We start from the raw sequence: 288,358 nt of genomic DNA on the forward strand, positions 1-288,358 counted from the left end.
TTCAGCATCAATTGAAATGATCCTATGTATTTTATCCTTCATTCTGATGAATGATGTACTGAGGATTTCTGCATCAATATTCATCAGAGATTTCTTTTATTAATGTTACTGCGTTTTTTTGTTTCTATTTGCATGGAATACATTTTTTCATCCCTCTATTTTCAGTTTATGTGTGTCATCACAGGTTAAATGTGTTTCTTGTAGGAAACAGATCAATGAATCCTGTTTAGTCATCCATTTAGCCAGTCTATATCTTTTGATTGGAGAGTTTAGTCCATTTACATTCAATGTTATTGTTAAGTAAGGACTTACTGCTGCCATTTTGTTATTTGTTTTATGGTTGTTTCATGATCTTTTCTTTCTTTCCTTCCTGCCTTCCTTTAGTGAAAGTGATTTAGTTTTTTGCTTTTTGTTTTTTTGTGTATCCTTTGTATGTTCTTTGATGTGAGGTTACCATGAGGCTTGCAAATAACCAATTATTTTAACCTGATAACAACTAAACACTATTTGCATAAACTAACATCAAAAAGAAAACTAATAAAAACTCTAAACCTTAACTTTGTCCCCTTGCTTTTTAATGCTGTCATTTCTATCTTATGATACTGACTATAAAAAGCTGTTGTAGTCACTGTTTTTGATTGTTTCATTGTTTAGTCTTTCTACTTTAAGAATAGCTTACATACCACAGTTACAATGATATAATATTCTGTTTTTCTATGTAGTTACTATTACTAGTGAGTTTTGTATCTTCAGGTGATTATTTATTGCTTATTAATGTCATTTTTTCTGATTGAAGTACTTCCTTTAGCATTTCTTATAGGACAAGTCTAATATTGATGAAATCCCTCAGCTTTTGTTTGCCTGGGAAAGTCTTTGTATCTCCTTCATGTTTAAATGATATTTTCACAGGATATACTATTCTAGAGTAAAAGTTTTTTTTTATTCCTTCAGTACTTTGAATTATGTCATGCCACTCTCTCCTGGCCTGTAAGGTTTCCACTGAGAAGTCTGCTGCCAGATGTATTGGAGCTCCATTGTATGTTGTTTCTTTTATTTTGCCCCTTTTAGGATCCTTTCTTTATCTTGACCTTTGGGAGTTTGACTATTAAATGGTTTGACATAGTCTTCTTTGGGTTAAATCTGCTTGGTTTTCTGTAATCTTCTTGTATTTGGATATTAGTATTTTTCTCTAGGTTGGGAAAGTTTTCTGATGTTATCTGTTTGAATAAACTTTCTACCCCTATCTCTTTCTCTACCTCCTCTTTTAAGACCAGTAACTGTTAGATTTTCCCTTTTCAGGTTGTTTTGTAGATCCTATAGGCATGCTTCATTGCTGTTTATTCTTTATCTTTGGTCTCCTCTTTGTATTTTCAAATAGTCTATCTTCAGGTTCATAAGTTATTTCTTCTGCTTAATCAGTTCTGCTACTGAGAGGCTCTGATGTATTCTTCAGTATGCCAACTGCATTTTTCAGCTCCAGAATTGCTGCTTGATTCCTTTTAATTATTTCAATCTCTTTGTTAAATTTGTCTGATAGAATTCTAAATTCCTTCTCTGTGTTACCTTGAATTTCTTTGAGTTTCCTCAACACAGCTTGTTGTGAACGAGCCTTGGACTCATCCTTCAGGACTATGGGCTCCCTTCTGGCCCAGGGAAGGTCCAGAAATGCCATCCAAGAGCCAAGACCTGGAATCAGAGACCCCAAGAGCCCACTTGGTGCTCTATCCCACTGTGACTGTACTGGTACCTAAGGTGCAAGACAAAATCCCCTTTACTCTTTCCTCTGCTTTTCTCAAGCAGAAGTTTTGCCCCATAGCCATTACAGCTGGTAATGTGCTGAGTCCCACCTGAAGCCAGCAAGTCTCAGGGGTTTACCCAAGGCCCTCAGTGTAGTACCTGGATATCACTACTTGTTATTCAGAGCCCAAGGGCTCTTTAGTTAGTAGGTGATGAATGCTGCAAGGATGGAATTCTTTCCTTCAAGGCAGGAAATTCCCTTCTGGCCGAGGATGTGTCTAGGAATGTCATCTGGGAGCTAGAGCCTGGAATAGAACCTTACAACTCTGACCAATACCTGATCCTGCTGTGGCTGAGCTGGTAGCCTGGATGTAAGACAAAGTCCTCTCCACAATTCCCTCTCCTCTCCTCAGGCAGGAAGAAAGAGTCTCTTTCAGAATCACAAGATGTGCAGCCTGGGATTAAGGGTGGGATGATACCAGCACTCTCCTTGGCTGCTCCAGCTGGTGTCTCAGCAGGTCACGTGCCTGCCCCCAACACCCCCCAGTCCACTGTCTATGGGCCTAGTTAAGCCCTAGGACTTGCCTAAAAGTTGCAGACCTTATGGCCTACACTGCCTTTTAAATTTACTTGAGACACACAGTGCAGTAGCCCTCAGTGGTGAGCTTTGCAGGCACTCACTCAAGTTTCGACCACTGGGATTTTCAGTTCTCCTCTGGCTAGGGCTGGTTCAAATGCTCTCTCCATTGGTGAGCATCAGCTGAGTTTGGTCCGGTTTTTCTTTCCACTCTAACAGGAAAGTTTAATGCCTCACAATTGCTGTGTTCTCCCCCCAGCACCCAGAGACACGCTTTGCACCATGCCCATCAGTGGGATTAGGAGGTGAGGGGAGGTGGCATCAGTGATTTATGACTGTTCTTTCCATCTCTTCAGTGCCTCTTTCAGCAATGTGAAGTTAAAGCCAGGTACTATGAGTGCTCACCTAATTTTTTGTTCTTATGTAGGGGTTTTTTTCTGTGTAGATAGTTATTAACTTGGTATCCTTGCCGGGTGGGAGACAGGTTCAAGGTGGAGCTTCCCATTCTGCCATCTTGACAAACAGAATTTTAAAAAGAGCTTATAGTGACAGATATGGCTTATTACAGTGAAAATATACAGATTAAAATCAGCAACAAAAAAAGCATATCAGGCAAAGTCCAAGAGACACTAGGTGCAAGCTCCCAGTTGTCGTCTGTCAGTGGAGTCATGCCTACACCATTCAACTCTTCCTTAAGAAATGTTACAGCACATGTAAAGTATTACTAATCAGGGAGGCTCCCCTGAGTCTTGGTGTCCAGGGTCTTTAATGGGACTTGGTCACATAGCCATCGCTGACCATTCTCATGGCTTACTTTAGTCTTCAGACCCATCTGGAGGTCAAAAAGTCAAGTTGATCTATATGATCCAAGGCCCTCACCGTAAATCACATTTTAGTATAGACTATCTGGGCATGGGCCAAGGCCTCAGGTAAGCAAATACACTCCTACCGGGCAGAAGTCCAAATTGCTGAGTTAATCCTTTATTGCCACAGGTGGAAATGAATTAGTTTGTTGTTTATGAGATTCTAAACAATTTTTTACTTGCTTTAATTACTTCATTTTACTAGGGACTGAAATGCTGAAAAATTCCTAAATACACAATCTAGAATTTTATTTGAAAAAAAATTATAAATTATATAGTTTGATCCCTTATTTTAAAAATGAGAAAATTAAAATTCGGAAGTAGTGATTTGTTATGGACTCTAACTTCAAGCCTGCTGGCATTTAACCTGTTGCTCTTTAACCATATTAATGTAAAAATCAGCTCTAATGATTTTTCCTTATTTTACAGGGAAATAGAAAATACTTATTTAATGCAATATACACATCAGAGAAAATCCAGATTCATAAAGTCTTTGATTGAATTTATATTTATCTAGCTTTGTTAATTTTTTTAAGTAATCCTCAATTTTTAAATTATTCTATTGGAAACCCTTTAACAATAATAACCAAAATTCTAATCTAGGCTATATGTGTCCCTGAACAACCCATGATGTGTTTTGGCATTTAAATGTTCTCACTGCTTTCTCTTTCTGGTGCCCAAATTTGTATCAAAGCTGACCATCTCATTAGACCTGAAGATTTAGGTGTTTTTTAAATTGTTATTTTTTTAAGCTCTGAGATTCATCTGGGGAAGGAAGCAGAAAGAATACAATGGTCTCTCACCTGCTCCCTCCCTGGTGTCCTTGGTCTGCCTTAAACAGGCTTCCACCTGAGGATATATGCATTGTGCTCTGCACAAGAGTGCTCAGAAGAGAAGGGAATGGGCTGATATCCAGACCATATTCTGTTTGCCCAGCCAGTGGCTGCCCAGGAATATATCCAACGAGAGGGCTGCCTCTTTTCAATTCTCACGAAGGTCCTACATGGGCCAGCTGCAGCCTTGGCCTTAGAAGCTGTTTGTCATCATCCAGGTGGCATTGGGGTTTCTGCTCCCATGTTGGATATTTTAATAGATTACAGGAGTCTCTAAATTTTTTTGAAGCTGCCCCCTTCTCAGTAAAATCAAAAAGTTGTCAGCATTCTAGACATATACAGTAGCTTTTTAATGTTATATTCATGTTTTAATAAATGAATCTATTATATATATATTGTAAAATATGATAATATAACAAAATATCAATATAATAATATAAATGATAAACTTTAAAAACAGTGGTAGTTCTTACCTATTTTTCCTGGCCCCCAGTGGAAACTCTTGTCTCATCATTGAAAATACATCCCCACTTTGGATACTACTGTTCTAGAAAATGAATCTTGGTTCTAAAAATTATTTAAACATATACCCACACTCCTCTGAACTATTTATCCCCCTGGGATGATAGTCTGCCCAGCTGAATCATCTCCATTGAATGCACCCAGACAGCTGCAGCTCTCAACAGAAGCTCTCTAACAGCATTTTTAAAGGAAGGGCTGTTTCTTAAAACATTATAACATATTTTAAACATACACAAAGAGTTTTTAAAAATCACACTGATTTCCTCACATTGACCTAAATTCCTAAGTTTAAGGCTTCTGTATCCTGATCTGTCAGTGGTGGGAGTGGAAAACATCTGCTCTCATTCTATGTGTGTGATTTCTTCAAATAATAGTGACAATAATATCACTATTACATAAAATGGCCTCTTGTCTAATTTTAAGGCATGTATTAATTGGCTATTGGTGTCTTAGTGCATTTTGCTGAGCAGAATGATAGAGTCATTAGGACACAAATCTATCAAGGGTATATAACCATTTAAGGAAATGAATGCTCTTTGATTGTTTTGGCAACTCAAGACAAAGCCTGTGAATTCAGCCCAAGCACCCAGTGGACTTTGCAAAGCTGCAATTCTAGGCAGGCACACTGGCCCATTCGACTTCACTACAATCACAAAAATGCAGGCACACTAGAGATTCCAGGGGACTGAAGAAGAATTAACAATGTGAACTTCCATTTCATTTTGCCAACATTATTTAGATCATCCTTGTAATCACAGGATCGTGCATCCTCCAGACAAGGCTTTGGACTGAGAAAATTGACCCCCTGAAGGATTAGCAGGCTTGGTTCTGTACCCTAGCCTTTGAAACTGATTCAAGGCAAGACCACTATCTTTTCTTACCTCAGTCCATTTAAAGTGTGCCCTCGGTGGGACAACGATGCTTTCTGTCATTAGATTTGGCACACTTAGAAACACATAAAATGTTAAAATTGCTAAGGCAAATTTGTATGAATGTACGCAAACTTTCAGAGCGCTCAAATTTCTGAAAAGTATAATTCACCAGTTTACTTTGAGGAATAGACAAGGAATTCTGCCAAATTATGCATTATTTTTCTGAATATACTTAAAAGATAAAAATGTGAAGCTAACTGATGTCAGCATCCTACACACACAAAAATGAAAATCCAGTATCTGCTTTTAGAGATTCACTGAGCAAGATTATGTCCACACTTGTTAAACAGAAGGTTGAACTGCAGCTACCATGGCAAGGTTAGGGGTAGGGGAGCTATTTAGGAAAGTAGTTGAGGTGAAAATAAAAGCCCCAAAGCTATGGTTCCCCAAGACCTAGGGGGTTTATTTTGATGGGTCCTTCAAATGGTAGAGAGCACCACCTTGTTCCCTCGAGATGCCCCCAGGAATTTGTAGGATACAAAGAAAGAATGTATGGTAACTGTGAGAAGCCAGAATTCATGTCTTCAGCTCACAACTTAGACTAAATCTCTCATAACCAAGTTGATTTGAAAGCAGTAAAGCTAACCACTGGGCTTGGACAATGAGTAACCAGAAGCAATTAATATGGCAGAAAAACGGGGCCTACCCCAAGTATCAGATGACCTTTGAAAGGAGAGCTACTGGTACTATGACAGAATGACAGAAACTGATTTTTTTTTTCCAAATTAGTGGGTGGGTCTGGAGTAGATATCATTTAATATTTTAAAAATTCAAGTACAGCAATTCATATACTCACAAAGTTGGGTAAAAATTATACTATACTACTAATATCTCATATCCATTGGAATTGATTGATGTATAGTCTGCCTCATTTGAAATTTGATGTAAGAAAATGGTTGTCATTCTGGTAAGGATCATCTCTTTTTCTAACCCTCAAGTTATAATAAAAAGTATTTGCAAAAATGAATTTGTGAAAATGAAAATATAATTCCAGTATAACAACATAATTTTTGCTAATCATAACAAAGGTTGGCACCTGCTATGCAACGTGTTGATTTTTTCTAAACTAAAATTGTACAAATATATGATTGCAATGTACATTATAGTATTAATTTTCTAACATTGTTTGGGAAGAAGAGATTCATCAGAAGTAAGCAAGTATACATGTGTTTTATCTTTATTTTTTTAAAAAATTAAATATTTTAGCCATATTAGAAAGCATGTAGAGTAAGAAACATCCATATACTCATTATAGGTAGAATTGAAAGCTTTCTGTTCAATTTCCAAACTATATTAGATGCCATCAAAATTCTGATCTTGGCATTTAGGTTCCCATAAATGTTTCATATAGTTGTACCAACAATTATGTATTTGAAAACAATATAAAAATTTTCTACATTTGAAAATGTATATAAGTAATATACTTATATAAGTATTATATGTGTGTATACTGAATACATGCACACACACATACCTTCCGAAACTTGCTTTTTTGACTCGAAATTATATATTTGCAATTTACCCAGGCTGATAAAAGTAGTTGTAGTCCATTTATCTGCTAATACACTATTTCATCAGATTTATCCATTCTCCAACTGATGGAAATTTATGTTGATTCCAAATTTTCATACTACAACAGCTCTCTTAAACAATCCTTGTTTGTGTCTCTTTGTCCATGTGTGTAATAATTTTTCTTAAACAAACCTAGAAATAAAATTGCTGATACTGAGGGTATAGACATTTTTGACACTGTGGAATAGCCCTCTAAAGAGGATGTATTGATTTATCACTTATCACCAGCATTGTATGAGACTTTCCATTTTATCACATTCTTAACATATGGCATTGTCAGACTTTTAAATGTTTGCCATCCTGGTGACTTTTAAATATTTGTCATGGTATTTCATTCGTGCTTATGTTAGTTTTTTTACATTGCCATAACAAATGACCACAGCACAGCACAAATCAGTAACAGCACAACTTTATTATTTCCCACTTATGGAAGCCAGAAGTCCAAAATGGGTCTGAAGTCAAGAGGCTAGAGGGCTGCATTCCTTCCAGGGCTTCCAGAAGAGCAACTGCCTCATTCCCTGGCTTATGGTCCCTTTATCTATCTTTCAAACCAGTGCTGTGACATTTTAAAATTTAATGACTCGGATTCTCTTTTTCTTTTTCTTGAGACAGAGTTTCGCTCTTGTTACCCAGGCTGGAGTGCAATGGCACGATCTCGGCTCACTGCAACTTCTACTTCCCGGGTTCGAGCGATTCTCCTGCCTCGGCCTCCCGAGTAGCTGGGATTACAGGCATGCACCACCATGCCTGGTTAATTTTGCATTTTTAGTAGAGATGGGGTTTCTCTCAGTTGGCCAGGCTGGTCTCGAACTCCTGAACTCAGGTGATATGCCCGCCTCGGCCTCCCAAAATGCTGGGATTATAGGCATGAGACACCATACCTGGCCCAGTAGGTCGATGACCATACACTATATAATATCCCCATCTCGAAGCTAATTACTTAGCAATCTAATTCTATTTGCAACTTTAATTCACAGTTTCTGGGGACATCTCTGGGGATGATCATTTTGACAGTCATAGGTTTTAATATTATACTATCCTGCCTACAATTGAAGATATTTTGACAATATTTATTGACTTAATCTGGATTTCATGTCTGTTGATTCCCATTTTTTTTCATTTAATTTTTCCTTTTATATAAAATTTGACAAAATTCTTTGTATTTTTAAGCTTTCAACCTTTGGTAAATTATATGCATTTAAAATAACATCTCCAAGGCTGTGACTTGTCTTTTTCTTTTAGTGCCTTTAATTCAGAAGTAATGTTGTTGATACAGTTGTTTTTGTTTTCATATAGTCAAATTTATCACTTTCTAGTTTATAGTTTTGGTGGTTCAAAGAATTCTTCCCTACCTTGAAGTTATCTTTATTGTTTTAAGATGTTATATAGAATGCAGACACTTTTTTCTATTAATTCTATTTACTGTGACATTTGAAGATGTTACAGTACTGGTTTTGATGGAAATTCAAATGGGAATTCAGAGACATGAAATCCAAATAAAGTCAATATTCTAAATTTTCTTGAATTTTCAAGGTGGGTAATTATATGATCTGCAAGTAAAGAGAGTTTTTGTTTCTTCCTTTCCAACTCTTGTATTTATTTTGACTTCTTACTGTGCTGGATGAACTTTCAAATACAATATGAAATAAAAGTAGTAGTAGCAGGCATTTAAAATTGCATCTTGAGTTTGAAATAATTATTCTAAAATTTTATTATTAAGTATACTACTTCCTGTAACCTTTTGGCAGAGACCTTTTACAGATGTAAATAAATTTCCTCCAATTCTATTTTGATAAAAGTTTATCATTAAAAGGTGTTTGATTTTATTAAATTATATTTCTCTATTCATTGATCAACCAGTTTTTCTATTGCAAAGTAATTTTAAAGGTAACGTAGATTAATGATTTTTTCACTATATCAGTATAATTATATTTTAGCTCACATCTAGTACACTTTTAAGCACAAAATAGTAAAGAAACATATACATATACAGTTATTGAATAAAATCCTTCTAAAACATTCTACATTCCTCCGCCTTGTAAAATAAAATATGCTAAAAGTTATGAAAGTGTTTCACAATTATTCAGGATAATTAGAAAATATATAATAAGCAATTCTAGAAAGTGCCAATATTTTTCTTTCTTCCTCTTTTCCCATGTTTGAATCTCATGTCATCAGTCTACAACACCTTCTAACTGCCTCTTGAAGTCCACTACCAACCCCCAAGTCACTCCATCTCATTCCTTGAAGATTTTAGTTTCTTGGTTTACTGTCACTCCCTTCAACATAACAGCTGTCATAGCTCTTGGAGACAGTAATCACATATGTGATGCTTTTCCAACCAAGCACCCTTAGTTCCTTGACCTTCTCTCCTGACTTACCTCAGCAAAGGCCTTGATCTTGTTATTAGCAAATGCTGGAGCCTTGTCCTACTCTCCATTTTGTAAGTTCTCCACTCTCCATCAATGATCTTTCATTATTCCATCTGTCCTCTTCTCATACTGTAACTTCTACAATTTTTGAATCCAAATTAATATGCAATCAACTCATCCCTTAACCTTTATATTATTCTTCTCATGCTCATGTCTTACTTGCCTTCCTTGAATTCTGTCAGGAATTATCATTTGCTTGCACACACTCTCAATTCCCTCCTCTCCTTGTTTTGTTCACTTTCTTTTGTGTGTGTGTGTTGTTGTTTTTTTTTTTCCCCGAGAAAGAGTCTCGCTCTGCTGCCCAGGCTGGAGTGCAGTGGCGCGACCTCGGCTCACTGCAAGCTCTGCCTTCCGGGTTCACGCCATTGTCCTGCCTCAGCCTCCCGAGCAGCTGGGACTACAAGCGCCCGCCACCACGCCCGGCAAATTTTTTGTATTTTTAGTAGAGACAGGGTTTCACCGTGTTTGCCAGGATGGTCTTGATCTCCTGAGCTCATGATTCGCCTGCCTCGGCCTCCCAAAGTGCTGGGATTACAGGCATGAGTCACCACGCCCAGCCTCGTTTTGTTTACTTTCTTCTTGCTTCAGTCATGATGGAATCCAACTCTTTACTTATTTCATACATGTCCCGGCAGATAAAAGTTTGAGGAAATACACATACACACACTCACTCACTCTCTCAGGCTGGTCTAACACTAAATTCATAAACACTAACCCCAAGTGAGCCTTTAATACTACCCAGCTCTCATCTCTACTACATTTCTCCTGTCTAGCCATTCCTCCACTTTGATAAACAACTATTTTATGTTATCTAAACTTTTCTCAAACTTCCAGTATTTTCTTTTTCACTCGTGCTCTTCAACTGATGTTCTTGCTTTGTATTTATTTTTCTGAAAAAGAAAATAAAGCTTCCAAAAGGTCCTACTATCGCATTAGCCAACCAGTTGTATCTTTCTCATATTCCCTGCCTTCTCGCCTGCTCCCATTACTGGAATATCATTGCTCCTCCTAAGAACAATACACTTACTCCTCCATTAGATCTTATTACCTCTCACTTCATCAAAAATACAATCCAGAAAACTCTCTATTCCCTCTGCCTAATCATTTTTTTTTCTTTTTACTGAATTTCCTCCCTCTGTATAAAATATAACATTTTTTTCATTAATGAGGTAAACAACCCTTCTTTCCCTACAGGTACTGCCTCATTACTTTCCATGCCTCTAGAACAGGGGTGTCCAATCTTTTGGCTTCTCTGGGTCACATTGGAAGAATTGGCTTGGGCCACACATAAAATACACTAACACCAACAATAACTGATGACTTAAAAAAAATACAAAAAAAAATCTCATAATGTTTTAAGAAAGTTTACAAGTTTGTGTTGGGCCGCATTCAAAGCCATCCTGGGATGCCGCCAGCCTGTGGGCCGTGGGTTAGACAAGCTTGCTCAAGAGCCAACCATTTGAAAATTGTTTTTAATTTTGTCCCTGCCATTTTTACTTAAATGCACTATAATCAGACTCATGTCTAGGTTAACAGTAAACTTCACATTTCCAAACTCAATAGGTTTCATCATACTTGTTTTGCTACAGAAATTGACACCTTAAGTCATTATCTCTTAATGAAACATAGGCATCAAGATGGCAGTAATTTGTGTGTGTGTGTGTGTGTGTGTGTGTGTGTGTGTGTGTGTGTGTGTGTTTACATCCATATCCCTGTGACCAAAACCAGTTTTTGGCACATAGTACCCAGCAAATATTTGCTGAATGAATAATTTCTATCTCTGTCAGTCTTTAGCCATCATTTGTTTCCCCTTTCTGCGTGACTGCCTCTAACATGCTGACTCCATTCCTTTCTAATATGCTACTTCTGATACTATGAAATGGGTCAAAAGATAATGGTGTTAAAACCTTGCTACAGAAGACATGCATAGTCACTATGTTAATGACTGGAGAACTCTACAGTAACTAGAATGTATGAACCTGAATAAATTGTTTTTGATTTTAGCTAACAACATTTTTTCTTTTTGATTTTGGTTTCTCAATATTTTTTATTGTGGCAGAAACATTTAACATGAGCTCTAATCTCTTAGCAAATTTTTAAGTATAAAACGTAGTATGGTTAAATATAGGTACAGTGTCGTACAGCAGATCTCTAGAACTTAGTCATCTTGCTCTACCAAAACTGTATGCCTGATTAGTAATTCTTCATTTTCCTTCCTCCAGCCCTTAGCAATTGCACGATTGCACTATGATTCTATGAATTTGACTGTTTTTGATAACTCATGTAATTGGAATCATATAGTATTTGTCTTTCAGACTGGCTTATTTTATTTAGCATAATGTCCTCAGGGTTCATCCATGCTGTTACATATTGCAGAATTTCTTGATATTGTTTAAATGTAGTTAATTTTACTAGATAAAAGAATTTGGGATAAGTGATGTATGACAAATGATTAGTGCTAATGATTTTCAAGAATAATACATAAGGCCCTTAAGTGATTTTTCAAGAGGAAGATGATGTCACTGATGGAGAGATGCCAACAGGCCCGTTGTTTTGATGTACAGTTTCATTAATGGCAAAGAACACAGGAGATTTGCTGAGAAGCTAATGCAGTTTAATCTTCAGAACGCCACAATTGCATAGGCCCCTTCCAAGTCCCTGAGAGATGCTAGCAATGCATTCATGTGGTCATATTTTTGTATAAAATGCAAAAGCAAGCTGTTTTACCACAAGTAGTTCATATCCCTGTTCTTTCTCTCCAATAAAATTCACTTCTAGTATTTGTGGGACCTGTGAAAAAATACAGATGAAGGTCTCCATCCTGCAGCCCACCTCCCTTAATACTACAGACTCACTCCATCTTAGTAGGTAAAGGTCTTGGGCATGTATGTCACTCTAACTACCTCCATCTTCACTCCATTTGTACTCTACCCTCCTGCAAATGCCCCACCCCAGACTTCTACAGGTCTAAGGAGTTGTATAGCAGGAGTGCAGAATAACAGGATATGGCTGGGAGATATTCTCAGCGATTCCTTGGAAATAGGCTTGACGCTATGCAGGGCATGAAGTTTTAGGTTCCCAGATAGCTGGATCATGGTGTAAGGAGTACAGGGGGTAAGAGTGGGGTTAGGCACTGACTCTAAGTGGACACATCCCATGGCCCTCCAGACTCCTTAACCTGTGTGGAGTGGCATGGATGGGGAAGGACTCAAAAGAGACTCTCTAAAACCCAGGGCCTAGAGTAGAGGCCCTAGTTTCCCAGTTCTAAGAGCAACACTGATTTCCACTTCCTCTGTGTCACAACTCCCCTTCTAAGATGCTATTGCAGTAGCCATGAGAATCTAGGAATAGGTGGCAATTGATTTAAATAAAGAAGTTTTTAGTAGAGTATATATTTATATGGTTTGCCATTCTTCCAAGTATAGTTTAATTAGTGCCAACAAGTCTGGTATAGAAATAGTTTTCAGGGATCTTCCCTCTAATGTCTATACTGACTTACCCTTTAGATGACACAAAAGGGCAAGGTCAGGGGCACATCATGAAATGACACTCTGATACCTGGAGCTGGATAATGTAGGTGAGCAATGTTTGAGGATAGTAACAAAACCTAGTAGAGAAGAAAGAAAGTTTGAAATGATGTAGCCAGAAGATTATCTGTAGGAAATTCTAGATCTTAAAATGTGTATGTGAAAGACTCTTGATAGAGGTTTTCCCAAATTTGACAGAAATCCTAAGAAGGTGCATGGCATCACCAATAACAAGTAATAACAACAATATAAACTTTAAAAAGTTATCAATAATTAAAAATAATTAAATTGACCATATTACAGAAAAGATTGACTTTTTATTCTCTCAGAAAAAATAACTACATGAATCATTGCCACATAAAGAGGTTATCAGAGACCATGCAGCCACAGAAGTAGAAAAAACAAAAATTGTAAATGTGTAATTTTTCTGAGATTTGTGATATTTGTAGTATTTATCAGCTTTTAAAATTTATAATTTATTGTAGCTACTTTATATGATTAGGTGTTTTTATATTCGCAATTTTACTTTCTTTTTCCATGAGAAGGACTCCCAAAATCGCATAAGCTTCAGGCACCACACAACCTGGACTTTCCTGGCAAAGAGAAAGAAAATTTATGTTTGGAGATGACAATTCAAAGAAGGAGATGGTGCAATATGCCCCCAGACTAGTAAGGCCCATCACAAGACTCCAAAGTTCCCCTGGAAGAAACATCACTGCTCCAGAGGCCACCTGCACAGAGAGAGGATTCCACCAGACATAAGAAGCTCATCTTGACCCTTCATGAAAGGGAGGTTACATGCCCTATTCCTCCACAGCCTTCGTCCAACTGTTCTGGAGATACTGGCTACCAGCCCATCTGCTTGTGAATCAGCGTGCATGTGTATACACACACACACACACACTCACACACATTATTTTTACTGCAAAACTTGGTGAATCCAAGAATAGTTTTGAGGAGTACTTCTCAGCAAGCCAGGCTTTAGGTCACACCTCTGTTCTTCCTCCAAAGAATTCTATTTAAATAGTGAAAAAGATTCCTTTCACAGAATGAGACCTTTAGAAATATTAGATATCTTTGGGACTCTTCACATGTTCTCTAAAATCTATTTTCAACCCACCTACAACACCAAAATATAACGAAAAAAATGAGATTTGTATCATCTCTAGGTATTAGGTTAAACCACAAGGCAGACATGTTCAAAGTTCGTTGCTGCCTGCAGACCACACAGGACAGAACAGCACTGTGGCAAACCCTTATTTTTATTGCATGTTAACATGTCAAGGTTTCTGGAATGGGTGCTTAATGTATGCTAATGTACCTTGTACATCTATTTCATGGATGAATGGGTGAGTCACACACTGGAACCATTAGAGGAGTTAAGTTGAGAGAGAGAAAAAGAGAGACAGACCTCTTTTACTTTTCTTTACAGACACAGGCCTTTAAACAGTAGGCAGCACTCTCAACCTGAAAACAAAGGCCTAAAGAGATCTGAAATCTTTGCTACCCTCTCAAGCATTTTTTCACCCCAAATCAGACAAGGCTTGCAGCCATTATTAAACATAGTATGGAACTTCTAGTTAGAAGTCACAGAGGTGTTCCGCCCTACTTTTCTCAGCGTCTGCTATTGGAGTTATCACTGTTACTGACAAGGGCCTTGTATTCTCTTGCCAGGAGGCAAAACTACTCAGAGAGAAGCACTCAGAGTGATTGCACATTCTTTCCTTAGAACTATGACAAGAGATGATCAGTGCTGCCAAGGCGACTTATGCAGACCATCACTGCTCCCTTGTTCCTCAGAGAATGCTGCAAGCCCTGACTTCTTAAGAGAGTGCTGAAATAAATCACCTCTGTTAAATAAGAATGAGCATAGGTTTATACATTTTATTCTAAGAGCCTAGTCAAGTCATATCTTATACTGTGTCAAATAAATAATTATTTATGGAATGAATAAATTCTCCTGGAAAAAAATACAGGGCAATGATGCCAAACTAATTAACTTAAAACAATTATGTAAGTGAAATAACTTTTACTTTGTTTTAATCTAGTATTTCAAGTCACTGCCAAAAGATACTAACCCATGATTTCACTTCCTTTTTAGCAAGCCTATACTCTTGAAGCTAAATTAGCAAATGTTCTTACTTAATTGATTCATCTAAGACTATCAAAGGAGTCAAGTGAGGAAAGCTAGCTGTGCATTGGAGGATTGGTTACCTCACCTTTAATGTTAAAATGTCTCTTGCCAATAATGACAGAAGCAAAAGGTACAGAATAAGGCAATAATTATTTTATGTCTCACCTAATAAGAAAAAAAGTACTATACAAACTTACAACATTCTGTAGAAGCCAATTTTATTGCATTTCTAATATCAATAATTTCAATTTAAATTATCACAGGTCTTTTTTTCTATCATAGTTATTCTGATATTTTATAGATAATTATTTTAGTCAGCATGAGTTGCTACAACAAGTGCCATATAGAGTAGGTAGCTTACCACAACAAGCATTTATTTTTCACAGTTCTAGGGGAGGAAGTCCAAGATCAAGGTGCCAGCCAATTCGGTTCTTGGTGAGGGCTCTCTTCCTGGCCTGCAGAGGGCAACCATCTTGCTGTATCCTCACATTGTAGAAGGAGAGAAAGATTGTGTCTCTCCTGTATACTCTTTTTTTTTTTTTTTGAGACGGAGTCTTGCTCTGTCGCCCAGGCTGGAGTGCAGTGGCGCGATCTTGGCTCACTGCAGGCTCTGCCTCCCGGGTTCACGCCATTCTCCTGCCTCAGTGTCCCCAGTAGCTGGGATTACAGGTGCCCACCACCATACCCGGCTAATTTTTTTGTATTTTTAGTACAGACAGGATTTCACCGTGTTAGCCAGGATGATCTCAATCTCCTGACCTCGTGATCCTCCCTCCTCGGCCTCCCAAAGTGCTGGGATTACAGGCATGAGCCACCACGCCCAGCTCTCCTGTATATTCTTATAAAAGTACTAATCCCATTCATGAGTGTCCTACCCTCATGACCTAATTACCTCCCAAAAGCCTTAACTCAAAATACTATCACAATGGGGACTAGGATTTCAACATATAAATCTGGGGAGACGAACATTCAGACTGTAGCAATAATATTATATGGAACAATGTGTCATTATAGTTTAATATTAAATGGAAACAAAGCAATTCAACCAATATTTATTTTCACATCGTTCACTTTCCAGTCCTAAAATGTTGTCTTGCATCATATACAAAGACCTATAGTCTTTTAAGTAATTAGATACATTTGGCCCAATGTAACAGTGTGCAGAATATGGTAGCAGGAATCTGTATAATTGTAAGCAGAATGTCTTTTTAGATATGATTGCCTTCTTCAGACAAGGAAACTGGAGTTGAATACATTTCAGTGACTTACCCAATGTCAAACAATTCTGTAACCACAAGTCAAAGCTAGGATCAATCCCTCAGTTCTTGGTCCAGCCCTCTTCCTCCATGAAAATTTATCCCACAACAAGTACAGAAAAACCTCATCAGAGAACTTGAGGATAAAAAAGGTTGATTTCAAAATATAAAAAAGTCTAGGTTTGAAAAAATTTTAAAACAAAAGGCTGTTTAGCTATTTAGCATTAGGTTAAAATATGAATGAAGTAACTAAACAAAATTACATTAATACATTTGATAGAGCAATTGAATTGTTTATTCCAAGGTAAATTTAAGAAAAATGAATTTATGTAAAAACTGGCACAGTAAAATGGGCCATACAAAATGTTTAGTTTGTCTTCTCCTATACATGGCTGATTAAATGTAAGACTGATGTTAATAAGATAACAGAGTAGAAGATAACAGTCTTTGTTTCCTCACACACACAAAAAATTAGACAGTCATACACCAATAAAAATAGCCCAGAGAGGGATCAAAGGTCTAATTAAGAACCTGCTACAACACAGTGGAGGAAAAAATGGAGAGTAACTGCATAAAAAGAATTGCTGGAAGATCAGCAATTAGCATACTTGAGATATCTAGAGATGCCTAAGAACAAAGAAAAAACATGGTGGCTGTCATCATCCTCCATGTGGACATGCAGCATGTGCTACCATAGTCCCCAGCGGCCTATTATGAGGAAGGCCCTAGAAGACTTTGCCACTGAGAACCTCAACAGTCCCTGTTTCAGTCATGAACCCCTTATATCTTTCACAGTAAAGATCCCCTCAGTGTTCAGCAACAAAGATGCTCCCAGCAGCCATCACTGTCACAGACTCCCAAAAGTGGGAGATGCTTCTGTGCGCCCTCCTACCTAGAAGGAGCTGCTGTTGTGCCATCCTAGAAAAAGGGCTTCCACCTCCACCAACCCTGCACATACCTTGGACCCTGGAAACATGGATGCTCCACAAATTCCCATGCTCCAATCCCAGCTCTGTGGCCATACTACAAGCACCCACACCCTGGACATTTAAGTCAGCAACACAACACATGAGCCCATACCCTAGACTCTAGAGCCGTTGTCACTCCACACGTATCTGCAAGCTGGACTCCAGCTTCACAACCACTCTGTGAAAACCTGCACCATAGACAACATAGATGCCACTCCAGCAGGCACATCTACACTGGAGAAGTAAAAAAGTAGTTACTCTGCACATGCCTATGCTCCAGACCCTGTCTCTATGACTGTGCCGTAAGTGCCTGCATCTTGGACATCAGTGTTAATGAAGTGCTGCACATTGCCTGCACCCTGAACCCCCGCTTTCCAGCTGTTACACAAGCACCTGTGTCTTACACACCATTATCAGCACTGCAGCAGGTGTACTTGTACCGCAGGGACTGGCACAAATACCACCTCGGATCCTGAAGTTTTAGTCCCTTTATGTATACTTATAATCCAGACCTCAGCTTCAAGGCTGCTGCATGGGTGCTATACGTCAGATACTGGCACTACTGCCACTTAAAGTGCACCCAGGAGCTTGAGCCATGCTAAGAGAGAAACTCTTGGCCACAATTTCCTCTGTGGGAGAAAAGGATATCAAGAAGATCCCAGCAGGCTTTGCCACTAAATATTCTAACAACACTCTCTGCTGTACATATCCACAGCCTGGGACCTGTAACCTTTGCCAATGCTGATCTCAGTGAATGAAACTTCATGCACATTATGTCTTTGCACCCCTACTAGAGCCAGGATTGCTACACCTTATCCATCCAGCATCCTCACACCCACCCACAGGTGAAGGTCTTTCTCCATTGAAACCGATCTATAAATTATTGAAGAGGTAACTGCTCTATCAAATGTTCAGACATCCACACAAAGCAATAAGATAAAATGCCAAGAAAACATGACACCATCAACAGAACACAATCATTTTCCAGTAACTAGCCCCAAATGGAGATATACAAATTACCTGACAAAGAATCCAAAATAAATGTTTTAAAGAAATTCAGCAAGATATAAGAAAACAGACCGACAAGTCAATAATATTAGAAACACAATAGTTCAAGAAAGAAACTTAAACAAAACTTAAACAAAACAAATAGGTTAAGAAAGAAATAGAAATAATAATAATAATAAACAGAAGTCCTACAGATGAAGGATACAGTGAATAAAGTAAAAAATGAAATTGAGAGCATCAACAGAAGAATTTATGAAGAAGAATCTGTAGACTCAAAAATGGTTAAGTAAAATATCTAGTTAGAAGAGATAAATGAAAAAAAAAAGAAGGAAAAAGACTAAAAAAAGGTACAGGAGTTATGGGGAATCATCCAGAAAACTAATGTCTGCATTATAGGAGGTTCAATTACAAAAGAGAGAAAAGGAGGCAGAAAGATTATCCAAAAAAATAATGGCTGAACACTTCCCAAATCCGAGGAGAGATATTGACATTCAGGTACTTCTGAAGCTCATAGGTCCAGTATAGATTCAACCCTCTCAAAAATTCATGGAGATATATTAATCAAACTATCAAAAATCAAAGACAAAGAAAATGTTCAAAGCAGAAGAGAAAAGAAAATTATGTTATATAAGAGAAATTCCATAAGGGTACAGTAGGTTTCTCAGAAGAAATTTGGCAGGTCCGGAAAGAGTAGCATGACAGAGTCAAAGTGCTGAATGAAAAACAAAACAAAACAAAACAAAAAACTGCCAACAAAGAATACCTTTCCTAAAAAATATGTCCTTCAAAATGAAGAAAAGATAAAGACATTCCCAGAAAAACAAAAGAGGACATTTATTACCACTAGAACTGCCTTACAAGAATTGCTAATGAGATTCAGCTTCAAACTGAAAATAAAGGGCATTAATTAGTAACAACAAAAAAATGGAAGTATAAAACTAACGAGTAAAAGTAAATAATACTTTGGCAAATTCAGAATAATACTGTGAATGATAGTTTGAAAATCACTCATAATTCTAATATAAAGATTAAAAGACAAAAGGGCTAAAAATAACTATAACTATAATAATTTGTTAATGGATATATAGTATAAAATATGTAAATTATAACATCAGACATAAAATGCAGGAGGGGAGGAGTAAGAGGGCAGAGGTTGTGTATATGATTGAAGTTAAGTTGTTATTAGCTTAAAATAAATGTTTATAAATAACCTGAATTATATAAGACTTATCGCAACAAAGAAAAAAATATGGTAAATATACAAAAAGTAAAGAGAAAAAAATGAAAGCAGGCCTCTAAAAATAAATCAAGCCACAAAAGATACAGCAAGAGGGAAAGAAACAAAGAATCTAGAAAATAGGCAGAAAATAATTAACAGAATGGCAACAGTAAGTAGTCTTCACCTGTCAATAATTACCTTGAATGTAAAACAATTAAATCCTCCAATCAAAAGACAGAGAGTGACTGAATGGATAATTAAAAAAAAAAAAAAGTCAAACTACATGCCAACTACAAGGACTCACTACAGCTTTAAAGATAATACACATAGACTGAAAGCAAAGAGATAGAAAAAAATAGTCTATACAAAAGAAAACCAAAAAAGAGCAGGGTTAGTTATGCTTCTAACAGACAAAAAAAGACATTATGTTGAAAACTTTAACCAGAGACAAAGAAAATAATTATATAATGATAAAGAAGTTAATTCATTAAGAAGATATAGCAATGATAAATAGATATGCATTCAATGTTGGAGCACCTAAATATATAAAGCAAATATTATTAGAACTTGAAGGAGAAACTGACAGCAGTACAATAATAATAAATTATTTCAATACCCCATTTTGAATAATGTATAGATATCAAGCAAAAACAACAAGGATATATTGGACTTCTACAACACTTTAGATCAAATGAACCTAATAGACATATATGCATGCAACATTCTATCCAAGGGCAGCAGAATACACATTTCTCACAGAAGTACATGGAACATTCCCAAGGATAATAATATGTTAGTCCACAAAACAAGTCTTAAAAATGTTAAGAAGATTGGAATAATATCAAGTATCTTTTTCAAACACAATGGTATGAAACTATAAATCAATAATGGAAGGAAACTGGAAAACTTACAAATGTATGCAAATCAAACAATACTCTCTTGAACAACCAATAGATTAAAGGAGAAATATAAACATATCTTGAGACAGACCAAAATGGAAACATACATACCAAAACTTAAGAGATTTAGCAAGAGCAGTTTGAAGAGGAAATTTTATCATAGAAAACACATAAAAAAAAGAAAGGTCTTAAATTATCAAATACTGTATCTCAAGGAACTACACAAACTAAACCCATAATCAGTAAAAGGAAGGAAACCACAAAAATTAAAGCAGAAAAAAATGAAACAGAGGTGAGAAAAACCAATGGAAAGGTCAACAAAACTAACATTTTTTTTTTGAAAAGATATACCATATAGATACCATATAGATAAATATAACTAGACTAAAAAAAGAAAATTTAATTAAGTAAAATTAGAAATGAAAGAGAAGACATTACAATTTATATCAGAGAAATACAAGGGATCTTAAGAGACTATCATGAATGATTATATACCAACAAATTGGATAACCTAAAAGACTTAATGGATTAAATCTTAGAAACATACAGCCTACCAAAATGGAATCATGAAGAAACAGAAAATCTGAATAGACCAATGATTAAGAAGATTAAATCAGTAATTTTAAAAAATCTGTTATTGAGGAAAAGTCCAGGACTTGATAGCTTCACTGGTAAATTCTACCAAACTTAAAAAAAAAATACGAAAAACAAAAAAAACAGAACAAACAAACAAACAAACAAAAAAACAAATAAAAACCTGATACCAATACTTCTCAAACTCTTCCAAAAAATGAAGAGGAGAAAAATTTTCAAAATCATCTTATGAGGCCAGCATTACCCTGATACCAAAGCCAGGTAAGAACACTACAAGAAAAGAAAATTCAAGCCAATATCTCTGATCAACACAAATGCAAATATCTCCTCCCAAATACTAGCAAACCTAAAATAAAAGAATATTAAAAGAATCATACACCATGATCAAGTGGGATTTATATTTGTGATGTAGGGATGGTTCAACATATCCATTCAATTAATGTGATACAACACATTAACAAAATGAAGGACAAAAATCATACGATCATCTCAATAGATGCAGAAAAAGCATTTCATAATATTCAACATCCTTTAATAATAAAAACTCTCAACAAGTTAGGTATAAAAGGAACATTCCTCAACATACTAAAGGCCATATACCACAAGCCCCCTATAAGCTTTTCCATTAAGATCAGAAACAAGATAGGAATACTCACTCTTTGTACTGCTGTTCAACATAGTTCTGGAAGTCCTAGCCAGAGAAATTCAGCAAGAAAAAGAAACAAAAGCCACGCAATTAAAGAGTCAGAGGGATAAATAAAAGAAGGAAAGAAGTAAAATTATTTCTCTTTGAGAGGACATTATATGCACAAAGACTCCACAAAAAATGTTAAAACTAATAAATGAATTCAGTTACAGCATGCAAAATCAACACAAAAGTCAGAATTTTAATACTCTAACAACAGAAATTACTTTTACTACTCAAAACAGAAATTAAGAAAACAATCCTATTTCCAAAGGCACCAAAAAGAATAAAATATCTAAGAATAAATTTAGCTAAGGAAATGGAAGATCTGTTACACTGAAAATTATAAAACTCTGACAAAAAATTAAACAAAACATAAATAAATGGAATCAATATTGTCAAATTATCCATTCTACAACACAATTGCCAAGATTTGGAAACAACCTAAGTATAAGTCATCAGATGAAATTCAGATGAAATATATATATATATTTCATATATATTGTGTATATGTATTCATATATATGTATTTCATATATATGTATATATTCCATATATATGAATATATGAATATATATACATATGAATATATATTCATATATATTACATATTATAATACATATTATATGAATATAATATATATATATTTTAATATATATATTACATATTATAATACATATTATATGAATATAATATGTATGAATATAATATAATATGAATATAATATAATATGAATATAATATGTATAATACATATTATAATACATATTATAATATAATATGTATTATATTATAATATATATTATAATATAATATTATATATTATAATATATAATATTATAATATTATAATATATAATATTATATAATATATAATATTATAATATATAATATATATTATATATAATATATAATATAATATATAATATATAATATTATAATATATAATATTATAATATTATATAATATTATATTATAATATATATTATTATATTATATTATATTATATTATAATACATATTATATGAATATAATACATATTATATGAATATAATATATATTTTTTAATATATATATATTACATATTATAATACATATTATATGAATATAATATATATATTTTAATATATATATTATGATAATATATATATGAATATATATTCATATATATTACATATATAATACATATATTATATACATATTACATATATTACATATATATGAATATATATACATATTCATATATATATGAATATATGAATATATATACATATGTATGAAACACACACACACACACAGAATGGAATATTATTAAGTCTTAAAAAAGGAAATCCATTTATGACAACATGGATGAAGCTGGAAGACTTTATGCTAAGTGAAATAAGCCAGACACAGAAACACAAGCACTGCATGATCTCACTTATATGTGGAATCTAAAATAAGGTGAACTCATATAAACAGTTTAGAAGGGTGGTTTCCAGGTGCGGGGGACTGAGGAAAATGGGAAGATGTTCGTTAAAAGGTACACACGTGCAAAAGGTACGAACTTTTATAGTGACTTTTATAACCTAAAGTTATGAAATGAGTAAGTTCTGGAGCACTAATGTATAGTGTGGTAACTATAGTTAATAATAATGTGTTATATACTTGAAATTTTCTAAGAGAGTAGATCTTAAGTATTCTCACCACAACAAGAAAAAGAACTATGTGCTATAGTAAGTAATATTAATTAGCTTGATTGTGGTAATTATTTTACTATGTATAGCATAATTAGCTTGATTGTGATAATTATTTTACTATTTATACATGTATCAAAACTTTACATAGTACAACTTGAATATATACAATTTTTGTTAATTGTATCTTAAGAAAGATGAAAAAACATTAAATGCAAAGAAATTAAGTAATTTTTTAAAATGATGATCAATAATGTGTTTACAATGGCTATTCTTTGTCTTCTTGAGTTGCATTGTGAATTTGTTCTTAAGTTTGGGTGGATTTATGAGAAATGTGACTGTGCTGAGTATTGTCAACAATTCAAAAATCTCTCAAAACTTGAGTGGCAGAACTTTTTTTATAAACATAAATCTTTCAAAACCACAATGAGATACCATCTCACACCAGTTAGAATGGCGATCATTAAAAAGTCAGGAAACAACAGGTGCTGGAGAGGATGTGGAGAAATAGGAACACTTTTACACTGTTGGTGGGATTGTAAACTAGTTCAACCATTATGGAAAACAGTATGGCGATTCCTCAAGGATCTAGAACTAGATGTACCATATGACCCAGCCATCCCATTACTGGGTATATACCCAAAGGATTATAAATCATGCTGCTATAAAGACACATGCACACGTATATTTATTGCGGCACTATTCACAATAGCAAAGACTTGGAATCAACCCAAATGTCCATCAGTGACAGACTGGATTAAGAAAATGTGGCACATATACACCATGGAATACTATGCAGCCATAAAAAAGGATGAGTTTGTGTCCTTTGTAGGGACATGGGTGCAGCTGGAAACCATCATTCTTAGCAAACTATCACAAGAACAGAAAACCAAACACCGCATGTTCTCACTCATAGGTGGGAACTGAACAATGAGATCACTTGGACTTGGGAATGGGGACATCACACACCAGGGCCTATCATGGGGAGAGGGAAGGGGGGAGGGATTGCATTGGGAGTTATATCTGATGTAAATGACGAGTTGATGGGTGCTGACGAGTTGATGGGTGCAGCACAGCAACATGGCACAAGTATACATATGTAACAAACCTGCACGTTATGCACATGTACCCTAGAACTTAAAGTCTAATAATAATAATAATAAAAAAATAATAAATAGATAAATATAAATCTTTGGGCATGAGCAAATTAAATGTTGGTACAAGAAATTAAAGCTAAAATAACAGAACTGCTATTGTTAAACTGTTGTTTTAAAAACATAGAGAAAAAATTATAAATGTTTTTATTTTAAAAAATAAGTAAAACCTGTTTGACTCATTGCCAATGAATATGATTATTGTCTCAGTTATTGATAGTTTACTATTGTTCTTTCCTCCATAATGAAGCTAAGTGCAGAAAATATGGTATGGTAAATAGCATGCAAGACTACAGAACTTCTTTTTGAAAGTGTTAATCTGTAATGAATTTTAAGTTAAAAGATTCTGCATGAACATGACATTGATTGCACAATTTCTTTATAAGAAATTATGCCCAACAGGGTGATCTAAGAAATTCAACCACTTGATAAAGTTTGCTTCATCATTTGAAGAATGTATGTTTATATCTTGCTGCAATATCTGGCAACTTTCCACTCTCCTGCCTTCATGATAGTAATTATGAAAAGTTATTTTCATCCCAAGTAGTCTACATGGTAAAAGGAAATTTTTGTTAGTAGCATAGACTTGGTGCTTTTTTAAAAGAACAAAAGTTTTAAATGAAAGACAATTTAAGACTGCTGAAGTCACTATAAAATTATCAAAGTTAAAACATCACATATATATTTAGAAATTCTAACTTTGATTATACCACAGTTATCAAAAACAATTCAACTTTCAAACTAAAATGAAGATTACAATTGGACAAATTTTGGCTCAAAACGAAGCCCCTGATTTTCTGCCCTGTTCCTTCAAATCTCCTCTATCCCAAAGATTTTCCATATCCCTAAACACAGTCACAATGCATCCAAGTACTCACAGCTAGAAATCACTATAGATTTATCTGTTTCCCATAATCCACCAACACATGTTATCAGTTATCTAAAACAGACATGAAATTATAATCTATCTCCTTTGTTTTTATTTGAGACAGAGTCTCACTCTTATAGCCCAGGTTGGAGTGAAGGGCTGTGATCATAGCTTACTGGAGCCTGGAATTCCTGGATTTAAGTGATCCTCCTGCCTCAGTCTCCCAAGTAGCTGGGACTACAGGTATGTGCCACCATGCTCACTATCTACCTATCTGCTCCATCATCTATTTATTTATTGTAGAGACAGGATCTCACTATGTTGCCCAGGCTGGAGTCCAACCCCTGGCTTCAAGCAATTCTCTCTCCTTGACCTCCCAAAGTGCTGGGATTATAAGCATGAGCCATTGTGCCCAGCCCCCATCAATTTTTAATTAGCTTCAAAATACTCTTTCTATTTTTTTCCGTTCTGACTGTTCTGTAGCTTGCTTTCCACACAGTGGCAGAAGTAATTCTTTAAAATGTTAATCAATCCTGTATGCATCCTATTAAAACCCTTCTAAGTTTCTTTAGTGTAATTAGAAAAATATTCTTAAAATTGACATAACATAATTTGATCTGAAATTATAGATTTCACCAGTCTTATTGACTTCTTCCTTACTCCTGTTAATCACATTTTCCCATATGTGCCAAACATTTCTCTCTTCCTAACATTTGGACATGCTGTTTTCTCTACCAAGAGTGTTCTTCACCCTTTTCTCTGCAGGAAAAGTTCCTTTTCATTGTTCCTATCTCAGTTGAAATTTCTCCTTTGTTGGAAAGACCTTCAGTTTCATCTCTATCTAAAATATGTTCTCAGAATCTAATCAACCCCATCCCATTCCACCCCCTTTTTATCCATCTCCGTATCCAGATATGTAGGTCATTAACTTATTGCTATCTGTCATTCTTTGAATTAATTGTTTACTGTTGGTAGCTTAGCCCCTCTCCTCACCTTGACTACAACCTCCTTGAATTCAAGGACTCCATCTCCATAAGTTTACCAAAGAATCTCCAATGTCTGGTCAATTTAATAAATATTAAATTAATGACTAATTGTTAAAGATATGGGCAAAATCTTAGAATTTGTATAGTATTTGATAACTTTCAAAGCTTATAAAAATAAAAACAAGGAGATGTTAGCAATATCAAAATGAGGAAAAAGTTTATATCAATAAATATTCCTGCAGAACACATCCTATTCAACATAACTAGTTGAGGTAATTTTCTGGACTCTTTCAAAGGCATTTGATGTTAACAGAGAATTCAAGTGAAGTTGTTTTGAGGTACTCTGTATCCGTGTCAACTTAACTGCAGAAAAATTATTTGTGGAGATGTAGCTTCTGGAAAACTGTAGCAATTTTAAAATCAAACCATAATATCCAGTCACTATTGGCAGGTAATCACCTGCCAATAATTTAATCCATAAATTTTAATGGATTTTTGCTGATAATGATAAGCCACTTTGCCCCTTGTAACTTACATGCATTGGTGATACAGCTGGTAAGAGAAAAGTATTTCAGGACCTGGAACAGAGGTTTCCCTCAATATGAAACTATGCCACACAGGTGCTCTAACCCCTGAACTTGCCTTCATTAGCACCATGCTATAACCAATGAAGCCAACTAGCCAGACAGATTGAGGGCCAAAATACTTCTATTGACATTCTGCCTCTCATTTTCAGTAAAAGGAAGATCAGCTTTTGAGATTTATCAGAGAGTCGAGTGCTAAGGTTCAAAACTTATCATTAAATAGATATTTCAAATGGGTTGCCAAGGTTCAAACACCTTTAAACTTTGTAGATTTATGTTCCTTAATTATACCATTTTCCCAAATAATTTATGCTTCAGAGTTGGAAAATTCATGACTCAAGAACAGACAGCTTCATTTTGCACAGAAAAAAAATATATGTAGACTAAAAGACAAGAAAACACCCAAATCTATTTGACCTTTCAAAATTAAATAAAATTAGGATTAATATTGCTGATTTTATTAAAATGCTATTTGTCTCTGAAACATTTTCCTAGCAAGTAAGCAATCACACACTTACACCATATGTGTGTATGTATGCATGTTACATATACATATAAAAGAGAAATTACAGAACATTAATACATATTTTCCCTGCTGTCGGCACCATCACCTGCTTAAAGACAAGTGAAAGGTTTTATTTATATTAATTTCTTTATATTAATTATATATATAATTTCATTAAATGGGCATTCTGCTCTAAGGTTTTGATGCACTGACAACTGTGTTGGTTACTTTACTTGCACTAATTCTGATACTTATTTTGTGTTTAGGTGAAAGTTTTTTAATGCTTGATGGTTGGTAAAAGGAATATAAGTGATAATACCAAATATATCACAAAGAAAACCAATGAAATAATATATTAGGCTGGTGTTATATTTTTTAACAGATCAAGGAAATAGCACAAGAACTAAAAAGTAGATCACTGGGAAGTTAGGAAACGGTGGAAAGTCTTAGACATTTTGGAAAGCTTAATGAAAATCATTGTAGTGTGGGGCAGAATGATGGGCTGACCAGTGATCATTTAAATGGTTCCTGGATTAAATTTCAGCCAGAGTCATATTATCACTTCAGAAGACTTGAAGAACAATGAAGAATAACTGAAAAATGCATGAAACTGCATCTTCTTAGGCATTATGTCGTGTTGCCCACGTATTGTCCTCCCATTTCTAAAAATGCATTCTCTATGCTAAACAAAATATATCTGTATTGTTAGTCTTACAGCAGCACAAAGGCTTTTAATTATGCTGGTATGAATTTTGGTCATCTGAAAAACTTCATTGAAAACTCAAGAAAATAACTGAGTACAATAGGTCCTTGAATAATGTAATTTCATTCAATGTCATTCTGTTATAATGTTGAGGAAAAAGATGGATTCCTGGCCAGGTCCACTCTCCGTGTGGAGCTGGCACGTTCTCCCCCTATTTGCATGCATTTTTTGTGGCTACTCAGGTTTCCTCTCATATCATAAAAATATGCACATTAGGTTAACTGGTGTGTCTAAGTTGTCCCAGTATAAGTGAATGTGGGTTTGTGTGTGAGCATGCCCTGCAACAGAATGACATCCTGTCCAGGGCGGAGTCCCACCTTGCACCCTGAGCTCCTGGTATAAGATCTGTCCACCAGCAATTGGTTTACTTTCCTGAACTAAAACAAGAGGGCTGGAAAATGAATGAACTGAAAAAATGCAAATGATTGTAAAATAAAAGTTTGTACAGTTTATGATAATCATCAATCGCATGACAATAAACAAAGTGGTATGAAAACACTCAGTGAGACCACTATATTTGTTATTTTTTAACTGCAAAAAAAGAACAGTAAGAGGTGTTAATTTCAATTTTCACCTTGCATTTATTTCATGATTTAACCCATCACCACTATGGCTGTTGTCACTCACTGATACCCAAAAATTGGGTAAATATTTATCTTGTTTTTATTAATCTTAAATGTATACGTAGCTCACATTTTTGTTAATGTTTTGGTCCTTATTTAGAAGTTTGGTGATTGTTTGTAACCAGAAATATGCTATAGGAACTTAACTCACACATATAAATTAGTCTATGTTAAAATTGGTATCATTATACATTGTTTTGTTTAAAGTTGCACTTTCTATGAATCTATTGAGAGTAAGTGAATACTTACTGTATTGCATTGGGAGAAAGATCTTGTGGTCTGCAACTGATTTTTTTCAAAAACATTTTAGCTTGATTTTCAGCTTTAATCATAACAGTAACTGATGTCATGATCTTCTTGCCATATACAAATGTAAAGCTGGACAAAACATATAAGGCAATTGTTTTTAGTTTTGGTACAACAGATAGCACAGGATGTTGATCTTTGCAAAATAGAAATAAGTGAGCCCAGTGACTACTCCATTCAGTTGAGAATATTTTGTAAATCATCATCCAAAGAGATACAGCCCAAGCAGAATATGGAAATCTCAGTGAAATAAAGAGGCAGAGAGTTGAGGGTGAGACTACTTAGGCAGCTGAATATTATGGGGCATGGTGCCAGAGATAAGAAAATTATACAGGGAAGCAGTCTAAAACATTTCTTAGGGATCTCTATAAGTCTTTTGCTAAATATTAGGTTTTGCATGCATACAGCGAGAATCCACAAGGCCTGGCAGAAAGTAATTTGAGGTCTGTAAGCTAAACATATATTTAAAAGGTTGAGCAATGTTAAGATACATATGAGCTCTTACGAGCCAGAGTTGAGAGACCTCACCTAATATCCTGGATAGTCTATTGAAAGTCACACAGGTTATACCTTAGAAGTAAACACTACTCTAGACCATCCTAACAATGTTGAAAAGCAAGAGTGAGAAGTTAAAGTTGATGTACCAGTAATTAACTGCCATAATAAAATTTAACACTTTTTAAATTAAGATTACAACAAAGTAGCAACCACAATGTTCAGCAATAACAAAAATTACTACACATGTAGAGAGTGAAGAAAATTATTGACCAGGAAATTATAATACAGGTAAAAATTGGTGGACGTTTTTTGGCTAAAAAAAAAAAAACAGAGAATTTAATGCATAAATAAAGAGAGAAGAATATATAGAATTTTTTTATTGAAAGTTAATTGACTGTTTAAGCAAAATAAAAACAAAATATGTTATTTATATCATATGTAGAAGTAAAATGTATAAAAACAATGAAACTATACTGTCACATATTTATGGTAGATTAAAATAAATTAAGAATACATATAATAGTGCTAAAAGCAGCTACTGGCATGACACAATAAAGGAATTTAGCATATTTAGCCAATGAAGTAAATAGATACAATTGAGTATTTTTAAAATACTCAGTTAATTCAAAACAAGGCAGCATAAGAGGAGGAAAGAGAACAAAACCCAAATTGAACAACTAGAAATGAAACAGCAAGTTAAACCTAGCCAGACTAACAATCACATTAAACATAAATGGACTAAACTCACTAATTAAAAGACAGAGATTGTCAGACTGGATAAAAAAAGTAACATCATTTGCATGCTGTTTACAAGATATACATTTAAGTATAAAAGCACAAATAACAAAAATGAAAAAATGGACAAAATATAACATGCAAACACTTAAATCAAGTCTTGAGTGCCTGTGTTAGTATCAGACAAAGACTTCAAGATAAGAAATATTACGAGAGATAATGAGGGACATTTTATACTAATAAAAGATCATTTTATTAAGAAGACATAAATATGCTTGCATCAAATAACAGATTTTCAAAATACATAAAACAGAAGCTGACTGATCCTAAGAAAATATATAAAATTCCCCAACATTGCAGGAAGTTTTAACTTTTCTATTGATAAATCTCTCAATAACAGCTGATTTAGGAGTAGAAAGAAAATCAGCAAGGATAGAGAAAATGTAAACTCTATCAACCAATATAACCAAATTGATATATCTGTATCTATATCTATATATATGGTACATTATACTTAAAAACTATAATCTCCATTGAATTCTTTTCAAGTGCACATGGAATGTTTACCAGGAAATACCGGATGCCAGGCCATTAAAAAGTCTAAATTCATTTTAAAGATCTGAGATCATAAAGAATATATTCCTTAAAACAGGAACAAATTAAAAATCAATAACAAAGTAAAACTTGAGCAATCCCCAATTTTACAGAAATATTTGAGAAATTCCCAAATAGTTTTAAGTTAAAGAGTACACTTAAAAATAATCCATGAGTCAAATAATTAATCATGGCAAAATTAGAAAATATTTTAAACTAAATAATAGTAACACCATATATCAAAATTTGTGGGATATACTTATAGGAAAATTTATAGCTTTTGACATGTACATTAGCAAGGCAGAAGGATTTAAAATAAGTGACCAAAAAACAGTCATCTTAAGAATGCAGAAAAGTAGGGTAAATTGATCTCAAATAGAAGAAAAGAAGTATAGACGATAGTATTGGAAATCAATAAAATTTTTAAAAAACAGTTCAGAAAAAAAATTAATCAAATCTAAAGGTGGTGTTTTGACAGCCACAATATAATCACTATGCACCTAGATGGACTTATCAAGAAAAAAAATAGGAAAAAATATAGACTACTCATGTCAACAATAGAAGAAAGAGAGAGAGGACAAAGCTACAGATACTGGAGACCTTAAAGGGATAACAAGAGAATATTATAAGCAACTTTATGCCAATATATTTTAGAATTTTAATGAAGTGGACAAATTCCTTATAAGACACTAATATATCAATACTTAGGCAAAATAAATGGAAAATCTGAATAGTCCTATATAGTGGTATATCTGTTAACAATTTTAATTTGTAGTTAAAATATACTTCTCATAAAGAAAATTCAGTCAAAAAAATGACTACACTGTTAAATTCTAGCAAAACTTAAGGCAAATATCCTGCTAATATTGTGCAAAATGTTTGGTGATATAAAGGAGATGGGGACATTTCCCAAATCATTTTATGAGGTAACCTAACTCATATCTAAGCCAGGAAATGCACATGGCAAGAAAATAAATACTCCTCATGAACATAGCCAAAAACACTTAACAAAATATTAGCAAATTGAATCTAACAATAAACCAAAAGGATCATGATTGTCTAGATTGTATCCCAATATGCAAAATTAGGCAATCATTTTGAAAATTAATTTAATCCAGTGTTTTACATTAAAAAGGCAAAATTATATGTTCATCATAACATCAAAAATATTTAACATAATTCAATTCTTATTTATGACAGCTTCAGCAACCAAGGAATCAAATACTTCCCTAAACTGATACAGAGCATTTATTTAGAAAGCTACAAACATTATACTTATTGGTGAGAAACTGAATGCTTCTTCTTTAAAATTGGAACCAAGTCAAGAATATCCACTCTATTTCAGTCAAAATTGTACTGGAGGTCCAAGCCAATGTGAATAGAAAGAAAACAAAGTAAAATCATCTGGAGGCACAAGGAAAATATAAAACTGCCTTTATTCACAGATAACATGATAATGTACACAGAATACTAAGAAATCTTAAAAATTAAGAAAACTACTACAACTAATGAGTAAATGTAACAAGGTTGTATAATAAAAGGTCAATAAACAAAAAATAAACAAAGAAAATAAGTCATGTTTCTATGTATGAGAAAAATAGACAAACTAAAAATCAGAATAATAAAAATCTAAAAATAAATTTAATTAAACCTGACAGTAATAAAACATTGCTGAGAAAAATTAAATGTCTCAGTTAAATGATGTGCCATGTATCTAAAACAGAAAACTCAATAGTATTAAGATATCAATTACCAAATTGACATACAGGTTCAATGCTATCTATTAAGTCTTTAATTCATTTTGAGTTGGTTTTTGTATATAGTGTGAGATAAGGGTCCAATTTCATTTTTTTGCATATGGATATCCAGATTTTCCAACACCATCTGGTTGATGAGACTATCCTTTTTTCATTGTGTGTTATTGGCAGCTTTTTTGTAGACATTGACGAGTTGATTTTAAAATTTATATGGTAATGCAGAAGATTCACAATAGCCAAAATTATCTTGAGAAAGAACAAAATTAAAAGATTTACAATACCTGACTTTAAGGCTTACAATAAGCTACAACAGTTTTAGCAGTACAATATTAATATAAGAATAAGTGAAGAGCTCAGGAGAACAAAAATAAGCAAATGCTTGTATGGCCTTTTCAACAAATACACCAAAGTAGCTTAACAGAGAATGAAAAATCTTTTCAACAAATAGAAATCTTAATATATAAACTGGAAAAAAAAGCTAGACCTATATCTCATAAACCCTGCACAAAAATTATTTCATAAGGGCTATCAAACTAAATGTAAAGGCTAAAGGTATAACACTCCTAAATCACACACACACACACACGAGAGACAGAAAGAGACAGAATATCTTCACAACCTCTTAGATGATATAAAGAAAAACAGAAAGAATAAAGGAAAACGTTTACAAACTACATTTCATGAAATTCAGAAGTTTATCAAAAAATACCATTTAAAAACTAAATTTTTAAGCCATAGGTTGGATGAATATATTTGTGATACACATATTTGACAAGGGATTTGTATCTAGAATGTATAAAGACTTCATATAACTCAAGAATAAAAACACAATTTGAACAGACATCCCATGTTTATAGATTGGAAGAATTAATATTGTTAAAATGTTTATACTACTTGAAGCAATCTACAGATTCAATGCAATTCCTATTAAAATTCTGAAGTATTTTTCACAGAAATAAAAAAAAAATTCTAAAATTCACATGGAACCACCAAAAAAACCCAAATAGGTAAGCAAAAAAGAACAAAGTTGAGGATATCACACTAACTGATTTCAAACTATACCATAAACAGATAGTAATTAAAACAGCACAGTAGTGGCATAAAAATAGACCCATTGACCAGTGGAACAGAGTTGAGAGTCCACAGATGAGCCCATGCATGCAGAGTCAATTGATTTTTGCCAAAGTGCCAAGAAAATACAATGAAAAAAGGACAGTTTGTTCAGTAAATGTTGTTTGAAAACTGAATATCCACATGCAGAAGAATTAAATTGGACTCTTATCTCACACCATATACAAAAATCAACTCAAAATTGGATTACACTTAAATGTAAGACCTGAAACTGCAGACTACTAAAAGAACATAGGGAAAAACAAATAAGTAATGACTTTCTTAGATTTGACCCCCAAAGCGCAGGAGAAAAAAAAAAAAAAAGTAAAAATAGACAAATGGGATCACATAAAAATAAAAAACTCAAAAAGTTTCTGCACAACAGGGAAAACAACAGAGTGAAGAGACAGCCTATGGATTGGGAGAAAATATTTGCAAGCCAGATATTTGTTGAGGGGTTAATATTCAAAATATATAAACAACTCAAATTACTCTGTAGAAAGAAAATAAATACTCTAACTTAAAAATGAGAAAGGGATAAGAATAGACTTTTCAAAAGAAGATATACAAATGGCCAACAGATATATGAAAAAATGTTCAAAATTGTTAATCCTTAGGGAAATGCAAATGAAAACCACAGTAAGATATCACCTCACACCTGTCAGAATGACTATTATCAAAAAGACAGATATAGTGAGGATATGGGGAAAAGTGAACCCTTTCACACTGTTGTTGGGAACATAAATTAGCACAGTTGTGTACTGCATGACGATATTAACTACGGACAGCATATGTGATAAGGTTCCTGTACGATTATAATGAAGCTGAAAAATTCAAATCACCTAGTGACATCTTAATAATCCTAACCACGTGGAGGATTAACCTAATGTGTGTCTTAGTTTTTAACAAAAACTAAACATTAATGTCTAACCTAATGTTTATGTCTTAGTATTTAATAAAAACATTTAGAAAGTAAATTTTTAAAAATACAATAAATTTAAAATAAACAAAAGCTTGCGGAAAAGAATATGAAGAAAAATATTTTTGTACAGCTGTATGATTTGTGTTTTAAACCATGTCATTACAAAGGAATCAAAAGGATGATCAAAATTAAAAGTTTATACAGTAAAACATTTATAGCAAGCTAAGGTTAATGTATTATTGAAGAAAGAAAATTTTAATATAAATTTTTAGCATAAGTTAGTGTTTATAAAGTATACAGCAGTGGACAGTAATGTTCTAGACCTTCACATTCTCTCGTCACTCATTGACACTCAGAGCAACTTTCAGTCCTGCAAACTCAATTTATAGTAAGTGCCCTATGTAGGTGTATCCTGTTTTTTATCTTACATACCATATTTTTACTGTATCATTGCTGTTTAGATTATTTAGGTACACAAATACTTTCCATTGTGTTACAACTGTCCACAGTATTCAGTACAGTAACATGCTGTATTGGTTTATAGCTAGGAACAATAGACTGTATCATATAGCCAAGTGTGAAGGAGGCTGTACTATCGAGGTTTTTGTAAGTACACTCTGTGATGTTTACACAATGACAGACTCATCTACCAATACATTTGTCATAACATATCCCCATCACTAAACAATGTATGACTGAACAGTCATTATGGAAAATCATATGGAAGCTCCACAAAAACGCTAAAAATAGAATTACCATATAATCTAGCACTTTCATTTCTGAGTATTTATGCAAAAGACTTGAAATTAGTATGCTGAAGAGATATTTGCACACCCCTATTTATTGCAGCACTATTTACAATAGCCAAGTTGTGGGATCAACCTAAGTATTCATCAACAAATGAATGAAAAAAGAAAATGTTATATATATATGTGTGTGTGTGTGTGTATATATATATATATGTATGTATGTATATGTATGCAATGGAATACCATTTAGTCATAAAAAAGAAAAAAATTTTGTCATTTGTGACAATATGGTTAGAATTGTAGAACATTATGTGAAGTGACATAGGCCAGGCACAGAAATACAAATACTATACTGCATATTCTCACTTACATGTAGAATCTGAAACAATTGAACTCAAAGAAGCAGAGAAAATTGGTTGTTATCAGAAACTACAAGGTGAGGGGGATAAGGAGATGATGGTGAAAGCACAGAAAAACTTCGTTAGACAGGAAAAATAAGTGTTTTTTTTTTTTTTTTTTACTTTGAGATATATTGCACAGTGGGATAAATATCATAAACAATAATATATTCTACATTTCAAAATTGCTAAGAGAGTAAATTTCAAATATTGTAACCACAAAAAAGATAAATATTTTAAATGATGAATATGTTAATTAGTTTGATTTAATTATTCAACATTGTATTCATAAATTATGACATTGCTTTGTACCCTATAAATATATACAGCTATAATTTGATAATTTCCAATTAAAAAACTAAAATGTAAAACAAATAATACTAATTGCAAGTAAATAAAACCTCATATTTTAGCAGTAATAAAGAAAATGAGTAAAAGACATGACCAGACACTTCACAAAATAATATGTACAGCCAATGAACACATTAAAATGTATTCAGCATCATCAGATATCAACATAAATAAAAACTCTAATAAGATACCATTACACATTCACCAGAATTAGTAAAATTAAATATTAACACTACCATCACAATTTTAGAAAAAAATGTGGAGCTTTCATGAATTGTTGATAAAGGTGTAAAATGGTAAAACCACTTTGTAATATGACTTAGAAATTTCTTATAAAGTTACACATATACTTATCCTATAATGCAGCAATTCCATTCCTGGATATTTACTGAGATAATGAAAACATATGTCCACAAAATCATTTATACAAGAATGCTCATAGTAGGGTTATTTATGATAGTAAAAATGGTGAGGCAATCCAAATATTAATTGACAAAGAAAAATATACTCATATAATGGAACACTATTCAGCAATAAAAAGAAACACACTAGTGATACAAGGAACAACATTAATGAGTCTCAAAACATGCTTAGTGAAACAAAGCCTCATCTTTGCACTTAAAATCCATCAGAAACTTCCAGTTGCCTTTGGGATAAAGTGAAAAATTCTAGCAGGCAAGGGCCTCCATAATCAGGTTCAAGTTTTATCTGCCAGTACTTCTCTCAGAACTCTTGTGGTTTTAGTAATTATAGGGATTTGGAAATTTTTCTGTAAAGACACAGATAATAAATACTTTAAATTTTGCAGACCAATGATCTCTGTCTCACATACTTAACTCTCCTGTTGAAATGCACAAGAAACCATAGAAGATATGTCAAGGAATGAGTTTGGCTGTGTTTCAATAAAACTTATTTACAAAAGAAAGCAAATGACCGAATTTGGCCTACAACTTGTGTGTAGTTCATGACTCCTGCTATAGTACTTACTGATTCTTCAACATAACACCAAGATATTAAATATGCAAAACAATGCCTGCTATGTGATTCCATGTTAGAACAGACAAAACTAATACACAGTAATAGACATCAGGAATGTGATTACTTCTGGAGGATGTGTGGGGGATCGCCTGGGAATAGGCACAAAGGAACCTACTTGGATGATGGAATTCATATGCAGGTGGACACATGCATGTTTACATTTTTAAAACTCAGATTATGCCTCAATAAAAATAACTCAAAAGTGAACCCCATCACATAAAAAAATTGATACTGATACTAATTTTTAGAGTTCATAATTTCTGTTATGCCTATTATCTAAGTATGGTCTGTGATACTGTTTGGAACTGTGTCCCCTCCAAATGTCATGTCGAATTGTAATCCTCAGTGTTGGAGGTGGGGCCTGGTGGAAAGTGATGGAATTGTGGGGCGGTGGCGGCAGTTCTCATGAATGCTTTAGCACCATCCCCTTAGTGCTGTGATTGTTAAAAAGTGTGCGGCACCTCCACCCTCTCTTCCTCCTGCTCCAGCCATGTGAAGTGTCTACTCCCCTTTGCCGTCTGCCATGATTAGAAGTTTCCTGAGGTCCCCCAGGAAACCAAGTAGATGCCAACATTATGCTTCCTGTATAGCCTTTGTAACCATGAACCAATTAAACCTCTTTTCTTTATAAATTACCCAGTCTCGGGTGTTTCTTTATAGCTATGTGAGAATGGAATAATACCATCTAGTATAAGGATTTTAATTAAATAGCTTTACAAAGAATTTTTCCTCAGGTTAATAATGAAAATGTAGCAGGTTAAAAGTTTATTTTAAGCAAATTTCAGTATTAAAAATAATAAGTTAGGCAACATATTTATATCCCTATTGTGTACATCAAGCAGAGTTCCATGACAGTAAATCATTACACAGCATTTCTAGGGATATGCAACTTTCAACTACTAGCAAGGAGAAATTAAACAACTGAATGAAACTGTGCAGTATAAAATTGCCATTAGTTTTAAACATACATATTTAAAACGTTCTACTGCCCCATGTATATTTACTTGTGAATACATAGAAGCATAGCATGTTCTTCATGGCTTGGACTTTGAAGCTTGAGTTTGAATGTGGTTCCACCACTTGACAAGCTGCGTGACTGTGGTAGATCACTTAATCTTTTTCTTTCTGAGTTCCTCATGTGTAAAATGTAACAATAATATCTAGCGAATAGTTTTGTGAGGACTCTGTGAGAAAATACACAGATTTGAGAACAATGCTTTAGACATATTGTGGGCTCAGTAAAATTTGTGTGATTCTTCTTATTTTACCAGACATGGCCACAAGAATAAGATATGAATATTGGCATGGAACTGGAGATGCACATTAATAGAGGAAAGTACTAAATATTTTAACATTGGTTTCCTCTGAGTGGTAGGATTATAGCTAGTTTTAAATACTTGCTTTGTTTTACACATTTCCTCAATCAAGATTTTAATAATCAAAACAATTTAAATTTTGAAAAAAAATTTAAATGGCTATTACCCCAAATCTCAAACATCCCCGTGTCCCCCAAGACAGTCTCGTTGTCCTTGAGATATGAAAAAACATCCTCCTAAAGATTCTGTGCTGTAACTTTGTGAAAATATCTCCTCAATAATTAAAGCATTAGCCAGTTGGCTTTTGCCATAAAATCATAACAGAAATGGCTGATCACCACATTATGTAGGAAATTTTGTATCCCAGGGCTGGAGATTAATAGAATGGCATATTCCATTGACATTGTCATACTAAGCAACAGTGTTCTCTCCATGCAGCCACAGAAGTGGGTACGCTGTTCTGAGCCAATCTAAGGTGATTACCACGGAAACAGCACTCATTTTACTAACAGCAAGACATATTATCCTTCATGCATGGTCTAGCATCCAAGTTTAATAAGATTCTGAAAGTGAAATTGAGGACATTTGAGACAAGGACCCTAAATCCTGTGAGAAATATTTTATCATCTCCTATTGTTTATCACTTGCATGTCAAATAACTATCTCAATTATGCTAACAAATCAATTTATTAGAAGGGCAAGTAGATATACCACAACAGAAAGCAGGCAAAGATGATATTACACACTGAAAGTTTAAGTAGTAGAAAAGCAGCTCTCCTATGCTGTTGTCATTTGTGGAAGAAAAAATCAGAAGACAATTTAGTATTGGGAAGGCATAGACACATGAAATAGTAGCGCATAGATTATAATTTTGGGGAAGGCTAAGAGGGTACCAAACATCCGGACTGTCTTTAAGTTTAAAATCCATCAGAAGCTCCCCCATTACCTGCAGTAAAGTGAAAACTGCTTTGCTTAACAGGAAAGAGTCTTCATAATTTGGCTCCAGCTTTATCTACTTTCACTCCTATCAGCAATCCTGAGGCTTCAGCGATACTATAGTAATTGCTGATCGCTTAACACCTTGCTCTTCAGTACAGCAATGCCTCAGCACATGTTGCTTTCCACACATAAAATGTTTCTTTCTCCTTTGTTTACCTGGCTTAGTCATCCAAATCCTTTAGAATCAAGTATTATAAATTCCCAAATGTAGGACAGAGTTAATGATCCCTCCTTTGTCCTGCCCATACCTTCCACATGCATATCACGTCAACAGAGGGATTATTGACACCTGTTTGTCTTCCTAGTAGACTATGTGTTTCATGAGTGAGGGCAGAGGTTGTGCCTTGATTATTCTTGTATCTCTTGGCAAGGTACATAGGAGGTGTTTTATAAATATGTATTAAATGTTGACTGATAAACAAACATGCTAAACTAGCAATAAGAATCAATACCATGTTTTTAATTATCACAGGATTTAACTCAGAGGAAAACTATAGATTAATAAAGGGGGAGGAGTAAAACCAAATCACCCAGCAGTTATGAGCTTTATTTTCCTAATGCTTCATCAAAATTTCCCTGTGAACTAAAATTTATTTCTGTCTATAATCCTTCAACTTATTTGGGTATGACTTACAGCAGTATTGCTTCTTTGATCTGATAACCACCAGCCTAAGAGAATCATAATAACAGCTGAAGTGGAATACCAAGGGTACACAGGACTGTTTCTCACCTGAATGGATGGAGGTCATCGACTGGTAGGTGCTCTTTACTTGCAACTATGCAGGTTTCTATGCAAATCCTGTAAGTGCTCTAGGATGGAAGTATCAAACCAAGATTTCCCAGAACCAATTTAATCTCCAGTAAGTTTAATTTTTCAATTATCATTCTGTTTGGCTGAAATGGAATCCACGTGGTCTTTTTAACTTTTGAAAATTATAAGAGTAAGTATTGAGTAGCATTATGAGTAGTTTTATTGATGTAAAACTCACAGCCTTTTTCCTATACTTGTCTCAGTCAATTAGAAGAACCTAGAGACTAGTTAAGCTTTCCAGCTTTATCCAATTAATATAAAGTTTCTAGACTAGCATTTATCTTATCAAAATATGCTATATACGACCTCAGTTCTACAGGACAAGATTTATTATATGAAAAGAGAATTCTATGACCAAATAAGTATACAGAACAGTGAAGATATTTCATTCATCAGGACTTCTCAGAACCTTTAAAATATTAAAGTTCTCTGGGAATCTCTAAGAAGACTGTGGATATATTATACAAGAATTTCTGCATATATCACCATGATGCATCTTCCCTCAGGCACCTCTATGAGTGGTCTATGAAATGTACTTTCAGGAATTCTGCTTTCCTCCTCAAAATAAGGGTATAAGGAATGTGAGATATTTCAACAGAATCATGGCAGTCTACTCTCGGTAAGACAAACAAGAGGACTGGTCACAGTGGCACCAGACCCTGTCACCAGAGTAATATATGTCCCCTAAATAAGAAACATGTATATATGTGAGTAGTCAAGTATTCAGCAATTGTTCTTTATCACATGTAAATGGTTTTTCCAAATACAAAAGTGAGACAATTGTAGATAAATATCTATATTAGTTAAAATAAAAATGGAACATTAAAATAAAAACTTTTGGGGTCAAAATAGGATGGGGAAGCATGCACTATGTCATCTAAAATTCTGTCTTAGAAATTCTTATGAAGATCGAGACCATCCTGGCTAACACAGTGAAACCCCGTTTCTACTAAAAAATACAAAAAAATAGCCGGGCGAGGTGGCGGGCGCCTGTAGTCCCAGCTACTCGGGAGGCTGAGGCAGGAGAATGGCGCAAACCCGGGAGGCGGAGCTTGCAGTGAGCTGAGATCCAGCCACTGCACTCCAGCCTGGGCGACGGAGCCAGACTCCATCTCAAAAAAAAAAAAAAAAAAAAAGAAATTCTTATGAAAGGATAACTTGTGTACAACAAATGTTATACTTGATGTGCTCTGAATTACAATATAAACAATATCACCTGTGCATCCATGGGTTTTCATTCGGAATGCTAAATTGTATTACACAAATGACATATTTGTTGGCTTTCACCTGTGTGTGGGCATAGATACGGAAATGTGACTTTGAGGGAAATCAATTGGGGTAGGGGCTAACACTGATGATCAAGGAAGGCAAAGCATGGAGTAGCACAGATTAACGTAGACTTGAGGTGTAAGAAGGCGTGATGGGAGCTCAAGACATGGGTAGGCAATGATTAATACTCAAAATTCCAGAGAAATAGTCACTCCAGATCTCTTCATGGCTAGAAAATATTTATCTAACCAACATAGGCTCAGCAGTAAGACTTCAGTCTGACATAAGAGAAACTGATTAAAATTAAAACACACTTTACATCTTAGGAACAATAGGGCTTGTGGTCTAAATAAAAAGTTCATAGAGACATTCGTGACATTAATTCCATATTCTGCCAATTACTATCTCTTGAGACCTTAAGAAAAGTTCCTTGTAGGAAACTCACAAGATAATTGAGACAATGAAATAAAATAATGCATATAAATGATCTAGAGCCATCCCTGTCATTCAAAACATGTTTTGTAAATATTAGCCATTATCACTGACAAGCTTACACATGGCAATTCAGGATTGAGATGAAGGTGGAGAGCTACTGAAATTAAACACCCAAGGTGGATATGCATTGGGAACTTGCACTGCAGGAATCTTTTTATCAGAATGAGGACGAAGAAAACAACTAAGATGCAGTTTAAACATCCAGGGGAAAACCCTGAATCCTGTCCTACACCTTATTCATAGTCAGGCATCATTTCAGGTATAAGGCCAGGTCCTGGAGCCCCTTGCAGAGCCACCATTACCCTGGTCAACTGGCTGAGTGTAGCCAGCAATGCTGTATTCTCTGCCTCTACATCTCTCTGCCTCTTTCTCTTTTTCTCTTTCTTACACACACACACACACACTCTTTGCACACACAATTTGTTGGTCAAAGAGTGCATATGGGTCATTGGAAATCTCCATAAATTAATAATGTTCCCATTAATATTGTCCCCATAACTACTGATAGGATCAGCAGTATGTGCTCCTGGATTCTGGGCAAGCCAGTGTCAATGCAGAAGGTGACCCAAGTAATTCTGAAACACAGACAGAGGTATAGCTATCTTTGAAAACATTGTTCTCACTTCAGTCTTTTAGTTAGATTAAAAAAAAACACAATGACTCAGAGCAGGATTTGTGTGTATATATATATATCTGTACTCATCCACCTTTATGGCATCTTGTCCTCACTAATCTATGTTTTATATTCGGTTCCTGTAAACATCAGCTCAAAATGGGGTAAATAGTAACTGTAACATTGAGTTTTAGAAAATAGACAAAATATGGATATGTGATAAGCAATTATCTCCCTTAGTATACACGATGTAAATGGAGGCAAAATATTTGCCTTTTGAACACTTCCAATGCAAATTGTTACAGCCATTGATTCACCTATGAAGCTAACACTAATTCTAAAAATCATTCTCTGAATTGTTCTTTCTTTGGTTAGAGTCATCCTTTTGACTGACAAGCCCCATAAAAGCTTTCCAAGTAATGCAAAGAGGTTGCTAAGTGGAAAATATTTCAAGAGCTCTGAAAATGTAAGCTTGACAGAATTCTAGCCTTGAAACCCTCAGTTTACAAGAAAATTTATTGTACACACATGTTGTAGCAGTGGAACGCAGTGTGTGGCATTAAATCTAAAAAAGAGACAGCCAAACACCTACAGTTCTATGCTGGAAGTAAAAAACTATCACCCAGAGAAAGAAAAAAATTAAGTACCAAGAAAAAAAATGACTCTAAAAAGCACCATGGGAATATTATAAACTATTATTTTCCGAGCTCTGAGTTTGAGCTAGTAAGAGACCATCAGCTTTTTCAAATGGCTTCAACAAATGGAAAATAAAAATTACCAATGGATACACTGGAACCTTGTTTTACAGCTCTATACAGTTGAGACACATTACAAAGCAAAAAGTAAAACTGAATACCCTACATAAATACAGATTTTAACAGTTTTAGAGGTGACAAGTATGTAGTTGGCTAGAGAGGGAAGACATCATAATTTTGTGCGACACAGTATGTCAGTTTGTGCAACTAGGAAGCCACCATTTCCAGAGGAAATCACAGCAGGTGTGACAGTCAACAGTAGTACCTCATTCTGCTCTGCACACAGTGGCTCACCTGGCTTTCCCTGGCAGTGAGTATAAGGTTCATTCCAAGTGTTATAAAAGTGTGCAAGGACCATCATTAGGAAACACTGGAAAAACACAGTCTATTACATAAAATTTAGTAATATTGCAAGTGGGGATGTCTTCATTAACAGTGGTTCTTTGTGGCTCAGAGACTTAACAGCTCTCAACGCCTGTCTTGGCCCTGAAACTATAATTTTCAATAGTGGCATCAAAATACTTGTTACAATGTCAGGTGTGAGAGACACAATAAAAACAAATAATTAGAGGCTATTCTCAGCAATATGAACTCAGTCAGAATTTTACTTTAGTGCCCAGAAACACTGTGAAAGAGAAGAAGAACCAGCAGAAAATGCTCAACACTCAAAGCAGCAAATCACCATCACTTGACTTTGTTCACACTCTTTTTCAAGTTAGAAACATATATGGGGGCTAAGTCATATATTTGATCTGTTACATAACAAATAGCAACAGAACAAGAATGGTATTAGTAAATATAGTCAAGGGAATACAAAATGTCCTTAATTTCTTAGCATCAGAATATGTGGTTTCATGTATTCTCCATAGACTATTTCAAGGGGCTAACACTGATGATATATATATATCAAGAGAAAACATCAGGCTTTTTATAAGTTCTGAGTTAGGTGATTACCTTTCCTGTCACGTTTCCTACATGAAGCTACAATATTATTTTGCTGCACACATTCTCAAATGAGCTCCTTTGTTGGGATATATATACACATACATACATACATACATACATACATACATACATACATACATATATATGCTTTGAAGAAAAGACTCAAGTACTAGTGTTTACCCAGTAATAGCAAAGCCCTATTCACAACACCAACAAACACATAATTAATACAACTAATTCCAAATTGTGCCAACTAGATTGTTATGCTGACCCTGCAGGACAATTTATTATATTTCAAAACAACTATTAGTAGCATATGCAAACAAAACGTGTGATGGCTTCAATTTTAATTTGGAGTGTGCAGCTGGGTGTGTTGTTTACCTACCGTCTGTTAACCCTTCCTCCTTCTTACCAAAACCTGAATTTTTTTAGGTACTCACACCTCCCACAAATAGCTCAAATGACTTACAGGACACAGTATTTCTAACTGCCAGTATTTATTCCTGAAATGCTCATCCATCCGTTATGACATTCAATGGGAGATACTGCAAAAGCAGAGAGTTGAATATTTTTCCACATTATTTCCTAGTCATCTGGGTAATGTTCAAATTTAAGCAGCAAATGAGGCTTTTTATCAAATTCTAATAGTGCAATTTGTTCTGATGTCCACCCAGACATTCCAAGTGAGTCAAGGCCAGGTCCTGTTATGGGACCTTGTTATAAACAAGATATTTTTATAGTTCAGCCCACGCTTCTTAGCCTCATCTAATATTAATCTTCCCAAGCCCTAGGAATATTGGCAATGTTTACATTGCTGACAAGGAGCTTAGGAACAACACTGCCCCAGTATTACCATCTACTGGATAAGGCTGCTATCATGAGATTGACATTTGATGACATTCATTCGATGATGATAACACAATAAGAGAGATATTAATTTTGTTGTTTTAAACAAATGTCCAAATACCCTGGAAAGTGCTCAGCTTTTAAGATGACATCACATGCTGCTTCTTATGAGACTTCCACTATTCAAGTATTTTTGGAACAACTCTGTAGAAACTCTGTAGAAGGTCAACTGGAAGCCGCAGCAAAAGAGCTTGCTTTTTTATACACTATGTACAAAATGATAGTGACTAAAGCCAAGGTTATCCACACAAATACTTAAGATATTTCACTTGTGACCAGTCCTAAACCATGCCATCTGGATACAAACCAGAATTGCATCATGTTTCAACATGTTGACAGTGGTAGAATTTTGACATGAAAATATTTGTTTTACTTGAAGATTTTCAAACATCTTATCACTAAATAAATTTTTGAAGCAAGTCTCTTATATGGCTGTATTTACTGGTTTGGCAACACTAATCTGGACACTTTTGCTAACATCCTGTTTATTTTACTTGCTAACTTTTAGTGACTCATACTAGAATATAAGCTCCACAAAGCTATGGATTTTTTATTTTTTTATGTATCCCCAGTTCAGAAAACTGTTCCTAGTATATAGTAGGCACCCAAGAGTTATTTGTTAAATGGATGAGTGAGCAAATGAACCTAGAACACAGAGTTAGGACATATGCTCTACAAAGGAATACCTAGGATACACCCTGCCAAGTAGCCAGCAGGCATAGCACTAAGAACAAAGATAAAGAGCAAATGATCACAGCACATCTCTGGCTTGGTAACTTGACAAGGATTTCTGCATCTTCAAACTTAACCACAAGAAGCATCTTTATGTGCTGTGACATCAGCATTAATATTAAAAGTTAATTCATTCTGAGAAATTGATAATCTCTTGTCTTCTTTGATTTTTGGGTAAGAGTTTCTAGATGTCCTAAAGGAGGATTCATGAATGATTATTGAGCATGACATCATGGTCATCAAATTATTTCATTCATGGTACCCAGGGAGACCCTAAAACTAAATTGTCAAGTGCATCACTCAAAAATAAAAGTCAAAGTGTCTGGGACCTAGAGACGTCAATAACAGGATAAAAAGAGCTTGAAATAATGACTGAATTGGTAAAAAGTCTTAAAAGGTGAAACTGAGATCCACATATTTGAGATATAGAATTTATATCCAATTGATGGTGAGGTAAAAAATGGAGAATAAAAACCACATCTCATCATAATGTATTACTAAAATAAGTAAATTTTATATAGGTCAATAAAAAGTGTGCCAAGAGATAAACAAGAAAGTGCTTAATAATATGAATTCATTCAAGTATGAGTGACAATCATGTCAATTTTGTTTTCTGACAGTTGCAGCTTGCTTTACAATTAAGATATTAAAAAAATAGTGTGAGGTAGACATGTCCTTTTCATCTTCTTTACAATGTACCTGAGAAAGAGTACTTCTTACCTTTTACAGTAAGATCAATCAACAATGACACCTAAGTAGCTGCCATTGGTAGGCATGATTACAACATTTTTCACGTGGCTCCTTCACGTCCTCCTTAGTGGCCAATTCATAAGGGCATATCACATAGCACCAATCACATTTCCTTCATGAAGTCGCTCTTTCTCACAGTAAGGTGCTTACCCTTAAAGTCTCCAGCTAACATCCTAGAGGATACTGTTTCTATATCACTACACTGAAACAAAATCACTACACAAAACAAAACAAAAATGTATTCAGCAAATTTACACTTTATTATAGGGCTAGACCCTTTGGCACAAGTTATTTTATTTTAATCTTCACTACTTTACGAGATAGAGATTAATAGCACTGGTTTATGAATTATGAAGTTTAGTGGTTGTGACTTGCTGAAGGTTAGTCAGTTGGACCATCAGCTTGGCTGTATTGATCCCACATCTTTAAGTTCACAGCTTTTTATACTTTCCCCGGCAGTCTTCTTACTGAACTTCTCAAAGTTGTTCTGTTCTCAACAACACACTTTCACATTCTGTATTATTGTAGTGATTGTTCAATGAATATTCTGGAATAAGTTTTCCCAAGAGTCAAAAATAAGTTAAAGACCTAATTCACAAATGACAACGCCCATAGTACGAAAAATAAAATAGCTTGGCCACAAGTGTGAAAGACTATTTCTTCTGAAAAATGACAGTCAGCACACACAGACAAATGATTAGTCCTCCCTGATTCGTATGCAGCTAGTAGCTTGTCTGAACCCTTCAGGTTATGACCATGACACTGGAATACTTTTGATTTGCTTCTTAATTGAAAATCACATGGTAACGATGGCCAAGTTCCATATAGCACAATCTCATCATCTCTCCGGGGCAATCAATGACTTCAAAGCTGTCTGGCACTAATAGAAGCACACTCAAATAGCTTTCAGGAGAACACAATCACTGCCTTTCTCGTTTCTAATTTTTTTAGCACAATAGTTTAGAACAATGTAGGGGAAAGCATGTGACTGGAAGAGACGGAGTTTTTTTAATTTTTTTTTTTTAATTTTAGTTCTATTACCCTCTAACTGGGTTACCTTGGGCAAGTCTCTTAACCTCTCTGGGTCTATATGTAAGAACTGCAGATAACGATACTTGACCTGCCAACCTCACAGGGCAGTTAGGAGAATCAATTGTTAGAAGGTGACATGTAAGTGTTGTGCAAAGGTAAAAGGTTGGGCAAGGAAACCTGGAGATTTTCAATCAAGAACCTGACTTTTACTGTCCCATTCTATTTTTTATTCTACCTTAATATTCTAGTGAGGAAAATCACCCATGTCAAATTCCACAGATAACATTGTAACATTGATTTCATCCCCTTTCTCTATACTTATATTTTAAAAAAGATATATGCTGTTAATATAAAATTGGATTCCTTGTTTAGTGATTTTTCACCCCCTGCTCCAGCACCCCTGGGCCGTGTACCCCAATCCCTACCAGGTGAGGATCTAGCTCCACTCCTGCTCCCCTACCGGACGGTGGAGACCTCGAAATGAAGACAACCTGAGTTCTGCAATATTGGGCCTGCCGCCTACCCTCGCTGAGCCTCAGTTTGCTGGCCCCGCTGGTCCATGAAGTGGGCGTGGTCACGAAGCATCCCATCGCCTTCCGGCTCAAAGTCAGGGGCCGCTGCCCCTTTCAGATCACTGTTTAACGACTTCGGGCCGCCTTCCATAGGCTTTGTGCAGGAGATGAAGTCACCAGCGCCCAGGACTCCCAGAACACCCTACAAGGACCTGCTGTCGGTCATAGAAGAGATGAGCAAAGATATCCGACCCACCTATGCTGGCAGCAAGAGCACCGTGAAGGGCCTGAAGAGAGATATAATCCATGCCCGGGCCCTAGTCGGAGAGTGCCTGGCAGAGACGGAGTGGAGCGTCCGCACGAAACAGGAAGCCCCTCAGCCTCAGGGTCTGGACCTTTCCTGGCCATTGCAGAGCACCCGCTTCTCCCTGGCCTTCATCCCGAGCTGCACTAGCCATCCTGGACTTCCTGTCCTGTGTCCCTTGGTGGGTGCCCTCCAGGAACCAAGGGGCGGCTCTCACTCGAGGTGGCAGCACTAACTATGCCCCCCCAAAAACAAGAGTTAGCAGCGAGGTCCCAGTGAGTGCCACCCATGACCTGTCAACAGTGTTGCCCACTGGAGCTTTCTGTGGCCCCACTACGCAGCTCTTCCCAGCACTTCTCCCACTTTGTCCTGAGCCTCCTTCTCTCCCAGCAGGGGCTCAGGCCTGGCACCTCTCTGCCCCATGTCCTGGGCCACAGTGACTCTTTTCTCAGTGTGTCTCTTGCTAAATATGCCCTTTTCATATTAATAAAAGATGATTTGGAGTTGTGCTCTCAAAAAAATGTGATTTTTCACTTATCAAGGACATTTTGCAGATTATTAGTCTGTGAAAACAAATACTCCACTGAATAAATATTTAATTTCTGAACGTTAAGGTTTTCAACTTTTAACCATTATCAATAATTATATGATGACTGTCCTTTTATGTAAATTGTTGCCTGTATGAGTATTGCTTTATGATTAATTCTAAGTGGAATTTGTGTGTTAACAATTTTAATATTTGTAAGTCTTTTGTTGCAGATTTAAAAATTGCTTTCATAAAATTGTATAAATGTAAACTCCCAAAGACTGTGAATGAAGCTCTCTATCTTACGTCATCCCCACCAAAGTGAACATCTTATGACACACAGCACAATACAACACAATACACGGCATCTGCAGAGATGGGGAATACAACAATGGTTTGTAGTCAAATCTCAGGTTAGCAGTAAATACTTTCATGTGGCTATCAGATATGTTCCAGCAGCCTGTGGTGATAATACTTAAGGGACTCAGAATTTGCATCTTGTCTCTGATTATTTACTTATGATAGATTTCTAAATATAAATTCATTGGAATAAAAAATACATGAACAAGTTTTTTGAAACCCTCTTTATACATATAAACATTCTCACATTGCTTTCCACAGGCTCATGTTGGTTTAGGTTTCCACAAATGATATTTTTCATTAATCCATGCACAATAATCACTTCTTTTGTGTCATGCATTGTTCTAGGCACCAGTGATAAAACAATGAATAAAACAGACAGAAATTACAGCCCTCGTGGAGCTCATGCTCTGGTTGGGAGGAGAAAGAAAATAACCTGGGACTGATATGTAAAACCTGTAGCATATTAAATGCACATAACAGCTAAGAAGAAGAGGCAAAGAAGTGGAAAGGAAGTAATAAGGCAGGGACTTAGAATTCTAGATCAAGTGACTGAGAAAGGCCTCAAAGAGATGACATTTGAGTGAAAATTTCGCTGTGTCATGTGTTACTGATAGGTTCACATAAGAGTCAAGAATGGGTCAATGACTTATCAATATATTAATAGTAGTCCTTATTGACCCTGATAAGATCCATTGGAGTGGGCTGGTAGTAGTCAGAGCACAAACCTAAGGAATAAGAGTGAAAGAGCTCACTAGATCTGCACCCATGTAAGTTCTTAAGATAGTGGGGAAAAAAACATCTAATCAAGATGAGGAGACTAGAGAGTAGTCTATCAATCAAAAGCCCTAACTTGCAACAAACTGTTCATTTGGCTGAATGTCTTTTATAAGTCATTTACTCAAATGTAATATTGTCAGTCTTATACTTTAAAATATTTATGTATTATAATTACGCTGGTCATGGTGGTGGTGAAGTGTTACTTATGTTTGAAAGGATCTTTATTCAAAATCTGTGCTCAGGGTAGCTATACAAGTGATTCAGACTTATCCACATATATCCCCAGGACATCTATGAATTAGCATAAAGTACATTAGTAATGCTTTTCATTGATGAATGTGTTCAAGATATGTAATTAGCTAGAAAAAAACTGCGATACCCCCTTTCCTCAATAAGTGTATTAGAATCCTGGTCAGCCCATTAGTATATTTGAAATAGCACTTTGGGTTAGGAGCTCCATTTGCATCTGTCCATCCTTAGCTAGTAGAAGGCTCTAATTCTAAATCTAGAGTAGAAAGTTGATTGTGTTTGTCTTCAGAATATTGTTAGATAATCCTGGAAGTGAAACTCTCACCAGAATATTGTTAGATATACCTGGGAGTGAAACTCATGTAATGTGCTTGCCTGAAAGGGAAGAGAGGACCTTCTATATTTTCTCCCTAAGCTTTTATTTCAACATCATGCCTGGAGCTCATAGGCCATCACTGATGGAAGAGTAACCTGGATGCCATAAAGGTTTCCATGGTGTGAGAAGAACCTGAATCAAACCTTGCTGTGCCCGAATACGCTCTTCTGTGTGAATTCCTCGAAAGTCACTTCCTGAACATGTGAAGATATCGAGGTCTTCAAGACGTTGGGTGATTCCCTTACCAGCCTGCACAGGCTGGAAGCCGCAAGACTTCCCCCAGGAGAGTACCTCAGGAGAGAGTCCTCATCGAGAATAGCAAGGGGACTCTAATGTGGGTCTCCTCAGTGTGCTTTCTTCAGCCCCCTAGTCTAGAGGCTTCTGCCTGATGTTCTTCCAATCCCAGGGAAGCTTCTCATCCATTCTCCAAGCCTTTTCCAACCATGAACCAAATGAAAAGAGTAAAGCTTCTTTGCATTTTTCCAAAGAGCTCAGGTTCAATATTTTTCTTTAATGTTTAAGGATATTTTCAAAGCATTTATGTTCATTCATTTTGTTTTGTTTTATATTTACTTATTTTTTTAAAAAGCAGCTACATATTCAGACATTGACACATTTTCTTATGAGAAGATATTAAAGCATGCAGTTATTAAGACTGAATTTAAAATGATCTATAAGTTCATTGAGCATGCTTTAATGTCTTCTCATAAAATGCATCAGATATAATAACAAATATATTTTAAATTATAAAGGCAATGTAGAAATGCTATATCAACATATACTATTCAAATGTTAATCATTTTAAAAAGAATTAACAAGAATTCATGTGAACTCAATGAACTCAACTTATTACTAAATTATGTAACAGAAAATTCTGAAAGCACTTAAAGGTCACTTTGATAATAGAATTCTAGTATCACCTCTGCCTCACCACATTGCACCATTTTTATCGATACATCTCAGATTGTTCATTCACACAGTATCTTAAGAGAAAGCATTAAAGCAATTAGACTGAGATAACAACACAGTAAGTACCTGCAACGTACTGAGAGAAGAGAGACCTAAACGTTTTAATCCCATGTTGTTCCCAAAAGCCTGTAAGATTTCTCAGGAAAGAGCTCTTCAAGTAAAGAGTTAACAACTAACATATCTTCCCCAACGGAACAGAGCCCATACAGAACAGTTCAATACACATCACTGAGAAGACTACACAGGAACACACTCTACAGTGGAATAAAACTTAGTCAATAAATATCAAAGCTTTGCAAATCATTTTATTCCATTACTCCTTCAACATGTATGTATGGAGAACCCATATTACAAGGCCTTTCAGGTGTACACAAAGTAAGAGACCCGGCCCAGGCTTTCAAAACGCTAATCCATGACCTAAGAAGGTATTAAAAATACTCTTAGAAAAGGACACAAACCAAAAAATATTGACTATGCTGCCACATAAATGTGTGACACAGATCAATGAAGGAATATGGAAGAGAGATTCCCATTGGTTGAGGGATAAGGGAAGGCGTCATAGAGAACTTGAGGAACATCATGAAGACAGGCGAATTCTAAAAGGGTGACACAAAAGTTGACAGGTATGCTGTGACACATATGGTCTTTTTGTGAATATATTCTTCTTAGACAAATGTTAATATATTTTAGGAGCAGGTGCCTTGTCTCCTATTTTTTAAGTCTTATACTTCTTTTCATTTACTAACCTAATATTTCTAGTATTAGTGCCTCTGGGTTATGAGAAAAGTCACTTTATATACTCTGCTGAAAAATATGTGTTATTAAAAATTACCACATCCTCTCTATCTACCAAATGAATTAAAGAATCAAAATATGCATCTTTTTCTACCCTAACCATATATGTGTTTTTAAAATAAGCATTCTTTACATGTTATCGCTCAACTTCTTTACTCTAAAGGATGCAGCCAACTTTAACTGCTAGTATGTAAATTGAATTTATAATTACTTTGGGAAAGAATTATAACACCACTTGGTGAATTTTATTCTAAGATGACATTACTCTGAGTATTCAGCCTTATGGGGCTTTTAATATAGGGTAGTCATCTCAAGTTTCTATGATAGCTGCAGAACTTTTATTTAAACAGATTAGACCTTAATATAAATAGGTTGAAACATCATACATTTCTGGACTCAGCATTGATTGAATAAATATAAAGCAATATAAAGATCAATCATAAAGTCACGGCATGTTGACTTTATTACTATTGAAGTTTAGGGGGCATATTAAATACACTTGTTTTACTTTGACCCAGATAACAGCTATTGTATAATAAACACAGAAATTCAGTAGATGGAAAGTAAAATATTTTTATTTAAAAAAAATTCTTTAAAAAATTTCAAGCAAACACAAAATTAAAAGGAATAATAGAATTAATCCTCAACATCCAGCTTCAATGTTCTTCAGTTTTTGGTCCTATTTGTTTGATTTATACCCCCATCTACTTTGCCACCTCCTATTGTATTATTTTGAAACAAATGTTTAATATTATTTCATCCGTAAATATTTTAGTATTTATCAATAAAAGATAAAAAACATCTTGACCACAATATTATTATCATACCTAAGGAAAAAATTAACAATAATTCCTTAATGTATCTCATAGATAGCCTTCTAAGATGGTCACCAGTGATTCTCACCTCCTGGTATCAAAGACTTTTTGTTGCTGTTCTTCCCCTTGAGTGTTACCTGAACCTTTAAATGAATAAAATATAGCTAATGGAATGGGATATCACTCTGAGATTAGGTTACAAAGACTGAGAATTTCATCTTGTGAATATTTTCTCTCTCACCTTCTTTTGTTCTCTCAATTTCTCATTTTCCACATCTTTCCATGGGCCATGATTGATCATTCTCATTTATATATTTTTTTTGTCTCTCGCTCTCTCTCACACACACACATACTTTTTCTATCTCTTTTTGAGCCCTAACTCTGGGAGAAGCAACCTGTCTTATTGTGAAAAGCCCTATGGAGAGGCCTGTGTAGCAGGCTAATGACTCTGTCCATGAGCCAGATTATAGCTGAAGCCTGACAAGCCACATAAGCGAACTTGGAAGCAGATCCTCAGTCAAGATATCTCAGTCAAGCCTTCAGATATCTGCAGTCCTAAAGGATACCTTGATTGCAGTCTTATGAAAGACCTTGAGACAAAGACACCTATATAAGCCATGCTCAGATGCCTGGCCGATAGACACTGTGAGATAGTGTGTTTGTTATTTTAAGCCACTGTGTTTTGGAGTAATTTGTTACATGACCATCTTTGCATAAAAGAGTATCATTAAACATTCAGTCAATGCTCAAATTCTATGATCGTCTTGTACATGATTTTTTACAGTTAGGTTGTTTGAATCAGAATCCAAACAAATTTCTCATGTTGCATTTGGTTAATCTGTCATTGAAACATTTATCCTTAGATTCCTCCTACCTCATTTTTCTTTGTCATTTTTCAACTTTGTTGTTGATAAAGCTGATATTGAAGACCATGACATGGTGTGGAGACAGTGGATTTGCCAGCAATTTCTGCTACTCTGATTCAGACCTGAAAATTTTCTAGGAGGAAAGTTTAGATTTCCTGAACAAGTATACTTCTTCAGAATCATGTCTCAAACTTCTCTGGCACAGACATAGCAGAGAAAATCATGGGGAATGGGGAATAAATGAACAGCAATAGAAAGAACTATTTTTAAACTGAAATGAAACATGAGGGCTATACAACCACATGTTTAAGTTCTTTATATCAAAATTACGATAGAGACCATATTAAAATGATCTCTTATTCTTAATATCCTTGAATAGATAAAGTAAGAACATTGCTCATGGCAGGCATGGTGAGCACCTTGGGAGGTCGAGGCAGGAGGATCACTTAAGGTCAGGAGTTTGAGATCAGCCTGGCCAACATGGTTAAACCCTGTCTCTACTAAAAATACAAAAAAATTAGCCAGGCATGGAGGCACACAGCTGTAGTCCCAGTTACTCGGGAAGCTGAGGCTGGAGAATCGCTTGAACCTGAGAGATAGAGGTTGCAGTTAGCTGAGATCACACTACTTCATTCCAGCCTGGGCAACAGAGAGAGACTTCATCTCAAAAAAAAAAAAAAAAAAAAAAGTTTCTCATCATAGCTTCAAATTATTATTTTCTAATAGAAAGATGTGAATTTTGATGGATTTAAAATATTATATTACTTAATGTGAGAATTAATTGATAACTGAAGTTTTCCATAACAAGGGAGTGAAAAAACATTGTCAGAGAGAAATTCTTACTTTTTCAACATTAAGCAGACTGACAAGGTCCTTACTCTCAATGAGTTTACAGTTCATCAGAAAAGTTAAGCAATCACACACATGCATACACATATGCACAGCAAGAAAGATACATGAATTTTAAAATGTATGCAATGTTGTGAAAGCATAACATAAAAAGTCTGATATAATCCACTGGATTAGGGACGAATTCCTTAAAGGCACAGCATTTGAATCAACATGATAAAAATGAGGATAATTTCACTAAGTGTAGACAGTGGGGGCAGGCATAAAGAGGAGTGCCAAGCGGAAAGTACGCAGAACTTAAGTACGCAGAAAGTAGGCAGAAAGAGGTGCGTCCAGCAGAAAGCCCCCAAGGAAATGGGGAGCATGACTCATGCCTGGAACTGAAGGAAAGTCAGTGTTGCTGAAATACTGAGCCAGGCCAGATTATGCATAGCTCTCTGGACCATATTACAGATTTTGACTTTTATCCTAAGATCAATGAGAAGATAGGGAAGAGTTTCTTTCAAGCAAGGGAAAAGGATAATAGAAAGAGAACTTCAAAGAGAATGGAGAATGGTTTGGAGAAAGGCAAACATGGATATACTTGGCTCAATATCTCTGTCTTTGATACTATCCCTCCGAATTTATTACCTACATAGGTAACACTTCTAATAGCTTGGTCACACAGTTCCTTCATCTCTTCTCAGTGCTCTTCTCATTCACCCTACTTGAAACACTATTGGACTGAAAGTGGGCCTTGTCATTACCAACCATGGCACTCCCACCATATCTCAGTTTCGAGAACCTCGTCCTCACTCTCTGGCCATTGACTCCTACTTTTTCAGCTCATTTCCTCTAGTAACTATTAGTTTCCTGTTGCTGCCATAACAAATTACCACAAACTTGGTGGCTTAAAACAACACAAGTTATCTTACAGTTCTGATGATCAGAAATGTGCAAGTCTCACTGGCCAAAATCAGTGTCATAAGAGCCTTCTCCATACCTAACATAGCAGCAGAATTTGGGGTAGTTGCTCATTTCCTTATGTTGGAACACTTTTGTCACTTGATTTCTAGACACAAATTTATCTTAAGAGTATCCTCCTACTTGTGGTCATCCTTTCTCAATCCCTGTTATGAGGTCCTCTTCATCTCTTTACACTACAACATTGGTGTATTCTAGGGCCTGGTTCATAGCTATCTTCTCTATTTATTCTCACTCCTCAAGCAAACTACTTTTGCTCACAATTTTAATTATCTTATAATGTATGCTTTCAAATATCACTATACTTCCACTAGAATGTATGTCATTTTAGATGCGGTATAGTGTAGTGGATAAAAATCTAAAGCTCTGGAAGAGAGTGTCCTGTACTCTACTCTGCCAGTTACTAGCAAAGTGGTCCTGAGCGGATTAATATTCTTGCCTCAATTTTCTCATCCATAAAATGGGGCTAACAATAGTGAATTTACAAAGATACTTTGAGGGCTAAAGGAGTGAATAAAGTCCATAAAACAGTGCCCAGCATATTGTAACACTCAGTAAATGATATGCATTATTATTATCAGGCATCCACTTGACTTTTTGAAATCTAAAATCTTGATTTCCTTCCAACAACAACATGCTTCTACAGTCTTCTCTATTTCACTAAATATCAATTCTATCCTTAAACATGTTTGGAAGAAAACTGGAAGTTATTCTTTCTTTTAAAACTATGGCCCAACCCATCAACAAATTTTTAATTCTGCTTTCAAAACACATCTGGACTTTCATAGTTTCTCATCATTTCCATTAATAAAACCTGAATCTAAGCTTAGTATAAGGTTGATATCTCTCATCCTAATTATTTCTTCATGTTGACAACTGATTTCACTGATTCTACTCTTAACCCCTTAAAATCAGTTTTCAATACAGCAGCCAGAGTGACCATACTAAAATTATATTCCTTATCTGCCTAAAACCCTCCTGTAGTTTTACATTCACTTAGAATATAGGTCAAGGCCCTTACCATGGCCTCAAGGCTACATGTGACCTGGCTCAATCTTAGAGGAGCCAATAAGCTTTAAGAAAAATCCTACTATTCATACTATTGATTACTGTAATCATGCTGATCTCCTTGATGTTCCTCAGATTCTCCACCTAAGAACTGAAATTTGAACTGACCAAAAAGTCTTATACTTGCAAGGCTCCATACTTTCTTTACCCTACGTTATTCTTCCTAGCACTTACCACTATTTGGCCTACTATGTATTTGTTTATTAGTTCTTGCTTCCACCAAATCAACTGTCAACTTCTTGAGAATAAATAGTTTGTTTTATCTACAGTTTTGTTTCCAAAGTCTAGAACTGTGTCTGGCATATGGCAGTGAATGAACAAATAAATATATAAATGTATGTTTTATACAATCAGTTGTATGATAATGGCATTCAAGGAGCTCAGGAAGATTCCAAAAATAATATGTTTTGATTAAAAATTATTGACTTGGTGCTGGAGATTGAGTTGGAATGTTAAATGCACTAGATGCATGACAGGTAGCTCAAAAGAAAAACTGAGATGTGGATATAAGTTTGAGGTTCACCTGTGTAGAGATATAATTGAAATTACAAAAGATGGATGAGATCCCCAAGGGAGACAGTACACATTGAGAATAGAGAGGAGCATCAAGTGGAAACTTGAAGGACTCCAACATAGACATGAAGTCCAGAAAGGAGAATTCCCCAGTGAAGGGAAGGAAAATAAAGGACAACAGGTAAGGGAGAGCACAGGTGAGCAGGCAACTCTAAGCTGTTTGAAGTTTACTAGGAAACAAGTATTGTTGTATTGAGGGATAGAGTCAATGCTGAAGAGGTCCAGGATCCACAGGTTTTGTGTGACTTATTAGGGACACTAAAGTATAGATTGGGGACCCCGAAGACTCTAGGATGAAAAATAGAGTCAAATGGGCTAAATGGATTAAGTGCCAAGTTTTAAAGAAACAGCATTTCTAATGACATTAAATAGTGAAGACTGCTACTTTTGTTTTCAGTATTTTTCATATTTGAATACCCAACAAACATTTTCTTGGCGAAGAACTTCTATGTGTCTAGCCTCATTAAAATCCTTCAGAAATATTGGGAGACATGAAGTCCTTGCCCATGCCTATGTCCTGAATGGTATTACCTAGGTTTTCTTCTAGGGTTTTTATGGTATTAGGTCTAACATTTAAGACTCTAATCCATCTTGAACTAATTTTCATGTAAGGAGTAAGGAAAGGATCCAGTTTCAGCTTTCCACATATGGCTAGCCAATTTTCCCAGCACCATTTATTAAATAGGGAATCCTTTCCCCATTTCTTGTTTCTCTCAGGTTTGTCAAAGATCAGATGGCTGTAGACGTGTGGTATTATTTCTGAGGGCTCTGTTCTGTTCCATTGGTTTATATCTCTGTTTTGGTAGCAGTACCATGCTGTTTTGGTTACTGTAGCCTTATAGTATAGTTTGAAGTCAGGTAGCGTGATGCCTCCAGCTTTGTTCTTTTGACTTAGGATTGTCTTGGCAATGCGGGCTCTTTTTTAGTTCCATATGAACTTTAAGGAAATTTTTTCCAATTCTGTGAAGAAAGTCATTGGTAGCTTAATGGGTATGGCATTGAATCTATAAATTACCTTGGGCAGTATGGCCATTTTCACAATATTGATTCTTCCTATTCATGAGCATGGTATGTTCTTCCATTTGTTTGTGTCCTCTTTTATTTCACTGAGCAGTGGTTTGTAGTTCTCCTTGAAGAGGTCCTTTACATCCCTTGTAAGTTGGATTCCTAGGCATTTTATTCTCTTGGAAGCTATTGTGAATGGGAGTTCATTCATGATTTGTCTTTCTGTTTGTCTGTTACTGGTGTATAAGAATGCTTGTGATTTTTGCACATTGATTTTGTATCCTGAGATTGCTGAAGTTGCTTATCAGCTTAAGGAGATTTTGGGCTGAGACAATAGTGTTTTCTAAATATACAATCATGTCATCTGCAAAGAGGGACAATTTGATGACTTCTTTTCCTAACTGAATACTCTTTATTTCTTTCTCTTGCCTGATTTATGTAAATGACAAGTTAATGGGTGCAGCACACCAACATGGCATATGTATACATATGTAACAAGCCTGCACGTTGTGCACATGTACCCTAGAACTTAAAGTATAATAAAAAAATTAAAAATTAAAAAAAAGAAATATTGGGAGAAATTATTCTTAAAGAAATGGACATGTTTTGGTTGAATTACACAGCTTAAAGAGTTCACTTTCAGGACTTACCAATATTTCCATAGGACTGAAACTTCTTTGTATTAAATCATCTAAAAGAAAGTTATTTCACAATAAATGAATCAAATGAATGGCTAAATATATTCTGTTTGGTTTTTCTCCTTCCAAGTGTCCTTGATGGCTCTGGAAACAAATGCTATGATTTCCTGGACTTTCAGAAAGAAAGTGGATTTTTAAGCACTTCATATCACCCAAGAAATTTACATAGGAATCATCCAGAAAAATTAATCAGAAGAGAGGATCACCTATCACCTATGAGGAATTAAAGAAGGCTTGAAAATGAAAAAGCAAGTAGGGGTATTGTTTACAATCAAAACAGCACCAGAATATAAAGTGGTACGTACAATCGGCATAGCCTTAAACCACTTACACCATTTATTCAATTCACAAATATTTTATTCAAAAAATGATTGCTCAATCAGTGTAGCATTATTTAAACATAAATGTCATGGCCTCTTAAGTTTAGTCTTTGTTCAATGAGCACATAGAACGTCTTCCCACTGATACCTGAACAGCTCTCACTCACTTCTTTGAGATATTATCTCATGTCACCCTTTCAGATGGCCTTTCTCTGACAATCCCATATAAAACTACAATCATTCTGTTAATTTTCTACTTTAACTGTCATTTATTTGTTTGCTGTCTGCTCCCCACCCTACCCCAACAAAAATGAGACATCTTTGAAAGCAGAAATTTTGTTTTATCACTGATGTACTCCCGATGCCTGCTGTGTAATAGAGACTCAAGAAGTATTTAGTTTGAATTAAGGAATAAATGAATGAAACATACTTATAAGAAAAAGAGGCTAGGGGAAAATTAATTTTATACTACTATTTACAGCTATCTGATATTTATACTGTTCCAGAGAAATGACATAATACAGAGGAAAAATGGAGAAAAATCTTTGTGGATAATGATTTCAGAGTCTGGCTATTAATCCCAGCTCTGCCATTTTCTAACTAAGCAGCGTGGATCCATTATTAATCCTTTATGCATCAAATTTTTCACTTATAAGTGTCAACCACCAATTCCACCACACTTAACTGCAATAGGAGAGAACATGGCAGGATCTTTGTTGTATCTCAGATATTAGAAGTCAGAAAAGGACATTAATACTGTTTTAGGACCTGCTATTTTCAGAACAGGTCTTTTAAGAATTAAGATGCGGAAGGATTTATAATGTAATACTTTTGGATTGGTTGCCCCAGTGAGGTGAGGTTCCTTTTTATTTTTTTAAGAGACAATGTCTCACTTTGTCACCCAGGCTGGAATCCAGTGGCACAATCATAGCCCACAGTAGCCTCAAATACCTGGCCTAAAAATATCCTCCCACCTCTGACCTCCAAGTAAATAGGACTACAGGCATATACTACTGAGCCTGGCTAATTTAAAAAAAAAAAAAAAAGTTTGTGGAGATAGCATAGCACTTCCTTGCCCAGGTTGGTCTCCAACTCCTGAATTCAAACAATTCTTTTGCCTTGTCCTCCCAAAGTGCTGGGCTTGCTGGCATGAGCCACCATGCTCAGCCTGAGGTGAAGGTCTTGAAGAAAGTCTTGTGGAGTAAACTGTTAGTCTTTATTTTAAAAATACTGTTTTAGTTGGTTTACAGTCTTATCCTCTTCAATTTGGTGTACTCTAGAGTAAGCAGCTAAGTTATTCTCAAAATTGGGAAAGGAAAGTATGCTTGTGTTCAGTATCTTTTTAACATGAGATGAGAAATTACATTGGTTTCAGTTCTTGAATATGAATGTGATAATCCCTGCCCAGTCCCAGAGTAATAAGAATCAAAGAAGATTGACATTTTACAGAAAGAGATATTGTTATTATTATAAAGTTCAATACAATAAATATATTGAACCCTTACCACGTACAAGAAACAATGTTAGTCTCTAGAAATGATACTGAGAGAAATAAACACATTATCTTTAGGAGTTTACAGTTTGATAAGATAGTGAAAACCAAAAATACTGATAACTGAACAAAAGTCACAGTAAGGCAGGTGTCATAAGAAAGTTACTCAAAAATTATGACAAAGTTTTCATCAAGGAGACCTGTGTTTGATAGTGATTCAAGAAGATATTTGTAAAAGAGGGAGCATTTGAGATAAGCTTTGAAGAAGAGATAGATGCTGTCAATTACACAGAGAAGCAGAGGCGACAAGTTTACACCAGGCAGAAGGAACACCCTGAACAGAAGCATGCATCATATTAAGGAATTGTTTGCACTAAAATGAACTGTATGGTCCAATGAGTTTGGAAAATCTGGTCAAAACTAAACAAATTTCTTTATTGCAGGCCATTGTGAACCTTCATATGTGATGATTCATTGTTTTCCAAGAAGGATACACACTGTATACTCTTCCTGAACTTACACAATCATGGAACAATGCCCTCCCCTATTTAGAGTATCTCGCTTTTTGCTACCAAACACATTCCAGTTAAAATTGAAATGGAGACAGTTAAGAAAATTAGGTAGTGTGTGGTGAGGGGCAAGGTCAGGGAACAGAAAATAGTTCTATTTTCATGGGGCTAAAAAAGTTATTGGGGGGTCCGAATTAAAAAAAATTATTGAGCATTACAATAGAAAGCATATGTGTAATTTGGTAGCAAAGAGGGAAATCATCAATAGAGTAAGCATAAATTATGATTGTCCAATGTTTTTCATGGATCAGTTTGTCAGCCTTGTGTATAATACACTGAAACAAGGAAAAAAAGAAAATAAAAAGGGTAGGCTGCATTTTTCCCTCAGTACCCCAAATAAAAACCATGTAGAGATGCAGCATGAAGTGGAAATAAGGACAGCAATAGGAATCAAAATGTAATGAAGTAAACTCTGCAGAATATGACATATGATAAGATATCAGAGGTGGAATATAAGACAAAGTAGATAATGAGGTGTTGAGTCTGGTTCGTGGTCGACTCCTGATGCCAATGACAGCCAGGAAACGAGGGAAATATTTGGGGTTTTTAACACAGTGAATTTCTTATTCTACTTCTTTTAAAAACAAAGCTTTGTTTATATAAATGTTACCACTTCTATAGATGCATCCTTGTAAAGAAAATGCTTTAAGATATTTTATTTTTCCGAAGTAAAAAATTTCATGATTTTTAACTTTCCATGATAAATCTAATGCTGTTAAACCATACTTTATTCATTAATTTATTAATTAATTTGTTGACTTATTTTATTTTTTTGAGACAGGCTTACTCTGTCACCTAGGCTGGAGTACAGTGGTGCCATCTGGGCTCACTGCAACTTCCACCTTTGCGGTTCAAGTCGTTCTCGTGTCTCAGCCTCCAGAGTAGCTGAGATTACAGACATGCACCACTACACCTGGTTAATTTTTGTGTTAGTAGGGATGGGGTCTCTCCATGTTGGCCAGGTTGGTCTTGAACTCCTGGCCTCATATAACCTGCCTGCCTTGGCCTCCCAAAGTGCTGGAATTACAGGTATGAGCTACCATGCCCAGCCCATAAGTTAATAAAATATTTATTATATTTCTTATTATGCAGAACATATCTCATAGGTATACCTACTATGTGTTAGAAATACCTTTAAAGCATATCAAAGCTAATACTTACCTAATTTATACAAAGTAATTCTTTGTCTTTGAATTAAAAGTTTCAAATAAACAGACCCACAGTTTGCTCAGGTAATTAATACTGTGTAAATAACTAAGTATTAGACTTACTAAGAAAGAGCAAGACTGTAAGCTGAGAAAAAATAGCTTCTCATGTGGGTGCCAGAGACAATATTGTAAAGGAAGTTTTAAATTCTACCCAAATTACTTAGACATTCCCTCCTGAATTGTCTTGCCTTAAAAAAAATCTGTTAATTCAGCCTAAAGTGTCTTCATTTCATTTACATAACACAAGCCTTGTCACAGTATGAAGCTACCTAAAATAGTTATTATGTCTTTGGGCAAAAATAGGCAGACAGCATTGGGGAGAAAAGCATGTGAGTGCTTAGATCCCCTACAGAGACAGAGATTGTATGTCTGGTTTCCTAAATACCAGAAGCTAGATTGGATTAAAATTGTGCCATTGAAAGACTCCCAGATATATCTGGGTGCTATCCAAGATTCTTGCTTCCCCAAAATACCTGGTTCCCAGGGGAGAGAAGGGAGGAACATGGGGAAATATGATTTTGTTTCTCATCACCTATTATTGTAAGAGACAACCTTGTCTGAGTAAATGGCACAAGGAAATGACATATTCTTTCCATGACTATGATTTGGGAAGTTTTCAATGACCTTGGAAAAGGTTTTTCTCTGTCAACATAATCATCAATAAAAATCTCATTCACTCAGGTTTGGAAGTTTGTTTAATTGATAAAGTGCTCTGAGGTACCAAATAAGAAGTGCTAAACAAGGGTGATATGTTTTCCATTATTAATTCCATGTTGAAACCAAGGTGAAGCAGGTTTATAAAATTTCTACACCCTGCTAATCACCAGGAAGATGAGCTACCTCTAGGCCAATTTAAGGCACAGAGTACAGAAAACTATTAAAGATCCATGCCTTTAAAAAGCACTTGGGAACTGAGGGTAAGGGAGGATGAAGATAAAATATCTATGGGTGTCATGACCAGTTTCTAAAATGTATAGGTAAAGTACAGGGGATTTTTTGAGCAGTAAAATTATTTCCAATGGAATACTGATGATGGATACAAGACATTATTTTACAGCACAAAAAAATAAATCTTAATTAATTTTTTTTAAATAACTCATGAGGTGAGGAGGATCTCAGGAAGGAATGTAAACTGTGATAAGAGAATCTAGCTGTATTACAAATGTATAAAACAACCACACTAAAGAGGATGGGGAAATGGTGCTGATCGAGGTAACTTTGGAAAGGAGTGGAGTCTGTAAGACTAAAGGCAAAAGGAACACATAAGCAATGTAGTCAGTTAATAATGTTATTTCCAGTGGGGTTGTGGGTTAACAATTCTAATACTACTATACATTTAAACTGGAATGATGAGCTCTGAATGGAGAAGCTATAAAATTTAAGCAAACTGGAATGGAACAATTCAGTAAAGTTTCTCACTGTTGGGGTGTTAAGTACAGCAAAACAAGTATAAGAGTGGTCATGGATTAGACTTGGAGATGTAAGTATTAACTCATGTTTGTCTTAATACAGATACAAATGAATACATATAGAAATATCCACAGGTATGTGTATATACATGGGTTGGTATAAACATATATATTTGCTCTATTGTCTGAGAGGAACTAAAAGAAATGATCAGTAGCAATAAACATACCTAGCACCCAGATCTTGGTTTCTAGTACCACTCTTCAAAAAGGAATCAAGATCTTTTGCAGAAATGGCTGATTCCAGGACTGGGGAAAAAATACACAGGATGAACCTGGAGCATCTTGTAGCACCGGAAGTATGGAAATTCTCAAACACACATACAAGTGTACACATATCCAAACATATACCCTACATTGATAGGGTATGTCAAAGGAGGGCAGTAGCTAAGAGCTCCCAATTACCAAATCTGAAACAATTGAATCAACAAAACAAATTAAGTAGTATTTTCACAACCCAAAATATATATTAAAGTCAATAAATAAATAAATAAATAATAAATAAATAAATAAATAACAGAGACAAGATAAGCACTCTTAGAGAAGAATTTCAAATAATCAATGTAGTTACTTTGTCCTCAAGCAGCCTAACTCCCACTCCTTAGATGTGGTCTCTACATAATCACTTATTTTTAAAGAGTATAGGAAAGAATGGGGACATGTAACTTTGCAGTAGAGAAACTTGACAAGCACTACCTCAGCCAAGTTATCAAGGTCAACATCAACAGTGATAAGTCATGTTGACAGTATATACCCTCGATATGATGTGGTGATGTCACTTTTGCACTATGGTCTACTTCTTAGTAACCCCCACCCCAGTCTTATCATAAGAAAGCATCACAAACTGCAACAGTGCAGCATACTGTGAGATACCTAATTGGTAATGCTTCAAAGCTATGAAAGTCATGAAAAACAAGGAATGTCTCAGAGACTGCCAAAATCAAGAAGAACTTAAGAGACATGATAACTATATATAACATTCTAGATAGAATCATAGAACCGGCAAAGAATATTAGGTGAAAATAAAAGGTGTATGATAACTTATTGATTTTGTTTAATAATAATGTATTAATATTGGTCCATTAATTAAAGCAAATGTTTCATATTAATACGTTAATAATAAGAAAACTACCAATGAGTTTCTTCACAGAATTGGAAAAAACTGCTTTAAAGTTCATATGGAACCAAAAAAGAGCCCGCATTGCCAAGACAATCCTAAGTCAAAAGAACAAAGCTGGAGGCATCACGCTACCTGACTTCAAACTCTACTACAAGGCTACAGTAACCAAAACAGCATGGTACTGCTACCAAAACAGAGATATAGACCAATGGAACAGAACAGAGCCCTCAGAAATAATACCACACATCTACAGCCATCTGATCTTTGATAAACCTGAGAAAAACAAGAAATGGGGAAAGGATTCCTTATTTAATAAATGGTGCTGGGAAAATTGGCTAGCCATAAGTAGAAAGCTGAAACTGGATCCTTTCCTTACTCCTTCTATGAAAATTAATTCAAGATGGATTAGAAACTTAAATGTTAGACCTAATACCACAAAAACCCTAGAAGAAAACCTAGGTAATACCATTCAGGACATAGGCATGGGCAAGGACTTCATGTCTAAAACACCAAAAGCAACGGCAACAAAAGCCAAAATTGACAAATGGGATCTAATTAAACTAAAGAGCTTCTGCACAGCAAAAGAAACTACCATCAGAGTGAACAGGCAACCTACAGAATGGGAGAAAATTTTTGCAATCTACTCATCAGACAAACGGCTAATATCCAGAACCTACAAAGAACTCAAACAAATTTACAAGATAAAAACAAACAACCCCATTAAAAAGTGGGCAAATGATATGAACAGACATTTCTCAAAAGAAGACATTCATACAGCCAACAGACACATGAAAAAATGCTCATCATCACTGGCCATCAGAGAAATGCAAATCAAAACCACAATGAGATACCATCTCACACCAGTTAGAATGGCTTCATTAAAAAGTCAGGAAACAACAGGTGCTGGAGAGAATGTGGAGAAATAGGAACACTTTTACACTGTTGGTGGGATTGTAAACTAGTTCAACCATTATGGAAAACAGTATGGCGATTCCTCAAGGATCTAGAACTAGATGTACCATATGACCCAGCCATCTCATTACTGGGTATATACCCAAAGGATTATAAATCATGCTGCTATAAAGACACATGTACATGTATGTTTATTGTGGCACTATTCACAATAGCAAAGACTTGGAATCAACCCAAATGTCCATCAGTGACAGACTGGATTAAGAAAATGTGGCACATATACACCATGGAATACTATGCAGCCATCAAAAAGGATGAGTTTGTGTCCTTTGTAGGGACATGGATGCAGCTGGAAACCATCATTCTCAGCAAACTATCGCAAGAACAGAAAACCAAACACCACATGTTCTCATTCATAGATGGGAACTGAACAATGAGATCACTTGGACTCGGGAAGGGGAACATCACACACCGGGGCCTACCACGGGGAGGGGGGATGGGGGAGGGATTGCACTGGGAGTTATACCTGATGTAAATGATGAGTTGATGGGTGCAGCACACCAACATGGCACAAGTACACATATGTAACAAACCTGCATGTTATGCACATGTACCCTAGAACTTAAAGTATAATAATAATAATAATAAAATAATAATAATAATAATAAGAGAAACTAGGTTTAGGGTATATGGAAAATGTACTACACTAATTTTTCTGTAACTCGAAAAATAAACTGTATTAATAACAGATTATTTATATATCAAGTATGTGGGATCTGAGAGTAAAGGGTTAAAAAAAAAAAAAAAAAAAAGATAACTATGATTATAAGGCTAAGTCCTGAAATAGAGAAGAATTAAATAGAGCAGGAGGAGAATGAATTAAAATGAAGGTAGAAAATGAGATTATTTTCCATTCAGTCTTGATAGAAATTCAGTTATACTTTGACATCACTTGGGGTCATTCTTTTTATATTACTAAAGTTCTAAATGTATTATATTAATATGAATAGCCACAAATTCTACATATTTTCATGTTTGATATTTTATAGACTGAGACTCTGGGAGTACTAGACCATCTTTTCATCTCCATTTCTGAGGATAGTTATATAACCTTTCCTAAAGTCAGTCTCCTCATCAATAAAATGAAAATAAAACAATATATATTAAATGAATGAATAATTATATAATTTTTATTTATTTTAATTTACAAGTAAAAGTTTTATATATTTATGATATACAAATTATGTTTCAATATTTGTATACATTCTGGAATGAATAAATTAAGCTATTTAACATATATATTACCTTACATGTGTATTTTTTGTGGTGAGAATATTTAAACTCTACTCTCAACAATTTTCAAATATATAATATATTGTTATTAACTGTTGTCATTATAATGTACAATAAAACTTTAAGCCTATTCTTCCTAACTGAAATTTTGCGTCTTTTGTCTAATATCTCCCCAATCACCTCGCCCTCCAGCTTCTAGTAATCACACTTTTGCTCTGTTTCCATGAGGTCAACTATTTTACAGTCCACATATACCTGAGAACATGTTGTATTTTTCTTTTTGTGCCTGGTTTATTACACTTAACAAATGTCCACAGTTTCATCCATGTTCTTGCAAATGAAAAGATTATGTTGTTTTTTGAGTCTGAACAGTATTCCATTTTGTATACATGCCACATTTTATTTATTCATCTACTGATGAACACTGAGGTTGACTACATATCTTGGGTACTGTGAACAATGCTGCCATGAACGTTGGAGTGCAGATATCTCTTCAAGATAGTGGTTTTATTTTCATTGGATATATACCCAGAAGTTAGTTTGCTGGATCATATGATAGTTCTATTTTTACTTTCTTGGGACCCTCCCTATTGGTTTTCCACAATGGCTGTACTGGTTTACATTCCCATCAACAGAGTATAAGGGTCTTCTTTCCTTTACCATCCTTACCAACACTTGCTATTTGTGATAGTTAATCATGAGTGTCAACATGATTGGATTGAAGGATGCAACACTGATCCTGGGTGTGTCTGTGAGGGTGTTGCCAAAAGAGATTACCATTTGAGTCAGTGGGCTGGGAAAGGCAGACCTACCCTCAATCAGGTGGGCAACACCTAATCAGCTGCCAGTGAATATAAAGCAGGCAGAAAAACGTGAAGAGACAAGACTGGGCTAGACTCCCAGCCTACATCTTTATTCCGTGCTGGATGCTTCCTGCCCTCAAACATCGGACTCCAAATTCTTCAGTTTTGGCTTTCCTTGCTCCTTAAGCTTGCAGGCAGCCTATTGTGGGACCTTGTGATCATGTAAGTTAATACTTAATAAACTCCCCTTTACATATATGTGTGTGTGTGTGTTTATACATATTACATATATGTATATATATATAATATATCCTGTTAGTTCTGTCCCTCTAGAGACCCCTAATACATTATCTATTGTCTTTTTTATAACAGCCATCCTAAGAGGTATGAGGTGATATCCCATCGTGGTTTTCATTTACAATTTCCTGATGATTTGTGATATTGGGCATTTTTTCATACACTTGGGGCCATTTGTATGTCTTCTTTTGCACAATATCTATTCAGGTCCTTGTACCTTTTTTTTTTTAAGCAGGTTATTTGTTTTCTCACTCTTTACTTGTTTGAATTCCGTATATACCTTGGAATTTAACCACTTATCAGATATATGATTTGCAGATATATTTTCTCATTCCATGGGTTGTCTCAAACTCTGTAGATTGTTTCCTCTGTTGTGCAATTTTTTTTTTTTTATTTTATCTAATCCCATTGCCCAGACCAATGCTATGGAGCTTTTCCCCTGTGTTTTTATCTAGTTGTTTTACAGTTTCAGGAATGACATTTAGGTCTTCAATCCATTTTAAGTTGATTCTTGTATATGGTGTGAAATAGAGTTAAGTTTTGTTCTTCTGCATGTGAATATCCAGTTCCCAGACAATGTGTCTATTTTTGTTCCAGTACCATACTATTTTAATTACTATAGCTTCATAGCAGATTTTGAAATCAGGTAGTGTGATGCTTTCAACTTTGTTCTTTTCTGCTTAAGATTGCTTTGACCATTTTTTAAAATTTCAACTTTTAGGTTGAGGGGTACATGTGCAAGTTTTTTACCTGGGTAAATTGAGTGATGCTGGGTTTGGGGTACAAATGATTCTGTCACTCAGGTAGTGAGTATAGTATCCAATAGGTAGTTTTTCAGCCCTCACAATCTCTATCCCTCCCTCCCCACTCTAGCAGTCCTCAGTGGCTTTTGTTCCCATCTTTTTATCCATGTACTCAATGTTTAACTCCCACCTATAACTGAGAACATGGGGTATTTGGTATATGGAGCCAAAAATAAGCCCAAATAGCCAAAGCAACCCTTAACAAAAAGAGCAAAGCTAGAGGCATCACATTACCTGATTTCAAAAAATATAAGGCTATGGTAATCAAAACAGCATGGTACTTATATAGAAACAGACACATAGACCAATGGAACAGGATAGAGAACCTAGAAATAAAGTCACACACCCACAACCATCCGATCTTCAACAAAATCAACAAAAACAAGCAATGAGAAAAGGGATCCCTATTAAATAAATGGTGTGGGAGGAGCCAAGATGGCTAATTAGAAGCAGCCTGCAGTCCGCAGCTCTCACTAAGAAGAACGAAAAATGGTGAGTGAATTCTGCACCTTCAACGGAGGTATACAGGTTCTCATATCGGGACTGACTAGGTAGTTGGCGTGACCCACGGAAAGCAAAGAAAAGCAGCATGTGGTGACAGCCCACCCCGGAATGGCACAGAACAAGAGGAGCTCCCCCTGCCAGACAAGGGAGGTGGTGAGTGCTACCCCCCCCAGGAAACTACCACTTTTCTCACAGATCTTTGCAACACATGGATCGGGGAGCCCTCCTGAGCCCATGCCACCAGCGTCTTCGGTCCCAAACACAGAGCTATGCAGAATTTTGTTTGTTTTTTGTTTGTTTTGTTTTTGTTTTTTTGAGACGGAGTCTCATTCTGTCACCCAGGCTGGAGTGCAGTGGCGAGATCTCAGCTCACTACAACCTCTGCCTCCCGGGTTCAAGCAATATTCCTGCCTCAGCCTCCCGAGTAGCTAGGATTACAGGCACCCACTAGCATGCCTAGCTAATTTTTGTATGTTTAATAGACGCGGGGTTTCACCAGGCTGGTCTCAAACTCCATACCTTAAGTAACCTGCTCATCTCAGCCTCCCAAAGTGCTGGGATTACAGGCATGAGCCACACTGCACCCAGCCTGCTATGCAGACTCAGTGGCTGCTCAGGTCGGCCGCCACTTGGGCAGGCTCAGAGATGCAGGAGTTTATGCATACTCCAGCCCAGGGAATTCCAGTAAGGTAGGACATCTGTTCATTCCCATAGGAAGGGGGTTGAAGCCAGGGAGCCAAGTGGCATTGTTCAGCAGGCCCCATTCCCATGGAACCTAACAATCTAAGACCCACTGGCTTGGAATCTTCACCAGCCAGCAGCAGCAGCAGCAGTCTGGAAACTGCCTGAGACGACTGAGTTCCCAGGGAGATCGGCGGCCAACATCTCTGTTACTCCAGTCTGCCGTTTTTGCCCTGCCATGCTGGGGAAACTGGGCAGTTTGAACCAGGAGGAATTCCCCACAGTGCAGCACAGCAGCTATGGCAGATTGTGGCCAGACCACTTCTTCCTCATCACCAGGCAGGGCCTCCCTGTGGGAATTTCAGCAACTTGAGGCAGGATTTTACCACAGAACTCTGATTTCCCTGGGAGGAAGCCCCTGGGGGGAGGGGCCAAAAGCCTTTCCCGCCTGCAGGCTTTGGAGAATTCCGGCAGTCTAAACGAGGGGGGTTCCCCCCAGTACAGCACACCCACTCTGCCAAGAGGCAGCCAAGTTGCTTTTTTACTTGGGTCCCCAAACTGGCTCCTCTTGATTGGGTGAGACGTCCCTACAGGGATCTTCAGACACCTCATACAGAAGCATAGGGGCAAGCATCAGATTGGTGACCCTCTGTGACAAAGCTCCCAGAAGAAGAAGCTGTCTGCTATCTTTGTTGTTTTGCTGCCTCCACACGTGATACCTCCAGGTGCAGGAGGTACCCAGGTGAAAAAGGTCTGTAGTAGAGCCCCAGCAAACACAGTAAGCCTATGAAAGAGGAGCCTGACTGTTCAACACAAACAAACAGAAACCAACAACAACATCACCAATAAAAGACCCCACAAAAATTCTATTCAAAGGTCAGCATCCTCAAAGATCAAGAGATAGATAAGTCAACAAAGATAAGAAAAATAATCAATACAAAACACCGAACACTCAAAAAGCCAGAGTGCCTCTTCTCCTCCAAATGACTGCAACACCTCTCCAGCAAGGGCACAGAACTGAGCGGAGGCTTAAATGGATGAATTGATAGAATTAGGCTTCTGAAGGTGGGTAATAACTAACTTTGCTGAACTAAAGGAGCATGTTCTAACCCAATGCAAAGAAGCTAACAACCACGATAAAACATTACAGGAGGTGACAACTAGAATAACCAGTTTGGAGAGGAACATAAATGACCTGATAAATCTAAAAAACACAACACGAGAAATTCACAATGCAATCACAAGTATCAATAGCTGAATAGACCAAGTGGAGGAAATAATCTCAGAGCTTTAAGACTATCTTGCTGAAATAAGAAAAGCAGACAAGACTAAAGAAAAAAATGAAAAGGAAAAAAACAAAACCTCTGAGAAATATGGAATTATACAAAAAGGCTGAACCTATGACTTATTGTAGTACCTGAAAGAGACAGAAAGAACAAAACCAAGTTGAAAAACATACTCCAGAATATCATCCCAGAGAACATCCCCAACCTAGCAAAACAGGCGCATTCAAATTCAGGAAATGCAGAGAACTTCAGTAAGATACTCCATGAAAAGATCAACCCCAAGACACATAATCCTCAGATTCCTCAAGATAGACATGAAAGAAAAAATGTTAAGGAAAACCAGAGAGAAAGGCCAGGTCACCTACAAAGGGAAGCCCGTTAGACTAACAGTGGAACTCTTAGTGGAAACCCAGCAAGTCAGAAGATATTGGGGACTAATATTCAACATTCTTAAGGAAAATAATTTCCAGCCCAGAATTTCATATCTGGCCAAACTAAGCTTCCATAATTGAAAGAGAAATAAGTTCCTTTTCAAGCAAGCAAACACTGAAGGAATCTGTCACCACCAGTCTTTTGTGGGGTCTTTTATTTATTGCAAGAGCTCCTGAAGGAAGGACTAAATATGGAAAGGAAAAAACATTACCACCCACTACAAAAACACACTGAAGTACCCAGACCAGTGACACCGTGAAGCAACTCCATAAACAAGTCTGCAAAATAACCAGCTGACATCATGATGACAGGATCAAATTCACACATAACAATATTAACCTTAAATGTCGATGGGCTAAATGCTCCAATTAAAAGACACAGAGCCAGGCGTTGGCTCATGCCTGTAATCCCAGCACTTTGGGAGGCTGAGGCAGTCAGATCACAAGGTCAGGAGTTCAAGACCAGCCTGACCAACATGGTGAAACCCCCGTCTCTACTAAAAATACAAAAATTAGCCAGACCTGGTGGCAGGCACCTGTAATCCCAGCTATTCAGGAGTCTGAGGCAGGAGAATCACTTGAACCTGGAAGGTGGAGGCTGCACTGAGCCAAGATCATGCCAGTCTGGGTGACAGAGTGAGACTTCATCTCCAAAAAAAAGAAAGACACAGAATGGCAAGCTGGATAAAGAGTCAAGACCCATTAGTGTGCTATATTCAAGAGACCCATCTCATGTGAAAAGACACACATAGACTCAAAATAAAGGATAGAGGAAATTTTACCAAGCAAATGGAAAACAGAAAAAGCAGGGGTTGCAATCAAACTTTCTGAAAAAACAGACTTTAAACCGGCAGACATGAAAAAAGACAAAGAAGGTATTACATAATGGTAAAGGGTTCAATTCAACAAGAAGAGCTAACTATCCTAAATACATATGCACCCAATACAGGAGCACACAGATTAGTAAAGCAAGTTCTTAGAGACTTTCAAAGAGACTTAGACTCCCACACAATAATAATGATAGACTTTAACACTTCACTGTCAATATTAGACAGATTATTGAGACAGAAAATTAACAAAGATATTCAGGACCTGAACTCAGCTCTGGATCAAGTGGATCTGATCAATATCTACAGAACTTTTTACTCAAAAACAACAGACTATACATTCTTCTCATCACTACATGGCACTTACTCTAAAATTGATCACAAAACTGGAAGTAAAATACTCTTCAGCAAATGCAAAACAACTGAAATTATAATAGTCTCTGAGGCCACACACAATCAAATTAGAACTCAAGAATAAGAAACTCACTCAAAACCACTAAACATACATGGAAATTGAACAACCTGCTCCTGAATGACTCTTGCATAAATAATAAAATTAAGGAAGAAATTGAGAAGTTCTTTAAAACTAATGAGAACCAAGAGACAATGTACCAGAATCTTTGGGATGCAGCTAAAGCAGTGTTAAGAGGGAAATTTATAGCACTAAATATCCACATCAAAAATCTATAAAGATCTCAAACTGACAACTTAACGTCACAACTAAAAGCACTAGAGAACCAAGATCAAACAAACCCCAAAGCTAGCAGAAGATAAATAACAAAGATTAGAGTGGAACTGAAAGAGATGGAGACATCAAAAATCTTTCAAAAGGTTAATTCATTCAGCAGCTTTTTTTTTTTTTGAGAAACTTAATGAAATAGACCATGAGCTAGACTAATTAAGAAAAAAAGATAGAAGATTCAAATAAACATGATCAGAAATGATAAAGGGGATATCACCACTGATCCTACAGAAATATAAACTACCATCAGAGAATACTATAAACACCTCTATGCAAATAAACTAGAAAATCTAGAAGAAATGGATAAATTCCTGGACACATACGCCCTCCTAAGACTGAACCATGAAGAAGTTGAATCCCTGAATAGACCAACAACATATTCTGAAATTGAGGCAGTAATACATAGCCTACCAACCAAAAATAGCCAAGGACCAGATGGATTTACAGCTGAATTTTACCAGAGGTGCGAAGTGAAGCTGATATCACTTCTTCTGAAACTATTCTAAACAACTGAAAAGGGGGCACTCCTCCCTAACTCATTTTATGACAACAGCATCATCCTGAAACCAAAACCTGCAAGAGACACAAAACAAACAGCAAAGCAAACAAACAAAACTTCAGGCCAATATCCCTGATGATCATCAATGCAAAACTCCTTAATAAAATACAGGTAAACCAAATCCAGCAGCATATTAAAAAGCTTACCCACCATGATCAAGTTGGCTTCATCTCTGTGAAGTAAAGCTAGTTCAACATATGCAAATCAATAGATATAATTCATCACAAAACAAAAGACAAAAAAATACATGATTATCTCAATAGAAGCAAAAAGGCCTTCAATAAAATTCAACATCCCTTCATGTTAAAAACTCTCAGTAAACTAAGTGTTGAAGGAACATACCTCAAAATAATAACAGTCATATATGACAAACCCACAGCCAATATCAAACTGAATGGGCAAGGCTGGAAGCAATCCCCTTGAAAACCAGCACAAAAAAAGGATGCCCTCTTTCACCACTCCTATGCAACAGAGTATTGGAAGTTCTCTCCAGAGCAATCAGGCAAGAGAAATAAATAAAGGTGTCCAAATAGGAAGAGGAAAAAGTCAAGTTATCTATGCAGATGACATGATCCTATATTTAGAAAATCCTATTGTCTCAGCCCAAAAGCTTCTTAAGCTGATAAACAACCTCAGTAAAGTCTCAGGATACAAAATCAATGTGCAAAAATCACAAGCATTCCTATACATCAACAACAAACAAGCAAAGAGCCCAACCATGAATGAACTCCCATTCACAATTGCTACAAAGAGAATAAAATACCTAGGAATACAGCTAACATGAGAAGTGAATGACCTCTTCAATTAGAACTATAAACCACTGTTCAAGGAAATAAGAGAAGACACAAACAAATGAAAAAGCATTCCATGCTCATGGATGGAAAGAATGAGTATCATGAAAATGCCCATACTGCCCAAAGTAATTTACAGGTTCAATGCTATTCCCATTAAACAAACATTGACATTCTTCACAGAATTAAAAAATAAAACTATTTCTAAACTGATATAAAACCAAAAAGGAGCCCATATAGCTAAGACAATCCTAAGCAAAAACAAACAAACAAACAAACAAAAAACAAAGCTGGAGGCATCATACTACCTGACTTCAAACTATACTGCAAGGCTACAGTAACCAGAACAGCATGGTACAGGTACAGAAACAGACACATAGACCAATGGAACAAAATAGAGAACTCACAAATAAGACCACACTCCTACAACCAACTGATCTTTGTCAAACCTGACAAAAACAAACCATGGGGAAAGAATTCCCTATGTAATAAATGGTGCTAGGAGAACTGGCTAGCCATTTGCAGAAAATTGAAACTGGGCCCCTTCCTTAAACCTTATACAAAAATTAAGCCAAGATGGATTAGAGACTTAAATGTAAAACCCAAAACTATAAAAACCCTAGTAGAAAATCTAGGCAATACAATTTAGGACATAGGCACACGCAAAGATTTCATCATGAAATCCAATTTGTCAATTTTTGCAATTGCAACAAAAGCAAAAATTGGCAAATTGGATCTGATTAAACTAAGGAGTTTATACACAGCAAAACAAACTATCATCAGTGCAAAGAGACAACCTACAGAATGGAAGGATATTTCTGCAATGTATCCATCTGACAAACATCTAATATCCAAAGTCTACAAGGAACTCAAACAAATTAAAACAAAACAAAACAAAACAAAACAAAAAACCAACCCCATTAAAAAGATGTGCAAAGAACATGAACAGTCACTTCTCAAAAGAAGATATTTATGTGGCCAACAGACATATGAAAAAATGCTTAACATCACTGATTATTAGAGAAATGCCAATCAAAACCACATTGAGATACCATCTCAGACCAGTCAGAATGGCGATTATTACAAAATCAAGAAATAACAGATTCTGGGAGTTGTCGAGAAAAAGGAATGGTTTTACACTGTTGGTGGGAATGTAAATTAATTAGGAATGGTTTTACACGGTTGGTGGGAATGTACATTAATTCAACCATTGTGGAAGACTGTGGTGATTCCTCAAAGATCTAGAAGCAGAAATACCATTTGACCCAGCAATCTTATTACTGGGTATATACCAAAAGAAATATAAATCCTTCTATTATAAAGATACATTCACACATATGTTCTTTGCAGCACCATTCACAATAGCGAAGACATGGATTAATCCAAATGTCCATCAATGGTAGACTGGTAAAGAAAATGTGGTACATATACACCATGGAATTCTATGCAGTCATAAAAAGGAACAAGATCATGTCCTTTGCAGAGACACAGATGGAGCTGGAAGCCATTATCCTCAGCAAGCTAACACAGAAACAAAACCAAACACCACGGGTTCTCACTTATAAGTGGCAGCTGAACAATGAGAACACAAGTACACAGAGAATGGAGGACAACACACACTGAGGCTTCTCTGGGGTACTAGGGGAAGGAGAGCCTCAGGAAAAATAGCTAAAGCATGCTGGGCTTCATACCTAGGTGATAGGTTGATCTGTGCAGCAAACCACCATGGCATACATTTATCTGTGTAACAAACCTGCACACCCTGCACATGTACCCTGGAACTTAAAACAAAAGTTGAAGGGAAAAAAAAAATGGTGCTGGGATAACTGGCTAGCCAGAATGAAACTGGACCCTTACCTTTTACCATATGCAAAAATTAACTCAAGATGGATTAAAGATTTAAATGTAAGACATCAAACTATAAAAATATTAGAATAAAACCTAGGAAATATAATTCTGAACATAGCTTTCAGAAAGAATTTATGACTAAGTCCTCAAAATTGCAAAAAAAAAAAAAATCACAAGCAGGACATAATTAAACTAAAGTGCTTCCGCACAGCAAAAAAAACTTGATAGTAAATAACAAAGTAAATAACCTACAGAATGGGAAAAAATATTCACAAATAATGCAAAACAAAGGTCTAATATCCAGAATCTTTAAGGAACTTAAACAATTCAACAAAGAAACATAAAATAAAATAACCCATTAAAAATTGAGCAATAGACATGAACAGACAATTCTCAAAGGATGACATACAAGTGGCCAACAAACATGAAAAAAATACTCCAAATCACTAATCATTAGAGAAATGCACATTAAAACCCCAATGAGATAATGCCTCAAACCGATCAATAGGGCTACTATTAAAAAGTAAAAAATAACAGATGTTGGCACGGTTGTGGAAATAAAGGAATGTTTACATATTGTTGGTGGAAATGTAAATTAGTTCAGTCACTGTGGAAAGCAGTTTGGAGATTTCACAAAGAGTTTTGGCCATTTTGGATCTTTTGTTGTTTTATACAACATTTAGAATTTCTTTATATTTCTGTGAAAAATATTATTGAAATTTTGCTAGGGATTATATTGAATCTGTAGATCACCTTGGGTAATATGAAAATTTAAACATTAATTCTCCTAATCCACTAAGATGAGATTTACATTTTCTTCAATCTCTGTCATGAATGTTTTATAATTTTCAGTGAACAAATTTTTCTTCTCCTTGGCTAAACTCATTTCTAAGTATTTTATATTTATATAGCTATTGCAAATGAGATTTTAAATAATTACATAGTTTTTTTGTTAGCATATAGAAACATTACTGATTTTTGTGTGTTGATTTTGTATCCTGCAATATTACTAAATTTGTTTATAATTCTGACAGATTTCCAGTGGAGTTTCTAGGATTTTCTATAAATAAGATCATGTTGTCTGCAAACAGTGACAACTTCACTTCTTCCTTTACAATTTGGATGCCTTATTTCATTCCCTGCACAACTGCTCTTTCTAGGACATCTAGTACTATGTGGAACAGAATTGATGGGAGTTGGCATCTTTGCCCGTTTCTAATCTTAGGTGAAAACCTGTTAAATTTTCACCCTTCAGTATGATGTTAGCTATGGGCTGTCATACATAGCATTTGAGACATGCTTCTTCTCTACCTAGTTTGTTGAGAATTTTTATAATGAAAGGATGTTAAATTTTGTCATATGCCCTTTCAGCATCTATTGAGATGATGATATGTTTTCTGTTCTTTATTCCATTAGTGTGGTGCTTATTGATTTAGGTATGTTGAACCATCCTCGCATCCCCGTGATAAGTCCCTCTGAATCATGATGAATAATCTTTTTAATGTGCTTTAAATTTGGTTTACTAATATTCTGTTGAGAATTTTTACACCTACATTCATCAGAGATACGAGCTCATAATTTTTTATAGTGTCCTTATTGGGCTTTGGTATTAGGGTAATGCTGGCCTTGGTAAATGAGTTTCATCATTTTTCCTCCTCTTCAGTATTTTGGAAGTTTGAGAAAAATTGGCTTTAATTCTTTGAATATTTGGCAGAATTTCACAGTGAAGCCATAAGGTCTTGGGCTTTTCATGGTTGGGAGAATTTTTATTACTGATTCAATATCCTTACTCATTATTTTTCTGTTCATGTTGTTTACTTATTCATGATTCAGTTTTGGTAGGCTGTACCATCAAGGAATTTATCCATTTCTTCTAGGCTATTCAGTGTATTTGTGTACAATTGTTCATAGTATTGTCTTGTGGTACTTTGTATTTCTGTTATCAGTTTTAATGTTTCCTCCTTTTCTGATTTTGAGTCTTCTTTTTTTACTTAATCTAACTGAAGCTTTGTTGATTTTATCTTTACAGAAAACCAACTCTTAGTTTCATTTATCTTTTCTATTGTTTTTCTATTTTCTACCTAATTTATGTTCTGATTTTTATTACTTCCTTCTACTAACTTTGAGCTTAGTTTTCTTTCTCTAATTCCTTGAGGTGTAATTTTTGATTGTTTGAAATCTTTCTTTTTTTGATGGAAGCATTGCTATAAACATTATCTCTTATAACTGATTTTGCTGTATCTTAAAAAAGTTTTTGTAAGTTGTTTTCTCAAACTGATTTGTCTCAAAATATTTTTAAATTTTCCTTCTAATTTTTTCTTTAATTAATTGATCATTTAGGGGCATATTGCTTTATTTTTACATATTTGTGAATATTATGAAATTCCTATTTGTATTTTCATGAAATTATGGTTGGAGAAGATAATTGATACAATTTCAATCTTCTTAAATTTGTTAAGACTTGTTTTGTGGTGTAACATATAATCTATCCTGCATAATTTTTCATGAGAACTTGAAAAGTATGTGTGTTCTGCTGTTGTTGGATGGAATGTTCTATAATGTGTCTGTTAGGTCAACTTGATCTAACGTGTAGTTCACATTCGATGTTCCCTTATTTATTTTCATTCTGGATGATCTGTATATTGCTAAAAGTGTGTTACTGAATTTCTCTACTACTACTGTATTATCGTCTATCTCTTTCTTCAGATATATTAGTATTTGCTTCATATATTCAGGTATTCTGATGTTGGGTACATATATGTTCACAGTTGTTATATCCTTTTGATAAATTAATCCCTTCATTGTTATATAATGACTTTCCTTCTTTTGTCATACAGTTTTTGACTTAGTCTATTTTATCTGATATCAATATAGTTTCTTCTGTTCTCTTCTACTTTCCATTAGCATACAATACCTTTTTTCCATCTTTTCACTTTCAATCTATGTGTCCTCAAAGCTGAATTGAGTCTCTTGTAGAAAGCATATAGTTGAGCCTTGTTTCATTATCTTTTCAATTACTCTATGTTTTCTGATGGAGAATGCAATCCATTTATATGCCAAGTAGATATTGGTAGGTAAGGATTTACTATTGCCATTTTGTTAATTGTTTTCTGGTTGCTTTGTAGATCCTTCCTTCCTTTTCTCTTCTCTGGCTATCTTCCTTTCTGAATAGATGATTTTGTCCAGTGATATGCTTTGATTTCTTACTTTTTGTTTTGTATACTTATTACAGGTTTATGCTTTTTGGATACTATGAGGATTACCTAAAATAATTTATAGTTGTAACAGGCTATTTTACTCTGATGATAACTTAACTTTGATCACATAAAACAACTCTACATTTTACTCCACCCCACTCCCCATTTTAGGTTCTTGATTCACTACTCATATATTTTTATACTGTATATCCTTTAATAAATTATGGTAGTTATAATTTTTAATAGTGTTACCTTTTAATCTTAATACTATATTGGAGATATAAATTATTTACACACCACCTTTACAGTTTTAGAGTATTTTAAATTTGACTGTGTACTTTCTTTTGTCAAATAGTTTAATACTTTCATATGTTTTCATGTTAATAATTCACATTTTAATTTTAGTTTGAAGAACTCCGTTTAGCATTTCTTATAAGAGAGGTCGAGTAGTGAAGAACTCTTATCAGATTGTGCATGTCTGGAACAGTCTTTAACTCTCCTTCAAATCTGAAAAATAGCTTTGCTCCGTATAGTGTTCTTGATTGGTAGGATTTTTTTTCCTTCAGAACTTTGAACATACAGTCAGCCCTCCATATTTGTGATTTCCCCATCTGTGCATTCAACCAACCACAGATCAAAAACATTCCCCTGCAAAATTGCATCTGTATTGAACACCTACAAAGGTTTTTCTTGTCATTGTTACTAAACAATACAGTGTAATATCTATTTAGATGATATTTACCTTGTATTAGTTATTATAAACAATTCAGAGATTATTTAAAGTATACAGGAGTATATGCATAGGTTATATGCAAATACTACGCCAGTTTATATTTGTACTTGAGCATCTCTGGATTTTGGTATCCATTGGAGGGACTTGAACCAACCCCACATGGATACTGACTGACAACTGTATCATCCTTTTATTTCCTAGCCTATAGAATTTCTGCTGATAAATCTGCTGCTAGCCTTATTGAAACTCTCTTATCTGTCATTTGCTTCTTCATCTTGCTGCTTTTACAATCTTCTTTATGTTTTTGATTTTTGACAGTTTGAATATAATATGTCTTGGTGTAGTCTTATTTGGATTTAATCTGATTGGAGACTTGACTTCCTGTGCTAGGATATTTCACATATTTCCTCATATTTAGAAAGTATATTGATGTCATTTCCTTAAGCTTTCTACCCTTTGTCTCTCTCCTCCCCTTTTTAACTCCTATAAACTGAATGTTCACTCTTTCGATGCTGTCCCATAAATCCTAAAATCTTTATTCATTCATTTTTTTCTTTTTCTCCTCTGATTGCATATTTTTAAATAATCTTCATAGATTCTTTCTTCTGCTTGAAAAATTCTGCTGTCCATGCTCTGTATTGCATTTTACATTTATTGTATACTTCAGCTCCAAAATTTGATTTCTTAAATAATTTCAACTTTTCTTGTCAGATTTCTACTATTGGTTGTTTGTTTTCCTGATTTCATTGAATTGTTTCTTTGTATTTTATTAAAGCTCAATGAGCTTTCTTAAAACAAGTATTTTAAATTCTTTGTCAGGTCATTTATATATCTCATTTTCTTTGGAATCAGCTACCAGAAGATTACTATGTTCTTTTGGAGGTATATCTCATTTTTTTATATGCTTCTTATTGTATTACATTGATGTCGGCATATTTGATGGAACAGTCACCTCTTGCAGACTTCATGGGTTAGTTTCATTGTAGAAATATCTTTTCCTATGAGGAGGAGGAGTGTGAGGGTTCTTCCTGTGTGTGGTCCAGCAGTTCCAGCATCAGTGAAGGTGCTAGCTGTAGAGTCTGTATGCAGTTCAGTCAGCTGAAGTCAGTGTTAACAAATAATGCAGAGGTCCTCAACAGCCAAAGCTGTAGATGTCCATAACAGTCCTGAGGGTTGTTGGGGGTGTTTGGTGGTGATGGCTACTAAGGTCCCCCTCATCTCTTTGTCTCCCAAGAGGAAAGTTATGGCTAAGAGAATCCCTCTTGGCATTGGATCTGCCTTTTAGGTTCAGTTGCAGTGTTGATGGCACCAATGTCTGATGAGTAGCACCTGTGGAACAGCTATGGAGCTAACACCTGAAGCATAAGCATGCATGAAGGGACTATTGCTCTGGAACCTGGGGCAGTAACAGCACTGCTGCCCAAGATGCAGACTCTCTTGCTTCCACATTAGCAACAGAATGTGAGGCATGGATGTTTGCAAAGTGGCTGGGGAGCCACTGATGGGAACACAGGTGTGCACAAATTTAGAGCAGCTGCTGGATTGGGGTGGAGTCTAGATTTCTATGGTAACCATGCCAGTGTCCAAAACTTGAGTATCCATAATGAAGGCTTGGCTTGGGGCCCAAAGTACAAACTAGTTTTCCATGGTGATAGTTCCAGTGCCTGTAACATGGTAGGCCCAACACAGACACAGAGCCCAAAACAAACACAGAACCACTCCCAGAGTGGTTGCAGATATAGGGTCAGGGCATGTGAGAGGTTGGTAGACAGGGCTGCTCCCTTCCCAAAGCTACTCGACATTGGCCACCTCTTGCAGATGGGGCTGGGTATGCAGCTGAGTCTTTCTCTGTGGATTTCCTCAGAGAAACCAACAACCAATGGTCATTGGTTACCTCAGTGGCAAGAGATGCTGGTGTTCTCTGAAGAGCATACTATTGGGGTCCACAGTTATTCCCAACATCTGGCTCATACCAATAGCCTCTGCCTTTTTTCCTTTCTCCTAGCTATCTCTTGGAATCTCAGGTATATCAATCTCACTAGCAATCCTTTCTACACAGATGTTGTCTGGTTTTCTTGCTCTACTATATTGCTATAGATTCTTTAATGGGCTGTTAATCACTATCTGGGCTTATCTGGGCTATTTTGGCTTATGAGTAGCTTTCTATATTTAAATTTTTGTGAAGAGATGAGGGGTGTTTTCTCCTACTCTCTCATCTTAGTGGTACTGCTCTCAATACATACATAATATATAATATCCAATATCCTACTATGCATTAACATTATCAGAGATTCTATACACAGAGAAAAAAGTATATGTTATGTATATATACTTCATTTCAATAAAATTCTGACATAATTTTTAAAGGCACTTTGCTTGCCTGTCTTTCTCTATCCCACACTTTAGGCACTATGTTAAAGTATAACACCACATAATAGCACTGAATCAGTTGTCTCTGCTCATTTTGTCTAGTTTGTCATGATATAGCCTGGCTCTTGGTTGTTCTATCTTGGAAATCATAGTTAAGTAGTCTACTTTCTTTCTCTCCTCTTCTCTTCTGTGAGGTATAGCAATAAGCACTGGCCTCAGATATACATTTGGCTCTCATTTCACATCTTTGCTCACCAAGTCTGACATGGCCTTAGGCTTCCCTCAACTTAATACTATTCCCCAAGCTAAGATTGATCCTTCCAACAGATTGATATCAGTCCATGGAGTTGGATCTACACAACATTAAATGTCAGAGAACATAAGTCAAGGTAATTTATGATACAGTTTTCTGAATATCAAGTTGTTTGAAATTGTCTACCTCATATAAGCCACCCTCATCTATAACTACTGCTTCTCAGGAGATGGCATGTGACCTGGTTTCTATCAGCTGTTATTAGTGGAAAGCAGGAAAGCATCCTGAAACTTTCTTCTCCAAGGTGGTTGCAGCTTTAATAAAAATATGTTGAAGGTGGAGGGCCATGGACTTCCGTCTACTTGTGGGATATGTGTAAGAATGATCTCCAGTGCACCAGGCATATCCAAAACTGGAAAACGTTTTAACCTCATGTGCCATTACTCAATATGGCCAAATTCCTTTGCTCTGAATTTCTTTCAATTATTCACAGTATAAAATATAGGTTTATAATGGTAAATTTTCAAGTAGTCAGCTTGATTTTCTTCCTATAATACCTACTCTTTGCCAACCATATTCTCCAATCATATTGAACTGCTTACAATTCACATTAATATTATATTCATGTATTTATTCAATGAATAATCATCAGACATCTACTATGTTTCTGGTACTTTATTATGTGGTTAAAAAAAAAGCAAAGATAAATTCTAAAAACCCATAATTACCTTTAAAAGAAATTACCATCTTCTAGGGAGAATTACATTATATAAAACAAATATGTGTAATAAAGTGTCATAAGCTTGATAACTGATACAAAGAAGAAAATGGCTGTTTATTTATTCATCCAAAAAACATTTATTAGGTGCCTGTTATGAGCAAAAGATCGCACTGGCACCTTGCAATACAATGCTGAACAAGATAGAAATGATTCCTGCCTTCATGGAGCCTATGAACTAAGAGGTAAGCAGTGGAGTAAAGAGTAGAGTTGAGCAAATAAACACAGACAGACAGATACACACATGCACACCCTCACAACACTAAAGCTTGATAAGTGCCACAAAGAAATGTAAAGGAGTACTATGGAAAAGAACAACAAAAAAGACTTAATATAGATAGAAGTTGTCAAGGAAAATCCTCTGAGAAAATGATATCTGAACTGAGATCTGAATCATGAGTTGGAATTGCTCAGATAGAGAGTAGGAAACAATGTGTGAATTATCTGAGATAAGAGTGAGCACTGCTCTTTCAGAGAACTAAAAAAATGTCTATGTGTTTACAGCACAGAAGTACTTGTTGAGCCCAGAAGAGTGGGTTTCCCAAAGCAAAACACACCCTCTCCACCAAAGGACAAAGTGCTTCATTAAACGGGTCCTGTTCTTCATGCCACCCAACTGGGTAAGACCCTCCAACATGGGCAGTCACACACCCTATACAGGAGCAATCCTACTGGCATCAGGTTGGTGGCCCTTGAGGTCAGAGGTCCCAGAAGAAGGAACAGGCATCCATCTTTGCTGCTCTCCAGCCTCCTCGAGTGACATCTCCAGGTATGGGAGTGAATCAGATGAATAGGGCCTGAAGTGAAACAGCAAACTGCAACAGTCCTACAGAAGAGGGACCTGACTATTGAAAGGAAAACAAACATGCTCAAAATGACAACAACAGCATCAACAATAAGAAAAAAAAAAGGCTCCCACAAAAACTCCATCCAGTGTCAGCAGCCTCAAAGACTAAAACTAGACAAACTCACTAAGATGAGAAAGAATCAATGAAAAGATGCTGAAAACCCAAAGGTTAGAGTCCCTCTTCTTCTCCAAATGATCGCCACATCTCTCCATTTGGCCCACAGTGCTTTAAGACTATGTTAGAGAGCTTAGATATAATCCATGAAATGCGAAGCCATTGAATCATAAGTGATGTGGTACACTCTTTAAAAACTCACTTTGACCATCATGTAAAAAGTGGGTAGTGATAGAGGGACAGACATGGTTAAGACTAGAAAGAAGCCTTCTGTTTCCTGTTGCTGATATAATGATTTGGACTTAGAGCCAAAGCAATGAAGTTGGGTGGAGGTAAGATTTGTTATTACAGTAGAATTGACCAGTTCTTGGTGATGGAATTTTTTTTAAATGGGTTAGGAGGTGGTAAGAGACCAGAAGAATCATTTGATTCTTAAACTGAGTTTTAAATATTATGTAACTGTGTTTCAGTAAACAAAAAATTTGTGCAAAACCAGCGGGGTGTTAAACCACATGGCTTAAAGTCTGGGGAGGGTGCATGTTACAGGAAATTATTTTTATTTATTCTGCTGAAGTCAGTATCATCGACTGAAGGTTTATTACATGCTAAGTACTCTGCTAGGTACTGAAGGTTTTACTGTGAGCAAATCAGACCACCACTATCCTTATGGAGCTTACAGTTCAGTGAGGGACAGAGATATCAATCAAATAATCAAAACAAATGGTATAAACCTTTTAGACATAGAGCCACAAGAATCAATACAAAGAAAACTGACCTTCAACAAAGAAAGGAAGGGAAATCATTTTAAGCATTCTTAAAAAAAAAAAAAAAAGTAAAATTTGAGCTGAGATCTTAAAATAGATGGGACTTCAGGTTAAAGTAGTATGAAGGAGAAGGTGGTGTTTTATACAGCCTTGGGGTTAGAAGGAGTATTGAAATAACTGAAGACTAGAAAAGGAGAGGAGAAGAGCAGAAAAGGAGAGGAGAAGTACAAAGAGACAAGTGAGGTTATTCGGGTCTTTACAGGCAGTTGTTTTTAGTCTTTAGTTTTGTCCTAAGAGCAGTGGAAACCATTTAAGGGTTTTAAGCAAATGAGGAACCTGATTATATGAGGCTATAAAAGAATGCAGGTACCAGATCATGGAGGGACTTACAATGCCATGTTAAGGAGAGAGAAATCAAGGTGATGTGTTTGTACATAAGCTACAGACTATAGACTTCTAAATTTCTAAATTTGGATCTCTGCTAGAGTTTGCCACACAGATTTATAACCTTGGAAACCTATAATTTTAATCCAAAAGATATGCCTTTGTATACAAATTACATGTACCCTTGTTTTAAAGAGATAAAACAGAAAATTTTACAAAAATATCAAGACATATAACAGAAACACATATAAAAACACATACATTAATATCTTTTAAGATATGGTCTCATTTATTCTTTTGTTTTCTAGGAGTTTAATTGCAAACACAATCTTTGACTTTTATCATGGGACCTGAATTTTATGCTGTGTTCAAATGAATCAGAAAACCTAGGTAGAGCTCTTGATGGTGTTCTGTTTTTAAGCATGAGGCACCCTGGGAGCATGTGCAATATGCAAATGTGTGTGAAGGGAAACAGACTTGCATGTTTTGTTTTCCTGAGCCATTACAGCTGATAGAGAGTTGTAACTGAGTCTTAAAAGGAATACAGGTACAGATTAATTCATTCATTCAGTAGACATGAATTAAGAGCCTACTGGGGATTAGGCACTGTGCCAGATTGTGAGAGCAAACTAGAAAAGAAGATGACCCCTTCCTCCACAGATCTTATGATCTTAGGCAGTGCTTTCCTAAGGATGCTCTAAAGACTCCATCAGGATACTCTTGAATCCTTGTTACAAATAAAAATTATTGGGCCTTACCCCAGAACCAACAAACCAAAATCTCTGAGAATTAGATTCTAGAATTTGTAACTCAACAAGCTCTAAATATATTATTTTTGAAAACCATTTGTGTGATAATAAGGGCCTTTCTTGTTAGCTTAAGATGTTTTATTTTTAATCCTAAAAGTAATGGGGAAGGCACTGAAAAATTTTAGGGAAGATTGCATCAGCTAGGAAAATCCTATAAAAAGTCATGTGAGGATGACTTTTAGTGGGAAACAAGTTAAGAGACATTTGCAAGAGTCCATTTACATAGTTCAAGGAAGATAATCACAGAGCTGGTCTAAGGAAGTAGCAGTGAATAGATATGAGAATAAAATTATGAAAGCTATTCAGGTAATAAAATTGACAGACTTCAGTGATATATGTGGAAAGAAAAGGTGTAAGGTTGCGGCGGGGGGGGGGTGCGCTGTGGGGAGAAGTGGTTCAATTTTGCATTTGAGGCACCTGTAAGACATCCAACCAGAGAAGATTACATACGTCTGTTGCTCAGGTGACAGACGAGGGCTGAAAATATAGATTTATATACTGGTATCAATTAGATAATATTTGAAAACGAAGAGGCAAAATAAATACAAAAATTAAAGGTCGAATAAGCTAAATTTCAAAAGAGATAACTGTTTGGCAATGACAGGGCACCAAAGACAGGCATCCTAATTGCCTAATCCAATCACCTCTCTTGGGCCAAAACTATTTCAGCAGTCAGGAACCTCACAGACATTGGTATATATGCCTTATTTCTCATATTACAATAGAAGCTCTTCATAGACATTTTTATTTTTCCCTTGCAGTAATATATACAAAGAAGAAATCCAATATGCATTTGTTGCCTAAGTTAATGAATCTTTTAATAGTACCAACTTTGGATCCAGAAGTGCCAGAGATGGCAGTCTGGAGGGAAATGTTTGCTAAATGGAGGTATTACATTCGTCACTTATGAAAATGGTTCTTATTAACCACATAACCATACCATGTATGTAACTCAACTATTTATTTGCTTTATCATATGCTGAAATAAGATTTAAGTATACTAACAGACAAGTTCTTCATTCCCAATTAAAATCTGCCTTGAGGTCAAGGCATTCCAAGCTTTTTTTTCAGTAAAGGGCCTGTATAGCCAAAACTTGAGAGCAGAAGCCAATTTGTTAGCTTTTGAGTTTCTAGGTAGACTTTATAAAATTTATGGAAGAAATAAAATTTAGGAAGTCAAAGATTTTTAAACTTAAAAGCTACATTTTTAGAGAAAGAATAGGATTTGTGTTCCAAAACTTTGATTTGGGGTGTCAAATGCAAATCTGAAGGAAAGTGGGTATAAAGTTTAGTATATAAATAAAGGATTGGAAAAAGACTGGATGGAAGATTATGCTAACTAATAATTGACTTCCAGAGTTTGATCAGGTCTGAGGCAGAAGAAAAATCTGAAAGAAGTAAAATGAGTAGCTAGGAAAAAAGAAGTCCTTTTCCCTAGCCCCTAATTTTAATTGCGTGTTGGAGGGACGGAAGGAGTGATGGGAAACCAGCGGAGGTTGTACTTGATAAAACCCACTGGGGACTTTCCTATTCAGATGAAACTAAGGCAGATCCTCAAGTCTTTGCAAGCCATGGAGAATTGGGGGAGCATCAAGAGGTATATAAAGATACAGAAAGAAGGAAAGCCTTCAGGCATTTAAACACACACACACACACACACACACACACACATACTCCAAGTGAATCATTTGAGAAAAGAAAAGGGATAAAAGGGATAGTGGTCTGAAGAAATAAAGAGCAAACCAAAAAAATTATCTTTGGAATTTATTGTGAGTTCTTTATGAACAGAGACAAGATCTTAAAACTCTTAGCATAGCACTATATGCTAGATGAATATTGATAAATCAATTATTAGGAAATAATTACAAGCTACATAAAGTATATGTTTAATCTTTAAAGAGTGTTACTGCTATAAGACTGCTATTGCTTAGAATTTCTGTGAAAATCACATGACAACCATGGAATGAATGGCCCCCTATCTGACAGAGAATACAACAAACACCCTTACTTTGTACTCCAGCTGTTGCTTGAATGCACTGAACATGTTTCTATTTTAGGGAACATATACTTGCTAATTCCTTAGCCTGGAGCATTCTGCATATCTTTAAATCTCTTTTTCTTTCTTCTTTCAGAATTAGGTTTAATCCAATGTCACCTTATTAGAAAATCTTTAGAAGACAAGTGTATTTAAAACTTCCCCCCACCGCACACACACACTCACATACTTCCAAACAATCCTCCTTTTATTATTCTGCTTCATTTTCCTCCATAGTACTTATTACTACCTAATATAGCATGTGTTTATTTGTTTACTATGTCTCTTATCATTACAATGTACCTCTGAAAGAGGAAATTTTGTCTGATCTGCACAAAGTTATATTCCTGAATTCTATAACAGGGCCTCACACATAAGAATTCAATAAGTATTTGACAAATAAAGAAAAAAGTTTTCAAAAGACAGCTAAAACATTTTTGTATTATCACTTAATTGTATAAATTATTTCTTGAAATAAGTCTTATATCAAATAGAGCTTACTACATTTTTCACTATACAGATTTTTATTATTAATGCTTTTGTTTTAATGTAATATGACTTGCTGAAGAACAATCTTTTATATTAATTTTTCAACACACCTGGAAATTGGTCACTGGCTTGTGTCTAGGTTAATTGCATTACTTACTACATATAGTTTTCTCATCAAATCCAGGTTGTATAATAATTATTGTATCAAAAAAAAGTATCTTTTATATTGGGGCTGCAAATAAAAACAGGTAGAGGCCCAACATTGTTGGAGCCGAAAGGGGAAAATTTAGCTACAAACCCTATTGGTTCTTAACCAATTGCTACCACATGGAAATTTCTCAGCTCCCATTTTTGGAAGCCCTTGCCCTATTCCAGAGAAGAAGCCTATTTCTTCCTCATTTGTATTTGACAACAATTTGCCCATCAGTGCACACAATCTCAGATCCCATTTTAAGTCTGTTCATCATTCTCATAATTAATTCCCTTTATTGCCTTTGGCAGCTTACCATCTGCACACCTGGAAATGATCTTTTATCAGGGTCTGCTGTCCTTGATTAAACTCTATTTAAATTGGACATTTACAAGCAGGGGAATTGCTTAACTAGTTCAGGAAGCTCCTAGTTGAATTTTCAGATATTCTCTGAAGGACTGGCTGGTATACTTTCCTAGAGAAGCCAAAGTCTCTCAAACTGATGGTCTCAAGAAATGGATTCTCAGTTTCTAAGTCCTGTCATAAATAGCAGAAGGCAGTAGATGTAACTTATTTGAAATAAATGGGTATAAAAAGGGTGAACTTGAAAGCTATTACACCCAAGGAAAAATTTAATGTTGTTGTATCATAGGGTTCTTGTTTCTGGAAAAAAAAAAAAAAAAAGGAAGATTTGTCTTCACTTGGAGCTCATACAGTAAGGCTCCAACACTGCATATCAACTAGATCCTGGGGTGGGGTGAAGAGAATATACACTTTAATATAACAATATAACACCTACAAATAACTTGACATATATCCCATGGATATGTGAATTCTATGTCACTTACCCTTCAATCTGGGAGTGGTTGTAACTGCTTTGACCAGTAGAATACAATGGAAATAACACTATGTGACTTTCAAGGCTAACTTACGAAGTAGCATGCCAGTTCTGCTTATCTGCTTTTAGATTCCCAAGCCTCAAGATGAGAAGTCTATCCACCCTCAGTTCACCAAATTGAAGAAAAAGGACTCAGTCCCAACTGAGTCCAGTCTTCTAATCATCCTTGTCAAAGCACCAGACATATGAGTGAAGCCATCCAGACCAGCCCATCCACTGATGCCACGGGAACAAAAGAATCACATGATGAGTCCTATCTAAAATTCTGACTAAATAATGAGATATTAAAATAGTTTTTATATCTCAGTAGGTAACAGCAAGTCTTAATGAATTTTGAAAAATGAGAATTACATAAATCACATTCTCTAATCTCAGAGCTATCAACATTGAAGTAACAGGTAACTTTAAAGTGCCCTTTTTAATCTTTAGAAAATTAAAACTAAATAAGTCATGGAGAAAAAAAATCAAAGTGAAAATTTTAACAACACTTATTATTGTTCATTAATTAAAAGTCTAAATATAAATCTGGTGGGACAAACTGAAAGTGATTATTTGAAGAAAATGCATAGCCTTAAGTGTTTACATTAGAAAAAAATTAATTTAAGAATTAGCATAAAATAACATATTTTACTAGATGAATAGATACAATTTTTATTTGCCAAGTAAAGTAACAAAATGAAAACAACATTATGGAGAACCATATGGAGGTTCCTCAAAAAACTAAAAATATAACTACCATATGATCCAGCAATTCCACTATTGCATATATGCAAGAGAAAAAAAATTAATATATCAAAGAGACATCTACACCCCCTTGTTTATTGCAGAAGTATTTATAATAGCCAAAATAGGAAATCAACCTAAGTGCCCAACAATAGATGAATGGATAAAGAAAATGTAGTACATACACACAATGGAATACTATTCAGTCATAAAAAGAAGGAAATCCTGTCATTTGCAACAACATGGATGGAACTGGAGGCTATTACGTTAAGTGAAATAAGTCAAGCACATAGAGAAAAGTATCACGTGTTCTCACTCATATGTGGGAGCTTAAAAAAGTAGATGTCATAAATATAGAGAGTAGATTGGTGGTTACCAAGGCCAGGAAAGACAGGGAGGAGGAGACCTGATGGAGGGAAAAATGATATAAATGTATTTATTACCACTGAACTGTACATTTAAAAATAATAAAGATGATAACATATATGTATATTTTATTCTCAATATAAAAATTGCTTTAAAAAAGGAATTAGCAAAGAAATCTTAGAATATACTCGAAGACATCCTATGCTTAGCTCAAAACTGCAAATGTGTAGGTATTCAGATTAATCACATAAGCTATACAATTCTTGTTCCACAATAAAGGGTTATCATCTTCAACTAATTCTTTTATTATCTTTATAAAGCCTTGAATGAATGAGTAGCTTTCAGTTACAAATGAGAATTTGTAACTGGGCCAGTTGGGCCACATTAATGATTGAGCCGAAGTTCAGTCCAGGTTGAATCCCCTTGTAGAATATAATGATCATATAGCATACTGCTGTCCAGATAATGTTTACCTAAGTGACATTACTATTTAGGTTTTTGCTTGTTTATTTGTTTGTTTTACCACTTTCCTCTCAATTTTCTTATTGCTTCAGTTATCATCTGATAGTTTAGATCTTTCCAAGAATCTGTGAGGTTCATTTTAAAGCTACCGTGATATTCTAATATATGACATTAATACTTACCTAGTAACTTCTTGAGATTCATACATAAGATAAAAATTTAAAGGATGACATTATTCTCTTGATATTTTTATGGATTCCTATATTTGTATACACTATCTCTTACACACTATCTCCAAGAAACTTGAATAAGTCAATAAATACTACAGTGCAGTCCAGTATGCTTTACCACAGTCTCCATTAATCTGGAGTATGTTTGGAGTATAGATTCATTTTTGTACCACAGCAGAACACCTCTCTGTGCTGAGCAGTGTTTCATCTCAAGCAAACAACTCAGCACAGCTTGTTCCTTTGCTGTTGTCCAGTAACAATACTGTGCCTTCTTGAAGTCTTCATTCTTCCCAGCTACAAACTTTATTTCCGTCAATCACATAATAAGTTGGAGATAAGACCTTAATCTGATAGCAACCTCTGCATAATCAATGGTAATAGTTGATGGGGAGAAAAATGGATCAGTGATGCAGCAGAATAACTGTCAAGTACTTTATGTGGTAAGTGTCCTGTTAAAAAATCATTTTCTTTCCTTTTTCATTTTGGTTTTAGACACGGGGTCTCACTCTATCAGCCAGGCTGTATCATAGCTCACTGCAGCCTTGAACTCCTGGTCTCAAGTGATCCTCCTTCTTCCATCCACCAAAGCCCTGGGATTACAGGCATGAGCCACCATGTATGACCTAAAAAATCATTTTCATTATTATTGTTGTTTATATATTTAAAGATGACCAGAAACTGATAATTTTAAGATTAAATTTTGCCTCTCACTGACAAGGCAGGAATGAAAGTCAGAAATTTGTTCAGTGGCCGGGCGCGGTGGCTCAAGCCTGTAATCCCAGCACTTTGGGAGGCCGAGATGGGCGGATCACGAGGTCAGGAGATCGAGACAATCCTGGCTAACACGGTGAAATCCCGTCTCTACTAAAAAATACAAAAAACTAGCCAAGTGAGGTGGCAGGCGCCTGTAGTCCCAGCTACTCGGGAGGCTGAGGCAGGAGAATGGCGTGAACCTGGGAGGCGGAGCTTGCAGTGAGCTGAGATCCGGCCACTGCACTCCAGCCTGGGCGACAGAGTGAGACTCCGTCTCAAAAAAAAAAAAAAGAAAAAGAAATTTGTTCAGTGATTATTTTACTCATATCCCACATAATACCTATTTTTCCCATCAGTTAGGATAACCTATAGTTGTCATCTTGATCAGCCCTTATATCCTGCTTCTTTACCAACTCATGATAATGATATTGATGATTACTAATCACTTACTACATTGTATTACTAAGCAATGGTGTAAGAGTTTTACATATGCAAATTCATTTACTCCTTGTGATATCACTATACAGTAAGTGCTATTTTCATGCCACTTTGATATGGGGAATCAGAGACATGGAAATTTTAAGTAATTTGTACAATGCTACCATTAGTAAGTGATGGGGCCTGGATTAAAATAAAGAGTGGAGGCAGGGCCAACATGGTTGACTAGAAGCAACCGCATTTGGAGGCTCCCACTGAAAAAAAAACATAATAAGCATGTGAATCCTTCACTGCCAACCAAGGTATCCAGGTTCTATCATCAAAAGTAATTTAAAGTCTGGCATGAACCAGAGAGAAGGAAGAACAGTGTGGTGTGGCAGCCCACCTGAGAGCCACATGGGGAAGGGGAACTCCCTCCCCCCTCCCCAGCCAAGGGAGGCGGTGAGCAAGTGCATGACCCATCAGGGAAACTGCTTTTCCCATGGAACCATACAACCCATGGATCGGATAATCCTACTTGCGAATCCATGCGAATCCATGCCACTGGGGCCTAGCATCCCAACTCCAGAATGTGCAAGTTCTTACAGTCTCTCAGCTGAAATCTGCTTAAGCCTACGGAACTCCCAGGGAAAGGGGCAACCAGCACCAATTGTGGCTGCCTGCTGTCTAAGCCATTCGAGCTCCTTGGGGGAGGGGCAGCAGCCAGCACTGGGACTCACAACTGCCTAACATGCTAAGCTCCCTGGGTGGAGGAAGGACAGCACCCATTTCTATAGCTCCAGGCTGTGCTTTTTCCCTGCTGGAGCCAGGGAGACTCAATGACTTGGTCCCAAGACTTCTCCCCACAGCCCAACACACCAGCTGTGGCAGTCTGTGGCCAGAGTGCCTCTTCAGGTCTAATGCTTGCCCATCCTTCCTCAGTGGGTGGGGCTTCTCTGCAGGATATCCAGTAACTACAGCTAGAGTCTCAGGGACAGAATTCAGATGTCCCTGGGCCTGAGCCTCTAGGGGAAGGGTGACCGCAGTCTTTGTGGACCAGCAGATTTTGTCTCTCATCCTGGTAGTTATGGGGAATCCAGGTAGCCCAGATGAGTAGGTTTCCCACAGCAAAACACACTCTCTCCTCCAATGGACAAAGTGCTTCATTAAATGGGTCCTGTTCCTCATGCCACCCAACTGGGTAAGACCCTCCAACATGGGCAGTCACACACCCTATACAGGAGCAATCCTACTGGCATCAGGTTGGTGGCCCTCGAGGTCAGAGGTCCCAGAAGAAGGAACAGACATCCATCTTTGCTGCTCTCCAGCCTCCTTGAGTGACATCTCCAGGCATAGGAGTGAATCAGATGAATAGGGCCTGAAGTGAAACAGCAAACTGCAACAGTCCTACAGAAGAGGGACCTGACTATTGAAAGAAAAACAAACATGCCCAAAGTGACAACAACAGCATCAACAATAAGAAAAAAAAAAAAGCCCCCCAAAAACCCCACCCAGTGTCAGCAGCCTCAAAGTTTAGACAAACTCACTAAGATGAGAAAGAATCAACGAAAAAATGCTGAAAACCCAAAGGCCAGAGTCCCTCTTCTTCTCCAAATGATCACAACATCTCTCCATCAAGGGCACAGAACTTGTCAGAGGATCAGATGGATGAATTGACAGAAGCAGGCTTCACAAGATGGGTAACAAAAAACTATGATGAGCTAAAGGAACATGTTCTAACCCAATGCAAAGAAAATAAGAACCTTGATAAAAGGTTAGAGGAATAGCTCACTAGAATAACCAGTTTAGAGAGGAACATAAACGACCTGCTGGAGCTGAAATACACAGCATGAGAACTTTTTGAAGCATATACAAGTGCCAACAGCTGAATCGACCAAGTGGAAGAAAGGATATCAGAGTTTGAGGACCACCTTACTGAAGTAAGACATGCAGACAAGAATAGAGAAAAAAAATGAAAAAAGGATAAACAAACCCTCCAAGAAATACAGGACTTCATAAAAAGACCAAACCTACGATTGACTGGAGTACCAGGAGACAGGAGAATGGAAACAAGCTGGAAAACACACTTCAGGATATTATTGAGGAGAACTTCCCCAACCTAGCAAGGCAGGCCACATGAAAATTCAGGAAACACTGAGTACACCATTAAGATACTCCACCAGAAGATCAACCCCAAAATATATCATCATCAGATTCTCCAAGGTCAAAGCGAAGCAAAATCTGTTAAGGGCAGTCAGAGAGAAAGGCCAGGTCACCTACAAAGGGAAGCCCATCAGACTAACAGCAGACCTCTCTGCAGAAACTCTACAAACTAGAAGAGATTGGGGGCGAATATTCAATATTCTTGAAGAAAAGAATTTTCATCCCAGAATCTCATATCCAGCCAAATTAAGCTGCATAAGCAAAGGAGAAATAAAATCCTTTACAGACAAGCAAATGCTGAGGGATTTCATTACCCCCAGGCCTTTCTTGAAAGAAACACTAAATAAGGAAAGGAAAAACCAGTACCAGCCACTGCAAAAACACACCAAAATATAAAGACCAGTGACGCTATGAAGAAACTGCATCAACTAGTGTGCAAAATAACCAAATAGCATCATGATGACAGGATCAAATTCACACATAATAATACTAACCTTAAATGTAAATGGGCTAAATGCCCTAATTAAAAGACATAGACTGACAAATTGGATAAGAAATCAAGACCCACTGGTGTACTGTATTCAGGAGACCCATCTTACGTGCAAAGGCACACACAGGCTAAAAATAAAGGGATGGAGAAAAATTTACCAAACAAATGGAAAGCAAAAAAAAAGCAGTGGTTGCAATCCTAGTCTCTCACAAAACAGACCTCAAACAAACAAAGATCAAAAAACACAGGCCGGGCGCGGTGGCTCAAGACTGTAATCCCAGTACTTTGGGAGGCCGAGACGGGCGGATCACGAGGTCAGGAAATCGAGACCATCCTGGCTAACACGGTGAAACCCCATCTCTATTAAGAAATACAAAAAAAAAAACTAGCCGGGCGAGCTGGCAGGTGCCTGTAGTCCCAGCTACTCGGGAGGCTGAGGCCGGAGAATGGCGTGAACCCGGGAGGCGGAGCTTGCAGTGAGCTGAGATCCGGCCACTGCACTCCAGCCTGGGTGACAGAGCGAGACTCTGTCTCAAAAAAAAAAAAAAAAAAAAAAAGATCAAAAAACACAAAGAAGGGCATTACATAATGATAAAGGGAACAATTTGACAAGAAGAGTTAACTATTCTGAATATATATGCACCCAATACAGGAGCACTTAGATTCATAAAACAAGTTCTTAGAGACCTACAAAGAGACTTACACTCCCATATAATAATAGTGATAGACTTTAACACCCCACTGTCAGTATTAGACAGATCAATGAGACAGAAAATTCAGAGAGTATTAGATCAATGAGACAGAAAATATTCAGGACTTGAAGTCAGTTCTTCATTAAGTGGACCTAGTAGATGTCTACAGAACTCTCTATCCCAAACAAACAGAGAATATACATTCTTCTCAGGGCCACCTGGCACTTATTCTAAACCTAACCACATAATTGGAAGTAAAACAATCCTCAGCAAATGCAAAAGAGATGAAATCATAACAAACAGTCTGTCAGACCACAGTGTAATCAAATTAGAATTCAGGATTAAGAAACTCACTAAGCACCACACAGTTTCATGGGAATTTGACCACCTGCTCTTGAATGACTCCTGGCTAAATAATAAAATTAAGACAGAAATCAAGAAGTTCTTTGAAACCAGTGAGAACAAAGAGACAACATACAAGAATCTCTGGGACAAAGCTAAAGCAGTGTTAAGAAAGAAATGTATAGCACTAAATGCCCACATCAGAAAGCTAGAAAGATCTCAAATAAACACCCTAACGTCACAATTAAAAGAGCTAGATAAGCAAGAGCAAAGTAATCCAAAAGCTAGCAGAAAACAAGAAATAACTAATGTCAGAGAAGAATTGAAGGAGATAGGGACACAAAAAACCCTCCAAAAAATCAACAAATCCAGGAGATGGTTTTTTGAAAAAATTAACAAAATAGACCACTAACTAGACTAATAAAGAAGAGAGAAAAGAATTAAATAGATGCACTAAAAAAATGATAAAAGGACTGTCAACACTGACCCCACGGAAATACAAACAACCATCAGAGAATATTGTAATCACCTCTATGAAGATAAACTAGAATAGCTAGAAGAAATGGATAAATTCCTGGACACATACACCCTACCAAGACTAAACCAAGAAGTTGAATCCTTGAATAGACCAATAACAAGTTCTGAAATTGAGGCAGTAATTAATAGCCTACCAGTCAAAAAGCCCAGGACCAGACAGATTCACAGTTGAATTCTACCAGAAATACAAAGAGGAGCTGGTACCATTCCTTCTGAAATTATCCCAAACGATTGAAACTTCCCTAATGCATTTTATGAAGCCAGCATCATCCTGATACCAAAACCAGGAGAAGGCACAACGAAAAAAGAAAACTTCAGGCCAGGCACAGGAGCCAATCAGATGATATTCCTGATGAACACCGATGTAAAAATCCTCAATAAAATACTGGCAAACCAAATCCAGCAACACATCAAAAAACTTATCCACCACAATCAAGTCGGCTTCCTCCCTGGGATGCAAGGCTGGTTCAACATACATAAATCAATAAATGTAATCCATCACATGAACAGAAACAATGACAAAAACCATATAATTATTTCAATAGATGAAGAAAAAGCCTTTGATAAAATTGAATATCATCATGTAAAAAACTCTCAATAAACCAGGTATTGATGGACCATATCTCAAAATAATAAGAGCTATTTATAACAAACCCATAGCCAATAACATATTGAATGGGCAAAAGCTGGAAGCATTCCCATTGAAAACCAGCACAAGACAAGAATGCCCTCTCTTATCACTGCTATTCAACATAGTATTGAAAGTTCTGGCCAGGGCAATCAGGCAAGAGAAAGAAATAAAGGATATTTAAATAGAAAGACAGGAAGTCAAGTTGTCTCTGTTTGCAGAAGACATGATTTTATACTTAGAAAACCCCATCATCTCAGCCCAAAAACTGCTCAAACTGATAAGCAACTTCAGTAAAGTCTCAGGATACAAAATCAATGTAAAAAAATCACAAGCATTCCTTTATGCCAACAAAAGGCAAGCAGAGAGCCAAATCATGAATAAACTCCCATTCACAATCACTAGAAAGAGAATAAAATACCTAGGAATATAGCTACAAGAGAGATGAACAACCTCTTCAAGGAAAACTACAAACTACTGCTCAAGGAAATAAGAGAGGACACAAACAAATAGAAAAACATTCCATCCTCATGGATAGGAAGAATCAGTATTGTGCAAATGATCATACTTTATAGATTCAATGTCATTCTCATTAAACTAACATTGACATTCTTCACAGATAAGAAAAAACTATTTTAAATTTCATATAGAATCAAAGAAGACCTCATATAGCCAAGACAATCCTCAGCAAAAAGAACAAAGTTGGAGACATCATGCTACTTTACTTCAAACTATACTACAAGGCTACAGTAACCAAAACAGCATGGTACTGGTACCAAAACAGATATATAGACCAATGAAACAGAACAGAGGCCTCAAAATTAACACCACACATCTACAACCATCTGATCTTTGATGAACCTGACAAAAGCAAGCAATGGGGAAAGGATCTCCTTTTCAGTAAATGGTGCTGGGAAAACTGGCTAGCCCTATGCAGAAAACTGAAACTGGACCCCTTCCTTATACCTTATACAAAAATTAACTCAAGATGGATTAAAGACTTAAATGTAAGACCTAAAACCATAAAAACCCTCGAAGAAAACCTAGACAATACCATTCAAGACATAGGCAAGAGCAGAGACTTCATGACAAAAATGCCAAAAGCAATTGCAACAAAAGCCAAAATTGACAATGGAATCTAATTAAACTAAAGAGCTTCTGGACAGCAAAACAAACTATCATCAGACAGAAGAGGCAACCTACAGAATGGGAGAAAATTTTTGCAATCTACCTGTCTGGACAAAGGTCTAATATCAAGAATTTACTAGGAACTTAAACATATTTACAAGAAAAATACAAGCAATCTCATCAAAAAGTAGACAAAGGATATGAACAGACACTTCTCAAAAGAAGACATTTACATGGTCAACAAACATATGAAAAAAAAGCCCAACATCACTCATCATCAGAGAAATGCAGATTAAAACCACAATGAGATACCATCTCATGCCAGTCTGAATGGCAGTTATTAAAAAGTCAGGAAATGATAGATGCTAGTGAGACTGTGGAGAAATAGGAAAGCTTTTACACTCTTGGTGGGAATGTAAATTAGTTCAACCATTGTGGAAGACAGTATGGCTAGTCCTCAAGGATCTAGAACCAGAAATACCATTTGACCTAGCAATCTCAATATGAGTATATACCTAAAGGAATGTAAATCATTCTACTGTAAAGACGCATGCATATGTATGTTTATTGCAGCACTATATACAATAACAAAGACATGGAACCACCCAAATGCTTATCAATGATAGAGTGATTAAGAAAATATGGTACATATACACCATGGAATACTATGCAGCCATAAAAAGTAATGAGATAATGTCGTTTGCAGGGACATGGATGAAGCTAGAAGCCATCATCCTCAGCAAACTAACATGGAACAGAAAACAAACCAAATGCCACATGTTCTCACTCATAAGTGGGAGTTGAACATTGAGGACACATGGACACAGAGAAGGGAACAAAACATACCAGGGCCTGTTGAGGGGTGGAGTGGAAGGGAGGAAACTTAGAGGATGGGTCAATAGGTGCAGGAAACCACCATGACACATGTATACTTATGTAACAAACCTGCATATTCTGCACATGTATCCCTTTACTTTAGAATAAAGAAAAAAATAAAAATAGAGTCCATTTCATTTCATACCTTATTGTATCAGAATAAAAAGAGAAAGAAGGGCTTCAGAGTTGTATACCAATGGCATTGCAAAAGGTGGTGCAAACATGGAAAGAGGCTGATTAGGAACACTTTCCTCTTTCTCTCCCCACATTCTCCCTACTCTCTTGTTTCCTTATCAAGTTCAGCTACTGAAAGAGAAGTCAATGCCTCCTTTTGAAAGGGCATCTGTAACATTCAGACAATATGGATGACATATGAACTCATTATGAGGGCCTACAAACAAAGGCCCCCTTGTCATTTTTCATGAGATTGAATATTTCTGCTTATCATTTAATCATCAACCTTGTGGTGCTGGGCACTGTCTATAGACATCAGGAGGGAGACAAAACAAATTAAAGGCATGCTTTCTATCTGTAGAAAGGTACAAAACAATTGGTTACCCACAGCATATATACAGGAAAGAAATAAAAATGAAAAATGTGAAAAGTTCTCAAAGCAATGTATAAATGCATACAAATGATCATGCTGTCAAGAAAGCACAACCACATGAAAGAAATGTGAGATTAATTTTTTCATAATAAAGTAGCATTATAAATGGAAGGTTTCCTGGAAAGTGGAATTTAGAATTGGGTTTTAAAGGCATGAGGGAAGACTATGGATGGTCAGGTCTCTGCATCTGTCATTTGTTTCAAGTTTTAGCCAGCAACAGGACACCCACGCCCCTTTCCACCCCCAACAACCCTGACGACTGTGGTGACAGGATTATCTCAGGTGCATGATGCACAATGGGCTATTTAAAGTGCAGTGTTTCACAATCCCATCATTGTATACTGTGTGTTTGTTTGTTTGTTTTCCTATGCCACACTGCCTGAGTACTTCATGTTACACGTTTTCCATAGGATCAAAAGCAAAACTCTGCTTTCTGAATGACAATTGTTACCAACATCTTCTATCCCGAAAATGTATAAAATTTGGAGGATTCCTTCAGAACAAGGCAGAAAAATACAAGTGTAATTCACTTTCTGTCTCTGTTCTCCAAACTCTCTCAAAGAAAATTATTTCATTTTGGACTCCCTCAGGGAGAAACTAAAATTCTAAGATTCTAAGAGCCTTAAGGGCTAGTAGTGGTTATCCAGAGCTGAAGAGTTCAGCAAGAAGAGAATAAAAGTATGAGAATGAGAGAAGAATTTATAATGAAAAGAAATAGAAAAGAAGTAAAAAAGGACTTACATTAAAAGTTCAAGGCAGAATCCTACATGCCAAAATACTTTATTTCCTCCAGAGATCCTTTACATTTAAATGTGTCACAGAAGGCACAGTTCTCCTTCAGCCTCCCCAGTTCTGCTCATCTTGCCACTGCTTGCAAAGTCAAAAGCAAGTTCTGTGTTAAAAGCTGATGGTCAGAATAAGTGGTTTCAGCTGCTGCTGCTCCAGGCTTTGATTTGGGGAACAGGAGAGACTGACACCTGGCCTTTGACCTGAGAGACTGAGCTATACACAGCATTCCATCTTTCCACTTTGTAGCAGTAGGAGGACACATTTTCTCTCCTCCCTTTCCTGTTCAGTTTTTGTCTGAGTGTTCTGATATCTCAAGAGGAAGCCCATGGGACAGTCTCAATAACTAGTAGATCTACTAAAATCTGGGAGAAAAAAATGGCCCTATCTTTTCAGAACATAGATCCACACTGACCCTGATTTCTCATTTGTTCTCTCTCTTCCACACACCTCCCTTCTCCCCTTGTCTAAATAAACTGCGCTATTCCCATAAACCACTGAGAAGCCACAGGATTTCTCAAGTCTGCTTTCTGGAAATGTATAAGGAAAATTATGTTCTCTCATTTTCATACCTTTGCAGGGAGAGACAAGAAATCCTTACTACACCAAGGGATTCACCCAAGCAAAAACTGCCAATGCCAATTATGCCTGATTTTCTATATTCCTCCCATTTTTACCCTATCTGCTCTCTTGATCACTAAGCTTAGAGAACATAAATAGCTGTCCAGAGCAAACACTTCAGTTTTTCCTACACACAATTGCTACCCTGAATATTATATTTGATTCAGTAGTTGAAACAAGGATATCACTTCTGCAAAAATTGTACCTATTTCCTGTTTCAGGAAAGCAGAGAAATACAAGTGTCATTCATGTTCTGTCCCTGTTCTCCAAACCATCTCAAAGAAAATTATTTCATTTTAGAATCTCTATGGGAGAAATTAAAATTCTAAGATTCTAAGAGCCTTAAGAGCTAGTAGATAGCCTAAGAGGTAGATGTGTTATAATTCTATAATCTGGTAAGGAAGTAGAAATTAGGGCTTTCTTTAACATTCTATTAGGCTTGAAATTAGAACAAGATTTTTGTCAAGCCCAACTTTCACTGGGCTTGACATTTTGAAACAGAGGAACAGAACTCAGAATTACAGCAGTGCTTGCGTCTTCCTCAAGGATGTACCTCAGCTCTCAGAATAGTTTGGACATCAGTAAATCATCAGTTGATGAAAGAATAAATGGTAGCCTTAGAGGCTGAAGATGACAATTCTGGGTGATCAGTACTCTCGATTTAAGTTGGCAGTCAAAGGGTGAGTTGAAACAGCCTTCATCATAACAAAGGGTGAATCAGGAACAATGGCTTCTGCTTTGGTTTAATCTGGCTTTATATTTATTGCTTTATATTTATATTTACTAATTAAAAATGGTATAAATATATACACATCTACTAAATATATGCAATATTCATACATGTATGCATACACACATACATATATATTCTTTCCATGGAATCATGGAGTTGAAAACTACCTTAGTGATTATCTACTATCATTTTCCTTACAGAGCCACAATGCAAAAGACTCCATTTACATTATCTGCTGCTTTACTCAATGTTGTAGAAAAACTCATAGTTTTCTACTAAATTACTTCTTCCTCTAGGATATCAGAAAGACAATTTTTTTTATTATTATACTTTAAGTTCTAGGGTACATGTGCATAACGTGCAGGTTTGTTACATATGTATACTTGTGCCATGTTGCTGTGCTGCACCCATCAACTCGTCAGCACCCATCAACTCGTCATGACAATTTTTTAATAGATGTAAATTTCCTCTACATCAATTTCTGTGAGTAGGAAGAAGGAAATTTGTCACTTTCAAAGTTTTGCAAGTTTTTTATCAAGTGGGTGGTACTAGTACAACTCTATGTCAATGTCTCGACATATTCCCCACAAAAATAGCCAATTCTATTTACTCTTTCACCTGTGCAACTTTAGAGGGAGAGAGAAACTAGCATATATTAAGTGCTTGCTACAAAAATATACCAGGCATCCTACAAATAAGTTCTTTCTGTTTTCACAACTCAATGATTTTAAGTATTTCACCCAATTCCTAGGTAACAAAATGCAACGTTAAAGAGGCCAGTCATGAGCTAAAAAGTGGTAGAGCTAGAATGTCACATCAGTTTTGTCTGAATCCAAAATCTATACCATTTTTCTTTTTGTATATGAGAAGTTACCAAAAAGAAACCGCTCCCAACAAAACTGTATTGTCTATGGTAAATATAATGTCTTCCAAAATGAAGGAAAGAATATCTAAAGAGATAGACAATGGAAATCAATACCCCCGGGATTATGCAGTGTCTTTACACAAGAGCTGTGAATTTCCATGGATTGAGGGAATTATGCAGCTTACATACGTGTAGTAAGCCTTCTAGCACACACTAGCAAATATTTGTTGAATGCATATTTGTGAGAAACTAGAAGTACCATGCTTAGCCTTTCTTTGATAAGTAATCAAGACTTAACAAGAGAAATACTGAGCTAAAGATAGTGTAATAGATTTGTTTTTGACAATTACTCACTACCTCCTTCACTGTAAAACAATTGTATATCCCTTCCCTATTGAACTGGGCTTGATTATAGCACTTGCTCTGACCATTGGGATATGATTATATATGACATATGCCATGTTCAGGCACATATTTTAAGTGTAGATTCATATTTTGACTTGGACTAATTCACCAAGTGATTACAATTAACATATCTAGAATAGTAACACTCCTTGTTTTTTCCTGCTCAAGTCAACAGATAGGAATTATATACCTATCAAGAGCAGTAGGTCAGTAATACCCGGATTTTCCACATACTGGCATGGGGGCATGTTCACCTGTGGAGCATATCAGATGCTGTGGATGACTTAACTATTGAAAAATACATCCTCTTCTTCTCAAGAGATATGCCCCCAGAGGGGAGTATAGGAAATTATGTTGCCCTTTACAAAATATTCTGATTTTTCTTCCTGTGGTAACCATCTCTGGGGAAGGATTATATATCCCCACAGTATAGAATTCAAAAATGCCCAGGTGACTTGCTTTGGCCAATGAAAGGTGAACAGAAGTGATATGTGGTATTTGCAGACATGAGCTTTAACAGCCATTTTGTTGTTCTCCATATCGCTCTTATCTATACTATGGTAACTGAAATGCTCAGAATAGAGGTTTGTCTGTTTCACCAGGTCATAGAGTGAAAAAAAATGTGGAAACAAATTCATAGATGACCCATGACAGACTTGTATTTCTTGCATACATGAGAAATTTGAAACTCTAAGCACTGGGAATTGTGGTCCTTTGTTATTACAGCAAATATATACTTATTCTGAAGAATACAGGGAATATATATTTCCCTCTTGGTAATTACTGATTTAGTGGACTTTAGAGCATTTAAGCAATCTTCTCTCTATTGTTTCTCTCAATTGACTTTTAGAAAGGTACTGAATAGTTCAGTATTATATTCTGACAAGTACCTATAGTGTGTCTACTCTAAATGTTGATTTTAATGTAGATTTTAGATTTAACAATAAATAAATGTGAGGCTAGGGAAGATAATTTATCATTGGACATAACTAAATTAAAGAAACAAGTTTTTGAAGCCTCTCAAGCTCATTTATCCATTGTGCCTGGAGCTGAGGCATTAGATCAGGTGGCAGAAAATCTTTCTAGACTAAACACCACAACTTGGATTAAGTCTATTGGGGGCTCCACTGTAGTAAATTGTGGAATTACATTTCTCTGTCTAATCAGCTTGTCTTTAGTGTGCCAGACCAGTCAAAGAATCCTGCATCAAAATCGAGAGAACGAACAAGCCTTCATCACCATAGCACATTTATATAAAAAGAGGGAGAGATGTTGAGGGAAGTCAGGGACCCCAAACAGAGGGACCTGCTGAAGCCATGACAGAAGAACATAAATTGTGAAGATTTCATGGACATTTGTTAGTTCTCCAAATTAATACTTTTATAATTTCTTACCCTTGTCTTTACTGTAATCTCTGAACATAAATTGCAAAGATTTCATGAACATTTATCACTTCCCCAATCAATACTCTTATAATTTCCTATGCTTGTCTTTACTTTAATCTCTTAATCCCATCATCTTCATAAGCTGAGGATGTATGTCGCCTCAGGACCCTGTGATGACTGTGTTAACTGCACAAATTGCTCGTAAAGCATGTGTGTTTGAACAATATGAAATCTGGGCACCTTGAAGAAAGAACAGGGTAACAGTGATGTTCAGGGAACAAGGGAGATAACCATTAGGTCTGACTGCCTGGGAGTCAGGCAGGACAGAGCCATATTTCTCTTATTGCCAAAAATGGGTAAGAGAAATATCACTGAATTCTTTCCCCAGTAAGGAATATTAATAATTAACAGCCCTGGGAAAAGAATGCATTCTGGGGGGCGGGGGGGAGCCCCTCTAAAATGGCTGCTCTGGGAGTGTCTGCCTTATTCAGTTGTAGATAGGAATGAAACACGCCCTAGTCTCCTGCGGCCCCCCCAGACTTATTAGGATTAGGAAATTCCTGCCTAGTAAATTTTAGTCAGACCAGTTGTCTGCTCTCAAACCCTATTTCCTGATGTTTATCAATGACAGTGCATGCACAGCGGGACACGGAACCTCATTAGTAATTCTAGTTTCGCCCTGGCTTTGTGACCTTGCCCTGCCCATTTGCTTTGTGATATTTTGTTGCTCTTGAAGCATGTGATCTCTGTGATCCACACCACATTCGTACACTCCCTCCCCTTTGAAAATTGCTAATAAAAAATTGCTGGTTTTACGACTCGGGGGCATCACAGAACCTGCCTACATGTGATGTCTCCCCCAGCCACCCAGCTGTAAAATTTCTCTTTTGGACTCTTTCCCTTTATTTCTCAGACTGGCTGACACTTAGGGAAATTAGAAAAGAACCTATGTTGAAATATTGGTGGCTGGTTCCCCCGATAAGGCTAGATGTTATACCCTCTTAAAACAATTAAAGAGTTTAACAAAGATGATTGCCTGAACAGAAGAGATAAACCAAGCAACTGTCTGTATCCAACATTTACTTAAAAACTAATTGTGGTGGCTCCTGACCAAAGAGGTAGCATACAGATAAACAGATAGATGACAGGAAGATAGACAGACAAACAGATATATATCCAAAATTCTGCTCCCATAGCAAGGTCAATCTCATTTTAATATGGAGGGTGATTTGGATACTTAGTATACTTGAGTATACTTCTCAGCCAATATTTGTTTTGTTTTCACTAAAACACCCATAGCTTCAAGTAAAATAGCTTCCTATTAAACACCCCACATAAAATTATTTCAAAGCACATTTCTATACAGCTAAATATTAGATAATTATTTATAAACCAGTTAAAATTAGAGAACCCTCACTGATAAAAACTTTGATTTTAAAGTAGTTGATCTACAAGCCTTCTGTCTTCTAGGATTAGAGAGCGGAATTACTCTTTTATTCAAGCCACTCCTAGATTTTAATACTAACATTTGATGCCTTCTTCATTATGAGAGAATGCATGGCTAACCTCACTCCTGAAAACAAGCATGTTTCTAGAATATCTGAATATGAAATCAAATTACTGAGGAACAGATTAAAGAGATGGGAAGGGGAATTTAAATACATATTATTTTTAATCATTTTTGAAATTATTGTTTAAAGTATCAAGAGAGCATTTTTACCAACATTCTCTTGGCTCAAATGCAGCCTAGGGTCTGTAGTAACAGTAAAATATAATAAATATCTGCCCACAAAGTGAAAAAACAAAGAAAGATTATTGAAATTTGTAATACTTTATTCTTGTTGTATTATTTCTGTATTATTCCTTGTATTTCATTCAAAAGAGTATAGCTTTACTAGAGGAAGTGATAGGCCTCCCCAATCTTACCGGATCCCTACATCGAACACTGAGCTAAGAAGTATAATTTATAACTTAACAAGTATAAAAATGGCATATGCTTTAGATTGAACGACTTATACATGTATGTGTTTATAATTTAGAGAAAATAAAGGATTGCCCTGGGCCCAATGAGGCAGTATCATGTCCATAGGATTAGGAAAGGTAAACAAGCTAAGAATACTGGAACTCACTGGTTTTTTATTGTGTGTGTGTGTGTTTTTGTGTGGGTAGGGGGCAGTCTTTAAATACTCGTGGTGCAGAAGTCTTTCCTGGGTGGCATTTAGCTATTGATGACTGAACTTCACCATCATGCTGCTTATTTCTAAACATATTAATTTCAGCTTGACATTTGCTTTATGAACATTTGATTTCGGAGTTAAGAAAACAGCTTAACTAGAACAGATATTCAAAATTAAAGGTTATTTATATAATCACTAACACAGTGATTTTAAGACTTTTGGAACTGCTGTGAAATTTTAAGGTTATGATATCATGCCATATACTTTGAAAAATTAATTCAAATTAGTTTGGAAATGAGCACTTTTATATCCACTGAAAATTTCATTAACAACAGAAATATAAGGTTATAATCAAAGAAATGGTAGAACACTAGAAAGATGTCTACAGAGGTTAAAATTGGGTTTTTTTTTTACATCTTCATTAAAGATCTAAAAGTGATAATGAGCAGATTATTCAAATGTACAAATATTAGGAAAGAATAATAAAGTCATTAGAAAAAAATTGTGGGTACTTACATATCAAAATTAAATTTTAAATGGCAAAGATCTGGAAAATAGACATAGATATTAGAAAAAGAGAGAGGGAAAAGAACCTGGAAAGCAATAATGGAAATAAATGTATCTACTATATTATGTGAAAATCTCAATGTTATCTGAAAAGATGCTGTTACTGCAGGAAGTTCAAAGCTTTTTATATCTCCTAAGGCCTAAGCTCTTTGTAGTACTGGATATTGCCCTATAGAAAGCACTGATTATTCAACAACTATAATGTGGATGGAGAATAATATAAGGCAACTATGCACCATAACTTTTTCTTTTGATACTATCATATCAAAACTGGTGCACAGAATTTTTGAAGTCTGGTGGAAATAGAACAAAATATTCAATACATCTGGTCAGGTAAGTTGTTCATAATGAGTCTTCTATTCCGTAGGTTACACTCAACCCACAATTAATTCCCTCCAGTTAAAGTTACCTACTGTGTGCTGATTCTCAGGGTACCCATGGGAATCAGGACAATAAAACGATCTGTTCTTCATCTTGCAGTAATAATTGTGGCTTTAACAGAGTCAAAGTCACAATAATATATTCTCTCAAAATGGTTATAGTGTATTAGTTTTCCATATTTTCCAGAGTCATCGTGTACCACAGTAAAGACAAAGAAATCATTGGAGACTCTAGTTTTGAATATATCTCTAGAGAAGCAGCTGAGGCCTTGACCACAAGGCTTGGGAGCCTGTTCTTGGCTAAGTATTCTAATGTGTTGACCAGCAGCTTACCACAGTGCTGAGTTAATCAAGACTGTTTAGCATGGAGTAAAAATCCACACAACTGATATGGCCATAAAGTGTCTCTTGGAGAACCCTGAAGAAGTGTCACTGGAATGGCATTTTTGGAAATTAGGAAGTGAAGGTAAAACATTCATAATAGGCTAATGAGTGGTCTTTTCTTGGAGGCTAAAATAAGAGCAATTAAAACATGACATATTCTATCAACTAGGCCAATGACCACCTGATCTTTAAACTCAGGGGACAGTGAAAAGAGTAATGCCTATTTCAGGCCGAGAGTTGTCCATCTAAAAGATGATCAGGTCATATCTCCATCATTAATATAGGTAAGAGTCAAGGGTGATAAGGGCAAAAGAGCAAAACTGTAATTCTGCCTGGATAAATCTTTTTTCCAGCTTTTGCAAATACCAGAGACAGACAGTCTAAAAAGGTTAATGCTAATGACATTGACCATTGAAAAATGAATTTAGATGCCCCCTCTGCCCACACTTTTTCCTTTGGGATAATCATAATAAATAGCTGTTCCCTGTGGTCAAAGAATTGAGAAATTACTAAAATAATCTGGAATAAATAGACACGTATAATATGGGAGCACAAGAAAAGAAATGAACTGTCATTTTAAAGGCATTCTGCAGAAGGAATCTTGCAGTTTTCAAGTTGAAAGGTGTTGTTTTGGAACAAAAAACTAGAACTGCAAAAACGGTCCAATCTAAGATGCTTGTTATCTTTCCTCAAAAATCTTTCCAGAATGATGCTCCATTTTGTTGTTTTCATTCGCACATTTTTAATTAATATTTTAATATCTTATATTTTCAATGTCCTAGGGCCAAGCAAATCATCAATTAGTTACTTCTAATAAAATACCAGGAAAAGTAAGGTAGCAAACAGCCGCATTTCAAAGATCCACAAGAAAGCCAAAATGGTTGGTTCTATTGTCACTCATAAAGTTATCAGTTTTTCTTAGGGCTTCATATAACTTCCATAACTTGTTTCTGCACATATTTTTTCTTTAATTGTATATCTCTTCTCCTAGATTGTAATCATTTCTGAGTAACAGATTTTCTTTGTGCTTTCAGTATCCATTCCAGTACCTGTCTAATTGTAGATGTTAAATGTTTTCAGAACGAACAAACTGGAAGAATCTTATGCTCTGGGACATACCCCTCCCATCTTCTCAAGGGCCTTTGTTTCTACATTAATATTCCTTGCCTTTCTGTATTATCAATTTCTTTCTCCATATTAGATGAACTTCTTTTGTCTCCAACTTTTTGAAATTCTCTGTTGACCCTACATATCATTCTAGCTATTGCCCTATATTTTTGTCCTTGTTACATCAAAACATCTCAAAGAAAATGTATTACTAGTTCATTAACCACACTGTTACCTCCTATTTATTCTTCCACCCATTCCAATCTGACTTCCTCCCCTGCATTACAAAGATACTCTTCATCAATCTTTAATAGTTTCCATGTTACAAATCCATTGAATGCTTCTGTTTTTGTTTTTACCCAAATTCTTATATAATTTGTACACAATCGTTCCATTTTTGATTCAAATTTCTCTTTCAGAATTCACTTATCAGTCCTCTTGTCTTCTTTACTAATATTCTTTAAATAATCTCATTCATTTCCAAGCCTTCAAATATTATTCACATACAGATAACATTCAAATTTTTATCTCCAGCCCTAAATTTTCTGAGATCCTTACTCATGTAGGCAATGGCCTACATGACATTGCTATTTGCATGACTAAAGGCATCTCACACGTAACATATTCAAAGAGATCTCTTTATTCCTTCAACTTGGTCTTCCAACTAGTCTTTTCTATATCAGCAAATGATATCCCTATCTACGGAACTGTCCAAGCCAAAAACTACAGGACTTAACTTTCACCCCCCTTTTCCCAAATCTCCATAATCCTAACATTTTCCCCAATTTTACCTCCATAAAATCCATAAGCAAATTATGAGTTCTACTTACAAAGTAAGCCAAGTCTAGCCACTTTATCTTCGTGGCCAACACTCTAGTCCAAGTCACTACCTTTGGTGAGATCATTTTCTACAATGGCCTCCTAAATTCAGCAGTCTTTCTACTTCTACTGTTATTCTTTCCACCCCTATTTATTTTCCACCCATCAGCAAGCATGATCTTTTTAAAAGGCAAATCAAAGCATAGTATTTCTCTACTTCACACCCTCAAAGCTTCCCCAAAGTAGTTTGAAAAAGTAATCAAACTCCTTACGAAGGTTTATAAGGTCTAACCATGATCAGGCCCTTGCCTGCCTTGCCAATTTCATCTTCCACTCTCTAACCACTCGTGCCTCATTTCTTTTCATGAAAATAGTGTCAGTGACCTCTTTCCAAGGAATGACCTTTTGAACATGTTCCTCTGCATAACATGATTTTCCTAAAGATCTTTGCATGGCTAGCTTCTTATTCTTCAAGACTCACTGCAAATAGCACCGCCTCAGAGAGGTTTTCCAGGGGCACCTGACCTAAAGTTGTCTTCCCCACCCTCCAAACCCACTTATTAACCTTTATACCATTCTGTTTATTTCTTCAACACATTTATCACAACCTGAAATAATTTTGTTTACTGTTTTATGGCTAAATTATAAACTCAAATTCTCTATTTCTGAAGCCCAGAATAGTATCTAGCATATAATAAATATCTGATTAATGTGTTAGGGAATGAATGAATGAATATATAAATAAATAAGTACAGTAATTTGAAAGTCACATGACCTTAAAAAATGTCACTATTACCTAAAATCTTAACCACTATTATAGATTCTTTTCGTTGGTAGGAATCAACCAGAAAAATGTAAAGCATATTAATTAGTTCATCAAATTATTTTGCTGGAAGTTTTTTTAGATCATAAAGAAGGAAACGATTTCCCTAGAACCCCTGCTGTCCCATCTCTGTTTAAGCAAGATTTGGTATAACCATTGGATAAAAGAGCTGCAGAATCCCAGTGGCTTAACTCTATTACTAACTCAAATTTTTCTCACTGTGTTTGACTCCAACTCTGTCTCTGTCCACATCAAACACTTAAAAATCTCTCTCTTTTCAAAACTGATGGTCTGTGGCCTTAACACTTAGACTATCTCTAAATATTCTTGGATTACTCTTGCTCTCTTGGCCCTGTTCCATACACTCCATCTTAAGTAGGATGCATGATGTTATAATGACTTGTAACTCTACCTTGACAAGGGAGCTTCAGGGTAAGAGTCAGCCCAATGTTCTTTCTCTCTTACCCAAGAGGGATGGTTGACAGATTTAATAAATAAAAATACAGGATTCCTAATGAAATTTGAATTTTGATAAACAATAAATGTTTGTAAATACAGCTCAAATATTGCATGGAACACATTTGCAATATTTGATAAATACTTGTGAAAGATTATTCATCGTTTATCCGAAATTCAAATTTAAGTAGATGTTCTGGGTTTCATGTGGCAACCCTATCAAGGGAGAAGATAGGTTTTTCAGATCTTGGTCTCAATGAGGAGAGAGGCTCTCTCTGGGTCTAAGTAATCTGAAAGAGTAAAAATTAAGCAAAGTCATTCTTAAATTCAGCAAATATTTATTGAGCATATATGTTCAGCACTGTGGGAATTACTAGATATTCAGTAATGAACCAAATAGACATGAGCCTGATTCATGTATATAATCCAGCAGAAGAGAAAGGTAATAAACATTTAAATAAACAAGTAACTCCAGTTCTACTAGCCTGCTTTCTGAAAATTTTTCCTCAGATTCTCTCTCTCTCCCCCTCTCACACACACACGCACATGCAAACACATTCTGAAAGCAAATAGCAGTTTTAATAATGTATAAGTTTGACATAGTTCTGTTTTACTTATCTTGTAATTAAGCAATGTTCTTTTTTAGGGGAGACACAAGGCAGTCCTATTACTATTCTACCAGTAGTATTACAAAAAAAAAAAAAATGCTATTGATTTTATCGTGTGCCTTGTATAACTTGAAATCTCGATTTGAACTTTAGATTTTAAAGCAGAATAAAAACTGTTTTCAACTAAATAACGTGTTTGTTATTAACAGATTGTTTGAAGATAAGACAATCCTTAAGAACATTTACCATCCAAATTAGCCTTATTATTTGTTCTATTAATATCCTCTGCAGTTATGTTCCTATTATTTTGATTCAAAAAGCTTTGACTCCAAGAATGAATTGGTTAGTGGTAATATAAAGTTAGCTACTTATATATGCCATGGCTTGGAAAAGTCAAGGAAATGTATTCTAACGTCCTTTATTGACCTGATATCATGAAGGTTAAAGAAATTTGTGTTGAAGAAATGTTTAATGATATGTTTTTAGATAACATGGAAGTACAACAAAGGTATTCCAAAGATACTGAAGAACTTTTTCTGGGACTGTTCTCTGTGGTGCATAGGACTTGAATAAAGAATAATTTGTCTAAAACTGTTATCCATCTCTGACTTACAGAAGCAAGCAACAGAATACAAAACCCCCTTCCAACAGCAAAAACTGATATAACTGGTGTGGTTGGCAGGTCTTCTGCTGAAACCTTCAGAGTCTTCAATGATTTCAGTTTTTCTCCACTGCTTTATTCCTGCCTCTCTCATTCACTCACATTTATGAGGCCCCAAAACTGGCCAGGCCATAAAGATCAGGCTGAGTAGAAACCCTTTATCTTCATTGACTCTTTCTGCAGCAGGAGGATTTTTGAACTTCAAATATCCTGTCTTTAGTACTCAGCAGTAGAGGAGAGAAAGAACAACACTCTCTCCTACTCTGATCATTGGGCCCATATTTGTGCAATTCAGTTTCATAAGTCTAGATAGCAAAAAGTCTTCACTCAATAAACCCCATGTCAGCTACATTAAAAATTCTACTGAAAATTGTTAAGTTTTCATCACTGCTCAGATCAAGCCTAACGCCACTTGAAAATACAAGTTTAAATTATGATTTGTTATTAAAATGGAGTTTCACTATGTTTCTACATGCTAATATCTGAAATCAGACCAACTCAATGCTTCCTTGTAGCTACCTTACTACAAAAAAAAAAAAAGTTAATTGGGTTTATTTGCTCAATAAAAATTAGTAGCTAACAAATTATAGTAGTTTAGTGACTGCTATAATTTTGGATACTGTAAAAGGCCCTAAAGTTACAATTTTTAAAAAAAGATACCTTTGTTAACAATATAATGGCTAATCTTTGGTTATTTGTAAATGATGCTTTCAAAGTAGTTGACATACCCAGAAAATATTATAAATTACACAATGACATCTTGGTCAATGACATTTTGGTCAACAACTGAAAAGACATAGGATAGTGATTTCATAAGATTATAATCGAGCTGAAAACTTTCTGTTGCCTAATGACATCATAACCATTGTAATGCTGTAGCACAATGCATTATCTTTTCTGCTTAGTTGTGTTTACATAGACAAATACTTATCATTGTGTTATAATTAGCTAAAGTATTCAATACAGTGACATGCTGTGCAGGTTTGTAGCCTAGGAAAAATAGGAAATATCATATTGTCTAGGTATGTAGTAGGTTATACCATCTAGGCTTATGTAAGTATGCTCTACAATGTTTGTGCAATGATGAAATCCCCTAAAGATGCATTTCTCAAAATGTATCCCTATGGTTAAACAACACACAACTGTACTTAAAGCACTTGAAGATATTCAAACACTAACCAATTAGGAAAACATCTATTATTTTACCTCTAGATGAGTAGCTAAAATATGTGGAGTTTTCAAATTGATAAGAGATAAAAACATATGCAAATTGTAAATGCAGTAAACCTGGGTAGCAGGGTTATAGAGTACAGTTACTGAATGTGCAGCTAGTCAAGACTCTGGAAAGTCTAGTTATAGTCAAAGTTTCAGATAGAATATAATTATATCCTCCATTGTCCTTCACTGTTCTCCATTGTACTGCACAAAATTTTGTGCACAAATTTTAAAACAACAGATTATTTATTGTTTACTATTGAGAATTCACATGTGAACAAGATGGTCAGGTGCCTGCCCCTCTGTAACTACCATTCTAGTGCATAGATGTGTTGCCTTATTAGTATCCAATAGAGGCTACATACTTATTTTGACAAGGATTGGATTGCAACCCACCTAAATGGCACAACATCTTCTTTTCCAGTCTACTGCAATAGCTTCCACAACCTTAATGCTTAAAAATATTTCCTCAATAAAGAAATTATCTCATTTCAGCAATAAAACTGCCCTGAAAGATAACTGCATTATTAAATATTATGTTTAAATAGAAAATCTAATTCTAAAATGAAGTCCCAAGATGCTAGAAGACTTGCCCAAGGTTATACACTTAGTACAATCTTTAGCAAGGAGTTTTGTTGAACGAATAGAGAATGAAAATACTCTGTAAATTCAAAAGCTAATGAATCAGCCTATACAGTGCTCACAAGAAACAGCAGTAGCAGCTTTCTGGTTTGTGCTTATAGCTATAATTTGCTTTTCAAACAAACTCTGCAAGATCTTATCTTAGATTTGTATCATTATAAATTTATATACTGTTTTTATAATTAAATGTTTAAATATATTATCCTTAAAATAATAACTGATATATGTATATATAAATCTTAAGGTTCATGAGAATGGCTCAATTATTGTAGTAAATAAAGAAATACTTTTATAAGTTTTTAAACCTATAAAAAAATTTGAAGATGCACTATATATTTAATTAATAATGCCATTGACCAACGTGGTCCTAATATTTACCTCAATTTGAGTAAACTTTACACAGGCTTATTCTTCACCTTAGGTTCTTACCTCCCTTTTCTCATAGTGTTTCTTTTAGAAAACTTTAAATTGTAAATTTTTTCTCTGACCCTTTGAAATATAGATCTTTTTAAAAGCTTCCTGACAGTTTTACAATCCAGAAATGTTTTTTTCAAGGACCTGAGAGTCATGTCTTCGACATGTCATCATCAAAGAAGATAGCACCTCAATCTCCTATTTTCTCTGAGAGGGAAGGAGTCTAACTTCAATGGGTGTCTTGCTATGTCATAAAACTACATTTTGTCATAAAGATATAAGAGTTTCATTTTACTTTCGCATAAAGCCAATGAGAAAACACAGACGGTGTGATGGTTTATATTGAGTGTCAACTTGATTGGATTAAAGGATGCAAAGTATTGTTCTTGGGTGTATCTGTAAGGGAGTTGCCAAAGGAAACTAACATTTGAGTCAGTATACTGGGAGAGACAGACCCATGCTCAATCTGTGCGGGCACCATCTAATCAGCTGCCAGTGCAGCTAGAATAAAGCAAGCAAACATGGAAGGACTAGACTGGCTGAGTCTTCCAGCCTTCATCTTTCTCCTGTGCTAGATATTTCCTGCCCTCGAACATCAGACTCCAAGTTCTTCAGCTTTTGGACTCTTGGACTTACACCAGTGGTTTGCCAGGGGCTCTCAGCCTTCAGACACTGACTGAAAGCTGTACTGTCAGCTTCCCTACTTTTAGGTTTTGGGACTCAGACTGGTTTCCTTGCTCCTCATCTTGTAGATAGCCTATTTTGGGATTTCACCTTGTGATCATGTGAATCAATACTCCTTAATAAACTCCCCTTCATATATACATCTATCTTATTAGTCCTGTCCCTCTAGAGAACCCTAACTAAAACAGATGGCTTATGACTTTCCCCTAATGTCCTACAGGACTTTTGCACTAGCTCATCCCAGCATGTATAAAACCCTGTCTTCTCTGCTTTAGTGACATTGAGTTCAAACTTAGCTCTGGCCTTTCTCCCCTGCTGCAGTAGTCTTAAATAAAGCATTCCTTACCTGTTTCACATTGTATGGTGTAACTTTTATTTTGATGCCACACTTATAGAAAAAAAAATTGCATGGAGTATTGAGAAATCATATATGTAAACAAAACACAAAACAGAGTTATCATAAAAATACCAACTCTAGGGCAAAATATAAATTTAGCATGGTCGAGTTTACAAATTATTGCCTGAGATAAGTTTCTAACAAAAGTAAGTTTTCTTCATTCAAAAGATTATATTCACAGACAAGATAGACATTGAAGCTACCTATATAAAATCCATTAGTCTAACGATATTTTCAGAAATTGAAGAAAATTAAAAACTTTTTAAAAATGGCACTTGAGCTTAGAAGCATAGAGAGATATTTTGTAATTACCAATTTCACAAAAAGAGCCTGTACGAGGAAGTTCAGTAGCCAAATCTAATCAACAATAGACTCAATGTATTTACAATAAAATGCCACATCCTCTTCTTTTTCCACTCTGGCAATTAAAAGAACAATAGAAAGAAGTCAAGCTATCTGTTGTAGAAAAATATAAATGAAAAACATATCAAGATTGACTACAGTAAGCAACAGAACATTCAGAAGATAAAGGAGGAAAATCAATCTGAATGTCTAAAACCAAGATTCAAATTAACATCAACCTTGAAAAATACTTCTTTAAATTGATACAATTTGAATATAAAGAATTTAAATATAAACTAAAGGTATTCACATCAAATTATCTCTGTTCTCATAGCTTACACATAGCAAAATCCAATTTTAAGTACTTAATCAATATGAAATTTTTGAAAGAGACATACCAACAAATTAAAACAGATCTAACTTTTCATAAACTTAGAAGATAGTAGAAAATTAGGTAAGATACCACTTGTCCAGGAAAAGAAGAATAATTAGCTTGCAGTGTGGGTATAAGAGATATAGAACACTTTTGAAGCTGTTCTCTATTGAGTTAACAGAACTATTCTTTCCTAAGAAACACAATACTAATATTTTCCCCAAACCAGCTAATGCTCTTAAATAATGAAAGTATTTACTAATTGTTGTAAAACTTAGATGTACCAGGAAATAATTTAACAAAAAATACATTGTCACAGGAATAAATTTTATATTTGGAAACACTATTTGGCCTTAAAAATTCTCAAGTAGGAGTTAACAGCTACAAATCAGAATTATCTCTAGTAAAAAGCTACTACAGTTTCAATTACTTTTTACAAGTTTTGACTGTCAAGAAACAGAAACAAGAACTATGAAACAGAAAACATATCTGATACATTAACTTTCTATGTGATTTATACAGCACAGCAGAGCTCAGATAAATATAATGAAATTCAATTATACAGTTAATTCAGTTCAATGTTTATCAAACTAATTATATGAAACTAAAAGTAGATATACTCTAAAATAATTTTTAAATCACAGAACCATTTATTCAACAGGTGTTAAATTGGATCTAAATCTCTCTATATAAATTCTATTTACACGTCAAATTATTATAAAAAATTTACAATCCAGAAATTGCAAAATATATTTCTAATGAATCCTAGATACTAATGGAGTGCTCTCAAAGGCTTATTAATTCAACAAATAAACACAATCAAACAAAATAGCATTATAAGCATCGTCATTAAGGTATTCATTATATAGTCTCCACCACAACATGATTTAAATTCAATGATAGTTTTGTGTCAGAAATAAAAAGCTAATTTTTCATTTGCTTTTTTCCTTGCCTAGGGTAATATATGCCATTAGTTTCAATATTTAGTATCTTATCCATGCTTTTACTTTTTCTAGTAGCATGTAGTGCATCACCAGAAATCTTCATGCTGTTACCATAGACCTCTGCATTCAACAGGTATGCTTTCCACTAACGAGTCAATATAACACTCACAGTGAATAACGAAAACTCCACATTAGAAATTCGTAAATCCTGACTAGAGAAAAACAAATAGAATTATAAAGTTTTTAAGGAATACTTCTCTCAGAATAAATTTTAGGCTTTGAGGAAGCAGGAAACAATTCAATAGTTTTGTTTTACTTACATTGCCATCTAGATCCAGTAAAATCACTTATTCAATGGAAGTCAACACATTGTATCATAGTCAGTACTTTTATTCCCTTACTAAAACTTCAGAATTATTATTAACATTTTAATAAAATGATAACCCATATAATCCCACACTTTATTTTTACCAATTTATAATTTTCTTTTTGCTTGTATACACTGGCTGTTGATTATGAGATGTAAAAAAAGAAAAACCCTGCCTTTTGAAGTTTTAATGTTTAAATTTCTAGAACTTAGAAGCTATATTTTTGTTCAGAATATAAACAGATACGAATAAAATTTGAATGTAGAAAGATATCAGCCCTATGCTGCATTTCATTTAAAATATGTAGCTTAGTTTAAAAATTGGTATTGACAATCACATAATTTTAGAGGAAAGCCTAGAAGTCATATTACCCAAACTATACAAAGACTCTTCCTCCATAAAATTCTGAAAGATCTTCTCTGTTATTTCTAAAACTTCCCATTGAGAGAAACCACGACAATAAATTCCAGTTCACACCTTTGCAATCAATTTCAGTTTCTGATTGAACAGTTCTAATTATTAGGAAGCTCTTATTTATAGCAAGTCAAATAAAATACGCTTCTATATAAAATTAACCAGCCTTTTCCTGGAACAATTTTTTTAATCTATTTTAAGATATTTGTGATATTTTCTTCATTCTACCTTTTCCATTCTATAATTGGGCAAATTTGGTTTTTTAAAAATTAACATAATTTTATGTTTATCCTTAAAGAAGTATATTTCAAACTGTGAACAGTGACTATTCTTAATAGGTTATTAATAGAGGCAGACCTAAGTCAGGAGAAGTCACCTGAGGTAACACTATAGTGAGCAAGACACAAACATTAATTAGTCCAAAATATGAACCTTATACCCTTGGTCAAAAGTTACTGCCTTAAACTGCTGAATATAAAACAAGACTATGACTGGAAAGGTTATAGATTTTGAAATCGATTTTGGTATCCCTAGGTTAAACAGGTGTCAAAACTCAGTCACAAATGTTTCTGCTTAGAGTCGCAATTTTTTGAAAATCAAGCACCAACTCCCATTCTTTGGTTAAAGTATTCTTCTTTAACTTGAGAGGAGCAGTCAACTCTATTTTCTTTATTTCTTTCTATGTGCTTTAAAAACAGCTGACTCTCAGGGAGGGCATATGAGTGACGAATGGACAACTGGAGGATCCCATTTTCCCTGGGCATGAGTAATAGTTTTAGCATTGGGCATGAGAAACAAACATGGAGAGAATCTGGAGATATTTGCTAATATTATACAGCGATATCATGCTTTTTTCCCCTTGACTTTAAACAAGAAAGATATAACTTGGGCTTCTGTTTTAAATGAAAAAAAAACATTTTTAAGAAATTATAAATCTATGATAATGTATAACAATTACATAAAAATGTAATTTATGACATCAATTACATAAAGTGAGGGTGTAGTGCTATAGAGGAGTAGAGTTTTTGTATGTAATTGAAGTTATTATCAGTTTAAAATAGACTGTTAAAACTTGAAGATGTTTTATGTAAATGCAATGGCTACAACAAAGAAAATATGTTTAAAATATACATGAGAGTAAATGAAAAGAGAATCAAAGCATATTGCTACAAAAAATGAATGAAACACAAAGGAAGGTAAAGACAAAAAGAAAGGAAAAGACAAAAATCTACGAGACAGACGATAAACATTTAAAAATGGAAATAGTAACTCCTTCCCTATCAGTAATTAATTTAAATCTAAATGGGTTAAACTCCCCAATCAAAACCCACAGACTGATAAATTTAAAAACAGGATTCAACTATATATTTTCTACAAGAGACTCATTTTATATCTAAGGACACACATAGGCTAAAAGTGAAAGGATAAAAATAGATATTCTGTGAAAATTGTACATTACAATCAAATTGTCTGAAGTGAACAAACACTGAAAGAGGGTAGGAGTAGCTATAATAGCATCAGATAAAATCAGATTTTAATTTGAAAACTATTATAAGACATGAACAAGGATATTCTATAATGATAAAAGGGTCCATTCACCAAGAAGATCTAACAGTTATAAATATTTATGTACTAAACTAGAGCTCCTAAATATATAAAACAAACTTTGACAGAATTGAAGGAGAAATAGACAGCAACCCAATAATAATAGGAGACTTCAATACTCCACTTTCAATAATGGAAAGAATAACAACAGGAAAATCAACAAGGATATAGGGAACTGAACAACATTATATACCAATTGAACCTGACAGATATGTACAGAATAATTCACCCAATAACAGCAAAGTATACATTACTTTATAGTATACGTAGAGTATTTTCTAGGATAGACCACATGTAAGGACACAAAACAGTTCTAAACAAATTCAAGAAGATTGAAATCACACAAGTATCTTTTCCAATGACAATGAAATGAAACTAGAAATCAATAGTACAAGGAAACTGGAAAATCCACAAATATGTAAGAAAATTAACATACTCTTAAACAACCAGTGAGTCAAATAAGTAATAACAAAATTTTAAAAATACCTTGAGACAAATGAAAATAAAAACACACCAAAATTAATGGGATCCAGTAAAGAGTGCTAAGGAGAAGTTTATAGTTGAAAATGTAAATGTACATATTAAAAAAAAATCATAGTCAATATCAATGACAAACATAGATACAAAAATTCTCAACAAAATACAAGCAAACCATGTGCCTGTACATTAAAAGGATCATTCACCATGATCAAGAGGACTCTATTCCTAAAGTGCAAGACTAGTACAACATAAATGGATACATTTGATATATCATATTAACAGAACAAAAAGGACAAAAACCATATGATCATCTCAATATATTTAGAAAAGGCATATGACAAAATTCAACGTCATTTCATGGTAAAAACTCTCAAAAAAGTAGGTGCAAAAGAAATGGTCCTCAACACAATAAAGGCACACAGTTATCTTAATGGTGAAGAGTCAAAGGCCATTCCTATGACACTGGGAGCACGACAAAGATCAAGTTTAACATATTGAAATTCTTGGCCAGAACTGTTAAGCAAAAGAAAACTGAAAGGCATTCAAATAGAAAAGGAAGAAGCGAGATTGTCACAATTTGTTGATGACATAATCTTATATATAGAAAAACCTAAAGATTCCATCAACAATTTTAAGAACTGATAAACAAATTGAGGTGGCAGAGCAAGATGACTGAATATAAGCCTACACTGTTTGTCCCCACTGCAGGAACACCAGACTTTTTTTTTTTTTTTTTTTTTTTTTTTTTTTTGGTGACGGAGTCTCACTTTGTCACCCAGGTTGGAGTACAATGGCGCGATCTCAGCTCACTGCAACCTCCGCCTCCTGGGTTCATGCGATTCTCCTGCCTCAGCCTCCCGAGTAGCTGGGATTACAGGCGCACACCACCACACCCAGCTACTTTTTTTGTATTTTTAGTAGGGACAGGGTTTCACTACGTTGGCCAGACTGGTCTCGAACTCCTGACCTTGTGATCTGCCCGCCTCAGCCTCCCAAGGTGCTGGGATTACAGGCATGAGCCACCGCGCCCGGCCAGGAACACCAAATTTTAACAACTACAAACAAAAAGCACCATTACAAGAACCAAAAATCACATGAGCAATCACAGTACCTGGTTTTAACTTCACATCACTGAAAGAGACATTGAAGAGGCCAGGAAAGACAGTCTTGAAGCACCAACTCCACCCTTCCCCCATCTCCAGGCAGAGACTGGGCACCTCAGAGAATCTGGGCACTTGGGAGAGGGAGAGCACAGCAACTGTGAGGCTTTGCATTGAACTCAGTGCTGCCCTGACATAGCGGGAAGCAGGACCAGGCTGTATCGAGCTGATGTCCACACACCGAGGGAGCATTTGGACTGGCCCTAGCCAGAGGGGAATCATCCACCCCAATTGCTGGAGCTTGATTTTCAGGAAGCCTTGCCACCAAGGGCTGGATTATTCTGGGGCCCTAAGTAAGCTTGAAGGGCTACAGACTATAATTCCTAAACGAGTTCTAGTTCTGAGCTGGGAACATAGACAGTAAACTAGGTGGTGGTAGGGGGCAGGGGAATGCATCTTAATAAGATACCAGTCAGGATGGTTAAGGGAGTGCTTGCGCCATCCCTTCCCCAGCACCCAGCAGGCACCACACAAAGTGGAGAATTCTGTTCACTGGGGAGAGGGAAAGTATAGCAACTGGGGGACTTCACATTGAACTAAATGCTGCCCTGTCGCAACAGAGACCTGGCAGAATTCATCACCTGCTGACTAAAGAGCCTCTGCGTCCTGAATAACCAACAATGATACCTAAGGAGTATACCACGGGCCTTGGCTCTGAGATGTGCTAGCTCCATATGCACCCCAGCACAGCTGCAATGGCTACAGTGAGACTCCTTCTGTTTGAGAAAAGCAGTGGAAAAGTAAAGAAAACTCTGTCATGTACCTTAGGTACCAGTTCAGCCACAGTAGGGTAGAGCACCAAGCAGGCTTTTGGGGTACCTGAGTCCAGGCCTAGGCTTTTGGTCAGCATTTCTGGACCTGCCCTCAGTCAAAAGGGACCCCATTGTCCTGAAGGGTGAGTCCCAGGCCTGACAGCATTCACCACAAGGTGACTGAAGAGCTCTTGGTTTTAAGTGAACACTGGTGGTGGCCTGGCAGAACCACCTATGGGTTAGTGGTGGTGGTGGCCACAAAGAGGCTCTGCTGGCTATGGTAAGGGAAAGGAAGAGAGGGGAGGACTTTGTCTTGTAGTTTGAATGCCAGCTTAGCTGTGATAGAATACAGGCCAGGTAAATTTCTAAGGTTCTTCACTTCAATCCCTGGCTCCCAGATAGCATCTCTGGACCCAAGCAGGACCTAGGAGAACTCACAGCCCTAAAGGGAGGGACATAAACCTGGCTGTTCGCCACCTGCTGATTGTAGAGCCCTAGGGTCTTGAGTGAACTTAAGTGGTAGCCAGGTAGTGATTACAGCAGGCCTTGGATGAGACCCATACTGTGCTGGCTTCATTATCCAATGCAGTTCCAGTGTTGGTGGCCACAGGGGTGCTTGTGTCCCCTTATCCCCAGTTCCAAAAAGTTGAACACAGAGACATAGACTCTGTTTGGGAGAAAGTAGGGGAAAAGAAGAAGAATCTCTGCCTCATAGTCCAGAGAATTCTTCCAGATCTTATCAGAGACCACCAAGGTGGTACCTCTATGAGTCTGCAAGAACCACAGTGATATTAGGGTATTGGGGCTCAAGTCCCTTTGAACACCTGGAAACCCTTCCCAGAAAAGGCAGGCACAAACGAGCCCAGGCTATAAAGACTACAATAAATGCCTAACTCTTCAATGCCCAGATGCAGACAAACAACCGTCCAGGAAAACACGACCTCACCAAGTGAACTAAATAAGGCACCAGGGACAAATCCTGGAGAAACAAAGGTACATGACATTTTAGACAGAGAATTCAAAATATCTGCATTGAGGAAACTCAAAGAAATTCAGGATAACACAGAGAAGGAATTCAGGATTCTATCAGATAAATTTGACAAAGAGATAGAATTAATAAAAAGGAATAAAGCAGAAAAATGCAACTGTCACACTGAAGAATATATCAGAGATGCTATACATCTTAATAGCAGAATTGATCAAGCAGAATAAAAAATGAGCTTGAAGACAGGCTATTTGTAAATACACAATCAAAGGACACAAAAGGAAAAAAGAATAAAAAAACAATGAAACATGCCTATAAGATCTAGAAAATAGCCTCAAAAAAGGCAAATCTAAGAGTTACTGGCCTTAAACAGGAAGTAGAGAAAGAGATGGGGTAGAAAGTTTACTCAATGGGATATCTATCAGAAAATTTCCCAAACCTAGAGAAAGAGGCCAATATTCAATTATGAAAAGATTATAGAACACCAAGCAGATTTAACCCAACAAAGACTACCTCAAGGCATTTAGTAATCAGACTGCTAAAGGTCAAATATAAAGAAAGGATCCTAAAAGCAGAAAGAGAAGAGAAACAAATAACATACAAAGGAGCTCCAATATGTCTGGCAGCAGACTATTTAGTGGAAATCTTACAGGCCAGGAAAGAGTGGCATGATGTATTTAACATGCTGAAGGAAGAAAACTTACCCTAAAATAGTGTATCTGATGAAAATATTCTTTAAGCATGAAGAAGAAATCAAGACCTTCTCAGAAAAACAAAAGCTGAGGGATTTCATCAACACCAAACCTGTTTTACAAGAAATGCCAAAGGGAGTTCTTCAGTCTGAAAGAAAAGGATGTTAGTAAGCAATAAGAAATCATCTGAAGTTACAAAACACACTAGTAATAGCACACAGAAAAAACACAGGATATAATAAAACTTTAATTGTGGAATATTTTCATATGAATTATGTTTCTCTTACTGTACTTTTTTCTGCTTTTGTTAGATTTAGAGCTTTCTTTCTTTCTTAGTCAGGGTTCTCCAGAGAAATAGAACAAATAAAGTATATACGTGTATGTGTGTGTGTGTGTGTGTGTGTATGTGTGAGTGTATGTGTGTATAGAAACACACATACACACATGTATATACATATATAATATATATATGTATATCTATATAATAGGATATATATAGGATTCCCAATAGGATATGGATATATAAATACACACACACATATTTTTACACACACACATACACAAACACATACGCACATATATATGAAGAGATTTACTATGCAAAATTAGCTTACACAATTATGGAGGCTGAGAATCTCGCAAGATGGAGACCCAGGAAAGCTGGTGGTGTAATTCCAGATTGGGTCTAAAGGCCTGAGAACCAAGGAGCCTATGGTGTAAATTTCAATCCAAGTGAGGAAGTGAAGACTAATGTCCCAACTCAACAGGCAGGCAGGAGGCAAAAAGGAGAGAATTCTTTTCCTTCTCAACAAATTCGATGAAGTCCACCCACATTGGGGAGGACAATCTACTTTACTGAGTCAACCAAATTCTAATGCTAATCCCATCAGAAACACCCTCACAGAAATACCTAGAATTAATGTTTAATCTGGGCCCCACTGGCCCAGTCAAGCTAACATACAGAATTAACTACTTACACTTCCTTCTGAGATTGGTGACAGTTGTACTTGTTGGAGTCTTCCATTCTTTTTGAGCTGAATTTCCTTATACAAACTGTCATCTTAGTAACTGTATTTGTTTGAGAGGGTTGTCATATGAATTTTCACAGTCTGGATGGCTCGGACAACAGAAATTTATTTTCTCACCATTCTGGAGGATTCAAGTTCCAGATCAAGATGTCAGCAGGTTTGGTTTCTTCCATGGCTTGCAGAGGGCTGCCTTCTCATCGTGTCCTTAAATGGTCATCCCTTTGTCTGTGTGTCCTTTTCTAATGAGGATATCAGTTGTATTGGATTAGGACCCATCCTAATGACCCTGTTTTAAAAGGTCTATCACCAAATACAGTCAGATTTTGAGGTACTAGAAGTTAGACCCTCAACATATAGGTTTGGGGGCAACATTATTTGCCCCATAAAAGTAACATGGTTACATTTTCTCTTAAATTATGAAATCTAATTTGTCAAAGTCTTCATGATCATATATATGATTAAATCTTCTTTTTATAATGTGTTGTGTTTCCTTACCATTATATATTGAAATGATTGTTTTCCACCAAAACTTGCATTATCTCGCCATGTAGCACACCAACTTCTTAAAGCAAAACTACATATATCTATACATTCACATACCTGCACACAGATCAGAGGTCCTGGTACAGGCAGTTTTGTGTCCTGATGAAGCAGCCTTGTTGTCTGGGGTAGTACTCGAGGTTCATTGTCTTATGCCTAGGAAATCAAGGATGTGGACAAACAGAGAGTGAGGTTAGGAGTGGAAGTTTCATATGTGAAAGAAAGAGAAGAGCTCTCACCAGCAGAGAGGGTTCCCAGAGAAATGGGTTGCCGGTTCTGTGGTGAAATACAGGGGGTTTTATAGATGAGCTTGAGAAGGCAGTGTCTAATTTATACAGGGCACAAAAGATTGGTTAGACCAGGTATGCCATTTGCATAAGGCTCAAAAAACTGGTTAGGACTAAGCATGCCATTTGCATAGGGCGTGAATTTCTGGCCACCCCACCCTAGTCTTTTATTATGCAGATGGTTTATCTGCCTGGCCAGCAATATGTTGCCATTACTTTACTGTACACATGTTAACAAAAAAAGGGAAGATGGACCCTCCATGTTGGATATGCCTGGCCCCCAGGTAGACCTTTTCTATTGGCACAGCTGGCAGCATTTGCCTGTGCAAGCTCCCAGCTTGTTTATCTATGTTTGCAGCTCAACTTTTCAGGCTGCTCTTTGCTAGGAAAAAAATAATCTCTTCTGCTGCTTTTTGTTATAAAGGAAGCTTTGCCGAGGACTCTTTTACCTCACTATCTGCCTAAATAATTTCTATCTACCTCCTGTATCACTGAGTCTAGAAAAAAGAATCTTTATCCTCCCTTTATTGAACTATGTCTAAGTCTATGTGTATCTGTGTATATGTGGAACTTCATATACATATTAATCTTATTTACTCACAGTATCTCAAAATTAGGTATAGTAAGGACTGATTCTTAATGTTACTATGGAATTAACACGTTTGAATGAAATTTTCTGTTGGATAATTGTCTATTGACTAACAAAAATGTTTACCGGAATTGGTCAGTTGAGTCAGAAATCTCAGTTTGCAAGAGGTAAAGAAAAAAGAAGTAGAAAATGGGTACTCTTTAGCCAAGAGCCTATATGGAACCCGGTGACAGACATGAAAATACAACTTAAATATTTCAATATGTTTTTAATATTAGACCATGATATCTTAGATCTCAGTTATAGAAATACTGCTCTTTCTTGAGTGTATATCCTCTCCTATGTGAGTTTTACCACGTTATAAATATTTTATAAAAATTAATTGTATAAAAAAGGCCTAAGGTGCTTTGAGCTCCTCAGAAGAAATGCATAAAAGAAAACCAAGTAATTGTCATTATTATCATTATAATGCATTACACATGTCAGATTACTTCAGAAAGGTCACTCATGGGATTGGAAGGATCAGTATTAGAGTTGGTAATATATTAAATCAATTAATATTAAAAAGAATACATAAGAATCATTGCCCCTCAGGATATTGCCTTTCATTAATAAAATTACCAAATAAAAGTATTAAAGCAGTACTACATGCATATCAACAAATTCAGAGTTCTCAGATAACAAATAAAAGACTAAATTTGCCTTCAGGCACATGTAGATTTGTCTTCACATACACAAACACAACAGAAAGTATTCACAGCTCTAAACTTTCCATTTGACTTCTTAGATAATACTATCAGCACCAACTGAATAATTACTAGAAATGATATAATACTGCCTGAAATCAAATATATAAATTTTATAAGTATATAACTTTTTAATATGTCTTTTTTGGTCTGAAAAAATATATAAACTGTCAAAGTCAGAAATCTAACCTTTAGCAAAAGAAAACAAGTGTTTTAAATACTTTAGGGTATACTTTTGATGCTATCCACTTCTGCAAAGTCATCAGAGACACAAACTCTATGTAAAAAGATCTGTGTATTAATATCAATGAGGCTTTTTTTTTTTTTAAATAAAAGTACAGAGTTTATTTGGGCCAAGCTTGAGGATTGTAACCCAGGAGTATAGATTCAAGTTACCCTGAATATACATTTCTATTAACAGTAGTCACTAGCAGATTTTTAAACAGAAAGAAGCACTTTCTGAGTTGCTTACAAAGAATTTACATTAAGTAATATATACTATTGATTGGCTATACATTGTTAAGCTACAGGGTTTGGGTTATAGTGCCCAGTACAGAATTATTAATTTACAGCTACTTGTGGCAATAGCAGTTTCAAAGAATGAATATATAGCACATAGCTCAAAAGGTGTGGGGACTGGGGGAGTAGGACTTGATTGCTGTCTCATCATAAGGCCTCTCTGGGCCTGATAATTTAAAGGATTCACATTCCGTGGATAAAGGTTCTTTTTTTTTTTTTTTTTTTTTTTTTTTTTTGAGATGCAATTTTGCTCATGTCGTCCAGGCTGGAGTGTGGCGCAATCTCAGCTCACTGCAGACTCTGCCTCCTGGGTTCAAGCAATTCTCCTGCCTTTGCCTCCCAAGTAGCTGAGATTATAGGTGCCCACCACCACATCCAGCTAATGTTTTAATTTTTAGTAGAGACAGGGTTTCACCATGTTGGCCAGGCTGGCCTCAAACTCCTGACCTCAGGTGATCCACCCACCTCAGCCTCCCAAAGTGCTGGGATTACAGGCATTAGCCACTGCACCTGGCCTTCAAAGTTTTGAGTTTTTTTTTCCCTCACACTGGACTTGGTGTTAATTCCACCATTCAGCCTTACACATTTCTATCAAAATCAAATGAGAAATTGAGACTTATTTTTAAATGAAGCCCACTCTACAAGATTCATTTATCTTTCCTTTCCTTGCCAGTGAGACATTTTTGTGCCCTAAAGAAGTAATATGAATCAAGATTAAAATATGTTGTAATTTTAAAATTGGTGGTCGAATGTATCCAAAAAGTTCAGCCAATTCAAATGTACCTGTAAATTCAAATATCTGAATTACTATAAATCTTGGACATGGCTAGATTATTACATGTCAATAAAAATTTCAATTTGTTGTGGAGACTTCTAAATTATTACTCTTATGAAATGTGTGCATAAATGTTATAGTTCAGTTTAAAAATTACAACTAAACAAAAACGATTTATTGCAGGTAGATTTACCCTAAAAGAAATACTAAAGGAAGTTATTCAGGCTGAAAGCAATTGACCCCAGCTGTTGACTTAAATCCATAAGATCAATGAAAGACTACTGGTAATTAGGAACCAAAATAAAAGTACAAATGCTTAAGCTTCTTTCTTCTTATAACTGATTTAAAAAGCAATGGTATAAAATAATTATGTATACAACATAATGTTGGACTTATAACTTAAAGAATTGTAATACATGTGTAATATATTTACCAATATCAGCACAAAGAAGATGTGTGACAGCAAAGATATATTAAGCTATGGAACTAATTAAATATAACAAAATCATAATGATAATGTGTCATTTGGTTTGAATATTAATTGGTATAAATGTATAGCAATTATGCCACAAAAAGGGGGGAGAAGGGAATATAGCCATATAGGGGTAACATTTCTATATCTCTATGTCACTGGAATTAAGCTAGTACATACCCAAAGATGATTCTGATAAATTAAGATGTATATGGCAAGCCCTAGAGTAACCACTAAAATAAAAATATCAAAAAATATAGTGAAAAAAATCATTAAAGAAATTAAAATGCCACATTAAAAAATACTTAAGGAAAAAGAAAGCAGTAAAGGAAAAGCAGATCAATAAAAAAGGCATGAGACACATGGAAATGAAAAGTAAAAGGGGAGATGTAAATACAACTATAATAATAATAAACAACATTAAATACGAATGCATTATACAACTCAATAAAAATGTAGGGGTTGTAAGACTATTTAAAAAATGACCCAACTATATTCTGTCTATAGGAGATACACTCTAGATTTAAAGACCTAAGTAGGTTAAAAGAATGAATAAAGAAATATCATGCAAATTCAACCACAAGCAAGCTGGAAATGAATTGCAATACTAATATCAGACAAAATGAGTTGAGAACAAAAAGTGGTACTAGAGATAAACAGGGACATTTTATAATCAAAAGTTTCTGTCCTTCAGGAAGATACAGCCATTATAAGTATATACACATCAAATAATGAAGCACCAGAATACATGAAGCAAAAACTTACAGAAATAAAACGAGATATGAAACTCAACAATAGTTGGAGACCTCACTCCCTGACTTTCAAGAATAGATAGAATAACTAGACAGAAAATCAACAAGGAAACTAAAGACTTAATACTATAAATCAACTAGACCTAACAAGCATCTAGAGAACACCCCATCCAACAACAATATATCCACTCATCTCAAAAGCACATTGACAATTCTCCAGTATAGGTCATATGATAAACCATAAAACAAATCTCAATAAATAGAAAAGGATAGACATAATACAAAGTATATGTCTTGACCACCAAAGAATGAAATTAGAAAAAATTGGGGAAACTAACAAATACATGAACAGCACACTCCTAAATAACCAATAGGTCAAAGAAGAAACCAAAAGAAAGTTCAGAAAATACGTTGAGATAAATAAAAATAAAGACATAAGATACCAAAATTTATGGGTTGCGGGTAAAGCAGTATTTAGAGAAAAATTTAAAGCTATTAAGTGCCTATATTAAGATGAAAGTGATCTCAAATCAATAGCCCAACGTACTACCTTAGGCTACTAAAGTGGGGAGTAGGGGCTGAATCTAAAGCAAGCAAAAGGGAGAAATAATAAAAATTAGCATGGAAATTAATGAAATAGAAAATAGAAAAACAAATCAATGAAACTGAAAGCTGTTTCTTTGAAAAGATCAAGAAAATTGACATTTATCTAGGTTGACCAGAATATTTTTAAAGAGAGAAGATGACGTTGGAAAATAGTCCACCAGTTTCTAAAACACACATATAGCAACCATATGATCCAGAAATTCCACTGTAGGAATATACCCAAGAGAAATAAAAATATGTCTATACAAAAATTGTACATAAAAGTTCATAGCAGAATTATTCATAATAACTAAAAGATGGAAACAATCCAAATGCTTATCAACAGAGAAATGATGAACAAAACATGGCATATTCATACAATGGAATATTATTCAGCTATAAAAAATAAAGTACTGATAACATGGTACAATATGAATAGACCTTCAAATCATTACACTAAGTAAAGAAGGAAGTCACAAAATGCCACATATTATGTGATTCCATTTATATAAAATTCAGAATAAAGAAATCTATAGAGACAGAAAGTAGATGAGTGGTTGCTTGCAACTGGGGGCTGGGGTAGAGTGTGGAGGAATAGAAGGGTGATAGGTAAAGAATACAGGGCTTCATTCTGAGGTGATGAAAGTGTTCTAAAATTGTAGCAATGATTGCACATATTTGTGAATATACTAAAAACAATTGAACTATATGCTTTAAACAGATAAATTTTATAGCATGTGAATTATATCTCAATAAAATTGTTTTCTAAAAAACTACAACTATATGAAGGGCTTGGAACTACCTGACAAAGCAAAGATATGCTTTATGGTATTTGTCGTGTGCTACAAGATCCTGTTTCAGAATAACCCTTTAGAATTTCTCTTTCACAAATATGTTGCTGCCAATCACCCATTCTGTTTCTCCTGAAATGTGTATCATTAGTGAAATGTTCAACAAATATTTATTCCATTTTTATCAGGTGCCAACTGCTATCCTAGGCTCCAGCAAAACAGCAGTGAACACAGACAAGGTCATTGCCCTTATAACATTTACATTCTAGTGGAAGGAGACAGATAAAACATAGTAAACATAAAACAAGGTAATTTCAGATTGTCATGATTACTATAAAAGAAATAACAAGGGCCATGTGACAAAGAGTGATTAAAGAGGGGAAAAGGACTTTAATGGATGGTTGGGGAGAGATTCTCCAAGGTGATATTTTAGAGGCAGCAGCCATATGAAGAACTTGGGGGCACCAGACTTCTAGGTTTAGAGAAGAGTGGCTGCAAAGGCCTAAAGACCAAACAAATGCTCTGCACGCTCAAGAAACAAACTGGAGGTCTGTGTGACAGCAATGGGGAGAGTAAGAAAAAATGAGTTTAGAGAACTGGGGCAGGGACCAGATTTGCAGGGCTACAGGGGCATGACTGAGAGTTGGGAGAGGGATAAGAACCATTGAATGGTTGTAGACAATAAGATGGCTCTAATGCATATTTCTATAGAGAATGAGTGGTCGGAGGTAAGACAATTTTGGGAACAGTGCCCCAGGAAGCCTGCTCTGAAACACATGACTGCATTAAAAATACCACATGCCAGGCATCATTCTGGGCATTTTATTCATGTGTTCTCATGTAAGTTTTCAACAAATCCACAAAGTTGGTAGGAATACTTCACTTTACGGATTAGAAAACTAAAGTTCAGAAAAGTTGCCCAGATCACACAGGTTATTAGCAGCATTTTGTTAACCATATCAAAATGCACTATTATAGTTATGATCCAACACTGATTTTTCATATAGCTTTGTAAATAAGTATCAGAGATAAATTATAAACTATATTTATATTTCAGGGATGCAAATTTCTAATATCACTTTAATAATTAAATATTAGATAGAAGACTTTTCCTTAATCTTAAAAAAAGTTTGATACAAACTAGCATGCACAGATATGGCATTTCTCCTTAACTCCTCACCCAAAGTTGGAGACAGGATATCAAGGAACTGTACCCTGCAGGTACACAGCTGCACTCCTATCTAGCTCAAACACTCTCATGAACACATTGTTCAGAAAGCCTCTACTTCTACAGTTCATCCCTGTGGATTTTCTATGGTCTCAATGCTTTTGAACTATATTCTATAATCACAAGCTACAAATGTCACTCTTGTCAGTACTACACCTTCAGGAAACACCCTGGTAGAACACAGTAGTCCTCCTTTACGTGAGGGAGACACATTCCAAGACACCCAGTGGATGCCTGAAATTGCAGAGAGTACAAAACTCTAAATGTACTGCTTTCCCTGTACATACATACCTACAGTAAAGTTTAATTCATAAATCAGGCATAGTAAGAGGTAAACAACAGTAACTAGTGAAAGAATAGAACAAGTATAACAATATGCCAGCATCACTACTCTTGTATGTTGGGGACATTATTAAGTAAAATAAAGGCTACTTAAGACAAGAATTGCAATCCCATGACAGCGCATCTGATAACGGAGACAACTGCTAAGTTACCAATAGGACGGTTTGGGTAGACAGTGTGGATATGCTGGGCAAAGGGAGGATCCACATTCAGGGCAGTACAGAGGGAAGACAGATAAGATTTCATTATGGTACTCAGAATGGCAAGCAATTTTAAGTGTATGAATTATTTCAGAAATTTTATATTTAATATTTTTGGGCCAGGTTGACCACAGGTAACTGAAACCACAGAAAGTGAAACTGCATATAAGGGGACACTACTACTGTTCATCACTCTTCTCTCAGAACAGAGCAAGCCAGCGATACTTTTGGAAAATCTACATAGTGTAGGGCATTTGAACTTCTTGTTCCCCATGAGGGGACGGCTAACAAGTAAATTGACAGTTTTTAGTTTATTTGGATAAATGATTCTACCACACTGTTTTAAGTAACCTTTTGGGCTTTTGTCTTAATGTCCATAGGTGGTATTTGGTATTTGAGTTCCACGAGATATAAAAACAAGGCAAGATTGTTACATAATAGAGTTGCTTTGCAATGTTCATATTAAGACCAAGGCTTCTATCATTCTATAAACAAACAGAGACCAAAGGAAGATTATTCATTGTGCCTAAGACATGACTTTTTTCATATATAATAATGCTCACTGCCATGATATTATGAAACTTTTACTGCAGAATAAAATGTGGAATCAAATGCTAATGCACAGGCATAGGTAATAGGTAACAGACATGAGTAACAGACAAGGCTTTCACTTGCTAGTAATGACACAACTTTTTGAAAATTATTAGATTTGTATATTTATTTTATAGGTTCAAAGTGGTTTTGCATGTGGCATTTTGTTTGACACTCACAATGTGAACTAAAATCCAGGATAAAGCAAAATAAAGTATATCTTTACCAATAATATTTTCATTTTTATGGTGAAACAGAGATAAAAGTCATCTGTGTCATGCATTTGATGAAGAAAAATAATGGCTTTTCTTCTAATATTCAAGAGGGTCATCAAGATCATATGCTTAACATTTAGGTAGTATAGATTTATGCCTGACCTAGGCTATTATAAATGTATGAACCTTTTTTTTTTAAAGCAATTTCTATTTGCAGTTAATCAAATGAGTTATTTCTTTAAGATAGTATCCTAGCAACTTCAGACAGAAGAGGAAGTCCCTGCTGATGTTAGAAAGAGATTTGTTTATCACATATCCAGATCTAACTTCTGAATGTGCTTCAAAGTGTTGCTTTGGTTATATATTAAAAAAAAAAAAAACTATCAAAACTTTTCTTATAGAACTAGTAAGGTTGTAAGAATCTTCATTTCACAATTTCTGATTTTGAGGTTCTCACAGAGAACAGTGATGTCATTTAAATAAACAGGTTTCTTAAAGGAATATTTTAATAAAACTGCATCTCTCTAATAAATCCAAGTAGGTTACCAGTAACCAAATCGTTAATTTAAAATTTTCAAATCTTGGCCGAGCACGGTGGCTCATGCATATAATCCCAGCACTTTCGATAGCTGAGGCAGGCAGATCACTTGAGGTCAGGAGTTCAAGACCAGCCTGGCCAACATGGTGAAACCCCATCTCTATTAAAAATACAAAATTAATAAAAATACATGCAGGCACCTGTAATCTCAGCTACTTGGGAGGCTGAGGCAGGAGAAAAGTTTAAACCCACAAGGTGGAGGTTGCAGTGAGTAAGATGGCAGCACTGCATTTCAGACTGGGCAACAAAGGGAGACTCTGTCTCAAAAAAAAAAAAAAATTCAAATTGTATTGGGTTGACAATTGAATAACTAGAATGTTTTAATCAATCTTAAAACAAACCTTACCTAGCATACCATCCAGTTATATATCTCAGTTAATGACAGATGAAAGCAGTTTGAGATACTACTGTCACTTTCAATCCTATGGGAGCCCATGTTCATTGTTTCTAACCTCTACTCTGATTTGAAGCCAGAAATTTAAAACACTAATTGTTGCTATTATTATTATTTATATTTTATATATTATAAGGGATGCAATGCTAACAAGCATTGAATCCAGTTCATTCAGGATATTCCATGACTCCACAACTTTTAATGTAGAGGTGCAAGGGCCCTATTCACTGGTCAGGTTAGGTCAGAGGAAGGGGCAGGAAATCCAATGATCAAACCCAAATTTGAGTATCAATATCTTAGGAAATTACCTAACTTAGGCCACAAAATAACTCAATAAAGACTGACTTATGTAAAACTTTGAATCTGGCCTTAAGAAGAACGCATCAACAAGATGTGCCCAAAAGAAAAAAAAAAGTTTCTTCAAGATTTATGACTTGCAAAAACATATAATTTCATATTTTTACAATAAAGGTAAGTATTTCACATTTTGAATCTTGTAATTCATAACTAATTCCTAGCAACCGAGAAAAATACAAGAACACAAGTCTTTAATATTTTAAAGTTTTAAGTATATATTTTTCTCCCTGAATTTGATAGAAAGAAAAATCTTAAAACTATTAAATACCACTTATTGATATTCTGACTAAAAAGAAATAGGTTAGAACAGAAGCAATGCTGAATATCATAAATACTTGGAATAATAATGTTAAGAATAATAATGTTAAGAAAAAAGACATAAAACAAATCAGAAAGAAAAAGGAATCACCCACCTTTAATTGATATCAAAAACAATGACAATGATAATAATATCTAACCTCTATCTAATAAGTGCTAGGTACTTCATTAAATTGTTTATATACATTAGCACATATTTTAGATTTGTTCATAAAAAACCTAAAAGGTAGAAATTATTATGCCCGATTTATAGATGAATAAAATGAGGCTAAGAGAGGTTATGCAACTTTCCCAGAGTCGTCCAAAAGTGACAAAGTGAAAAGTGACAAAGATGGAATTCAACCATAGCCTCGATCCTCCTGAGCTCATGGACTTTCGCATGACACTGCACAGCCTTCCATCAACTTTCAACCTCGCAATGTCAAATATCTCTGAATAATGTGGCACACCTGGTTCTAGGAGCCAGCAATTCTTATCAAACATTTAATAAACAAAAGCAATGTCTTAACTCCCAAATGCCATTTTCTCACATCAATAATTTCGATTTAGGATGTGTTAGGTAGGATTAGCTTAGTCTCCCCATTTACAGAATCCCTTGTCCTAAAACAATAATGGTTTCAGCAAGAGAGATGTTTATTTTTCTTAAAGTAGAAGTTCAGATATCTAGAATTCAGAGCTGATATAGTAATTCCAAAGGAATCAGGGATGCAAGCTTAGTCTATGCTTTTTAATCTTTAGAAAAGGCTCCCATTGTCAATATTGCTTCATAGTATGAGATGGCTGCTTAAGTGCTAGCCATCTAGTTTGAGTCAGGAAAAAGGAAAAGGAAGAAAAGCAACAGGAATGCCTTTCCCAAAAGAGTCCACATGCTTTAAATAAAAAAAAGACACTCACTCAAGATGTGGTGAGTGCACAACCTTAAGGAAGGCTGAAAAATGTAGTCTTTCAGCTGGGCAGACTTCTATTAGTAAAGTATAAGGGATATTAGATGCTATACCAACAACTAGTTGTTTCTACCACTGAGAATTAGACAATTACCAGTAAGGCTTCTTAATACCTTCTTAAGAAATTATCTCTTAGCCAAAGCCACTAAACAAAAGATGGCATCTTTAGAAGGAACACTTACTGACTCCATAACAGACATATAAAGGGACATAAATCTCATAAACAGGATTCTATTGCTGGTTTAATAAACATTCTTCTAATCATTTAAAATTTAAAATTTGCTACTTCATTATGAAATGTAAATTTGACACATGTAGTAAAAAACTAGTAAGAAAAATTCTAAACTGCTAGATATTACATCTGTCTAATTTATTCCATTTTATTTGGCTCTGTTCCCTGGAAGGATTTCATGAACTTATGGTAAACTCTGGTCTGATGAGCAATGCCCATAATTAACATTCCCAATCTTGGTCTGTTTTCTTTATTTTCTTCATTAGCATATGTTATCTCAGTGGCAGAATCCTCTCCTCTACCTTCATTAGCCTAAATAGTTCAGAAATATATCCTCTGGAATTATATTTAAACTAGCTCACAATCAAATATTCTTTCTTCTCTGACACTTCATTGGGAGAAAATGATAAAGTTTCTGCCTTTGCTTCCTGTTCCAAAACCTTACTAGACTCTCTTTATTTTCCTTCAAGTAACCACACATGTATTTGTCTTCCCTCCTTTATACTATCATGAATAATTGTCATATGTAATAAAATATGATAAAACAAACATTTGATGTGGCTTCGTGGTATAGAATGTGATGAAACATTTGATGTGGCTTCATGGCATAGAATGAAAGCTTATATTAACAGAAAGCAGTGATAGAGAGGCAGATTTAGCTTATGACTTTTCTAACCATGAGAGTTGCCCATAATGGAAAAGCCCATGTCCAGGGAAAGGCAATAAACACCACCAATAGTCAAGCAAAGGCTAGATGTCAACTAGCAAGGATGTTGAAAAATGAATGACCGTATTGAGTGGAGGGTCAACTGGTTCCCTAACATCCTTCCCCACTAAAATATTTTATAAAAATTTGAAGGAAATTGAGTTGCACTACAACCCTTCAAATAATAGCTAATAAAATCTCATATGTTATTGGATTTTAACCTAGCTGGTGAAATTACACTTTGCTCTCTTGTGGGAGTGCCTGTGTAACATATTTAATACTAATTAGACAGTAAATTTTAGATCTAGCATTGACACAGGGAGGAGAAGCAAAGAGGATTATTAAATAGAAGTGATAATTGCACTGATTTGTATTGCTTTTAAGAGAACTTAAAACTTAATGAGCTCTTCAAGTGTTTCACTATTTACATTGGTGACAAAGTATTAAATATTGAGAGAAAATGCTAAGATCTCTAAGGAAACCTCAGGAAAAAAAAAATCTAGCCATGACAAATCTAGTTAAATAACACTAGAAAACAAGGTAAAGTCTTATGACTTCATTGTTCAAAACTACTGAGCAAATTAGCATAAAACTATTTTAAATTGTTCCAAGATTTAATAAAAAAACTTTCTATTAACAATATGATCAAATAGCTTATGGTCACCCTGAGATGGGGCTTTCAAATTTCAATAATTTTACCTTTCTACAGCCCTGGGTATAATGAAAGAATGTTTAAAACCCACTTAGAGTTAACTCAAAGAGGAATTTGAATGGAGAAAAGACACAGAGGTCAGGGCATATGCTGCATCATACCTTTCTCTTTTGATTTCCATGTCAGTATTGTGTCACTTTCATAAAAACGAAGGCACTGTCTCATAAAATTACCTGTATTTTCATGGAGCAAGATAGAGGAGTTGAGGCTAAAGAAAATGCAGTTATGGCCCAGAACTCCTGAAAACACTGGAAAAAGACAACAACTAGCAAAGAAATTTGCTGAATTTAATTTATGAAGAGAGTTAGGGGAACATGAGGTATAGGGTGATGACTCAATTTCATTTTTAAATTGGAAATGGCAATATTAACACAGCTATTAAGAGAAAAATAGCTTGCTCATATTATTGCAAAGCATTCTAGAAAATTGATATGATGTCTAATATTAAAATTGTCTATGCTTTTAAGTTTTTTGGTGATACTTTATATTCATTCATTTCTAAAATGGTTTTATCTTTACTGCATTAGTTTGCTATAGAAATCTTTGAACTCGTGTTTTGAAGGAAGTATGTTGCAATTATACACACAATAAACCAAACCAGTATAAAGTCAGTCTAGACTCATAGATAATGCAAAATGTGAAGACATCAATGAGTAGTGGGAAGACCAACAAGTTTTTAAGTTAAGGTGTGAATCCTTGTATAACCTGTTAGTATATTAAATTACCAAGGTGACTAATCTCTCAAAACTTCAGTTAACTGATATGGAAAGTTAAGATATAATACTAAGTCTGGCTATATATTCCCCACACCAATAAAATGCATAGAATAGAGCAGATATTCAATAATTGATAGTCATCTGCCCCTCTTTCCTTCCACTACTGCCCTATGAAAGGATCCTAATCCTCAGCAAACACTAGACAATCAAGTGACCATTTTTGACCCAAGAAAATAATTGAAAAGCACCAAGTTTATGTGGTTGTAAGAAAAACTATGTAAAAATGCATTTTTCCCAAGACACCATTAAATTACACCATTGAAGTTATTTTTCAAACAGCACAGCATATTTCTGATGGAAAAATACTGAGTAAGGAAGCAGCATGAAGAAAGCTACAATGTAGTATCTATGAGGAGGGAAGCAGCTGAACTACTGAGCAGAATCTCAGAAAATCTCTGGGAGATGCTGTGAAGGAAAGAGTCAGAAGTAAAGCTAATGGCAGTGTTAGCTGAAGTGTTATATACTAAACCATTTATCATCCTGAATTCTTTCCTAATCAGAGAATAAGTGCTAGTCAGATATTAAAAAGGAGACTGGGAAATTTACTTTTTAAAGGAATCAAATTAACTGTCTAAGGGAGACGGAAGGCAAGCAGTGCGAATGTCAATGCTCCACAGTAAACCCTTTCACAATCTGGCATTTTGGCTAACCCCATGAAAATGACAAGCTCCCTTCCCAATCAATCACCCTAAAGCTAAATTTGCCAGTTGACAAACTCACAAAGCTACATAGAACTCCTGGACTGCTTTTCTAATGGTTCATTTTAAAACACAGTTGGACAGCCGAGTGCCACCATTCACAAAAAGAAAAACTGATCCCAGAGCAAAGTAACAATTCAGGAAACAAAAGTAATAGAGATGTGTTTTATATCTCAGAGAAATATAAAAAGATATTGCATCCATAAAACAAGAATTAGTAGCTATGAAAAAGGAACAAGTAGATAATTGTTCTTTGATAAGAAAATTGTTCTTTGATAAGAAAATGTAATTACTGAGGAAGTCAAGCTGGAAGGATGCAGGGAAGGACACACAACTGGACCAGCTGCTGAGATCAACTCTTCTCTGAGACAGTCTCCACTTACCGTGGGAAGACAGACCATTCTGTCTTTGGCCTAAGTCCTCATAGTTTCAAACTAAAATGGGGTTTTCCTAAATTCTATGAGCTCAGATCCAAAACTGAAGATTATAAACCAGCTTGAGCCTCAACCATCATCTTCTCCAACTTTTCTTCAATAAAACTGAAACCAACCACCACATCTTCACAAAGCCCCATACTTATTAATATCTTTGAGATATAGATACCGGTAAGAGGTACTTCAATGACAGTGGGACCAAGAAGATAACTCAAACCTTAGTAATAAGTGAATCCTAATGAGTAGTGGATGAAAGTGTGGAGTCAGGGCAGCTGCAGTTATGAATGCTTGATGGCTACATGGTGACAGTGGCCTGTGAGTTTACTCAGCATTGCAAATCTAACACTGGGGGTGAATGTTGTCCCATTGTACATAGTATACTAGTGGAATACGCAGGTCCCAGAATTAGGCTCTAAAGAAATTTAACTCTGAAAAAATATGTCAGTAGAGGCTTACAAGCAGAAGGGCACACTGATCCAAGAAATAACAGGAGAAGCACAGGGAATGATAACTCTGTATTTGGAAATACATTAACTAAGCCTTCATTCATCTCACGTACAGAAAAATTTGTAAGATTTTACACAGATACAGTGTTATTAACAGAGTAGCAATATCTAATAGTGACTGAGAGGATCTGTCCCTATTTCTCCAAAAAATAAAAGCCTCCTGCCCCAAATTCTGGTCTTATTTCTCTGCTATCTCAAAGTAGAGTGACAGATCTTACAGGAGAGGTTGCATTTGTGATTTATTACGTGCAAGTGATTGTCTATGGGATAAAACATATGGTCTTGTTTGAGGACATTAGCAAAATCAGTAGCTATTTCTATTTCCTTCCTGCCCCTATTCCCTATACTTCTCAATGTCTGTCTTTACACAAATTTGACTCATTTTGTTGTTGTTGTTGCTTTAAAGAACATAGTAATCTAAAAAAAATAAAACATTTCAATGGAAAACCTGGAACATAAAATCAGGGGCATCTCCTAAAGTGTAGATCCAAAGATCAACCCAGATTCATTCAATTAACATGAGTTCCAAAAACAGAAAAAGTAGTGAAGAAACTTATCAAAAAATAATGCAAGGACATTTTCATAAGCAAAGGGATATGTGAAACATCATATTGAAAGGTTACAATGGGTGAAGTAAAATGAATTTTAACCACTCTTCCCCAAGACATCATCAAGAAGTTTCAAAACACCAAGGATAAAAAGAAGTTTTTGAAAGAGGGCAGATGAGAGGCAAAAACAATGCAGGAGACCCACTGAACAGCAAAAATTAAACAGTGGTCTCATGTTTAAAATGGGGGGAGCAAATCTAGGTTATATACAATGTAAAATGAAATTAGCAAATACCTACTTCAATTGCATATTATTGTGTGAAAGAAGTGATTCTTTCTAACTAATAAACCTAAACAGATAAAATGTAACAAATCTATCAAAGTGCATATTTATGTACAATTAAACACACATATATTTTCTAAAATTTCTGAATTTTAACTCAATTTATATATGCTTCCTTAGCTAAAATATTTATAATTAATGAAGATGATAAACACTTTAAATTTACTACTTCACTTACTTCATGCTCACTCCAGAAAGACTGACTGCAAATACACAGTGAATCTTTGGATTTAGATGCTGCTCTTCAAATCACACTGTGGTTGTAGCACATTAGAAACAGCTGGGTAGGGCTGGGTTTTCAGGAGATCAACACTTTCCCCTTATCAAAGTTCTGAACCAACTTGAAAGAGAAAGGAGAAAAGTACCTTTAGGACAGACAAAGTCCAGATTGAAGTAAGTGGCCTAATTGTGTGTTAACAATGGGCTCCCTAACCACTCAGGTAGAAATGAGGCTTCCAGGGCTTTTTGCTTTGAGATGTCTATCAGGCACAGAGCAGACCAGAGCAGAACAGAAATCAAAACCCAAAGAAGAGGGGTGAGGTGGAGAAGAGATTGAGACTCCACTCAGCTCACCAGTGAAGTAACTCACTCTACTTCTGTTAGGAGAGGAAAGAGTATGTATGAGGTTAAAAGTATTTAGAGGGGGCTGGGCACGGTGGCTCATGCCTGCAATCCCAGCACTTTGGGAGGCCGAGGCAGGAGGATCATGAGGTCAAGAGATTGAGACCATCCTGGCCAGCATAGTGAAACCCCTTCTCTACTAAAAATACAAAAACTAGGCCAGGTGCGGTAGATCACACCTGTAACTCCAGCACTTTGGGAGGCCAAGGCAGGAAGGTCAACTGAGGTCAGGAGCTCGAAACAAGGTTGGCCAACATGGTGAAACCTCCCTCTACTAAAAATACAAAAAAAACTAGCTGGGCATGGTGGCATGCACCCATAATCCCAGCTACTGGGCAGGCTGAGGCAGGAGAATCACTTGAACTCAGGAGGCAGAGGATGCAGTGAGCTGAGATTGCACCACTGCACTCCAGACTGGATGACAGAGTGAGACTCTGTCTAAAAAAAAAAAAAAAAAAAAAAAATTAGCTGGGTATGGTGGCGTATGCCTGTAGTCCCAGCTACTCAGGAGGCTGAGGCAGGAGAATCGCTTGAACCCGAGAGGCGGAGGTTGCAGTGAGAACTGCAGCCTAGTGACAGACTGAAACTCTGTCTAAAAAAAAAAAAAAAAAAAAAAAAAAAAAAAAAAAAATAGTATTTAGGGGGAATAACCTCTCCTCATAAAAACTATGGTAATGGGTTTGTATCTCCCACTAATATGAAAGGTTTTTGTTTATTGCTTGTTTTTATTTCCTTGGAAACCTGCTGGGGCCTAAGCTGAAACCATGAAATGAGAATCCCTGAAAACGGGGTATGTGGCTATCAAAAAAGATTCCCAGCTCATTCTTATGTTCATCCTCACTTGAGCACCTTAGAAGGAAGTGAAAAATCATTCAGAAATTGAGACCAATCATCTAATTCACCTGGTATATGTGTCTGATTTATGAGGATGTTTAAGATATAGTAAGTTTACTGATTCAACAAAGATTGACTTTGTACTGTGTGCCAAACTCTGTTTTAGGCCCTTAGTGTGACCTAGAAAGAAACCAGACAACCTTGCCTCATGAAGCTCATGCATTCCAATCATGGAAACAGCATAAACAACTGACATGATAAAGAAATACATTGTTCAATTGGTTAAAGGGTGATAAGTGAGTATTACAGAAAAGAAAAGAAAAATTGGGCAACACAGTAGGTATTGGGATTGGATGTCAGCAGAACCAGATTATGTAAGACCCTGTAGCTTATTGTAGAACTTTAGCTTTTTCTTGGAGTAAATTGAGGGTCATTGCTGGAAACATAATTTTATTAAAATTTAAATGAATCACTCTGGACTTCTGATTTTAGCTCTGATATGCAAAGAGCTTAGAAATTGTCATTCTCCTGTTTACAACAAGGAAAGCTGAACAAAATAAAATCAAAACTTTTCCTGAATCCTTCAGAATAACAAGATTACAGGGTCAACTGCCACTCTGAATCCAGAGAGACTGGTGAATCCAGAGAGATTCTAAGCTGAAGTATTACCTGAAACAGAAGCCACAGGAGTCATAAACTGAAACTAAGTCTACCTTTTATGGGCTCATTCATAGACTGGACAGAACTGAACAAGAAGTCAGTGAGCTTGAAGATAGGTCAACAGAAACTTCCAAAAGTGAAATGCAAAGACAGAAAGGAATGGGGGAAAAATGAATATCCAAGAACTTTGGTATCATTTCAAATGGTGTGGTGTAACATAACTGATTTTAAAAATCACTGGCTACAGTGCTAAGACTGTGACTGGGTAAGGGTAGAAGCTAGAATATCACTTAGGAGTCAATTTCAGACATCTAGTAGAAGACTATGGTGATGTAGGCCAGGATAGCAACAGTAGAGCTGGTGAGAAGTGGTCAGATTCTGGGTATAGTTTGAAATCCTATTAGCCTTTCCATCTAATATAATGAATAGTTCATTTTTGTGTCATGACTTACAATTCATATGCATTGTTAAATTTGAGCTTTATAAAATCCTTAAAATCATAAAGAATATTTTATGGTGGACAAAACTAAGGTTTATGGAGACAACTCTGATCCTTTTGGAAGCTACCAGAAAAAGTAAAACTATTTGGAAAGGAGGCTATACAGGCATACTTCATTTAAATGTGCTTCTTTTTACTGTAGTGTGCAGATACTGTACTTTTTACAAATTGAAGGTTCGTGGCAACCATGCATTGGGCAAGTCTATCAACACAATTTTTTCAAGAGCATGTGCTAACTTAGTATATCTGTATTACATTTTAGTAATTCTCATATTTCAAATTTTTTCATTATTATATCTGTTACAATGATCTATGATCGATGATTTTTGATGTTACTATTGTAATGGTTTTGGGGTACTTCAAACTGTGTTCCTATAAGATGGCAAACTTAATTGGTAAGTGTTGAGTATACTCTGACTATTCCACCAACCACCTGTTCCCCATCTCTCTCCCTCTCCTCAGTCTTCCCTATTCCCTGAGACATAAGAATATTGAAATTAGGTCAGTTAATAATTCTATAATAGCTTCTAAGTGTTCAAGTGAAAGAAGAGTCACATGTCTCTCACTTTAAGTCAAAAGCTAGAAATGATTAAGCTCAATGAGACAGAGATGTCGAAAGCTGACGTAGGCTGAAAGCTAGGCCTCTTGCAACAACCAACCAAGTGATTAATGCACAGAAAAAGTTAATAGAAATTAATAATGCTACTCCAGCGAACACATGAATGATAAGAAATCAAAATAGTTTTATTGCTGATACGAAGAAAGTTTCAGGGGTCTGGATAGAAGATTAAATCAGCTGTAACATTTTCTTAAGCCAAAACCTAATTAACAGCAGGGCCCTAACTCTCTTCAACTCTATGAAGGCTGACAGATGTAAGCAAGCTGCAAAAAAAAAGTGGGAAGCTAGTACAGGATGGTTCATTAGGTTTAAGAATAGAAGCCCTCTCTATAACATAAAAGTGTAAGGTGGAACAACAAGTGCTGATGCAGAAGCTACAAGTTATCCAGGAGATCTAGCTAGCTGATAAAAGTGGTTACTACACTGAAAACAGATTTCCAGCATAGACAAAACAGCCTCATGTTGGAAAAAATATGTCATGTAGGACTTTCATGGCTAGAGAGAAGTCAACTCCTGGCTTCAAAGCTTCAAAGGACAGGCTGCCTCTCTTCTTATGGGCTAACGCAGCTGGTAACTTAAATTGAAGTCGATGCTTATTTACCATATTCTGGAAATAGTAAGGCCCTTAAGAATTGTGCTAAATCTACTCTGCCTGAGCTTTGTAACTGGAACAACAAAGCCTGGATGACAGAATATCTTTTTACAAGACGGATTACAACATATTTTAAGCCCACTTGTTGAGACCCACTGCTTCAAAAAAAGGATTCCTTTACAAAGTATTACTGCTCATTGACCTGGCCATCCAAGAGCTCTGATGGAGATGTACAAGGAGATTCATGTTGTTTTCATGCCTATTAACAAAATATCCATTCTGCAGCCCATGGATCAAGGAGTAATTTCAAATTCCCAGTCTTATTATTTAAAAAATATATTTTGTAAGGCAATAGCTGTCATATAGTGATGCCTCTGATAGACCTTGGCAAAGTAAATTGAAAACCTTCTGGAAATGCCACCTTCTAGGTGGCATTAAGAACACTCAGGATTCATAGGGTGAGGTCAAAATAGCAACATTAACAGGAGTTTGGGAGGATTTTTTGTGAAGAGTCAACTGACGTGGCAAACTTCATTGTCTTATTTGAAGAAAATGCTACAACCACTGCCAACTTCAGCAACTACTGCCCTGATCAGTCAGCAGCCATCCACACTGAGGCAAACAGATTACCACTCATTGAAGGCTCAGATTATCATTAGCATTTTTTAAGCAACAAAGCATTTTTAAATTAAGGTATCTACGTTGTTTTTAGAGATAATGCTATTGCACATTAAATAGTCTACAATATAATATAAACATTACTTTTATATCACTGGGAAAACAAACAATTTGTGTAATTCACTTGATTGTGATACTCACTTTATTGCAGTGGTATGGAACAAACCCTCAATTTTCCCACAGTATCCCTGTACATTTATAGCCATATCACAGTCTTACAGCCAAAAGAGTACACTAGTATTGACACAAGAACATTCTAAACATGGTTTAAACTGACAGGCCAATTGTGTCTACATGGAGCCACAAATTTCCGAACAGGAAATATTCTGATTATTTTGCTCCATTAATAATTGTAATGCACTCATTCAGGAAAGAGTTACAGTAGAGAAAGACCATGTAATAGCTTGGTTCCTTTGCACATAGACACAGCCACTGGCAGCATTTATTATCTGTGAATTCATTAACATGAAAATTTTAAACATGCTAATCATGTTGAATAGCAGCCCCGTTACACCTATTATTAATAATGGAATAATACCTATTGTTGTCACATTAGTGTAATGCAAGGCAATATGCAGTCACCTCTTACAATAACAACTTCAGCTCAGCTGTTCATAACTCTTCTCATCCATGGCTCCTAGATAGTTTTACAAACATTAATTAAGACTTACATTACTTCTCTGAGACTGGGAACTGCCGTAGTCATGATCTTGATGTGAGATTAGAGATTAAGTCATGTTATTAAAAGCACAGAAACAATGCTAGGATTAAAGCTCATGACAACAACATTTCAAATCTGAACTTTTAAACAACATAAGGAATACAAGCATCATTATATTTTAATTGTACACTCATCACAAGCATATATATTTAGTAACTAATATTCATGACTTTGTGGAAACTGTGCACACTGATTTCAAAAGTTTTCAAAATAAAGTGTACTTATTTTGCGTATCAACATCTTAATATTTTCAAAAACTAAAATTCTTTTAATAGGTCATCTTCATTGATGTCAGAAGTTTATCTTTCATAGCCAGTTTGAGAATGCAATCAGGTTTCCAGAATGTTATTCCCAACCCCCAAGATTATATAGCAATTTAGTTACAGGGTCTGGAATCGAACTTCTGATCCTCTAACTTTTCATCTGACTTGCTCTACTGAGCCATGCTGCATTGCACTAAAACAAAGCATGCTAAGAATTTGAATTCACTTTAGAAGGTCAGCTTTGCTGGAAGATTGCCACTCTTTCCTCACCATTAAAAAAATAAGAAAAAATAAAAAGTTATGTTCCGAAAGGTCATCTTATATTGTGTCCTCCACACTTTTAAAGTAAAGCTGAGAAAGTTTCAATGCTGTTATCAGATTACATTGAAGAATCTTCCAATTTTCTCGCAAATTATCTTCTATTTCATTAAGCGTCCTGTTAAAACATCTAAAGTATTCTGTGTCATTTTCTTTCTTAACTTTTTATTACTTAAAAAGTGTTACACTTAAAGTATCAACATTTAATCTAAGATCATTTCAATGGCTTTTAAACATTAGCATAATCATGTGGCTTTATTAGGTTCAATTCTACACTGTCAGTCATTCATTTAAAAGTCAGTCTCTATATAAATGCCAAAAAGTCACTTGTCATAAGGGTTTTTTTGGTGGTTTTTTTTTGTTTTTTTGCTTTCTAGTATCTTCTAGTATCTAGTATCTAGTATCTAAGCACTTCTGCACAAAATGACACAAGTGTCAAACAATAGAGAGACTAAATATATATTTTAACTACATCTTCTTTATGAGGACAAGAGTGAAACAGATGACATCTTTTATACATTAGAGTGGACAGAACCCACACTTTAAATACAGTGTAGAGCTAATGCTAACCGACATGACCATTTTTAATATCAAATTACCACCAACAACTGGGGGTTGCTAAGTATACCACCAAATACTGCAGGATCAAAGGAAACTTTAGTATTTTTTGGCTTTTAATATTAATATCAATATTTACTTTGTTAGCGAAAGTTCCCTTCTTGGGAGAAATATTGAATTATTAAATAATGTAGGTCAGGTTTCTACATATATTATGTCACCCCAGGTACTAATTTTTCAGGAAAATATGAAACAAGAGAGAGAAAACATTTTGTTCATTACTTTGAAGTAGTTTTGAAATATAAAAGGAGATCTTCCATTACACTTTTTTAACGAACTATTGAGTAGACTCTGGCTAACTGAATTAAAAAAGACAAAATATTCATTGCTTTTAAAATATGCATTCATTTTAATATATGTGATAACTATATATATATGAACATATCCTTTCACAAGATATTACATTTACTCTAAGCTCTGTATTATTTAATATTTGTATCATTATTGAACTTCCAAAACTGAAAATATAATAAATTTTCAAGATATGGTAGAAAAGAGAAATGTTACCTATGTCATTAAAAATCTGTTCTATTCAATTAGTTCAACCATTGTGGAAGACAGTGTGGTGATTCCTCAAGAATCTAGAACTATAAATACCATTTGACCCAGTAATCACATTACTGGGTATATACCCAAAGGATTATGAACTATTCTATTACAAAGACACATGTACACGTATGTTTACTGCAGCACTATTCACAGTATCAAAGACTTGGAACCAACCCAAATGTCCATCGATGATAGACTGGATTAAGAAAATGTGGCACATATACACCATGGAATACTATGCAGCCATAAAAAAGGATGAGTTCATGTCCTTTGTAGGGACATGGATGAAGCTGGAAACCATCATTCTCAGCAAACTATCACAAAGACAGAAAACCAAACACCGCATGTTCTCACTCATAGGTGGGATTTGAACAATGAGAACACTTGGACACAGGGTGGGGAACATCACACACCAGGGCCTGTCGTGGGGTAGGGGGGCGGGGGAGGGATAGCATTAGGAGAAATACCTAATGTAAATGACGAGTTAATGGGTGCAGCAAACCAATATGGCACATGTATACCTATGTAACAAACCTGCACGTTGTGTACATGTACCCTAGAACTTAAAGTATAATAATAAAAAAAAATCTATTCCTCTTTCATTAAGATTTGGGAAAATGTTCTTGAAATTTCTGAAAAAGTCATTAAGGTAAAGAGCTTGATATATTATTTGAACAAGTTATTTTTGCTTTTATTTATTTTAAGAGAACTTCTTATTCCACTTGAAAAATTAATACATTAAAATAGGCTAAGTTCTCGTTAGTAATTTTGGAGCCACGTAAATATACAGAATCACTATTTCTGTATTAATAGAATCATTAATACTATAGAGACCAAATGTTCTATTTGATTAAAAAGTTCCTGAACTAAATCTTGGCTAAGATTCCATTTTAACACTACGGAGCACAGCAGAGATTATTTCACATGTAAAAATTTAAAGCAATTGTAAATAGTTTTCTCTTTGATAAAAGAAGAATTCTCAGCATTATTCTCATTGTTCTGAATGCTTTAAACAGCACTGCTTTCCAAACGGTCTGCCTACAAAATTCATCTTACTGTAATTAAACAAATTGATCTAAATAATGGAATTATTTAATATTGTCTATTTGAATTTTGAAAATGTCCACCCTAGACAGTTAGAATACTTTGGATTGACAGACTTGGTTGATGCTGACTTATTCATTCCCACAATAATTAAACAATGGAAATGTTTTCTTCTCCTGGCCAATTCTAATCCATTAATGTAATCAATATGAGAAGATCAGTCTCCCTATTTCCCATCTAGGTAGAGTATTCATCCATATCATCTGCTGTACATCATCAAGGTATCAGGATACAATTTAAGGAGAGATGATCAAAGACACCATTTTGCACCAACTGGAAGCTATATTTGGTGAGTCAGGACAGCAGTCCCCTCCCACTGATTATCAGTGTTTAATTTATAAGAAGGCTCTGCCAATCTATGCTGATCTTATGCAACTAGTTCTATAGGTGATTTCTGCTAAAGTGCAATGAGACAAAAGAACATCATAAATATGTTCTCTAAACATTTCCAACTTCATACCCCAATATACCCATCCACAGACTACAAGTCTGACTTACCTATAAAAGACAACATAAAATAAGCAATAATAAAGACTTCTACTTGTTTAGTCTTTTATCTCTATTTCCCACCTTTAAGGTGAAAATAGTAATTATCATGCTTCTCCTTGCTGAAGAAACAATGAAAGTTTAACTTACATTGAGAATATCAGTCATCTATTATTTGTAAGAATGATTTATCTGAGCATATGACACATGTTTTTTGTTTACTTCATATAATAGATGGTATCATGACAAGAGAATTAAAAATATTTCTTATTTCATAAAGTGTCAGAAATCCCTGGCCCAAGGCTACTGACGAAACCCTGCCAAGACACACATATGATTTATAACATCCTCATAAAACATTCTTCTATGGCCTCACCCTTTATGTAATGCAATCATCACTGAAATAAGATAGATTTTCAGGGCATAGCCCCCACCAGCTGGCTAAAAGTACCTAGTCACTCTATCTGAAATATCAATGGCTACAAAGAGCTGATTTTGACACACAAATCAGTCATTTAGAAATTAATGATTAAAACAGTATGTACTCCATGCTTTTACATTTGAATTTTTAAGTTTTCTATAAAATAATCATATAGATATAAAACAGTGGGTGTTTTATATTTATATATATTAATAAAACATACTAACATTTTAAAACAAACATACTAACAAAACAAACATACTAAAACTGAAATGTTAGGTGAGCTAACCAGTGAAAGTAAAGACTACTGTTTATTTCTTTCTAAAATATTGTTATGAACTATCTCTATTTAAACAAATAATGGTTCCTGATTAGAGATCAGAACTTCCACTTGTTTGCTTATACATCAATTTAGTTTCTAATTGCTTATGTCCGCACGTGAAGCTTCCGTACCTAAGGCCTTTGAGATACTTTCCCTCTAAGAAAGATTTGATAACATTTTTCCTGTTTTTATTTTTCTCATCTTTCCTTCAGTTTCTGATAAAGTAAGGTTTCTTAGCTTCAATACTACATATTAACATTTGGGGCCAGATAGTTTTGTGACGTTTCTTTTAACTTATTTATTTATTTATTTATTTATTTTTTGAGGCGGGTGGGGGGCAGTGTTTAGGAGAATATTTGGTGGGATGGGGTTGGAAAGAAAGGAGGTAGAGTATCCTATGCTGTATAAAATGTTTGGTGGCATCCCCGGCCTCAACTGCCCTCCTTTTCATGACAACCAAAACTCCTTCAGTCATTTCCACATGTCCCAGGACTGAGGCTGAGGGCACTGGGAGAGGGAAAAATCATTCCTGGTTGAAAACCACTGTGATAAAACCTTTAACTGATTTTTAACTATAGCCCTATCAGTTATCTTTTTCAGATTTTAACCTGAAAAAGAAAAAAAAAATCAATTTGAGATTTCCCTTTCTACTTAGGTTAGGGAAAGCTTTTTTGTTTTTGTTTTGTTTGGTTTGTGTTGTCACCTCCCGCCCCCCCCATCAAGCCCCTACTCACCATCTTCCTTCAGAATTATAATAGTAAACATTTTTAAATTAGAACACATTTTCAAAGGAAGTATAAAATACTTAACTGTTGTGTGTACATACTTTAGCCAAAATATTTCATTTCTTTAAATATATCATAAGAAAATAAACAGACACCAAGATGTATGTGCAACCGGTACAGATTTTGATAGGAAAATATTAGAAACAATATAATTCTCCAACAATAGGGAAGGGACTAGATAAACTACAATCCTGACATAGTGGGAAATGTTATACAGCATTTTTTTTATAGGTTGGTGCAAAAGTGATTGCAGCTTTTGCCATTAAAAGTAATGTTAAAGAGTAAAATTTATGTGCAAGGTAAGTTACCAAAATATTTTGTGAAAAGACTACATACAAGCAGCCAACAAACATTAAAAAAATGCTCCACATCACTAATCATCAGAGAAACACAAATCAAAACCACAATGGATATTATCTCACACCAGTCAGAATGGCTATTAACAAGTTAAAAAAACAGCTACCGGCAAGAGTGTGGAGAAGAGGGAACACTTATACACTATTGATGGAAATGTGAGTTAGTTCAGCCACTGTGGAAAGCAGTTTGGAGATTTCTCCAAGAACTTAGAACTACCACTCAGCCCAGCAATCTCATTACTTGGTATATATTCAAAAGAAAACAAATCTACTGAAAAGATACATGCACTCACATGTTCACCATGGCACTATTCCCAATACTGGAGACATGGAATCAATCCAGGTGCCCATCAATGGGGGTTTGGATGAAGAAAATGCTGTACATATACACTTTGGAATACTATACAGCCATTAAAAAACCCAAAATTATGTCCTTTGCAGCAAAATGAATCCAACTGAAGGCCATTATCCTAAGCAACTTAATGCAGAAACAGAACACCAGACACATGTCCTCACTTATAAGTGGAAGCTAAACATTTGGTACTCATGGACATACACATGACAACAGTAGAAACTGGGAACTACTAGAAGTGGGAGGGAGAGAAGGGGGAAAGTGCTGAAGAACCACCTATTGAGTGCTATACTCAGTACATGGGTGATGGGATCATCCATAGCCCAGACCTCAGCATCATGTGATATACCCTTATAACAAACCTATACATGTACCCCCTAAATATAAAAGTTGGAAAAAAAAAAGCCTCTTGTGAAAACCCCATAGAACAGCAGGTGCATTACAGTACTATTTGGTAAACTATAAAATGCACATAAAAAAAACTTGTAGGTACAGACACCAAATTATTAACAGTGGATATCTTGGGGATATATATATATATATATATATATATAGAGAGAGAGAGAGAGAGAGAGAGAGAGAGTTATGAGTTATTTTTTATATTTTCCTTGGGGTTTTCTATGCTTTATGTGTTAATCATGTATTCCTTTTGTAAGCATCAAAGAGAGTCAATTTATTCATTTTCAGCTATTATATTGACAATTAAAAATTCTTCATGGCTACATGGCTGTAAGTTTCTCCAAACTTTCAGAACTACATTAAAACGGGTGAATTTTACTGTATATCAAATATTCAAATGCAATTATGAATTCTGTGGCACTACACCATTTCAGGTTACATAGCCGCATCATAAGCTTCTAATTTATTAAGAAACATTGCATTTACCATGATGTTGTGTTCCAAACATGGTATTTATAATTTTACTCCAAAAAATTATTTAACCTTTAATGTATGTAGTACTTTTTAAAATGGATTTTAAGAGCATTCACAATAATATGAGATATTTTCCTTTAACAATATTTCTAAAGTCTTTATTTTGGCTCTATGCATTGAATAGGGAAAAGAAGGTTTCATTAGGGTAGTTGAATAATTTTCCATTGAAGTATCTAAAAACATAGATATAAAATTGGCATCATTTAACTATATCTGAAGTTCTGCTAATAGGACCAATACAGTAACAGTTTTCACTTTTGTTTTCAAATATGCACAAGAAAACTTGAATTTGAAAAAGAGCAAAATTAATTCAAAGGAAGACTCATTAGGTCTAAGTACAATGCATGCTTCAAAGAGTAACATGTAGATACACTTTCTGCAGCTGCTTGCTTGGGGTTAAATCATTGCTTTTGGCATCTCCTAAAAGAAACCATTCACTTTGGAAGTAGATGCCAATGCTTCTTCAGCAGGTATTGGTCTTCTGGTTTTCATGTAATCAGTGATATCACCATAGCTCCAATGCCAGATGGTGAATGCCCACAAACATTTTGTAAAACATTTATTAATAGAAAATCAATATTTAACTTATTCTTAAATCTGTACTTTTATTTCTTAAGCTCATGCTGAAAAAGTGTTGTGTTTTTTATTTTTACAAAATAAAAATGAAGTACAGAAAATAAAATGAATAGCCTTACATTCACACCATAAAATAAATAAAACCATCCTCAGAAGGATATGTAGCAGGGCCTGGGTTAGAGTGAGGTGGATGAGGCATTCTTTTAGGGACAAAATTTAAGAGGGCAGCAAAAATGGCAGTAATCAAGATAAATAGTGTTTAAGTGAAATATTTGTAAAAGATTAAAACTAATCCATGATGAAAAAAATACCAATTTTCTAATAAAGATGCCACTACTTGTTTTAGGACCCTGCATTATTACACAATGGGAACGTTGTTTTTAATTTGACCATGATTTCTCCACCTGCCCCCTGGGGCTATGGCATCCCCTGTGGACAAGTTTTTGAAGGTTGACAGTGGCAGGTAAACAGATTGAAAGCAACACGGGGCTTTATATAAAGTCTTTTAAAAAATTATACAGTTTATATTACATAGTAAAAGCACTCAAAATAACACTTTCAGAAATCTAAAAATAATGACTATATTCCACACTAGTAGGTTTTTATTGCACATCAATTTAGTTGTTCTTTCTACTGATAAGAAATTATTTTTGACAGAGTAATATACATATTCTTGAATGAATATAAAAATATTTCTGCTATAAACAAAAATAGCAGATCCTCATCCCATGGTCCTTAAGGAATGTAAAAAAGAACAATTATAAAAGTTAAAAATGTTCTTAGTAATAAAATTTGGTGCTATTTTTGATGAACATTTCTTGTACTAAAATTGTATTTGTGAAACACTGTCCTTAAAGCTGCCACTTAATTATATGTGAAATCTAATCAGGTCACTTATTTAAGGAAAGAGACTGTAGGATTCCATTAAACACTAAGCCAAAAGCAATTGAATTCTGGAGTTTATTTATTCTTCTATTTGTATAGGAAGTTATCTAGAAATATTACTTCAATTAGAGTTCTTTGTATTCGCTTTTCTCATTCTTTCAATGTTAAAATAAATATTTTTATATCTGAATAATTTAAAGAATTTTTCCCTAAGGCTGAATTACTGTTATTTTCCTATGGTCTATTTTTCTTGAGTTAAAACTATTATTAGATTCATTATGAGTAAAATATCAATAAGGAGATAAGAACAGCATAAAGCCATCATGTTCCACGGACTGCACAGATTAGATGCAAATTGACTCAGGGAGAGGAAAAAAAGCAGGTCTTCCAATCTTCACATTATCTCTTCACCACACCTCCAGAAAAAAAAAAAAAAAAAAAAAAAGCTTCCAAATAACCTTAAATAATCAGTGGTTTTAGTAGGTGAGAGTTGCCTTTAAAGAAGTCAATGAAACCCCTCCTTTCATAACTGTTTTATTTCTTATTCTTGCATTATTAAACCATATAAAAAGAATACTTCAAGATTGTTTAAAACAGTACCCTTCAAATCTTGCCCCATCAGTTCTGTGGCAGTTCAATCAATGTTAGATAGCATCAAAAATCTATTTCCTGTCCCTGACAAGAGAAGGAGTCCATAAGATTATCTGTTTTGAATGACAAATGCAAACTCCATACTATCTCAAATTGCCAACTACACTTTTTTTTTTTTAACCTCCACGCATTATTGGAACTACAGTCAAAGCCACATTCTTTTAATTACAAAAGGCTTTAATTTTTAATTATGATTGAAAGATAGTGAAAAGGTAAGCCACCAAATCACCTCAAAGTCACTGAAATGCTCAGATTGTTTTCTGCCAGGTGTTTCATTCATATTAACTAGTTGTAGCTACAGTCCTTAACAATTAATTTCCTTCAAATGATCATCAAAAATGAAACAGAAGATGCCAATGAGATTCTGAGAATGGCGTATGCACAAAATTGTCAGACACAGTTTATGAGGAAAAAGAAACACAAATCTCAACAGTCTTCTATTTCAAGAAAAAAATTAAAATACAGAAACTCATCACTATCTTTTATAGGAACATCCAAGGCATAAATATCTAAAATCCACATGCTAAATCAAAATCTCTGCTGGTCATCTCACTTCGCTTTGATAACACTTTTTTTTCTGAAAATAAAAATAATTATTGTTAAAAGTTTTGGGGGAAAGCAGAACAAAAATAGCAATAACTAACAAATACTTAACCCTTACTCGGTATCAAGTAATGTAGTAACTGTATTAACTCGTTTAATACTTAACACAATTCTTCATGTTTGGTACTGTTATTATCACCATTTATGTAACGTAGAAACTGATACAGAAAGTAGCATGTGTGGGACTCAAACTCAAACAACCTGGCTCCAGGATCCACACAGAATTAGAAGTTAAAATTTACCTACAATAGCACACCTCAGAGACCAAACTTTATGTATTCTCTCTCCCCCATTTATTCTTCTCAGTGAATTTTCAAATAAATTTATTATGGTTCCAAAAACTGTACAATTGAAATGTCAATTTTATATGGAAAACTCGGCAAAAATAAACCCCAAACATGTTTTGTTCTTCATGAACTGATGCATACTTATTATTACGATCTTTTTTGTATGAAAATACTGGGGTTGAAATTTACACTCTAAACTCATATATAAAAATAAATGTAGTTTTTTTATTGTTCTATATTCCACAAATCTACTAAAAGAGAAAAAAGATGAACTGCCAATTAAAGGTAACTACATCTCATTTTGTTTAAGAAACAATCTCTTTTTTGTAAATATTCACTCAACTCTAAGTTCATGCACTATGCATCTATTTCTCTCCATTTTGGTTTTCTTCCCAGACCTTTTTCCTTTCCCAAGTTAACGATTTTGCAGAAAGAAGCTTCGGTATCCTCAACCTCAAGGAATTAGAAAAGGAAACCAGTACCAAGAACTATCTCCTTGTGCCCTTCTCTATCCACGGCCCCCATCTCTGAGCTTGGAGACTGACCCTAAATGTTTGAATAACTGATCAGGTCTACAAAGTATTTTATGGTTCCATGGGAGCTCAGTCACTTCAAGGGATAATGCCTCTCTCTCTGTAGTAACAGTCCCAACAGAAACTGAGTTTGGCTGCCCCTCTGGTTCTCATCTTAATTTAGGAGGGCTACCTTTTTTCTACAAGGTCCCTTTTTTCCTCTCTGAAGCAACATTTTCTACCCCAAGTCCCTAATTGTCTTTCTTGGCTCCCTTCATGACCTCCATGGGAGAGAAGAGGGATACATATTGGTAACTTCAGAATATTCCATGAGATCTACATAGTCTAGCAGAATTAAATTGTGTTAAATCAGTCCCAACAATCCATAGACTTCCATCTACCAGCCTGCACTGTGTTGGGTTTCTCTGGAGGGGTTTAGAAATTCTCTAAGAAGCACAGGTGATAGATTTTCACTGAAAATTTTCTATCAAACCCATATGGTATTCCTATAAGTCTGCAATTACCCACTCCCCTTCAGAGACTCATACCTTTTGACAGAAGTAAAACGCTCAAGTCTTACACACACGCACACACACACACACACGCACACAGACTTAGCCACAAAATGACTTTCTATTTTCTCTTCATGTCTGGTAGGAGTTGCTCCAGGTCAATGGCTCTGCAGCCTCAGGGAATATCAGAATCATCTGGAGGGCTTCTTAAAGCACAGATTACTGGACCCCAGTCCCCAGAGTTTCTAATCCAGTATGTCTGGAGCAGAGCCTGAGCCTCTGCATGACTAACAAGCACCCACATTGATATGGGTGCTGCTGTTCTGGGGACTGTGCTTAGAGAACCAAGGCACTGGGCCTTGCTGCTCAAGGTGTAGTTCATAGCCAAGCAGATGAGCATCACTGAGGCATGGTTTAGAAATTCAGAGTCTCAGAACCCACGCAGACCTACAGAGCCAGAGCCTGCATTTAAACAAGATTGTCAAATGAAGGCACATTGAAGTTGGAAAAGCACTGCTCTAGGTGATATTTCCTTTTTTATTTTATGATCTTTGATACTACTCTCCTATGTCTGGACAATAAATTTCATGCTTTAGCCTGTATGCAGACATAGCTATAGGAGCAAAGAAAAAATACATTTCAGAAACATAATTCCCAATTCATAAAATAAACCAATTTTCAAATTTTTGTTATTAACATTTTTTTCTCCATAATTGACTGAAATCTTGCTTTCCTATTTTAAGTGAACTAAGTTTGGTACAAACATGGAACCGCTGATGTATTTTCTAATCTATTAAAAGTCTTATTTTACATATTTAAGTAAAGTATTTTAGTTTTCACTATATTGGTCTAGACTATATATTTCTTATTTTTAGATAGTTTGTTTTTTAGTTTGCTACTTGACTGGATCTTTTTCCATTATCTTCCATACTATTAATTGTTAGTATATGGTTATTGCTCTTTATAGCCATTGTTTTTATTATTTCAACAGTCATTTTGAAACAAGCACTTAATGAACAATCTTATCCATTCCAATGTATTGCATTCCTTATTCATAATTCATGTATACTATTCCTAACAGAATTTTGGTTGTTTGTTTAATCAGTGCAGAATTTTAGAAAAGTGGGAATTTTTTTCTTTCAAAGAACTACCTCTAGTATCGAACATTTCTATTCTTGTTCCTATGTTTTAATTTGTTACTTTCTGATTTTATTTTTATTATTTCTCTTCTGCCTCTTTTCAGGTAATGTCTTTAATTTATCTGGTACTAATGGTATAACCATATTTTTGTTTGATTTATCTTGTCTTGTTTTTAAACATTCTATATCTTTTGTTTTAAATATGGTCAAAGCATTGTAAACACTAGGCAGTGATGCTTTTATCTGATTAATCAAATTTGAGACTTTCAAAAACTTTTATGATGGGATTTTAGTCCATTCACATTTATTATCAATGCTGTCAAACTTGGTATAATACTGTCATCTTGTTTTTTGCTTTTTAAAAAATGTTTACTTGATATTTATTTTCTACTTTAAAAATTTTAGTTTATTTTTCATTAGCTATTCAGAAATTGTGTTCATTTATTTGAAATAGTTATTACTTTACATTTTTAAAACTACTTGAATCTAAATGTCCCTAATTATCAGTTTTAATAATGTAATCATGTCTGTTAATTTACATCTATGTTATAGATGAAAATTAGCTCTTTTATTTCAAATCACTTCCTCATTTTGTCATGTAATTGGATATTTTAGAGAATGTTATTTGTTTTAACTTGTATTCCTTTAATAATTAAAAATAGAAAAATAAACCTTTGATATTAAAGAATAAACATTGATAATGTTGATTCTGTTAATATCGATCAACAGATCTAACCAAAATTATAACAAAACTGGAAAATGGAGAAAGAACTGCACATGCGTATTATGGGGACAGCGGGACTGTAGGGACAGAAAGCTAAATTCCCTTCATTCTCCCTATGAAAAATTAGTAGATAACTTCTGAAAATGAAAAAGTAGAAATAGCAATGTCAAAATACTACTTAGAGATGTCGATGCAAAAGCCAGAAAATAAATCAACTTAAAAATGTAAGTTGGGAATATAATATGAGAAAAGAGAAAAGGAACTTCAATATTTTATGACAAAAACTTGTAGGACCATTTCACTATTTAAACAAAGTACATTCATAACTTTAAAAAATAAAAATTAAATTTAAAAAATAAATTGCACAGGTTATTGCAGTACAAAGATACCAAACCAGCACTGACTTCACTATATTTTCTTTTAGAGCATCTGTATGTTCAATTCATTTTTAACTATACAAAACAAATGCTTTCTAAAGTTTCTTCATGCTTTTTTGTAATAAATTTTAACTTAAAGAATACTCTATCTCCACCTTGAGTACTATCCTCACTTTTACTGACAAGTATTTCACAGGCATAATGTTGCTGTTTGTTTGACTTTCTGCTTACTCAGAAGTGATGGACAGAAGTCTTCTCCCCAAACCAAGAATTAGACCAGAGGCAGCATTCTTTAATATTTCCCTCCTTTTCTATCTTGTTGTTTCAGAATTCTTCTAATAGATGTTAAGCCAAAAGTTTGGCCAATGTAAGTTTATATCATTATTTCATATATCATTATGATAGATGCAGAAGGCAGATAAACGATGGTCCCCCGAGAATCTCTGACCTGCCCCACAAGTGTTTACATTAGATGCTTTTGTGCAGATGAGAGAACCTGCCCAGGGTCTTGTCTGGGCATGCCCAGAATGGACTGGGGTCAACCAGCACACTGGGAGAATGGGATGGGCACCAGGAATTCATGCCTTATGGAGCAGGGAGGAGCCTGGTCCTTTCAGCTCCTGAGTGGTGGCCTGGTATTCAATCTGCGAGGCGGAAGCCTATTGGCAGGACCCCCTCTTGCTTTGCTGAAAGTTTTCTTTTCACCTAATAAGTCCACCCCCTCACCCTTTAAAGTGTCCACATGCCTAATTTTTCCTGTTTGTGAGACAAGCACTTGGATTTTAGCTAACCTAAGGAGCAAAATAATCCTGCGTCAATTATTTCAATAATTTGGCAGTCTGTGGGAAGAGGTAAGAACATATGCTCTGGGAATTACCAGTATTGGGAATTACCAGTACTATTTCTTCTCTAGTGATGCTTCTGACTGGCACTTTTCCTGATGCTGTTACCTATGTTGTCAGAAATAAACCTCCATCTGTTGCTGACTTTCTCCTTATAGTGTTCGGTGGGAAAAACTTGGGGTTCATTATGAACACTTTATTAATCTTTGCTTATCTACAGAGAAAATGATTCTCCAAATGTCCTTCCAGATAACCTTTGTTTACATAGAAAGAAAATGATTCCCCCAATTTGTTGAGTCATGCCTGACTCCGGCATCATTTTCAAAGCAGAGATAGTAAAGAGGAGCTGCTAAATAATCCACATAGACTTCTGTCTTAGTTAGCTCAGGCTGCCGAAATAAAAATACCAGAAACTGGGTAGTTTAAACAACAAACACTTAATTCTTACAGTTCTGGAAGCTGGAAAGTCCAAGATCAAGGCCTGGTTTCTTGTCAGGACGACCTGCTTCCTGACTTGCAGATATTTACCTTCTTGCTATATCTTCTCAAGGGAGGGGTGAGGGTAAGTGCTCTTCTGTATCTTCTTATAAGGACACTAATCTCATCATAAGGGCTCCACCCTTGTCACTTATCCACCCCCCCACCAAAGTACTATCTACAAATACCATCACAATGGGGAACAGGATTTCAATATATGAATTTTGAGGGTACACAAACATTCAGTCTACAGTAATTTCTTTCATTAAGGGAGATCTGAGTCCTCTCGGGCAAAAGTCAGTTATTTAATTATATGTAGAGCTCTGAAAATCACTATAATGAGTTGCAGAGTAAAAAAGTATTAAGATATTAATAACTTATATGCCCTCATCCCTTCTCTGGCTTCTCAGAGGCAAACATTCTTACATTTGGGGTCATCTTCTGGGTTAACTTTATCATGCAAAATCCGTGTAAGAGTGAAGAGAAAATAAAACAAGAACAACAAAAAAGACCAAAGAAAAGATTGGCTAGAGAATCAGAAAAGATCCTCATGAATTGGTATCAAGGAAGCTTCTAGAATTAGGATTTGAGAGTGTAAAAGAGAGTTTTGAGGAATGACGGGCATCATTGGATAGGGTATAAAGACTGGTAGTTACAGGTAGGAGATATTTTACATTAACAGTTGTAACAGGCTGAATTGTGTTCTCCAAAAGCTATGTCCCTGTCCTAATCCCTGTGACTGTTACCTGATTTTGAAAAAGAGTCTTTGTAGATATAATTAAGTTAAGGATCTTGAGATAAGAAGACTATCTTGGATTATCTGGGTGGGCTGTAAATGCCATCACAAGTGTCCTTATAAGAGAAAGGAAGTAAGAAATTATACAACACGCAGGAGAAGGCAATGTGAAGATGCAGGCAGAGACTGGAGTAATTCAGCCACAAGCCAAGGAATACCCGAAGCCACCAGAAGCTAGAAGAGACCAAAAAAAATATATATATATATTCTCTTCTAGACCCTTCAGATGGAGTGCTGCTCTACTGACACCTTAATTTCAGATGTTTAGCCTCTATAACTGAGAGAATCAATTGCTGTAAGCTATCCAGTTAGTGGAAATTTGGTAAGGCAGACCCCCAAAATCACAATAATGCATCCTCAAAATCAATACAATAATATATTTGTTGACAATTTTCAAGGAATGTGGTAAGAATTTGAAGTATTTTTAATTATACTTTAGCTACCAAACCCTATTTCTTTAAATACGGTTTAAGGATGGAGCCAAGTAAAGGGATTGAGTCATACAGAATAACAACTAATATTAACTAAGTGTTTCCAATATGCAGGCACTTTCCTGGACACTGTACATACATTAATTCTCCTTTTCACCAAAGAAAAATTTGAGGCTTAGGGTGTTTTAGCAACTTACCCAAGATCACAGAGAAAGCGGTCAATAGTAGAACTATAATTGAAACTGAGGTCTTCTGAATTTGAAACCCAGTCTCTTAGTGGCATTATATTGCTTCTTATTTCAATTTGCAGCTGAGGGAGGAATTAGATGCTATGTGCCTATGCCTTTCTTATCTACATGTCTTTCTCCCTTTTATCAATTAAAAAATTAAAATTATATTTTAGTTCATATGAAAATTTATCTAAAGTTATCCACTGATATTGTATCAACACAACTTTGGAAAAACACAAATGTCTCCACTACCTGGGGTCTCCACTGTTGGCATTAGAGGTACCCTGTTAAAGTCTGCTGTTTCCAACACCATGCAGTTCCCTAACTCCGAGAACCTTCCCCTTCTCCTCTTGACCAGATTACTCTTAAGAGTTACCTCGAGGATCTCTCTGGGACCCTCACTCATTAACTCTGCTTTTTACCTTCATAACACTTATGAAATCATTTTTTACGGTAACTATTGTCTAAATCAGAACATTTTTTGGAACTAAAAGAGGTATCTGTAGATTAATTATACAAGGAAGTACGGTCACTCTAGCTATTTATTTAATGGGTTGGGCATGTTGTCCCTGTCTTTCCTTAGGAACTATAAGTACTGGAGGAGAGAGATCTGATTTATTTCTGCTCTTCATTTTATCCCCAATGCCTGGAAGAGTGTCTGGCACTCAGTGAATACTCAATAAATACTTGATGAATGAATTTATATCAACCTTGATAATGTGAGAGAATTTTTTACATGGTGGTGAGAGGCATCACTGATATTCTTACAGTATTTGGCAAAAATTATTTAAGATTCTTTAGTACCTATCCTGGAAAAAATACTGGAATTATGAAGTGATTTTCATTATTGAAAATTACCTATGCCAAGGTATAATGAACATGTCCAAGTCGGAATAACACCAACTTAAATAAGGCTATTGTAGCACAGTGAGGCAGGTACTTCGTTGCTTGGGCACAGTACAACCACAAACACTTGCTATGGCAAGTCAGACTTTCATCTCATCCAGTTTGATCTTGTTCCTAGAGCCACAGGCTGAGTCACCTCTAATATGTAATCCAATTTATTATAGCACTCTACACTGAGAATTCTGTCGCTCAGAGTTCTGTGAAACATTAAAACACATTTTGCACTTTCAGAAAAAAATATTAAAATGTTTAGAAGGCCATGGAAATTTCTTTAATCTCAATCTTGCTAAGAGAGCTAAAGCTTTTGCATGATTCTTAGTAAATTGATACATAAAATGTTAAGTTCCTTGTCTGTAAGCCAGTACTTCCATAGAACCCCCTATTATGTTACTTTGTCACCTTCAGAAAGACTTATTTCAGGTTTTTAAAATATAAACAAATGAGATCCAAGTTTTATTCTTAAAAAGAATGACTCTAGTAGCCCTTTCTACTAAACTATTACTCAGAAGCAGAAATAGATTGAATTTGTACCTTATTAAATAACTTCCAAAATTTTGCCTTCTTTACTTGTCTGAGCTGCTCAAAAGCATGATGGGCACCACATAAATAGACATACAGATCGTCTTGACTGCAGGCTTGTAATTGGGCTATTAATAAGAACTAAGTGGCAGTGTGCATTTTTCCTGAGAAAATATGATAAGGGTGGCACAGAAAATCTGGCATCTTTACAGTCCCATTACCGGCTCCAGAAAAAAATCTTAGTTGAATTGAAGCAGAAAAACAATTTACCACATCACCAGTTGAAGCAGGATGTTTCAGCTCATCCAGTCTACTTACTGTACATTTGACTCTTTCCTCCAAGAGGCTTAGAAATCATTCACAGTCAGATAACTAGTTATCCAAAGATAGACCCACAAGCACAATGTAGGTGAGGTAGATGCTTGTACTGATTTAGCTCCAGCCTATCATGGTTGAGCTGCTCAACCTCTAAGGAAGTAAAAAGATAAGGAATAAGCTCTATAGACCAGAAACTTAGTTTATACTTTAGAAGAGAGGGAACCTGAGACATGAAAAATTATAATTAAATAAAGGATGCTCTCTCCATGTATCTCTCTCTCTCAAAATCTCTTTTCTCCTAAAACATAAATAAATAAAATATATTATCTCTGAAAATTCAACATAAAATATTTATTGCATACATCTTTGTACATTGTTCTTTAGAAATATCTGTCCATGATATTATGAATTTAAAAAGATTATACATCTATGTTGGATAATATACTTAATCCTAATAAAACTGAAAGAATGTTAGAGGTTAAATGTTGAAACAAAAGGAAATAGAATCAAAACACTTGGTCTTTACTTGAAAGGCTCTCTGAAGAGGTTGATCAATGGAAAGATATTCAAGTATGGAAATCAATCCAGCTGTCAGGAGAGTTTTACTCTTGTCCTTTAGAAAAGGTTAATAAGAATTTATTATTAATGGGCCTGAACTTATGATTCTAAATGAAATGAGTAATAGTAGTAAGCCAGATACATCATTTAAGAAGTAAAGTAATTGCATGGGGTTATTTCTGGGGCAGTAAATGACTATTACCTCATCCTAGTGCAACACAGAAATGAGAAGCACTTTCCTCACCAGATGAAAGACAGTCTTTCTTGATGGTAGTCCTGAAGTACTCAGCTTCTCCACCACATTAGGGACCATCTACACTCCTTGAGAGCAACAGACTCTCCCATGATGTGACCACTTTGATGTGTCATGGCCAGATGATAGGACATATTTTATTCACAGCCCGGACTTTCTCTAAACAACTCAGCTTAGTTTTGTTCACAAATTATATTTTTCTGAATACTCTGTATTAACACTAACATGGATTTGTAGAGTAAAAACAGTACATTACATGCTAATATCTAATCTTCTATTACTTTATTTCTTTCCAAATCATACATCTTTAAAACCACATCATCCTAGTGTCATCATCTATAAGATTCTGTACTATTTAAGTTATATACCAGTTATATCACTATTCACTTTTTTAAGTAATCAATATGGTGATTTCAGAACAAGGATTTGCTGATGAATATGAATTTTGTCTCTTCTTTATCCCCAACTACACTTTTATAGAGTTATTCATCACCATTTTAACAGAGGGTATAACATTCTAGGAGAGAGACAGTCTTTGGAAGTTACAAATCAAATAAGCTCCTACAAACTTTTAAGCACTCTATTTAAAGAATTAACATCTACTAATATTAAATTATGTTCTTCCCCTCTGAGCTTCTTCACTACTAAGGGGAAATAAAATTTAGAAAATAGCTTTCCTTAAATTAAAGAAAAAACACTTTCTCCTTTGGACAGAAAGCATATGTGATTAATCTATTTTAGCTTGCTTCTTCAGAAAGTCAATAAAGGATGAAAGTACTGATGTAATGAAAGATGGCTGTAAGTGGCAGGACAGATCTCCTTTGCATTTAAAACCCACAGCAGTTTATAAAAATAGATATGTACATTTTAAAATATTATTTTATCATTTTGTGTACAGAATTACAAAGCAAGAATTTCATTCTTGATTAGTCAAAAAGTCAAGGGAGTGTAAGGCAATCTAATTTCCCATGCTTACATTAAGTCACGTGGTGTATCTGATGTTGACTTCCCAAGGTCTTTACAACAGTATAACTGCCTGCTGCCATCTCTAAGTAGGGACACCAAATATAAGTAGTCACACATGCTATTATAAGGCAGAACTGCTCTAGATTGCATGGCAGCCCTACTCAGCACTAAATTGCCTAAAAAACAAATTTTTTTTTCTTAGCTTTATTAAGGTAATTGACTAATAAAAAATGTATATATTTATGGTGTATAACATGATTTTAATATATGTATACATTATGAATGATTAAATCAAGTTAATTAACATATACATTATCTCCTTCACACACTTAACATTTTTTTGTGGTAAGAACATTTAAGATCTACTCTCAATACATTTCAAGTGTGCAACACATTACGAATAACTGTGATCACTGTGCTGTACATTTTATCTCCAGAATCTATTCATCATTTCTAACTGAAACTTTGTTCCATTTTACAAAGGGGCGCCTCCAACAACCCCTCTCCCCAGTCTTTGGTAAACACCATTCTACTCTCTGTTTCTATAAGTTCAACTTTTTTAGATTCTATATATAAGTAAGATCATTTAGTATTTGTCTTTCGGTGTCTGGCTTATTTCACTTAGTATAATGTTCTCCAGGTCCATCCATGTTGTCATAAATGAAAAGATTTCCTTCTTTTTAAGGCTGAATAACATTTCATTGTGTGTGTGTTAAATACTTTCTTCATGCATTCATTTGTCAATAACACCTAGGCTGATTCCATATCTTGGCCATTGTGAATAATGCTACAATGAGCATAGGAATGCAGATTATCTCTTCAAAATACTGATTGCATTTCCTTTGGATATATACCCAAAACTGGGATTGCTGGATCATACAGAAGTTCTATTTTTAATTTTCTTAGGAACCTCCATACTGTTTTCCATAATGGCTTAACTAATTTACATTCCCACTAACAACATACATGAGTTCACTGCCTAAAAGACTAATCTTAAGAAAAAGAATATAATTAGAATGCTTGCCCAACTTTTTCAAAAGGACTATCAAAGCTTGCATCTAATCAAGCCTTACTTCTTTATTTGATTCAGTCATAAGAAGTCCAAATCTCTCAGATCATCCTTCATTCACAATCATATCTGCACATTCTCTAAACTGACCCAATTTCTGCCTTTCCCTTCCTTCCAAACTCTACCACTGGGCTACACTGTATTCTAAATCTCTTCTCTAAGCTTCACTTCACACTCATAACTGAAATCTATCTATGAAAACTTTATTTACCTTTCACTGGGCTACACTGCACTCTAAATCTCTTCTCTAAGCTTCACCTCACACTCATAACTGAAACCTATCTATGAAAACTTTATTTGCCTTTTAGCCTTGCCCTGAATTGTGACTCTTTTTCTTCCTCCCATATTTCCATGCTATGCCATCCAGATGTGTCCTCCTGCAAGTGTACTGCTTGTTGCTTTTTTCCCAGTAATTGGCATTTTATTCATAAAAGTTTGGGCTTCCTTGCAGGGCATTCCACCAACCCTGCACCCCACAAACACTCGCACACACTACTAGCCTCCCTTGTTGTGTTCCTGGTCACAAATGCTCATTTGTGACCATTTTAGCACCTAGATTACTATCTTACTCTGCTTGTCATCATTCATATAAGATTATCTATTCACTTCTAGCACTCCAATATTCTAACCCGTCTCAGCTAATATTTTTCACTAATACATGTACCACCCACAAAATTTATATTTCTAGCATCCCATTTCCTCACTAAAACTTCCTAACTTTCCAGTTTTTTTTTTTACTTTAGTACCCTCACATCCATCTTTATCCCCAATAGTACTTCCAATCATATGACAATTCTTATTTGTATTAGTTTCCTATTGCTGCTATAATAAGTTACCACAAACTTTGGAGTTAAAATAACATCCATTTGTTATCTTATACTTTCTGTAGGTCAGAAATCCAGACACAGTATGGCTCAACTGGTTCTCTGCTTGGAGTCTCATAAGACCCAAATCAAGGTACTTGCTTTCCTGAAGGCTGTGGGGATGATTCCACTTCCAAGCTCATTTAGGTTGCTGGCAGAATTCAGTTCCAAAAATTCAAAATGTAGTTCTAAGACTTGGGTCTCAATTTCCTGCTGGCTGTTATCAGAGGTTGCTCCCGGCTTTTGAAATCCACCCATATTCACTGACTTGTAGTCTACTTTCTAATCTTCAAAGCAATTACAGGTCAAGCCCTTGTCTGCTTCAAATCTCTCTGACCTCCCTTCTGCCTCATCTCTCCTCTGCTTCCTTCTAGAGAAGGTTCTCCACTTCGAGAGGCTCATATGATTAGACTGTACCCACCCAGGTAAGTCAGGAAAATCTCCCCATCCCAAAGTCTGTAACCTTAACCATACCTGCAAGGTGCCTTTGCCACATAACATATTCACAGTTCTGGAGATTAGGAGTTGGGTGTCTTTGGGAGGGCATTATTATGCCTACCACATCACTTTTTACTGCCCATAATTCCCCTGGTCTCCTCTTCTTTCCCTTCTTACCCAGTGTAGATTTCATGAAATATCACAACAGTTCACCCTTCATAAAACTTCTCTTTCACTTTATCGCTTTCCTTCTATCTTATTTATCTAGAAAAGTCCTAATTCTGGCTAAAAGCAACTTTACTCCAATTCTACACCTATATCCAACAAACTGAGCATAAGTGGAGAAAAACTACCAGAATTAATAGCATAAATTGCATTTTAGTCCATATATGCCAGCAACCCACTATGTATTTGCTGTAAATTCAGTATTCTACTCTCCAAGACAACTATTTCACGTATTCTCCACTCTCCACAAAACTCCAAACTCTCCTCCCTAATTCCTTCTCAGCAGATGATCTTGTTTCCAATTTCACTGAAAAAACTGAGGCAACTAAAGGGGAATTATCATCATATTACCATCATCATACGTAACCTACAGCCTACATGTTTTACTTCCCTACAGTTGATGAGTTTTCTCTTCTCCTTCCCTTTCCTTATTTGAGGATGGCCCCTCCAACAGTAGGCCCCTCCATTCATCTATATCACACCAGTCGTAATACAAGTCTGGTGTATAATCGCCCATCTTAATGATAGTTTCCCTTAATCACCCAATTTTTATTCCTATTTACAAAAAATTTTCTCAAAAGATATATATAGATATATAGATATATAGATATATATATTTTTACTTTTTCTGAGATGGGATCTCACTTTGTAACCCAGGTTGGAGTACAGTGTTGCAGTCTCAGCTCACTTCCCAGACTCATCAATCCTCCTATGTCAGCCTCCTGAGTAGCTGGGGCCACAGGTGAATGCAAACATGCCTGGCTAATTTTTTGTATTTTTGGTAGAGACAGGGTTTTGCCATGTTGCCCTGGTTGGTCTCAAACTCCTGAGCTCAAGCAATCTGCCTGCCTCGGCCTCCCAAAGTGCTGGGATTACAGGCGTGAACCACCATGCCCAGGTTCAAATGAAAATTTCTGTACCTGATATCTCTTCATCTTTATCTCCCCTTAACCCACTGTAATCATGTTGTGCCCTCAAAAGAAAACTTCTATACCTGCTATCTCATCTTTACCTCCCTTAACTCACTGTAATCATGTTGTGGTCCCTTTTCTTTCATTGAAATCACTCTCTTCTTGAACACTAGTGACCTCTACCTCATTAAATCCAGTGTTCAATTATTTGTTTCCACCATATCCCACCTCTTGGCAGGAGATGACACTACTGACCATTTTTTCTTTCTTGAAACATCTTGTTCATATGACTTCTAGGATACCACTTCCCACAGTTTTTCTTGCACAGCACACTTACCAATCCTCTTTATTCTCATGGTATGGAGTCTTTTCTCCTCAACATCACTTATTAGAGTGTCCCACATCTCAACAGCTTTGGGTATTCTCTACTATCTATAAAATAATTCTCTAATTAATCTCATTCAATCTCATGGTTTCAAGTAAGGTCTAAATATGATGACTCTCTAATTTCCAGTCCCATATTTTCCCTGGTTGAATAGTCAATCATCTCTTTCCCTCTCTACTTAGATCAAACTTAACAAAACTAAAACCAAACCCTTGACTTTGCCCCTTATGACAGAGGCTACTAGTAGTTCCCAAATAACCATTATTTTTTTTCCTTTAGTAAAAGATCCTCAAATTTTCAAGAGGGCATATGGCTAGTTGGAATAAAGACTACATTTCTTCCTTGCAGTTAGACATGGTTATGTTACTAAGGTTGCGCCAATAGGATATAAGTAAAAATATCATGTAAAACTTATAAAAGGTTCTGTGGGCAACTTCTGACCACAACAACCCACAAAAGATAGCACATTTCTCCCCAAATGGGAACTTTATGGCTGAATTATACTGGCTTATACCTGGAGGGCAAGTTATGCCTTGAACGTGGTATCTTGACTTGAATGGTCAAATGTTCCTTGACATGATGGGAAAGTTGGCTAATTTTTCATTCAGTTATACCCCTTACCTCTCTTCAATCAGCAATTAATCTGAATCAAATATAAAGCACATTCTGTTTAAAAAAATGAGATTTTAAGCAAAAATATAACCATAATTCCATTTATCATTCAGTGTCCCACCTATTGTCAGCCTTCCATTTTGTAAATACCTCAGAGTTTACCAAATGCAGAGCACTGGTTTGGGCACAGCAGCCCCTTACCTGAGTAAGTATACTGGAATAGCTAAGTAAGGAATGAAGCCCATCAGACTTAGGAGTTCCAAGAGCATATACATATCCTATTCATCTGTGAACTTAGCTGTAAGGCAAGAGGCTAAACAATTCCTAGATACTCAAACAAGGTGTCATACTTCTGCACATATCTATAAATTGAACATTCCACATAACTCTTCTACATCTCTAGGGCACTGCTGTAAACCGGATATCTTTCTTTACAGACCATATGAAGATGTAACTTGTCTTGTTGGCTTTTTGCAGTAACAACTTTAGCATTAGTATGGAATTCCACCATACATATTTCTATGCACTAATCTCATCCTTCCCCTCATTATTTTGCTATGTTCTTCTTATAGTGCTCATTCTCTCCATTACTTATTATATCTTTTTATGTGACTGTATTTTTGTGGACCACCTAAAATTCTTTGTGGAATGGTGCTGGGATAACTGCACAAATAAAATTAAAATCTAGTGGCCAGAATGGGTAAATATGATTGCCAAAATACTCAGCAAGAAGTAGGGGCTTGAATTCAAGGCTGAAAATCTACTTATAGGTGACAACTTGGCACTTCTTCACCACACAGAAAGGCTCTACTTTTCTTAAAATTTAATTGATTATTCATTATTACTTAATATTAATCTCTACTTTTCAAATGTGTTTTAAAACAGCTGGCTGATTTCACCATTGTGACAGAGACCTGCTATCTAGAATAGGAACTTCATAAACCAACCAGTCCTAAACTTTTCAAAGGCCATCAATAGTCATTTTCTCATATAGAAAAACAAACAAGTCTTGCCAAAGCCTTTCAGAAGTAAAGGTTGAAATTATTCAGAAAAGATGAGGCTCAGTTGGAACAAAATTGTCATAGAAAGAAATCAGGGAGATGGAGGGAATCAGCTGGGAGGATATGAGGTGACACTGTCCCATTAGTTGTTAGATAAATGACAAAACATTATCGAAAAGAAACAATAAAATAAATGTTAGCATTCTGTTTCCCTTATATGTTGAGCTGTTGGTAAGAGTGGGCATTTTACATCTTCAAGTGTGATTCTTAAACACTATTTGAATGAAAAGAAACGTGAACAACTGAAAGGATTACCTGTGTCTGGGTTTCCCTGAAACCTAATATTATCAAGGAGAAAAGAAAAAGCAGAACTGCCATCCATCATTCTTTCCCTTTCATCTTTACATCACATTATCTAGCCACAATTTTCACACATTTCAAAGATTATGTATTAGTATTTTTATTCCTTTCAGATATTGGAAAGTCAAGCATGGGGTCTACATTTTGTACACACAATGTTAACTGATATAGAGGAGCAGTACAATCATAACCTCATTCATATGGTAATTTTTTTACACAATACAGAAACTTCCCAGGGCAGTTCAAAATCCAGTAACTCAAAATAATTATGCAATGAAAATATAGCTTTAGGTGCATCATTTATTTCAAAAACAGAAAGCAGGACCTCAATGAATGTAATGCCTTAGGTAGGTAATTTAAAAAGATTAACTCTTTAAGTGAAATTTCTCTGCCTGCCATAAACAGCAATTTATATCATGTGGTAGTTTTATATTATTTCAACTTAGCTAAGCTAAACTACATTTCCCGGAGTTCTCCATTCTGTATATTTCCTGTGACAGATTCACTTGGGATGACCCAAGTAAAGAGCAACCATTTTGTAGCTCTTCTACATCTTTGCTTATTACCTGACTCACCTTGTAGATGTGAGGCAGCAGCTGAGCCTGCAACTTCTGTGCCTTTCTCTGGATCCTCCATTAGCTTCTTTACTTCCTGGGCCAGGTGTGTCAGTTTAGGGCCCCAGCTTCTGCAGGACCCCCCGTACTACTAAAATTGGAGACGAGAACTCATGTTTCAATCCATCTTCATGGTCTCTAGCTCCTGTTTGCAGGTTTTAGCTGGCTCTTCATCAACCTTTCTTTATGTCCATATTCCCTCACAACTGCCTGCCTTGTGGACTCCATACTCCAGGGTTAGGAAAACAAAGACGTTATAGAAATTTCTTAACCAGCTCTAACAATTCTGAAGGGTCAAATCTCTATAACAAACCCAAATCTCTTAATATATGCATATATATCTCCTAATGGTCTACTTTTCCAATTGAGCCCTGACTGATTAATCAGAATCTCAACCATATATCTTAACCTATAGTCACTGAAAACAAGAGCTGTCTCTTAATATCATAGGACATTATATAATATTAATAATCATATATAGGTCAGCTAGCCTGGAATAACCTCATTTATTTTCAGAGGCAAAGCACAACAGCAGGTGCTTGTGGTTCTGGACTACTTAACTGCCTTATTTTCTCATTTTAAATTTTATACAGTGTCCCAATCCTAATGGTCTGGTGACCATTAAACTCCATCTTCCTGCATAACTTTGGACTGTAAAATCTTCCTCAATTTTATGTCTTCTTTTCTCCTGTCTTGGTCCCTTGGTGATCTCACCAGTACAGCTTCATTGTTCCTCCAAATAAAAAAGGGAAATTTATGCAAATTCTCCATACAATAAGAAACTTCATGTTTTGGGATGAGTACATATATAAATATTAATCAAGCTATAAAACTTAAGATTTGCCCAGTGCACTATATCTAACTTATATTTTTAAAAAGGATACCCATATCTTATGCTCCAGCAATGCCCACATGCTGTACTTTAAAAGAATGCTCTGCAACAGCGTCAGGACAAAAGGGTTAAGAGCACAGTTTTTCTTAAATTAGGTCTATCATTATGTTTGCTCATTATATCTGATACAAAGAAAATAACTATATCATTATCTTTTCCAAAAATCATGACATTATTGACTTAATTATGTTGTAGATAAAGGTATTTTATTCTTAAGGCTTTTATAGAAGAAAAAACCTGAAATAATGGCCGATTAGTGTTTCTTTAATGCTACTCCCTAAAGATATCTATAGTCAAGAAGAAAGCTGTTAAAAGATACCAATATTTTGGACTTACTTTTGGATATGTTTCTTTTTAGACAGTATTAATGATAACTTGTCAATAAGAAAAAAAAAGATGTAAAGATAAGCACTGATATATTTGTTAGTTATTTTATTTTATTTTACTTTATTTGAGATGGAGTCTTGCTGTTGTGGGTCCAGGCTGGAGTGCAATGGCGCAATATCAGCTCACTGTTCCAGTTCCAGCAATTCTCCTGCCTCAGCCTCCCAAGTAGCTGAGATTACAGGCATCCACCACACACTCGGCTAATTTTTGTATTTTTAGTAGAGATGGGGTTGGTTTCACCATGTTGGCCAGTCTAGAACTCCTGACCTCAGGTGATCCACCTGCCTGAACCTACCAAAGTGCTGGGATTACAGCATGAGCCACTGTGTCCAGCCTATTTTTATTATATCAGGATTTATAAGATTTTTTTATCTTTTATTGAAATTTTTTCCAGTTATATGTGGTCTGTATTTAAGTGGATTCAATAGTCACGACTAATCATTACAAATGTGGAATGTGCCACTTCCACATTTCTGCATTCATTATTTAGATTTATCTCTCGGTTAGTTGAATTTCAGTTTATTCATTTATTCTGGAATAATTTTGGGCTTTTATATCCCCTGAATTCTTCCATGTTTGAGAATGCCTTTCTGTTGCCTTATTAATTCCAAAATAAATACTTAGCTGAACATAAAGGACACTCTTTGATCACAGTTTCTCTTTAGAAACTGTTAGACATTCTTCCATTATCCTCTGACACTACTGTGGAGAAGACTGAAAGCAGCTATTATCAGGGAAATTTTCCTTTATACCTACTTTTTCTCACTCATTTGTTGTCATGTCTACTTCAAGAATACAATTATACTTCTTCTTGTCTGTCCTTTATAACTGTTTCTATATTTGCTTTGCTATGTTGCTTTTTTCCCTTCTTTTTTTATGACCATCTTTCCTGTATGTCAACAGTTGCATTTAAGCTATTTACTCTATTTTTCTGTTTCTAGCACATTTGTGAAATCTGTAACAGAGTTTGATGTTGTGTACTCATGCTATTTCTCTTGTTCTTCAATCTCACTTTCCTTCTCATTCTACTGTTCAACAGTTTTTTTAACAGAATTTATATTTGTGTCTTTGAGAATTTTGTTTCTTGAGTTTTCTTATAGATTGAGTTATTTGCCCTTTGATTGTAATGTCTCTCTTTTTTCAATTTTTGTGATAGTGTGTTTGCATATTCTCTCTATATCAATGCTATGATCAATATGACTGCAGTTCCTCCTAAGAAGAGATAAAATCTATCTCCTATCTCTTAACTTCATTCAAGCCTTGTGACTTTTTTAGCCAAAGAAATATGATGTATTTGTCCAAAGACTACCCTCAAGAAACCCTGTACACATCTTTCAGCCATGGACCCAACTGTGAATACTGAAATAGTCTTGTGACCCAGCTCCAGCTCTGCTCTACCACCAGTCCAGAGTCATTCCTTCCTGTACAGGGTCCTGATGACAGCCCCTGGGTACAGGCCTGCTAATGCTAACCTCAGGCCCAACTATGGATACTGAAGTGGTCCTGTGGCCCATCTCACCCTACTCTTACTCCTGCCCATCTCAAGACCCAGCAATGCCCATCTGTGTCCCTGGTAGCACACTCACCTACCTCCTCTTGGCTGTGGACCCTGAGGTCAGTCTATTAATTGACTGTGGACCGGCCTTGAAGTGTCCCTGAGACTCTATTCCAGCCCTAGTCTGCAGCAGTTCAGGGGCAGTCCTTCCTTCCCAGAGAACGTGTGGGACACACACCTGTCCAAGCCCCCAGTGTGAGGCCTGCTGACTTAGGTCCCGATTGAAGACCCTGAAGCAGCCATGTGACCTGGCTCCAGCCCCACCCTACCATGGTCCCAAAGGCAGACTTGTTCCCCTGGGAATCTAGTGGCAACCATGTCCAGTAACAAGTCTTCCAGCTTCTGACTCACCTATGGCCAGAAACAGCTACATGATCTGGCTTCAGCCCCAATTGATTGTGATCACAGAGGTAGTCCCATGAATGCAGGGATCTACCAGGAGAAAGTCTTTACCTGCTAAAACTAGTCTGTAAAGACAGGAAGAGGTATTTGCCCCTTCAGACATATAGATATCAACACAATAAACCTATGCATATACAGTCAACCAATCTTCAACAAAGGCACCAAAAGTGCAGAATGGGGAAGGAATAATCTCTTCAATAAATAATACTAGGGAAACTGGATACCCACATGCAAAAGAATGAAATTGAACACTTATCTTACATCAAACACAAAAATCAACTCAAAATAGATTAAATACTTAAATGTAAGACCTGAAACCATAAAACAGCAGAAAGAAAAGAGGGGAAAATATCCTTAACATTGGTCTTGGCAATGATTTTTTGGATAGGAGACTAAAAGCACAGGCAACAAAAGCAAAAACAAACAAGTGAAACTACAGTCATGTGTAGCTTAAAGATGGGGTTACATTCTGAGAAATGCATTTTTGGGTGATTTGTTCATTGTACAAACATCATAAAGTATACTTACACAAACCTAGATGGTATAGGCTCTATACGCCTAGGCTAGATGGTATGGCCTATTGCCCCTAGACCATGAACCTCCGCGGCATGTGACTGTACTGAATACCGTAGGCAATTGTAACACAATGGTATTTATGCACCTAAGCCTATCTAAACACAGAAAAGCTACAGTAAAAACATTGTATAAAAGATTAAAAATGGCATACCTGTATAGGGAAGCTCCATTATAATCTTATGGGACCACTATACTGTGTATGTTCATCATTGACCAAAACATCATTATGTCACACATGCCTGCACATCAAACAAAAGTTTCTGCACAGCAAAGGAAATAATCAACAAAATGAAAAGGCAGCCTACAAAATGGGAGAAGACATTTCAACCCACATACATAAGGGGCTAAAAGGGAAATATTTAAGGAACGCATATAACTCAATAGCAAAAATAAATAAATAACACAATTTTTCAAATGGAAAAAGGACTTGAATCAACATTTGTCAAAAAAAGGCACATATATGAGCAACCAGGATGTGAAAAGATGATAAACATCACTAATCATAAGGGAAAAGTTAATCAAAACTACAATGAGATATGACTTTGCACTTTTTAGGATGACTGTTATAGAAAAAAAAAAACAAGCAATAACAAAAGTTGGTGAGGACGTGAAGGAAGGAAACCTATGTACCTTGTTGGTGAGAATGCGAACCACTGGTAGAACCACTATGGAAAACATTATAGAGGTTCCTCAAAAGATCAAAAACAGAACTATTATGTTATCCAGCAAACCCACTCTGGGTATACTCCTTCCAAAGGAAATGAAATTAGTATATCAAAGAGATACCTACACTTCCATGTTTCCTGCAGCATTATTCACAATAGCCAAAATATGTAAACAATCTAAGTGCCTGCTGATGAATGGATAAAGAAAATGTATTGTATATATACAATGGAATATTATTCAGCCTAAAAAAAAGAAAATTCTGCCATTTTCAACAACTTGGGTGGATCTGAAAGACACTACCTTAAGTGAAATAAGCTAGGCACAGAAAGGCAAATACTGCATACTCTCACTTATATATGATTCTAAAAAATTTGAACTCACAGAAACAGAGAGTGGAAGAGTGGTTACCAGAACAGGCGCTATGGGGAGACGTTGGTCAAAAGGTACTAACTTTCAGTCATAGGGTGAATAAGTTCCAGAGACCTGATGTACAGCATGACAACCATAGTTAATATATTGTATACTGAAAATTTCCTAAGAGAGTAGATCTTAAGTGTTTTTACCACACACACACAAAAAGGTAACTACAATATTAGGTAATATGTTAATTAGTTATATTGTGATAATCATTTCAAAACATGTGTATCGAAATCTCACATTGAATGCTTTAAATACATACAATTGTTATTTGTCAGTCATACTTCAAAAAAGCTATAAAGAAAAAAGAAACTTTGTGCACTTCTGCCTCCTCTCTTGAACTCTGTCCAGCCCTAAAGTGAACAACCATGGGCTAGACTGCTAGGGGTTAAGAGACCACAAGGAGTTAATGGATAGTCCCAGTAAGTTGGCCTCCAAAGGATCTGGCAGCTGACTGCAGACTTGTGACTGGGCCCAGCTGAAACCAGAACTGCCTAGCTGAGCACTGATCAATTGCAAACCTGCAGGACTGTGAATTAAATAAATACTCATTATTTTGAAACACTGAATCATGGTAGTTTGTTTTCCAACAAAATATAAGTGATCTAGTCTCCATGCCTTTCTTTTCATCCTGCTGAGACTTAACATTGGCATCTTTATTCAGAATGCCTACTTTCTTTAATAATATCAATATGAGTGAATTCTCTTGTATCCTCTCTTCATTGATTTTTTTTCTATGACCCATCTTTCTGCACACTTCAGTAGGAGTGCTGGCTACTACTTCTTGTCTATTTTGCCAAAACCTAGAGGCATGGAGATGAAGTAGCATTTAGTTGAGAGGGCATTTAGCATTTGCTGGGTTTCTGAACTTGTTTCTTTCATCTGAGATGCCATAAATACTCACACCAAGGCCCACTTACATAGTAAGGGTCTTCTCTCACTCTCATGGGCTTCAGTTCATTCTCCAAGATTCTGAAGGGTCTCTAAGACCTTTCAGCCCCACTAATGAATATGTTTTCAGTGGTAGAAAAGGATGTCTACTTTCAAATGTTTGGGGTTTTTGGTTTTTCACTTTCAAGAGTTTTTCACCAGTCTGCCTACTCACCTTAAACACTACTTCTCTCCAAATTGGGTCATTAGTAAAATTTTTTGGAATTTCATTATGTGTGCTTTATTCCATCATATGAAAAGCAGGTCTCAGGGATTAGGGGATAGGTTCTGCCTCACCAGAATATTCTTTATCTTTCCTCATCTGCCATTTTTTGAGGTTTATGTCTTGATGTTATACCTCTTTTCCTTAATTTTTGCCTGCTTGTAATTTAGAGGTTATTTTTCCTTACCAGTTTTGATTCATTTTTTTATGTATAAGGGATTTTGCTATATTTTATCCATAAGTTGGTCATATATGTATCACATTACACAAGGTTATGCACAATAACATCACATTTCTCTATTATTCTCTAAAGAAGTAAACCCCAGAAGTATAAAACACTTCGTATGTCGGAAAAGGTAAATGTCACTTCAATTGTGTAGCTACTTCTGCCCTAAAGATTGTTACCAATTGCAAGATTATTCAAAAGACTTGTGATTTCTAACTAGGTGACTGATGACACTTAAAACAGTGTTCACTGTTGGAGAGGTCTAAAATTCACACGAAATTAGGGTGAACTGCTCTAGGAAGCCTGCTTGAGGCATAAGGGATTCTTAAGCCTACCTGGGTCTTTTTTTCTTTTTTCTCCTAGCCAGAACCCTTCATGATGAATAATATGTTCTCTGAGGCCTAACGCTTCCTGAGATTCCTTTGTCCTCCTGCTTAAAAAGACTTTATGTTGGAGAATCCCACACATTCTGCCTTTTTTTCCTCTCAAAGCAGGGATTCTGGAGACACTCACTTTCAGCTAGATGGCTTTGTATTTGCAGCTTATTTTATGGTTAAGAATACAGTAAATTAGTGACCTCCTTTCCCCTATCTGCTATGTAGTTTATTTAATTTAGCCTTTTAATATAAAACTGGTGTGAACTAGCAGACAGTAGAGAAGGGTTAAAGAGTCCTGCCAGGCACCCGCAAGTTAGAATCTCCAAATGCTTGTGAAACTTTATAAATGATGAGGAGAAAGACTTCAAATGGAACCCTGAAGAGAAGCATCAAAAGCTTCCTCTTTTTTTTGTCTCACTTTCTATGATTTTTGACTATTATGTTTTATAGGTTTCTACAATAAAGGAATTAAATTGGGAAGAATTTTGGGAAACTAGTGTAATATAGACATGAAAAACTACATAAATTATCTGTGAGGTTTTCCTTTTTGACACACCTGAGTTGTCACTTGGCCTGTTCCTGTGTTGTCTCAGTTGCATAGTGCAAAAATTACTTTTAGGATCTTAGAGAAGCTTTTCTAAAAAAATGATAGGGTAAGGTTAAGATTCAGAGGTTTAAACCCTGTATTAGTCTGTTCTCACATTGCTATAAAGAAATACCTGAGACGAGGTAATTTATAAAGAAAAGAGATTTAATTGTCTCACAGTTCTGCAGAATGTACAGGAAGCGTGATGCCACCATCTGCTTGGTTTCTGGAGGGGGTCTCAGGAACCTTTCATGATGGAAGGTAAAAGGGGAACAGGCAAGTTACAATGGCCAGAATAGAAGCAAGAGGGAAAGTGGGGAGGTGCTACACACTTTTAAAGGACCAGATCTCATGAGAATTCACTCACTATCACAAAGACAGTACCACAGGGGACAGTGCTAAACGATTCATGAGAAATCTACCCCCATGATCCAGTCACCTCCCCCCAGGTCCCACCTCCAACATTGAGGCTTACATTTCAATATGAGACTTGAGCACGAACACACATCCAAACTATATAATACCCTAATTCATACATTATTTCTAAAAATTGATTTCAATGTTTACTATAACAATAATGATCATACTAAGAAACAAATATATTCCCATTATAATAATTGAAAAGAGGAAAAATATTAATATAAAATCATCAGTGAAAGAATTTTCCAATTATTCTTCTTTCTTGTTCAATATATTACTTATCTGCAAAAGTAGTTGTAGGAAAACATCAGTTGGTTTTGAATACTCAGGCTTTATAACCCTTTGATTTGCTACAGGGGCTTATTTTTACTCTTTTAACATACAGTGTGGTAGAATGTAGTTTAGGATACCTCTCCTCTCCCAGCTAAGGAGTGATAGGTACAAAGCCCAAACTTGGACATCCAGATTCTCCTCCAACAGACTCAGAATTTAAGTCTAATTGTAATGACATAAAGACTGAAATCAGCTGGCTTTCATTATCCCAAAGGTAAAGTTATGAAACATGTTTCACCTGAGAAGAATAAAAAACTATGGCTGCCTGTGTCCGCCCAAGGGATCCTGATTTCATTGGTCTGGGTGTGGCCTGAGCATCAGGGCTTTTAAAAGTTTCCCACCTTATCGTAAAGTTCAGCAAGAACAGAGGACCACTTCTCCAGTTCAAAAGAGACTCTCTATTAGTCTACTTTGATCTGTGAAGATGCCCTGTGTATTAATCTGTTCTCACACTGCTAATAAAGACATCCCTTAGACTGGGTAATTTATAAATGAAAGAGGTTTAATTGACTCACAGTTCCACTGGCTGGGGAGGCTGAACAATCATAGCAGAAGGCAAATGAGGAGAAAAGTTATGTCTTACATGGTGGCAGGCAAGAGAGCATGTGCATTATAAAACCATCAGATCTCGTGAGACATATTCACTATCATGAGAACAGCATGGGAAAGACCCACCCCTGTGATTCAATTACCTCCCTCTGGGTCCCTCCCATGACATGTGGGAATTATGGGAGCTACAAGTCAAGATGAGATTTGGGTTGGGACACAGCCAAACCATATCACCTTGCCTGGTTCATATTTTTTTCAAAGGCTGGTTCTTCAGATTATTCTTTAATATTATGAAATACTCTATCTTATTCCAATAAATATTGCCTACATTAGTCAAAGTCAGTTTCTGTTACTTGCAACCAAAGAGACTTAATTTTTACAGTGGTGAAAATGGAGCAAAAAATGTTAACTTTTAAAGAAATGTCCTCCCATTAACTCTTCCATCCTCAACTGAAATGCTCTTCTTCCATTCACAGGACCACAATGAATGGCTGAGCAGAGTACTGACTGCCCAGAACCCTTAGCCAACAAGGGAGTGGAGACTATAATTCAGCCTACACTCGTCTTGTTAAACGATGTAACATAGCATGCGACTGATTTGCCCAGAGGAAGACACACTCAAAAAAAAAAAAAAAAAATTATCACATCTGTAATCCCAGCACTTTGGCAGGCCAAGGCATGTAGATCACCTGAGGTCAGGAGTTCAAGACCAGCCTGGCTAAATGGTGAAACCCTGTCTCTACTAAAAATACAAAAATTAACTGGGTGTGGTGGTGTGCCCCTGTAGTCCCAGCTACTTGGGAGGCTGAGGTAGGAAAATCGCTTGAGTCTGGGAGGCAGAGGATGCAGTGAGCCAAGATCACACTGCTTGCTGCACTCCAGCCTGGGAGACAGAGGAAGACTCCATCTCCAAAATAATAATAATAATAATAAATATATATATGTATAATATATATATACACACACATACACACAAAGACACCATCTTTTTTTTAAGACTTAAGCCCATAGAACTATTATGCTAAAAAATGGGTGTCTTTTTCTAAATTGGGCAAATAAAACATATGGATAGTTGTTCTGACTGTTCACTTTCTAACGTGATCAATCATTTATTTCCTTCTTTAAACTTCAACACTTAGAATACTTTATCTATCTAAAGACCTTTGTCTCTCATTTTCAAGATCTACCTCACGACTACTTTTTCTCAGATCACTCTGAATAGGTAATAAGAAGATAACGTTTTATATTACTCACATATGTATTTCAAGACTCGATTATTAAACATTTCCAATGTTTTTCTCAGTGTCTGTAGAGGATTTCAATTCATGTGAGGAAGAAAAGTGTTTCTTCCGATCATAATACCAAAGGTTGTGGAATCAGACAGAAAAGAGGCTGACCGGGCGTGGTGGCTCAGGCCTGTAATCCCAGCACTTCGGGAGGCTGAGGCAGGCAGATCACCTGAGGTCAGAAGTTCGAGACCATCCTGGCCAACATGGCAAAACCCCGTCTCTACTAAAAATACAAAAATTAGCTGGGTGTGGTGATGCATGCCTACAATCCCAGCTACTCAGGAAGCTGAGGCAGGAGGATCACTTGAATCCAGGAGGCAGAGGTTGCAGTGAGCCGAGACTGCACCATTGCAGTCCAGCCTGGGTGACAGAGAAAGACTCTGTCAAGGAAAGAAGGAGGGAAGGAAAGAAGGAAGGAAGGAAGGAAGGAAGGAAGGAAGGAAGGAAGGAAGGAAGGAAGGAAGGAAGGAAGGAAGGAAGGAGGGAGGGAGGGAGGGAGGGAGGGAGGGAGGGAGGGAGGGAGGGAGGGAGGGAAGGGAGGGAGGGAGGGAGGGAGGGAGGGAGGGAGGGAGGGAGGGAGAAAGAGAAGTAAAGAGGTCAAAAATCATAACATCTATCTACTGATTGAAAGTGATGTTGGCATGTTGGGTGTTTCTTTTGCCCCATCCCAAGTAAAATGATCAATAAAGAAAAATAAGGTATTGATTTAGTTGTCTAAAAATACTCTCCACTGAATTCATTTCTTCAAAGAAATATATATAGTAAAACTAAAAATTTTTGCTTTCAAATGATTTGGCATGATTGGGCAATTTTAACATATTTAACCTATTAGAAGCTGTTTCTCACAGAAAATTCCTAAGCTGCTTCAAAATGAAAACAAAAGATTCTCAACCATAATATTATTGCCCACTCAGCCATGATCCAGGAGGTGCGACTTTTCTTAAGTATTTCAGAGATTGATGATTTATCAGCTTCACCTGCATTGGATTTATATCATTGGTACACAGGATTTGTTTGTCACTTCTACATGAAAGCGATTTTCCTTTTACAGTTTAGCAAGGCCAACTAAGGTTTTCTTTTAGTTTGGTTTATTTGGTTTGATTATACTTTATTAACCTCTCAGTATAAAACTTTAACAGATTATACTCATTTTTAAAGACAGCTGTAGATTACTAAATAATTAGAAAAAAATTTCGCACACACAAAACCATCCAATGGTGCACACTATTTAAGACTGGCATGAAATGAAAAGTCTAGTCCTTTCAGTTTAATGTTAATTAAGTCTTGGCCAGAGCTCATTGACATCTGAGAGAACGATCACGTAAAGGAGTAGAAGGAGTAGTCTTTACATAAAATATACTGGAGATATAAGGTGAAAATAACTGAAATCATGGATTTCAGCCTCAGACTAGCCCTGCAATTTTATGAAATACCATGGAGGAGTCAGTAAAATACTATGTTGAATTGGAAGGAGAATTGTGATTGTTAATAAAATGACATTCAAAATACATTGTTTAAATAGCTATAACAAAATCATTGCCTCTGGAGCTATGGACTAGTGAGCCCTGATTCAAGTTCATAAAATTTCCAGTGAGGTGTCATCCAAGGGAGTTTAATTCCTATCAGGGACCAATTGAAGAGGTGTTTCATTTTGTTTTGTTTTGTTTTGTTTTTATAGGGCTTGTTTTACTCTGTTCTTGCACTGCTATAAAGAATTACCTGAGACTGGGTAGTTTATAAAGGATAGAGGTTTAATTGGCTCATGATTCTGCAGGCTCTACGGGAAGCATAGCTGGATAGGCCTCAGGAAACTTACAATCATGGTGGAAAGTGAAGAAGCAGGCATATCTTACATGGCCTGAGCAGGAGGAAGCGGGGGGTGGGAGGTGCCACACACTTAGTTGGAGATACAGACTCCAACTATATCAAGACTGGTAGGATACTAGCTATGATCAGTGAGAAGAAATAAAAAATACCTCACAAAATAAACAATTCCTCACTCATGGTCTAAAATTGCTTACTTTCAAAAAATGAAAGATGCTGGTGAAGTTGCAGAGCAAAGAGAATGCTTAAACACTGTTGGTGGGAATGTAAATTAGTTTAGCCATTGTAGAAAGCAGTGTGGTGATTTCTCAAAGAACTTAAAATAAGCCTGGCACGGTGGCTTACACCTGTAATCCCAGCACTTTGGGAGGCCGAGGGGGGCAGATCATGAAGTCAGGAGATCGAGACCATTCCTGGCCAACATGGTGAAACCCCGTCTCTACTAAAAATCAAAAATTAGCTGGGCATGGTGGCACACGCCTATAATCCCAGCTATTCGGGACACTGAGGCAGGAGAATCGCTTGAACCAGGGAGTTGGAGGTTGCAGTGAGCCAAGATCACGCCACTGCACTCCAGTCTGGTGACAGAGTGAGACTCCGTCTCAAGAAAAAAAAAAAAGAAAAAAAACTTAAAACAGAATTACCATTTAATTCAGCAATTCCATTATTGGGTATAAACCCAAATAAATATAAATCATTCTGCCATAAAGACACATGCATACATATTTTCTTTGCAGCACTTTCACAAGAGCAAAGAGATAGAATCAACCTAAATGCCCATCAAAACCAGATTAGATCAAGAAAATGTGGGAACGGATCTCAAGATGGCCAAATAGGAACAACTCTGGTCTGCAGCTCCCAGTGAGACCAACACAGAAGGTGGGTTATTTCTGCATTTCCAACTAAGGTACCTGGTTCATCTCATTGGGACTGGTTAGGCAGTGGGTGCAGCCCACAGAGGGCGAGCAGAAGCAGAGTGGGGCGTTGCCTCACCCAGGAAGTGCAAAGGGTTGGGGAACTCCCTCCCCTAGCCAAGGGAAGCCGTGAGGGACTGTGCCTTGAGGGACGGTGCTATCTGGCCCAGATACTATGCTTTCACCATGGTCTTTGCAACCCACACACCAGGAGATTCCCTTGGGTAACTGCACCACCAGGGCCCTGGATTTCAAACACAAAACTGCACAGCCATTTGGGCAGACACCAAGTTAGCTCAGAAGTTTTTTTCCTACCCCAGTCGCACCTGGAATGCCAGTGAGACAGAACAATTCACTCCCATGGAAAGGGAGCTGAAGCCAGGGAGCCTAGTACTATTACTAAGCAGATCCTACCCACACAGAGCTCAACAAGCTAAGAACCACTGGCTTGAAATTCTCGCTGCCAGCATAGCAGTCTGAAGTCAATCTAGGATGCTCAAGCTTGGTGTGGGGAGGGATGTCTGCCATTACTGAGGCATGAATAGGCAGATTTCCCCGCACAGTGTAAACAAAGCTGCTGGGAAGTTTGAATTAGATGCAGAACCCACCACAGTGTGGCAAAGCCGCTGTAGCCTGACTGCCTTTCTAGATTCCTCCTCTCAGGACAGGACATCTCTGAAAGAAAGGTGCAGTCCCAGTCAGGGTCTTATAGATAAAACTCCCATCTTCCTGAGACAGAGCACCTGAGAGAAGGGGCAGCTATGGGTACAGCTTCAGCAGACTTAAACAATCGTGCCTGCCTGCTCTGAAGAGAGCAGTGGATCTCCCAGCACAGTGCTAGAGCTCTGCTAAGGATCAGACTGCCTCCTCAAGTGGATCCCTGACCCCTGTGCCTCCTGACTGGGAGATATCTCCCAGCAGGGATCGACAGACACCTCATACAGGAGAGCTCTGGCTGGCATCTGGTGGGTGCCCCTCTGGGACAAAGATTCCAGAGGAAGGAGCAGGCAGCAATCTTTGTTGTTCTATAGCCACCGCTGGTGATACCCAGACAAACAGGGTCTGGAGTGGATCTCCAGCAAACTCCAGCAGACCTGCAGCAGAGGGCCTGACTATTAGAAGGAAGACTAACAAACAGAAAGCAATAGCATTAACATCAACAAAAACAACACCCACACAAAAACCCCATCCAAAGATCACTGACATCAAAGATCAAACGTAGATAAAACCACGAAGATGAGGAAAAACCAGTGCAAATAGGCCGAAAATTCCAAAAACCAGTATGCCTCTTCTCTTCCAAAGGATCACAACTCCTCCCCACCAAGGGAACAACACTAGATGGAGAATGAGTTTGACAAATTGACAGGTAAGTAGGCTTCAGAAGGTGGGTAACAGGGTTGAGAGCAGGGTCTCACGCCTGTAATCCCAACACTTTGGGAGGCCAAGGCAGATGGATCACAAGGTCGAGAGATCGAGACCATCCTGGCCAACATGGTGAAACCCCATCTCTACTAAAAATACAAAAATTAGCTTGGTGTGGTGGCACGCACCAGCCGTCTCAGCTACTTGGGAGGCTGAGGCAAAAGAATCGCTTGAACCTGGGAGGTGGAGGTTGCAGTGAGCCGAGATTGTGCCACTGCACTCCAGCCTGGCAACAGAGCGAGACTCCATCCCTCGCCCCCCAAAAAAGAAGGTGGGTAATAACAAACTCTTCCAAGCAACAGGAGCATGTTCTAACACAATTCATGGAAGCCAAGAACCTTGATAAAAGCTTACAGGAACTGCTAACTAGAATAACCAGTTTAGAAAAGAACATAAATGACCTGAGGGAGCTGAAAAACACAGCATGAGAACTTGGTAAAGCATACACAAGTATAAATAGCTGAATCAATCAAGCAGAAGAAAAAATGCCAGAGATTGAAGATCAAACGTGAAGACAAGATTAGAGAAAAAAGAATGAAAAGGCACGAACAAAGCCTCCAAGAAATATGGGACTATGTGAAAAGACCAAACCTATGCTTGATTGGTGTACCTAAAAGTGACAGGGAGAATGGAACCAAGTTGGAAAACACACTTCAGGATATTATTCAGGAGAACTTCTCCAACCTAGCAAGACAGGCCAACATTCAAATTCAGGAAATACAGAGAACACCACAAAGATACTCCTCGAGAAGAGCAACCCCAAGACACATAATCATCAGATTCACCAAGGTTGAAATGAAGGAAAAAATGTTAAGGACAGCCAGAGAGAAAGGTTGGGTTGCCCACAAAGGGAATCCCATCAGACTAACAGCAGATCTCTCTACAGAAACCCTACGAGCTAGAAGAGAGTGGGGGCCAATATTCAACATTCTTAAAGGAAAGAATTTTCAAACCAGAATTTCATTTCCAGCCAAACTAAGTTTCGTAAGTGAAGGAGAAATAAAATCCTTTACAGGCAAGCAAGTGCTGAGGGATTTTGTCACCACCAAACTTGCCTTAGAAGAGCTCCTGAAGGAAGCACTAAATATGGAAAGGAAAAACCGGTACCAGCCACTGCAAAAACATGCCAAAATGTAAAGACCATCGACCTATGAAGAAACTGCATCAACTAATGGGCAAAATAACCAGTGTGTATCTGACAGGGTCAAATACACACATAACAATATTAACCTTAAATGTAAATGGCCCAAATGCTCTGTTAAAAGACACAGACTGGCAAATTTAATAGATTCTAGACCCATCATTGTGCTGTATTCAGGAGACCCATCTCACATGCAAAGACACTCACAGGCTCAAAATAAAGGGATGGAGGAATATTTACCTAGCAAATGGGAAGCAAAAAAAAAAAAAAAAAAAAAAAAAAACACAGGGGTTGCAATACTAGTCTCTGACAAAACAGAACTTTAAACCAACAAAGATCAAAAAAGACAAGCGCATTACATAATGGTAAAGGGATCAATGCAGCAAGAAAAACTAACTATCCTAAATATATATGCACCCAATACAGGAGCAACCAGGTTCATAAAGCAAGTTTTTGGAGACCTACAAGGAGACTTAGACTCCCACACAGTACTAGTAGAAGACTTTAACACCCCACTGTCAACAGTAGACAGATCAATGAGACAGAAAATTAACAAGGATATTCAGGACTTGAACTCAGCTCTGGACCAAGCAGACCTAATAGACACCAACAGAACTCTCCACCCCAACTCAACAGAATATACATTCTTCTCGGCACTACATAGCACTTACTCTAAAACTGACCACATAATTGGAAGTAAATCACTCCTCAGCAAATGCGAAAGAATGGAAACAGTCTCTCAGATCACAGTGCAATCAAATTAGAACTCAGGGTTAAGAAACTCACTCAAAACTGCACAACTACATGGGAACTGAACAACATGCTCCTAAATGACTATGGGGTAAATAACAAAATTAAGGCAGAAATAAATAAGTTCTTTGAAACCAATGAGAAGAAAGGCACAATGTACCAGAATCTCTGGGACACAGCTAAAACAGTGTTTAGAGGGAAATTTGTAGCACTAAATGCCCACATGAGAAAGCAGGAAAGATCTAAAATTGACACCCTCACATCACAATTAAAACAACTAGAGAAGCAAGAGCAAACAAATTCAAAAGCTCACAGAAGACAAGAAATAATTAAGATCAGAGCAGAACTGAAGGAGATAGAGACAAGAAAAACCCTTCAAAAAAAATCAATGAATCCAGGAGCCGGTTTTTTGAAAAGATTAACAAAATAGACCACTAGCCAGATTTATAAAGAAGAAAAGAGAGAAGAATCAAATAGACACAATAAGAAATGATAAAGGGGATATCACCACTGATCCCACAGAAATAAAAACTACCACAAGGGAATATTATAAATACCTCTTTGCAAATGAACTAGAAGTTCTATAAGAAATAGATGCATTTCTCGACACATACACCCTCCCAACACTAAACCAGAAAGAAGTTGAATCCCTGAATAGACCAATGACAAGTTCTGAAATTGAGGCAGTAATTAATCACCTACCAACCAAAAACAGTCCAGGACCTGACAGATTCACAGGCAATTTCTACCAGAAGTACAAACAGGAGCTGGTACCATTCTTTCTGAAACTATTCCAAACAATAGAAAAAGAGGGACTCCTCCCTAATTCATTTCATGAGGCCAGCATCATCCTGATACCAAAACCTGGCAGAGACACAACAGAAAAAGAAAATTTCAGGACAATATCCCTGATAAACACTGATGTGAAAATCCTGAAAATAATACTGGAAAACCAAATCCAGCAGCACACTGAAAAGCTTATCCAACATGATCAAGTTGGCTTCATCCCTGGGATGCAAGGCTGGTTCAACATATGCAAATCAATAAATGTAATCCATCACATGAACAGAATCAATGACAAAAATGACATGATTATCTCAATAGATGCAGAAAAGGCCTTCGAAAAAATTCAACAACCCTTTATGCTAAAAACTCTCAATAAACTAGGTATCGATGAAATGCATCTCAAAATAATAAGAGCTCTTTATGACAAACCCACAGCCAATATCATACTGAATGGGCAAAAGCTGGAAGCATTCCCTTTGAAAGCTGCACAAGACAAGGATGCCCTCTCCCACCACTCCTATTCAACATAGTATTGGAAGTTCTGGCCAGGGCAATAAGACAAGAGAAAGAAAGAAAGCGTATTCAAATAGGAAGACAGGAAGTCAAATTGTCTCTGTTTCCAGAAGACGTTATTGTATATTTAGAAAACCCCATTGATACAGCCTCAAATCTCCTTAAGCTGATAAGCAACTTCAGCAAAGTCTCAGGATATGAAATCAATGTGCCAAAATCACAAATATTCCTATACACCAATAAAAGACAAACAGAGAGCCAAATCAAGACTGAACTCCCATTCACAATTGCTACAAAGCGAACAAAATACCCAGGAATATAACTTAAACGGACGTGAAGGACCTCTTCAAGGAGAACTACAAACCACTGCTCAAAGAAATAAGAGAGGACACAAACAAATGGAAAAACATTCCATGCTCATGGATAGGAAGAATCAATATCATGAAAATGGCCATATTGCCCAAAGTAATTTACAGATTCAATGCTATTTCCATCAAGCTACCATTGACTTTCTTCCCAGAATTAGCAAAAATTACTTTAAATTTCATATGGAAACAAAAAAGAGTCCATATAGCCAAAACAATTCTAACCAAAAAGAACAAAGACAGAGGCATCATGCTACCTGACTTCAAACTATACTACAAGGCTACAGTAACCAAAACAGCATGGTACTGCTACCAAAACAGATATATAGACCAATGGAACAGAACAGAGGCCTCAGAAATAACACCACACACCTACAAACATCTGATCTTTGACAACCTGACAAAAAGAAGAAATGGGAAAAGGATTCTTTTTTATAGCCTGTCTTTTATACTGACATATTCCCAAGACACCTTTCATAATTTTCCTGTGGTCAGAAGGGAAGCAGTATCCTTGTGACAATCAGGTAGGGAAGATGAAACCTCAGGATGTTCAGCAAGTTGGGAAAAAGAAACCTTTAAGATATAAATAAGGAAACTTCAAAACACCTATTTGAAAGGATACATATAAAATAAATTTGAAAGTCACAGTATTTATCCACTCAAGTGTGCAGAAATTATCAAGGGGTTGTATTTGTCTAGAAGAGTAAAATATTGTAGATTTATAAAGAGATGGCAGTATTCATCCCAGGAAATAAAAATTATGAATCTCTTTGTTAACACAGATCTTTATTTTTTAGCAAACATCACGTGAGGTTCCATGTATGATGGATGGGCTGATTTTGTTAACATGAGCTAGGATACCAGGAGATTAAGGGAGGCTCCTCCTCAGGTCCCTATGGTGAAATAATAGGTCTAAATTGTTCATTGTGGACACATTAGATTTGCAGTGATTCGTTAGGAATGAACTTGTAAATAAGTCCTTGCTGTTAAATACGAATTTCTTGGTGAGCATATTTGTGTGTCCAGAAAAGAAAATCTATTCGTACATTTACTTTTATTTAAAAAATTAAAATTCATTTTATTAAAGTCACATATATAAAAAAACAGTTCTCTTTAAGCTTTTGGCTTATAGAGTTTATGATAATTCTATTAATAACCTAGCATGTTTTAATAATTGGTTTTAAAGTTCCTTTGATTAATGTTTGTCATCACTTACAAATTTAAACAATTTTAAATACTTCAAACTGTATTTATAAATTAAGTGTATTCAAAATGTAAAATATTTAAATTATTTTACTTACAAAACTTGAGTTCTAAAACAACTTTATATTTAATAAATTAAACTTATTAGCATGATGAATCATACATTCTCATGAATGTTTCAACATTGTCTATAAACCTAGTAAGATTTTATCATAAAACACAAGCCAAAATTGATAACTATTTTATATTTTAAGGGGGAATAACAAAGCTGACTTGCAACTCTACGGAAACCAATTTCATAAGAATTATTATATAAACCATCAAATATACTGTTAATACCATGGTTAGATTATCTTAAATTTTTTATCACTGACTTAGCCAGTTTTTTGTTGCTATAACAGAATACCACAGACTGGGTAATTTATAAAGAAAAGAAAGTTATACCTTATAGTTGCCGGGGCTGGAAAGTCCAATATCAAGATGTCAGCATCTTGTGTGAACCTTAATGCTGTATCATCCCACAGCAGAAGACATACGGGCAAGAACATGTGAGGGCAAGAGATCAAACTCACAGCCTCAAGCCCTTTTATAATTTGCATTAATCCGTTCATGAGGGTGGCGCTATCATGATCTAAACACCTCCCATTAGGCCCCACATCCCAACACTGTTACATTGAAGATTAAGTTTCCAGCACATATTTTTTGGGGTATACATTCAAACACTAGAAATCACAGAATTCCCAGTCTTCCCAAGGTTGAAAGGCACTTAACTATTAAGGTAATATTTATGTCATAACAGGCAATTTTAGGGAATAATTTCCCTCTCAGTTGCAATTGTTTAAATAACATAGATTTTAGCTTGGGTGTGGTGGCTAACGTCTGTAATCCCAACACTTTGGGAGGCTGACATGGGCAGCTCACTTGAGGCCAGGAGTTCGACACCATCCTGGACAACATGGCAAAACCCCATCTCTATGAAAAATACAAAAATTAGCCAGGCATGGTGGCACCCACCTGTAATCCCAGCTACTCGGGAGGCTGAGGTATGGGAATCACTTGAACCTGGAAGGCAGGTTGCACCACTGCACTCCAGCCTGGGTGACAGAATGAGACCCTCTCTCAATAAAAAAATTAAAATTAGATAAATAAAAACGTAAAACATATATTTTACCTGGATCACTAACTGGATTTTTTTTTCACACGTCTTGATAGAGTATTCTGAATTATCTTTATAATCTAAAGGAAGAATTTTAAAACTAAGATAGTAGAGTAGGTCTCAGTGCCTCAGAGTCAGCAGAATCTCTGTACACATTTATTACGTAATTATATGTTGCATTTTTGCTCTTATACTGTGCAAATGTTTTTCCTAACATTAAAGATGATTAAGTTTGATGCAATCTAATATTTTCTTCATAAGATCCCTAACTTTTCAGATACCAATTCTATGATATAAAATAGTATCTAATAGGATCCTGGAGATCTCTGGTGGCATTGCTTGATTATTCAAGGCACTTCCAAGATCATATAACTCAGGCCCTTGAAGGGAAGCCTGCTGTGGGCCTCTGAAAAAATAAGAGGGGTGCACAGGAGGAAAGTCATTCTTCTTTAGTTGGATGTTTTCCAGTCTAAATGTGGTTCTGAGAAGACCAAGAGACTTTTTGGAACCCTAAGGAGGCAAGCCTATAATGTAGCAAACATGCCAAGGTTGACAGTGCTAAAATCTGCAAGCATGCTGCCCCTAAGCTTCTTATTACATGAGATATTACATGTCTTTTTGCTCAGCCACTTTCAGTTGTATTTTTGCTACTTGCAGCAGATCTCCTTAATAAAATAATCCATCAAAGCTTCCACATAATCAATGAGACAAGAGGTTCAACCCACATAAACAGGATAAACCAGATACAAAGAACCATACTGGATAACCCCATATACCAAAAAATGCCACTAGTTTCAACATAGACATAGCAGTGTATCCTATGCAAAGTATTTATATAGAGTAGATCCAATGCAAAGAGGTCCTCAAGGCATTTATTATCTAGTGGCTATATAAGGTTAATGAAAACAATAAAAACAGATAAAAGCTACAGAGCTTATATCAATAGTGTTTCAACCTAAATACATAAACAAATGGTCAGTCGGGCTACTTTGTGTTCTGGTTGTCTGTGGTTTCAAACCAGCCACTCCAAAGCAGCAAAATGTATTTACCTATGAATTTGGAATAAGGGCAGTGCTCAGCAGGGACAGCTTGTCTCTGGTCTATCAGCAACAGCAACATCTGAAGGCAGGATGTTGTAATCATCTGTATTAGGTTGTTCTTGCATTGCTATTAAAAAAAAAAAAAAAAACAAAAACAAAAAAAAAACCTGGTTGGGCACGGTGGCTCATGCCTGTAATCCCAACACTTTGGGAGGCCGAAGCAGGTGGATCGCTTGAGGTCAGGCATTTGAGACCAGCCCGACCAACATGTTGAAACCCATTCTCTACTAAAAATACACAAATTAGCCAGGAGGTGGTCCACTACAGGTGGTGCACTCTTGTAGTTCCAGCTACTCAGAAGGCTGAGGCAGGAGAATCGTTTGAACCCAGGAGGTAGAGGTTGCAGTGAATCAAGATTGCACCACTGTACTCCAGCCTGGGTGACAGAGTGAGACTCTGTCTCAAAAAAATTTTTTTAAATACCTGAGGCTGAGCAATTTATAAAGAAAAGAGGTTTTAATTGGCTCCTAGTTCTGCAGGCTGTACAAGAAGCATGGTGCTGGCATCTGCTTCTGGTGAGGCCTCAGGAGGCTTACAATTATGGCAGAAGGTGAAGACGAAGTAGGCATCTCACATGGCAAGAGGGGAGGGGAGGTGCCACACACTCTTAAACAATCAGATCATGAGAGAACTCACTCACTATTTCGTGAGGATAGCACCAAGACATGAGGGATCTGCCCCCATAACCCAAACACCTCCCACCAGGCCCCACCTCCAACAATGGAGATAATACTTCAACATGAGATTTGAAAGGGACAAACATCCAAATCATATCACCATCCAAAAACCCAGTGTTCAGGGAGAACTCAAATACCTGGGGACTGTCACAGCTGAGGCTCCTGAGACATCTATTCCTGTGAGCCCTCTCCACAAGGTCTCTCCAGGATGCTGAATTAAGGATAACTGGACTTCTTACAAGATAAATGTTCCAAGAGGAACAAAGGCAGGCAGGAGCTGTCTTATTTTATGACCTAACCTTGGAAATCATGTGTAGCCTCAATTTCACCTCATTCTGTTCATCAGGACAGTCACAAAGGCCCTTCTCAGTTTAAGGAAATGGAAATCAACTCTACCTCTTGAAGGATGAGTAACAGAAAGAGCATGTGGGACCAGAAATATTAATGCACCCATTGCTGATACAGTCTACCTGACTATGACATCATAGGTGCTTCTCAGTTACAGCCAAAGTGATGTCTTCAAAGAGACAGATTTTTAATCAAATCTTAAATAATTTGAGAGACCTTGACTGTCATATGCAGTCTGTTCTTCAAGATAACACTTTTTTAAAGCAGTCATATACGTGTACAGTTTATATCCAGAAGCAAAGAAACAGTTCTACTGAGAACTTCTCAATGGCTTCACTATCTTAATTTATAAATACCCCAAATCCAATCCTTGTTCCCCTTATGTACATCATCCAAATAATCTTAGGAGTAAACATTGTGGAAGCTTTTTTGGACACAGAATTTAACTAAACAAACACAAATACCTTCAACCTTTAAACCTTTCCTCAAGCTTAGATGAAGCTAAGTTATAAATAAACTCCAGTGGATTTAATACAGAGAAAAAAGTCAGCCTCAAAGTTCTTGCTTTGATATAAAATGCAGCTCTTTTATGTCAGGGACTTCTGTCCCTGTGTTCAACACACTATTGTAGTCTCCACCCTGCTTACAGCACTGCTTTGCAAATAATAAAATGAATGCATAAATAAATAAAACTAGCATCTATACAATGCTTTACAGTTTATAAGGCACTTTCATATATTTTGCTTCATCATAACTTGTGACATAAATATTATCATTATTGGATGCATTTAATAAAATAGGAAAGGTGATAAATCAATAAGGTAAGTAAATTCCCTGAAGCCACAGATATAGTGAAGGGTAAGAAATAAAAGTTGAAACATAAATTCCTATCTTATCAAAAAACCCATGCCCTTTTCACTGATTATTAATAATTTTTACATATTTTCATGACTTTCACTAGGGTATTCATTTCTGGCATGGATTTTTGCTTTGCTGACCCTCCCAAAATATCCCTAAAGTATGTAAAACTATCGTCCTTGGATGCCACACCTTCACTGTCATGATAATTGTTAAATTTTTAATTACTACATATATAATCTTTTAGCTATTCATCTTTCTTCTTATTTACTTGTTAATGTTTCTAACATTTCTTCAATGAATATTTTCAACACTAACAGCTCGGATATAACTAAAACTTTTTTTCAACCAAACATGGCTACAATAAGCAGATTATGCAGGCTTTACCATGTTAAGACTGGGAAAAAATTGTAAAAGAAAGGGTCAGTAATCTAGCATCATGTTAATTTATCAAAGTAATGATAAATACTTAATACATGGAAATACCTAATAACAGAAACCAATTCTGTTACAAGAAAGGGCATATTCATATGCAATGAATGGCCATAATTAGAGTAAATTTGCATATTTACCTTGGGGAAGTTTTCTCAGGGAATTTAATTTGCATTTTGACCCAGAATATCTCTAAAAAGAGATATATAAAGAAAAATTGAAGGTTTTTTCCAAATCCATGTATGCCAGAGTTTAGAAACTCCCTGGCACTCAGTTTTTCCATATATTAAGGAAAGAATTAAATGTGATAGTGTGCTCTTAACAAGAGCCAATCATTACCTGAAGTGAATGATATTCTCCTTGTTATTCTCCAAGAACAGAATGCCTCCCAGATCCCAGGCTCAGAGAAAACTATTTCATTGCTGAGACTTCAGAGAAGGAAGGGGGAGGAGAGAATAGAAAAACATAAGTTACCTTGAGAGTTAACTGTGAAACAAAGCTTCCAGATATTTACTGTTTAGAAAACATGGAGACCAGAATATATCTTAAAGATAATATGCTCTCTTTTTCTAGGAGGTCTGTCTGATGGTTAAACAAACACAAAGCAGACCTGGTGGACTGTATTGGAATCAAGGCTCCAAAAACCACAGCCAGTTTAACACTGCCTAGAAGTCTTGGCAAGACTCCTACCTTTGTCTACCTTTGCGGGTAACCGTTCAGTAGCAGGATTTAGAGCCTAAAGGAAAGGCCTGAATCCACTTACTGGAACTCTGTGTCTTTGGAGCATGAGAGAAAGAAGTCTTCACCCTGCAAGAAGTTGCAAAAGCAAGGTAGAACAGGAGCATTTCATTGGGGACAAACACCCAACTTAAGAATGAGGAGCAGGTCAAGGAACTAGAACAAGGTGTCATCATCCATGTGCTAGGACAGGTAAGTGGGGAGGTAAGTGATGAAGTCACAAACAAAGCAAGATCCCAGTTCCTAGTAACTGACACAAACACAAACTCTAGATAATTTTGAGCTATCCAAATACTGCCCTAGATTCCTTCACTTTCGCCTCCCTGGAACAGGCACGTTCCCAAAGACTGAATCAGCACACAGCCTGGTGGCGGAGGGAGCTGTTAAGTGATCTTAACATGTAAGTACCTCAGGAATACTAAGGAACATGCAAAAAGAATCACTCTCATTACCCTAAATTGTCTCACAGATGAAAGACCAGAAGCCTCTATCAGAGTAGAGCTGCTGGTTGAATTCACTCTCGACAAGTGAAAAAAGCACTGGAAGCTGAAACCACTGCCGCAAGGACTGTTTTCCACCAGGGTCACTACTGAAGGAACAGCTGCTGGTTGGTACTGGGAGTAGCTGCTGAGGGTGACAGGATAAGAACCTTTGCTGCTGGGCACTGCTTGAAGCAGCAGGTAGTTTCATGCTGGGCACCACTTTCAGTTCAGAAATCTCCAGCTCACTCCATTTTACTGTAAGATTACGCTTGGGAGAAAAAGGAGTTATTCCCCCATGTAAGGGGAGGGTAGAAATTGTAGTTATTCATTTTCTTTCTTACTACAGAAAAAAAAATAAAAATTACTCATGCCAATAAAAAGACCTGAAAATCACCTAGCCCTCACATTTCTAGCCAGAAGAAAGAGGGACATAGAAAGAGGGTCACATACGTGCAATTGTGTGAAGAACAAGTTCAAAATGAACAGGCTTTGGAATGCCTTTTTTTAAGTGTCATTCTTTTTCTAAGCCTCTAGACTGAGGTAAGTTGTTCCTAATTCTAAAGAATATAAAAATGAATTCTCAACCTTTTCCACAGATGGTAATATTCCTGTAGTCATTGCTATTGTTAAAGGCCAATTAATCCTGTGCTAATTCTATAAATAATTGATTTTTTTCTTTCTTTAGGTTTTTAGAATATAGATCTTTGCTTTCTGGTTTCGGTCAGTCCTGGTTTTATTAAAATTAATATACCTCAAAAAAAACTAAACATGTTAGATGTTTTAAGTGTATTTCCAGTCTGTGCAGACTATGACCTCTGCTGGGAATTTTCACTGAATTTGCAGTGAACAGAGAGTTTTAGTTCCATCACAACCTAAAAACAAGAAAATCTGACACCAACACTCAAGTCCATCCACAAATGACCACTTTTTAAAGCAAGAAATATGAACAAATATTACAAATATTTATAATATTTAATTTATAATAATTTAATTTATAATTATTTATATTTGTTCATATAGTAAAATATAAATATATGAATTAAAATATAAAATGTATTTTAATACTAAGGTTGAGAGTAAGGATTTACTTGACATGAAAGCTTGCAGCATAATTCTAGGAAATTAGTTTAATCTATATTTTTAAGTATAAAAAAGTAATGACTGTTCTTTGAAGTAAACATTACAGAGAGACATTAAAGAAGATGAGAGCTATTGGATTAAAATATATTTTTTCTCTGCTCAGCTCAAAGCCTGATTCAGGTCAGGAGGTGATATGGCATTCTAGATACATCACTGAGGATATTTTTTCTTTTTTGCTAGGTATTCCTCCCCTCATTCCTACCTCAGGATTAATAAAATTTTAGGAGGAGACAATAGAGTTCTACCTCTTCTTACATGGGTAGAGGAATTACGTATTCATTAAATATTTATTGGTGATCACTAGTTGAAGATTTTATGCTTAAATCTTGCTATAGATCAACTTGGGTTGTCATTCTACTATGGTAATACACTCAATAAAAGTGACACTATCTAGGCATAGTGGTTGCATTTAAAAGTCCTCTTTTATTAGCTTTAGAAGTTTGGGATCAGAATACATAAAGTAAGTTCTGGCATGGGCTCTCTGTGCAATACTGTTAAACACATGTAGTAAAATATCTTTGATAGGCCCATATAACAATTTTAGCTATAACATAACTTAGGTGATGAACCACACACTGCAGATTTGAAGTGATAAGAGTAAGTACATCACGAGAAACACAAGCTTAATAACAACAAAAAAGAGTAAGTACAGCAAAGAATATCAAGTATCATTTTTAAAATGTAAAACTATAAATTTTTAAAAATTCCTTCATTTTTCAAATTTTAAATAATACACATGTATAATTTTATAATAAAAAATTAGACACCTATCTAAAATATATAAATATAACATATTATCAATTGAAAACATTAAATAACTATTTAAGCAAAATTTTACACTTAAATCTAAAAGAAGGCCAAGGGTGGGAGGAAAGAGAAAATTCTGTTATTGTCATTGTTTCTTGTTTCTTCATGATATGGTGATGAAGTTGTGCTCTGCCCCGCCCAAGTCTTCCCAGGAGCTAGAGCTGAAATAAGTCTTCTGGGCTCCTAACTAAAGTTAACAACACATTCTGGTGGTCAGAATTACAAAGGTGTCTCAGGAACCAGCTGCTTTAATCAAGTCAACAAAAATTGAGTAATGTCTTCATCTTACAACCAAGGCTGCCTCCCTCCAGACAGTACCTTTGAATAAGATATCATTCAAGCACTCTTACTTCAGTAACAAGATCTATGCCCAGAAACTTGATGCCTACTTCTTAGACCTTGAAGAGACTGGTATTTTTGGTGTCCTCAAAGTGAACATCCTATTTAGCCTCAGTCTTAGAATAATCATATTATATTTACTCTCTAGTCACTTAGAAAAGTAATGGCTTAAACTAGAACCAGGATCAAAACTCAGATGTCCTAAAGAAGTCCATCTCCCATTGGGAAATATTTTGACTTATTCTCTCCCTCACTTCTAAGATGTCACCAAAAGATGAAGCACCTTCCCCACCCCCTCTACACAGACACCCACCCACACACACACACACACACACGCTCCATCACACCCCAAAAGAATATAGATGTATTTGACTTTCCTGAGAAAGTCTCAAGACTAGTCACCATCAACTGGAAAGCATCTTGAAGGTAAGTAGAGGAGACTATCAATCTGTATAACTCTGATGAATTTTGCAAAGTGTTGATTGTCTTTTAAGTGTGTATTAGAGTGGGAAACGTGAATAATCTATTTCACGTAAAGAAGTCTCAGCATGACAATTTTCCCATGGGATAAAATAATCAAGGAAGGGAAATATTTTCTAAACTGTATTAGATGACTTCACAATTAGATTACATCTTCCTTCAGGCACCACTGAGTGCTTCCCCTACACAAAAGAATTTGGTATCTATTTCTTGTGGGTAGTTAGTTACTTGAGACAGGAAATTAAACATTTCTAAAAAGGAGAATCAAAGGGGTAAGGGTTATAAGAATAGTAAAGAAGAATGAAGAAAAGGTCCTAGAGAGCACTACAGCAAACATCAGAAAAGAGGGTGAAAAGTGATGCCCTGAACTTTACAGGGGAAGAAGAAAGCAAGATTGAGAGGAAAAAGCCACTAGAGGGGGCAGGAAGTGGTGTTCTCTGCTTCCTAGAAGGGAAAGAAGTTACAAAAACTGAAAGAAAAAAAAAAAATGAAATCCTGATACAGTTCACCTGCTAAAAATAAGGACTTGTCCAGGAAAAAGGCAACTGCTACTTAAATGAGTAAGAAAGGATTCTGCCAGAAGCCAGCATTGGAGCATCCTCCTCCTGAGAATTGAATCATAACAGCGAACATTTATTGAACACTTGCCGTGTGCCAGGCACAGTTCTAAACATTTTATATGTATTAACACACTTAATCCTCATAATAACTCTATGAGGAACTGAATCCAAAGCAAATCTGGGAACAGAGTACAGGGTGGAAGGCAGAAAATCTCTCCTGGCCCCTCAAGGATTATGACTGCTCTGGTGTCATTCCCAACACTGAACTCCATGAACCTGGACATTGTGGGATTCTTGATCACTTTCTGTAGGCTGCAAGTCCAATGTTTTGTCTTCAAAACAAAAATAACTCCTTAATGAAGAAGTTAAGCAAGGAGTGCTCTAATATCTACTGTATTTTCCAGGAGATATCCACAGTCAAATATGATGCCAGGGATGATTCCAACAAAGACTAACATTGAAGTTCAATAAACACTGACTGCTTCAGACTTATGTTTAGAAAAAAAAATTTTTTAGCCAAAGTAACAACAAATAGGAAGACAGAGTCACATCTCTGAGAATGTTGTCTAATGATAGTTTGCTCTGAGCTTTTTGAGGTGAGGGGAGGTGGAGGATTTAAGTTTTAATGGAACTATTAGGTTTAAAAAAATAAGGGGGTATTTAAAAGATATATTTTAAAATGACATTAGAAAATACAAACTAAAGAGACATTCATCATACTTGTTTTCACCATTTCTTGGTGATTTCTGAGTTTCCATTCAGAGAAATACACAAAGAAAATGTGTTAAAACATAATTTTTCTAGTTAAATAAAAAAAAAAAAAAAGGTTCAGCCACTTCACAAAGGGTGCCTATACTCTTTATTTCAATTTCCTGCAAAAAATTTCTCTCTGCTCTTTCAGCAGTATTCTTTACCCCTTTAAATTTCCAAACTCTGTTCTGCAACTGTTTTATGATTGTTTTCAAAGGCTTCTGGTAAACTACTGGAGAGTGTATTTGTGTGTGTGCACACACATACACAAGTGCATTCATGTGTGTTTTTAACAGTAAAAATAAGAAACTACCTTTCCATTTGGGTTAGAACTGAGATGCAATGAGGAATGGCCGCTACCAAGCAGAAAATGTGCTCACTTTATGTGTGCCAGTTAATTACAACACTTCAGAGGCGTTTCCGAAAGGATAAGGCAAGCTGCATAAATTTAGCTGTAATCCAGGCAGGCAAAACTAATTTGCAGGGGATGGCCTTATCAAGCCGCTGCAGCTTTCTCAGAAAATTAACCTTGGATATTTGGGCCCAATTCAGAAAGTGTTTGATTTTTTTTTTTTTTCCTTTCCCTGCTCAGCATAAGAGAATTTTTGAATTCAATACAATACCTGACTTTTAAGAGGCACGATGAATGCTGTAGGCAGTTCAGAGTTATTACTGACAAGCAAAAATATATTTTTACATATACATATAGATGATTGTCCTTCATGCCCATTATCCTGCCTTCTTACATGTGCATCAGAGGGTTTATCAGTGTAGGTATAAGGGGTTTCTCGGATTAAGAGAAGGGTGCAACTCATTTTTAATGTACTTAGAAAAATTCATCAAAGTTCATTGCAGAGTAAGTCATGCATACTGACTTGTTCATTCCAGTGGAAATGAAGAAATCCCCATAAAAATAGAAGTTTAATGAAGTGTTGGAGCCAAGTCTTGCCTGTCATTACAGTTATCACTGATTTAGACCCTTCCTTGATCGCCTACTATTAATTAATCTCACACAGCACAGTTAAAGCTTTACCTTATTATTTATCATGTAATCATTCATTCTATCAATATTTACTATGTCAGTGTGATTTTCATGTTTCCTCATTTAATCCTCATGTTATCCCTGTTTGTATTTGACTAGTTTCACCAGCACAAGAGGTAAAGATTTTATATGTCAGTGTTTCCAATTCACTTCAAAATTTCTCAAAGCAATAACAGTATGTAAGCATCAATGGAGCTCTATCATTTGGAGGTAAGATTTAAGGCTTTTTTTCCAAAATATAATTTTAACTTTCTTTGACTAATTTCTTTATAATACAAATATTAATGGTTTCCATCTTTTCAAATTTTAAATTGCAAGGTGAATTTATATCAACCAGCTTTAGCAACATATCCATAAAAAGTCCCACATGACTATTGATACTGGCTGAGCTGAACTTTAAAGAAAAAGTTTTTTTTAATATCCCATCTACAATATAATTACTGTTTCACTCATTTCAAACCATAGGAGTTACTTATTTTAAAGTGCCATGAACTCGATTGGCAATAATTGTTCTTGAGGATGTCACAATTAGGCAGAAAGGAACATATTTATAATAATAAAAGAGCCATTTTAAAACATAGATTGCACACTGAATCATGAAATGTGAAGTAATGACTCCCATTTGGATCTAAATTTTCCTCATGCTTGTTCAATCGCCAGGGCTAAATGTTATGGCTATTTATAGTTAGACCCTAGGGTGGAAGGGGGAGGGAATTAGATGTCATAAAGAATCATACATAATACATAAAGGCTGAAACTACATTTTATGAGAACTGAAAAATTTAAGAAACTCTGGCTTTTCAGCCAGAAATGTCGTGCCAAGCAGAACTTCCTCTAACACAATAACATTAGTAAAGATTTAACAGACATAAACACAGTAAACCCTCAAACCACCATGGTGTTATCTGCACTTCTGCTAACATATAATTTATTTTAATTGATAATTTGAATAAATACACTGAGGCTAAGTTTGAAGGTCACTGGAAAAAAGACATCATCATAGATGCCAGTACATTAAATATCAGCTATGTGGGTAATCAAAGTCACAAAGTAACTACACAGTTGCATTACAAAATACTCTTACCTATCAATAGACGGTTTTATAACTGACTTTTAAAAGGTATTTTCTACTTCAACCAATTTCTAAAAAATTAATTAGCCTGATTATAAGGAGTCCCATTTCACTTTAACAATATAAAACAGAAGAGAGTCCTGTAAATGCTCCCGCCTGGCAGCAATTGTTCACAATATTATAGGTACTTCAAGGTCAGGGATTTTATATCACTGTAATTCCCCAGGGTCAAATGCAGTGTCTGTAACACAGAGGACAAACAATGAAGTCTAGCCAAATGAATGTATGATTGAATAAATGCATGAATGGTGGATAGATGAATGAATTAATGAATGAGCATATAGACTGGCAAAAACAATTAAATTATTTAATTTTCAAAGGAAGCTCTAAGTTTTATCATCTCAGTAATCCCAAGAAGCTCTGGGGTTTCCTTGCTGGTATCTTAAGGATAAAAGATCTAAAACCACTGTCACTAGTTACTCCTGCCCCTTTAATCCCCACCATTTCTTCCACCCCATACACACACTTCTCATCCAATTTCAGCAATTCTAATTTTAAAAGTTTAAAAGTATGGTGATATATTGAAATAACAATTCAAACAGTTCAATTAACAATTTGATGCACCTAAAAATTTCAAGAAACACATCTAGTATATAAAATAAAGTGCATATATTTTCTATTTGTTCAGCTTTTCTAAAAGGATGCATTAATCTTATGTGACGTTTGCTACACAGAATGTGGTTTTCATTTTCATTTTATTTTAATGAACAATTATATATACTGTCTCTTAATTGAAAAAATACTTTTGTCTTTTAGCTTACATTTTCTGAATTATTCTAAAGGCATCTCTTATAATTTACCAACATTTCCTAAACTAAAATTAACCTTATAGCTCTTCCCTAGACTACCATGGATTTGCAGGAATTTGCTAAACAAAATGGTCTTTCATTAAGACAATCTACTCCTTCTATTCCATCAGTATTCACAGGTTGTCTACTGGTGCCTTGCATGGCACTGGGGGTATGACTGCTCTCACAGAGTGAGTGATATTCATTGACTTTCTGAATCTTGCAGAACTTTTATAAATATCATTTTGGAATCCAAGTATATGCAGTGTATAGAAACCAAGTTCTTCAAATATATTTTAAAACTATAAAACTCCCCAAAGTTTCATTTTTGCTTCACTTGCAACATAAATCACAATTTACTGCCAGTTTGATCAGTTGTAACCAAACCAAGTATTTGAAGAGAAACACACTAACAAAAGAAATCATACATCTTTTCAAAAGTAGGGTCTGAAACCCATGAATATAAACATAAATTCACATATTTTGAAGAAAATCATACAATTTAAAAACCTACCCCTTATTCCTGTGCCTTTTTTTGAAACAAATACATTGTGTTATTTCTTTCAAAACTTCAACTATTGCCAATAATTATATTGAGGAACATAGTTCCAATTTGTCTGATTCTCTATAATACTGACTAGTAGTCTCCAAAGTTGGTACACATTCCTCAAGGTGTGTCCAAAAGGATTCGGTTATTAAGGTGCAAGTAAGCCAATATTATTCAATGTGCTTATGTTTATCAAAGCAACTAAAGTTCACAAACCATTAAGATACTGATCAACGCTGGTATCTTTCCTCAGCCCACATATCAAAAGGATAGAACTGCCATGTAGTGGTCGAGTATATTAGTCTGTTTTCACTTTGCTGATAAAGACAAATCCGAGACTGGAAAGAAAAAGAGGTTTAATTGGACCTAAAGTTCTACATGGCTGGGGAGGCCTCAGAACCATGGTGGGAGGCAAAAGCCACTTCTTACATGGCGGAGGCGAAAGAAAAATGAAGAAAGCAAAAGCAGAAACCCCTGCTAAAGCCATCAGATCTCATGAGACTTATTTACTATCACGAGAATAGCAAGGGAAAGACCTACCCCCATGATTCAATTACCTCCCCCTGGTTCCCTCCCACAACACGTGGGAATTCTGGGAGATACAATTCAAGTTGAGATTTGGGTGGGGATACAGCTAAACCATATCATTCTGCCCCTGGCCCCTCCAAATCTCATGCCCTCACATTTCAAAACCAATCACATCTTTCCAACAGTCCCCCAAAGTCTTATTTCAGCATTAACCCAAAAGTCCACAGTCCAAAGTTTCATCTGAGACAAGGCAAGACCCTTCCACTTACAAGCCTGTAAAATCAAAAGCAAGCTAGTTACTTCCTAGATACAATGGGGGTAAATACAGCTATTCCAAATGAGAGAAATTAGCCCAAACAAAGGGATGGCAGGACCCATGAAAGTCTGAAGTCCAGCAGGGCAGTCAAATTCTAAAGCTCCAAAATGATCTCCTTTGACTCCAGGTCTGACATCCAGGTCACACTGATTCAAAAGGTAGGGTCCCACGGCTTTGGACAACTCCACTCGTGTGGCTTTGCAGGGTACAGCCTCCCTCCCAGCTGCTTTCACTGACTGATGTTGGGTGTCTGCGGTTTTTCCAGGCACACAGTGCAAGCTGTCAGTGGATCTACCATTCTGGGGTCTGGAGGAAGGTGGCCCTCTTCTCACAGCTCCACTAGGTGGTGCCCCAGTATGTGTGAGGCTCCTACCCCACATTTCCCTTGCACATTGTACTAGCAAAGGTTCTCCATGATAGCCCCACCCCTGCAGCAAACTTTTGCCTGGGGATCCAGGTGTTTAATACATCTTCTAAAAATCTAGGCGGAGGTTCCCAAACCTCAATTTTCTTGACTTCTGTGCACCCACGGGCTCAACACCACGTGTAAGATGCCAAGGCTTGGGGCTTCCACCCTCTAAAGCCACAGCCCAAGCTCTATGTTGGCCCCTTTCAGTCAGGACTACAGCAGCTGGGACATAGAGCACCAAATCCCTAGGCTGCACACAACATAGGGACCCTGGGCCTGGCCCACAAAATACTTTTTCCTTATACGCTTCTCGGTCTGTGATGGGAGGGGCTGCCATGAAGACCCATGACATACCCTGGAGACATTTTCCCCATTGTCTTAGGGATTAACCTTTGGGTCCTTGTTACTTATGCAAATTTCTTCAGCCAGCTTGAATTTCTCCACAAAAAAAATGGGTTTCTCTTTTCTGCTGCATTGTTAGACTACAAATTTTCTGAACTTTTATGCTGTTTCTCTTTGTAAATGGAATGTTTTAACAGTGCCCAAGTCACCTTTTAAATGCTTTGCTGCTTAGAAATTTCTTCCACCCAATACCCTAAATCATCTCTCTCAAGTTCAAAGTTCCACAAATATCGAGGGCAGGGACAAAATGCTGCCAGTCTCTTTGCTAAAACATAACAAGAGTCACCTTTGCTCCAGTTCCTAAGTTCCTCATCTCCATCTGAGAGCACCTCAGTCTGGACTTTATTGTTCATATTGTGTTCGGAACTGGTGGGTTCTTGGTCTCGCTGACTTCAAGAATGAAGCCGCAGACCCTCGCGGGGAGTGTTACAGTTCTTAAAGATGGTATGTCCACAGTTTGTTCCTTCCAATGTTCATATGCGTCGGAGTTTCTTCCTTCTGGTGGATTTGTGGTCTTGTTGGCTTCAGGAGTGAACCTGCAGACCTTCGCAGTGTGTGTTACAGCTCATAAATGCACCGTGGACCCAAAGAGTGAGCAGCAGCAGCAAGATTTATTGCAAACAACAAAAGAACAAAGCTTCCACAGCATGAAGGAGACCAAGCAGGTTGCCACTGCAGCCTGCTTGTATTCCCTTATCTGACCCCACCCACATCCTGCTGATTGGTTCATTTTACAGAGAGCTGATTGGTCTGTTTTATGGAGAGCTGATTGGTCCGTTTTACAGAGAGCTGATTGGTCTGTTTTGACAGGGTGCTGATTGGTACATTTACAAACCTTTACCTAGACACAGAATACTAATTGGTGCATTACAATGCTTTAGCTAGACATAGGGTGCTAGACAGAAAAGTTCTCCAAGTCCCCACTAGATTAGCTAGACACAAAGTGCTGATTGGTGCGTTTACAAACCTTTAGCTAGACACAGAACACTGATTGGTGTGTTTACAAACCTTAAGCTAGAGACAGGGTGCTGACTGGTGCATTTACAATCCTCCAGCTAGACATAAAAGTTCTCCAAGTCGCCACCAGATTAGCTAGATACAGAGTGCTGATTGGTGCATATACAATCCTCCAGCTAAACACAAAAGTTCTCCAGGTCCCCACCCGACTTAGGAACCCAGCTGGCTTTGCCTAGTGAATCCCGTGCCAGGGCCGTTTGGGCAGAGCTGCCCACCAGTCCCATGCCTACACTCCTCAGCCCTTGAGTGGTCGATGGAACCGGCGCCGCGGAGCAGGGGTTGGCACCCATCAGGGAGGCTCCGTTGCACAGGAGTCCTTGTGGGGGAGGTGGCTGAGGCCCGCAATAATTAGAGCAGTGCTGGGGGACCCCGCGTACCCTCGGCAGCTGCTGGCCGGGGTGCTAAGCCCCTCACTGCCCACAGCCTGCTGCACTGACCTGCCAATTCGAGTGCAGGGCCCGTGGAGCCTGCACCCACCCGGAACTGGCACTGGCCCACACAGCCCAGGTTCCCACTCGCGACTCCCCCGTTACACTTCCCCATGAGCAGAGGGAGCCGGCTCTGGCCTCAGCCAGCCCCAGAGAGGGGCCCCCACAGCGCAGCAGTAGGCTAAAGGGCTCCTCCAGGGCTAGAGCAGATGCCGGGGCTGAGGAGGTACCCAGCGAGGGCTGCTAGCACGTTGTCACCTCTCAATATCACTATCAGCATTTTGGTCAAAGCCATTCAACAAGTCTCTAAGAGATTCCATACTTTCCTACATTCCTATCTTCTTCTGAGCCCTCCAACCTGTTCCAACCTCTGCCTGATACCCAGTTCCAAAGTTGCTTCCACATTTTCAGGTATCTTTTCAGCAATGCCCCACTCTACTGGTACCAATTTATTGTATTAGTGCATTTTCATGCTGCTGATAAAGACATACCTGAGACTGGGAAGAAAAAGAGGTTTAAAGTTCCAGATGGCTGGGGAGGCCGCAGAATCATGGTGGGAGGCAAAAGCCACTTCTTACATGCAGCGGAAAGAGAAAAATGAGGAAGCAAACACAGAAACCCCTAATAAACCCACCAGATCTCGTGAGACTTATTTACTATCACGAGAATAGCGCGGAAAAGACCAACCCCCATGATTCAATTACCTACTCCTGGGTTCCTCTCACATCACGTGGATATTCTGGGAGATACAATTCAAGTTGAGATTTGGGAGGGGACATAGCCAAACCATATCAGTGAGGTATCCTCAAGAAATCATAGGAGTTCTATCATGTGAAGGGGTGGTAGTATTACCTTCCCTTTTTCATTCCTTTTTAGCATATTATGACAAATTGCAGTTTACATACTCTGTTACATTAATTGATTCCACAGTATACAACAGTCAACTATCATAATATGGACATATGAATTTTAAAAACTAATACAATCATCTTCAAATTAAGAATGCTACAATTCCAAGTGAACAGTCAGAGATGGGCCCGCACCCCTACTCCCAGTTCAAGCTCTCCATCAGTCATGTTTAAGACCAAAAGTACACCAATAACATCTGCCAAAGTGTCAGCCTAAAACATCCAGTGTATAAGACTACTTGAGTGATGGGCTTATATCCACTCTAATATAAACTATATTCTGATTTTTTTTTAAAAAGTGATTTCTGAAAGATGGCTTAGTTCGGTTTTATTATCTTTTTACTTTCTATTTTTACATACATTGTCCATGCATGAAGTAGCTCAGCCATATAATTTATACATAAATAAATGAATAGCAGGAGCCATGCACAGAAATGTTTTACTGATAGACTCACACAAAATCAACTTTGGAAACCTCCTACCTAGAGGACTGAACTTTACTCCCACCAGGGGTCCAGATTGAGGATATAAATGTCCCTTCTTGTCTTCATAGGAATCTTAAAACTCTCCTACTTCCACAGAGGAAGATGATTGAAAAAGATGTATAGCTTTACAGAGATGGAACACTCCCAATTCTGTTATTCCTGGTGGCATGCCTCTCACTTAGCTTCCTACAACCATAAAATAAGTTCATGCAAACTGTCCTTTTATTATGACCCATCAAAAAACTAGAAAACATGTTCTAATTGGAATGCTACACAGCCATAGAAAAGAGTGAAATCATGTCCTTTACAGCAACATGGATGCAGCTGGAGGCCATTATCTTAAGTGAATTAATGCAGAGACAGAAAGTCAAATTTCAAATGTTCTCACTTATAAGTGGGAGCTAAACAACAGGTACACAAGGACATAAAGACAACAGGCACTGTGGACTCCAAAAGGTGGAGGCGGGCAATGGTTGAAAAACTACCTATTGGTTACTATGTTCACTATTTGGGTGACAGGTTCACTAGAAACCCTAACCCCTGCATTACCCAATATACCTTTGTAACAAACCTGCACGTGTATCCCCTGAATCTAATATAAAATAATAATGATTATGATTATTATTAATTGTATGATTTTCTCCTATTTAAAAAAAGAAAACAAATTAAATAAAATAGATATTTATCCCCTGTATTTAGCCTTCTATCTGATAGAGAAGAAATTGGGGAAGAAGGCAGGGGTTTACTTAACCTTTTTGAAGATTCATACAAATAAACCTTTACTGTCTAAACAGAGTGGTAAGTCAGCTTCTATTATTTAAAATGTTAATCTGATTTCTCTTAGGTTTTGGGTTTGGAGATCTGTGCCATTATGAGTTTGCATATTAGACAGATGGTCAGTGTGAGCCTTTATAGCCTAGCCACACATATTCTCTAGCCCTGGGGGACCTTGTGTCTTTCATTACCTCTGCAGGACTTAGGAAGACTAGGAGCAGGAATTAATCTCTACTGGAATTCTCAAAACTCTATTTAGGTCTATAATTTCCCACAGTGACATCTTTTAATTCTGGTTTCATGTCTTTTATTCAGACTTTTCCTTGAACCTGTCATTTTGGTCTACGTCCTAATTTTCAGATCACAAGCCCAGACATTTTACCATCTCCTAGATTCATTTCAGCACTCCCAGAGTATTGGAGGAAACAAAATTGTAAATAAACAGTGAAGAACCACTGTGGTAAGTAACATGGTAGACGTGTGAACAAGGTGACATGAAAGCACCAATAGCCCACTGACTTGGCCTAGATAACCTGGAAAAGCTTAGCGTCAGTTATATTTAAAATATATCCTTGAAATGACTCACATGGACAGGGCTGAGGGCTTGTCTTCGGGGGTGTGTCACATGAAAGAATGGAGACACAGGTGTTAACAAGGAAACTTAAAATTCACCAGGTGGCTTAGCGTGGCAGACAATTGCATGGGTGATGTTGGTAGATGGAAATGGAGAGAAAGGTGAAATAGAGTGGCAGAATATGAAGTCATTAAAATAGACCAAGATCAAGTTATATGGGACTTTTAATGTTTGGGAGGAATTTAGATTTTGTCTTGGGGTATTAGAGAATCATCATGGGTTTTTGGTTTTGTTTTGTTTTTCTTTCTGAGACAGAGTGTCACTCTGTTGCCCAAGTTGGAGCGCAGAATGGCGTGATCTCAGCTCACTGCAACCTCTGCCTCCTGGGTTCAAACTATTCTCATGCCCCAGCCTTCTGTGTAGCTGGGATTACAGGCATGAGCCACCATGCCTGACTAATTTTTGTATTTTTTGTAGAGACCAGTTTCACCATGTTGGCCAGACTGGTCTCAAACTCCTGGCCTCAAGTGTTCTGCCTGCCTAGGCCTCCCAAAGTGCTGGGAGCACAGACATGAGCCACCACTCCAAGCCTATCATGGGTTTTTAATTATTAGAGTGGCTAGACTATTTTTTTCTTAGAAACAGTTCTTCCAGGCTCCTATTTCTCACCATTTTGTTGCTTCTGATTCAGTATTTACTATGAATTTTGACTGTTTTCACAGCCTTGATATTTTCCCAATGGTGGCTGACCCCACCATATCTTACACAGGAACCTTAGAATGTGCTCTGGCTATTAGTTCCAGCTTCCTACATGATGTATACTCTTCTATCACCACTCAATCTTGACTTTGGCTTCCACTAAAATACATAAATATATTTGGAAAAACTGTCAATGATCTAATAAGAAAAACTTTGAGTACTGCACTTTTCAGATTCACAAATTTGTATTTTAATGTTTCAGGGAATTTAAACACTTGAAATTTCTCTAAAGAGAATTGAAACAATTGAACAAGTCTTTCCTGGTCCTGGTAATTTTGGAAAGCAAGTTAAGAACAATGTCTTCAATTATTTTTTGTTTTATTACTTCTATAAAATTGTAATGAAGAAAATTCCCCTTTCTACACTTTGAAGGTGACGCCATGCACCTTTACAGACAAGGAGGAGAGTTATTCAGCTGCCACTGAACAACTCTGGCTGCAACACAGCTGCTAAGAGTTCTTTATATTGATATTCAGCATAGAGAACTTTGGGCTGCAGGAGGTCATAGAAAATAGGATCATTGCAGCAGAAATAGTTGAATCACTCCTGAAACTGTTTATGCTCTTGTCTTATTCCTCATATCCCCACTAACAGATCTATGTTTGGTCATAATCAGACTGGATTAAGAGAAAAATCAATTTAATAGTAAAACTTCACACCTCCTTTGTTTTTCTTTTCTTTGCTTTTAATGTTTATAGGGTAGTCACAGAAATAATTACAAACATCTTCTGAAGTAGCTTTTAAAGAAATGAAAGCAAAAACAAACTTAGATAACAAAGAAGGTTCTTAAAGTTAACTAATTGCTGTTAAAAAATCTACACATTCATTATCTAAAAATATTAATTCCCAAAACATTATTTTCACAAAATAACTTCTCTAGTTTTCATTCTTCTAAGCAAGACTTTGCAGAGATTGCTGCTACTGAGACGTCAAAACACCAAGTGGTTACTTTTTAATTTAGCCCAAGGTAGAATTCTGTAGTTTAAAGTCAGTGATCCATTGTGAAATTCAATTTCCCAACTGCTTAATTTATGTATACAGTTTAATAATATTTAATATGGTATGCACAGTCAAGATGCAGTAAGCTTCCAAATAAAAATCTAGGACAGGATTCCAAAAATATCCGAAGTTTCTTTTTTTCTGAAAACAATTAGCAAGCATTTAAAAAATTAATTTTGTCATACCCATTATGAAGGGTCTACCATGAAAGGACCAAAAATAGTCATTTACTAGTGAAATGTAGAAATGAATAGGCTGAACTGCTTCCCCAGCCCTTGTGCTGATTTAGCTGCTGTTTCAACTACTTATTGAGAAAACCAGACTAAACTAAACGCCTTTAAAATCAGCCATAAAATACACAAGAACATTTATTTGCCTTTCTCAATAACAAAATGAATTCAGTATTTCATTTGCTCATTTTGTAGGGTGTTTGGAAGGTCATAGGTCAGTTAATGATTCCTTATTGAAAGAATCAGAAGGAAAACACCACAAAGGCATCTAAGTTATAACTCCAAGTGAAAGGACAACAAAGACAAGTCAAAGGTCAAAGGTGTAAAACACCTCATTCCAAATCATGTAAACACATTTCACAAGTGCTTATCCAGAGAATGGAGCTCAGTAGAAAACTCAAGTATCACTGTTGTAAGAATAACTTCTATAGGACCTAAACAAAAATACAGATCAAACATGGTCTTCATGAAAGGCTGAAAACAGACAACTCAGAGGCTAGAACAGACCTACAGATACATTTTATTTGGCCAATAGAGTTTTTAGTGGTGGTGGTGATTTTAATCCAATACATTTTCAACAGATAGAAACAAATGACTGCTTACAAAAATTCAGTTGAGGTCTTCTCTTGGAAAAAAAAAAAAAACATAATCTGGCAATGCTCTATTCATATTCTGACATTGTCACCACTGGTGGGAGGCAAACAGGTGCTCTCACTTTAGACAGAACAGTGGTCTCTTCCAGTTACCAATGTCCTGTAAAGCTGCTTTACCCATTTATGCTCTCTGTCTAGTCCTCATAAACTTTCGAATTAATAACCAGCCTAATTACATTTTTGCTGCTTACTACTTGATAAAACTTTTTAAATAAAGAAGATAGAAATACTAGTGACAAATCAAACTGACAACTCTATTACATTAGAAATGAGCACCTTAAAGTCACTCAAAGAAATTTGTACAATCCAAGTGACAAAAAAAATCACTTAATATTATGGAAAATTCTACAATAGGGAAAAAACATAAGTGTAATATTTGTCTCTAGTATTTTGGCCCCACAACACTCGAGTAAAATATATAATATTATTTAAAAACTCATTATGGAAATAGTATTGGTAAAAATAACATAAATGTGAATTGTAAAATTTTGACTGGAAAATTTTAAGCGGAAAGAACACAAATTACAGGGTGAATTCATCCTGAGCTCACATTCTCACTCTATCACTTACCCATCCAACCTTAAATTTCTTCACTGGAAAATACCTATCTGCTCATTCACTTACTCATTCATTCAAAAAATATTCACCTAACAACCTCCTGGGCAAAGTACTATAAAAAGCTCTGGTGATACAGTATGTGTAAAACATTTTTCCCCTGCCCTCCTGGGTCTTACTCTGTAGCTAGGGAAACAAATATTAGATAGCTAATTATACAAATATTAATTTGTATTAATACCACATTTAATTATCATTGTGGAACTCCGAAAGAAAATCATTTAACAGGGAATCTTGACCTCTCTTATCTAGAGTCAAAAAAAGCTCCTGGAGGAAGTGATATCTGAAGTAAGTTTGAAAGCACAGATGGTAAATTAACTATGTCTACTGGGGAAGAGAGGCCTGAGAGAAGAAACAAATGGGATAATGGCCCTACAACAGGACAAATCTCTGCTTTTTCACAGAACTAAGAGAGCGGGTGGAATGCAAGTGCAGAGAAGGAGGGAGTGGTAGGGAGATTGGAGAAGGAGGTGGGGTCTTTGCACATGTTTAGTATTTTCACTTCCATCCTCAGGGCAATGGGAAACCACTAAAGTCATTTAGGCAATAAAGTGTTTTGAGAGCTTTGGCATCTTTTGAAAAGATTACTCTGACTATAGTGGAAAGAGTGGATTCAAAAGGGAGAAGTGTGGGTAGAAATGCAGGGAAACCATTGCAACAGTCCCACTGAGAACAACGTTCATTCAAAATAGAGTGGTAGCAGAGGAAATGAACAGAAATCGAGCAACATTTAAAAGTTATTACTGGCAGGAGTCAGAGATAGATTGTATTGTGTGTGAGGGGGCTGAGGTGAGTGGGGTCAGTTTTGGACTTGTTAATTTGGAATGCCTGTAAGATATTCAAATGTAAATATCCATTAAGCAGTTGGGTATGTGGTCACAGAGCACAGGGGAGAAATCAAAGCTACAGATATCAATGTAGATAATAATATTTGTTCATATATCTGTTAGGGAAATTTAATATAAAAAGTGTGTAACAATGCCTGAAACGTAGTAGGTACTCACCCCTCTCTTAAGCAACTGCCTCTTCTACCTGGTAGATTTCTTCCCCAACTGAAGACAAGTAGTCCTGAGTTCCATTTCCTAGACTCCTAAGATCAATAAATGAGCAGAACTAATTGCTTTTGTTCCACATAGTATTTAGGTCCTTTCAAATGACCTCTAAGGCCTCTAAAGCCATCCCACAGATCACTGAAATAGAGGAAAATGTGTATTGGAGCCCTAGGCAGCCATTTGGCAGTAGGGAGAATGCAAATAAGAGCCCCAAGCTTTATGTAGGGAAAGCTCCAAATGTTAGAGAAAGCTTAATATGGTAAAGCACATGTGTAACTCCACAATGTTCAAATTCCAAATCACCAAGCAACATTTCTCAAAAGGACCTATTGCCCTAAGAAATAGCTACCTTTCTCAGTTTGTGTGCTACCTCCTTAACTTTTGTGAACTTCTCGTCATTTTAGGGTGCCTTACATAATAATTATAACTACAGTTTGAACATAAGCCTTTCAGAAAATACATCATTTGGGGGGAAATCAGTCCCAATAACAAGATGCTACTTACCAGAAGTCTAGGAACAAGGCTAATCTTAAGGGGAAAAAAAATGTAGAAACTTTGGCTGAAGGGCAAGATTGGTCATAAAAAATAAACCTATCTCCCCTCTTCAAGCACCAGATGAAGCAAAGATTTTTTTTCCTTTTCCCCTAAAGCAGATTATAATTAATCTCAAGAAATGGAGTAGGTATTTGTATATAATCTATGTTCAGAATTTGTAGCATATGTCCAAACTTTGTGCATTTCAGTTTTAAAAAGAATCTGCAGAATATAATTCTTGGCAATCAGCCAGTAACTGCCTACATGCTTTTCTAAGCACAATTAGTTGAAGCTTTTATTTTTCTTACCTTATATTGGGCTTTTTTGCACCAAAGTGATTTGACTCTGCTCAGAAATTTTGAACTTACGCAACTGTAAAAACCCTTGAAATCTAAAACCATAATTATTTTTTGCACAGATAATAGATACATAGATCAAACATACATGTATACATACCCACTTCATGTGTCAAACATTTAAACTTTGTCAATCAACCAAATCAAGGAGATCATTTCCTTTTCCAATCTAAGAAATGCTGATTTCTGCTAAGCCCACACATGACTGAATCAATTATATTTTTATGAAACACAAAATACTGAAAAACACAAGGACACAGCTTTAAAAAAATTCACGATCTCTTATGAAAAATTTGAGCTGAAATAAAAGCACAATCTATTAATCTTATGTCAGAGCTTACATAATACCTAAGCTCAAGACCAATGATGAGTTGCAGTGTGTGGGAGCAGCACAGAATATTAGAAAGGCTACCTACTGTGGGACTTAGGTTTTCATTTACATTATTGAAGCCTGTTTTGCCACCTGTAAATGGGGTGATAATTTCCAGCAGGCAAAACTATTTGAGGATTAAGCTACTGTATCTGAAGCTACTGACACATAGTAAATACTCATAAATCAGGGCCATTATTATGTATTATTGTTATGATTATTCTTGATCTGAATTTTATTTTAAGATAATTTATTTTAGCATTGTGCTATTTCTTACTTAATGTCGGTTTATCACAGGAAAATAAATGTTCATTGTTAAGAGTCCATGGTATGCATTACTCAATAATTAAACAGGCTACAGTGTTTTCTATCAAAATGTCATATCAAGTCTCAATACGATTGGTCAAATCATTAGCTGTCAAATTACTGTGCTCTATTAAGTGTTACTATGCTTGCTTAAGTGTTTTATTTTTTATTCTGAAGGTGGTTGAAACTGTTGTTTGTGGGTCATTTACAATAAGAACCAATTAAGGATTGCATTTTTATATTTGATTGGGCTAATTAATCATTCTGATTTATATTAATAGGGATAAAGCTATAATTTTTGCTAAACCATTACACAATGTGCTAAAGAATGTATATCTAAAATGCTAGAGTAGATGTCCTATAACAAGAAGAGAATAAATCTTATCCAATCTAAAGATATACCAAAGCAACCAGACTAAATAAATGGGAGATAGGGTAAACCACCTAAATAATTAAATGTTGTATTTAAATTGACTTTTTTTTCTTTTTTTTTTTTTTTTTTTTTTTTTTTTTTGAGACGGAGTCTCGCTCTGTCGCCCAAGCTGGAGTGCAGTGGCCGGATCTCAGCTCACTGCAAGCTCCGCCGCCCGAGTTTACACCATTCTCCTGCCTCAGCCTCCCGAGTAGCTGGGACTACAGGCGCCTGCCACCTCGCCCGGCTAGTTTTTTTGTATTTTTTAGTAGAGACGGGGTTTCACCGTGTTAGCCAAGATGGACTTGATCTCCTGACCTCGTGATCCGCCCGTCTCGGCCTCCCAAAGTGCTGGGATTACAGGCTTGAGCCACCGCGCCCGGCCGACTTTTTTTTCTTATTTTAGTTTGTAAAATTCTGAATTCCTGAAGTGATATTGCCATATTATGTATATAAATACTTTATAATTTGCTATAATTTAAAAAGGATGCTTTTTTCAACATTAAAACTATGACACTGCCCTATATACCATATCTGCACAAAAATTATAAATTTTAGATAACCATCTAGAGATATTTCTCTACCTCTTGGGAAAAATATCAACATTGAAAACATAAAAAAAAATTAAACAGTTCTTTTGTCCTGATGTTTTGTGTTTTTAGATAAGAATTTTTCTTTTATTTGAATATAAACTCAAAGGAGACGAAAGTTAAACTTCTGATTTAACATCACAAAAGTAAAAGTAAATTGGAAAAAAAAAAAAAAAAGAAGAAGCCTCAACATCAAGTTAACTAAAAGTTTCAACTTTTGCAAATGGTCGTGTGTATGTGTGTGCACATAGGTATACATTTCTCTCTGTTCCCACTTCAACTATACTTAAACTACCCAACTGTAGATATATACTTCTACTTTTTCCTTGTGTAATTGTTTAATACTTCTTGCCTTGATGTTTTTTTTTTTCCTCTGTACCCCCTGCTAGTTCATCCCTCACCTCACACAGACCACCAGGTTAGCCGTATTACATCTCAACTTGTGAGCAATCTTGCCAAAGCCATCAATGACTTTCACCACTTACCAAAGCAATTCCGCATGTTATACTTTAGCAACCTGACTCCAGAATATCTTTGCTTCCTTATATCTAACTATTTCTGAAACTGCTCTTTCTAAGCCTCTTCCTTGCCCTCTTGTTTGACTAGATAGCCTTCAAAAAAGAAAAAAAAAATGAGCTGGAAATAATTTTGTGTTACCATCTCTCCTGGCTTTCCCTAATGTATGAAACTTTGGTGGGAATTAATACATTCTATAATGAAGAAGTCTGATTTTTAAAAAAATCTAGCATATTAGCATTTTCTTTACTTACTTGACTTCAAAACTGACAATTCAAACAAAACTAACACAGTCACTAGCTCTTTTTCAAAAACACTTTTTAACATTTGTTCTATAGATACACTTTGAACTGCAGATACAGAATTCCTGTTCTTAAGCTTGGTCTGTGCTCCAGGCAGATTGGACAGCTCCCATTCTCTGGTGACACCTTGTGCTTTGACACTCTGGGACATCTCCACCTGTCATCTGCCCCCTCCCCCTCCACCCACCTATAATACCTTAGCTTCCCATCTCTGCCTAGTGATTTGTGTGTATATCCTATTTCTTCTACTACATTGTAAGCTTTTTGAGTACCTGATTACATTGACTTAATTTTAGAATATCTTTCAGAATGTCTTATAGCAAAAATGTTAATATTTGTAACCTTAGTGAATTCACAGTCATGGATTACATGGCAGAAGCCCTGAGAGAGGAAAAAGGATTTAAGGGGACTCTATTTGGGAAACGTATGAGGAATGGACAGTAAACTACTGTGGGAAAAACAGAAGCTCTCTCAGCCATTATGTAGTCAAGAAAAGAATGTTGTTTCTATCACTGATGGTTGGGAAGAGACTCAAATGGAACTCCTTTGCTTGCAGTGTAGAGAAAAAAGAAAAACTAACACAAGAACTAAAGCTTACAGCAGGGCTCTTCAAAGTACGGTATGTTACTTCGAAAAAGTCAGAATTTTTAAAAAGTAATTTCAAGGTCCTCAATTCCTGTATATATTCTGTCTGAAACTTCATCTACCTGTAGAGTCACTGATGTGCAAGTTCTCCTTCTCTCTCCCTCTCCCATTCACCAGTCTTCCATGTCACAAAACAGCCCTCTCATGGTCATTGCCCCCAAAAGTGTACATCTTCCACAGCTGCTAAGAAACAACCTATTATAAATTAATAATAATAATTCAATAATTATCTGCAAAATTTGTGATCATTTATATTGTTTTGATCAATTATATGATAATATTTATAATATAACAACACAGAAAAGATTAATACTTAAAACTTTGGGTTATATAAAAAGTTAATGTATAAATAATTTTTGTTGTACAGAAGTATGATAGGGTGATCAATAAAAATCCTGCAAGCATAAAATTATATTACATTGGGACAAAAATTTTTGCAAAAAGTGGAATGGGAGTACAAATTTGAGGGAAAATAAAGAATAATGTAAAAGTTTCAATTATCACATTAGATTTTACATATATATGTATACATACACATATATACATAAATCCACATAAATAGACAGATGATGGTTATCAAACTACTTATGCATTTTTTTTGATATTTCTTTGAATACATGTAAAAGAGTAATGGAAAATTTTACTTCTTGCTGTCAGTATTTGTAATATACTGTCAGCCCTCTGTATCTGTGAGTTCATATCCACGGATCCAACCAACTGTGGATCAAAATATTAAAAATAAAAAATAAAAATAACAATATAGCAGTAAAAATAATACAAATAAAAATATAGTATAGCAACTATTTACAGAGTATTTACATTGTTTTAGATATTACATGTGGTCTAGAGATGACTTAAAATATACAGGAGAATATGCAAAAGTCACATGCAAATACAACACCATTTCATATAAGGGACTTGAGCAGTCGTGGATTTTGGTATCCAAGGGGGTCCTGGAACCAATCCCTGATGGATGCTGAGAGAAGACTGTACTGAACTTAACATACTTTCTCATTATTTTCAATTTTTTTCAATTTATTATAAAATATTATGAAGATCTAAAATGTGTAAAGAGTAACTTTTAAAAAAAATTAGTTTTAGAGATACATGGTCAAAAAAAAAAAAGGCTACAAGGAAGAGGCTTCAGGCTACTGGCTACTACCATATTCCTAGATTACAAAATTGAATAAAATTAGCAGTTATTACTTGTAGGCACACATATATGCACACATTCTCCTTTTTATTGCATTAACTCCCCTCCTTTGCCTATCTCCTCCACCAGTTCCATCTCTGACATCTGATTATTACATCCAAGAGTTTCATTCTCTGGCAAGAATCTAAGATCAGAACAATGACCAGTAGGTATCGCCCTCTTCCCACTCTAGATTGAGCCCCATTCAGTAACTAAAGGATACAGCAGAGAATGGAGGCTCCCAAGGAAGTGGTAGCCAGGGCATTGACCAAGAGTGGAAGGCACATGGAGGAATATAGCTTAAACTCTTCAAAACAATATAAATTATTACAAATTTTCACAGATAATTACTGAATTATTATTATTAATTTATAATAGTAAAGTTATTCCTTAGCTGCTGTGGAGGATTTACACTGTAGGGGCAAAGTACAAAGTCTTTGAGAGTACCAGACTTTTTGAATAAGGATGGCCATTTTAGAAGCTGACCAGTCCCAGAGACAAGGCTGTGACTGGAGATACGAAGGAACTCCACACAGTCTGAAAGATGGAGTAGTCAGCTGTGTAAACAGATGCAGTGGAACACTGATGGAGAGTGGGGCTGAGAACCAGAAGACATGATGGTATGGCCTTAGGACCAATGCCTGTGTTCCTTGACCCTCACTGTCTCAGGCTGAAGACCACTATGGCTGTATGGCCCACACTTAACATCTTTTGTTTCAGGAGTTTTTAAAACCCTTTTAGAATTGCTTGAACGCTGTCCTCTTCAATCCTGGTGTCAAAATCACAGAAAAGACTAAGGAAATATTTACTTAATTAAGGTTTGAACATGCACAATTGAGGGGAAAAAATGCTCGAGATGCTAAAATTTTTCATGTTGATTTTCCACATTAATCAAATTCTGAAAATAATTACTTAATCTTCCACTTCATTTACCTATGTAGATCAGGCTGCCTCTACCTGAGGGGAAAACAGCAGATCGTGACATTTTCAGAGCTATTTTCAGACCACAGAAAGGCAGATCCAGTCCTGCCAAGGGCCATCATGCGCAGCAACAATAGGAGGTGTGGCCCAAATGTTTATTAGCATCAAAATTATGTCAATAACAATGCTGTTCTCTATTCCCACACACAGATACACATATTTTCATACACTTGCCAAGATACAAATTCACTTAAGATGGTTGATGCTATTTCTCCAGGACAATCACCAAGAAAGTAAGCTTTAGCAACTTATTTCTGACCAAATAAAGTTTTCTGGTGTTCCTTTGGATGAATCTTTGTCCATATCTGGGAACTGTGTGCTGTGACTTGGAGAAATGATCACTCCCTTAGAGTCAGATGACCTCAATTTTAACCAAGCTCTAACATTTATTATTTGTGTGACCTCAGCACCTTCATACTTCCTTATAAAGTGAAGATAGTATCTGTCTCAAGAGGTTGTTAGATAAGAATACAAGTAAAATTGAAGTCAATGTTAATTTTCTTCCTTTCTTTTTGACACTGGAAAAGTACTATCACAGCATGAAATGTGTGGCTTTGAATTGGTCTCCACCTGAAAGCAAAAAGACAATGAAATGGAACTGAAACACACAAGAGTAAGAACATTTTTGTGGGTTCAGCAAAAAGATTAATACTAGAAAAAGCAAAAAACTGCAAATTATATGAATCTAGGTTAATTGTTCAGGAGCTTTTTTTGCACTGCAGTGAGCAGTTAAAAACAAATCACTTTCATTCATGAATATTAAACTAAATACATTTAATTTAGCCTAAATAGATCTCACAACATAAATAAATGAGTCATATAATAAGTCACATATTTTTTTTTTAAATAAAAGAATACCAAGAGGATGACTTGGTTTTAAGGAACTAGTTTTATTTTTTATTTTTGGAAATAATCTAAAGACTATTAGAAACACCAGTAGAAAGTATTTTGTGTAATTATGATGCTGATGATAATTATCTGGTGATAATTAGCTAAGACTTACTGATACAAATTAGGTTCCAGGTACTACCTAAGTACTTCATATGTTACAGGCATTGTTGGGAAGGTTTTACATATGTTAACTCCTTTCAGCCTCATAACAACCCTATATAATAATGTTATTATTGTTGTTGTTATTATTTTAATTATTCCCACTGTAAGGATGAAGAGTTTAAGGTACAGAAAGTTCCCCTAGCTAGAACCGTGAGGACCTAGGAAGCAACTCGAGAATCTATATGCTTGAAACACTAGCCAGTAATACTACCAGAAATCGTCTGTGAGACCTGAGGAAATTGCAAAAACAAAAGTAATCTGCCAAAGGAGTTGTTCCTTCTAATTCTCTTCTCACTTCATGTCCCCATGGAGCTGATATAAGCACAAATCTTCTGTTAGAGCCAATAAAAGGAGCATATTCTGCCTAAAATCACTTTTATTAGTGCTAGTTTAGGTACCCTTTTAGCAGTACAATTTGAAATATATATATATTTTGTTTGTTTGTTTGTTTTTGAGACAGAGCCTCGCTCTGTCACCCAGGCTGGAGTGCAGTGGCACAATCTCCGCTCATTGCTAACTCTGCCTCCTGGGTTCACGCCATTTTCCTGCCTCAGCCTCCCGAGTAGCTGCAACTACAGGCACCCACCACCACGCCCAGCTAATTTTTTGTGTTGTTAGTTGAGATGGGGTTTCACTGTGGTAGCCAGGATGGTCTCTATCTCCTGACCTCATGATCTGCCCACCTCGGCCTCCCAAGGCGCAGGGATTACAGGCGTGAGCCACCGTGCTCGGCCGAAATATATATTTTTTAAAAACACTGGGAAGATTTTTTTTACTGATAAGAAAGACAATGTCAAAGAAATGCCAATATAATTGAAAAACTTTTTAATTTTCTATTTTTATTTTATTATCTTAAACCCTTTAGCATGTTATAAATTACATGTTATATTAATAGGTTCCCATTTACTAAGTCAATACATATAACAGGAACAATTTTCTATAATACGCAAGACATGAAAAGGTAAATATGTCATTAGTAAAGTTCTGGCTTTATTATTATTATTAATTATTATTATTTTCATTTCAGAACTTGAGACTTTTCTCAGGAATTGTCTTCTGTTAAAGAAAGCACATCCTATGGCCATGGGCAAAACAATCATTTCTAATCCCTGCCTAGGATTTCAACATGATCATCAGATATTCAGTGACACTTTGAAAATTCAGCTTGCATGAGTTTCAAATTTCTACACTAGTGCCTGGGAGTCCTCTCTAACTTGTAAAACTATTCATGGGTCTCAAGCTATCATATCATACTCATACCTTTGTAGAAAGGGAGGGCAAAAGTTAGTTAGTTTTAGCTAGAGGAATTAAAATAAAACATTATCCCTCTTTTAAGGAACCAACTCAAATCTAATAAAACAATGCATAACAATGGTAATAAAGCAACAACCAAATAAGCATTATTTAACGCAATAAACACTCTTTGGACATAGTCTAAAATTCATACACAGTGTCTACTTCACATATATGTCAGACTCAGAATTCTTTCAGTCATCAAGCAATTTGGAGTGCCTGCCATGTGACAGCAATGTGATAGGCACCAGGATGAAGTGGAGAGTCAACAGACACAGTCTCTGACCTTGTGAAGCTTATGGTCTTTGTCTATTCATACTGACAGACTGGATGCTATAGGGAGACCAAGGAATGACAGACTGTGGTGACAGGAAGGAGTGAAGTGGGAGAAAAAGAAATAGAAAAAGATGATCAAGAAAGAGTGAGAGCGAGAACATGGAATACATTTGAGAATGAGAAAGAGAAAAATGTCCCCAAATCATCAAGAATATCAGCATTGCCTATCATTGATCTAAGAGTAGCTTTCTTATACTTTTTTCATAATACCAAAACATTTCCATTATTAGTCTTCATGGGAAGCCTAACTTTATATTCTTAGATTAATATTTATAGTTTCTAAGGCAAATAGTAAGTTCCCATATTTTATTATATTATCTTTCTTTTTCATTAAAACTAATATGCTACAGAGATCAAGATCTAACAATGAGGTGATAAAAAGTGAAAAGCAAATTTTAGATCCTTATGCGGCCATAATAGCTTAATGACTCATATTGTAACAACAGGTATATAGATACAATATATACAGCACATATATATTTTAATTAGTGCAATATCACCTGAATTATGTTTTAGGAAATTATTAGAAGCAGGAATAAATAAGATTAACTGTTATATAACTATATATTTCTAAAATGATAGCTTTTAATATTAAGTAGGTAGACAGTATATATAGTACATAATTATGGGGTTTTTTTCTTTCTCATATATTTCATTTAAGTTTTTTCTTTTTCCCTATTCCTACTTCTTCTAAAAAAAAAAAAAAACAGGATACATGTGCAGAGCCTGCAGGTTTGTTACATAGGTATACATGCGCCACAGTGGTTTGCTGAACCTGTTGACCTGTCCTCTAAGTTCCCTCCCCTTATCCCCACCACTTAATAGGCCCTGGTATGTGTTGTTCCCCTCTCTGTGTCCATGCGCCCTCAATGTTCAACTCTCACTTATAAGTGAGAACATGCAGTATTTGGTTTACTGTTCCTGTGTTTGCTAAGGATGATGGTTTCCAACTTCATGCATGTCCCTGCAAATGACATGATCTCATTCCTTTTTATGCATAGTATTCCATGGTGTATAAGTACAGTATTTTATCCAGTGTTTCATTTATGTGCATTTGGATTGGTTCCATGTATTTGCTATTGTAAACAGTGCTGCAATAAACATAAGTGTCCATGTGTCTTTATAGTAGAATGATTTATAATCTTTTGGGTATATACCAGTAATGGGATTGCTGGGTCAAATGGTATTTCCGGTTTTAGATCCCTGAGGAATCACCACACTGTCTTCCACATTGGTTGAACTAATTTACATTCCCACCAACAGTGTAAAAGTGTTACCATTCCTCCACAGCCTCACCAGCATCTATTGTTTCCTGACTTTTTAATAATTGCCATTCTGACTGGCATGAGATGGTATCTCATCATGGTTTTGATTTGCATTTCTCTGATGATCAGTGGTGTTGAGCTTTTTTTTATGTTTGTTGGCTGCATAAATGTCTTCTTCTGAGAAGTGTCTGTTCATATCCTTTGCACAATTTTTGATGGGGTTGTTTCTTTCTTGTAAATACGTTTAAGCTCCTTGTAAATTCTGGATATTAGACCTTTGTCAGATGGCTCGATTGCAAAAATGTTCTCCCATTCTGCAGGTTGCCTGTTCACTCTGATGATAGTTTCTTTTGCTGTGCAGAAGCTCTTTAGTTTAATTAGGTTCCATTTGTCAACTCTGGATTTGTTGCAACTGCTTTTGACGTTTTTGTCATTAAATCTTTGCCTATGTCTTGAATGGTATTGCCTATGTTTTCTTCTAAGGTTTTTATGGTTATGGATTTTATCTTTAAGTCTTCAATCCATCTTGAGTTAGTTTTTGTGTAAGGTGTAAGGAAGGGGTCCAGTTTTAGTTTTCTGTATATGACTAGCCTGTTTTCCCAGCACCATTTACTGAATAGGAGATCATTTCCCCATTGCTTGTTTGTGTCAGGTTGTCAAAGATCAGATGGTTGTAGGTGTGTGGTGTTATTTCTGAGATCTCTGTTCTGCTTCATTTGTCAACATGTCTGTTTTGGTACCAGTACCATGCTGTTTTGGTTACTGTAGACTTGTAGTACAGCTTGAAGTCAGGTAGCGTGATGCCTCCAACTTTGTTCTTTTTGCTTAGGATTATTTTGGCTATGCAGGGTCTTCTTTGATTCCATATTGAAATTTAAAATAGATTATTCTAATTCTGTGAAGAAAGTCAATGGTAGCTTGATGAGGATAACATTGAATCTATAAATTACTTTTTATAGTATGGCTGTTTTCACAACATTGATTCTTCCTATCCAAGAGGATGAAATGTTTTTCCATTTGTTTGTGTCCTCTCTTATTTCCTTGAGCAGTGGTTTGGAGTTCTCCTTGAAGATGTCCATCACATCTCTTGTTAGCTTTATTCCTAGGTATTTTATTCTTTTTGTAGTTATTGTGGATGAGAGTTCATTCCTAATTTGGCTCTCTGTTTGCCTATTGTTATTGTAAAGGAATGCTTGTGATTTTTGCACATCAATTTTTTATGCTGAGACTTTGCTGAAGTTGCTTATCAGTTCAATAAGGTTTTGGGCTAAGATGATGGGGTTTTCTGAATATAAAATCCTGTCATCTGCAAACAGAGACAACTCAACTTCCTCTCTTCCTGTCTGAACACCCTTTATTTCTGTCTCTTGCCTGATTGTCCTGGCCAGAACTTCCAATACTATGTTGAATAGAAGTGGTGAGAGAGGGCATCCTTGTCTTGTACCAGTTTTCAAAGGGAATCCTTCCAGCTTTTGCCCATTCAGTATGATATTGGCTGTGGTTTTGTCATAAATGGCTCTTATTAAGACATATTCCATCAATACCTAGTTTATTGAGAGTTTCTAACATGAAGGGATGTTCAATTTTATCGAAGACCTTTTCTGCATCTATTAAGATAATCATGCTTTTTTTGTCTTTGGTTATGTGATGGATTACATTTATTGATTTGCATATGTTGAACCAGCCTTGCATCCCAGGGATGCAGCTGACTTGATCATGCTGAATAAATTTTTTGTTGTGCTGTTGGATTTGGTTTTCCAGTATTTCATTAAGGATTTTCACATCACTGTTCATCAGGGATATTGGCCTGAAGTTTTCTTTTTTTGTTGCATCTCTTCTCGGCTTTGGTATCAGGATGGTGCTGGCTTCATAAAATGAGTTAGGGAGGAGTCCCGCCTTTTCAATTATTTAGATAATTTCAGAAGAAATGGAACCAGCTCCTCTTTGTATCTCTGGTAGAATTCAGCTGTGAACCCATCCAGTCCTGGGCTTTTTTTTTTTTTTTTTTTGGTTGGTAGGTTATTAATTACTCTCTCAATTTCAAAACTTGTTATTGGTCTATTCAGGGATTCAACTTCTTCCTGGTTTAATCTTGGTAGGATGTATGCATCCAGGAATTTATCCATTTCCTCTAGATTTTCTACATTATTTGCATAGAGGTGTTTATAGTATTCTCTGATGTACTTTATATTTTTGTAGGGTCAATGGTAATATCCCCTTTATCATTTTTATTGTGTCTATTTGATTCTTCTCTCTCTTATTCCTTAATAGTCTAGCTAGCAGTCTATTTTGTAAATTTTTTTCAAAAAGTCAGCTCCTGGATTTGTTGATTTTTTGGAGGTTTTTTTGTGTCTCTATCTCCTTCAATTCTTCTCTGATCTTAGTTATTTCTTGTCTTCTGCTTGCTTTTGGATTAGTTTGCTCTTGCCCATCCAGCTGTTTTAATTGTGATGTCAGGGTGTCGATTTGAGATCTTTCTAGCTTTCTGATGTGGGCATTTAGTGCTATAAATTTTCCTCTTAACACGGCTTTAGCTGTGTCCCAGAGATTCTGGTATGTTGTCTCTTTGTTCTCATGGTTTAAAAGAACTTCTGGATTTCTGCCTTAACTTCATTATTTACCCAGGAGTCATTCAGGAATAGGTTGTTCAATTTTCATGAAATTGGTGTGGTTTTGAGTGAGTTTCTTATTCCTGAGTTCTAATTTGATTGCACTGTGGTCTGAAAGACTATTTGTTATGATTTCCGTTCTTTTGCATTTGCTAAGGATTGTTTTACTTCCAATTATGTGGTCGATTTTAGACTAAGTGCCTCGTGGCACTGAGGAGAATGTATATTCTGTTGATTTGGGGTAGAGAGTTCTGTAGACATCTACAAGGTTCGCTTGATCCAGAGCTGAATATCCTTGTTAACTTTCTGTCTCATTGATCTGTCTAATAGTGACAGAAGGGTGTTAAACTCTCTCACTATTATTGTATGAGAGTCTAAGTTTCTTTATAGGTCTTTAAGAACTTGTTTTAAGAATCTGGGTGCTCCTGTATTGGGTGCATATATAATCAGAATAGTTAACTCTTCTTGTTAAATTATTCCCTTTATCATTATGTAATGGCCTTCTTTGTCTTTTTTTGATCTTTGTTTAAGTCTGTTTTGTCAGAGACTAGGATTGCAACCCCTGATTTTTTCACTTTCCATTTGCTTGGTAAATTTTCCTCCATCTCTTTATTTTGAGCCTGTGGGTGTTTGCATGTAAGAATGGTCTCCTGAAGACAGCAATGGGTCTTGACTCCTTATCCAATTTGCCGGTCTGTGTCTTTTAATGGGGCATTTAGCCCATTTACATTTAAGGTTAGTATTGTGTAAATCTGATTCTGTCTCATGATGCTATTTGGTTATTTTGGACACTAGTTGATGCAGTTTCTTCGTAGTGTTATTGGTCTTTACATTTTGGTGTGTTTTTGTGGTGGCTGGTTCTGGTTTTTCCATTCAGTATTTACTTCTTCTTTTAGGAGCTCTTGCAGGGCAGGCCTGGCAGTAACAAAATTCCTCAGCATTTGGTTGTCTGGAAAGGAATTTATTTCTCCCTCACTTATGAAACTGAGTTTGGCTGGATATGAGATTCTGGGTTTAAAATTATTTTCTTTAAGAATGTTGAATATTGGCCCCAGATCTCTTCTGGCTTGTGGACTTTCTGCTGTGAGGTCTACTGTTAGTCTGATGGGCTTGCCTTTGCAGGTAAACTGGCCTTTCTCTCTGGCTGCTCTTAAAAGTTTTTCCTTCATTTCAACTTTGGAGAATATGATGATTATGTGTCTCAGGGTTGTTCTTCTTGTGGAGTATCTTAATGGTGTTCTCTGTATTTCCTGAATTTGCATGTTGGCCTGACTTGCTAGGTTGGGGAAGTTCTGCTGCATAATATCCTGAAGCATGTTTTCCAGCTTGTTTCCATTCTCCCCATCTCCTTCGGGTACTCCAATCTATCATAAGTTCAGTCTTTTTATGAAGTCCCATGTTTCTTGAAGGCTTTGTTCATTCCTTTTCATTCTTTTTTCTCTATTCTTGTCTTCATGCCTTATTTCAGCAAGGTGGTCTTCAAACTCTGATATCCTTTCTTCCACTTAGTCAATTCAGCTGTTGATACTTGTGTATGCTTCATGAAGTTCTTGTGCTATGTTTTTCCACTCCATCAGGTCGTTTATGTTCCTCTCTGAACTGGTTATTCTAGTTAGCAATTCCTCTAACCTTTTATCAAGTTTCTTAGCTTCTTTGCATTGGGTTAGAACATGCATCTTCTGAAGCCTAATTCTGTCAGTTCATTCATCTGATCCTCAGTCCAGTTCTGTGCCCTTGATAGAGAAACGTTGTGATCTTTTGGAGAAGAATCACTCTGGCCTTTTGAGTTTTTAACCTTTTTTCATTGTTTCTTTCTCATCTTCATGAGTTTGTCTAGTTTCAGTCTTTGAGGCTGCTGACCCTTGGATGGGGTTTTTGCGGGGTCCTTTTTGTTGTTGTTGATGCTTGTTGTTGCCTTCTTCTTGTTTGTTTTTCTTTCAATAGTCAGGTCCCTCTTCTGTAGGGCTGCTGCAGTTTGTTGGGGATTCACTTCAGGCCCTATTCATCTGATTCGCCCCCGTGCCCAGAGATGTCACTCAAGGAGGCTGGAGAGCAGCAAAGATGGGTGCCTGCTCCTTTTGGGACCTCTGACTTTGATGGTCACAAACCTGATGCCAGTAGGATCGTTCCTATATAAAGCATCTGACAACCCCTGTTGGAGGGTCTCGGCCAGTTGAGTGGCACAGGGAGCAGGACCCATTGAACAAAGCACTTTGTCCCTTGGTGGATGGGGGTGGTGTTTTTCTAGGGGAAACCCACTTGTCTGGGCTGCCCGGATTCCTCAGAACTACCAGGAGGACAGGCTAAGTCTGCTGGTCCACAGAGACTGCAGCCACCCCTCCCGCTAGGGGCTCAGGCAGGCCCAGGGAGATCTGAATTCTGTCCCTGACCCTCTGGCTGGAGTTATTGGAGATCCTGAGGGAAAGCTCCACCCACTGAGGAAGGATAGGTCAGGGTTAGGCCTTAAGAGGCACTCTGGCCACATACTGGCACACCCAATGTATTAGGCTGTGGGGACAAGTCTTGAGACCAAGCCTTTCAGCCTCCCTGGCCCCAGCAGGGGAAAAGCGCAGCCTGGAGCTATAGAAATGGGTGCTACCCTTCCCCCGCCCAAGAAGATTAGCATGTTAGGCAGTTGTGAGTTCCAGTGCGGGCTGCTGCCCCTCCCTCAAGAAGCTCAAATGACTTAGACAGCGACAGCAACAGCTAGTGCTGGTCTCCCCGGGGAGTTCGGTAGGCTTAAGCAGATTCCAGCTGAGAGGGTGTAAGAATCTGTGCATTCCAGGGTTGGGACACTAGGCCCCGGTGCTGTGAGATCGTGAGTGGGATCTTCTGATCCACGGATTGCACAGTTCCATGGAAAATGCAGTTACCCCAGCTGGGTAGCGCACTCACTCAATGCCTTCCTTGGCTGGGGGTAAGGGATTCCCCTTCCCCTGTGGCTCTCAGGTAGGCTACGGCACCACACTGCTCTTCCTTCTGTGGGTCATGCCAGCCTTCTCATCAATTTTGCTGAGAGAACCTGGATATCTTGTTTGCTGGTGAAGAATTCACATGCTTATTATCGCTTATTTCAACGGAAGCCTCCAAACATGGTTGCTTCTAGTCGGCCATCTTGCCCCTGCTCCCTAATTATGTATTATATACCACCCATATTTAATACAAAAAAGCCATTAGTATTTATTTAAAAACCTTTTTCAGTCATTAGATGGCTGTGTCATCTAACTCACTGAAATTTTCAAACATCTTTATTAAAATTGCATTACAGCATATATAATATTCCCTACATTCCTTTATAAATTCTATCCTTAATTAAAAATAATTCTTCTTCCTATTATTCATTTTAAGGTAACTATTTTATAAAATTAAATGTAAAGCTCTGTCTCAGCTAAAAATGTATACATTCTTTTCTTTAATAATTATGGAAACTGACCTAAGGAATGTTCTTTATACAAGGGAAAGTAGTTATAGCATAAGGTCAGTATCTCTCATGTGGTATCAAAGATGATTTAAATAGGATCCCTTGGCAATGGATAACTTCTTGTAAAGTTGTGGTATCAAAGTTGATTTAAATAGGATCCCCTAGAAATGGATAATTTGATGTAACATCAGTGCTGGAAATTCATTGGTAAATGAAACACGTGATCATCAGCACGTTATAAAAAGTGCAGCCTAATGAGAGGAAAAGCAATATCAAGAGCGGATCTCTGTGTTTAAGGCATTGTAGAAAGAATAGAAATGATTATTCAAGAATTATTCCACCTCTAGTCTATAATATGCTATATGTAGTTTATGAAACATTTCACATAAGATATAACTTTGGTTTTATATCTTAAGTTAATGTGAAGTTGGTGTCATTCTAAACCTGTTTTGTTAGGTAGTTACCATATTTCTAAGATGACACTGGTTACAAGATGTATTTTTTATGTTCTACTTAGAATGTAAAAACACTGCCAGTTAAAGATGGCACAGTCTCATTAATAAGACACATCTCATTTTTAGAAATGTTACAGTATGAAAAATATGCATCTTGAAATTAGTGAAATCCTATAAAGAAAATCTCACTCTAATCTCCCTCAGTCTAGCCTTTTCATCATTAATCTTTCCTCAGTGTCCTAAATTGGTTCATATCGTATACAAACTGTCAGAATGTTGACTTCCTTACAGCAAGCCTTCTTTACTAAATCCTGAAGAGTCTGTCCCTCTTTTTGTGACAGATCAACAAAGCCATTTAAGAGAGTATCCTTAATCACATCTCTATGCCCTTTCCATGACTGTTCCTAATGCCTATAGCACAGATCTATACAACTCCTGAGACTAAGTTAGTTCATGGCTTTCTAAAGCACTTCCTGCCAAATGTCTTCTTACAGTGTTACCTGCCTACTGGACTGTTGTCACAAAGGTAATGCCGGAATGATTGACAGAAAGAGAAGAAAACAAGTAACTTTACTGGAAATGAAGAATACAAGAACATACTGCATGAAGTAAAGGGAAGCAAAGCAGGAACTATAAGCTTCCCAGGTTCTCAAGGCTCCACAATGCCCCTTGCTGACAATGTTATCACCTGGTTGGAGTAAAGATTTTGTTTTAGGATTCTCAATACCTGCCTATTCTTCAACCTACCCCCAACTATGCTAAAGGCTCTGAATATTTGACACCTGCTTGACCAAAATGTGCAGTAACTGATAAAACTCCAGCACATTCCTAATTGCTGCAAGATCAAGTGAAATTATTCAATTCCCCAGACATAAAAACCATCAACCAGACAATATTTTGAACTGGAAATAGGTACTTTATCACTGTATACATTTTATTTCCCATTCTGTTTGGGTTTTGTTTGTTTATTTATTTGGGGAGTTATTGGATTTTTTTGTTGTTGTTCCTTTTTGAGAAAAAAGAGCACCTTTTATCTTGAGTGTTACCAAAAAAAAGTTTTTCTTACAAATGGGCATCAGAGACTTTGTTACATCCAAAATAATACAAGCAGACATTGTCCTGTCTACAGCAACACAGGGAATTAATATTTCAATGTCTAACCATTTGAAGTCTACTTACATGTGGAATAATCTAGAGTTCACTGTGCAGAGTACATGGGATGTTAGAGTTTTTTATTCCTTAGGTAGAATTTTCTGACATTCTAATGGTCCTTTGTTAAAGAGAGAGAAAAAGTGGCCATTTTCAATCACAGAAAGTTCAATTCCAGCACCTACCAAGAGACATCTGTAAAGTGACTGGTGAGGGGAAAACATTTTTCACAATGAATGGATGCTGCCTCTGAGTTCTTTCAGTTCAGTTCTCACATCAAGAAAAATAATCATTAGGGATAAATGCCTATGCTGTATTATTTTTAGCTCCTTTGAAGAGAAACCTATTATTTCTTTCACTCCCTGGACGAGGCAGAAAGTATTCTCTTATGGTCTAACAACATAAACAATTCTGATGATTTTTCATATTGTAAGGTAACATCCTATATTTTATTGTAAATGAAGGCTAAATTATTAAGCATAGGAGTAAAAAATTATTTCAGCGTCGAAAATTCTACTTTGGTTACAGATAAGACCGGCTACAACCTACTTCAACTTGCAGTGCCTGGGAATGGTCCTGACAGGATTCTGGCACAGTTAGGGTTGGGACCCGTCTCTGTATGAGTCACTGTGGTACAGTGGGGGTGGGGATATTCTGATATTCCACCCACGTGACCCTGAGGGAGTCAGCACCAACTAAACTACATGGCATAGGTTTCTCAACCAAAAAGGAGAAAGCTAATATTAGAAAGGGTGTGGGAGAAGCATAAATAATAGAGATTCCCTTCAAAGAGATTTTGTTGGTGATGTGGATCCATCATCAACCCAAAAATTCTTGCTTGTCACTTGGGATTCATTCATTTACTGAGACTTCCTCACAAAATGCAGCACGATAATACCTCCCTGTTCACTGTTGTTACAATCAGTATGGCCTCTATACATCACCTGAGATACGGGTACACCACAACCACCAAAACATTTAGAGATCAGCAACCTCCACCTTATCTCACACTCAACATTGGCTTAATACTTCTAAATGGTTATCAACTCCTGATCTATGACATAGACATATAGCAATGTATTAACTACTGTTGACTAATTGTTCTTAAATAACAAATGAAGTGAAACCTATTTACTATGACTTAGGTGCTTGAATCAGACCTGTTTTATGCACTCCTACTACTTTAAATTATTTCAAAAAAAATTTAGACCATCCTTTATACTTGGATTCTGAGAATGTTTTAAATTTTTGCCTTAGTTAAGAAGGTATTTATGATACACTGAGAATTACTTGATATATCAAAAATCTTTAAGATTCATAGGAATATATCATTTGCTTATCTTCTATGAAATATTTCCTACTTATATGTGATTAAATATGGTTTAACAAAAGCTATTTAAAACTATCATTGGGAAATAATTAGCCATAAATAAAAAAACACTGTAAATTAACATAGTTTCTAAATGGCATTATTATTGATGGACTACTTATTTGGAAGTTCAAATCCAATTTATAAAACTCCTTGACTAAATGTTATTTAGTTTTAATATAAGAAAGCTTTTATATAACTCCTTGACTAAATATGTTATTTAGCTTTGATATTTTCACATTGATCCAGCTTTAAGGATTATAGTTTATACTTCAAACAATTAAAACTGCCAGATATTTTATCTTGCATTTGGCAATTATTAATACAGTGACTATAAACATTTGTGTTTAGGTTTTTGTGTAGACTTAAGTTTTAAATTCCTTTGGGTATACATCAAGAAGCACAACCAGGGTAACAGTATGTTTAGTTTTGAAAGAAACTACAAAACTGTCTTCCAAAGTGGTTATACCATTTTGCATTTGCAATAGCAATAAATGAGAGTTCCTGTTGCTCCATGATTTCAGCAGGATATTACAGTTTGGTCATCCTAATAGGTGTCAGTATTCTACAGTTTGGTCATCCTAATAGTTTTGTAGTGGTCATATGTTTCTTTTTAATTTGCAGTTCTTGATGACACATGAGGTTGAATATCATTTCATGAACTCACTTGCCATCTGTATTTCTTCTTTGGTAGGAGATCTGTTCAGATCTTTGGTTCATTTTTAAAAATTTGGTTGTTTATTTTAAGGTCCAAAATACTTGCAAAGTCCTTCATTATCCTGCCCCATTTCTATCCACCTCATCTCCTGTGTCTCCCTCCTGACACTCAACATTCCAGGCACACTAGCCCAATTCACTGAGTAGTTTCATTTTCAAATATAAAATGGAGGAGAAAAGGTCAATTTAACTATCTTTTCAAAACATCTGCTACTTCAAGGCAAGGTCTTCCAAAACTTGCCTCCAAATGGACTTTTAGGAGTATAAATCACAACTACCAAGCCTATTCAAACTGTTCTGCAGATACTGAGAAAGACTGTTGAACATCAGAAATATATTAATATCAGTTATCTGGTTATTATGAGTTCATATCTGGCCTTGATAAAAGACCAATTGCTCATTTCAAAGCTGTAACTGTTTTTAATCAACAGGTGTTGAGTCCTGTTTAGCTAATTCAGATTGGAGTCAACAGCAGACGGAAAAACAGCTTGGCATCTGGCTTCAGCCCTGCTGCACAATTGCCAAGAGAAGCCTGAGCATCCTGCAACTCCTGCCTCTTCTGTTGTCATATGAATGGCTCATTTTGTGGCTCCAACAATGCTTGAAATTGGCTGTCTGGTATCACAGAATGCCTGACCCTGACCAGGGGGCAAATGTCAAACCATGCCAGAAAGTGTGGCTTGGTTACAAAATGACTAGCAAAATACATTTCTTAGGAGAAAGCCACTGTGCTGGTTTGATGCCAACTACTTATAAAATTATTCCATATTTAATTTTAAAGTTCACTTAGTTGATTGCTAGTCAGGCATTAGACACTAAGACTATAGAAATGTGTTCCCTACTTCTATCACTTCTATCCTTTCTCCTATATTTTGTCACTAGCATTCATAAAAACCTTGAGTGAAAATACAAAACACTCAAGCTAGTCTGACTTTGCTAAGAGTCTGTCCTAGGTCGAATTCCCTGGAAGCAGAGACTAATATGGGTATTCTTAGACCCATGATCTATTGAGGAAGTGGTTTTAAGAAGCTGGAGGAAGGAGGCAGATTAGGGAAAGAGGGTGGATAATGAGGTCGCTTCAGAAGCCTGGCCTCAGATTGGTCCCCCAGGGAGCTTGGGAGCATGAATTGAATCTCACGGGTTGTGCTAACCAGAGGTAAGGGGGCTGAGCTGCCACTCCTCCATAGTAGTCAGTCACTGGCTGTGGGCCTCCCAAGCACCTCCTGTCTGCCTAGAACCAACCTCCAGAAAAGGTGCCCCTGTGAGCTTTCAGCAACCACAGAAGCTGGAGATGGGAGCACCAGCCTAATAAAGAGGATCTGAGAAGACACCAAAGTATCTCAGCAGCAGGAGACTTCACAGGCTTTTTATATGTATCTCATTAACTTTTGCTATCATAATTATTATGGCATTATCATAACCATTGTCATGCCTGTATACAAATAAGACCTACTTTTGAGCTCTAAACTAGCCTGATCTATTCCAACCTTATTTAAATAGTAAGAAACTGAGAATTTGGAAACTATATAATTCACTTTTATCCCAGCAAATTATAGATAGCTGATTATGATCTACAGGAAACTTACAATCAAGGGATATTTCATTATTTTTCTTCTAAAGCATTTTATTTCCATTCCACTATTGCTATTGCAAAGGACTACTCTCAGAAAACAAATTAAAAGGTAACCGATCCTTCAAGACTCACAATCTGTGATGACAACTAGTGATTCGTTTCATGTTAGAATTTAGTAAAAACTAAATGAATGAATGAATCAACAGCTTAACCCGAGACCCTAAAGTGTTGACTAGTAGAAAACCTGTCTTCAGACCTTCTCTTTCCCATACATACCAGAAGCAGGGGCAGCTTTACCACAGAGATAATAAAATTTGAATATCAGTGTCCTTTCTTCACTTATGTCCTGACCAAAGCCTGGGAGGGGCCCTACAATGTTTTCACATTTTTCTTTTTAAAATTTTGCAAATGCAACATACTTCAGACTCTTTTTCCTAAAGATGACTCCTAAATCATTAATTTAATGCTCTATAAAACTTAGATTCTGCCATGCTTTCCCCATTACCAAAATCACATTTTTCTCACTAAGTAGCCAAGGTGGGAGGTGATTAGTGCAACTGATTCTTTAGCCACCAGATGCCCACACATTTTAGGAACAAGGCAAAAGGTTTAGAGCCTGCTCTCATCAGTTCATCACCTCTATGGCTAAAATCATTTTTAGATATGCTTATCATGAGTATGCCTGCCACAGCTAACAGAAATAATACCCTGCAAGTCCTAGAATATGCAGGCTTCACGGTTTCTTTTGGTTTTCTTGCCCTACTTGCCACATATCCTTAAATGACAGCAGGCAAGAGGCTCCCAAACATTTATCTGAGAATACAAGATTGTCTCTATTAGTGTGTCTGAAGCACCTGAGTCTGCATATGCCACTTAAATTTTAAAGGCCACAGCATCTCAGATTCAATCTTAAGGCTGCCAATTAAGGTATCATTTGTCTTTGCATAAAAATTATCTTGGGGTTTTTTTTTCTTTTATCCCAGGCTCTTATTTCCTATAAATTTCCAGTAGGCAGTATGGACCACGACTGCTTAACCTGTTTGAAAACTATCTACTGCAGATTCATTTGCAAACGGACACTAAGTAAATACTTGTTGGTGATACGTGATGATTTGGGAAAGATTTTCATTAAAAGTGTTTGATGACGATCAAATCTTTATGAAAACACTCCACAGCCAGGGCGACTTTCCCAGAGCCATGATTGAACCACTTCAGCAGTTACTGGATATGCAAATCCCTACTATTCACACCAGCTCCACAAATTATAGAATGCCTCTGAAACCTGAATGCATTAACAGAGTCAGAAAATATGTTTTAAAATATGAGAAGAGTTAAAAATGACTTCTCCTCTAATAAGGAAACAAACATATTATTGGTCAAAGGAGATTTCTCACCAGTGCTTACACATCATCAGCTTACACATTAAATTCTACTTTTGACTAGAAATATTAGTTTTCAATAATATATATTTTCAATACTTTAGAACAAGGAAATACATGCCAAGGCTTAGAACAATGAAATTACTTGAAACAATTGTCTTTCCAGGTGAGGTAATATTTGTTCTTGTAAAAAATAATGCCACACACTTTCCTTTCTTCATCCTATCTTGAGTTAATAGGGCTGAAGTTCCCAAATAATTTTTTTTCTGGCCTGTCTCTGCTCCCTAGGGAAAGCTTAGATTTCATTTTGAGGTCATGATAGTGAAATTGATATAATTTTATAAAATCAAAAAAGGAAAAGCCTGCATTCCTGTCCTCTTTTGTTCTTTTTTGTTTCTATGACGATCTGTGCCATTCTGCTTGTATATTTCAAATACGTCCTCCTGTCCTCCTCTTTTCTGTTCTTCCCTCTTGGGATTCCTGGGACCCTGATGACAGCTGTGTCTACCTCCCATAGGCCCTATCATCAGAATTCTAATGCTCAAATTGAAGTCAGGGAAAAAAATAGGAAATCTAGTCACTAGTTGTTTGTTGTAGTAGTTTTCTCAAGTCTGATCATCAAAAATAGTAATCATTGCCTATTATTTCAACATGATATAAAAACAGGAAATTGATGGAATTTTTTTTGTCATGATGTCTCATTTCGACCTAAAGCATACGTAAATGAATTTTAGCAATCAGACTTTTTGTTTATAGCAATCATCTGTGCTAATGAACTAGCAAAGCTGCCTCTTCTGTACCTTTAGTTCCTCAAGAACTGAGACTTGGCTCATGTCAGATATATCCAGGGCTCAGCGCAGGTCAGTTTCCAAGGCAAACACCAGCCTAGCACTATCATCCATACCATTTATTGTCACAGAAGAGTACTAGTCAATTCATGAACTATCTGTAAGTCCAGGTAGGCTGGACTTACATATCTGTAAGTCCTTACTTATCTGTAAGTTCATGCTCTATCTATAAGTCTCTAAAGAAATGTCAGCCTCTTTCCCAGGACTCAAAACTCTGGACAATCATATATTGTATAGCAAATAGCACATAGCAGGTGAGCAGTCACAGACTCCATCTGGGAGACACAACTGTGACAATGCAACAATCCCATAGTACTGTGAAGACCAAGTTGTATACCTCCCCAAAGCCCTCAAACCCTTGAGTGATGACAGATCTGAAAGAGAAGAGCCTGAGAGAAGTCAAATGTTTGAGGATTTTGAGGTATACTGAATATCCTCTCTTCAAATGTCTGATTTTGAGCTAACAAAGCCAATAAAGCATTACAGAGAAGCTTAGAGAGAAATAGAGCTGGCTACTTGTCAAATTTCTTTGTTGAGGAACCCAAAATACTATTAGTGGTTCTATTACCTATAGATGGCATTATTTACACTGCAGCTTTCCAGTTAAATGTGTAAAGATTCGAATGGTGTTTTTCATATGCAAAGAGTCATTGTCTGATAAGAATAGAAGTGATAATAACACCTAACATGTACTGAGCACTTAGCTTGTGAAAGAGCCTGGCCTAAGGGCCAGGTACATTATTTCATTTGACCCTCATGACACTCCTATAAGGTAATAGAAATAGTTTTGACCTTATAGTTCAAATATTGAGTTTATATTCCCATTCCCCTCTTAAATATAGTATGACCTTTGTAACTCTATGTGACCTTGTGCAAATCTCTTCACCTCTTAGCCTCATTTTCTCCATATTAAAATTAAGAATACCCTTACCTGCTTGCCATACACCATTGGCTTACTTTGAAGGTAAGAGACAATAAATGGGAAGCATTCTATAAACTAATAAACTCACAAGAAAAATGACTTTACTATCTGTAGGATAAGGTGTTTATGTATCAACTCCTTAATCACTGGCCATGTTGAGAAGAAAAGTGTTTTGCATGCATCACTGTTTGCTTAAATATGGAAACTTTCCTGTTAGTATGAACCATAAACCTCTTTTAATATGATTCACCAAAATAAAGAGTGCAAAATCTAGATACTATATGTTAAGCTTTCCATGAAGTCTGTAAAAGCTTTCACAAAAGCCAAGAAAGTTCTGTGAAAGCTGCAGGTGGTGAAATTATCAATTCCATCTAGGTTTTATTTTAATAAGTTCCTTCAAAGATGACTTTTTATTATATCCCCAGGCTATTTAAAAAGTGTTTTAATAAACACTTCTCTTTTATAGCTGCCAATCTTTTTCATCATCTCCCTATGTCCCACAGAAGTTATCAACATCATCTTGCCATGTCTTAAAAGTCTTCATTAACCGAGGCTAATTATTTGAGAGTTGGGCCTCTCTTTTCTACTTCATGTCCTTAAACAATGATTCTGCAGAGAGTTGCTTTATGGTGTAGGGTTTTGTGGGCTGGGTTTTTTTCCTTCCATTTTGGGTCATACCAGGGCTATTTCTGTGAAATTCAATTAGAACGTTATAATAGTCCTCTGTACATTTTCCTACTTCAAAAACAAACAGTAGAATCTTGAAAGGAGCCTACAACTGCTAGAGAGAGTTTATTAACACTTTGTCAGAAAACGTATTTTTTATGTTAGGCAGATCAATCAAACACACTTCAGTTGGCAATCCCTCAGCTCTCAGTGTTGAAGAACACAGACTTGTCTCCTCCAAAAATGTTTTTAAAACACCCCACTTCTTCATAGCCATAACACTATTGTATTTTCCCCTTTCACTTGGAAAGAAAAAGCCGCTTTTCATTTGGCATAATAATTTTCTAGGGACCATCAATAAGTGAGAGAAAAAAAAATCAGATTATTCTGGAGTAAGGAACCTAGGAAGAAAGAATATTCTGTAATTTTAACAAGATTTAAACTTCATTTATCATAATCTTTAACAGAAAATAAACATTAACTTAGCAAATCAACCCAAGTATAAGCATATTAAAATATACACACACAGGGAAGCAAACTGATCAAAATGAGGTAATATTAGCTTTTAAAATTTATTCCTGAAATCAACAATCTGCCATTGAATTTTTTGTGATTATGTATAAACTGTAAATAAGATACAATAATTTATTTCAAGAAATGCTATAGTTTTTAAGCTACAACCATAAATAAATGTGGTAACAAAAACAGCAAGTAAAAGACAAAACAAACAAACACAAAACTTCTGCTTTACTGGTCTAGAAGGTATTTTATTGTTCCCAAATGCTAATAAGTTAATGCCTTCTGAAATCACTGCAACATTCAACTACAGGTACTCAGGAGTAAAACATTAAGATTGAATGACAGCACCCTCAGGGTAGACATAATAATCTGTATGGACAAGAAAAGAGATTGATAAGGAAGTCTGACATAATGTAGGGACCATGAATTGAATACAGAGACAGTGAGATAGTATTAACATGGGGGATGGCTACAGTGGCAGTAAGGAGATGTTTTAAACAATTATTTTTACATAATTATATGTATTATTTTACATAGCAAGAGTTGACTATGTGATTGTTAGTATATGTACTTTTAATACTCGTTTTGTGGGCTTTGTTTCTGCTTTCTCTTCTTAAATTGCAAACTATTAAAAGGCAGAAACATAGCGTCAGTTTCTATCATAACTGACTTATTTTCAGTACCTGGTTCAGTACTCTTGTGATGTTCCATAAGTGCATTAAGTTTGTGTGATGGACTAGCTGGCTTACAAGTATGCCAAAAATTTTATTAGTATTTACACAGCAATAAAATCAGTAACAATCATGTCAACTTCTATTCACCATCTGTATGGCCTCTACACCAAAAAGATATCACTTTTGCTAGTTAAAGAGTATCATTCCTGAGAGCCTCAGAGTCATGCAAATAATAAATGATCACACAAGGAATTTCTCTTTTACACTTTCTTACAATAAATACTCATGTGATGCTTTACAGCTTACAAAGTTCTGTTCTTGAATATTATCCTGCTTAATCTTGCTTAATCCCAAAACATTTTCTCAAGCTTCTGTTACTTTTTCTTGTACCTTCCCTGTTGTTATCTCTGCCCTACTTTAACCTTCAAGTGGAAAGGAATTTGCTAAAAGAAAAAGAAAAACTCACAAATGTCTACAATCACTGAATTACAATTTATACTTTAGCTCCGTCAGTTAATTTGTAGGTTGTCAAGCTAAGTTTAACTCTCTGACCATGTATAACCATCTTAATAAATAATATTCAGTAAGAATTATCATTGCAACAACTAAAAAATACATCTAAATTATCAGAGGAAAAGAGGTGCGTAATGTCTTTGGTAACTCTTCTTTTTACCGGTTTTCATTCACAATTACCCTCTTGCTAATTGGATTATAAAAGAAACTGTAGGTTGACTCTGTTATATTTCTATCTTTGGCAAAAAGGCCCTGATCTCATCACAAGAAAACTAATGTGCACCAAGGAAATCAGAAGCTCAGATCACAGAGGATCATGATGGATGGGAGGCAGGACTAGATTGCAGCTCCAATGGACAAAGAAGCATGTGGAGGCTCACATTGTAAATTTTTCTCTAGAACAACTGCAGGAATGAATCAGGAAACCCAAGAGGACCCACAGACCCACAGACCCTCTGAAGGACTGCACAGTCAAACTGTGGAAGTGGAGAAGGGAGATTGTCTGTCCCCAAACACACCCCCCCACTGAGGAAACTGGTCTAGATTACAGGAGAAAGTTCTGACCTTACAGGGAGCTGAGTCAATTTAGACAGCCAAGCAAAATACAGGAATAGAGGATGCAGTGGGAAAAGCCCTGTGAGCTTGCTGGGTCTCCTAGCAAGCCATTCCTGCCTGGCCTCACAGGGATCCTTTAGGAGGGTAGCCAGAGACATTGGGAAAAGGCCACAGGAAGAAGGAAATCTCCAGCTGAACTTTGTAACAATTTGAACTGATCGAGAAGTCTCCTAGCCAGAACTTGGGGGAGGGTATGAATCCGGTGTGCAAACTCCACAGGTGGGCGAAAAAGGAAAGCCATACTTGCCTTCACAGCTGAGAGGCGGGTAGCCTGGGGCAAGTTCTCAGCCCTGCTTGCCCACTGCCTGGAAAGAGACTCAATGCTGTTGGCGGTGGGCGTTGCTGGTGGGAGTGAGACAGGCCCTTCAGACTGCATGGGAGATGGGTGAGGTCTGTGACTGCCAGCTTTCCTGACTTCTCTGACAACCTGCATGACACAGTAGAGATAGCCATCATCCTCCTGGGAACATAACTCCAATGACCTGGGAACCTCACCCCCATCTCCCACAGCAGCCTCAGCAAGACTGGCCCAAGGAAGGTCTGAGCTCAGACACACCTAGCTCTGCCCTGACTCAGTGGTCCTTCCCTATCCTCCCTGATAGCTGAAGACAAAGAGCATATACTCTTGGGAGATCTAGGGCCCCACCCCACAAGTGTTCCTCCCTATGCTACCACAGCTGATGCTCTCAGGAAAGTGCCATTCCTGGCAAGAGGCCAACCAGCACAAAACTAGTGCATTAAACCAAAGCTAAGAACCCAAACAGAGTCGATTTCACCACCCTGCCTCCTCCACTGGAACAGGTGCTGGTATCCACGGCTGAGAGACCCACAGATGGTTCATATCACAAGACTCTGTGCAGACAATCCCCAGTACCAGCCCAGAGCCTGGTTGACTTGCTGGGTGGCTAGACCCAGAAGAGAGATAACAATCACTGCAGCTCAGCTCTCAGGAAGCCACATCCATAGGAAAAGGGGGACAGTACTACATCAAGGGAACACAACGTGGGACCAAAGGATCTGAACATTAGCCTTCAGCCCAAGACCTTCCCTCTGACACAGCCTACCCAAATGAGAAGGAACCAGAAAACCAACTCTGGTAATATGACAAAACAAGGTTCTTTAAGACCCCCAAAAAATCACACTAGCTCACCAGCAATGGATCCAAATCAAGAAGAAATCCCTGATTTACCTGAAAAAGAATTCAGGAGGTTACTTATTAAGCTAATCAGGGAGGAACCAAAGAAAGGCAAATACCAATGTAAGCAAATTTTTAAAAAGATACAAGAAGTGAAGGGAGAAATATTCAATAAAATAGATAGTATAAATATAAAACAACCAAAACTTCAGGAAACAATGGACACACTTACAGAAATGCAAAATGCTCTGGAAAATCTCAGCAATAGAATCAAACATGTAAAAGAAAGAAATTCAGAGCTCAAAGACAAGGTATTCAATTAACCCAATCCAACGAAGACAAAGAAAAAAATCAGAAAATATTAATAAACGTTCCAAGAAGTGTGGGATTATGTTAAACAACCAAACCTAAGAATAATTGGTGTTTCTGAGGAAGAAGACAAATCTAAAAGTTTGGAAAACATATTTGGGGGAAAATTGAGGAAAACTTCCCCAGCCTTGCTAGAGACCCAGACATCCAAATACAAGAAGCACAAGGAACCTCTGGGCAATTCATTGCATAAAGATCATTACCTAGGGACATTGTCATCAGGTTATCTAAAGTTAAAATGAAGGAAAGAATCTTAAGAGCTGTGAGACAAAAGTACCAGGTAACCTATAAAGAAAGCCTATCCGATTAACAGCAGATTTCTCAGCAGAAACCCTACAAGCTAGAAGCGATTGGGGCCCTATCTTCAGCCTCCTCAAATGAAACAATTATCAGCCAAGAATTTTGTTTCCAGTGAAACTAAACTTCATGTATGAAGGAAAGATACAGTCTTTTACAGACAAAAATTGCTGAGAGAATTTGCCACTACCAAGCCACCACTAAAAGAATTGCAAAAAGGAGCCCTAAACCTTGAAACAAATCCTGGAAACACACCAAAAGAGAACCTCTTTAAAGCATAAATCTTACAGTACCTATAAAACAAAAATACAATTTAAAAACCAAATTAAAAGAAATAAGGTATACTGGCAACAAATAACACAATGAGTAAATGGTACCTCACATCTCAATACTAACATGTAATGTAAACAGCCTAAATGCTCCACTTAAAAAATACAGAATTGCAGAATGGATAAGAATTCACCAACCAACTATCTGCTGCCTTCAAGAGACTTACCTAACACATAAGGACTCATATAAACTTAAGGTAAATGGGTGGAAATTTCATGAAAATGGACACCAAAAGCAAGCAGGAATAGCTATTATTTTATCAGACAAAACAAACTTTAAAGTAACAACAGACAAAGAGGGACATTATACAATAATAAAATGCCTTGTCCAACAGGAAAATATCACAATCCTAAACATATATGCACCTAACACTGGAGCCCCCAAATTTATAAAACAATTACTAATATAACTAAGACATGAGATAGACAGCAACACAATAATACTAGTGGACTTCAATACTCCACTCATAGCTCTAGACAGGTCATCCAGACAGAAAATCAACAAAGAAACAATGGATTTAAACTATACCCTGGAACAAATGGACTTAACAGACATATACAGAACATTCCATACAACAACCACAGAATATACATTCTATTCAACAGCACATGAAACTTTCTCCAAAATAGACCACATGATAAGCCACAAAACAAGCCCCTATAAATTTAAGAAAATTGAAATTTTGGCCGGGCACGGTGGCTCATGCCTGTAATCCCAGCACTTTGGGAGGCCAAGGCGGGTGGATCACGAGGTCAGGAGATCGATACCATCCTGGCTAACACAGTGAAACCCTGTCTCCACTAAAAATACAAATACAAATACAAAAAATTAGCCGGGCGTGGTGGCAGGTGCCTGTAGTCCCAGCTACTCGGGAGGCTGAGGCAGGAGAATGGCGTGAACCCGGGAGGTGGAGCTTGCAGTGAGCCGAGATCGTGCCACTGCACTCCAGCCTGGGCGACAGAGCGCGACTCTGTCTCAAAAAAAAAAAAAAAATTGAAATTTTACCAAGCACTCTCTCAGACCACAGTGGAGTAAAACTGGAAAACAACTCCAAAAGGAACGTTCAAAACCCTGCAAATACATGGAAATTAAATAACCTGCTCATGAATTGGATCAAAAATGAAATATAGATAGAAATTTAAAAATTCTTCAAACTGAACAACAATAATGACATAACCTATAAAAACCTCTGGGATACAGCAAAGGCAGTGCTAAGAGGAAAGTTCGTAGCCCTAAACACCTACATCAAAAAATCTGAAAGAATATAAACAGACAATCTAAGGTCACACCCCAAGAAACAAGAAAGAAGAACAAACCAAACCCAAACCTGGCACATGAAAGGAAATAACCAAGGTCAGAGCAGAACTAAATGAAATTGAAACAAACAAACAAACAAAAAGATAAATGAAGCAAAAAGCCAGTTCTTTGAAAAGATAAATAAAACTGATAGATTATTAGCAAGATTAACCAAGAAAAGCAGAGAGAAAATCCAAATAAGCTCAATAAGAAACAAAACAGGAGATATTACAACTAACACCACTGAAATACAAAAGATCATTCAAGGCTACTATGAACACCTTTAAACACATAAACTAGAAAACCTAGAGGAGATGGATAAATTCCTAGAAAGATACAACCCTCCCAGCTTAAATCAGGAAGAATTAGATACCTTTAACAGACCAATAACAAGCAATGAGATTGAAATGATAATTTAAAAATTACCAATAAAGAAAGTCCAGGACCAGATGGGTTTACAGCAGAATTCTACCAGACATTCAGAGAAGAACTGGTACCAATCCTATTGACACTATTCCACAAGATACAGAAAGAGGGAACCTTCCCTAAATCATTTTATGAAGCCAGTATCACCCTAATACCAAAACCAGGAAAGGACATAATAAAAAAGAAAACTACAGACCAATATTCTTGATAAACATAGATGCTAAAATCCTTAACATAACATTAGTTAACCAAATCCTACAACATATCAAACAGATAATCCACCATGATTGACTGGGTTTCATACCAGGGAGGCAAGGATGGTTTAACATATGCAAGTCAATAAATGCAACACACTACATAAACAGAACTAAAAAAAACAATCACATGATTATCTCAATAGATGCAGAAAAAGCATTCAACAAAATCCAGCATCACTTTATGAGTAAAACTCTCAGCAAAACTGGCAAACAAGGGACATAATTCAATGTAATAAAAGCCATCTATGACAAACCAACAGCCAACATAATATTGAATGGGGAAAAATTGAAAGCATTCCCTCTGAGAACTGGAAAAAGACAATGATGTCTACTCTCACCACTCCTCTTCAACACAGCACTGGAAGTCCTAGTCAGAGCCATCAGACAAGAGAAAGAAGAAAAGTCATCCAAATCAACAAAGAGGAAGTCAAACTGTTGCTATTAGCTGATGATATGATTGTTTACCTAGAAAACCCTAAAGACTCTTCCAGAAAGCTCCTAGAACTGATAAAAGAATTCAGCAAAGTTTCTGTATACAAGATTAATGTACACAGATCAGTAGCCCTTCTATACACCAATAGCAACCAAGCTGAGAATCAAATCAAGAACTCAACCCCGTTTACAATAGCTGCAAAAAAATAAAATACGTAGGAATATACCTAACTAAGCAGGCAAAAGACCTCTACAAGGAAAACTACAAAACACTGCTGAAAGAAATTATAGACAATACAAACAAATGGAAACACATCCCATCTTCATGGATGGGTAGAATCAATATTGTGAAAATGACCATACTGCCAAAAGCAATCTAAAAATTCAAGGCAATCTCCATCAAAATATTATCATCATTCTTCACAGAATTAGAAAAAACAATTCTAAAATTCATATGGAACCAAAAAAGAGCCTGCAGAGCCAAACCTAAACTAAGCAAAAATAACAAATATAGAGGTATCACATTACCTGATTTCAAACTATACTATAAGGCCACAGTCACCAAAACAGCATAGTACTTGTAAAAAAAAAATAGGCACACAGACCAATGGAACAGAATGGAGAACCCAGAAAGAAACCCAAATACTTACAGCTAACTCATTTTCAGCAAAGCAAACAAAAACATAAAGTGGAGAAAGGACACCCTTTTCAACAAATGGTGCTGGGGTAATTGGCTAGTCACATGCAGGAGAATGAGAATGGATCCACGACTCTCACCTTATACAAAAATCAACTCAAGATTGATTAAGGACTTAAATCTAAGACCTGAAACTATAAAAATTCTACTAAATAACATCAGAAAAACTCTTCTAGACACTGGCTTAGGCAAGGATTTCATGACCAAGAACCCTAAAGGAAATGCAATAAATACAGAGATAAACAACTTGATTTAACTGAAGAACTTTTACATGCCAAAAGGAACAGTTAGCAGAGAAAACAGACAACCCACAGAGTGGGAGAAAATCTTCACAATCTATACATATGACAAAGGACTAATATCCAGAATCTGCAACGAACTCAAACAAATCAGCAAGGAAAAAACAAACAATCCCATCAAAAAGTGGGCCAAGGACGAGATCACACCATTGCACTCCAGCCTGGGTGACAGAGTGAGATTCCGTCTGGAAAAAAAAAAAAAAAAAAAAAAAAAAATGTGGGCTAAGGACATGAATAGACAATTCTCAAAAGAAGATATACAAATGGCCAATAAACATGAAAAAATGCTCAACATCACTAATGATCAGGAAAATGCAAATCAAAACCACAATGCATTACCACCTGACATATGCAAGAATGGCTATAATCAAAAAATAGTAGATATTGGCATGGATGCAGTGAGCAGGGAGCACTTCTACACTGCTGGTGGGAGTGTAAACTAGTACAACCACTATGGAAAATAGTGTGGAAATTCCTTAAAGAACTAAAAGTAGAACTACCATTTCATCCAGCAATCCCATTACTGGGTATCTGCCCAGAAGAAAAGAGGTCATTATATGAAAAAGATACTTGCACACACATATTTATAGCAGCACTTCACAATTGCAAAAATGTGAAACCAACTTAAATGCCCATCAATCAATGAATGGATAAAGAAACTGTGATTTTTATATACACACACACACACAATGGAATACTACTCAAGCCATAACAAGGAATGAATTAATGGTATTCGCAGTGTCCTGGATGAAGTTAGAAACTATTATTCTAAGTTAAGTAATTCAAGAATGGCAAAGCAAACATCGTATGTTCTCACTTATAAGTGGGAGCTAAGCTATGAGGATGCAAAGGCATAAGAAAGACACAATGAACTTTGGGGACTCAGGGCAAAAGGATGGGAAGGGGGAGAGGGATAAAAGACTACACATAGGGTTCAGTGTATACTGCTCCAGTGATGGATGCACGTAAATCTCACTAATCACCACTAAAGAATACACTCATGTAACCAAACACCACCCGTTCCCCAATAACCTATGGAAATAAAAAAATAACAAAATAAAAAATAGAAATGTAAAAAAAAGAAAAGAAGAAAGAAGCTAATATCACGTTTACAGGCTATGTATCATAAACTAAGATCAAATATTAGAGTTTGAGATGGGCCTTCACAACATTGTTAATAGGCCATCAAGTTCTACATTTGTCCTTCTAATGTTGCTCCTTCCAAATTTTGATAACTTTAAAGCCATTACACTGGCATGTAGAACCCCATCTCTCAATCTCCTCTGCCCTCGGATGAGTGGTCTCACTGCACTCTAAAATTTACTCATCCTGAGTCTACTCCTTTGGGGTTAATCTGGTAACTAATCTGAACTGAAACTCTACTATGAAACGTTGTATTTCCATTTATGTAAGGGCCTTCTGAAGATCTCATGATTTCAATGGAAAGAAATGGCTTCTGTAATGGTTACTTCAAATATACATAATATGATTATGTGGAAAACATTTGGGAGGCCGGGTGCGGTATCTCACGCCTGTAATCCCAGCACTTTGGGAGGCTGATGTGGAAGGATCACTTAAGGCCAGGGGTTCAAAACCAGCCTGGCCAACATAGCGAAACCCAGTTTCTACTAAAAATATAAAAAATATTAGCTAGGCTTTGTGGCACATGCCTGTAATCCCAGTTACTAGGGAGGCTGAGGTAGGAGAATCACCTGAACTAGGGAGCAGGGATTGCAGTAAGCCAAGGTTGCCTCACTGCACTCCAGTCTGGGTAACCAAGTGAAACTCTGTCTTAAAAAAATAAAAGAAAAAAGAGAGAAAAGAAAGAGGGGGGGAAGAAAGATCTGTCTTCAGTGTCCAAAATCCATCAGTTCTGCTTTAATAAATACAATGATTATTTTTTTAAAAAATAAAATAAAATATTTGTAGATCACACCTCTACCATACTGCCATTCATTCACCTACTCTGGCTACTCACAGGTTGGCTCTGGTCACAGGCCCAACTCTATATGTCATGTGTCCATTAAAATGTATGCAGTGGATCCTGCTCTCGGAGCATGCCAGATCAGTATTTCTCAGTTGATAAGAATTGCCCTGTCTTAGGGATTCTTTTTTTTTCTCTCTCTCTCTCTTTTTCAGATGGAATCTTGCTCTGTTGCCCAGTCTGGAGTGCAGTGGCATGATCTTGGCTCACTGCAACCTCCATCTCCCGGGTTGAAGTAATTCTCCTGCCTCAGCCTCCCAAGTAGCTGGGACTACCAGCACACACCACCACGCCTGTCTAATTTTTGTATTTTTATAGAGACAAGGTTTCATTATGTTGGCCAGACTGGTAAGGAACTCCTGACTTCACGTGATCTTCCCGCCTTGGCCTCCCAATATGTCTTAGGGATTCTGATATGCTATCTGAGGCAAAGATCCTAAGTAGATTTCCCAAACTAAATTTGGGAAATTTGGTTCTAGCCAAGAAAATATATAAATACACACACACACACATACATACATACATATAGATGCGTGTTTATGTACATATGAATTTGAATAAGTGCTAAAGCAAAATGGGGAAGAAGTACCAAGGGAAGGAAAATGTTATTCTGACTGAGGGATTGAAGAAAGCAGGGAGAGCTTTTGAATTGTCTTTTAAAGGGCAAAGTTTCTTTTTTAGGCTGAGGAAGCACACTATAGTCAGGGCATGGAGATGAGAAACTACACAGCACATTGGGGAATGGGGTGTAAATGGAGTGGTAGTGGGGTTTGAGGTGGACTGAGGTGAATGGAAAGATGTATTTCTTTTCCTCTTTGGTTGAGAATTTTTATGATGAGTTAACAAACCAATGGGGGTTTAGAGGGAAAGCACAAACAAAGATTCAAAGACTGAAATTCATATAAAACTTTTTTTTAAAAAGTTGAAAAAAAAGAAAGTTGAAATCTAATCAACTACACTTGTGTGAAAGCAAGAACACCATCAATCCAATTGTCATAGAACTGAAAATAAGTCTTAGCAAAGTAATTAGAAGGAGGGTTGGGGGCCCTTGTAGATTCATATTCTTAATGATTTCAAATAATCTTCGTGTGACCATCTAAAGCTAAAATTATGAGGCAGTGGGCAAGGCAGGGAATAGGAGCATTGAAAAGAAAAGCCACACATGCTTAGAATAAAAACACCTAAACTGAGTGAAGGAAATGAGACTATCTAGCACTCTTTTGTTCCTTTGATATAGGAAGGGACTCATAAGTAGCCATAACCCAATAGCATCATTCTAACATCCTGAGAAATAAAGCAGAAACCATACTGTCAATGGGTAGGTGGGAGGAAAGCTGGCTTAAAGGTAGGGCCAGCAACGTTTATTTGGCCATCTTTGGGCAATGCCGGTGTAACACCAACAGTACTATTACTACCTTGAGATACCTTTCCCAATTCAAATTCTCCTGGTTCACAACATAGCAATGAGGAAGCAGTTGTTATAATCAGAGTTTATACACCTTATATACTATTATTTTAATAAAAAGATGGATTGAGACATCGGTATGTAATACTGTTCAAACCAATCAAAAAGGCTATTTGTGGACATAGAATTTGTAAGTGACTCCCAAATCTCTTGGGACAAGGTTCTTTGCAGACCAATTCTTCTCTAAACTAGTCACTTTCCTTTTTTCACACAAAAAGCTTCTTCCTTTCTGCAACATCTTTCCTTTTAGTTTCTATGTCAATGTGTTCTAAATTGCTTCCTACCTCAATGGCTCTTCTCCTCAAATTCCTCTATGCAATTTCTAAACGTTGGTATGTCCAGACCTCACTTCTCAGCCCTCTGCTCTTTATTTTCTTAATCACACCCTATCTCCCTCTAAATGTAGTCCTGAAATGCTTTTACACTGTTGGTGGGAGGGTAAACTAGTTCAACCATTGTGGAAGACAGTGTGGTGATTCCTCAAGGATCTAGAACTAGAAATACCATTTGACTCACCAATCCCATTACTGGGTATACACCCAAAGGATTATAAATCATGCTACTATAAAGACACATGCACACGTATGTTTCTTGCGGCACTATTCACAATAGCAAAGACTTGGAACCAACCCAAATGTTCACCAATGATAGACTGGATTAAGAAAATGTGGCACATATACACCACGGAATACTATGCATCCATAAAAAAGGATGAGTTCATGTCCTTTGTAGTGACATGGATAAAGCTGGAAACCATCATTCTGAGCAAACTATTGCAAGGACAGAAAACCAAACACCTCATGTTCTCATTCATAGGCGGGAATTGAACAATGGGAACACTTGGACACAGGGTGGGGAACATCACACACTGGGGCCTGTCATGGGGTGGGGGGATGGGGGAGGGATAGCATTAGGAGAAATACCTAATGTAAATGACGAGTTAATGGGTGTAGAAAACCAACATGGCACATGTATACACATGTAACAAACCTGCACATTGTGCACATGTACCCTAGAACTTAAAGTATAATTAAAAAAAAAAATGTGGTCCTAAAACCAGTATCATTTGGAGAAATTAGAAATGAAAATTATTGGCCGGGCGCTGTGGCTCACGCCTGTAATCCCAGCACTTTGGGAGGCCGAGGCGGGCGGATCACGAGGTCAGGAGATCGAGACCATCCTGGCTAACACGGTGAAACCTCGTCTCTGCTAAAAATACAAAAAATTAGCTGGGCTTGGTGGTGGGCGCCTGTAGTCCCAGCTACTCGGGAGGCTGAGACAGGAGAATGGCGTGAACCCGGGAGGCGGAACTTGCAGTGAGCCGAGATCGCGCCACTGCACTCCAGCCTGGGCAACGAGCAAGACTCCATCTCAAAAAAAAAAAAAAAGAAATGAAAATTATTAGGGCCCATCTCAACCCTACTGAGTCAGAAACTCTTAGATAGGACCTAGCAATCTGTTTGACAAACCAGCCCTCTACATGATTATGATGCACACTAACATTTGAAAACCAAAGCTATGGGTTATCTCACCCAATCACAAGTCATCAATATCACTGTATGATTATAACTCCTAAGTGTCTATCACTTATCTGATTCCTCCCTTGGACTCCAAATGGTATACCCAACTGCTAACTTGACATGTCCACTTAGTTGCCACCAAGTATCTCAAACTTGTCACCTAAATAAAATTCTTGATTTTCCATTCCTCCCAAGTCTGTACTCTCATTCCGTCTCAGTAAATGACACTGCCATTCTTTCAATTGCTCAAACTAAGAACTAGGGTTTGTCCGTGATTCCTGTCTTCCATTCATTCTCATACCAAGTCCACCAGCAAATCTTGTCAATTCTACAACCAAAACACATTAAAATCCAATTATTTCCACCTCTTCACCTTCACTACTACCACCTTAATCTAAGTACGACCCAATGTAACAGAAGCAGCAAAAGTAAGAGAATAAAATTATAAAACAGAAATTTTGGGGGAAGAATCAGAGACAAGGTACGATCACAAAAAATCAAACAAAAGGAGAGTTTCAAGTAGAAAACAATACTTGATACAAACCTCCAGGAAAGTCAAGAAAGCAAGCTGAGGAAAAAAGTTGGTGATACGTAAGAGTTAAAGACAGAATTGAGAAGACTAAACTATATAAATTGAAGCCATTCATAGAGAAATATTTTAAGTAAGCCAAGGGAGATGAGAGTTGACAAAAGTCAGTGCTTAGGACATCTGCTGAGACAGAAGAAATGAATGGGGGTTTGAAGAAGAAGCCAAAGGTTTCAACAGTCACTGCAAAGAAAAGCAAGTACTAAAACAACATAAGAAACAAAAATAACTGAATAGGGTAAATTAGTTAACCTTATTGTGAATTTGTGTTCTGGGGTATTTGACCACCTCTGCCTGGAAATGTGTCAAATTACAGAACTTGCATAATCGTTCTCTTCTTGGTATATCCCCAGATGGTCAATCTGTTCCCATAGATGATTTAAATGTTGACATGGATCATCACAGTTAATTATTTTATTCATTGTGCTTGGCATTAACCACAAAGGATATCAAAGCACTTGGACTTGTTAACACACAAAGATTATACCAGAAAATTATATCACAAATAATATAGCTGTAGTGCTTCTAAGTCCATAAGAATTTTCTCACTTCATTAGTAGCTATTTATATTGTTGTTTGGAAAAGACACCTACTTCAAAGCATTTCAGAAACATTACTTCTAGCTAAGATTTAAATGATATGAGAAAACTACCCTGAATAAAAAAGATGAACCTATTGCTGGCAAGATGGCCAAACAGGAACAACACTGGTCTGCAGCTCCCAGAGAGATCCACACAGAAGGCGGGTGATTTCTGCATTTCCAACTGAGGTACCTGGTTCATCTCACTGGGACTGGTTGGACAGTGGGTGCACCCCACGTAAGGCAAGCAGAAGCAGAGTGGGGTGTCACCTCACCCAGGAAGCACAAGGGGTCAAGGGATTTTCTCCCCTACCCAAGGGAAGCTATGAGGGTCTGAGCCTGAGGAACTCCAGCACAGATACTGTGCTTGTCATATGGTCTTTGCAACCCACAAACCAGGAGATTCCTTCCTGTGACTACCTCACCAGGGCCCTGGGTTTCAAGCACAAAACTGGATGGCCATTTGGGCAGACACAAAACTAGCTGCAGGATTTCTTTTTTTCCATACCTCAGTGACACCTGGAACACCAGTGAGACAGAACTGTTCACTCCCCTAGAAAGGGGTGCTGAAGCCAGGGAGCCAAGTGGTCTGGCTCGGCGGGTCCCACCACCATGTAGCTCAGCAAACTAAGATCCACTGGCTTGAAATTCTCACTGCCAGCACAGCAGCAGTCTAAGGTCTACCCAGGACTTTCAAGCTTGGTGGGGGGAAGGGCGACTGCCATTGCTGAGGCTTGAGTAGGCAGTTTTATGCTTGCAGTGTAAATAAAGCCGCTGGGAAGTTCCAACTGGACGGAGCCCACTGCAGCTCAGCAAGGCCGCTGCAGCTAGACTGCCTCTCTAGATTTCTCCTCTCCGGGCAAAACATCTCTGAAAAAAAATGGCAGTAGCCCCAGTCAGGGACTTAAAGATAAAACCCCCATCTCCCTAGGACAGAGCACCTAGGGAAAGGGGCGACAGTGGGCAAAGCTTCAGCAGACTTATACGTTCCTGCCTGACAGCTCTGAAGACAGCAGCAGAGCTCCCAGCACAGTGTTCAAGCTCGGCTAAGGGTCAGACTACCTCCCCAAGTGGGTCCCTGACCCCCGTGTATCCTGACTGGGAGACATCTCCCAGTAGGGGCCAACAAACACCTCATACAGGACAGCTCTGGCTGGCATCTGGCAGGTGACCCTCTGGGACGAAGCTTCCAGAGGAAAGATCAGGCAGCAATCTGCTGTTCTATAGCCTCCACTAGTGATATCCAGGCAAACAGGATTGAGAGTGGACCTCCAGAAAACTCCAGCAAACCTGCAGCAGAGGGGCCTGTCAGAATGAAAACTAACAAACGGAAAGGAACAGCGTGTCCACACAAAGACCCCATCTGAATGTCATCAACAACAAAGAGAAAAGGTAGATAAATCCACAAAGACAGGGAGAAACCAGCGCAAAAAGGCTGCAAATTCCAAAAACCAAAATGCCTCTTCTCTAAAGGATCACAACTCCTTGACAGCAAGAAAATGAAACTTGATGGAGAATGAGTTTGACAAATTGACAGAAGTAGGCTTCAGAAGGTGGGTAATAACAAACTACTCCAAGCTAAAAGCGTATGTTCTAACCCAATGCAAGGAAGCTAAGAACTGTGAAAAAAGGTTAGACAAATTGCTAACTAGAATATGACCAGTGTAGAGAAGAACTTAAATGACCTGATGGAGCTGAAAAACACAGCGCGAGAACTTCAAGAAGCATACACAAGTTCCAATAGGCAAATCGATCAGGCAGAAGAAAGAATATCAGTGATTTAAGGTCAACTTAATGAGAGAAGACAAGATTAGAGGAAAAAGAATAAAGAGGAATGAACAAAGCTTCCAAGAAATATGGGACTACGTTAAAAGACTAAATCTACGTTTGATTAGTGCACCTGAAAGTGACAGGGAGAATGGAACCAAGTTGGAAAACACTCTTTAGCATATTTTCCAGGAGAACTTCTCCAACCTAGCAAGACAGGCCAACATTCCAATTCAGGAAATACAGAGAACACCACAAAGATACTCCTCGAGAAGAGCAACCACAAGACAAATAATCACCAGATTCACCAAGGAAAAAATGTTAAGGGTAGCCAGAGAGAAAGGTCGGGTTACCCACAAAGGGAATCCCATCAGACTAACAGCAGATCACTCTGCAGAAACCCTACAAGCCAGAAGACAGTGGGGGTTAATATTAAACATTCTTACTCAGAATTTCATATCCAGCCAAACTAAGCTTCATAAGTAAAGGAGAAATAAAATCCTTTACAGAGAAGCAAATGCTGAGAGATTTTGTCACCACCAGACCTGCCTTACAAGAGTGCCTGAAGGAAACACTAAACATGAAAAGGAACAACTGGTACCAAGCATGGCAAAAACATACCAAATTGTAAAGAACATCGACACTGTGAAGAAACTACATCAACTAATGGGCAAAACAACCAGCTAGCATCATAATGACAGGATCAAATTCACACATAACAATATTAACCTTAAATGGGCTAAATGCCCCAATTAAAAGACACAGACCGGGAAATTTGATAAAGAGTCAAGACCCATCAGTGTGCTGTACTCAGGAGACCCATCTCATGAGCAAAGACACACATAGGCTCAAAATAAAGGGATGGAGGAATATTTACCAAGTAAATGGAGAGCAAAAAAAGCAGGAGTTGCAATCCTAATCTCTGATAAAACAGACTTTAAACCAACAAAGATCAAAAGAGACAAAGAAGGCCATTACATAATGGCAAAGGGATCAATACAGCAAGAAGAGCTAACAATCCTAAATATATATGCACCTAAGACAGGAGCATCCAGATTCATAAAGCAAGTTTTTAGAGACCTACAAAGAGACTCCCACACAATAATAGTGGGAGACTTTAACACTGCACTGTCAATATGAGATGAACGAGACAGAAAATTAACAAGGATATTCAGTACTTGAACCCAGCTCTGGACCAAGCGGACCCAATATACATCTACAGAACTCTCCACCCCAAATCAACAGAATATATATTCTTCTCAGCAACTCATCACACTTATTCTAAAATTGACCACATAATTGGAAGTAGAACATTCCTCAGCAAATGCAAAAGAACAAAAATTATAAAAAACAGTCTCTCACACCACAGAGCAATCAAAATAGAACTCAAGATTAAGAAACTCACTCAAAACCACACAAATACATGGAAACTGAATGACCTGCTCCTGACTGACTACTGGGTAAATAACAAAATTAAGGCAGAAATAAAGACGTTCATTGAAACCAATGAGAATGAAGGCACAATGTACCAGAATCTCTGGGACACACTGAAAGCAATGTGTAGAGAGAAACTTATAGCACTAAATGCTCAGAGGAGAAAGCAGGAAAGATCTAAAATTGACACCCTAACATCAAAATTTAAAAAACTAGAGAAGCAACAGTAAATTCAAAATCTAGCAGAAGACAAGAAATAACTAAGATCAGAGCAGAACTGAAGGACACAGAGACACAAAAACCCTTAAAAAAATCAACGAATCCAGGAGCTGATTTTTCAAAAAGAACAACAAAATAGATAGAACGCTAACCAGACTAATGAAGAAAAGAGAGAAGAATCAAATAGATGCAATTAAAAATGATATAGGGAGTATCACCACTGATCCCACAGAAATATAAACTACCATCAGAGAATACTAGAAATACCTCTCTGCAAATAAACTAGAAAATAGAAGAAATTGATAAAATCCTGGACACCTACACCCTACCAAGTCTAAAACAGAAAGAAGTCAAATCCCTGAATAAACCAATAACAAGTTATGCAATTGAGGCAGTAATTAATAGCCTACCAACCAAAAAAAGTCCAGGACCAGATGGATTCACAGCCGAATTCTACCAGAGGTGCAAAGAGGATCCGATACCCTTCCTTCTGAAACTATTCCAAACAATAGAAAAAAAGGGAATTTCCCCCTAACTCATTTTGTGAGACCAGCATCATCCTGATACCAAAACCTGGCAGAGACACAACAAGAAAAGAAAATTACTGGCCAATATCCCTGATGAACATTGATGTGAAAATCCTCAATAAAACACTGGCAAACTGAATCCACCATCAGCACATCAAAAAGCTTATCCACTACAATCAAGTCAGCTTCATCCCTAGGATGCAAGGCTGGTTCAACATATGCAAATCAATAAACATAATCCATCACATAAACGGAACGAATGACAAAAACCACACAATTATCTCAGTGGATGCAGAAAAGGCCTTTGACAAAATTCAACACCGCTTCATGCTAAAAACTCTCAATAAACTAGGTATCAATGTAACGTACCTCAAAATAACAAGAGCTAATTATGACAAACCCTCAGCCAATATCATACTGAATGGGCAAAAACTGGAAGTACTCCCTTCGAAAACTGGCACAAGAGAAGGATGCTCTCTCTCATCACTCCTATTCAACATAGTACTGGAAGTTCTGGCCGGGGCAATCAGGCAAGAGAAGGAAATAAAGGGTATTCAAACAGGATGAGGGGAAATCATATTGTCCCTATTTGCAGATGACATGATTGTATATTTAGAAAACCCCATCGTCTCAGCCCAAAATCTCCTTAAGCTGATAAGCAACTTCAGCAAAGTCTCAGGATAAAAAAATCGATGTGCAAAAATCACAAGCATTCCTATACACCAATAACAGACAAACAGGGCCAAATCATGAGTGAACTCCCATTCACAATTGCTACAAAAAGAATAAAGTACCAAGGAATACAACTTCCAAGGGATGTGAAGGACCTCTTCAAGAAGAACTACAAACAACTGCTCAAGCAAATAAGAGAGGACACAAACAAATGGAAAAACATTCCATGCTCATGGATAGGAAGAATCAACATTGTGAAAATGGCCACACTGCCCAAAGTAATTTATAGATTCAATGCTATCCCCATCAAGCTATCACTGACTTTCTTCAGAAAATTGGAAAAAACTACTTTAAACTTCATATGGAATGAAAAAAGAGCGTGTATAGCCAAGACAATCATGGGCAAGAACAAAGCTGGAGGCATCATGCTACCTGACTTCAAACTATACTACAAGGCTACAGTGACCAAAACAGCATGGTACTGGTACCAAAACAGATACATAGGCCAATGGAACAGAATAGAGGCCTCAGAAATGACACCACACATCTACAAGCATCTGATCTTTGACAAACCTGACACAAACAAGCAATGGGGAAAATATTCCCTATTTAATAAAAGGTGTTGGGAAAACTGGCTAGCCATATGCAGAAAACTCAAACTGGACACCTTACTTACACTTTATATAAAAATCAACTCAAAATGGATCAAATACTTAAATGTAAGACCTAGGACCATAAAAATCCTAGAAGAAAACCTGGGCAATACCATTCAGGACATAGGCATGGGCAAAGACTTCATGACTAAAACACCAAAAGCAATGGCAACAAAAGCCAAAATTGGCAAATGGGATCTAATTAAACCAAACAGCTTCTGCACAGCAAAAGAAACTATCATCAGAGTAAACAGGCAACCTACAGAATGAGAGAGAATTTTTGCAATCTATCCATCTGACAAAGGGCTAATATCTAGAATCTACAAAGAACTTAAACAAATTTACAAGAAAAAAACAAACAACCCCATCAAAAAGTGGTCAAAGGATATGAAGAGACACTTCTCAAAAGAAGACATTTATGCAGCTAACAGACATATGAAAAAATACTTATCAACACTGGTCATTAGAGAAATGCAAATCAAAACCACAATGAGATACCACCTCATGCCAGTTAGAATGGTAATCATTTAAAAAGTCAGGAAACAACAGTTGCTGGAGCGGATGTGGAAAAATAGGGACGCTTTTAGACTGTTGGTGGTAGTGTAAATTAGTTCAACCACTGTGAAAGACAGTGTGGCAATTCCTCAAGGACCTAGAACCAGAGACACCATTTGACCCAGTAATCCCATATATACCCAAAGGATTATCAATTATTCTACTATAAAGACACATGCACAGCTTTGTTTACTCCAGCCCTATTCACAACAGCAAAGACTTGGAGCCAACCCAAATGTCCATCAATAATACACTGGATAAAGAAAATGTGGCACATATACACCATGGAATACTATGCAGCCATAAAAAAAAAGATGAGTTCATGTCCTTTGCAGGGACATGAATGAAGCTGGAAACCATCATTCTTGGCAAACTATCACAAGAACAGAAAACCAAACACCACATGTTCTTACTCATAAATGGTAGTTAAACAATGAGAACACATGGACATAGGGAGGGAAACATCACAAACCGGGGCCTGTCGCGGGGTGGGGGGCTAGAGAAGGGATAGCATTAGGAGAAATACCTAATGTAGGTGATGGGTTGATGGGTGCAGCAAACCACCATGGAAAGTGTATACCTATGCAACAAAACTGCACATTCTGCACGTACACCCCAGAACTTAAAGTATCATAAAAAAAAGATGAACCTTAAAACTATCCTGAGGGCCAAAACTGCTTATAGATTGTACATGTAGTCATATACTACATAACGATGTTTCACCCAGTGACCACATATAGGATGGTGATTCCATAAGATTATAATGGAGTTGAAAAATTCCTACTGCCTATTGACATCCTAGGCATCTTAAGGTTGTAACACAACACATTACTCATGTGTTTGTATCCAGGCTGGTGTAAACACACCTATTGTGCTGCCAGTTGTATAAAAACATAGCACATACAATTATGTACTACATAATACTTGATAATAAATGACTATGTAACTGGTCTATATATTTACTATACTATACATTTTATCATTATTTTAGAGTGCACTCCTCCTACTTATTAAAAAAACAGTTTACTGCAAAACAGTATGACATCTTACACCAGCAGCAGCCTCATAGAGCTCATGTTTATTGCATCTCTTGTTTGCAACATTTTCTCTTTTGCTTGATTTTATCTTGTGTTGTTTTGCCGGTTGTGTCTTCTAAGTATATAAAATCCACTGCTGGTGTTGCCAGTAAGAGGCCACATCACATGTCTGACTTGGAAACAAAATTAAAAGTGATTAAGGGGAATTACCTATGGGGCCATCAGCCCCATTGTGTCAAATCAGAAAAAGAACCAGACGGTGAGGACTGGAGTAAGAGGCTGTGAAAACCGCCGCTTCCTCCCACGGCCCTCACCGTTGAGTGTTCGGAGCTGGATGGGAGAAGGTGCCACAGTGGCATGGCCTTATCTCCCACAAGTCACCTTTAATTCAAATCTAGACAGCAGACGCATGCCCTGCCCGGCCCTCCTCAGACCCAAGAGCTGCTCTGTGTGGGGACGCGCTTCTCCTCATTGAACAGAATTCGCTGCCACGTGTTTTGCACAGTCCAGAGGCAACTCTACCACATGGACAAAGGATCCTAGAGCACGATGGCCGAATAGGAGCAGCTCCAGCCTCCAGCTCCCAGCACGAGCGACACAGAGGACGGGAGATTTCTCCATTTTCAACTGAGGTACCGGGTTCATCTCACTGGGGTGTGCCAGACAATCGGTGCTGGTCAGCTGGTGCAGCCTGACCAGCGAGAGCTGAAGCAGGGCGAGCCATCGCCTCCCCTGGGAAGTGCAAGGGGGGAGGGGAATCCCTTTTCCTAGCCAAGGGAAACTGAGACACACAACACCTGGAAAATCGGGTAGCTCCCACCCTAATACTGTGCTTTACCAAGGGTCTTAGCAAACAGCACACTAGGAAATTATATCCCACACCTGGACGGGAGGGTCCCACCCCCACGGAGCCTCCCTCTTGCTAGCACAGCAGTCTGAGATCTAACTGCAAGGCAGCAGCGAGGCTGGGGGACGGGTGCCCACCATTGCCAAGGCTTAAGTAGGTAAACAAAGCTGCCCAGAAGCTCAAACTGGGTGGAGCCCACCGCAGTTCAAGGGAGCCTGCCTGTCTCTGTAAACTCCATCTCTGGGAACAGGGCATAGTTAAAAAGCAGCAGAAACCTCGGCAGAGGTAAATGACCATGTCTGACAGCTTTGAAGAGAGCAGTGGATCTCCCAGCATGGAGGTTGAGATCTGAGAACAGATAGACTGCCTGCTCAAGTGGGTCGCTGATCCCTGAGTAGCCTAACTCAGAGACATCCCCCACTAGGTGCAGACTGACACCTCACACCTCACACGGCGTGGTACACCCCTGAGATGAAGCTTCCAGAGCAAGAATCCGACAGCAACACTTGCTGTTCAGCAATATTCTATCTTCTGCAGCCTCCGCTGCTGATACCCAGGCAAACAGGGTCTGGAGTGGACCTCAAGCAATCTCCAACAGACCTACAGCTGAGGGTCCTGACTGTTAGAAGGAAAACTAACAAACAGAAAGGACACCCACACCAAAACCCTATCAGTTCATCACCATCATCAAAGACTAAAGGTAGATACAACCACAAAGATGGGAAAAAAGTAGGGCAGAAAAGCTGGAAATTAAAAAAATGAGAGTGCATCTCCCCCTCGAAAGGGGGAGATGATCCGTTGCTCATCACCAGCAATGGATCAAAGCTGGATGGAGAATGACTTTGACGAGTTGAGAGAAGAAGGCTTCAGTCGATCAAACTTCTCAGAGCTAAAGGAGGAATGATGCACCCAGCGCAAAAAAACTAAAAATCTTGAAAAAAGAATGGAAGAATGGATAACTAGAATAATCAATGCAGAGAAGGCCATAAATGAACTGACAGAGATAAAAATCATGACACGAGATAAAAACCATGACACGAGAAATACGTGACAAATGCACAAGCTTCAGTACCCAACTCGATCAACTGGAAGAAAGAGTATCAATGATTGAAGATCAAATGAATGAAACGAAGTGAGAAGTCTAGAGAAAAAAGAGGAAAAAGAAATGAACAAAGCCTCCAAGAAATATGGAATTATGTGAAAAGACCAAATCTATGTCTGAATGGTGTGCCTGAAAGTGAAGGGGAAAATGGAACCAAGTTGGAAAACACTCTGCAGGAGAACTTCCCCAACCTAGTAAGGCAGGCCAACATTCAAATTCAGGAAATACAGAAAACGCCACAGAGATAGTTCTCAAGAAGAGCAACTCCAACACACGTAAGTGTCAGATTCACCAAAGGTGAAATGAATGAAAAAATGTCGCCACAAAGATACTTCTCGAGAAGAGCAACTCCAAGACACGTAAGTGTCAGATTCACCAAAGGTGAAATGAATGAAAAAATGTTAAGGGCAGCCAGAGAGAAAGGTCGGGTTACCCACAAAGGGAAGCCCATCAGATTAACAGCAGATCTCATGGCAGAAACTCTCCAAGCCAGAAGAGAGTGGGGGCCAATATTCAACATTTTTAAAGAAAAGAATTTTCAACTCAGAATTTCATATCCAGCCAAACTAAGTTTCATCAGTGAAGGAGAAATAAAATCCTTTACAGACAAGCAAATAAATGCTTAGAGATTTTGTCACCACCAGGCCTACCCTACAAGAGACCCTGAAGGAAGCACTAAACATGGAAAGGAACAACCAGTACCAACCATTGCAAAAACATGCCAAAATGTAAAGACTATCAATGCTAGCAAAAAACTGCATCAACTAAGAGCAAAATAACCAGCTAATATCACAATGACAGGATCAAGTTCACACATAACAATATTAACCTTAAATGTAAATGGACTAAATAGTCCAATTAAAAGACACAGACTGGCAAATTGGATAAAGAGTCAAGACCCATCAGTTTGCTGTACTCAGGAGACCCATCTCACATGCAGAGGCACACATAGGCTCAAAATAAAGGGATGGAGGAAGATCTACCAAGAAAATAGAGAACAAAAAAAAGCAGGGTAAACAATCCTAGTCTCTGATAAAACAGACTTTAAACCATCAAAGATCAAAAGAGACAAAGAAGGCCATTACATAATGGTAAAGGGATCAATTCAACAGGAAGAGCTAACTACCCTAAATATATATGCACACAATAAAGGAGCACCCAGATTCATCAAGCAAGTCCTTAGACACTTACAAAGAGACTTAGATTCCCATACAATAATAATGGGAGACTTCAACACCCCACTGTCAACATTAGACAGATCAACAAGCCAGAAAGTTAACAAGGATATCCAGGAATTGAACTCAACTCTGCACCAAGTGGACCTAATAGACATCTACAGAACTCTCCACCACAAATCAACAGAATATACATTCTTCACAGCACCACATCACACTTATTCCGAAACTGACCACATAGTTGGAAGTAAAGCACTCCTCAGCAAGTGTAAAAGAACAGAAATTATAACAAACTGTCTCTCAGACCACAGGGCAATCAAACTAGAACTCAGGATTAAGAAACTCAATGAAAACCACTCAACTACATGGAAACTGAACACCTGCTCCTGAATGACTACTGGGTACATAACAAAATGAAGGCAGAAATAAAGATGTTCTTTGAAACCAATGAGAACAAAGATACAACATACCAGAATCTCTGGGACACATTTAAAGCAGTGTGTACAGGGAGATTTATAGCACTAAATGCCCACAAGAGAAAGCAGGAAAGATCTCAAATTGACACGCTAACATCACAATTAAAAGAACTAGAGAAGCAAGAGCAAACACATTCAAAGGCTAGCAGAAGGCAATAAATAACTAAGATCGGAGCAGAACTCAAGGAGAGAGAGACACAAAAACCCTCCAAAAAATCAATGCATCCAGAAGCTGGTGTTTTGAAAAGATCAACAAAATTGATAGACCACTAGCAAGACTAATAAAGAAGAAAAGAGAGAAGAATCAAATAGATGCAATGAAAAATGATAAAGGGGATATCACCACCAACCCCACAGAAATACAAACTACCATCAGAGAATACTATAAATACCTCTATGCAAATAAACTAGAAAACCTAGAGGAAATAGATAATTTTTGGACACTTACACTCTCCCAAGACAAAACCAGGAAGAAGTTGAATCCCTGAATAAACCAAGAGCAGGCTCTGAAATTGAGGCAATAATTAATAGCCTACCAACCAAAAAAAGTCCAGGACCAGACGGATTTACAGTCAAATTCTACCAGAGGTACAGGAGGAGCTGGTACCATTCCTTCTGAAACTATTCCAATCAATAGAAAAAGAGGGAATCCTCCCTAACTCATTTTATGAGGCCAACATCATCCTGATACCAAAGCCTGGCAGAGACACAACAAAAAAAGAAAATTTTAGACCAATATCCCTGATGAACATCGATGCAAAAATCCTCAATAAAATACTGGCAAACTGAATCCAGCAGCACATCAAATAGCTTATCCACCATGATCAAATTGGCTTCATCCCTAGGATGCAAGGCTGGTTCAGCATACACAAATCAATAAATGTAATCCAGCATATAAACAGAACCAAAGACAAAAACCACATGATTATCTCAATAGATGCAGAAAAGGCCTTTGACAAAATTCAACAGCCCTTCATGCTAAAAATTCTCAATAAATTTGGTACTGATGGAATGTATCTCAAAATAATAAGAGCTATTTATGACAAACCCACAGCCAATGTCATACTGAATGGGCAAAAACTGGAAGCATTCCCTTTGAAAACTGGCACAAGACAGGGATGCCCTTTCTCACCACTCCTATTCAACATAGTGTTGGAAGTTCTGGCTAGGGCAATCAGGCAAGAGAAATGAAGGGCATTCAGTTAGGAAAAGAAGTAGTCAAATTGTCCCTCTTTGCAGATGACATGATTGTATATTTAGAAAACCCCATTGTCTCAGCCCAAAATCTCCTTAAGCTGATAAGCAACTTCAGCAAAGTCTCAGGATACAAAATCAATGTGCAAAAATCACAAGCATTCTTATACACCAGTAACAGACAAACAGAGAGACAAATCATGAATGAACTTCCATTCACAATTGCTTCAAAGAGAATAAAATACCTGGGAATCCAACTTACAAGGGATGACAAGGACCTCTTCAAGGAAAACTACAAACCACTGCTCAGTGAAATAAAAGAGGACACAAACAAATGGAAGAACATACCATGCTCATGGATAGGAAGAATCAATATTGTGAAAATGGCCATACTGCCCAAGGTTATTTATAGATTCAATGACATCCCCATCAAGCTACCAATGACTTTCTTCACAGAATTCAAAAAAACTACTTTAAAGTTCATATGGAACCAAAAAAAGAGCCCGCATTGCCAAGACAATCCTAAGTCAAAAGAACAAAGCTGGAGGCATCACGCTACCTGACTTCAAACTATACTACAAGGCTACAGTAACCAAAACAGCATGGTACTGGTACCAAAACAGAGATATAGACCAATGGAACAGAACAGAGTCCTCAGAAATAATACCACACATCTACAGCCATCTGATCTTTGACAAACCTGAGAAAAACAAGAAATGGGGAAAAGATTCCCTATTTAATAAATGGTGCTGGGAAAATTGGCTAGCCATAAGCAGAAAGCTGAAACTGGATCCTTTCCTTACTTCTTATACGAAAATTAATTCAAGATGGATTAGAGACTTAAATGTTAGACCTAATACCATAAAAACCCTAGAAGAAAACCTAGGCAATACCATTCAGGACATAGGCATGGGCAAGGACTTCATGTCTAAAACACCAAAAGCAATGGCAACAAAAGCCAAAACTGACAAATGGGATCTAGTTAAACTAAAGAGCTTCTGCACAGCAAAAGAAACTACCATCAGAGTGAACAGGCAACCTACAGAATGGGAGAAAATTTTTGCAATCTACTCATCTGACAAACGGCTAATATCCAGAACCTACAAAGAACTCAAACAAATGTACAAGAAAAAAACAAACAACCCCATCAAAAAGTGGGCAAAGGATATGAACAGACATTTCTCAAAAGAAGACATGCATACAGCCAACAGGCACATGAAAAAATGCTCACCATCACTGGCCATCAGAGAAATGCAAATCAAAACCACAATGAGATATCATCTCACACCAGTTAGAATGGTAATCATTAAAAAGTCAGGAAACAACAGGTGCTGGAGAGGATGTGGAGAAATAGGAACACTTTTACACTGTTGGTGGGATTGTAAACTAGTTCAACCATTGTGGAAAACGGTATGGCGATTCCTCAAGGATCTAGAACTAGAAACACCACATGACCCAGCCATCGCATTACTGGGTATACACCCAAAGGATTATATAAATCATGCTGCTATAAAGACACATGCACACATATGTTTATTGCAGCACTATTCACAATAGCAAAGACTTGGAATCAACCCAAATGTCCATCAGTGACAGACTGGATTAAGAAAATGTGGCACATATACACCATGGAATACTATGCAGCCATAAAAAAGGATGAGTTCATGTCCTTGGTAGGGACATGGGTGCAGCTGGAAACCATCATTCTCAGCAAACTTTTGCAAGAACAGAAAGTCAAATACCACATGTTCTCACTCATAGGTGGGAATTGAACAATGAGATCACTTGGACATGGGAAGGGGAACATCACACACTGGGGCCTATTATGGGAAGTGGGGAGGGGGGAGGGATGGCATTGGGAGTTATAACTCATGTAAATGACGAGTTGATGGGTGCTGACGAGTTGATGGGTACAGCACACCAACATGGCACATGTGTACTATGTAACAAACCTGCACGTTGTGCACATGTACCCTAGAACTTAGGTAAAAAAAAAAAAAAACTGATTAAGGGCCATGAAGGTGGAAAGGCAGTGATGGTTATTGCTCACCAGTCAAGTATGTTCTCTTCCACCATAGCTATGATCTTGAAGAACAAGAACAAAGTGACAGAAGCTGTTAAAAGGTCTGCTTCACTGAAGGCAACAAGACACAAACTTCAGGAAGGCTTATATCAGATAAGAAGAAGCTTCTAATTACCTGGATTAAGGACCAGACAGAAAAGCGTATCCCTCTCAGAACCATAACAATCATAGTTAGGGCAAAAAGTTTGTTTGCTATGTTAAAAGAAAAGGCTGGACCTGACTATGATGGTGAATTTACTGCTAGCTCTGCATGGTTTAAATGATTCGAGAATCATTATTTATTACATAATGTAAATATGAGTGGTGAGTCTGCAAGTGTTAATGAAAAGGCAGCTGAAGTATTTTTGGAAACTCTACATAAGCTGATCGTGGAAGAACATTACTTACCAGAGAAAATCTTCAATATGAATGAAACCTGCTTATGAATGCCTGAGAGGACTTTCATCCATGAGAAAAATAAGTCAATGCCAGGGTTCAAGCTTTCTATGACAAGATAACAGTCTTGCTTGGGGCAATGTTGCAGGCCACAAATTGAAACCTTTTGTAATCTGGCACAGGGAGAACATGAGGGCCTTCCAGTATGTCAATAAGCACGCATGGCCTTTGTACTACAGAGCAAAAGGAGGTCACGGATGACCCAGCTCCTCTTCCAAGATGGCCTCCTGAATTCCTGTGCCAGTTAAATAAAAGAGATAATACACCTTTCAAGATTTTGCTTATTGTTGATAATGTTCCTGTACATCTTCCTTTTATTGGTGATTATCCCAATATCAAAGTGGTGTTTTTGCCTCTAAACACCAGCTCTTTGATCCAACCAATGGATCAAGAAGTAATAGCAGCTCTTAAGGCTGCTACCTGAAGAGGACATTATCTGCTTACAAGCAAATCTATGATGAAAAAAAGAAACATAAAACAAATCACTACCATAGACATATTTCTGAAAAGACTAACATCTCCTCAAAAAGAGCCTCAGGCAAGTCCTTCAGGAGGTATTCCAGAAAAAGGCATTGTTACCACAGGAGATGACAGCTCCATGTGTGTTACTGCCCCTGAAGACCTTCCACTGGGACAGTATGTGGAGATAGAAGACAGTGATATTGATCATCCTGACCCTGTTAGGCCTAGGCTAATGTGTGTGTTTGTGTCTTAGTTTTTAATTAAAAAGTTCAAAAAGTAAAATAAATAAATAGATAAATTTTTAAATAAAGTTTATAGAATAAAGATACAAGGAAAATATTTTTGTACAACTATACAATATCTTTGTACCTTAAGTGTTATTACAAAAGAGTCAAAAAGTTCAAAAAAATTTTAACTTTATAAAGTAAAAAAGTTACAGTGAGTTAAGGTTAATTTATTTGTAAAGAAAAAAATTGTTTTCATAATTTTAATGTAGCCTAAGTATACAGTGCTTATAAAGCCTACAGCAGTGTACAGTAACATCCTAGGCCTTCACATTCACTCACCCACTCATTCACTGACTCACCCAAGGAAATTTCCAGTCCTGCAAACTCCATTTATGGTAAGTGCCTGAGACAGGTGTATCATTTTTTATCTTTTGTACCATACTTTATTGTACCTTTTCTGTATTTAGATACGTTTAGATAGACAAATACTTACCATTATGTTACAAATGCCTCCAGTATTCAGTAAAATAACATGCTGTATAGATTTGTGGTGTAGGAGCAATAGGCTATACCATGTAGTCTAGGTGTGTAGTATGCTCAATCATCTAGGTTTGTGTAAGTACACCCTATGATGTTCACACAACAATGAAATTACCTAACGATGCATTTGTCAGAATATATCCCCATTGTTAAGTGACATATATTAATGCAATATATGTGCACAGATAGATATCTGTAGTTTAACAATTTAGTATTATTAGATTTTGAGAGACATACATTGACCCAATGTAAAGCTAAATCCACATTATAATGTACAAAATAATATAATTTTAATCCATACTTAAAGGTCATTTGATGTCTTCAATCAGCAATGGCAAAGATAACTGTTCTTTTTCTTTTCAATTTCAACTTTTCCTATTTACTCATTTAACTAAGATAAATTGAAAGTCTTCTGTGTGCCTGCCTGTGGTAGGTACTAGGACTATGAAGTTGGCACCTGCACTCAAGCAGCCTTCTGTAGGAGGGAAGGCGTGGGAATCAGCACTGCCAGAAAGCACTGCAAGCATCACTCTGGAGCCAAAGAAGGGGCAGCTCAACCAGTCTAGAGAAGTCAGAAAAGACTCAGAGCTGATTCTTGCAGGCTAAGTGTGGAGTTTTCAAGATGAAAGGATGGAGTTCTCTGACCTTCCTCTCCTTATATACTCTGAATTCCCTATATAAATCTGCTCAAAGTGTGGTCTGTGGACTGGGACTTGCCAACAACTATTTCTGGTTCAACATTAAGTACAGAAATTAAGAGCAAGCCTTTAGAAACTTTTATATCAATTTGACAGAGTATGTATAGGTCTGTTGAATCTAGCAATAAAAAGTTAGAGTTTGTATTTTCTATCCATTTTTCTGTTTCTTTATGCTAACAATTCATTTTATTTCATTAAAACAAACTATTGGTCTGTGATGGATTGAAAACTGAAAAAACTCTGCTGAAAACTTGTATCCACACAAAAACCTACACACATTGTTTACAGCAGTTTTATTCTTAACTACCAAAACTTAGAAACAATCAAGTGCCCTTCAATAAGTGAATGAGTAAATAAACTGTGGTACATCCAGACAATGGAATATTATTCAGTGCTAAAAAGAAATAAACAAGCCATAAAAAGACATGGAGGAAACTTAAATGCATATAAATTATGTGAAAGAAGTCAATCTGAAAGGCTACATACTGTATGATTCCAACTATATGACATTCTGGGAAAGGCAAAACAAGGTAGACAGTAAAAAGGTCAGTGGTTGCCAGAGGTTAACAGGGAGGAAGGAATGAATAGATGATATATAAAGGATTTTTTAGGGCACTGCAACTATTCTGTATGGTATTATAACAGTGAATACATGTCATTATATACTTGACAAAATCCACAAAATGTCCAATATCAAGAGTGAACACCAAGAGTAAACTATGGACTTTGGGTGATAATCATGTGTCAAGATGGGTTCATCGACTGTAGTAAATGCACCTCTCTGCTGTGGGATGTTGAAGGTTGGGGAAGTCTGAAGGTTGGGAAGTGTATGTGGATAGGGGAATATGGGAAATCTCTGTACCTTCCACTCAATCTTTCTGCGAACCTAAAATTGAAGTCTATGAAAAGAAAAGCTGGTTCTTCCCCACAATTTATTTAAGTGATACTGCTTCATGTTCATTACTCTTCTACCTCAAACTGTACCAGCCCCTCTGACCACATGAAATGTCATGGTAACTCCTTGTAAGACCAAAGAAATATGAGGTGGTAGGGACGATTATTCACTGCAGGCTGTAACGCTGCTTGTAAAAATTAAGAGGTAAAAATTCAAATAAATAGAAATATATTATGTAAAATATTAAAGGCCATAACTCCATTCCCCAGAGACAACAAAAATAATTAACATAACTAATATCAGTCCACTGTTTTTGTGAGACTATATTACGTATACTCATTTGCAACTTTCCAACTTGCACATTTTCCTAGGCAAATACAGAAGGGTAACTGTAAAGATGTAACATTTATTGTCTACTAGATACCAGAAAATGTTCTAAAAACTTTATAAGGTATTACTCATTTGCTTTATGAAACTCTATAAAGCAGATACTATTGTTATGCCCATTACACAGACTAAAAAGCTGAGGTGCAGATATAAAGTATTTTGTTCAATTTCTCACAGATAATTAAGTGGCAGATCTCAGAAATCAAAATATATATGATTCTACTTCATTCTTATTAATGACTAGTTAGCATTCCTATTTTGTAAAGTTAACAATTCCTATTTTAATAGACATTTGGATTATTTTGTTACTTTACTACTAGAAGTAATGCTGCAACATCTTCTACATGTCACTTTATTCACTTATATTAGTATTTCCATACAATAAACTCCTAAATGTAGAACACTAGTTCAAAGGGTTTAATACATTTCATTTGTAACAGATATTGGCAAATTGTCCTCCACAATAAGAGGAGTATCAATTGACACACTATTATCAATTATGTATTAGGATTATCAGTTATTTATCCTTTATGAACACCATATATTATCATTTTAAAAAATTTTTTCAACCAGAGAATCAAAACTGCTCTATTATTGTTACAGAAATCTTAAAGTTGCCTTATAAAGATTTGATTTTTTTGGAATCAGTTGTGTGTGGCATCTGGGTTGATGAGTCAAATTCTTCTTTCTCACTTCCCCTTCTGCTCCACCTGGGGAAAGAAGGAACGGACACACACCTCCCCGAGGAGCCCTGGCACTAACTACAACACACAGGATTTGGCCAGACCTGGACCAGCATTTGGAAAATACTAATTCAACTGTCATCCAACATGCTGCAGTTAACCACCTGTCAGTCACCCATCAGGGGGCATGAAGCTCTGGTTTGATCACTTTGCTAAGGGCTGCACAGGGAAGAAAAAAAGTCATAAAACACTATATTGCCAAGCAGTACTTATTGCTTCTCCTCTTCACTGTCCTCTACCTTGAGCCCCTCAAAATATTTTGCCTGCATGACATTTCTTCACTTGAGATGCTGTTTGCCCTTTAAATGGCATCTTAGCATTTGAGGTCCTCTAGCTGTCTTCTTTCCCTTCCTTTGGCTGACAATTCTCCCGAAAGTTTGTAAAAAGACTTGACATTCACAAAATCTAAGGTCTTCTGGTGATACCAAATGTAACAGGACTGGAAACATCATCAGCACTGTGCAACATTACGTTTCTTTAGCAAGGTTTGGCTCAGGTTACAAAACCCAGGCAGCTGTACCACAGACAGAGGCTGTGGCCATTTCCCCTCTATTTTATGATTGTCCCTGTTTCATTACTTTGTGCTTTCACTACATCCTGGCCTAGCAGTCTGTAGCAGCAGGCTAGAGAGATAAGGCCTTCTGGTAATAAATAAAGTAGAAGGTTAAAACCACAAAAAAGGGAATGTGGGAAATTGTGATGACAAGGCCATATGTTTAGCCTTGGATATGTGCTCTAAGAGAAGCTGAGAGCCTTTTTACCCTCTTTTAAGAGGACTTCGCATTTACACTCTATCATCCAAACATTCACAAATGCATATGCTCACAGCCAGAGAATGAGACTATTTGACAGCACCCATTTCTTGTTAGGTTAGGTACAAATGACAGACACATGCAAGTGGTCTCCACTCAAGACACAATGCTATAGAATTCTGATTGTACTGAGGAAATAAATTAGAAAAATGTAAATTTACTGATAATTAGCCACAAATAGGATTACCCTCTCTACTCACCTTAGAACTCAAACATATAGATAACAAAGTTCCTCAAAGGTGTGAGACAAAAACAGGTGGGAGGTAATTGAAACATATTTACCTAATTGAAGAATTTGACCCATTGATAAATACGGAGTGCGGAGAAATCCTTTCTAGCACCCACTATATGATCTTTGACACACACTGGCTTTCATCACAAGTGCAGAAAAAAAAAATCCCCATAATATATGACACCTAATTTTACTCTTCATTCAAGCCCTTAATTTTAAACATGGATCTGAATTCCATTGCTAAAGAAGCATATTACAATAATTATTTAGGAAATGAGAGAATAATGAAAGAAAATTTTAAATCTCTTTCCTATGCACAAAGGAAAAATTTTTTTAATACAGATTGACATTTAGGATTTTTATCTTGTGTAGCTCAATTTTTTCAGATTTTTTTTTCCTGACGACCTCAACACACTGCTTTTGCATGGTTAAGAGAAAAACAAATCGAGGTGGGACAAAAGCTACAAACGAAAGGAGTGGCCCGGATAACATAAGATATATTTACTAAAGCACGAAAGCTCCCCCTTGTGATATGAAGCGACGAGCCAGGAGGGAGCAGGGACTTGTCTGGCTGTCAGGTGAGCATTTGAAGTATTGCTCGCTGTATCTTATTATTGGTTTTTAATTGACTCAGGTCTCCTTCAACCACAGGTAAGGAACTATAGAACCCAAGGAGTCTAGATAAAAGTGATTAAAAAGAACTGCAAGCATTTTCTAGAAACCACAATAAATTCAAAATGGATTAAAGATTTAAATGTAATAAATTACATAATGAAATTTGATGGATAATTTTATATTTGACTGGGGAAGGACTTTCTAAACAGGACATCAAAATCACAAGCCATAAAAGATGCCACTAGATTTTACACATATAATTCCTAAACTTCACTTAAATTAAATTCCTTAAACTAAATTAAAAGAAAACTAAGAAAAACAAAATTGCAATGTACACAACAGACAAATAGCTCATACACTTATGAAAGAATGAGCTCTTAAACTTTTTTTAAGAAAGAAACAAACACACCATTTTGGCTAATAAACACACTAAGATACATCAAACTTTATTAGTAATAAAGAATAAAAATTATAAATTAAAAGACCAATAAGATAGCATTTTTTTTTCATGTACCTACCATCTTGGTTAAGATTTAAAAGAAAAATGCCCAATGCTTAGTATGCAGAAATAGACACTTTAATACATAGATAGGAGTATATCATGCAAGCTTTCCGGGGGCCTGGGAGGAATCTGGTAATATATATATAAAAATTGAAATGTGCATATTCCTTTAACCAGAAATGCAATCTCTATAAATTTATCAGACAGACATGTGAGCATAACTAAGCAACAAATATCCAAAAAGTATTGCTTATAGTAATGAAGTATTGCAAGCAATAGTAAATGTTCATTGTTTCAAATTTGGTAAATAAATTAATCCATTTTTACAAATTAATACTTTGCAGCTATTAAATACAATGATAACATCTATGCATCTATGCTCTATGATTCCATTAAATGTACAGAATATAATTAAGTGAAAAAGCAAATATTAAATATTATAAAGTTTTTAATGTTTTATATAAATTTAAAATTCTAATGAATTCATGCTTTCATGTGAAGAATGATTACCCTGAGGAAAGAGGGGTGGGAGCTTGATGAGGGAGCTTATTTAACTGATGATTTTTATTTTTCTAGATAGACTTCTCTGTTTTCTATGTTTTATGTAACACACACAAATAACTTCTATAACAATAAAAATTAGTTTTTGTTGAAAATATAAACAAATCCTTATTTTGGACTTTTTTTTTTTTTTTTTTACCATGACTGCTTTTTGAACCCTTCAGATACTGAATTTGAAACAGCTAAAGAAATAAACAGTGGGTTTTGTTTTTTTTTTATCTGTGTGTTGACTATTCCTAACTCTGAAGGAAGTACATTCTAGCAGTTGGTCCTGAATATAAATAACCATAGCTAAAATAAAACTTTTAGACTAGAGTAGACTTCTGAAATTATTTTCTCCAACTATTCCATCTTACAGATAGAAATTTTAAATTTGAGTAGATAAAATGTCTTTGCAAAGTCACAAAGCAGTGCGCAGCAGAGCAGAATGAAAACACAGATACCCTCACTCCTTAATCCACTTTCCCTTGTGCGACTAAAAACTTCCACTTTTGTGACTTTTGTTGCATATGAGTCTTAAAACAAATTTTTAAAGTAGTTCTCATAGCATGCTAACGTTATCTTGAACAATGACATAAATAATGAAACTGTGTAGTCTGCATTCCCTTATTAGGAAGGACATACTCAAACTACCCATGACCCAAATGTGCCATTGATCAAAATAGTCACAATGATGATTATATCCTATCATAGAGCTACTGCAATGTGCGAGCCACCGTGTTAATGCTTTATATGCATTCTCTCATTTAATTTTTACAACTTAGATAGAAATTTCTTATTATCTGCATTTTATGTATGAGAAAACAAAGTTTTAGAAAAGTGGCTTAAACCAACATCATAGAGCTAGTGTGACATTCTATTACAGCACCTCCTTGGTGTATCTGACTCCCAAATTTAAAAATAAAAGACTTCTCCTTTGCCACCTTAAATTGCTTCACAAAAATGGTCAAAGATTCAAGACATATCACATGTCTTCCTGATAGTGGATTAAAACGAAGCACCATTTTCATAATGTCCGCCATATTATAACATATGATAGGCCATGCTACAATATATTTCCATGCCTCCTTTAAAAACGGTCTCATAAATAATGTGTTAATCCATAACTAACCTCTGCAGTAGACCTAGAAGCACTGATGCATCTCATACTTACCAGAAGACAGCAAGTCTTTCCTAAACTGTCTGCAGACAACTTAAGAAGAAGTGGTGAGAATATCAATAAATTATCATATAGCACATGTTCAATTATGTTCAGACACTGATTTAAAATAGGTAATAGAAGTAAATCTTTAGTAGATCTGCCTTTACTAAATTTTGCTGTAAATCTCCTTTCTTCCTCATTCATTTGCTCTTTTAGTTACATTCTTCTTACATGCTTCCTTATTAATTTCTCTTTCAATCACTCTGTTTATGTTTGTCTGCTGAAGTCTTAAACTGTACTCTTGTTATTTTCCCATCAATCATATTGTAGGTTCCATGTACCATTCACTCACCTAATCCTTCACAAGAAGTATCCCTGGTAAGCAGCACAGATGAGCAGTGAAGAAAAGCAAGAGAAGGGAACCATTGTAGAAATGCTAAATAGGCTGGAATTTAGAGATTGATCTCAGTAAATCAACTAGAGATGAAAGTAGAATGCCAGAGTCATCCCTCCTTCTCCCTAAGTTTAGGTGAAGGCATCACAGAGGCAGGGATATTAAGCAAGAAGAAAGCCAGGAAGAACCTGGAGGCATTTTTAGATGTGGTAGCCAAGCCTCTCCTTCAGTTTTCTGAGAGCTCTTTCCTTTTAGACACCTTCGCCCTGGAAAATACAGTGAAAAAATAAGGGGCAACTTGCATAGGGCTTATTTTATGACCAAGGGTAAAAGAAAGGGGAAGAGGCTTTCAAGGCCAATCAATTTACCAGGATAAAAAATGAGAACAAAACCGTAACTACTAAGCAATAAGTATTATCCACTTACACACTTAATCAGGGTTAACTCCTGAGAGAAAGTTGGAATACATTCCAGTCTTGTGTCAATGGCAGGAGCAAAACGAAACCAAGTAGGAGGAAAGTAGACAGTGAGAGTGAGAGGTGTCTTGAATATATGTGGGATATCTGGGACTGAGGAGAGGAAGAGAAAGATAGTAGTAAAGTGTGATAAAGTATAAAGATCAGATGCTAGAGCAAACTAACCCAGACTCAAATCCTCCCTCTGGCCCTAACCAGTTGTGTTTTTGTGAGTGATCTTGAGCATTGAGCTAACATTCTCTGAGCTTCAATGATTTGCCTTATATAAAGAAGCTAACAATATCTACCTGGAAAAATAATACATAATCTAGGTAAAATGCCTAGCGTACATAGGACCTGACACCTAGAACATAATCAAATACAGAGTGGGATTTTCCTGCTGCTCTAGATTGCGAATTTGCATTTAGGGTTGCCAAATTTGACAAACAACAATAGAGGATGTCCAGTTTAATTTCAATTATAGATAACTAGGTATAAATTCTCTAGTATAAGTGTGACCCATGCAATATTTAGGACATACTTATCTTAAAAATTTCCCCTTGTTTATCTTAAATTCAAATTTAACTGCAAATTACTTTTATCTGGCAGCTCTACAAGTTGTATTCAAAGTTGGAGGAAAACAAGTCATGATATCCTACCTTTTTAAAGAACCTACAAGCAACTGAGGGCCAGAAGTTCCCTCCAGGACTCATGAGGAACCAAGACAAACTGGCTGTGCTACCCCTAGCCATCACTCACACATCCAACGTACCTCTCTCCCCACTCTAGAGAGTTGGAGAAACTACTGTAGAGAAATTTGTGGAAATAAGGAATTTTCAGACTAGGAAGAAGGTAGTTTTCACCTCTCCTTGCAAACCAAGTGGGGGCATCTCCTTTCCTGGATTGGATAGTTTGTTATGTACCTAAATTGTTGACATGCCCTATGAAATAGCAGAGTTTTGGGTCACGATAAAGATGTTTGAGTTTCCTGTGGTTCAAGTGAATACTTCAGAAGGCAGAGAGACCCCAAGTGAAGGAATTTGGAGGGGTCCCCAGAGTTCAAACCAGAGCAGGCTTGCTTGAAACACATTCAGTGGAGTGATGAGGCTCCAACTGACTGTCTGAAGAATTCACAAATGACTCTCACATGAGAGACGGTATTTAGATGCCCATTATGCAGACAGCTGTGACAGCCAGTTGGTATTAACCACAGAAGCCTCAACAGAGAGGTCTACATCAGTCAGGTAAATGAAAACATTTATAACTCTTCTCTCTAACCCCTACCACTAAACACACCACAGGGATCCAGGAGGTAGAGGAGAGGAAAGGATGGAGAAGAGCACAACTCTTCCCTCTCCAAGTCCTGGCTAAATCCTCACAAGTGCTGAGGTGATGATGACAAGGCCTAAGTTCAGTATTTAGACTGGGCTAAATTTTTTTATATGTAGTCCCCCCACCTTATCCACAGTTTCACTTTCACAGGTGCAGTTATCCACTCTCAGTTGTGGTCAAAAATACATGAGTACCATATCCTAAGATATTTTGAGACAGACTACACTGACATAACTTTAATTATAGCATATTGTTAGAATGGTTTTATTATTAGTTGTTGCTAATCTCTGTGCCTAATTTATAAATTAAAGTTTATCATAGGTATGTATAAGAAAAAACAGTATATAGATAGTTGGTACTCTCTGCGGTTTCTGGTATCCACTGGGGTCTTAGAACATGTGCCCCAAGGGTAAGTGGGGTCTGCTACACTCAAGAGATATGAGAAAACCTAGGATCCACCCAAAATAACATGAAAGATGACAGGGAAGAGGAAGTTTGATCATTTATTCAAACACGTTTATGTTTGAAATAGTAATTGAAAAATAAAATTGCTTCATATCTGCGTGTGCCCCCAGGCGTGAGCCAGGGGGCCCACCATCCTCTGAGTTTTGAGTCTCGTTGGCCCTCGTTGGGCTCTTAGCTGACAATAGGTCTTCACAGGATAGAAAGGTCAAGTCAGATTCCATGTGGGAGTTTAAATCTAAGTTTAAATCCTTAAATAAAACTATAAGGCTCTGAAGGGGCAGGCTGGTGAAGTGGATAAAGTTGAGGCACATTTCAATTTATGTACAAAGGCATCAGTTTAATTGCATTACAATAAAGATGAGAAGTGCCAGGACTCGGTGAAAGCCTTATAATTAACAATGAGATAGAAGTTGACTTCAGCTGCAAGGTCCACTGTTGGGTTGTGGAGATACCTAGGACCAGGGCACCCTGGTAAGACAAAATGGCTTTACCATGGAGTTAGACTTGGGATTCTGCCCTCCAGTTTAGTGTCTCTGAGATATAAAATTATAGCATCTCAAGGAAAAGAGCATGGGAAAGCCATTACAAAACTGGTGAATGTTCCAGTTCCAGTGTCAGCTGAATTGCCATGGCAACATGATGGACAATTGCATGGTGCCCATTTCCAGGCAGGTAGCAGAGCTTTGGGGACAGGCATCTGCCTTGCCCATCTTAGATATAGAGTCTCACTATGTTGCCCAGGCTGACCTCAAACTCCTGGGCCTCAAGAGATCCTCTTGCTTGGGCCTCCCAAAGTGCTGGGATTACAGGTGTGAGCCAGGGGACCCACCATCCTCTGAATTTTGAGCCTCGTTGGCCTTCCAGCCCACTTAAACTGTTGTAGGCCTTCCAGCCCCTTAAGTGGGCCTTCCAGCCCACTTAAGCCTAAGTAGGCTCAGGAAACATTCACTGGTTCCAGGTAAATCAGAGGAACAACCATCATGAATAGAAACACATAGAAAATGCTATTATGCTGAAGCGTAACTGTTGTTTCAGAAGTCTGGCATCTGGTGCACTTAACAATAGAGAATATATTAAATTATTTCCCAAATAAAAGAAAAACAAAAACAAAACTGGTGACTGAAAAAAAAACCTCTTTATATCTATCATTCAGCCTGAGATCCTTTGTAATAGGAATAGCAAGATAGCTGCCTAGTGGCCTGAGGTTTGCTTCTGACAGCTGTGCAGGCACTTCCTGGAGCCCTTAAAGCAAAGCATGGAGCACAGGAGGGGGAACTGCCACAGAAGTCTCACAGCCTCCTTGCTCATGTCACAAAGTTACCCCTTGCTTTTAACCCCTAAAACCTTTCTTGTTTAAATTGTGCTTTTGATTTCAGTCCTGTATATATTCACAATATGTCTTAGCTCTCCATTTGGTAAGTATTTTTTGGAAGTGGCACCAATATCAGATGGCATTTGTCCCCAGAGAAATATTTGCTCTTTTCTTATTGTTTTGATTAGTTAATACATATTGAAAACTAACAATATATACCTGAAAGCACGATGTATGTATTAGTCCATTTTTCACGCTACTGATCAAGACATACCTGAGACAGGAAAGAAAAACAGGTTTAATGGACTGACAGTTCCCTGTGGCTCAGAGGCCTCACAATATGGCCAAAGGCGAAAGGGTCTTCTTATGTGGCGGTGACAAGAGAGAATGAGAAAGAAGCGAAAATGGAAAGCCCTTATAAAACCAACAGATCTCATGAGACGTATTCACTACCATGAGAATATTATGAGGGAAACCACCCCCATGATTCAATTATCTACCTCCTACAACACGTGGGAATTATGGGAGTACAATTCAAGATGAGATTTGGGGAGAGATACAAGGCCAAATCATATCAATGTAGTATAAATAAACTCAGAATCACAGTTTCTCTGGTTAATAAGATTTGCTTATCTTCTAAGTGAGTTTGCCAAGTGAAGTTCAACACTTAAAATACTGTACCCTGCTGGTAATTTCCATTTGGTTTGTTGATAATTTTTATTAAAAATGAAAAATTAATAAAATAATCTCAAAGCCCCTCTACAATACTGCCTGAAAAGAAGCTGAAAGAGTAAAGGAAGAAAAAAAAAATTTATCCTAATTACAGAATGTAGAAAAACTTGTATCAATTCTCAGATGTGTTCAGTAGGGCCAGAAGCAAGGATCTGGCTATCTTTGCAACAAGTGCACAGGGGTTTAGGATAATATTACCAAGTTCCTGGCATATGGAGCATCTAAATAAACAGAATACCTTCAATCCAATTTGCCAGTAGTGAGGATTATGTGTGGTGGATATTGTAGACAGAATTCTAAGATGGCCCCAAGATTTCTGCCCCCTGTTGTACAAGTCCTGTATACAAGCCCCTGAGTGTGGCCAACCTGTATAGATGATATGGTCTCTCCCATGATTAATTTAGATTAGGCAGCATGATCACCTGTGAGAAAGGGACATGATCTAATAGGATGGTCCTTAAAAGTGACTGGGCTTTTCCTGGTGAAAGAGATGTGTCAGAGAGATTGAAGTGTGGAAGGAATTCCAACACAAGGGAGACTCTCTGTTGTTGGCCTTGAAGGAAGTGGGACCCATGTGGAGGCTACAACTGCAAAGAACTGAATTCTTCCAACACCCAAATGAGTGTGGAAGTGGATTCTTCACCAGAGCCTCCAAAAACGTAGCCCAGATAACCTTGGTTTTAGCTTATGAGACCTTGAGCAAAAGATGACCCAATTAACCCTACCTGGACTTCTAAACTACAGAACTGGAGCTGATAAAGGTCTGCTATTTTAAGCCACTAATTTTGTGGTAATTGTGATGTGGCAATAGAAAATGAATACAGAAGACAGCAGTTATCATATAAAATTGGTTTGGCAGAAAAGAGGTGATAGTTGAATTAAGCTGAAAAAAAGTAACTCAAAGATATCATAACCCTAGTCTAATCATAATAAGAATATTAGAAAGACCAAATTGAGATCTGTACTACTAAATACCTGCCCAATACTCCTCAAAACTGTCAAGATCATGATCAAGAAGGAAAGAACTGTCACAGACCAGAGGAGACTGAGGAGCCATATGACTAAATGTAATGTGGTATCTGGGATGGGACCTTGGATCAGAAAAAGGACATCAGTGGAAAAATTGAATAAAGTCTAGAGTTTAACTGTAATACAACTAAACAAACTAACAGAAATCTGCAAAGTATCATAGTAATATATCATGTAAATGAACCAAATAGTGAGAAAGCAGAAATCTAAATATATAGTTTATTTACCATCTCTTAAATGGTGATGTTTTGGTCATACTCTAGTCAGATAAAATATTACAAAAATAAGGTTTATTGCCACTATTTTTAATAAGGATGGTACTTCATAGTTCTGGCATACTGATATTTTTCTTTATGGCCTCAGTGGATCCCTAAGGTCAATCCAAAGCAAAAATAAGAAGTGTGATATCCATATCCTAAGGCTATTTATACCATTCTTTTGCTAACATGGGTCAGGCAGTGGTCAGAAGATTATAAGATGTCATCCTCTAATCTGAGCTTCTGATACTTAAGAGATCACTGGAGAATCCACAAGTTTGAAGATTCTCTTCCAGAATGTTTAATGTGCTTTCTAAAGGTGAGCTCAAAGATTTACCTGCAGAGGGGATAAAGATCAGGCCCAGGGTCCCGCAGCAGCCAGCATGACACTATTAACATCAAATGCAAGACATTCCTTATACTGCTTTAATTATCAATGCTAATAGAAGCAGCACAGGGCAATAAATTTAGGAATTCGTTGGCAAAGGAAAGCTAGTTTTCATGTTTCATTTTTAAAGCATTATATTCCTATTTAAGTGTCCTTGCATGTTCTTTCAGACTAGGTCTTGTTATATTCTACAAAGCTCTTATTGAAGCAAAGAAAAAAGGGGGCAGAAGAGGACTAGGTTTTAACTTTTTTTAATCTTCAATTATTTACTGTCAGCCCTCATAGTAAAAGATCACAGGCTATTGGATACACTGCTCTTCTTTGCCTTGAGATGATAAGGATGTTATCTGATTTTTGAACTGCTATTTGTCCATTTGAGAGCATATATATATATATGACCTTGTATTTACAACACAGTTTCAGATACATTGTTTTACGTTTTCACTCACAACAAGCCACCCCAAGAGTTAGAAAGGGTAGAAATTACTATTTCCTCTATACAGATGAGAAAACTGAAGTTCAGATAGATAAACTGGGTTGACTATCAATGGATTTGAATTAGGGTATTTTAACCACTAATCCCATACTGCTTTGTAAGTAAATGTGCCTTTAGCTTGCTTTTGCTTCCCGTTTGCCACCCACATCCACACGCAGTAGGGACTGCATGTCATTGCTGGCCGCTGGCTACTGAGGTTCCCCAAAAGTCCAGGCCTTCCTGCTACCATTGCTGACTATGTGAGACCTAACACCCTTCCCTCTTTCCTAAATAAAATTTCAAAATCCTGATCAAACTTTGTCCTTCTTGCAAAGCCATCTGATTTGTCCCAGGTAGAGCCAAACTCATGGATAGATAACAAGCGCCATTTGGCCCTGGACTTCACAAAAAGGGACTCAACTTTAGACTTCAACCATGTTTCTGAATGAGGCTATATGGACAATCACAGAGATACAATAGAATTTAAACTTGTGTCCAATCTTCAACCACACAACCTACATATTATACTATACTAATAACTGCATATCTTCATAAATTATATAATTACCATTTGAATGATGCAATTACACTGCATTATATTTTAAGTGTTAACTTGTTTAAAATAAATATTTAAAATTCACCACCATTTTTGAATCTCTATTTCTACATTACTTCATATTTTTATTTTTAGTAAACACAGAGTTTCAACATATGTAATAGCCATGGCTTATTTAAAATTCTATGAAGCACCTCTTTCAGGGAGATGTATATGCTCATAAATGGGAGGATGAACAAACAATGGATAAATGGAGATTCAGAAATTTACACACAGCATGCTCTAAGTGACTTAACACCCTTTTTAACCTTTTTTTTTTTTTTTTTGGAGTCTCAGTCTTGCTATGGTGCACAGGTTGGTCTTGAACTCCTGGGTTCAAGTGATCCTTCCATCTCACCTTTCCAAAATGCTGGGATTACAGGCATGAGCCACTGCATCCGGCTTACTTATCACCTTTTAAAATAAAGAGCTAAGATAGCCAGTAACTCCTTTAATAAACACAGTGTTTTTAAAGAAATCATGACAGGAAACGAACAACACATTTTGAGATGAGGCTGGTTGGTTAGTTCAGAGAACTAACATTTCTCAATTTCAGATAGGAGAGAGCCAAATATAACTTGCTTAAAGAAAACAGAAAACAAGAAACAGAAAAGTAGAGTTAATAAAGTGACCTAACACAAGAAGAGCAAGGTCAGGCTCAGACTTTAGAACAATTCAGACAACTATTTCACATTTTAAATAATATGAATACTTTTCTGACCCTTCCCAAAGACCTCCTCCTCAGCCAATTCATTTGTCACTATTCAGCAGCCATGCTTTGTTTCTGTCATGCCAATCTCTGGGTGGTCCCAACTATTTTTTCTGAGCTATCTTATACCCCTATCCCTTCCAATTTGTGGCATCTCCTAACGAATCCCTTAAGACTCTTTTTCATGCATAGAATTTCTCTCAGAAGGAAAAGCACTTTTCTTATTTCATCCTAACAAACTCACAATTATGTGTGCAATTATGTATACAATTATGTGTATACAATTACTGTGTAACAAATTCACAATTATGTGTGCAATTAGATGTACAACTATTTGTACAGAATTATGTATACAATTACTCACAACTATGTGTAGAGAAAACCATCATGGCAGCCCCAAGACATGGCTAAAAAACAACAACAAAATAAAAACAGTGATAACTGTATTCCAGGAATTCATATGTGTTTCATACAGAAAATTATGTTTCCACTTCTACTATCTGCTCTTTTATATCTAGCACTGCTTTTCTTATTAGAAACCCCTTTCTCTGAAAATCAGCTACTATAGCTATCACAGGATGATTTAATTTGTATTTATCATGAATAAAGGCACATTTCCATTTCCTCCCACTGTTTTTAACTACAAACAATGTACTGTTTTCAATGTACTCTAAGAAATTTGTTTTTCTCTTCTTAATGAAGGAGTCATACTAACTCTTCTGATTTGAAGGTTTTCCTTCTTGAGGAGCAACAGAAATGAAAATTGGCCCCAGTCCTCAGGCCTAAGGGCAAAAATAAATACAAGTGCCTGGAACCAAATCCAATGGCCCTACAAGGAACAAGTGTACTTTCTCTTACACCTCTCTCTTACATTATCTGTCTCTCTCTTTCCCTTTCTCTTTCTCTCTCTCTCTCTCTCTCTCTCTCTCTCTCTGTCTCATTTTCACATGATTCAGTTTGTGGGGAAAGACAATATGCTTCATTTAGGCAGATTTCGCTGTTCTTTTCATCTAGGAGGCTGGCAGAGAAGGTCAAAATCTAAGAGGACAAGATGGTATAGTTGTATGTAGCCAATGGTAATACATACTGTATAGGCCAAACAGAAATTTTTCTAATGATTGCAAAGACTGATTTAGTAAGCCAAACTCCCCCTAGTGTCTGAATGGAAGCTCATGAGAGCCCCATGGGAGCAACTGGGAAATAATTCTCTTTTCAGAGATGAGGAAATTAACGTCCAGGAAGATTTACAACTCAAACAGGAATCTGTACTCCCAGTTCAGTTTTCCATCTCTTGAGTTAACCTGCCATGAGTCAAGAAGTCACCATTCTAAGAATGAATTTAAATATGCAAAATATTCAAAATCACCCCAAGTGATTGTTGGTTTAGATCATTACCATATATTATTATACAGTATTTATTGATGACAGAAAACAGAAAAGGCAGAGAAATGAAAATGCCAGCCAAACAAAAGAAGGACATGCAGTCAGTGATTGCATTCTCACCTCATATTTAGATGCTCAGAAGCTCAGCAACAAGCAAGCATGCACCTTAGGCTAGAAGCAGTAGCAACAACACACATTTACAAATTATGAAAAGGGCAAAATGCTCAGTCTGCATTGTTCAGCACAAAGAATTCATAAAAGCTTCAGAGACATGTCCTTTTAATGAGAAACAATAGTTTGCAGCCAGATGCTCCTAATCATTATGAACACTTTCGCACCAGAAACAGGCACAAAAGGGGGCTATGAGCCTAGCACTTTGAAAATAAAGACCTCTGTGGATAAGTGTACCTATTAATACAAATGGTTTTGAACAGATTCAGCTTCTGCTCCAAGTCTGTCAATTAACAAGGAATAAAAATAATATTTCCATACCATTCCAAGAAAAAACAAGACATCAGCCATATCTGGAGACACCTAATTTTCTAACTGGGATCATATCTATTGCATGACTATTAAAACAAAAAATATTCCCTTCAAAACACTGACACCTCTTAGCTTGATTTTACGCTAGAGACAAAACGGCTAACATTCTTCAGATTTGCAGGTATTTTACTATTGAACAGGAGTAGCCTAAATATGTTTCCATTTAATAATAGAAATGAGAACATGAGTTTCCTAGTAAAGTTGCCATGAAAGAAACCTGAGTAAATGAACTAATAATATCACACTGTACTGATAGTTTTTCTGTCTTCATACTGTCTTCAAGAAATGGCAGTTTAATTGATACTTCTCTAAGAAATTGAAATCAAAATAAGTGTAATAATAATAAAGTATCATCTATCTACAATAATATCAAGGAATTTGAAGTCAGACTGCGTAGGTTAAAATCTCAGCTCTAGCTACATGACCTTGAATATGCTACTTAACCTCTCTAAACCTCTGCTTACTCATCTGTGAAGTGGGGACAGTAAAAAGGTCCACATCATGGAGTTGTTGTATGGATTAAATTAAGTAATCCCCATGTAGCTCTTAAGGTAGGCTCTGGTATTTAATAAGCCCTCAATATGTTAACTATTTTTCTTAA

The 288,358-nt window shown here is 36.5% G+C and overlaps 1 long non-coding RNA gene and 1 pseudogene across 4 annotated transcripts; one reads left to right on the top strand and one right to left on the bottom strand.

Moving 5' to 3' along the window:
• Positions 1-36,745: 36,745 nt before the first annotated feature.
• Positions 36,746-197,872, bottom strand: LOC105475586 (uncharacterized). Of its 4 annotated transcripts, XR_011621664.1 has the most exons (6): positions 197,830-197,872; positions 174,135-174,264; positions 127,805-127,900; positions 127,322-127,443; positions 46,935-47,166; positions 36,746-37,104 (listed from the first exon to the last, which is right to left on the bottom strand). It is a non-coding gene; the product is annotated as an uncharacterized lncRNA (long non-coding RNA). The 4 variants fall into 4 exon arrangements; XR_011621663.1 differs by lacking the exon at positions 36,746-37,104 and having other exon boundaries at positions 46,773-47,166; XR_011621665.1 differs by lacking the exon at positions 36,746-37,104 and having other exon boundaries at positions 46,773-47,166; positions 127,154-127,443.
• On the top strand, positions 48,527-49,385 carry LOC105475587 (cyclin-dependent kinase 2-associated protein 2 pseudogene; annotated as a pseudogene).
• Positions 197,873-288,358: the final 90,486 nt, after the last annotated feature.

The sequence above is a fragment of the Macaca nemestrina genome, chromosome 4 (assembly GCF_043159975.1).
Source record: "Macaca nemestrina isolate mMacNem1 chromosome 4, mMacNem.hap1, whole genome shotgun sequence".
Classification (NCBI taxonomy): domain Eukaryota; kingdom Metazoa; phylum Chordata; class Mammalia; order Primates; family Cercopithecidae; genus Macaca; species Macaca nemestrina.